This window comes from Vulpes vulpes, chromosome 16 (genome assembly GCF_048418805.1).
Source record: "Vulpes vulpes isolate BD-2025 chromosome 16, VulVul3, whole genome shotgun sequence".
Lineage (NCBI taxonomy): Eukaryota > Metazoa > Chordata > Mammalia > Carnivora > Canidae > Vulpes > Vulpes vulpes.
The window spans coordinates 41382440-41670797 of NC_132795.1; the positions used below are offsets into that span (position 1 = coordinate 41382440).

General features: G+C 42.0%; 5 protein-coding genes and 1 long non-coding RNA gene across 20 annotated transcripts; 4 read left to right on the forward strand and 2 right to left on the reverse strand.

Annotated features, from left to right (window-relative positions):
- Window positions 1-271: 271 nt before the first annotated feature.
- YEATS4 (YEATS domain containing 4) lies at window positions 272-18542 on the forward strand. Of its 3 annotated transcripts, XM_072742828.1 has the most exons (8): window positions 272-598; window positions 3616-3735; window positions 7013-7079; window positions 7211-7305; window positions 11891-11983; window positions 12074-12161; window positions 13802-13966; window positions 17887-18021. In XM_072742828.1, the coding sequence occupies exons 1-7, from the start codon at window positions 548-550 to the stop codon at window positions 13945-13947; spliced, it is 660 nt and encodes a 219-aa protein (XP_072598929.1). In that variant the 5' UTR covers window positions 272-547; the 3' UTR covers window positions 13948-13966; window positions 17887-18021. The 3 variants fall into 3 exon arrangements, with proteins under 3 accessions (XP_072598929.1, XP_025857527.1, XP_072598930.1); XM_026001742.2 differs by lacking the exon at window positions 13802-13966 and having other exon boundaries at window positions 274-598; window positions 17887-18542; XM_072742829.1 differs by lacking the exons at window positions 3616-3735; window positions 13802-13966 and having other exon boundaries at window positions 299-598; window positions 17887-18542.
- A 207-nt stretch (window positions 18543-18749) lies between these two features.
- LOC112922280 (uncharacterized) lies at window positions 18750-35597 on the forward strand. Of its 2 annotated transcripts, none has more exons than XR_011998016.1 (5): window positions 18750-18902; window positions 22597-22701; window positions 30544-30676; window positions 31894-32032; window positions 34708-35597. It is a non-coding gene; the product is annotated as an uncharacterized lncRNA (long non-coding RNA). The 2 variants fall into 2 exon arrangements; XR_003235413.2 differs by having other exon boundaries at window positions 31897-32032.
- A 44837-nt stretch (window positions 35598-80434) lies between these two features.
- On the forward strand, window positions 80435-192780 carry FRS2 (fibroblast growth factor receptor substrate 2). 11 transcript variants are annotated; one of them, XM_072742347.1, is made up of 10 exons: window positions 80435-80643; window positions 131162-131257; window positions 132116-132212; window positions 168851-168951; window positions 176399-176493; window positions 182097-182188; window positions 183433-183619; window positions 184508-184666; window positions 185055-185218; window positions 187015-192780. In XM_072742347.1, exons 6-10 carry the CDS (start codon window positions 182123-182125, stop codon window positions 187963-187965), a joined length of 1527 nt encoding a protein of 508 aa, XP_072598448.1. In that variant the 5' UTR covers window positions 80435-80643; window positions 131162-131257; window positions 132116-132212; window positions 168851-168951; window positions 176399-176493; window positions 182097-182122; the 3' UTR covers window positions 187966-192780. The 11 variants fall into 11 exon arrangements, with proteins under 11 accessions (XP_072598448.1, XP_072598447.1, XP_072598454.1 ...); XM_072742353.1 differs by lacking the exon at window positions 168851-168951 and adding an exon at window positions 141900-141942 and having other exon boundaries at window positions 80494-80643; window positions 132170-132212; XM_072742352.1 differs by having other exon boundaries at window positions 80494-80643; window positions 132170-132212.
- Window positions 192781-196859: 4079 nt separating this feature from the next.
- Window positions 196860-214721, forward strand: CCT2 (chaperonin containing TCP1 subunit 2). The gene is made up of 16 exons (XM_026001735.2): window positions 196860-197018; window positions 197970-198044; window positions 198166-198231; window positions 199234-199345; window positions 199855-199931; window positions 200047-200159; window positions 200957-201159; window positions 202750-202850; window positions 203044-203171; window positions 205215-205318; window positions 208251-208370; window positions 208762-208890; window positions 209087-209190; window positions 209466-209565; window positions 210729-210870; window positions 214437-214721. The coding sequence occupies exons 1-16, from the start codon at window positions 197016-197018 to the stop codon at window positions 214465-214467; spliced, it is 1608 nt and encodes a 535-aa protein (XP_025857520.1). The 5' UTR covers window positions 196860-197015; the 3' UTR covers window positions 214468-214721.
- Window positions 214722-219293: 4572 nt separating this feature from the next.
- On the reverse strand, window positions 219294-222077 carry LRRC10 (leucine rich repeat containing 10). The gene has a single exon (XM_072742176.1). It carries the CDS (start codon window positions 221929-221931, stop codon window positions 221092-221094), a length of 840 nt encoding a protein of 279 aa, XP_072598277.1. The 5' UTR covers window positions 221932-222077; the 3' UTR covers window positions 219294-221091.
- Window positions 222078-236486: 14409 nt separating this feature from the next.
- BEST3 (bestrophin 3) lies at window positions 236487-273316 on the reverse strand. Of its 2 annotated transcripts, XM_072743118.1 has the most exons (10): window positions 273189-273316; window positions 271472-271641; window positions 268253-268347; window positions 267545-267778; window positions 255534-255688; window positions 254195-254272; window positions 253950-254102; window positions 250431-250511; window positions 248769-248920; window positions 236487-237527 (listed from the first exon to the last, which is right to left on the reverse strand). In XM_072743118.1, the coding sequence occupies exons 2-10, from the start codon at window positions 271621-271623 to the stop codon at window positions 236615-236617; spliced, it is 2013 nt and encodes a 670-aa protein (XP_072599219.1). In that variant the 5' UTR covers window positions 271624-271641; window positions 273189-273316; the 3' UTR covers window positions 236487-236614. The 2 variants fall into 2 exon arrangements, with proteins under 2 accessions (XP_072599219.1, XP_025857460.1); XM_026001675.2 differs by lacking the exons at window positions 236487-237527; window positions 248769-248920; window positions 250431-250511; ... (4 more) ...; window positions 271472-271641; window positions 273189-273316 and adding an exon at window positions 260543-260598 and having other exon boundaries at window positions 267545-267790.
- Between the last annotated feature and the right edge of the window lie 15042 nt (window positions 273317-288358).

A 288358-nucleotide genomic window follows, 5' to 3' on the forward strand; every position in this document is an offset into this window, starting at 1 on the left:
CTGGCTGAAAACGACGAAAAGCTGCAGGCGGGCCAGCGGGGTGGGCGAACTTGACCTCGGAATCGACCACCGACGAGCTCCGAAAGCCAACCTCTGGGTGGCTCTGTAGGCCCCGGGCCTGGGGGCGCGTCAGGACCACCGCCACGCCCCCTCCCGCCTCCAGCCACGCCCCACCCCGGCCACGCCCCGCCGGCTGGGCCACGGTCTGCGCCTGCGCACTCGCGCCGCCAGCTCCCTGCGCCTGCGCACTCGCTCCGCCTGCGCTCCTGCTTCCGTGGGGCTCTCAGCGCGCGGAGCTCCACGCGCTTCCGGGACGCCGCCTCCCGCCGCCCGCCGCCCGCTTCCCGCCTCCCGCCTCCCGCCTCCCGCCGCCCGCCGCCCGCCTCCCGCCAGGACTTGGCCGCTCGTCGGCGCCGCGCCCTCGCTCCGCCAGGAACCAGCCGCCTGGGCCCCGCGCGGGAGGAGCGTGGCCTCTGACGGGAGCGGCGACCCCGCCGGCCCCGGTCTGTTTCCCTGGCGGCGGCGGCGGCTTCTTCCGTAGGACAATATGTTCAAGAGAATGGCCGAATTTGGGCCTGACTCCGGCGGGAGAGTGAAGGTCAGTGCCCGGCTCGCGCCGCCGTCCGCGTGGCTCTCGGGGCGGGGGTCCCGGTCGCGCCTCCTCGGCCGGGGCGTGAGCTGCGGCCCCCGGGCGGAGCGCGAGGCAGCGGCTGCGCGGGGGGGATGGGCAGTCAGTGGGGTTTGGGTTACGTTTCGGCTACGACTTGACCGGCTCTGCGCTCGCCTCGTCCCGCGGATGGCGTGACGGGGGGCGTGGACGTTGCTGATCCCGGCCCCGCGGCGGCCTCGCCAGGTGACCCCGTGCGTGTGCAGGTGGGGCCTGAAGGGCGGGCGGGGGGCGGGGAGCGGGGTCAGAACCCCGGCCCCGCGGCCCTGCGGCCCCACGGCCCCACGGCCGCCGCCGCCCTAGCATCAAGGCTCGGAGACGACGGTCACTACGGTTCCTTTTCTTTCGCAAGTTGGTCCACACGGACACATTAACTCTCCCACTTTCTTTAAGATTTTGTTTATTTATGCATGACAGAGAGGGAGAGGCCGAGACACGGAGGGAGAAGCAGGCTCCGTGCGGGGAGCCCGACGTGGGACTCGATCCCAGGACCCCGGGTCACGACCTGGGCCGAAGGCGGCGCCAAACCGCTGAGCCCCCCGGGCTGCCCACCCTCCCGCTTTCCTACATTGCCTGGCATGTTGTCTTTTTTTTTTTTTTTAAAGACTTTTTTTTTTAAATTATTTATTTATTCATGAGAGACACACACAGAGAGGGGAGCGGGACAGAGACACTGGCAGAGGGAGAAGCAGGCTCCATGCAGGGAGTCCACGCGGGACTCGATCTCGGGACTCCAGGATCGAGAAGGAAGGCGCTAAACCGCTGAGCCCTCCAGGGATCCCCTGGCACGCTGGCTTTTAAGGCAAGACTGACTATCTGGTTCATGATGGAACAGCTGTGTTTACAATCCTTCTCTGATTTTCGACTTACTGCAGAAAAGGAAATTTCTCTTTAAAATGAAGGGAGGGGAATCCCCTGGTGGCTCAGCAGTTTAGCACCAAACCGCCTGCAGCCCAGGGCATGATCCTAGAGACCTGGGATCGAGTCCCACATCCGATGTAGGGCTCCCTGCATGGAGCCTTCTTCTCCCTCTGCCCGTGTCTCTGCCTCTCTCTATGTCTATCAGAATGAATGAATGAATCAATCAATCAATCGGGAAAAAAAAAAAAAAAGAAGAAGGGAGGGGGAATCCCCTGGTGGCTCAGCGGTTTAGCAGCCCGGAGTGTGATCCTGGATACCCGGGATGAGTCCCACGTCGGGCTCCCTGCCTGGAGCCTGCTTCTTCCTCTGCCTCTCTCTCTCTGTTCTCTCATGAATAAATAAAATCTTAAAAAAAAAAAAAAAAGAAGGGAGCCCCGTTTGCACCAACCTCTGTACTCTCAGCTGTATACAACTGTATCATGCATGGTGCTTTAATATCACCTGCAAAGTAGGAATTGTTGGAAAACTTAAGAAACTACCAACATTTAACATTTAGTACCAGGAACTTTGTAAGTATATCTTTTGTCCAAGCTTTGGGCAAGTCTTTGGATGAATAGGAAAGTGCTATTGAAAGCTTTTAAAAAAGTTAGCTTTGGAGAACTTAGAACTTTCTTTACTTGGGCCAGCCCCCGGGGGCTCAGCAGTTTAGTGCCACCTGCAGCCCAGGGCATGATCCTGGAGACCCAGGATCCAGTCCCATGTCATTGGGCTCTCTGTATGGAGCCTGCTTCTCTGTCTGCCTGTCTCTGTCTCTCTCTCTCATAAATAAATAAAATATTTTTTAAAAAAAACAACAAACTTTCTCTACTTGTAATCCTGTAAGGTTCAAAAAGTTAAGTCCAAAGTGATTTGAGAAAATTAGGCTTGGATTCCTCACGTTTCCACAAAAGAGTGCATGTCATGTAAAGCTTTAAAATTAAGGATTTACTAATTGTTCTTGATGATTGTTTTGTAGGCATCTTTTTCCAATTTCAACAAATTTCCTTTGCTGGGATTTGGCTGTTCAATTTAGAGAAATTTCCTTCAGCTAGAAAGTCTATTGACAGATGAACCCCTTTGCATCACTGAGGAAATCTGCAAGTTTTAGCAATACAGTAACAGCTGCAGCATCTGTAATCTGCGCCCCACGCCAGTGCTTCTTGTGCTCATTTTATTCAGGCGTTGAACCTGATGCCCCACCTGTCGCAGGCGTCAGAGTACATTTACTGAGATTATTTAAATTCTCATACAAACTGCTTGCCTTCTTCTGGACTATCTTGAGGCTAATAGAGATTGGATTTTTAATTAACCAGCTTTTCCATTTGTTCACTGCTTTTCCTCGCTTCTTATTAACTGTTGACTGCATTGGCACAGCTCTTTTCACATGTGGTCTATCTTGCTCTTTGACTTTCAGATACATTCTTACTGTTGAACATAGTTTCATGTGCAACAATTCAACCATTTCTCCTCACTTGAAACCTGTCTCTCCTTTCCATAATAATATGGCAACAGTCAATACCTCTACCCTTAACCAGATGCGATGAGAAACATGTACCTACATCTTAGAACTTAACACATATGTAATAAATAAAAAAAAATGTTTGTCCTAATTCTACCTAAAGTCCTTTCCCAGACAGCCTTTAGTATTTGTACTGTGCTTTGGAAAACACTGCCATAAGCTGGTAAATCAGGACATTGTTCCCATCAGGTGATGGCAGTCAAAATTGGCGGTCTTAATTCCGGAGGCTCACTTTAAAGTTTGTGAATAAAGAGCACTTCACCTTTCTTCAAAAAAAAAATTTTTTTTACATGATTTAAATTTACATTTTCAAAGTGGGAACATTGTAATTAATCTGGTATTTAGTTACTTGTGTTAATATTAAATGATTATTGTCTACAGTTGATTTTTTGAGAGAAATCCATGTTATAGGCAAACGCTAGGTATTTAGATTGCCTGCCATTCCTTAAAACAAGTTTTCAGAGCTCTTATTCTGTATATTTGGGTAATGATACAAAATTAATTGGTGTTGAAATTACTTTTCTTTTAGGGGGTTACTATCGTTAAGCCAATAGTTTATGGTAATGTTGCTCGATATTTTGGAAAGAAAAGAGAAGAGGATGGGCACACCCATCAGTGGACCGTGTATGTAAAACCATATAGGAATGAGGTAGGCACTTCTTTCTTCTATAACTTTTGAAACCACAGTTTGGTTTTGATTGAAGATAAATTGTAATATTTTATAGTCACTTTTAAGTTATGGTAACAAGAACCATGCTATAAGCAGAGTATATGTTCCAATCATGTATTAAGTTAGCCCAGTATTTAATCAGGTGTTTCAGGAAGAGTAGTTAACACTTTTTAGGAACAATTTTTTTTTTAAAGATTTTATTTATTTATTCATGAGACACACACACACACAGAGAGAGAGAGAGAGAGAGGGAGAGAGAGGCAGAGACACAGGCAGAGGGAGAAGCAGGCTCCATGCAGGGATCCCGATGCGGGACTCGATCCTGGGACTCCAGGATCACACCCTGGGCTGAAGGCAGGTGCTAAACCACTGAGCCACTCAGGTGTCCTGGAACAATTTGTTAATAAGACCATCAGAGGAGGTGAAAGACAAAACACTGTATAATCTGGCTGCTGGTAATTTTGTTTTGCTACTGAATCTCTAATGCCTGGAACATAGTCCATAGTAGGTATTCAGCAGATACTCATTGAATGAATATTTCTCAATATAAAACCCTTGAAAATTCACACAAAAACTTGTGTATGAATATTTGTAGCCGCGTTATTCATGATAGCCAAAAAAATGGAAACACCCCAAATATCTTTCAGCTGATGAATGGATAAATAAAATACAGCACATCCATACAATGGAATATTATTAGTAAAAGAAATAAAGTACTGATATATGCTACTACCACATAGAATAAATTTAGAAACATTATTGTAAGTGAAAGAAGCCAGACCAAAATCATATTGGATGATTCCATTTTTATAAAATGTCCAGAATAGGCAAATCCATAGACACAGAAAATAGATTAGTGGTTGCCAGTGGATGAGGCAGGGAGAGACTTAGAATTGAGTGTTGTTGGATGTGGGGTTTCTTTTTGTGTGATAAAAATATTCTAAAATTGTGGGGATGGCTGTACAATTCTGAATGTACTAAAAAACCATTGAATAGTCATTATAAATGGGGGAATTGTGTGGTATGTGAATATCTTGATAAAGGTCTTATTTAAAACAACAACCCTTCAGTGACTACCTGTTGCCCTCAGGATAAAGTTAAAACTATCATATTTTAGGGGTGCCTGTCTCAGTCAGGCAGTCAGTAGAGCTTGTGACTCTTGATCTGGGTTTGTGAGTTCAAGCCCCATGTTGGGTATAGAGATGACTTAAAAATATAATCTTTAATTAAAAGAAGATTTTAGAAAGTCTGCCGTGGTCTTTCCTAATTCTGTCTGTATTCTTATCCTTTGCTGTGTTTGCCTCATCATTTCCGTATACTCTACATTCATTCCATCAATACTAGATTACTCTCTGTTTCCCAAAGGGACACTCTTAAATATCTTTATTCATTCCTTCCTACCTACTCCATTCTTAGTGTTTCTTTAGGTCTTAGCTTAAGTGTATTTCCCTTTGAGCTACTCTCTTGATCTCCAAAGATCTAGATTAGATGCCATTCCTGCAAATTTATACATATTGCCCTCCCTACACAGGTAACATCGAAATGCTGGTTTTCTTGTCAGCTCCCTACCCTAAGGATAAAAATCTGTTATTTACCATTGTAGCATCAGGTACCCAATATTGGTAGTCACTCATATTTGTAGAAAATAATGAATGTTTTCCCAAAGAGTCTTCAAACGTGCTTATGAAAATCTGCTGCAAAACATGTTCATAATATAAAGTGATGAAAGCAAGTATCAGGATACCATCATATGACCTCAGTTTTTTAAAAATGTGGATAATAAGCACATAAAAAATGTCGTGAAAGCAAATAAAAAGATTAATGAACACTACTGTCAAGTGTGACTGATTCTGTTTTGCATGTTCTTATTTTTCTACAATGAATTTTTTTGAAAAAGCCACTTTTCCTAGGAGAATCCCTTTTGCGTGCCAGCACTAGTGAATATGCTCCTGTGCTTCAAAATAAAATTGAGGAGTTTTCTGTCTGATGGTTCTAGGTTGCTTAGTTTAGTTGACCTTAGCTTTGTATAATAGAATTTTGTTCTTTAAACTTGCTTAGTTCGGGATCCCTGGGTGGCGCAGTGGTTTGGCGCCTGCCTTTGGCCGGGGGCGCGATCCTGGAGATCCAGGATCGAATCCCACGTCGGGCTCCCGGTGCATGGAGCCTGCTGCTTCTCCCTCTGCCTATGTCTCTGCCCCCCCCCTCTCTCTCTGTGTGACTATCATAAATAAATTTTAAAAAATTAAAAAAAATAAACTTGCTTAGTTCTTAGATGTGCTTTAATTTATATGCTTATTTCTGTAAAGTATGTTGGAAATGTTTTTATAGAAAATAAAAATTAATCTTCCCATCTCTCTGCTCCTCCCCCCAATAATAAACAAACAAACAAACATAAATAAATAAATAAATAAAATCTTTGGGGCACCTCGGTAGCTTCGTTGGTTAAGCATCTGCCTTCAGCTCAGATCATGATCCCAGGGTCCTGGTGGGATCCATCAGGCTCCTTGCTTGGCAGGGAGTCTGCTTCTCCTTCTTCCTCTGCCTGCCACTCCCTCTGCTTGTTCTCTCTCTCTCTCTTTCTCCCTTTATCTCTGCCAAATAAATTTTAAAAAGAAAATCAAAATTAATTTAGAGCATTGTCTGTAGAGATATATAAAAATAGGATTTGCAAAACAAGTGAATGAGTGGGTATATTCCCAAATGAGTTCTGAAAGAATTCAACTCAGGTGTCCTTTGTTTAAAGTAAAGACCAAGGGCAGCCCTGGTGGTTTAGTGGTTTAGCGCCGCCTTTGGGCCAGGTTATGATCCTAGCGACCCGGGATCGAGTCCCACGTCAGGCTCCCTGCACAGAGCCTGCTTCTCCCTCTGCCCCGACCCCTCTCTTTCTCTCTTTCTCTCTTTCTCACTCTGTGTCTCTCATGAATGAATAAAATAAAATCTTTAAAAAAAATAAAAAATAAATACCAAATCTGGGTATAACTCATGTTTTTTAGAAAATTAGGAGTCCAGTGGGGATTAAGGAGTGCACTTGTCATAGCAAGCACTGTGTAATGTGTGGAATTGTTGAATTACTATATTGTACACCGGAAACTATGAAATGTTAACTGTACATAAAAGTTTAAATAAAAGAAAATAAAATTAGATTCCATAAAATTTGAGGGAAAGTATATTTTATAAAATTAGGTACAATACTCAGTGTATTTTACTCCTATTTTTATTGTAGATGGCAGAACTAATTAATTCCTCTGTATTGTAGGATATGTCAGCATATGTGAAGAAAATCCAATTTAAATTACATGAGAGCTATGGCAATCCTTTAAGAGGTACAGTACAGTTTTTTGATTCATAATAGAAAATTTAACAAATTTAAAAAGATGTAGAAGACTGTATCAATTATTTATAATTTGTTTTTTTTTATTTATAATTTGTTTTTTTTGTTTTTTTTTCTCTTCAGTTGTTACTAAACCTCCATATGAAATTACTGAAACAGGATGGGGTGAATTCGAAATAATCATCAAAATATTTTTCATTGATCCTAATGAAAGACCTGTGAGTAATGATAATCTTTGCATAAAATAGATTTTTATAATTGTGAAAATGTTATATACTTAATGAATAGTTTGTTATGTGTTAACATTTTTTTTTTTAAGATTTTATTGGGGGATCCCTGGGTGGCGCAGCGGTTTGGCGCCTGCCTTTGGCCCAGGGCGCGATCCTGGAGACCCGGGATCGAATCCCACGTCGGGCTCCCGGTGCATGGAGCCTGCTTCTCCCTCTGCCTGTATCTCTGCCTCTCTCTCTCTCTGTGTGTGTGACTATCATAAATAAATAAAAATTTAAAAAAAATTAAAAAAAAAAAAAGATTTTATTTATTTATTCATAGAGAGAGAGGCGGAGACACAGGGAGAGGGAGAAGCAGGCTCCATGCAGGGAGCCCGATGTGGGACTTGATCCCGGGTCCCCAGGGTCACACCCCAGGCTTCAGGCGGCGCCAAACCACCGCGCCACCAGGGCTGGCCCTGTGTTAACATTTTTATTCAGATAAACTTTATGTAAGCTTTTAGCATGATGTATGTATCTTGCCATGAGTTAAGTAAGGTTTTTCATTTTTATGGGGAGTGCCTCTTGAAACTCAGTTTTCAAGCATGGAAAGAAGGGACATAATGTGGACATTTCTCAGAAAGAAACCATGGAATCATGTGATTACTATAGCAAAAAAGCTTAAAATTCATTAATAATTATTTGGTTATCAGTAATAAGACTAATCCATTTGTTGTCTGGAATGAGAGTATCCAACTTTTTATAGTAAAAAAAAAACCCTAGCAACAGTCTTTCTGCTTTTTCAAGTTGCTATCAGTACTAGCAGCTTTACTTTCTATTTTATTCATGAATTTTTATTTATAACCACTGATTTTTTTTTCATCTTTTGATCTCTTATTAGATTATTGCTTGGTAATGTAAAAAGTCCCTTAAAACTTTCACTTTGATCCCTTAGGAGTTTTGTGAGATTGATGCTATCATCTTAGAGATGAGGATTCTAAGGTTTGGGGATCAAGTCATATGCTCAAAAACACAAACTGTGGCAGAACTAGTTTTTGAACCCAAGTTATTTGCATTCAGACCTCACATTCTTTCCATTACCCTTTCTTTTGGCTAAAACCACTCAACTTGTTCTGTTTGTAAACCCATAGGGTCACAACTCAGTTATGGCTCTCTCCTTCCACATTGTTATTGTTATTTAACTCTAGTTTCAGGTCATCACCATTAATTTTCATCTTGGTAGATTGAGTTCATTCCTTTAGCACCAAACATTTACACTTTAGTAATCAGGTTGCATTTTGAAAATTGTATGTGCTTCTAAAGGAGCTGTGACTTGGGCCTGTAGTTCAGAAAATTAGTTCTTAGTGGACTGCACCAAAGATATCGGAATTTTTTAAAAATTGAAACTATGGATCCCATCCCCTGGAGAGTCTGATTTAGTAGGTTTGGATTGGGGCCAACACCCCGGGTGATTCTGGTGCACAGTAATATTTAGGACCAATAGATAGAGGCCACACTCTTCCTACATAGGAATTCAAAGTGAGAGTCTTATTTGGTCTTGCTGTCTCCAGTAGAGAGACTATTGAGTTTTGTTAAGTGAAATATCCTATTCATATTTAGGGTAGTTCAAGTGGTAAGAAAGCTCTAGTTTATGTTAAGCTTCATTCAGTTTTTTACTGATAACTATTCATACATTTGTTTTTTTTTTCTCCTAAATAACATTTATAATCATTTAACTATTTTCCATGTAATGAGGTTTCCAGATCTCCTATCTTCCTTTTGTCCTTCTAGAATACTCTCAACAGGGCACCTGGGTGACTCAGTTAAGTATCTGCCTTCGACCCAGGTCATGATCCTCAGGGTCCTGGGAGTGAGCCCCACGTTGGGCTCCCTGCTCAGTGGGGAGCCTGCTTCTTGCTCTCCCTGTGCTGCTGCCCCTGCTTATGCTCTCTCACATTCTGTCAAATAAACAAAATCTTAAAAAAAAAAAAAAAAAAAAAAAAACTTTCAAAAGACATTATATTCTACCTGGCAAGAAATTATTAATGTCCATTATTTACCAATATACTATTCAAGGATACAGGGATGAGATACTGCTCTTGTCCTTAAAATAGTCTGTTAGGGAGAAAACACAGAAATACAGCAGATGTTGAGAGAGAAGAAAAATGCGCTACTGGGGCAGAAATTCTTTTTAACTTTGTGAGATTGCGTAGCCTTACCTGGCTGTCCTTCATCTGTCTTACCCACTACTCCCAGTTGGAAAATATACCTCTGAAAGAAGTCATTGTGTCATATAACTTCATTATGAAACCATTTTCAAAGTCCACTCTTGGAAAGAATGGTTATTGTACTTCTGCAGTAATTAATTTATTGAATACGTTTCCATACAGATCTACACAGGCCTAAATTTTATTACCCAAGAACTGGTGTCATATTCTTTTAGTATGATGATACCATTATACTTTAGTAATTGTTGGCTCTTTAAGTCATGAAGGCTTATTTAAAATATAAAAGAAAGACAAAAGTAATGTGTGATTTATTTCTGTTACCCAGCAACCTATTATATATATCAAACCATTCTAAAAGGAATGGTTATTCCTTAAAAAAAAAGAAAAGCTAAAATTGGGTTTTTATCCCTAGAAATATTTTCATGGCTAGCATAGGCATTTTCATTGCTCTGAGAATCTTCAAACACCTGTCAAAATTAGAGACATCTGTCTTTACATTTTTCATTGTCTTTATCTATATGAATGGCTTTAGGTGTCTGAATAATAAAATCAAGGAAGGACAGTTTTATCATAGTTTTAAGTTCTTAAATTGTAAAACTAAGATATGCACATGGTTTTAAAAAAGATTTTAAAAACAAAAAATAGAAGTCACCTGTGTCAATTTCTTAGGGCTGCCATAACAAAGCATCATAAGCTGAGTGGCTAAAAACAACAGGTATCTCACAGTTCTGGACACTAGAAGTCCAAAATCAAGGTATTGATCATGCTCTCTCCGGAACCTCTAGGGAAGGATCCTTTCTTGCCTCTTCTAGTTCCTGGTAGCCACAGGTGTTTCTTGGCATTGGTGGCATAACTAAAATCTTTGCCTTCATTGTCACCTGGCTCCTCTTCCTCCTTGTCTCTGTGTCTCTTATGAGGACATCCGTCATGTTGGATTAGGGCCTAACCTGAGAACTCCCATCTTAAGTTGATTACATCTGTTTCAAAAGAAGGTCACATTTACTAGTACTGAGGGTTAGGGCTTCGGCATATCTTTTAGGGGGACACAGTTCAACCCATCACATCTTTATCCCATCTCTGGCCCCTTCCGTAGGAAAACTACAGTGATTGTTTTCAGTTTCTCTAGAAGTTACTCCCATGCATCTCATATATTTAAATCTCTGTGTTCAGATTTTTCAGTTTTCAATAGTACCTGTCATCATCTCCTCATGTGATGACAGATGATCCTTTTTCTTCATTGTTCCAGGCTTTTTTCATTTCACTGGAGGAATTTCTTTAGAAAGGATGCCTGAGAAATAAACCTTCAGAGCCATTGCTACCTGAAAATATCGTTATTTTTACCTCATACTTGATTGTTTGGGTAAAAAAGTCTAAATTTCACAGGGGGATATGCTCTCTTGTCTTTGAGTGATTGGAGAAAGGAAGGTTAACAGTCCCAGCCACCGCAAAGCATTCTTGACTTCTGTACTTGGCAGCGTTGGGCTTGAAGCCTCCCTGTCTCTGCTGGCTCCAACCTCTGCTGCTGTTTTCTCCCTTAACTTTTCATGTTGTGAATTTCTCTTTATCCACCTGTGTGGTCTTACCTCCTTTTTGTCTACTTGAGAAATTTGTCAGATTATCTTTAAATATGGCGTAGGATACATGCTCCTTATAATTATTTTAGCTAACCGTTTGGAAAATTCTTTGAGGCCTCTGAATTGGTTTCTACACCTTCAACATCAACTCTACTGTTTTACTAGCCAAGTTTTATTTTGCTCAAGTAATCACGCATTGTGCTGCAAAGCTTTTCCTTTGATTTCGTGTTATACATGTTTTTATGTATTTTCAAGACCTGTTGCTTCTACCAAAGTGAATTAACATTGACTGACTTTTGTTTATTATGTTATAGACCACCAGAGAAAATATCTTGGCATCACTGAGCATTTTAGTATTGGTTATTTATTTTGAAAGTGTCAAATCTTTTCTCCCTCTGTAAATTTGTAAACTAATCTTCACAGAATAACTGTCAAAATTAATCTGATTTCACTTATGGAAGTGAAAAAATTCCCATCTTCATGATTTTCTAGCTTAGTTTCTATAGCTGTATTTCATGTTATTTTTCTACATAGTCTTTCTGTAGAGATGTTTTATAACATCCGTACCTACCCTCTTTAAAACACTCAGCTTTAGTAGATGTGGATGGATAATAATACCTAATAGAAAAACAGAAGTACAGAATTTGATTTGCCACACAGTAAGTCGTAGTTAAGATAATTCTGCATTTGACATGTTAACTAATTCTACTTTCTAATTCAGTTACAGAAATCATGATGTCTCACGGTGATGAAAACCATTGCACAGATGTGACATCTGTTTTTATTTCACAGGTAACCCTCTATCATTTATTAAAGTTGTTTCAGTCAGACACCAATGCAATGCTGGGAAAAAAGACAGTGGTTTCAGAGTTCTATGATGAAATGGTAAGAAGATTTTATAATGAGAATTTTAAAAGCATTTTAAGTTATAGAACTTTGAAGTTATTGGGCTATTTTTTCATTCTATCCTATTAGATATTTCAAGACCCAACAGCAATGATGCAACAATTGTTAACAACATCTCGCCAGCTAACATTAGGAGCCTATAAGCATGAAACAGAATGTAAGTGCCATGAATTCATAATTAATCCTAAAAAATGATGTATTCTATAATGGTGAAAAGATTATGATTAGTGACTATTATTGTTTTTCTAAGGATATATAAAAGTAAATTTTTTAAGAGTTAAAAAATATACAGTATAGTACTGTAAATGTATTTTCTCTTCCTTTAACATTTTTTTCTAGCTTACTTTATTATACAGACTAAATATATATAATATTCAAAATATGTGTTAGTTGATTCTTTGTCAGTAAGGCTTCCCGTCAACAGTAGTCTCTTAGTAGTGAAGTGTTTGGGAAGTTAAGTTATATACACAGTTTTGACTGTCACCGGGTTGGGTAAGGGAGAATGGTCAGCACCCCTAAAGTCTGTGTTGTTCAAGGGTCAACTGTAATTGTGTTCTGCAAGGTTCTTCACACAGACTTTATGACCAAAGACTAGTAAACAGAAAATGGTTGAGTGACAGGTTAAGCAAGATTAACAAAAAACTATCTTTAAATGTAATTAGGGAATAAAAGACAGTATTTCAGAGAATGTGAGAGGCTATCTTTTGCCTTTCTTTCTTTTTTTTTAAGATTTATTTATTTATTTATGATAGAGAGAGAGAGAAAGAGAGAGAGAGAGAGAATGAGGCAGAGACACAGGCAGAGGGAGAAGCAGGCTCCATGCCGGGAGCCCAACGCAGGACTCGATCCCGGGACTCTAGGATCGCGCCCTGGGCCAAAGGCAGGCGCTAAGCCGCTGAGCCACCCAGGGATCCCCTGTCTTTTACCTTTCTGAAAGTACATATACTTTGTGAATAATTTAAAACATCCTTCTTAGGGGTTTCTATAGTAATACATATTTTTTTTCTTGTCTCTCTCCTACCTCACCCTAGCATCTGGCAAAGTGCCTTTCACTCAGTATGTGTTTGTTAATTGATATGGAGAGAGAGGGAGCAAAGGAATAAAAATTTTTGCATAGTAAAACGCTCTAAACAAAGTCTAAAGGCAGACAAGCCACGAAAAAATATCGTACTCCTATCACAAATGACTAGTTTCTTTAAGGTATAAAGAGCTCCTACACATCAGTAAGAAATGCCGATAACTAAAAAGTTTCTGCACAGCAAAGGAAAGCACCACCAAAATGAAAAGGCAACATAATGGGAAAAAAACATAGTTATAGATTATATATCTGATAAGGGGTTAATATCCAAAACAAAGAACTCCACAACTCAATAGCAAAAAAGAAGCAAATAATCCAGTTTAAAAATGAGCAAGTTTAAAAATGAGATCATTTTCCAAAGAAGACCTACAGATGGCCAACAGGTACATGAAAAGGTGCTCAGTATCACTAATCTTCAGAGAAATGCAACTTAAAATTAGAATGAGATATGACCTCACACCTAGAAAATGGCTATTATCTAAGGGACAAGAAATAAGTGTTGGCAAGGATGTAGAGAAAAGGAAACCCTGATGCACTGTTGGTAGGAATATAAATTGGTGCAGCCACTATGGAAAACAGCATGGAAATTCGAAAATTTCAAAAAATTAAAAACAGAACTACCATATGATTCAGTAATGCCACTTCTGGATATTTCTCTGAAGAAAACAAATATTAATTGAAAATTGAGGTGCTAATAGAGTCCCCCATTTTAATTGCAGCATTATTTACAATAGCCCAATATGAAAACAACCTAAGTGTTATTGATGAACGAATAAAGAAAATGGGGTGTATACGCAACGGAATATTATTCAGCCGTAAAAAAGAAGGAAATCTTAACATTTGTGACAACATGGATGGACCTTGAGGGCATTATGCTAAGTGAAGTAAGTCAGAGAAAGACAAATGCCAAATGATCTTACTTCCATATGAAATATTAAAAAAAAAAAAAAAAAACCCACAGTGCCTAGGCAGCTCGGTCAGTTAAGCGCATCTGACTCTTAGTTTTTGGCTCAGGTCATGATCTCAGAGTTGAGATCAAGTACCACATTGGGCTTCACACTCAGCAGGGAGTCTGCTCCTCTCTCATCCTCTCCCCCTATTCACACAGGCATTCACACTCTTTATCTAAAAATAAATAAATCTTAAAACAAGCTCATAGAGACCAGATTGGTGATTGTCAGAGGTGAGGGTGGGAGGTTGATGAAATGGCTGAAAGGGGTCAAAAGGCACAAACTTCCAGTTATAAAATAAATAAGTCATGGGGATGTAACTAGTTAGCAATACTGTATCGCATATTGGAAAGTTGCTAAGAGATCTTAAAAGTTCTCATCACCAGAAAAAAAAATTTGTAACTGTGGTGATAGTGTTAACTAGACTTACTGTGATGATCATTTTGCAGTATATACAAATGTGGAATCATTATGTTGTACACCTGAACCTAATATGTCGGTTCTACCTCAATTTTTTAAAAAGTCAATGTGATAGAAAAAATAGCAAAGGAAAGACAGACAATCCATAAAAAGGGAGAAATGTCTCTTCTAAACATAAAAAGATTGGTCAGCCTCAGTAGTAAAAATAGAATGCAAATTACTCTGAAATACCATTTTTAACCTTTTTGGGTAACTGAGACCAAGGAGTTGATGCAGTAGGGAAACAGACATACAATGCCAGTGGGATTGTAAATTAATAGAACCTTTAAGAGTCATCTGCCATTCCTTCAAAGTTACAAATACATATATCCTTCGACCCAACAGTTGTACTTGCAGGAGTTTATCCTACTAATGTGCTGATTTTCCCGCAAGTATACTGAAATAATTTTGCACAGCACACACATATAGCATTGTTTGTAAAAGAAAAAAATGGAAATACTCAATGTACATCAAAGGGGACAGATTAATATCCATTAAGTGAGATCATCTGTAGCCATTAAAAGAATGAGACAGCTGTATGGTAGATACAGAATAGGCTTTTAGACATAAGCAAGATGCAGTGCAGTTTGTCGATAGTGTGATACCACTTGTTTTGGGGGCGAGAAGAAATCACACTTAGATGTGTGCTGGTCTGTGGACAAATTATTTCTGGAAAGATACCAAATATATCTAAAACTGATTGTCTCCAGGAAGAAACACTGGTGGGTGGGTGGGGCAGGAGTGAAAGGAGACATTTTTTTCATTATCTACACTTTTCAGTCTTTTAATTTTTGAGCCTTTAATTTCTGTTTCAAAAGCAATTTCAAAGTTAAAAGCAGTGAAAGAAATCACAAAGAAAAATAAGGATCATTTTGACAATATAAAATTGCATTATTGTATTTTAAAATGTATCGTAAAAAGAAAGTCACCAGCTGTATAAATATTGCATGTTTTTAATGTGCTAGATGCTTTACATTTATTACTTAATCCTCAGCCTCTGAGAAATACAGTTTTAACTGTACTAAATAGAAACCAGATTGAGGGAGACTTAGGAGATATCAGCGTTAGCTAATAAGGGGCCAAGGTTGTATTTGAACTAAAGTGTTTTTGATTTCAAAGGGTTTTTCTCCCCCACCAAACCATGCTGCTTCGAGTTAGTGTTCATTTTATCAAAAGTACAACCGTGGGACGCGTGGGTGGCTCTGGTTGAGCGGCTGCCTTTGGCTCAGGGTGTGGTTGGAGCCCCAGGATTGAGTCTCACATCGGACTTGATCCCTGTGAGGAGCCTGCTTCTTCCCCTGCCTGTGTGTCTGCCTCTCTCTCTGTCTTTCTTGAAAATATAAAATCTTTAAAAAAAAAAAAAAAAATACAACTGTGCTTTAATAGCAGCAGCAGTTACCTGAAACGTCCACAAGATGGAAATGCTAGACAAAAGTAGGCATTTTTCTTTGTAAAACAAAATGCTGCACTGTCCAAGTGGGGTATTTAAATAGGTGTATTCTATTTTGCAGGAATGATATTGTCTTTAGTAATTTGTTATATAACAGGCTTAGAAAGTTAAATATCATTTAGTGTTCCTCTACCATAATGGTAGTTAGGATGGCTTTTTATGTGCCTGACCGTATTCTAGATACTTTATATACATTAATTCGTTTAAAATTTTTGAATAAAGTTTTACATATGAACTTCTTACATAAAAGTTTACAGGTCTGCTTTCCTAAGATGCTAGCTGGTCATTAATACCAGTAGAATCATTCCACAAACACCAAGAAAGTAGAAAAACTAAACTAAGGGCACATTATCTCCCAGAATTTCTGCAAAACCATTAAGACTAGTTTTGGGGAAAGAAATAGGTTGCAAAATAAACTAAATGAGACAATTAAAACTAGAAGTTAGGTGCACCTTGGTGGTCATTTGGCTAAACATTTACCTTTGGCTCGGGTCATGATCCCAGGATACTGGGATTGAGCTCTGCAGGAGCCCACATCCAGCTCCCTTGCTCAGTGGGGAGTCTACTTCTCCCCCGTCACCCCCCCTCCCACACCCCCGCTCCTTGTCTTGTGCTCTTTGGCTTACTCTCTCTGGCAAATAAATAAAATCTTAAAAAAAAAAATCAGATAAAACTTCAGAGAGGTGTACTGTAGGCCTATGTTGGGAGGTTTTAAATAAAACCAGAAGTTAAAATTTTTAAAAAATATTTTTCACATAATATGAGGTGTTCATTATGGTCTCATTATAATATGCATCATTATAATGGGAAGTGGGCATAGAAATAACAACAGTGGCACAGCTAGTAAATGGTACAGCTGGAATTTTTTTTTTTTTTTAATTTTTATTTATTTATGATAGTCACACACAGAGAGAGAGAGAGAGGCAGAGACACAGGCAGAGGGAGAAGCAGGCTCCATGCACCGGGAGCCTGACGTGGGATTCGATCCCGGGTCTCCAGGATCGTGCCCTGGGCCAAAGGCAGGTGCCAAACCGCTGCGCCACCCAGGGATCCCTACAGCTGGAATTTAAACCTAGGTGGTTATTGCTAATCTTTTTCTTAAAAAGATAAGGGTTTGTTTTACTGGTGTGATTTTTTTTCTTTTTTTAACTAAGTTTTTTTTTTTTTTTTAAGATTTTTATTTATTTATGAGAGACACAGAGAGAGAGAGAGAGAGAGAGAGAGAGAGAGAGATTGGCAAACAGACACAGGAAGAGGGAGAAGCACGTTCCATGCAGCGAGCCCCATGTGGGACTCCATCCCAGGCCTCTAAGATCACACCTTGGGCCAAAGGCAGGTGCTCAACCGCTGAGCCACCCAGGGATCCTCTACCGGTGTGATTCTTTTTTTTTTTTTTAAGAGTTTTTTTGTTTGTTTGTTTTAATTCATTCATGAGAGAGACACAGAGAAAAGCAGGCTCCATTCAGGGAGCCCGATGTGGGACTCCATCCCAGGACTTCAGGATCATGCCCTGGGCTGAAGGCGGTGCTAAACCGCTGTGCCACCAGGGCTGCCCTACCAGTGTGATTCGATGTAAGTTTTACCTGTACATATATTGAAGAGCGCTATTTAGTTAGCTCTTACTGGCTGGGTGTCTCTTGGATTGTATGCCACCTTATTTCCAAATTAACATGGGTATGGGGAGAAAAACTAGGACGTTATATCTTAACATCTTAATTGGGAAAGAAAATGTGAATGGCCATAATTTCAACCTTAGTTGTAGAAAACATCTTGGATTCTCTTGTAAGAGTTTAAACTTTCTACCCACTTCCCTGTGTTTAATGTGTCTTAAGTTTACATTTCATCATGGAAACTGACCTAAGGGAATGCCATATTTATTACTCTCTGACATACTTTAGACATGTGAGAAAAATGAAATAGTTCAATAAAAATATGTTTTCCTTAGTTGCAGAACTTGAAGTGAAAACCAGAGAAAAATTAGAAGCTGCAAAGAAAAAAACAAGCTTTGAAATTGCAGAGCTTAAGGAGAGATTAAAGGCAAGTCGTGAAACTATAAATTGTTTAAAAAATGAAATCAGGAAACTTGAAGAAGATGATCAGACAAAAGAGATATAAACAGTTCTAAGAGAACTTGCTAGTAAGCTAAACTGAAAATAAGATGGACTTTAAGGGAGAAATGGACTGCAGATGCCATGGTGTTTCTTAGAGAAACCGCACATGTAGTTGTTGGCCTCAGATTTCCCAGCAAGGGGATCAAAGGATTTGTACTTTTCAAGCAATCTTTAAGGTAAAATATATGTATGTAATAAGAAAGAATGCTGTATAGGCATTTTATCAACCCATTTTAGGGTAATTCTCATGTTAAGCACAATGTAAAAAATTTTTTTGCATTGTATGTATAACTTATCCTTTTGACAGGCATCACAATTTCATATTAACGTGTAAGTTGTACAAATTTTGTATTTTCCTGGTAGAATTAGTGGGTAAATTAACATGTATATTTAATTTTTAAAGTTCTTAACCTGTCCCCATCCTACCTCTTTTGTATCTGTTGTGCCCACTGCCCAGTAAGCACTCAATAAATGTAGTTTATAGATCTTGTGTCTGCCTCTTGATGTGTTTCTTCCTCTTTAAATAAGCACCTGTAACTCTCTCATTACAATTAATGTATCTCCATTGTATGGCAAAGATCATATTCTAAGTGTTGTTCTGCCTAAGTACCGCAGTGTCATTAGTTTTCACTTAGAAAATATATAATCTTTCATACATTTTCCAAAGATACATAGGAAGCAACTATGTATCAACTTCACATATGACCCCTGATTTCTCCACTTTCTCCTCAGCCTCCTGTTCAGGTCCACGTAGTGAGCCCTGTACTTTTGGACTCATCTAATTGGAACATTTAGTAGTACTTACATCCACACGGGCTGATCTGTCTGGGAAACCTAGGAACAACAATAGGTAGGAAAGTATTTTGGAAAACATGTAACATTAATATTAGTTAATGGCAGCCATGCCTATATTTAATGTAAGAGTCTGTATTCTTTGTATATAGTATTTAAGATCTACTCTAGCACTTAAAGTTAGTTTTTATCTATCTGCCCTATAGGTTAGTTACTTTGTGTACTTTGTTGCTTTATTTTTAAGTTGGTGCTTATAGGCATTATGAGGTTGTACAAAGGTCTCCGTAGTCTTAAAATTTCTTCCAGGCACTGTGGGATTGGAAGTGGCACTTCTGGTCGTGCCAGGCATCATTCATCTTTCCCCTACCTCCTATCCAGTGCCCACAGTATAGGGTGGGGTCTGGGGATTGACCAGAAAATCTAATGAGGGAGAAGTCCCATTCTACTTGAGGGACCCTGACATGGGAGATTATCCCTTCATTATTCTAGTCCAATTAAGCACCAAGAATGTTTTGGTTCATAGAGATAGGTCTGACTTTATGCATGGAGTCCAAAATAGATCATCATGGCTTAGTCTTGCTGCTCTATCAGCTCTTATTTCTGTGTGTTGTCTTTATGCAAACTTTCTAACTCAAGACCACCCAATTTTAAAATGGACAAAGGATTAAATAGACATTTCTCCAAGGAAATACAAATAGCCACTAAGCACATGAGATGCTCAGTATCATTAGTCATTAGGAAAATGCAAATCAGAACCACAATGAGATCCCACTTTTATCCCAACCAGGCATCTATAATTATAAACAAAACAAAAAAAATTGATGAGGATATGGAGAAATTGGAACCCTCATGCACTGCTGGTGGGAGTGTAAAAAAGTGCAGCCCAGTTAGGAAAATAGGCAGTTCCTCAAAACGTTAAGTTTGGTTATGCTAATGATCCAGTAATTCTGCTAGGTGTGTACCTGAGAGAAATGAAAACACGTTCGTGTAGAAACTTGTACATGAATGTTGATGACGGAATTGTGCACAGAAGCCAAATAGGAAACAACACCCAAATACCCATCAACTGATGAATGAATACATGTGGTGTATCCACACAACGGAATATTATTCGGCCAGAAGGAAATAAATACGGATTCAGCTGCATCATGAACGAACCTTAAGAACATGCTAAGTGATAGAAGTCAGACACAAAAGCCTCGTATTGTATGATTCCATTCGTATGAAATTGCCAGAATAGGCAAATCTGTAAAAACAGAAAGTTGATTAGTTGTTGCCAGGGAATGGGGAGAAGGGGATTTCTGTTTGGGGTGATAAAATGTTCTGGAATTAGTGATGATTGCACAATCTTGTGAATATACAGAAACAGTTGTACATTTTAAAAATAGTTTAAATGAACACTATAAATTTGATCTCAAAAATGTTTAAGCCTTTAAGTGGCAAATTTTGTTGAGAATTATACAAATTTTAAAAATATTCTATAAGATCTTTTTATTTCCCCATTCTTCTACAAGTGAAAGAGAATATTTCTTTGCCAAGGATTCATTCATTGAGCTAAAGGCTAAGAACAATTAAAAGAAGCACAACTGGGAATCCCAAGGTGGCTCAGCGGTTTAGCACCTGCCTTCGGCCCAGGGTGTGATCCTAGAATCCCCGCAGGGAGCCTGCTTCTCCCTCTGCCTGTGTCTCTGCCTCTCTGTGTCTTATGAATAAATAAGTACAATCTTTTAAAAAAATAAAAAATAAAAGCACAACTGGTTAGGCAGTTCACTTTTTAAAAGAATATCAAAGCACAAGTTTCATTTTTCTAAATAGTGTGGTAGATAGTGTTGCTATCCAAATTTTATACATAGGAGAATAAGGGACTATAACTAGGTGTCAACCAAAAATGTGACTCAGGTTAGTAATAGGCTTTCTGCCTCTATAATACTTAATTTTTATGTTCAAAGCATTGGCACTTTTAGTTATTGTTCATGCCTAAATCTTAAATTTCCTTTCTTTAACCAATTGGAGTAATTGAAGACAATCAGATAGGAACATCAGATGGCAAGAATGCAAAGCATTGAGATAAAAATCTTGCTAGCTATTAGTAATATTCAAGAAAATTCTGGTGTTAAGCTCTGTTGGATGGAATATTAAAGAATCTCTTGATCTGCTTTAGAATCTGGGGAATGTGAGATGGTAGAGGGAATAGGGCATATAGATGAAACAAGATTGGCCTTATGTTGATAATTTTTTAAGTTGAGCAACAGGAATTATTCTTTCTACTTTTATATATGTTTGAGATTTCCACAATAAAAATTTTTTAACATCAGATGGAAGAAACCACTAAAATTCCACTTTTCTTCTCCCAGAAGTCCATAACTGATAAAGAGTAAGTTATTTTAATCAGAATACACTCCCAGATGACAATAGCTTCCAATTGCATAGTTTACATGTTTACTTCTGTATTTTTTATTTTAATAATTCTAACAAATTCTTCACTGTTGATTGAATATGATGAAAGTCTGGAAGGATGAAGGTGCCTCGCTGGCTCGGTCAGTTTAGTGTCTGCCTCCTGATTTTGGTTCATCTTGTGATCTCAGGGTTATGATTTCCGGGTCATGAGATTGAGCCCTATGAGGGGCTCCGCACTGAAGGTATAGCCTGCTTAAGATTCTCTCCCAAACCTTAAGAATATGCAAATTTAAATAGCAGCTATTTCTCATCCATTTAGGATAACATAAATGTTTCAGGTAAGTATTGATAAAGATACCGCTAATGATACAAAAGGATAGACCAGAAACATAGGCCATCTGGTAGATGGAGATGGGTAATACTTATTTTTCGTGTATCTGAAATTCAAATTTTACTAGATGTCCTATATTTTTACTTACTATTATCTGACAATTCTACATCTATCTCAGATAGGAAAGGTTTTCAAAAAACAAAAAAATAAGACTGCCCAGTGCTAGCAAGAGAGTGGGGAAACAGCTTACTCAGACACTGATGAGATCATGAATTGGTTCAACATTTTGCGAGGACAATTTGGCATTAACTACTAAAATACTCTGAGTCAGAAATTTTATTCCTAAAATTTACATTTGTTTAATTTTATTGAAGTAAGTGATTAGACTTTTAAGAATAAATATATTGCTTAGGAACATTTATCCAAATATGCAAGATACATACAAGGATCGTCACTGTAGCATGTTTGCAATATCAAAAAAAAATTGTAAAGAAGATAAATGGCATCAATATATGCTATAGTGATACAATGGATTCCTCTGTGGTTGTCAAAATGAATAAAGCAGATCTAGGGATGCCTGGCTGGCTCAGTCAGCATGCGACTCTTGATCTTGGGATTATGATTTTGAGCCCCATGTTGGGTTGTAGAGATTACTTAAAAATCAAATTTTAAAAATGAATAAAGCAAAAAAGAAAGCAGTTCTCTATTATCTGACATGAAAAAATACCTGGATTATATGTGTTAGGGAGATAAAAGGCAGTTTGCAAAACTTTATAATTTTATTTTTTGTAAATAATATGTTAGAGTATGGAGAGAAAAATCGCTTGGAGGAGTTTTTACCAATCGTAACAATAGGAAGAGGAATTATAGGGACTGTCGCTATCTACATTGTATATGTGTATGTTCGAATTTTTGCATTAAGAAGTATATATTTCATTTAAGTGAAAGGGAATAACAAAATAGTTTAAATGAAAAGGAAAAAACAGATGTCTTGATTAACGGAACATTGCCTCCTGTGAGCCAGATCATTAAGAAGTGTCATGTGGCAGTTCAGAGAAATGAAACATGACTTGTGAATGATTCGAGAAGCTGAAGGACCAAGACTTCAGAAACTACTGGAGAGACTCAGGTAAGATCCTTGTCCTCTGTGCATCAACTAGTGAACTGGGATAAATAACATCATGATCATGATATAAAAATAGGTGGTTAAAAGTAGGGGTTTTATCTGTCTTCTGTCCCAACCTGGACTCTCTGGTCTGACTTTTTAATTATTTGTAGTTATTCTTAATTATTTGTAGCTATTTTTAAATTACTTTGTGTAATATGCCCCGTGATATTCTTAATTCCGGGTAGCCTCTCCTCCCCACCCCAGCCTGTTTACTTTCCTACTTTTGCTGGCTACCCAGCCTGGCTTAACTGTTCTCTGTCCTCTACTAGGCTTCACTGCTCTTCAGTAATTCCTTAGTCTACCCTTAGTGAATTCATCATTGCTGTTTGAAAATTTCCAGTGAACTGAATCACTGCTCCCCTTATTCACTAAATAAGAGTCATAAAACTGGGAGTTTAGAGAACATCTAATTCAGTTCCCCCATTTGATGAGAGAATATGGTCTTGCAGAAATTAAATGACTTTCAATGTCACACAACCTGTTGGGGCCAAAGGTAGAATTTGAATTCAGCATTTTCTAACTCAGCAGTCATCGTACTAGAGCATCAGAGTACAGCTCCATCAAGGCTTAGACAAAATTGTATGAATTGGCAGTCACCTTGGAAACTAACTTTATAAGAATGAAGGAAGGATGTACTATCACTGATACTCAAAATCCCTATCATCAAAACTTTGGTTTATTCTCCTTCCAGCTAATCTGGTCAAATCATGATCTCAAAATTAATGAGAATTGTCATCCCTACTTGGTTTAATTACATGCATGAATTGAAACCACAAGTCTGTTTACTCTTATTGTGCACATCAGCAGATGACCTCAGTTCTTACATCACTGAGATCACTGATGCCATTCAAATTGACCCTGTTCATCTCCAGCCAGGCAAAGTTTTTCTTTGTTCCTACCAAATCGTGCTTTCTTTCATCGCCCTCATGTTCTTCCCATCTGTAGTTTTGATTCCAATCTATACTATCTACTATTGCAAATGTATAATTTGGGGGAAAATCATTTCACTATCCTGAGCCTCAAGTTTGTTTTAGTGAATATGAATATACTGCCCACCTCATAGAATTCTGGTTAAGAGAAAACGAAATAGCATATGTCAAGGCACTTTGAATGATAGGAATAAAGAATAATGATTCTGTCAAGCTGTTTGTAAAAATTTTCAGCAAAATACTCACAAACCGAATCCAGCAACATAAAGAAAGGATTAAGTGATCTCATGATCAAGTGGGCTTTATACCAGGAATACAAGGTTGGCTCAACATGTGAAAACCAATCTGTGTTACAGGCTGTTATAGGTTGAATGGTGTCTCCTCAAAATTCTTATGTTGAAGTCCTAACTCCCAGTACTTCAGAATATGAGTATTGGAGATAGGGCCTAAATGGGATAATTAAGTTAAAAAGAGGTCATAGGGTGGGTCTTAATTCAATATGACTGGTTCCTTATAAAAATACTGGGAAGACCATATGAAGACACAGGGAGAAGATGGCCACCTGTCTACAAGTCACAGAGAGAGGCCCCAGAAGAAACCAACCCTGCTGACACTTTGCGATCAGACTTCCAGGTTCTGGAATTGTGAGAAAGATTTCTGTTGTTCAAGTCACCCAGCCTATGGTATTTGTTATGGCAGCCCTAGCAAACTTTTAATAAATACACTATATTAAAAGGATAAAGGACAAAAGCTACATGATCAAATTTATAGATGCAGAAAAAAATTTTGACAAAATCCAACACCCTCATGATAGAAATCCTCAGCATACTAGGAATACAAGGGAACTTCCTTAACCTGATAAAGGGTACTTCTGTGAAACTCATAGTGAACATTATGCATAATGGATGCTTTTCCCCTGACATCAGGAACAAGACAGGTATGTTTGCTTTGACCACATCTATTCAACATTGTGCTGGAGATTCTCGCCAGGGCAACTAGGCAAGAAAAAAAAGGCATCCAGATCACAAAGGATGATCTAATTAAATTATATCTATTTGCAGATAATATGATCTTGTACTTAGAAAAATCCTAAGAAACCTATACATACATAAACTACTAGAGCTAATAAATGGGTCTAGCAGGGTTGCAGGATGCAGGGTCAGTATACAAAAGTCAGTTATATTTCTCCACATGAGCAATGAACTTCAGTTCATTTGAAGATAAAGTTAAGAAAACAATTTTTTTATAACAGCATCAAAAAGATAAAATACTTAGGAATATGACACCTAAAGTTCAACCAAAGAAAAATAGTTAAATTGGGCTTCATCATTAGAAACTTTTATACTTCAAAGAACATTATCAAGAAAATGAAAAGACAGTTCACAGAATGGGGGAAAATATTTGCAATTCATACATTTGCTAGTATCCAGAACATAGAAGAACACTTACAACTCAATAATAAAAAGAACCAATTAAAAATTGGGCAAAAGATTTGAATAGACATTTCTCCCAAAGAAGAATTATAAGTAGACAATAAGCACATAAAGAAATATTCAACATCATTTGTTGTTAGGGAAATGCAAATCAGAACCATCGGGAGCCACCACTTCACTGGAATGACTGGTATGAAAGAGGCAGACAATAGCAAGTGTTTACAAGGATGTGGGGAAACTCATTGCTGGTGAGAATGTAAATCAGCAAGGCTGCCACTGAAAACAGTTTGGGAGTTCCATAAAAAATTACACCTAGGGGTTGCCTGCCTAGCTCAGTTGGTGGGCCTGTAGCTTTAGATTTCAGGGTCGTGAGTTCAAGCCCCCGGGGCGGGTGTAGAGATTGCTTAAATAAATAAACTTAAAAGAAAGTTAAACATAGAGTTACTATGTGACCCATCAATTCTACTTCTAGGTATATATCTAAGAGAATTGAAAACATATGTCCAAGCAAAAACTTGTACATGAATATTTGTAGCAGCATTATTCACCGCAGCCAAAAGTAGGATCATGCCAAGTGTCCGCCAGCTATTGAATGGGTAAATCAGAGGTGGTATGTCAGCACAGTGGATTATTCGGCAATAAAAGTGAATGAAATGCTATAATATATTACAGCATGAATAGACCTCCTAGACATGCTACGCGAACGATGCTGGGGCGGCTGGGTGCTCAGTCAGTTGAGCGTCCGATTTGATTTCGACTCGGGTCATGGTCTCAGTGTTGTGGGATCAAGCCCCATGTTGAACTCTGCGCTCAGCACACACAGTCTGCTTGTCCCTCTCCCCCTGCTCCTGCTCCCTGCCCTCCCTGTCCCTCTCTCCATCTCTAAATAAGTAAACTCTTAAAAAAAAAAAATACCAGACACCAAAGGCCATACGTTGTAGCATTCCACATATATGTCAGGATAGGCAAATCCATGGAGATAGAAAGTGATAAGAGATTAGGGGTACCTGGCTGGCTCAGTAGAGCATTTGACTTCATCTTGGGGTCACGAGTCCAAGCCCCACATTTCAGCATAGAACTTTTTAAAATAATTTAAATTAAAAAAAAAAGTGATTTAGGGTTGCCAGGGATGGAGGTGGGGAGTAACTAGGTACAGAATTTCTTTCTGGGGTGATAAAAATGTCCTGGCGCTGATAACAGTAATGGTTGATGACCTGTGAATACACTAAAAAGTCACTGACTTGTACACTTCATGGTATGTGCCTTACGCTTCAATTTGAAAAAATAATTTTTTAAATGGTTAAGTGTCACCATTTACTGAACATTTTATGTCCCCAAACTCAGCTAAAGACAACCCAGTGAATATATATTATTATTCTCCCTTTAATGAGTAAGAAAACTGAAGTTCAAGGAGATGAAGAGCTTCGCCCGAGGACACATCCCAGGAAGCACTGGAGCTGAGCAGGCTCAAGTCTAAGTCCAAAGCCCCAGGGCTTAATCACCCCGGCACCAAGCCATCCTGATCCAAATCAACAGTTTTCGTCACATATCTGACAATCCCCGAATATTTATGTGTGTGTGTATAAACAACACTTCAATATCTATGCCATTCTATGTGTAGCATATAATACACATATAGCCACATAGGTAGGGGCGCCTGGCGGCTCGGTCGGGTGAGCAGCTGACTCTTGATTTCAGCTCAGATCGTGATCTCAGGGTTGTGAGGCTGAGCCCTGCCTTGGGCTCCACGCTGGGCTCCGTGCTGGGCATGGAGCCTGCTTAAGATTTTCTCCGTCCTCTCCCTTTGCCCCGCTTCACCCTCTCTAAAAAAAAAAAAAAAAAAAGATAAGGTGTATCTATGGATATATATATATATATCCCACAAATAAACAAAACCAACTCAATGGAAAAAAAAAAAAAAGATAAGGTGTATCTATGGATATATATATATATATATATATATATATATATATATATATCCCACAAATAAACAAAACCAACTCAATGGAAAAAGTGGGCAAAGAATATGACCAAGTAATTCACAGAAGAAAAAATACAGTTTTTAACAACCATTTGAGAAGATCTGGAAACTCACTAGCAATTAGGGAAATGCAAATTAATACAAGAGCATTTCTCATTCATTGTAACAACAAAATTTAAAGATTTCTAATCAGGGGATTCTGGGGTAGCTCAGCGGTTTGGCACCTGCCTTCAGCCCAGGGTGTGATCCTGGAGTCCTGGGATCGAGTCCTGCTTAAGGCTCCTTGTATGGGGCCTGCCTTCTGCCTGTGTCTCTCTGCCTCTCTCTCTCTCTCTCTGTGTGTCTCTCATGAATAAATAAATAAAATATTTTAAAAATAAGATAAAGATTTCTAATAAGCAGCGTCACAAAATGAAGGGCAATTGGTACCCCTATGCTGCTGGTGTGCATGAAGGTTAATAGCAATTTCATGTCCATCAGAATTTTATATTCATTTATTTATTTTTTTTAAAGATTTTATTAATTTATTAATGAGAGACACAGAGAGAGAGAGGGAGCCTGATGTGGGACTCGATCCCGGGTCTCCAGGATCAGCGCCTGGGCTGAAGGCAGTGCTAAACCGCTGAGCCACCCGGGCTGCCCCTATATTCATCATTTAATCAAATAATTTCACTGCTAGGCAACACTGTCATATGTACATAAGGTTGTTCACTGCTTGCTTGTAATAGTGAAAATTTGGATATAAATTACATACCTACCAATGGGGACACAATTTTCTGTGAATTCCTAAAAGTAATTAACAGGAGTTACCTTTGGAAGAAAGCGCAGAAATTGGAGCAGGTGTTGGGGAGGAGGAGTAAAGGGTTAACCAGACTTTTCCCCTAATGCATGAGAGTGTGACCCTTGGTTTCTCCGTGTGTGTCGCGGGAAAGGTGGTCCCTGATGGTCACTCCACCTGGAGACAGAACTATCAGCCCTGGTAGGAAGTCACCTCTTGGACTTGGTGAGGGCTGTGACTTGCAGAAACCCCTGGAAGCTCCCTGTGACGTTGTTGCGAGGGAGCTGGGCTCCTGCGGGGAGTGAGGCCCCTAAGCCCGCCCATCTAAGCTGCGTGCTCAGTGGCCTGCTGCAAGGCCCCCTGGGGTTCCTGGGCTGTGGCCTTCCGGGTGTCGGGTGTCGAGTGGGGTGCAGAGCAGAGTTTGTGCACCAAGCGGTCGCCGAGCCCAAGGTCTTCCCTGATGGGCACAGTCAGGAGGGCCCTATGACAGGTTGAAAATAAATGTATAAAGTCAAAAAAAATTAGCTAACACGCACTCTCCAGTTCCGCCAGTAGCTTCATGCTGCTCCGTCCTCCGGCCTGTACCCTCTGCTCCCCGCACCTGTGTCCCCGGGGAGACCTTCCTTTCCTTCAGGCCCACGCTTCCCCGCCCAGGCCAGCTCGCCTCCTCCCAGCGGCCCTAGTGTCTCGCGTCCTCTCTGCTGGTGTCTCATCCTGCTGCGAAGCCGTGACGCCCTTACCATCCTTCGGCTTTTCCTCACTCCGGGCAGAAGAGGTGTTGTCAGTCTGGTTTACCTTGGTAATTGTATGTAAAGCCTGGGGTGGTCAGCAAACAGTCACTGGCACTTCAGTGTCCGGTGTCGCTTTGCTTTCAGTACCTGCCTGACTCTGTGCTACGCCAAGGCACGATGCTGGTCGCAGATCTGGGCTCTTCCTTCGCCTTCTGCAGCCTGTCCCAGCATCGGGCACACGGTCCTGCCCGGCTGTGTCCCCGGATATCACAAGCACAAACAAGTCAGAAGTGCCAAAGGGAGTTTGGCCTAAAATGTGCAATTCCTGTGGGTCTAATTATGACCACTTTGTTCAGACTTAAGGCTTTAGGAAACTTAGGGGTGCCTGGCTGGGTTAGTGGTGGAGCACGTGACTGCCAACTTCACGGTCATGAGTTGGAGCCCTACGTGGGCTGTAGAGATTACTGCAAAAATATAAACAAACTTAAAAAAAATAAAGGAAAATAAATAAATAAATAAATAAATAAATAAATAAATAAATAAATAAGGGGCACCTGGGTGGCTCAGTCAGTTCAGCATCTGACTTGATTTCAGCTCAGGTCATGATCTCAGGATCGATTGTGGGATCGAGCCCCGTATCGGTCTCCACTCAGTGGCAGGTCTTGAGATTCTTTGCCTCTACCCACCCAGCTCATGTGGGCTCCCTCTCTCTTTCAAATAAATAAATCAACCTTTAAAAATAATAAATGAGAGGTAAAAAGACACCAGGAAATTTGACAAGTTCACAGTATGCTTTTATTGAATTTGGTGATGAGAACTAAGCTATTTTTATATCTCTAAGAGCAACCTAAAGCCCTGCGATTGCCCTGTCTCATCTTGTAGGGTAGGAGCCTGCATTTGTTTTGCAAAAGGGCCGGACAGTATTTTTGGCCTCGTGAGGCTCTACGTCCTGTCCCCGTTCCTCACTTCTGCTGCTGCAGCGTGGGAGCAGCCACGCCAACACGGATGAGCGCTGGGCCCAAATGAACATGTGTGGAATGACACGGGTTTGAACATCATGTTATTTCCACATCACAAAATATTTTCCTTTTTTTTTTTTTTTTAACCATTAAGAATGTAAAGAAACATCCTTAGGTCACAGGCCACCCCGAAAACCGGCCGAAGCCCGATGCAGCCGCAGAGCCACAGTCTGCGGGTTGTTTCCAGGAATGGCCGAGAACGGCCCACCCCAGGAGGGGGCTCTGGGACCTGCCCTGTGAATTCAGAGCCCAGACCTCAGCTCGGGCCTTTGACGTCCCCAGCGGACTAGCTGAGCCCGGTCCCCGCACCGAAGGATGAAGCACAGGGACACGGGCTCCTCCCTTCTCTTCCACCCCACGGAGGCTTGTCACCTCTGCTCCGTGAGTGACCGCCGAACCTGAAATAACGAGGGCTTCCTTTCCTCACCTCCTCGACTATTGCATTTGGTTTCTTCCTTGGCTCGGACACCCACATCATCTAACCTTGGGGTCATATCCAACTGGGCATTTTCAGGGTTTATCTTCTCTAACTGAACCGATCGCTTTCTTCTCCTTGAAACCTCTTCTCTCTTCTCTGCACTCCTCTCTCCACTGATTTTTTCTGTTTGTTTTTTCACCGGTCCTTTTGGCCAATTTCTCCTCATCTCCCTTAGCATTCCCTCTTCCCCTCTGGTTATCCTATAAATATATATATTTTTTAATTCTCCAGGGTTCTATCTTGAACCAGCATTTTTTTTTTCTTACTTACCCATGGCTCCAAAAACTGTCTATGTTAATTGTCCTAAGCCTAGATTTCCAGCCCAAATTCCCATGCTGAACTCCGGACTGCACATTCATTTACCTCCAACACAAGGTAGAGGTAAATGTTTAGACTTTCTGTGGGCATCTCAATTGAATGTCTCCAAAACCTAAGTTCTTGTCTTCTATTCCAGTCTTTCCCCATCATGAATCCCCTACCTTGGTTGATGGCATCAGTACCAACCCAGTTTGCCACGTTGTCAACACTACCCAGGACCTCCCCGGCCGAGGCTCCTCTGGTGACAACTCCAGTCTCTGTTCACAGAGGTAAATCATGTGGCACCTCCCCCTGGCCAAAGATGATTGGATTTGGGTGGATACTTAACCCAATGTGGATCAATCAGATGATGTCCTGGGATTATCCTCAGCCGTTGTGGGTGCTTGAGCTAGAGCTGGTGCGGCTGTGTGCATGGAGCATAGAAAATTGGTCTACACACAGAGATGGAAGTCGATACTCAAGGAGAGGGGAGAGTAGAAGATGTGGCCCTGGAGGAAGTCATCTGGACTCTGCCTCCCCAACCCCCAGCTGCCCGAGCCTCGCCTGCAGGGCCGCCTGTGTCCTCGAATCACCACCCTCAGACCTAAAATATCTTGCCTCTATACATTCATAATCAATTACTATATTAAATTTTTTCTCTATTGAGTTATCTAACATGAAATTTGTGTTCCTGGCTGGACCCTGACTAATGTAAATTATCTTTGCAAATGAGCATAGAAGTTGACATCATTTATTTTAAGAGCTGCTTATGTTTCACTGTACAAATTTCCACCATTTATTTCATCATTTGGCTATTGATGAAAACTTGTTTCCAAGTTCTTTGCTACTACAGTTAGTGCTGTGATGAACGTGTCCATGAACACGTTCTATGTGTTCCTATAGGACAAAGCAAAATTGCTGGAAGTAATATTGCTAGGTCCTAAAGGGGGAAGTATGGCTCTTTGTATTTTAATGATACTCCCCAAATTTCTCCCAAAAGTTTGCACCAATTTATACTATCAACCGTTGTGCGTTGGAATGCCTGTTTGCCCCCCTGGCCAACTCTTGGCTGATCTCATAGGTGAAAAGTAGTCCATTATTTCCATTGGCACTTCTTTGCGTCCTGAATGAGAATAAGTATCTTTTCATACATTTACTGGCCCTTTGTATTTCTTTTTCTGTGAACTGTCATATAACTGGTTTTATTTTTTGCTTTCCTTTCACTAAATATTGTATAACACGAACTTTATCTAGAATAATAATCAAACAACATCATCAATACAGAATGCATGTTGTTCCATTCTGACTATGCCATAATTATTCTTTTATTATTGGCTATTTAGATCGTTTCAATTTTTTTTCATAACACTTATAAATTTTTAGATAAGGAATTATCAGGACGTGTGTGCGCGCACACGCGTGTGTGTGTGTGTGTGTGTTTAAGGCTTTTGATACACATCCCCAAGTTGCCCAATGAAAAGCTCATCCTAGTTTGTGTTCCCACCAGCAGACTATGAAGGTGTCCGCGTCCCCATACGGAAGTGTTCAGCCAAGAGGTAACTTCTGGAGTTTGTATCATGAACCGTGCATGCAAGATACTCGATCCCCTGTCCTGCGGCCCGACTAGTCAGTCTCCAGAATTGCAGGTTTGAGGCTTCTCAGGTCTCCACCATGAGCAGTTTCCTTTATCCATCACCCTGGACTTGAAACTACAGACCAGGTGTTTTCAATATGTTCTCATTCGTCCCACAACTATTTACTGAGCATGTATTGTGCTGCGAGGCTTTTTCTTGTCCTGGAGGTCTCCCATCAAAAAGGGTGAGAGCCACCATTATGCATAATTAGAAATACCATGTGTTTAGAAAATGCTTGGGTTTTAGAGAAAGCCCAGTCATCGACTTGTGTGGATTTGGGCAGGATGCTTAATTTCTCTGAGCTTCAGTTTTTTCTTACATATAACTGAGATTATGAAACCAGTTTCAGAGGATTGCTTTAAAAGGTCCTGAGTCCCTGGCACATGAAGATGTTAGCATAGGAATTGAAAGTGTGGGCTCCCCTTTCACGAAGATGGCGCCGAAGGCGAAGAAGGAAGCCCTTGCCCCTCCCAAAGCCGAAGCCAAAGCAAAGGCTTTGAAAGCTAAGAAAGCGGTGCTGAAAGGCGTGCACAGTCACAAAAAAAAGAAGATCCGCACCTCACCTACATTCCGAAGACCCAAGACCCTGCGTCTCCGAAGGCAGCCCAAATATCCTCGAAAGAGCGCCCCCAGGAGAAACAAGCTTGATCACTATGCCATCATCAAGTTCCCCTTAACTACTGAGTCAGCCATGAAGAAAATAGAAGACAACAACACACTTGTGTTCATTGTGGATGTCAAGGCCAATAAGCACCAGATCAAACAGGCTGTGAAGAAGCTCTATGACATTGATGTGGCCAAGGTCAACACCTTGATCAGGCCTGATGGAGAGAAGAAAGCTTATGTTCGACTGGCTCCTGACTATGATGCTTTGGATGTTGCCAACAAAATTGGGATCATCTAAACTGAGTCCAGCCGGCTATAAATCTAAATATAAATTTTTTCACCATAAAAAAAAAAAAAAAAAAAGAAAGTGTGGGCTCTTGGGATCCCTGGGTGGCTCAGCCGTTTAGCGCTTGCCTTCGGCCCAGGGCGTGATCCTGGAGTCCCAGGATCGAGTCCCGCATCGGGCTCCCTGCATGGAGCCTGCTTCTCCCTCTGCCTGTGTCTCTGCCTCTCTGTCTCTCTGTGTCTCTCATGAATAAATAAATAAAATCTAAATAAAATAAAAATGTGGGCTCTGGAGTCGGGCTACATGGATTCAGTCGTGGCTCCATTGCTGACTGGCTTTGTGACCACAGGCAAGTTATATCACTTCTCTGTGCTTCTTTCCCCAATTTAATATGGGCATAAACATACCTCATACTGTTATCGAAAAGATCGAATGAGATGATACAGGTAAAGTACTTAGCCTAGTACCTAGGACCTAGCAAATACTCAAGTAATACAAGTTATTTTAAAACAGTTTTATTAAAAATAAATAAATAAATAAAATAAAATAAGTTTTATTGAAGTGCCCATTTACCCACAGGCATACTTCATTTTATTGTGCTTCAGTTTATTGCATTTCACAGATACTACATTCCTATAAATTGAAAGTTTAAGACGTTAGTGGAAGGAAGAAGCTGTAGATGTGGTGGAAATAGCAAGGGACTTAAGATTAGAACTGGAGCTTGGGGGCGCCTGGGTGGCTCATTGGCTGAGTGTCCATATCTTGATTTCCGCTCCCATCAGGATCTCAGGGTCATGAGATCGAGCCCAGCTCGATCTGGGCTCCATGCTCAGTAGGGAGTCTGCTTGGAATGCTCTCTCTTCCTCTCCCTCTGCCCCTCCCCCCACTCAAATAAATAAATAAATCCTTAAAAAAAAAAAAAGAAGTGGAGCCTGAAGATGGGATTGAGCTGCTGCAACCTCATGGTAAAATTGAACAAACGAAGAATCACTTTTTATGGATGAGCAAAGAAAGCAGTCTCTTGAAGGGGAATGAATCTACTCCTGGTAAAGGTGCCCTGAAGGTGGTTGAAATGACAACAAAGGATATAGATTATTAAATAAACCTGCTGATAAAGCAGAGGCAAGTTTTGAGAGGATGACTCCAATTCCAAAGAAGTTCTTTCAGCAAAATGCCGTCAAATGGCCTCACGTGCTACAGAGAAATCATTCATGGAAGGAAAAGTTGATTGACGCAGCAAACTTTGTTTTGATCTCATTTTAAGAAATTGCCACATACACCTCAACCTTCAGCAACCGCCACCCCCTTCAGTCAGCAGCCACCACCGTGGAGGCAAGACCCTGTGCAAGAAAAAAGACTGCAACTCACTAGGAGCTCAGATGATGCTTAGTATTTTTTAGCAATATTTTAAAATTAAGGGGAAAAATAAAATAAAATTAAGGTAGATACATTGATTTTCTTTAGACATAATGCTCTTGCACACTTGATAGTCTATAGTGTAAACATGACTTTTACATGCACTGGAAAACTAAAAAATTCATTTGACATGCTTTATCGCGATAGTCACTTCATTGCGGTGGTCCGGAACCAAACCCACAGTATCCCCAAGCTTTGCCTGTAGTGTTGTGGCCTGAATTGTGTCCCCTCCCAAATTCCTGTGTCACAGTTGTAGCCCCTGGTATCTCAGAATAGAACCTGCATTTAGAGATTAGATCTTTCAAGTTGTAATTAAATTAAAAAAAGGCCATTCGAGTAGACCCTAATCCACTAATGACTGTTGTTCTTAATTAACTAGAGGACGTTTGGACACACGCATGGATGGAGTGAAGATGATGTGAAGATGAAGGGAGAAGATGACCACTTAGAGCCCAAGGAGAGAGGCCGAGAGCAGATCCCTCCCTCACAGCCCTCAAAAGGGACCGACCCTGCCCACATCTTGCTCTCAGACTTCCAGGCTCCAAAACTGCGAGATGGTACATGGGTATCTTGTGTGTCGTTGCAGCTGCCCGGTCTGTGGTGTTTTGTTACAGGGCCCCTAACAAACGAAAACACGTGCAGTAAAACTCACCCATTTGCCTGTAGAGTTCAATGATTTTTAGTAAATTAACAGAGTTCTGCAATCTAATTCTAGAACATTTTCTTCGCTCCTGGAAACCTTGCTGCCATGTGCATTCACTCCCCCTTCCCACCCCAGCCCCAGAAGACCACTGATTGTCTGTCTGTCTGACTTGTCCCTTCTGGTCATATACGTCATCTCCAACAATTAGGACATCTCCCATGCCATGAGTCCACACTTCCCTTATCCAGGTTTTCTATCTGTTGAAACATCTTACATTGAGTTGGCACGAATGGCTCTATAACTTGCACACGGTAACGTTCCTGTTATAGTTCATCTGTAACGTAAGCAAGACAAAAAATATCACATGTTCTGCAGAAGAGTTGGAATGGAATTGAAGTATTCAGTCAAAATGACCATCATGATCATACATCACGAAAATAGGGCTTGTTTTTAGCAGTCGATGAGGAAAAAAAACAGACGCTGAGGGAAAAATACTCTCTTGAGGTTGGGGAGCAGAGAGAGAGCCCACGATGGGCTGCTGCCAAGACCTGGATGGACACGCTACTACGCAGAGCCACTCAGGCCCATCTGGGAGCCGAGGGGGCCATCACCCAGGCCTACACGCGCGGGGCCAGGCCTACATGTGCAGCCCGCTGCGGCCCAGACACAGGCCTTTGTGCAGCACCCCCATGCTGGAAAGATCAGCTGGGATGAAATCCATCTAGGCCATTAAGTGGAAACACATACATGGAGAAGTCTTTGCTTTTCTCACCTAGAGGAGTTGGCCCTTCTGCTCACCCTACCAACCCACAGTAACAACTGAAACTACATGGTAGGTGCACATCTGGGTGCCTATGAAACCGTTTATCCAAGACTATTTATTAAGTGCCTTCTGTGTGCCAGGTACCTTTCTAAGGGAATATGTCCATGAGCAAACAAAGGGCCCTGTGCAGGTGGCGCTGGCATTCTAGAGGACAAAGTTGGAAAATAAACACTGAACGTAGTAATAAGAAGTTAACAAAAGTGTGAAGTCGAAAGGTGTCAAGGTAAAAAGAGATTAAAGCGAGGGAAAAGGATTGGGAGCAGGAGGGGTGAGCATGGACAGGGTCGCAACTTTGTTTTTAAATTATTTTTCAAGCCCCTTGACCCATGTGTGATTGATATACAAAAAGCTGGACATATTAGATACCAACCTGATGAGTCTGGAGATGCATGTACGTCACCACTCTGTGTGCCTTAAACAGATCCATCACCTCCCAAAGTGGCCTCCTGCCCTCTTTATTAGTCTTTGCTTTTGTCATGAGATTGCAATTTTAAATAGGGTCATCTACGCAGACCTTATTGAGAAGGTGGTATTAGAGCAAGACAGAAAGGAGGGGATGGAGTTGGTTAGCAATTAGCTCTGGAAAACTCGGTGTGGGCAGCAGGAACAGCCAGGATACACTCTCCAAGCAAAAGCGATTCCTGGCATGTTCCAGGAGCACCGAGAGGCCACTGTGGCTGGAACCGAGTGATCAAGGGAGGAGCAGCCGGAGGTGAGGGACTCCAGCTTGTACAAGGACTCCAGCTGTTATTCCAGGTGAGGATGGAGGAGGAGTCAGTCCCTTTTCTCAGGGAGTGTACAACGTAGTGGGCCAGAGAAGACCTGGCCATAAATACAAGATTACATGTCACAGGTGGCATTAGCAGCGAGATATCTGAGATGGGACTCAAAGGATGTTGGGAGGACCTTCCAGACAATAGACCTGCGTCTGCAAGGGGAGAGAGCACGAGGTGTCTAAGTTGCCTGGTGCATTTCAGGTTGTCCAGGTGACATTCGGAAGGTGTCAGGAAATGATGGGAGGTCGGGTTGGAAGCCTTCAGATGGCCGAAGGTCCTAAGTTTGGGATTTTCTTCTTCCAATGATAGAGGACTACCAAAAGTCCCTGAAGCAGCGAGAATGGTGTGGGAGGGTGGACTGTCATTGTTTTGAGGCTTCAGTATGTCATTGTTTTGAGGGTTGCTGAGAAGAATGTGGACAGGAATCTTGACCAATTTTAGGTCTCATTCTTTTAGCTACTGAATGTAGCTAGTAGAAAGACATTATCAGAGCATTGGTTTAGGAGGAGGATTATGTCAAGGTGCAAACAATGAGATCTGGATGAGGGGAAGGAGGTCAGTGAGGCCAGTTGGGAGGCCAGGGGTTTTGAGGGCCTAAAGAAATGCCTTAGAGGTCAAAGAAAGGAGTAAATTGATTTGCAGCCTGGGCCACTGTGAGAACGCCATCAACAGCCGGTCATCAACCTGTTTTGGTCAGGGGGAGGAGGCCAGAGGCAACACAACGAATTGCATTTCAGATGTATTCAGCCTCAAGGTGCTGGAAGCACATCCTGGAGGGTATTTCCAGCAGATCATGGGAGATGTGTGAAAAGGACAGGAGGAAGACAGGAAGATACATTTAGAGCCAGAGAAATCTGGAAGCTCTTCACGTGAAGGGATGAGTGGCGAAAGCCACATGACTCAGTGAGTCCATGGAAGTGAGTGGGGTCTTAGATAGAAAATTCCAGGGAAAGGTCTCATTTAGGGGCAGGAGGAAAACAGCCCACAAAACCCTCCAGTATTAGGGATCTAAGAGAACAGGAAGGTAAGGGGCTAAGGGAGCCAAGCTGGGTGTGGTTTCTAGAGCGGCGATAGATGCAGAGAGTTCACTCACAAAGAGGAGGGAGGAAGCACCCGTGGACCTGATAGCTGGAAAATAATTGGCAACTCTCAAGAGGGCACCTCCAGGTGAAAGATAGGAAGAAAACCAAAAATCTAGCAGGGTATTGTAACCCAAAGTGTTTATAAGGACCAGAGAGGGAACAGAAGTAAGCAAAGAGATGCGATGACCTGGTGACCACATGTCCCACCCGAGGTAGTGGCCATGCCCAGACCATTGTTGCCGTGGGGAAAGGGTGGCCCGGGACAGCCAGCTATCTGACCTTCAGAGAGAAGACTGAAATTCTTATATTTAAGTGAAATTTTCTGATCTTAATAATATTGTGAGAGTCAAATGAAGCACGTCTGTATGGTGTACCTGGTATTTGAGTCACCAGTACTAGCGCCCTCCACGAAGTTTGATGAGAGGAGAGCAATCTTCTGAGATATAACCAGTCTGCTCGGTGTTTTTCTTTTTCTTTTTTTAAGATTTTATTTATTCATTCATGAGAGACCCAGGGAGAGAGGCAGAGACACAGGCAGAGAGAGAAGCGGGCTCCCTGCAGGGAGAGCCCGATGCGGGACTTGATCCCACAACCCTGGGATCTCGACCTGGGCCAAGGCAGATGCTCAGCCAACTGAGCCACCCAGGTGCCCTGGTCTGCTGGGTGTTTTAGAGCCTGGAGTGGTAGCAGGTATCAGAGAGCGGATGGATAATTCCGGAAGGAAAGGTCCAAGGGAGGAGGGGGAGGTCATGAGATCCATAGGAAGAAGAGATACCTTTTCCTTTCACAGATGAGGATGAAGAGGGTAAGAGAGAAGTGTTAAATACCAGGAATGAGATTTGGGGTAAATAAGGGAAGATTAAGGACTTTGAACTGAATGTCATCTGTGAACTCCAAGAGGTAGGCACTGAGATTTCCTGCTGAGAAAGAGGGAGGCAGGACAGCCACTGGGCCGTGGGAGGGTGGGAGTGTTTGCAGTCGTCCCCAGGGTTAGGGTTCAACAAGTGATAAATCAAACAAAGATGTGATTGAGGTTGATAGCATACATCTATAGGGATTTTACCTTTAATTAAATTATTTATTTATTTATTTATTTTTGGATTTTACCTTTAATCAGCACTTTTTAAGTGGCTCCTGCGTTCTGGGCAGCCAGGGACTTGTAGTCAAGTTAAGGAGCTAGATGAAGAAATAAGTAATCATCACAGACTGTAAATGTCACAGGGGGATGCAAACAGGGTGCTTTGGGGAAAAGAGAAAAATCCCAGAAGGCTTTCTGAGGAGAGAGGGTTTACGTTTATGTTTGAAAAATAAGTTGTAATAGAGAATGAACTGGTGGTTACCAGAGGGTAGGTGGGTGGGAGGCATGGGTGAAACAGGTGATGGGGACTTAGGGGAGCACTTGTTTTTTGTTCTTTAAAGATGTTATTTATTCACGAGAGAGAGGCAGAGACACAGGCAGAGGGAGAAGTAGGCTCCATGCAGGGAGCCCAACGTGGGACTCGATCCCGGGTCTCCAGGATCAGGCCCTGGGCCGAAGGCAGACACTCAAACGCTGAGCCACCCCGGCGTCCCTAAGGTGCCCTGTGCTAAGTCCTGGGTGAGGTATGGGTTGTTAGATCACTACGGCAGCACCCGGAACTGCTATAGCACTCTGTGCTAACAACACTGGAATTCAAATAAAAACTTAATGAAGAAAAAGAAATTGCAGTCGCTACGAAGGCAATGGTGAAAGTCAGAAGAGACACTACATCCAAGACATTAGAGGCAACGGCAGGCGTGGTGCAGTCTGGGATTCCAGCTAATTCCCTGCGTCTGAAACGGAGTGCCCTTGGCAGAGAGGGTGAAATGGAAGAGTTAACATGAAAAAACACGAATGCTCATGGGACTGGGACTTGCCCTACGGACAAGGAAAACCCATAGAAAGAGTTCAAGCCTGGCAGTGACCTCATCAGTTTGTTAGAAAGAACACACCGACTAGAACCAAGAGGGTGGAGGAGGAGGCCCGATTTGCTGGGCGGTTACGTACCCAGCCACAGACGACTCGTCTCCGCTGAGTGGAGTTAATGGCAACAATCTTTTTTTTTTTTTTTAAATTTTTATTTATTTATGATAGTCACAGAGAGAGAGAGAGAGAGAGAGAGAGAGAGGCAGAGAGGCAGAGACACAGGCAGAGGGAGAAGCAGGCTCCATGCACCGGGAGCCCGATGTGGGATTTGATCCCGGGTGTCCAGGATCGCGCCCTGAGCCAAAGGCAGGCGCCAAACCGCTGCGCCACCCAGGGATCCCTAATGGCAACAATCTTAATCTGTTTATCCACTGATTGATCCACGGCTGGGACGTGCGGCCCACTTCAGGATCCTGGGGTAGAAGAGGCTGCGCCCGTAGCCTCTGGGAAAGTAGGCTTTGGTCAGTCGGCAGTACCTGAGAGGAGGGCCTCCCTTGTCCCCTTTCTTCCTGTCCTTCTGAACGTCCTGGGAAGCTGCAGGAATCGTTTGGAGGTTATGAGGCAAGGAGTCTAAGGATGAAGGCAACAGGTTGAAGATGGAAGAACCCAAGGCAGACCCTGGGCTCTTGGTGTTGGAAGAGCTCGTCAAGAGGATGTGACCCCCTGCTAGCCCACGCACCAGGGCCACGCGGTCAGGGCTTCTCGCCGTCTTCCCCGTCCTTGGAGCATACCATTCCAAGGGCACGACTCGAGAAAGTAATGTGGTGTTGAGACCACCTGTGGACCATGTAGAGATGACTTACGTAAATAAATTAATTAAAAGAAAAATCAAGTCCCGGTGTCTTGGCATTATATGAAGCTATAGTTAATCATGACGCCAAGGGTCTTGTTTTCTTCATCTGTGTGCCCCTGGCACAAAGGCTGGCAAATAGAAGATGCTCAAGAAATGTGTTGGAAGCGGAACTTTGAGGTACAGGCTTTAAATACCAGTAGAGAGTCCTGGCCCTCTTTCCTATGTTTCCCCGGATTTGCCTCACTGACCTCACGCCGCTCACTGGCATGGAGCCCTGACAGTGCTTATGTCCCCGCGTGGGAGCGTCCTAGGCACGGCCTCCATCAACCCAGCAAGAGCGTCCAGCCAGCCCACCCTGACCCTGGAGCCCCGACTGCTCCCACCACCTCCAGGCGCAGGGTAACGCTGGGCCTCACGCAAGCTCTGGCTCCCCAGGGGCTGCCCAGCAGGGCCTTGGGTTACGTGGCCCAGGACTGCAAGGGGCTCCTCACCCCGTCGGGTCCACTCTGACCAAAGAAAGCCAGGAGGTGAAGAGGAGCCGGGACATTAACCCTTCTCCCTTCCTCCCTGATGGAGCACCCTGGGCGCCAGGATCGCACATGGCACAACCAGCAACTCACCACGATTCTCATGGAGCCGTAGCTAATCCCCCAATGTACCCACTTTGTAGGTCTTGTTCTTCCGTCCCTGACTCTCTGCTCACTCCTCCTGCTCCGGGATTTCATCTCCTTCTTTCTGGTTATATTAGCATATACCCTTGCCTTGACTGTTGTTTTTTAGCCTAAGACAAAGATTCTATTATTCAGTATAATTTTCATATCGCGTCTCTAAACCATACTGTGTATGTGTGAATGCCACATCGGTGGATCCTCCTGCACACCCAGGCAGCCAGGGGCGCCAAACAGCACAGGAGTCTTAAAACCCCTTTTTAAGGAAACCATTATCCATGAGAGGCATTTCTTAAAAATTAGTCTGTCCATTTTGTAGACATTCTTTTTTTTTTTTTTTTGTAGACATTCTTAAAAGGACGGGAAACAAAGCCTACAGGGCATCACATTAATGCCTGTGATAAACAAATATTTAATTGTCCTTGATTTTAAACACAGAGTTGTCAGTTTGAGCTTGATAATCACTCCTTTAAAGTGGCATTTATGTCTCAAGGCATCAAGCTTGTGTTGACAAGTTTCTTGAAAGTTGGAAGAATAATTGAAAGATAAATAATTAACTTTTGCTTAATGTTTACCTTAATGCCGTCCACTATCAACATAAACTACAGCAAGTGATCAGAGTATCTGAGCTATTTTCTTTTGACAAATGTGGAAGACTAGATTATTTTTTAATCATTATTCTGTTTATCACAGACATCTTTTTTGACACAGTTAAATGTGTTTTATACTGAATACACGGAGGAGTTATGTATAATTAATGGCAATATCCTCAGGGGAAAAATGAGGCTTCAATCTCAGTGGCAGCATAATCATCCTGAATTTATGGATGTAACTGTAGGGGTCTGGAATCATTAGCCAAAGTAAATGGAAAACATAATTTACAATAAAAGATATTAACCCTACGTAATTTTATCTGAGATAACAAAGTCTGAAAATTTTAGCATATTGCTAAGCCACCCAGAACAGAAACACAGATACAAAGGAAAAAAGAATAAACACTGGGTCAGCTCCGGGAAGAACCCAACAAAGGAATTATACATAAGTTGAAAGAGACCTATCGAGAAAAAAAAAAAAAGGAATACAATAAATCTGGCAAAGATTACATTCTTGCTAATTTGAATTTCAAATCACTCAAGCATACATTCTTTTTTTTTTCCCCCAAGCATACATTCTTAAGAATAGAAAAGCCTTCAGAACTCCCCTAGCTGAGATTGGAAAATAATAGCATTAATACTAAAATATGTACATATTAAACACACTCAACTCTCAGCCACCCGACTAATGGATGAGGACACAGAGGGCCCAAAATCAAGCAGCAAATGTTTGTCAAATGCTAACTGCGCTGACCTGTCCAGAGACGGCCACCTGCACACTCCCAGCTGCGTTCCCTGGTCAAACTGGAAATTGCCGGCCTCGACTCCCACCTGCTTTATCACTGAGCTCAGCTAATCACCGGGCCCGCTGGAGGGGAGCAGGTGAGGGCAGACAGGCAGGGCATGGCCTAAGGTGCCCCCCGAATGTTGCCACCATATCAGGACACTAAGGAAAGGCCCTCGCAATGACTTGGAAGCAATCACTGCTCTCCTTCAAAAAAGCAGTTTCCGACCCTCCATCTCCTGGCCACGATTGAATAACTGCACCTGGGATTAACCTTGAACAACTGGGAAACTGGACAACATATGGGAGACAACTGTTTTTTGGACTTTGGCCGACAGGTAGCGTGGGACTGGGACTGTGATCCCTTGAAGAGGGCCTCCCTCTAAGAGGCCATGGCTTTCTGCCTGGAGGCCTCTGCCTTGTGTGGACAAGCAAGGGGGGTCCCACGTAAAACACAATAGTCTTACTAAGTGGAGGTGACAAAGATCTGAATCCAGGAGGGCTGAAGCTGCTGGAAGTTTGCAGGCCAGAGCTGCAGAGAGAAGGACGCCACCTAGGAAAGGAGTTCCAGAAGTCCGCATGGGCTTCTTTGGAGTCCTGGCTGGGTGCAGTGAAGTTCCACGGTTTGGGTAGAGAGAGGCTGGGGAGCTGCGAACTATACAGCTCATGGGCTTGCATGGGGCCTGCTCAGGTTGTGACGGGGTGAGGTGGGAGTGGGGGTGTCCTCCTTGACCACCAGCAGTGTTCTACAGAACCCTGGAAAAGCCATGCTTCGGTAATGGTACTGAACTATTCCTGGAATATGAAGCTCACTTTATGTCCATCCTAAAAAGGCTGCAAAGCAAAGCCCCCAAAGGATCAAGAGCCCTTACTGCCCGGCATCCCAAAACATAGTTCTTAAAGGAAGACAGCAAAACCCACAGACACTCAACAATGTAAAACCCACAATGTCCCAGCATCCAAGAAAATTTTACTAACTGTGTCAGGAAGCAGGAACATGTAACCTGTAACCAGAAGAAGAATCACCCAGAGAGGACCTGGAAATGATGAAGGTGGCGAGGATGAGCAGGCGAGAGCTTGAAGCGGCTCTCCTAACCGGGCTTGGCTACTTAAATGAAAACATGAACAAAGTGAGGCGAGGAATGGCAGGTGTTTTCAGAAAGTGCAGTTTCAACAGAGGAGTGGAGAGGGGTGCCAGGGACAGGGGACGGATGGGGAGCATGACACAAACGTGTTTATTCCAGAAGGGGAGCTGCAAAGACAGAAGATGGCAGCAAGGCCTATCAAAGGTTTGGATTCTTGTCTTTCCCTGGGGAAAAGAAAAAGAGAAGCTACAAATGAAAGCTAAAGAGAATTGTCAGAAAGAAGGAATTGTGTGAGGCTAATGGTTCCAGACAGCTTTGGGGAGAAAACTTTAATCTCTAAGGAGAAGAGGAATGATTTTTCCCTGAGATAATGGAAAGAAGCTGAATATAAGATAGAGACAGAAAGTTCAAGGGAATTAAGCAAAGCCTGGGTAATTAATGGAGTTTCGGTAAAGAGGAGGCAAAGTCATTTATGAGAGGCCATGGGATTGAGGAATCCAATGAGTAAAAAAAGAAAAAGAAAAAATGAGAAGGAGGAGCTTGAATCAGAGAAAACGTAAGAAAGGAATAAAAGGACTACAAAGGGGGAGCCCCAAACAGCCCCATCTCCCCAAACGCTGTGAACTGAGTGGCCACCAGAGTTGGTAAGAAGGAAATAATAAAATGCGAAGGAGGAGGGTTTGAGTTCAAATATGTAAAAGGAAAATGATGTCCTGTTTTATTGTAGTATATCCTGACCCCAGTGAAAACTTTCTGGGAGGATAACGTTAAGGGGTCAGGATGGTGCAGACACTGCACTGGGCGAGAAGGGTGATGTGAGGTGCGAAGAAGGGTATGGGTAGGGGCGCCCGGGGGCTCAGCAGTTGAGGGTCCACCTTGGGCCCAGGGCAGGACCCCAGGGTCCCGGGATATAGTCCCGCATCAGGCTCCCGCAGGGAACCTGCTTCTCCCTCTGTCTCTCTCTCTCTCTCTGTGTGTGTGTCTCTCGTGAATAAGTAAATAAAATCTTTATTTTTTTTAAATGAGACAAGAAAAAATAAGTAAAATAAAAATGAGACAAGAGTAGAATGGCTGTAATCTTCAGGCCACGAAACGTTACCGTGGAAAGTAGGTTCGTAAACTGGGATAATAAAAGCAAACCTAAGTGACGCTGGGCAGCAAGACAAGCCCCAGAGCTGCTACGTTTCTGAGCTGCGTGTCGAGGTGGAAGCGTCAGGCTGGGAGTCAGAGGACGTGATGTTGGGTCTGGTCTCGCAGTGACCATCTTCCTGGGCTACTTACCTCCTCTCGCCGGGTCTAGTTCCACGTATGTCAAATGGGCACAAGGCCAGAGACACCTACTATGGGTGAATCTGCACAAATCAGACGAGATAATCCGCAGAAACACTGTGTTCCTTGTTCAGTGCTGTGAAACCCAAGACACGTGTAGGCCTTTTTGGGGTCACCTGCGCAGCTCACAGTGATGCATCTTTCTCTGAGGTGCCTCCCCGTCCCGCAGGTGGATTTCCTGCATCATTCCTGCATGACCCTCGACGGTTGGACCAGGATCGAGCAAGCCATGCGAGGTAGGCCAATCGGATTATCCTGGGAACTCAGAATTGGGACCAAATCTATCCAATCTGAACTGATTATTTGAACAGAAGTGTAAACGGTGGAGCAATGGGTGGGTCATCTGCTGCCTGCTGAGAGCAGGGAGATGGGAAGAAAGCCTGTCTAGAGAGAGGATGAAACTGATGGGCAGCGGGGAGCAGAGATAAGAGTGAGAGAGTGAGAGAGTGAGAGAGCGAGAGAGCGAGAGAGAGAGAGAGAGGCCTAACACTTCGGATAGCTGCACAGTTCTGGGTTCTTCTCTCCACCTGTCTGCTTCACTGGCCTGGGATTCTATATGTAAAACACTCCTGTGTCCTAGAAATAAAATCTTTTTTTTTTTTTTTTTTTTTTTTGTAAATATGGCTTGTGTGTTTTTCTGTACTTTTCAACTAAAGAATCTTAACTAAGGCAATATGGTAGGTTCAGTAGTGTCTGTCCCTCGATCCTACCCAAAATTCATGTCTACCCAGAACCTCCGAACGTGACCTTATTTGGAAATAGGATCTTTGCGTATGTAGCTAAGGTGAGGTTATCCTGGATTCCAATGGCTTTTAATCCAGTGGCTGGTGGTGTTCTTTTAAGAAATGCACAGAGAGGAGGCCCTAAGAAGACGAAGGTAGGCAGACATTGGTGCTGTGCTGACAGAGGCAAAGGGATGCTTGAAGCCACCAGAAGTTTGAAGAGCCAAGAAGTCTTCCTTAGATCCTTTAGAGGGAGCGTGGCTCTCGTGACACCTTGATCTTGGGCTTCTGGCTTCCCAAGCAGTGAGAGAATCCATTTGTGTTGTTTTAAGCCGCCTAGCTCGTGGTGCTTCATTACAGCAGCCCTAGAAAACCAACACAAGGAGCATTATAGGACAATCCACCCCAAAACTGCTGTTTTCAGGCTGTGCTGTCGTGGAAAGGGTGAGACTCTGTACCAGGGAGGGACCCTTGAAGCTCTCAAGGTCTTCTGGGCCCGCAGCCCCTTTCTGAGAAATAGGCCCTTCGTGGTTTGTTCTGCACAAAGTTGTTATATTTTTTTATCATGTGAAACCACTGCTACTCCTCCAGCCACACCTGACTGGAATCAAACTTTCCCAGGAATGAGCTAGTCAGAAGGAGGCCAAGAAGAATTTGGTGTCAAACTACCGGATAGGGCTCACTCTGCGTCAGACGGTGACAAGTCAACTCAACCAGGAAATACAAACCCTAACTAAACAAAGAGTAGGCAATATCCCAATCTATGCTGAGTCTTTGATATCTCCCCGAGCCTAGCGATACCCCTGTCTGGGAAGCTCTGTGACCAAGAAGGCTGCCACGGAGCAGAGGACACCCCGCGGTGCCCCAGGACTCCTAGCAACAAACTCCCATTATTAGCATCTGGGCGCGCATCCTGTTTCAACTTGTTCTACTCTGCTCGGGCTTCCATAATAAAATACTATAGGCTGGGTGGCTTAAACAACAAAACTTTATTTCTAACGCTTCTGGAGGCTGGGAAACCTAAGGTCAAGGTGCTGGCCAGTTCAGTTCTTGATGAGAGTTCTCTTCCTGGCTTGCAGATGGCTGCCTCTTGCTGTGTCATCAAATAGTCTCTCCTCGGTGGGTGCACAGAGGGGAGTGGGAGAGGGAGAGAGAGAGAGAGAGAGAGAGGGAGAGGGAGAGGGAGAGGGAGAGGGAGATCTGTCTCTTCCTCTTCTTATAAAGCCACCGATCCAATCAGATTAGGACCCCAACCTTACGACCTCGTTTAATCTTATTAACTCCTAAAAGCCCTATCTCCAAATATAATCACATTGGGGGTTAGCCTTCAACCCTTCTCCCTAATACCCTGTTAGGATCTTTTCAGCAAACAACTGGCTCATTCGTGATTCTCATGCAGGGGTTACACTGAAAGATAATCTCAGATGATTTCTGTTGCCTCACCAAGATACAACGTGCTTCTAATTACATAAATGAGAACACACACACATACATATATACACACATATGAGTATACATTTATAGTATATATATTCATAACGTCCCACATGCCAGATGTTGTGCTAAGTGGTGTATGTAAAATATATATATATTTCATTTCATCCTCACAACAGTCTCATGAGGCAGGTCGTGTTATTATGTTCATTTAACAGTATAGAAGATCAAGGCACAGGAAGGTTAAATAACTTGTCCAAGCTCATACAACTGGTATGTGCTAATCCTGGGACTCAACCCACACAATCTGGCCTCAGACTTCATGAATTAATAAGCCATAGTCCCAGCTATGAGAGACTGCTAGTATAGTGGCTGGAGTAAGGGAAGATTGAAATCAGAAAATTATGGGCAGCGTACTCCTTTGGGTGAATCGTCTCTCAGCCTACTAGTCCCTATGGACTTTGATGGCCGTGGGGTAACTGGCCATACCAGAGGTAAACACAACTTGCGTTGGAATAAGACGTGCATGGCTCCACGTGTTTACTTTATCTATCTCTGCACATTGGGCAAGCCATCCAGTGTATGTGGAAAGGGATGCAAGATCTTTCTCATCACATTCTGTATGTACTGAGCAAAGAGCTGGTCGCTCTCAAGTTTTGTCCCCTGGGCAGAAAAGGAAGAAGATTGTGTTCCTTCCCCTTGCTCTTACTAATCAAGTGCTCCTGTGTGCTCCAACAAGACGTTCTTCTTAGTTGGATGAATGGATGTGTAGAGAGGCAAGAGGCCAGGACTTATGGGCTCAAGAATGTGTAAGATTTATTGGAGCTGCTGGTTAGAACACTGCTGTTTTCGTGAACTGGACCAAAATGCTCTCACACCAAGCTTGCACCAATAAAATAAATAGCCTCAGGTGTCTATCGACCTAAGAGGACCTGCCTGGAGTTGATATAATTGCCAAACCACTCACTGGGAACTTGACAGATGAATCCTTTAGCTTTCAATTCACGATGAGAATCTGCACCAGAAAATAAGACTAATCCTTTTTAAGGAGAAATACAAATTCCTATTTTCTTAATCTTTCATTCATTCAACAAATGTTTATTGAATGCCTACTACGTGATAGGCACTGTTCTTGGAGATTGAAGTAGATCGAGCAAAACAAAGATTTGTGCCCTCATGAAATGGGTATTCTAATGGGGAGAGATAGATAATTAGCAATAGACATCATGAATAAGTAAGTTATATAGGGTATGCTAGGTTATCAGTGGGATGGGAAAATAATGAAGAGCAAAAATAAGAGGAATTGAAACTGTTGGGGGCTGGTTGCAATTTTAAATAGAATAGTCAGGGTAGGCCGTGTTGAGAAGGCAACACTTGAGGAAGGACTTGAAGCAGGTGAAAGGACTGGCCAAGTAGATATCTGGGGTCACAGCACACCAGACAAGGGAAACAGCAACACTGGAGTGCTTGGTATGTTTGAAGAATCTCGGGAAGACAGGGTGGCTGGAGCACTGGGGTGGGGTGGGGGTGGGGATTGTGGAAATCGGGAAAGGTAACAGGAACCTGCAGACCACTGGAGCGACCTCTACTTTTACACTGTAGGATTCCTATTCTGAATGATATGGGACCCTATTTAGAGGGTTTTGAGCAAGGAGTGAATTGTTCTTTCTTCTGTTGTAACCAGGTCTCCTTGCTGTACCGCAAGCTGGGCGTCTGAGAGCAAGAGTAGAAAGACGGAAACCAGATAGAATGCAACTTCGGTTATCAAGACAAGAGACAATGTCGGCATAAAGTAGGTCGTAATAGCAGAAGTGATGAAGAAGGAGTCAGATTTGGGGTCGCATTTGTGGGTAGAGCCAATTGGAGTTGCTACAGATTGGATATGGTGTGTAAGAAAGGAAAAAAAAAACCCATATGAGTTAGATGAGTTAGATACCTATGACCATCAAGATGGAGAAAGGCTGCAAGTTGTTGGCGGTACAGATCTGAAGGGCAGGGGGAAGAACGTCTGGGCTGGAGTTATGGATGTGGGAGTTGTTGGCCTACAGATGGGGTGCAAAGCCAAAGGCTGAATGAGATCACTAAGGAAGGGCATGTGGATAGAGAAGAGGTCCGGGCTGAGCCTCTGAGCGTGCCAAAGGAGCAAGTTGGGGGTGGGGGGGACGAGGACTCAGCACAGGAAGGGCATCAAGATAGAGTAGTCTTCCTGAGGAAGGGGAGAAGGCTGGAGCGACGTTCTTGACCAGGCAAGAAGGGGTGAGGGCTGGTATGGGGGGCGGCTGGCCCTGGCCAGGAGCTTGGGGAGCCCTTCTGTCCTGACCCCACTCTCTGGCCCACCGAAGGCCCATCTGTATCCGGCGCTGTCTTCACACAGTGCAGGTAGTTCTTGCTGATGCCCTCCCCAAAGCAGTTGCCTGTTGGCCACTTGGTGAAGGGCAGTTCCATGAGCGGTCAGTGCTCCCCGGGCGCGTCACTCAGATCTCATTGTTGAACAGGACGCATTTTCTGTCCTTCTGCTGAGATGGCCCAGGTCGGAGGAGCTAGAGTGGGAGCCCAAGGGCCCCACGGCCGAGACGGGAACGCAACCAAGGTCTCTGGGGCCTGGTGGCCGTGCTGAGATTCCACAGACCGAGCACCCTAAGAACAGAAACGTGTGGCCTCCCGTGCTGGAAGCTAGAAGAGAGAAGTCAGGATGTCGGCAGTGTGGGCTCCTCCCGAGGCCGGGAGAGAGAATCGTTCCGGCTTCTCCTCGGGCATCTGGTGACTGGTTGGTGGTCTCCGGCATTCCTCCCTCACAGATGCGTCACCTTAAGCTTTATGTCCACACGGTGTCTCCCTGTGAGCTCATCTCTCTGTGTCTAGGCTTCCCCTTTTCATAGACACCAGTCGTATTGGATTAGAGGCTCACCCTACACCTGTATGAGCTCATCTTAACAAATTGTATCTGTAAGGACCCTATTTCCAAATAAGGTCACATGCTGAGGTATTGGCAGTGAGGACTTGGCCATGCGAGTTTGGGGGGGAGGGAGGGGGACACTCAATTCTACCTATGACAGTCTTCCAACGTCACATTTAGTGCCAGCCTCAGTGGTAGAGATCAAGTGTTCGCAGATGAGGAGGGTCTGGGAACAGGGGGATCGAGGGCTTCTTCCTTGCGTGGCTCTCCGATGCCAGTCCTGTCGTTTGAGTCTGTTGTCTGTGATGCGACTCTAACGTGACTGTCTTGGCCTGTTTTAGAAAGCAGGACCTTGAAGAGTAAGAGGTAACAACTGAGAAGGTGAAGAGCGCGGGGATTTGTAGGAGTGGGTGTTCCTCTGAGGCAGTGGCCACGTGCATCGAGTACACGTTTGCCTTTTACCCAAACAACCAGAAGCACCCAGCGTCCTCGGGCATCCCTCCTGAGATTCTGATTCTGTGGGCCCCGAGCCAGGAACAGGCATTGTAGCACGCTGGAGGGTGATCCCGGTGCCCCCCACCCCGACACACCAGGGGGTCATGGTGTGACAATACTGGGGCACCAAGACCCTTAGGTTGGAGCCAGACCAGGCCTTGCCATCCAGACAGTGGGCAGCACTGGGGAATGCCTGCTCCCAGGGCTGTGAGGGCCAGAGGAGACCATCAAGGCCACCTCTTCAGGCGGCACACCTGCCCCGAGGGAGGGAAGCCAGGGCACCTGGAGGGCTATGGGCAGAGGGAGAAGCAAAAGCAGGACTTTGGTATAAGAGAATTGCAATGAATAAAATGAAGAGAGCAGAGAAATGTGAGCAGCTGCCCCTAAGCCAGGGTCTAGACCAGTCAATGTCTCCTTTCTCTTATCTTTTTAAAGATTTTTATTTATTTATTCATGAGAGACACAGAGAGAGAGAGAGAGAGAGAGAGAGAGAAGCAGAGACACAGGCAGAGGGAGCCTGACGTGGGCCTCAATCCCGGGGCTCCAGGATCAGGCCCTGGGCTGAAGGCGGCCCTAAACTGCTGGGCCACCCCAGCTGCCCAGTGTCTCCTTTCTCTTCACCAAGTCACCGAAGCTGTCACGCTTCAGAGCAGGCCACCTTCCTGCTTCTGGGGTTGCTCTGGGTTCCCCAAACAGGTACTTTGCCACGAGACCAAGGGCATGTCTGTTTTCGGTAGGTGGTTGTTGCGGTCCTCTGCTTCTCGCGGCACTGCCTTGTCCTCCGCGTCCGGACACAGAATAAGAGCCCGAGGAAAACCCCGGAGTGTGTGATTGTGCGGGGAAGCCACCGGGATCTGCAGTGAAGTAGGGTTAGACTCTGCTAAGTGCGCTTCCTGAGAACCCTGAGTAGAAAGATCCGTGTCTGCATCATTTCTTTACTCTTCTTTCACCTTCTTGACCTCACTGAGTGTTCACAAGAACCCCAGAATACATATTACCCTCACTGGACAGATATTTTAAAGATGAAAATATGGGGCACTTGGGTGGCTCTGTCGTTGAGCATCTGCCTCTGGCCCAGGCAGTGACCCCAGGGTCCCGGGATCGAGTCCAGCATCCGGTTCCCTGCATGGAGCCTGCTTCTCCCTCCACCTGTGTCTCTGCCTCTCTTTCTGGGTCTGTCATGAATAAATAAATAAAATTTTTACAAAGAATAAAGATGAAAATATGACATGCCCTTTTTCTGCTTATAATCCTAAGTGAATCCTCATTGTTCACCCATTGGCTCCAGCCTGGGGGAAGTATGTTCCAAGGAAGTAACCTAAAAAAGGGGGGGGGGGGCAATTCGTACAAGGGTGTCTGTAACAGCTTTATCCACGACATTAAAAACTGAGAACAAACCAAAACCCAGTCATGAAGGGCAAGGCTAAGCCAATCCTGTCTCCCAACCCGCTGGACCACTCTGTACCTGCTCCAGGCGCTAGGGCTGCGGCCTACCCGGCTGGAGGCACAGGTGGGGCTCAGGGTCTGTGTCTACAGGTGCCCAATGTGCAACAGGTTTAATGAACAGCATGAGGAACAGCCTGATTTCAGGTCTGTGCACACGCTCAGGGCCAAGAGCAGGCGCCAAGGGGGGGGGGGGTCATGAAAGGTGGGGCGCCCCATGTGCCTCCCAGCTGCTGCTTAGGCCTGACCCGCACAGTTCTTTTTTCTTCCTTTTGTTTTTTTGGTTTTTTTTTTAAAGATCGTATTTAATTATTCATGAGACACACAGAGAGAGAGAGAGAGAGAGAGGCAGAGACCCAGGCAGAGGGAGAAGCAGGCTCCATGCAGGGAGCCCGATGTGGGACTCGATCCCGCGACCCGGGGTCACGCCCTGAGCGAAGGCAGGTGCTCACCCGCTGAGCCCCCCAGGCGCCCCGACATACACATTATTCCGGTGGGGAAACCCATTTGTCCCCCGAGGACCGTCACAGCATTTCATCCTGAGAAGAGAAAACGAGACGCGGCGGGTAAAACCTCAAGGCCTCCCTGCGCAGGGGGCGCGCGGGGCAGGGGCGGCTCAGGGTGGGGGTCGGCGGCGCCGACTTCGGGGACCCCCCGGGCGGGCTGCGTGTGCCCCACGCACACCCGAGCACTCGGCCGAGCTCACCCCGCGTCTGGCCAGTCGTGGGGGGGGGGACGAGGAGGGGGGCGGGGGGCACAGGGCGGGGCAAGCGCGGTTCTCGTCCCGCCACCCAGGGGAGACCCGGTGACGCCGAGGCCGTGGGGGGGCAGGTCGGGGGGGGGGGGGACCCGCTCGGACTCGATGACCCCGAGGGCGGGGGGGGGGCCGGGGGGTGAGCGCTCCTGCCCCGGTGGCCGCCCCGGGCCTGGCACGTGGGCCTCGCTCAATCCCACCTTCTCCTGGCCTGACCCCGCCCTGGAAACACTCATGTGACCCTGGTTTGTGTCCGAAGATCAAGGTCATCACTTACAGGGAGGAATATGGGGGGGCGGGGGGCAATATTCCTGTTGGACAGTCCGCAAGTTCTGCTCCCGCAGGTGAGACCAAGCCCAGGTCGGAGGCCGAGCGCCGGGGCCCTGGGAGCCTCCCCACCCCCATCCGCCCAGAGCCCCCAAGGCCTTTGGGCGTGTGCCCCCGTGCGGGCCCCAGCGCACGACCCCTTTCTTACCCCCCCCCCCCCCCCCCCCCCCCCGCCCTTGCGACAAAACACGGCCTCCGGCCGGGCCACCTTTACTCTCCAGCTGTCACAGCCCCCTCGGCCCTGGTGGCTCTGGGCGCGCCTGTGTCGCCCGCTGTCCCCATCAGGCCCAGGGACTCGCTCCTCCGCGGGGCTGCTCACCGCCCAGCACCTGGCGGTGCCCCAACAGGGCCGCTGACCCAACCGGCTCTTTCTCCACCTGCTCTAACGGCCTGGCCTGCCAGGGTCAGTTTTTGTTAAATAGAGGCAGGGAGATATCCATCAATCCAGAGAGAGAGAGAGAGAGAGAATCCTATTCCAGGACTATGACCTGTCCAAACGTTATACCCCCAAAAGCCAGCCTTAGGAACACTCGGGCCTTGGTGCTCTCACCCCCACGCACCTGCTCATCTGATCCTTCCATCCTGATTCCCTAGCCTCACCCTGTGCCCCGGCTTACACCCGCCTTACTCTGCCTCCTTACTTTGCTGACCAATGTGACCCCTTCCACAAGCACATTGATTTGGATTCTCCGAACCCCCCCACCCCACCCCCCACCCCCCACCCTTTACCCACCTCAAGGCCCAGAAATGCTGAATCAGTCTGAATTCTAACATGGACCGCAAGTGACTTGTATGCATGCCAGCCCTGGAGAAGCTCTGCTGTATTTTTTATTTTTATTTTTTTAAAGATTTTATTTTTTTTATTTGTTCATGAGAGACCCACAGAGAGAGAAGCTCTGCTTTAAATCTGTACGTTCCTTGCTCTCTTGTCTCCTGTCACTCTTAAGACATCAGCATCCACCGTACTAGTTTTCTATGGTTGCATATAAAATCACCTCAATTTATCGGCTTGAAGCAATACTTAGTCTCTCACAGTTACTGGGCATCGGGAATCTGGGCAAGAATTTTTAATTTTCTTTTCTTTCTTTTAAGAGAGAGAGCTGGGTAAAGAGAGAATCTCTGAGGTGGAGGAGGAGGAGCAGAGGCAGGGGGAGAGAATCCCAAGCAAGCTTCTTGCCCGGCGCAGAGCCAGACATGGGCCTGGATCTTATGACCCTGACATCATGACCCGGGGGAGAAACCTAGAGTGGGATGCTTAACTGGCTGAGCCACCCGAGCACCCCTGGGCAAGACTCATCTGGACGCTCTGCTCAGGAACTCACACGGAGTGCAATGATGTGTCAGCTGGACTTCAGTCCTCCCAGGCTTGGCTGGGGAGGAGTCACTCCAAGCTCACTCATGTAGCCGTCGGGGGACTCATGTCTCCACAGGCCGTTGGATAGAGGCCTTCCTGAGTGCCTTGCCTGGTTGACCTCTCCACCGGGCCGCTCACAGCACGGCAGCTGGCTTCACATACAACAAACAAATGGAAAAGCAAGGAAGGGCAAGTAGGACGGAAGCCAGAGTCTTTGTGACCAAATCTCAGAAGAGATAGCCCATTATTTTTCGCCTTACATTATTTGTTAAAAGTAAGTCCGTAGGTCCAGGCTACAGTCAAAGGGAGAGAGTTAGACAAAGGCATGAGCAACAGGAGGGGGGTCTTCAGGGGCTGTCTCAGGGGCTGCCTACTACACCCACGTTCATTGTCATCTACTACCTTGGCTGACTTGTTTTCTACGCAGTTACACGTCTGGGTGGCCATACATGGAACCTCAACACCACTGGTAGTTTGAGAATCTCCAAACTTCCCAAACTTCCCCCCACTGTGCTCTCTGTCTTTTTTTTTTTTTTTTTTTTTTTATGATAGTCACAGAGAGAGAGAGAGAGAGGCAGAGACATAGGCAGAGGGAGAAGCAGGCTCCATGCACCAGGAGCCTGATGTGGGATTCGATCCCAGGTCTCCAGGATCGCGCCCTGGGCCAAAGGCAGGCGCCAAACCACTGCACCACCCAGGGATCCCTGTGCTCTCTGTCTTGACTACAACTTTTAATTCCCTCTACTTGCCCTACATCTTTACTCCTCTTACACCATCCTTGACGGCAAACATGATTTCCTATCCCTTTCCACCTTTCTCGTCCTCATGTACTAACACTCTTCCAGTCTCACTCAAAGCTCCATACGAGGTCGGCGGGGGGGGGGCTTCCAATGCAGCCAGTTATGTTTGGCCTTACTAAAAACCTAAAAGCACCCACACTCACCTATTTGACTTGTGGGATTGTCACACTTTCCCTTCTTCCACTTTAGGGCAAATCTAGGATTCTCTGCTTTTTCTTCCATTCCCAAGTTGATGAGCATGCCTGAGGGAAATCATAAAAACCACGCCAATTTGTCTCATTTATGAATGGATACTGTCTAACTTCATCTGGGTAACAACTCTCTGCAGGGCTGCATCTCTACAGAATTTACCCAGCATCACCTCCAGAACTTTCTCATTCTCCTCAAGTCCCCACACCCTCATTCACCAGCCTTGGTCTATCCTGAGCCTTCCTCCAGTGGAAGCCTATTCCCATTGGTTGTCTCCACTTTAGAATGCTCTCATCTCTTTACTCATTATTTTTTGTCCTCGTCTCAGAGGAATAGGTGCTGGTCTTCCCTTGTGGGTCTAAACTCTTCACATACCCCTACAATCCATTCTATCCCCCTTCTTGACTTCACTCCATCAGTTCTTCCCTGTCTGGATTGCCTCCTCCCCTTCAGCTTACAAACATGTCCACAGTAAAAGCGACCTTGACTCAGTTACTCCCCCAAGCTACCACTTCATCACTTTCTTTATTTCTACCTCTAATTTATTTTTAGTTTTATTATGATTTTCAAATATAAAGAAAAGTAGAGGGGTGCTCGGCTGACTCAGTCAGAAGAACATGTGACTCTTGATCTCAGGGTTGTAAGTTCAAGCCCCATGTTGGGTGTAGATATTACCTAAAAATAAAATCTTAAAAAAGAAAAAAGAAAAGTAGAGTATCATAATAGCTACCAATATACTTGCACCTTGATTGAACAATTGACCATGTCTTCATCTTTCTTTTCATGAAATATTTTAAATTAAATTATAGACTTCATGACATTTCATTCCTACATACTTTAAAATGCATCCCTTAAAAACAATATCAGGGATGCCTGGAGGCTCAGTGGTTGAGCGCCTGCCTTCAGCTCAGGGTGTGACCCCGGGGTCCTGGGATCGAGTCCTGCGTCGGGGTCCCTGCATGGAGCCTGCTTCTCCCTCTGCCTGTGTCTCTGCCTCTCTCTGTGTCTCTCATGAATAAATAAATAAAATATTTTTAAAAACCCAATATCATTATTATAATTAGCAAAACTAATAATAATGCCTTCATATTATATGACAGACCATATTCATATTTTCTCAATGTTTTCAAAAAATGTGTTTTACAGCCTTTTTTTTCAAGCCAGGATTCAAATAAAAACCACACATTTCCATCGAAAGATGAATGGATAAAGAAGATGTGGTTTATGTATACAATGGAATATTACTCAGCAATTAGAAACGACAAATACCCACCATTTGCTTCAACCTGGATGGAACTGGAGGGTATTACGCTGAGTGAAGTAAGTCAATCGGAGAAGGACAAACAGTGTATGTTCTCATTCATTTGGGGAATATAAATAATAGTGAAAGGGAATATAAAGGAAGGGAAAAGAAATGTTGGGAAATATCAGGAAGGGAGACAGAACATAAAGACTCCTAACTCGGGGAAACGAACTAGGGGTGGTGGAAGGGGAGGAGGGCGGGTGTTGGAGGGAAATGGGTGACGGGCACTGAGGTGGACACTTGACGAGATGAGCACTGGGTGTTTTTCTGTATGTTGGTAAATTGAACACCAATAAAAATTAATTCAAAAAAAACAAACCACACATTTCTCAGGTTGTTGTATGGCTTAATTATCTTTTGATTTCAGTAGTACTCCCCACCCTCTTTTTTATGCCATTGAATTGTTGGGTTGGGCCCCTTGTCCCTAGCTTTGTCCCACCTTCTGGATTTGTCTGTTTCCTTTTTGGTGTCATTCAACATGTTCATCTACCCCTTTATTTCCTGTAAACTGGAGATGGAATATAAAGGCTGATTTCAATTTAAGTTAAACATTTTTGTCAGGAATATTCGTGGCTTATGTTATGTACTTTATATTGCGTCACATTTTAGACACATTACTTCTGACTGTCTCACTTTTAGTGATGCTAACATTTATTACTGGGTTAAGGAGGCCACAGCCAGATCTCCCCACTGTTAAATTACACTTGCAATCAGCAAATAATACATAGAGTGATATTTTAGTACCATTTTTGGCAAATCTGCCGATTGTAAACATCCTTTATTTTGTAAGAATGAGTAGTGTATCAGTCATGGTTCATTAGAGGAAACCGAAACCAATCTAGATTTTTTTTTTTCATCAGAAAGATTTAATTCAACTAATGAGCTCCCAAATTCATTGGAAGAGCTTGGAAAGGAGGCGAGGCTAGGCCTCCAGGGGCTGAAACAGAGTAAATTTAGTGCCTGTGTCCCAAGGCTCATGAAGCCACCATTGCCATGCTGCAGCTATATCTCTTGAATCTAGGACCTAGAATTTAGCAGAAAACCTCATTGTCTCCACATCCATGCTGGCCAGAAGCAATGGTCAAAGGAGCAAGAAGATGGCTTGCACCTAATTTCTACTTTCCAGGTCTAATGGAAGTGCATTTCATTTTTGGAACCTAATTCATATCCTGAAGACTAGATATAAAGGAGTCTGCTTTTTTTTTTTTTTTTAACTTTCCCACCAGCCTCTGCACACCAGTAGATATCATGGATTATCATGACACCTATCACCATAGGGCAACGGCAGGAAAGGGGGTATACCTGGGACTTCTCAGGTTCTGCGGCAGCAACGAGAATCATTCTCGGCTCCCCTCCCTGGGCATGTTGCAGAGAAGGTAAAGGCCAACAGTTACTGCTTCTCCATATGCCTTTCATCTGTGAAGATTCTGTTAATACCTCTCATCTTCTCTTGCCTCATTTTACATTCTGTTGTACTTAATGGTTGTAATTTTCAAATTCTCATTTTTATTAGAATTTTGGGAGAAAAAGAGATAGCAACCTTTTCAGATCTACTAGATGATTCTCAAACTGTTCCATAGACACGTCTGAGTGATAGTCTAGGCTGTGTCCTCATGTGGAGGATTTGTGAGATGTACCAGCCTACCAGAATGCAAGTATTAATCACTTTAATTTAATGTAAGCCCTGCCGATACCACCGTTTTTGTATTACCTCCTCATTTCTGTATACCACGTCACTCTAAACTTAATGGCGGGTAACAATGAACATCTCACAAACAACAAATATTATCTCACAGTTTCTGTGGGTCAGGAATCTGGTCTTCATGTTCTTGTTTGGCTCTAGTTCACTCATTTTCATTGCTATAAACTGCTCCATGGCTTGCGTGTACCAAATTTATGTATTTATCCTTCTATTAATGGACATTTGAGTCTCTAGTTTAGGGCCATTGTTAACAATGCTGACTTGAAAAATCTCTTACATGTCACTCATAAAAAGACTTGTTAGCACAGACTTCTTGGCTTTATATCTAGGACTGCAACTGCTGGCTAATGGGTATGTGTGTTTCCAGTATTTACTAGGTATTTTCAAATCTCTGAAGTTGTACTAGCAGGTGCGTGAGAGTTTCTGATGCTCCTCATCCTTACCAATGCTTGGTATTGTAAGGCTTATAAAATTTTTGGCAGTCTGATGGTTAGGAAAAGATATCTGACCCTGTTTAACTCACTGATCCCTTGAGGTTGGGTCACTTTTCTTATGTTTATTGATTATGTGTTTCTTCTGTGAAGTCATTGTTCATATCATTGGTCAACATTTCAGTTGGTTGTTTTTTGTGGGATTTCTTTTTTTTGAGAGAGAGAGTGTGCCCGAGAGAGAGAGAGAGAGAGAGAGAGGAAAGGAGAGGAGGGACAGAGGGAGAGGGAGAGAGAGAGAGAGAGAACTCTAAGTAGGCTCCACACCCAGCACAGAGCCCCATGCGGGGCTCAATCTCATGTCCCTAAGATCACAACCTGAGCTGAAATCCAGAGTCAGATGCCCAACTGACTGAGCCACCCAGATGCCCCTCAGTTGGTCATTTTTATATTTCCTCTGACATGTGAGAGCACTTTATACATTCTGGATATTACCCATTGTTAGTTACACTGATTCTATCAACGAATATTTATTGAGCACATCGTGCACTTAGAGGATATAGCAGTGAACAAGACAGATCCAAAAAAAAAAAAAAGACAGATCCAAAAAAACCTCATAGTTCACAAGGCACACATTGTAGTGTAGGGAGAGAAACAATAAACACAATAAAAAAGCCAAGTTTATATGTATGTTAGATTTTACATACCCTGTTATAAATGCTATAGGCAGAAATGAAGCAGGGAAGAGGGATGGGGGTTGTGGGGAAAGGCTACAGCTTAAAATAGGGTGGTCAAGGAAGGCTTCACTGAGAGACTGACATTTGAGTAAAACCTGAGGAGTGTAGGGAAAGTGGCCTCTGAGGTATTTGGTGGAAGAGCATCTTAGAGAGAAGAGCAAGTGCAAGGGCCTTGAAGTTGGAGCATCAGTGGTCTGGGCAGGGAACAGCAAGGCGGCCAGTGTGGCCAAAGGCGAATGAAGAATATGAGTCACAAGAGATGAGGTTTGAGCTGTAAGGTGGGAAAGGTGCGTGTGCAGAATGTAAAAGATGTCATAGACCATTGCAAGGACTTGACTTTTTCCTCTTAGTGAGGTGATAAGCCATTTGAGAAAAGGAAAGATTTGAGCAAAGAAGTGACACAATCTGACTGTTTATTTAAAGATTTTATTTCTTTCGAGTACTCTACACCCAATGTGGGGCTCAAACTCACAAACCCGAGGTCAAGAGTTGTACGCTCAGCCAGCCAAGTACCCCGACTGACTGTTTTTTAAAAGGCCCACTGTAGGGTGCGCCAGCAGAAGAAAAGTGAGTGGCTTTCAAAATAATCTAGGTGGGGGATCCCTGGGTGGCTCAGTGGTTTAGCGCCTGCCTTTGGCCCAGGGCGCAATCCTGGAGTCCCAGGATCGAGTCCCACATCAGGCTCCTGGCATGGAGCCTGCTTCTCCCTCTGCCTGTATCTCTGCCAATCTCTCTCTATCTATGTCTATCATAAATAAATAAATAAATCTTAAAAAAATAATCTAAGTGGAAGATCATGGTGCTTGTGCTGAGGTGATACCGAGGTGGTAAAAAGTGATGAGAAAAAAATTGAAAGATATCTTATGAGTAACTGTGACCCAGATGAGGTTGGGTAGTGTTTGTTGGGTAGTTATTGATTAATTTTTGTTTTTCTACTCTAGAAGAACTTTCTCAAGTGATGCTTAGGACCTGAGACTGTGGATGGAGAAAGGGTAACCAATCCTTTGGCGGGGATTGGTATGACGATAACAGTAAACAGACAAGAATGGTAATAGCATGGGCTAAGGTGGTACCAGTAAAGGTGGTGAGAAGTTTTCAGAATCTAAATCTATTTTAAAAGTAGAACTAATAGGATTTGTTGATAAATTGGTCATGGAATATAAGCAAAAGTGAGAAATCAGGGATGACTTTAGTTTTTTGTTTTTTTTTTAATCCTAGAAGGTTAGAGTTTTTATTAGTTAATAATGAAAACACTTGGGGATCCCTGGGTGGTGCAGCGGTTTGGCGCCTGCCTTTGGCCCAGGGCGCGATCCTGGATACCCGGGATCGAATCCCACATCGGGCTCTCGGTGTATGGAGCCTGCTTCTCCCTCTGCCTGTGTCTCTGCCTCTCTCTCTCTCTCTCTCTCTGTGTGTGACTATCATAAATAAATAAAGAAAAAATTAAAAAAAAATAATGAAAACACTTCAAGAAGTTTTGGTAGAGAAGATTAGGAGCTCACTTTTGGATTTCTTGAGTTTCAATTGCCTTATCAACATTCAAGTGGAGGTGCCCCGTTGGCAACGGGACATATGAACCACGCATTCAGGAGAATTTAAAGGGAGTTTTATTAGTCAATGTTGTTTAAGTAACAAACAACCCCCAAATCTCAGTGGATTAGAGTAACATTTATTTCTTGCTCTTGTTATATACATATGGGTGGCAGATTGATTACAGCTCCACTCTAGGCTGCGAGCCAGCTATGTCTGATTCAAGCATATTCTAATTTGAGCCCTAAGCTGAAGAAACAGCCACTATCTGGCACATGCCACACTCGTGGCAAAGGGCAGAAGCAAGAGAGGCCAAACTAAACAATGCAATCCAATTTAAAGTTCCTCTTTGTATGTGGTGTACACATGCCTACCTTCTATTCCATTCCTTGGCCAAAGAAAGTCACATAGCCCAGCCCTGCAATGAGACAAAGATGTATATTGTGCACTGAAGAGGCATTTCAAGACAAATCCAAAAGTGTGGATGTACAATCTTCATAGAAAGGAAAGAGCAAATTGTTGTAAGCCATAATTCAATCTACCACAAAGTGAGTACAGACAGTGAAGAGAAGAAATCCAAAGACTGAGATATTTCAATGTTCAGAGGTCAGGGAGATAAGGAAAAACCAACAAAGGAGCCTGAGAAGGAGCAAAGAGTAAAGTAGGGAGAAAACCAGGCTGGAAGTCAAGTAAAGAAAGGGTCTCACGAAGGAAGGAGGGATCATCTGGGGCACACATTGCTAATAGGTCAAACAAGATGAGCACTGATGTTGACCAATAAATTTAGCCACATGGAAATGTTTGGAGATCTTGACAAGAGAATTGATGACACAATTGTGTGGGGGCAAAAACTTGATGAGTGTGGATTCATGAAAGAGTGGGAGGAGAGAAGTTAGAGATAGGGTATAGCAGACTGCTCTTTCAAGGACTTCTGCTGAAAGGAGAAGGAAGGAAATGAAGGAGTAATTGGTGGGAAAAGTGAGGTCAGTGGTAATGGGTTTTTCTTAAAGATGGAATAAATAAAACCATAGTTCCATGATGATAAGAAAGCTCCAGTAGAGAGAGAAAAAGTGATAATGCCAGAGAGAAAGTAGACAAGTGCTGTACTGAGATTCCTAAATAGGCTGGAGGGGGTGAGGTCTGGTGTACAGCAGAGGACTGGTGTTCATAGAACCATAGACAGAGTCTGTTCATAGCATCAGGTGACAAGACTGAGCAAATGGACAGAAGTGCAGGTAGGTGAGTAGATGTGATGGTGGGAGCAGATGGTAATTCTCTTCTGATTGCTTCTGTTTTTCAGCTAAATAATGTACAAATCATCAGCTGAGACTGAGAATAGGGAGAAATTATCCCTATTTGAAAGACTTGAAGATTAGAAGAAAGTATGAGTAGTCTAAAAGACTGGGAGACTGCACCAGGGGAAGAATAATGATCGGTGGGTAGCATTAAGGGCCTACTTGAGGTAAGTGATAGCTGTGTGGGGTTGTTGTTTTTTTTCCTTTCCCACCCACAGTCAGCAGCAGAGGTGTGGGTGCAGAGTTAAGTGGAGAATTGGACTTATCCAGATAACAAACCGACAGAAAGTTAGATTTAACTAGAATTTATCATGTTAAAAAAAAAAGTAAGAGGGACAAGGTAGTTTGAGATGCACACAAGGGGATGTGCATAATGGTTGATCATGGAATTTGAATAGGATAATAATGGAAGTAGAACATGGCACAGGAAAGAATAAAATGGCGGAAGTTTCAATAGATTATAGGTCTTAATATATTTGAGAAATCGTTGGAGTCAGAAATAAGCTTAAGAAGTAGAAGGCCTCTGTCAGAGAGGGTGATGCTTGGTATTGACATTATGGAGGAGACGTAGTGATGGGCAATAAGAAGATCTAGAGCAGTATTGTTCAATAGAACTGCTGTGGGGTTTGGGCCTCTTCGTGTCCACCATCTAATATGGTTGCCCCTTGTGGCTACTGATCACCGAAAATGGGCCAACTAGGGAAATGAAATTTAAATTTTGTTTAAGTTGAAAATTAAAAGCAATTTGTGAAGCGAGTAGTTACCGGATTGAGCAGTGCAGTTCTGGAGTTGTGACCATGCTAGTGCATGGCTGAGCTGAAAGACAACATCCTTGGAGAAGAGGAGGCCAGACGCTCAGAGGCTAGATGGTTGAAAGGACCATATCAGGAAATGGCTATTGAAATCATCGAGAATTGTGACAAGAAGAGCGTTGGGATGACAGCGAACTGGCAGCTAAAATCTTCAAGGAAAGACAGGCGTCTCAGGCTGGGAGGATGGATGGGTGTAAGAAGGTGCAAAGTGAGGGGTACAGTCAGATACCATGTCCATCCAAACAGAGGGTTTTAGGAAGGAAGGAGGGAAGGAGAAACATATTATGAGCAATGCAGTAAAAGGACACCTACCCCTTTGTCTACATCTGGTGGTATAATTCAGGCTTTGAAAATACGTTCTTTCGTTGTAAAGAGAAGCTTTTCGATGGTCTTATCACTTATTTATGGTGTGTTTGGTTGAATAAAAGTTTTCCTTCTTAAATTTGGAGGATGTATTCACTTTTTAAAAATGTATTCACTTTTTTGATGACTCTCATTTTTAAATCTTAATTAAGAAATCCTCCCCTACCCCAAGGTCATAAATATATTCTCTTAAATTTTCTTTTAAAAGTGTTATAGGCTTGCTTTTCACATTTAAGTTTTTAATTCCTGTTAAGCTTATTTTTATCTATGATATGAGAGAGAAAACTAATTTTTCCACGTAATCTATTTTCTGAAGTAACTCAATGAAGCTCACTCTGTCTTACAGTGTTACCACCATCATATCAATTCTGTAACAGCTTTTGAAATTGGCTCTTTATCACAGGTGATGTGTATTTTATTATAATGTGTATAGTCGTAGATTTATGCTGCTTAGCACTTTGTGTGTGTTTTAATTCTATAATTACTTGGTTATTATTTCTTCAAATATTATTTTTCCGCCATCCCTCCATTCTTCTGGAACTTATATTGAATGTAGGCTGGAGCCTCTCAATCTGTTTTTCATGTCTCCTAAATAACTGCTTTTTCTCTATCTACCTAGCTAGCCCTTTGGCTGTCTGTGCTGCATTCCAGATAAATCTCTCAGCACTATCTTCCAATTCAGTAAAGTCACTCCTCAAACATATCTAGTCTAGAGTTTATCCCATCTATTAAGGTTTTAATGGCTATAAAAGTGTGTAAATTCAAATCCTCTTAAGTTGCTCCATTTTTATATCTGGATTTTTAAAAATTTTCTATATGCTCATTTTTATAACTTGTTATTAAAATTAATAGAAGTCATTCCTCGATTTATATTTTTAAACATCCTAAACACATTTATTTAAAAATAATTGTCAGATTGTTCTATACAACTGGAGTCAATCCACATGCCTATGGTTTACTATGACTATGTGTACTTTTCCCCTTAGCATTAGTGTTATTTCATTTGTTTTAGGATTTCAATTTTCAGACTCATTCTGAGCAAGAGGTTTTCTCTTGTCTGTGGTTCGTGTATTTTTTTCCCATACTTCCTGTGCTCATTTCTCCTTACCCAGCAGTTCTGTGGCTGCTTCCACTCCAACTCTGTTCCCCCGATCCTACATCATGCCCTACAGTGCCATTTCAAGGTCCCTTTGTAGTGCCTTTGGGCTCTCTGGGATGCTGCAGCTCCAGTCATGGAGAGCAGCCCACATGGCTTGGTTCCTAACTGCTGGGTCTTTGTCCTTCTCCCTTCCCAGGTCCACAGCTCTCCATGATGCCCCAGCTGCAGGAAGAGGCTTGGCATCAGCTTTAGCTTTTTAACTCTTATCATAAGTGGGTGAACTGTAGATCTGGAAAAGATGGGGTGTATCCAAGTGTCATTCTCACCAGAAATCTGACAGTTTTATAATCTCATTATTTTAAAAAACCCAACTATGCACACATTTAATTGGCCTGGAATTTATTTTGATGTAGTTTGTTGTTTGTTTGTTTGTTTGTTTTTAAGATTTTGCTTATTTATATGGGAAAGAGAGCTAGAGCAGTGGGGAGGGGGGGAGCAGACTCCCCACTGAGCAGGGAGCCCAACACAGGACTCGATCCCAGGACACCAGTGGGATCACGGCCTCACCAACTGAGCCATGCAGGTGCCCCTATTTTGATTCAGTTTTGAAGTTGGGCTCTAACTCTTCCTCTAAATAGCTAACCATTTGTCCTCCCATCATTCAGCAAATTACTTATTGAATTGCCAGTTTCTGGCCTTGCTATTTTATTTTATTAATATATATTTTTTAAGATTTTATGTATTTATTCATGAGAGAGAGAGGCAGAGACACAGCCAGAGGGAGAAGCAGGCTCCATGCAGGGAGCCCGACGCGGGACTCGATCCCAGGTCTCCAGGATCACACCCTGGGCTGAAGGCAGCGTTAAACTGCTGAGCCACCGGGCTGCCCTGCCCTTGCTATTTTAAAAATGGTCTCCAGGTCTGTTGTATTCTTTTTTTTTTTTGTTTTTTTGTTTTGTTGTTGTTGTTTTAGTCCTCATGTTCCCACTGTTACTGTCACTGTCACCTGCCGACTGTCCCTGAGGTTACTGCCACAGGCCCCCTGCCCCTGCTGGTCTTCAGTTCCTCCTACCTGGTGTGGTCAAAGTGACCTTTGTGCGACACAGAGCTGATCCCCACGTTACTCCCTGCGTGAATCCTTCCACCGACCGCCCTACTCCCTCAAGATGCAGTGAAAACGGTTTAATGAAGCTTTTGCCCTTATAACACCTTCCTTCTGCAGCTTCATCTCCTGCTGCTCATTCTGTCCACCCCCAGTCCCTCCTCCCACCCCTAAGGTAGTAGCCTCCCCAGTGCCCAAAGGTCTGCCTCACCTCCAGGCACTTGATAGTCTTTGCCTGTGCCCTGCCCTGTGGATCCCTGATGACTGACACATCTACCCAGCAGGGGTTTCTGCAATGTCACGACCTCCAGGTAAGCCTTTTGTGATTGGCCTAGAGCCCAGATTAGGGGCTTCTCCCAAAGGAAACTTTCCGTTTCAGCGCTACCCAAGCAGACTTACAATGGCTTATTTGCTTCCCTTCTAGACTGTAAGCCACTTGAAGGAATCTGGAGTTCCACTTCTGAACCACTTGCGGCCAATATGTAGTAAATGTCTACAAATTGTTCTTGAAATTGATGAAAATAGGGATCCCTGGGTGGCGCAGCGGTTTGGCGCCTGCCTTTGGCCCAGGGCGCGATCCTGGAGACCCAGGATCGAATCCCACGTCGGGCTCCCGGTGCATGGAGCCTGCTTCTCCCTCTGCCTGTGTCTCTGCCTCTCTCTCTCTCTCTGTGACTATCATAAATAAATAAAAATTAAAAAAAAAAAAAGAAATTGATGAAAATATATTGATAATATGGTTTATAACAGACCCCATGCTGAGCCATGAGGATGAAAGAGAAAACCAGAACGACAAGATCATTCCCCTCATAAGGCTCATTCTCTAGCGAGAGGGACAGGCAATAAAACAAAACAAAATAAATAAGTAAAACCATTGCAGCTTGTGTTAGGAGCAATATGAACAGTCAGCTGGATAGGGAATAATAGAGGGTCCTACTTAGACGGGATGGCCAAGAAATCTGCTTTGAGGAACTGACATTGAAGCTAAGAACCGAGGAATGAGAAGGAGCCAATCACGTGGAAAGCTGAAAGGAGAGCATGGCAAGCAGAAGGAAGGGCAAGTGCAAAGGTCCTGAAACAGATAAGAGCTTGGTGTGGTCTAGGAACTTGGGCTGTGGAGTCATAACAGATGGGATAAAGTTTATGACGTGAAGTCCGAGGCCTCGGGCAGGTAGCCAGATCATGCAAGGGTCTTTTAACCATAGCCAGGCATTTGGATTTGTTCTAATAGGCCATAAAATCATGGAAAGGTTTTAAGGGTTTTGAGGAAGAGAAAGTCATGCTTCAGTTACCTTTTAAGGGTTCACTCTGGCTATGTTGATAATGCAACGTCAGGAGGTCCCCACGGATGCAGAGGGGCTAGTTGGAAAGCCATTGCGGGGTCTAAGAGAGGGAGAAGGGTAGCCTGACCTGGCCTGGGCACAAGTAGACATGGACACAAGTGGATTGGTTCAAGGTATATTTTGGAAGTAGAACGATTTGAATCTGCTGATGGGTAGACTGCGAAGGGTAGGGAAAGGGAGGAGGCTAGGATGTCAGCCAGGCTTCCAACCTGGGTGACTGAGCAACCTAGGTTATTTGCAGAGATAGGGACAACGGGGAGGAAGGGCTTGGCCGAGAGCGCAGGGAAATGAAACACTTTTGACTATGCTGAGTTTGAAATGTCCATGAGACAACACAGCAGAGAAGTCACATTAGCAGTGAGAGTATGTTGGGCACGTTGACCATCTGGAGCTGAGGTGCGAGGTCTAATCGTGGCACGGGCCTCAGCGCTGAGGCCTTAGGGCGCGGTTGAGCTCCCCACAGACCAGTCTATGTGGAGAAGAGAAGGCTGTTTCGACTCTAGGTCAGTTACCGGGTGTCCCCTCTCCCCAGCCTCGTCATTGCACTGAGCTAGGGAGTAAATGTATGTGTGTACAAATGCACAGAAATATGTATTTGCGTACATACACTTGTGTGTACATGTATGTGTATATATGTATAAATACACCTTTACATCTTTCGTTCTTTCTTTTCTTTCTTTCTTTCCATTTATTTTTTTATTTATCTACCTATATTGAAAACGGTGAGTTCACACTGACATGTTCCATTCCAGTCCAGTATCGCAGGACTCATTCTAGCTTCCCCCACCCACATTTCTACTACTCTCCTCCCACGATGAGGAACCTGCCTGTCATTAATCTCAGTGTTCTGCTGATTTGCCTGATGTCCCCATGTGTAGCTAATCTCCTGACACCTGTAGGCGGCCATCAGGCCACAGTACCCTCTTTGAGCAGGTCCTGTCCCTCATGAGGCTCTTCTGCCCCGGAAGAAAGTTCATTTTTTAAAAAATGTAGGTTCTGCAGGTCTTATTTTTTTTTAAAGATTTTATTTATTTATTCATGATTTTATTTATTTATTCATGAGAGACACAAAGAGAGAGACAGAGACACAGGCGGAGAGAGAAGCAGGCTCCCCGTGGGTGAGCCTGATGCAGAACTCGATCCCAGGACCCCGGGATCATGACCTGAGGCAAAGGCAGATGCTCAGCCACTGAGCTACCCAGGAGACCTTCTCCATGTCTTATTATATATAGCTTTTGGTATTTTATTTGTTTTGTTGGTGTTTTGAAAAGGCATTTTTAAAGAGTGACATTTCTTTTTTTTTTTTTTAAGATTTTATTTATTTATTCATGAGAGACACACAGAGAGAGGCAGAGACACAGGTAGAGGGAGAAGCAGGCTCCATGCAGGGAGCCTGACATGGGACTCCATCCCAGGCCTCCAGGATTGCACCCTGGGCTGAAGGTGGCGCTAAACTGCTGAGCCACCAGGGCTGCCCCAAGAGTGACATTTCTAATTATTGCTTATATTTGAAAAGGCTACAATATACGAGTTTCATTTTTCATATTTGCCAGTTTGAAGTGAAAACACTGTTTTTTATTTCATTGCTTTTATTGGTTATTAGTAACACTGAACATTTTTGAAGTGTTTATTGGCCATTTCAATTTATGTTTCTGTGAATTGTATGAATCCTTTGCTTATCCTTTGGGAATTCTAGTGCCTTTTTTTTTTTGTTATATTTGTCCCAGATATTTTATTCTTTTTGATGCAGTTTCAAATGGGATTGTTTTCTTAATCTCTCTGTTACTTCATTATTAGTGTATGGAAACAACGGATTTCTGTTTATTAATTGTATAAAACTGCAACTTTACTGAATTCGTTTATTTGTTCTGATAGTTTTTTGGTGCATTCTTTTGGGTTTTCTATATGGTATCACGTCATCTGCAAATAGTGACGGTTTTTACTTCTTCCCTTCCAATTTGGAAGCCTTTTATTTCTTTTTCTTGTCTGATTGCTCTGGCTAGGACTTCCAGAACTATGTTGAATAAAAGTGGTAAGAGTGGACATCCTTGTCTTGGTCCTGATCTTAGAGGTTTTCCCCACTGAGTGTGATATTAGCTGTGGGAGTGTTTTCTTTTTTTAAAATCAGGTTTCCTGAGTTCTTTATAAATTCAGGAGAATGGTACTCCTTTACCTATCTAAGTTGTCACCATTATTTATTTTCCTCAGTTTTTTATTTGTCATTTGAATCTGTCTTGTTTTGATTTTTGACATGTGGAAATTTTTTCTTTTTCTTTTTTTTTTTTTTTTTTTGTAGTTCAATTTACTGTTCTATAGTGACTCCTCCTTGCCTTAGTTTTAAGTTTAGAAAGAGACCTCCCCTATCCAGGGATTTAATAAACATACTTTTCCCTCCTCTTTCTCTCCTTCCTCCTCCTTCTCCCTCTCCCCCTTTTCTCCTCTGTCTCTGATTTCTTTTTTTTTTAAGATTTATTTATTTATGGTAGACATAGAGAGAGAGAGAGGCAGAGACACAGGCAGAGGGAGAAGCAGGCTCCATGCCGGGAGCCCAACGTGGGACTCGATCCCCGGACTCCAGGATCACGCCCTGGGCCAAAGGCGGCACTAAACCGCTGAGCCACCCAGGGATCCCCTCTGCTTTCTTTTATGTTAGGGTTTGCCTTAAGGCCAGCTTTAAGTTAAAGGAGCCACTAAGCTAGCCCCAATCACTTTGGTCTCTTGGGGGTGGGGGGGTTGGCAGCGTCTTGTGGACCCAAGAGAAAAGTGGAATTGGGACGGATTTCTCCACAACACAACCCTCCCCTTTCCCTCCCATATAAGCAGTTCAGTGTTGAGCTCCCTAATAAGTGTGTGTATATCTGACAATTCATAAACTGCTGAAGTGAAAGGTGGCCTTTAAATATTCTGTATATAAATTTAGCCATTTATACAGAGAGAATGAAAAAAAAAATATGGCCTGATTCTGATCAGATGCTGCTTGTTTCTCCTTACACCATGGGGTTCTGTTCTATGTCATTTCCTTTGAAGTCAGTGGGAGCTCTGTGCAGGAGGGCACCGTGAACACCGGGCCCTATACATGAAGGTGAGAACTGCCATTACGATAAACTATTCGGCAGTGTGGTGGAGGGAACATTGGTTCCACACACTTGGTGGCTACCCTGCAGATCCCACTGTCTGTGAGAGCTTTGTTCAACTGGAGCAAACAAGAACTTTTTGAATTTTGACATACAAGGGCTCATTGAGCAGAGCATCCCCTGTTATGAGAGGAAGCACAGTGCTGGGCAGACATTGCAGTTTTCAGCCAGCACACTGAGGGCATTGCCCTCACATTCTCTCCATCTGTAAAGAGACTGTTTTCAGGGCCCCAAAATGGTTTTCTATAGATTGGGAAGATGGATAAATATTTTTACATGTTTGTACTCACGTATAATGAGGGGCAAACTACAGTCATATCAAAGTAGCCAGGCCTTTTCAACGTGGAAAGAAAGAGTTCCTTGCCAATTTTAGCGGAGGGGCGTGTTGCTTGCTGGAAAGCAGGGCTCACAACAGCAACAGTGAGAGAGACTTTGATGTGGAGGTGATATTGGAAATCAAGAATCCTGTGCGTTCGCTTGCTGTCTCGGGAGCATTATTTTGTTAATAATTAGCCTGCAGAAACTCTCTCTTTTCCCCCCTTTCACAGTGAGTCATGGACCATGATTCAGGAAGCCGAGGCAAATGGTAGTTTGAGGTCAGTGTTCTACAGACATCCGGATGAATAGAGGTCAGAGAACAAATTGATGGGTGACCATCAATTTTTTTTTCCAGCCACCCCATCCCCTGACTCTGAAACAGGGCTGTCCCCTCACTGATTCCTTCATCATGCCACTCGGCTCCTGTCTCCAGGCCTTGCTTGCTGTACCGTACACCTGGCTTCACAGCCCCCCACTTCCTTCCAAGGCCCCCTCCCAGAGCAAGATGCTTGCACTTTGTATTTGTCATGTGTCCTACTGGATAGCCTTGGAGTGGAGCAGGCATTTTTTATTTACAATTTCGAATTCCTTTTGGGAAAGCTTATATCCACCCCTGAATATAGACTACCCTTTCTGTCCACAGGCCATCAGGCGGTTAGCACGGAGACGGTCTGTAAATCCCTGGGACCAGATGAGATGGCCAAGGGAGGAAATAATGTGGATAGGGAGAAGAGAGTATGGAGTTCTTGGACCCTCCAAATGCAGGGGACCGGGCAGAAGAGAAAATATATCTGGGAGACCCCTCCACAGTAGTACACAGGCAGCAGCATCCTTCTTTGAAGCAATAAGTTGTACTGTGACATAATAGACTATTCCAGAGTGTGGCTATGCCTTAATTTATATAAGCTGTCCTCTACCAACGCTCCTTAACTGTTCCTCCCACTCTCAGCTTATCCTTTACTCCAATCTTCATACTGCTTAGGTGAACCTGGGATGAATTTTAGTTTTTTGTGCCCAGATAAAAATGGCAAATGGAGTAAGAAAATAATATACATTTATATGATGAAACACAGTGCAGCTGCAATTTTTAAGAAGAAAATACTTACAAAATCATGTTAAGAAAGAATAATCCCAATTTATACACAAACACGCACACATGCGCACACACACAAACATACAAACAAATATGTGGCCAGGAGAAAAAAATGCCGCATATGATCCCATCAAAAGTGTAACATATTTCTGGCAGGTTTCCAGGTGGCTTTGATTTTATTTCTTATGCTTTTCTGTGTTTTGCAAATGTCTCTCGTGAAAAAAAAAAAAAAGTTGTTGTTTTCTTTTTTTAAGTGTGCTTTAATTATGTTGCTTCATGGGAGGGAAACCAGCTTTGATTCTTTACTGCCTGAAAAGATAATGCCCACATATCTTAATTTAGTTGTCAGCACTCTTCAGACTGCAGGCCCAACCTGCTTACCCAAACTCTTTGTTCCAGTTAAAAGGATCTACTCAAGGTCTTCTGAATGTGCTCTGTGCTTTTCTACTCTTATGCCTTTTTGAAAGCTGGGATCCTTTTTATTTCTCTCTTTTCCCTGTAATTTCTACAATTCCTTGAAGACACTACTCAGGCTCCACCTCCTACTTGGTCCTAAGACCACGAATGAAGGAAGGGGTCTCCAAAGAGAAGAGGCTCGATCCCTCATTTAGCGTTTACCACCGCATGTTTTGCACGATTGTGGTTCCTCTTCTGTGCAGCTTCTCTCTCCAACTGGCATTTTGATTCTTAGAGGGCAGATGCTGTGACTAGAGTTCTTAGTATCCGCAGGCCCCCTGCCTCTTGTTCGCAGTACGTGTGTCATCGACACTTGCAGTAGTTCCGAGCAGAGGTTATCTCAAGGATATCCTAGGTCTCTATCCCTCCTTGTCTGATCTCTTTCTTTACATATGGGTTTGTATCTTCTAAGTGCATTGAGCTTATTGAAGGAGTCATGAAATTTCAGCAGTTAATTTACTGGAAGGGAAACACTCTAAATACTCATAGTTAGAAATTGCGGCTTAGGTATTCTTTCTTCCTTCACAAAAGGTCATTAATCTTCTCTTCGGGGAGTGTTCTCTTCTGACTGTCTTCTGAAGTACAAGTGTTGTTTTTACTTTTCTTCTTTCTTTACCACCACCCTCCCCAAGTCCCAGATACCGTCTCCACATGTGCTCTACCTTAGTGGGTGAAATGCTTCCTGCCTCGGTAAAATCCAGCTTCTAAATGAGTTTCTGTTGGTTTGGAGAGAACTTGAGGATTCTGTGTTTGGCACCGTTTGATTTGATTTCCTTGGCGTCTCTCCACAGTCACCATTTAGAAAGCTCCTGGTCGGCAGGATTTCTCTCCATCATACACTCCGAGGAGATTAAAAAAGGATTGTATTACCTTGGCCTGAAAATGTGATGGAAAATGAAATTTGCTTTACCAAGAAAGAAAGCTTTTGCAACTCAAATTGTTCTAATAAGGCCCTTATACGGGGATCGTTCGTGGTGGAGTAAGATGACAGATATGGGAAAAGTTCCTTCTTATTTGGGTTGCCAGTAAGTAAATAGCACAATGTTTAAAATCACTCACACAGATAAAGTAAGTCGCAAAACAATATGATTATATTTATGTGCTGTATATGTGCTGCCGAAGCGAGCACATGATTATATTTATGTGCTGTAAAGTATAGGTATTTATATCCTTTATAAAGAAAGCTGGGATTAAGATCTTAAGAAAGGTCCTAGGCACTAAAGAGCTTATGGTGCATATGAAATAATATCCCTGTTATTTACTTTAAGATTAAAGCCATGCTAAAATTAAATAAGTATAAGGAAGTCCCAACAAATTCTGATTTTTAAAAAATCTATGCATTTGTAAAAATGTCAAGTTCTTTATCAGAAAGTTTGGGAGTCCTGGTTTGTTGGTGCCTTTTAAGAGCATACTTGATCTGCCTGTTGGGTAATTCTGTTTTGTTTACATGAATGTAAATGCACAGAAAAAGGTCCGGAAAGGGGAACACCAAATCATTCACAGTGGTTCCACCTGCAGAGAGGCTGCAGAATGGGGAGCATTGTGTTTTTCCATCTTACTCTATTTTTTCCCCTCATCTTCTCTATCCAAAATGTAGTCATTGATTTCATGTACAATTATTAAAGTAAACAAACATACTGGGAAAGTAAGATGCCTCACCTTTTCTTCTTTTTTTAATGATTTTATTTTTATTTATTTGAGAGAGAGAGAGAGAGCATGAGAGGGGGGAGCAACAGAGAGAGAGGGAGAAGCAGACTCCCCGCTGATCTGGGAGCCCATTATCCCACTTATCTGGACTCTGGGATCATGATCTAAGCCAAAGGCAGACGTTTAATTGATTGAACCACCCAGGTGCCTCTCTCTCTTTCTTTTTTTTTTAATTTTTAAATTTGAGTGTAGTTGACATACAATGTTACATTAAGTCTGAGGCGTACAAAATAATGATTTGATAAGTCTATACATTAGGCTATGCTCACCACAAATGTAGCGACCATCTGTAACCATACGATGCTATTTAGTCTGACTTATCTCAGCATAATACCTTCAAGTTCCATCCATGTTGCTATAAATGACCCATTCTCATTCTTTTTTATAGCTGTGTAATATTCCACCCCATATAGGCATATATACGTACATATATATATATATATACACATATACCACATCTTCCTATCTTTATTTTGCTCTCAAATTTTAATATCAAATGCTTATGTTTGATAAATGTTCACATAATCTGGAGGGCAGCTCAGATCATCCTCCAAACTAAGTGTGTTGGTTTTTCTTTCTCATTCGACGGCATGGTTAGACAGCTACCCCGTGTCAGTCCTTTGCAGATATTGCTGTTGTCACTGGCACCCCGGCCAGTCGGTGAGCTCTCACACCCTGCCAGGCATCGGTGCACAGCTCTCCGTGTACTCACCCACCGGTGGATCTCTCCCAACGGTCCCATGAGGTGGGCGTTACTGTCGCTGTCGCTTTGCGGTGGAATGACTAGAGGCTGGAGAGATCCCACTCTCTCGTGCAAGCTGGACGGGACAGCTAGCAGGTGATGCAACCGAGACAGGCAGACTCTGGCCCACCGGCTTCACATTCTGCAAAGGGAAGAGGATGGGGGTGGTGCTCGTCTGCAGTTCAAGGTTTTTACTTCATTTCATAGGTGGCATATACACTTTTGCCTAATTGGGAGGTGAATAAGCATCTGGGTCTGGTTGATGTGTTGGTTGAAAATTACTATTATTATGAGGATGATTATTATAGTATTTAGTAATTATGCAGTGCTTTATACTTCAAAGAACAGTGCTTTATAATCATTTATTAGCTGTGTCTCACAACATCTCTATGGTACCAGATGCACTTCTTGTGCATATTTTGCAGAAAGAGAAACTGAGGCAGAGTAAGCTGGGCCACCGCTGCATAAGAAACAATGAAGGTGGAATGCAACCTCTTAATGTCTGGACATACTGAACAGCCCAACCTGGACAACAACAGCAGCTTAATTCTCAAAACCTTTTAAAGGGAGGTGTCGGCTCCAGTATTTTTTCCTCAATGTTTAATTAAAAATTAAACATAAAATATGCTAAACATTGATGGCCATTCCCTTTTAGAGCCTCCATTTTTGTACTTTTTTCTTTCATTTTTGAACTTTTAGTGCATTTCTGTCAATGTGACATTTTTGCTTGAATTCAACCTTGCTCTCTCCCATTTCTCCATGCGAGCACAATTTAACTGCAAATATTGGTTTCTGGTGTCAATATTGTATTCCTTCAAATTGCTGCCATTGTTTTTAAAAAGATACCTTTTGTTTGCTACATGCATAAGGCTGTTCATGATAACTTGCAATAAAAACAAACTGTGTAAGAATTACATGGAAATTAAAGGAAGTCTTCGATTTACACACTTTAAAATAGAAGATTATAAACATATCAACATGACTTGGGGTGGAAGCAAGAAAGAGATGAGAAGGTTCTGTGTAGGTTTATCACAGCACCTATTAAAAACCTGGAAGAGATACCATGCACTCTTCCATAAATCTGGTAATCTCAGTTGGGGGGGGGCAGTCATGGCTCTAGCACATGGGAAAGGCTCAATGAATATTAATTTAGTGGTTAAGACCATGTCTGTGGAGACAGATTGCCTGTGTTCTGATCCTGGCTCCATTATTTACTAGAACTAGCTGTGTTTGTGTCTCTCTAGCCAGGCGGGTGGCTGGTGGAAAAAAGAAATGTTCATACTCCATTAAATTAGTTATCATTCACTTTATGCAAGTACTTGCTATTATTTGTCTTTTCAACTTCCAAGGCTGTTGACAATTAACATCGGCTACCATACCTTTAAAATGTTGGTGGCAATATTTATAATTTGATGTGTCTTTGTCTAGTTTGTTTAAAAATGGTACAACATGGTATCCCACAACTGTGTACCCTGAAAAACAATTTAAAATTGCCCCCAAATACATCACAATTAATAGTTAATGAGCACATGTAAAATCTACAATCTTCTATACCTGTTCCTTCAAAACCTCCATACCATCCCACACACCAGTCAGTGGCTCCAAATTCAGTGCCCACCATGAAGATTTCACACGTGAGTGAGGCTGACTTATTGCACCACCTGAATAAGGAGCTGCGTCTGAGCTAAAGACACTGACTCCTTGTGGGATGCACATCCAGTCTGCCAGAGTGTCTAAATTTTCAAGAGACACTAGAAATTGGGATTTTTTACTTTACGTGATATTTCTCAATTAAAATAATTTTCTTAAAGATTTTATTTTTATTTGATAGAGAGCGCAGAAGCAGGGGGAGCAGCAGAGGGAGAAGGAGAAGCAGGCTCTGATGTGGGACTCAATTCCAGGATCTGGAGATCGTGACTTGAGCTGAAAGCAGATGCTTAACCGACTGAGCCACCCAGGTGCCCCTCAATTTAAAATTTTTGACTCAATTTCTTTCTTTTTAATTTTTACTTCTCAATTTATTTCTAGTACAAAGGTCCGTGGGTCAAGTAACACATTTGAGGACCATTTATCAAATATCTGCCTATTATACTAGCACATACATAAAAGTACACTGTGCTGTTATATTATATATCATACTAGCACATACCGACAGGTCCATTTGTGCTGAGGCATGAATAAAAGGTGGGGAAGGCAAAATATGACAAAGTCTTTACAAAAGTCACAAGTCTAGTGGGGAGATAGGCAACAACGTCATAGAAGAGAGTGAAAAACGCTGTAGCAGAGTGTGGAACCCAGGACTTAGCCTGAGGACTTAAGTATTTGATCGGGCCTAGTTTGAAGCAGACAAAAAACAAAGAAGTCTATTATTTGAAAGCTTGGCAAACAGTGGACACCCAAGTAGATGGCTCTTTTGTTTCACAAAACACCTTAATGGATTTTTGGGGTGGGAGCTATGCATGGACAGGGCCCAGCCTTGCACAGTTCCAGGGGGACCAGTCCTATTGTGGCTTGTGCAATTGGCACCCCCTTGAGCACCATTCAGATTGTATTCTTTATGAATGGTACCCCCTGGATTTGTGCAACCTGGTGATTCTGTCAACAAAGATGGGCCTGGAGTCTGGCCTGAGAGGAGGATTGAGAGCTAAATCCTTCTACATAATAAAGAGGAATTTAAAATCTTTGCCTAGTGGGTGGAGGCAGAAGGGTGGAGGGGTGTCTGTAGTAGGGAGAAGAAAAGGGTTTGGAGGAAAGATCTCTAGGATGGGGGGGGTGGGCAGCAATTTGGCAACAACCTAGAGCCTATGAACCTGGTAAGAGATGCCCTGTGATTTTTAAAAGAGACACATAAAATCCTCTGTCATCTTTAACTTCAGGAGACACTGACGAATGAAGTCTAACAACTTTTTCTCTGGCATCAAGTATAGGCCTTTGAACCTCTTATGTATGAATCAGCAGATAACCAGGAAAGATTCGATGCTTGGGCTCACAGAGCAACACTGGTTAAATATACGATACTGTAATAACTTGCCTTTTTACTGTTTTTCTTCAAAAAGCTCAAAGTGCTTATACTTTTATTTCCTCATTTGTTCTAACATTCCAGTGTGGGAGGGGAAGATTTATGATAACATTATTTATAGAGGGAGAAATTGAAATAGAGATTAAGTCGCTTACTCAATGTTGCATAGTTTGGGTGGTGGAGCCCACACTGGAATTTGGTTCTCCAAGCTCCTGCCACAAAGTGGAGAGAGCATGAGTTTTGGAATTAGAGAAATCTTTGTTTGAACAATCCAGATTTCTGCCCCTTAATAAGAATGTGGCCTTAAGTCAATTATTTCACCTAGGTCTCAGTTTTTCTCTTCTGTAAAATTAAGACCATAAAACCTCATACTAGTGTAGTGAAGATTAATTTAGAAAATGCATGTAAAGCCCTGCCACAGAGTAGTTCCCGAGTAAGATTAGTTCCACCCCTAACCCAGTATTATCTGGTTAGATTTCAGTACAGATTTTAAGTAATCAAAAAAGAATCCTCCATGAATACTCATTTCTTTCTCTAGCCTCATCTTCCACGGAGAGCAAAACACGAATAAAAATGCTTCAACAGGCCGCTGAATTCAATGGGAGAACTTCTGCTTCAGGAGAGTTTATTCCTGTTGGGATAATTAGAAGAAAGAGTTCCGTGGAAGACAAGATAGTAGAGTGCAGTGCTTCTAAAACTGGAGGAGGTATCAGAGTCACCTGCAAGGCCTGTTAAAACACAGATTGCTGGGCCGCACCCTAGAGTTTCTGATTCACAAGGTCTGGAGTGGGGCCTAATAATTTGCATTGGTAACAAGTTTCCAGCATGATGTTGGTGTTGCCAGGGTAGGGAGTACACCCCGGAGAAGCACTAGCATGGTGAAGTGAAATTCGGGGGGTAGGGCCCAGCCAGGGATCTGTGCTTTAACAAGACTCTGGGTAATTCTGATGCACTTACCAGTTTGAAAACCACTGGCATAGTGATGCAAAGCATCTGAGGATTCAAATCCTGACTACACCGTTTACTAGTCAGACAACTGGGTTGGTTGACAGACCTCCAGCATATGTGAGTCCTGCGGGAGCCTGACAAGGTCGGGATTCCTCTCACTATCTCTCTAAGCTTCTCAGTGGAAAGTGAAGTTAGTGAGTCCTGCCTTCACACTGTGAGGCACGAAAGTCGCTTAAATTTGGGTATTAGGGAAAAGTATTTACAAACACTTCTGCAATCACAAAAATAAAATAAACAAGGCAGTGTTGTAAATAAAGCCAAAGGCAAAGGCATTGTTTACATTTTAAATTCATAATAACGGGTTCTGAACCATTTCCATTTTCCTGCCTTTCTTAGTAGAAAATTTTAAAAAAAACTTTTCCTCCCCCACAGTTTTAAGAGATGCTTGTAAATTTGTTTTGCAGATAGTATGCATGCTAAGAGGATCCCCCACCCTCCTTCCCATATCTGGCCTCTCATACAGAATCTGCCTCAGATGTGCCTTCCGGATTTTGTGGCTGAGGAGTTTCTCTCCCCGCTTCCCTTCTTTCCTGGCTTGGCATCTGACCCTGTGGGTCCTCCTACTGTCCCAGCTCACAAGTGTCACAAGTGTCCAGGCTGGCCCCAGGACATTCTCTGGCTTACCTACCTTCATTTTTCCTATTGCAAAACCCTCTACTCTTTATTTCCTTAACCTTTTCTAGAGCCTATTGCTAACCCACAGTTTTCAAAACTGCCCCCCCCCCCAGAGTGATCCACGGGAGGAGAAATTGTTCCCACTGATGGTGACCTAGGTTGACCAGTCCTACTTGGTACAGGGTACGCTCAAGCGTTTATCATTGTCATCTTGAATTCTTACGACAATCTAGAGGTGATTACACATCTATGCATATATATGCACACCTACATGCAAATGAGGAAACCCCGGCTTCAAGAAGTCAAGCAACTTGCTCCAGGTGAAAAAGTGAAAAGTCCATAGCAGGATGCAGGCAAGAAGATTCCAGAGTCTCCCGGCTCTTGGCTTCTGTTCAAATTCCAAGTGATGCTGAAATATGGGAACATAACCTGCCCTCTGCTCTTAAGCAAAGTCTTCAAACTCTTGTTAGGAGTAGATGTAAAGGGACACCTGGGTGGCTCAGTGGTTGAGCGTCTGCCTTTGGCTCAGGGCGTGATCCTGGAGACCTGGGATCGAGTCCCACGTGGGGCTCCCTGCATGGAGCCTGCTTCTCCCTCTGCCTCTGTCTCTGCCTCTCTGTCTGTGTCTCTCATGAATAAATCAATAAAATCTTAAAAAAAAAAAAAAAGGAGATGTAAAGATTCAATACGCACAACACAAGGTAAAATCGAGAGCCACTGTTTGTGGTATTGGGTTTGGTATCTTTGATCGGAGGAGGAAGGTACAGATAATGCAAGGTCCAGATGATAACCAGCACCTCCCAGGGTTCGGGGACGATGCACCGGGTTAGGCACCTGCAGCGCGTGACACGTAGTAAGCATCCAGCAGGGAGTTAACTATCATCATTTGGAAAGGACTGGAGAGGGACACCTGGTGGCCCAGCGGTTGAGCCTCTGCCCTTGGCTCAGGGCGTGACCCCGGGGTCCCAGGTTCGAGTCCCACGTCGGGCTTCCTGCATGGAGCCTGCTTCTCCCTGGGCCTGTGTCTCTGCGTCTCTCCCTCTGCGTGTTTCTCATGAATAAATAAAATCTAAAAAAGAAAAAAAGAAAGGAAAGGAGTCTGGAGGCCGGCTGTGTAAGCGTGCACGCCCGACCCCTGCACCCAAATGCTCCCATCCTCGGCCTCGTGGCGCGTGAAAATAGGCGGTTGCAGCGGACCAAGTGCGAAGCGCAGTAAGGGACGCAGGCGCCTCCCGGGGCTTCCGAGGGGCCTCGGCGTTGGAAAGGGTTAGCGACCAGCCTGGGGGCGGGCTTAGCGCGCTCGGCCCCGCCCCCGCCCGCAGGCCCCGCCCCGCGCCGACCGCAGGCCCCGCCCCCGCCCCGCCCGGGAGGCGCTGGCAGCTCCGCGCGGGAGCAGTTCCGGTGCCAAGACTCGTCCCTCCCCCACTTCCCCGGAAGTGCTTCTCCCAGGCTCGGGCCGGAGAGAGGCCTTGCAGGCACAGCTGCCGAGCCTCGGTCGGCTCCGAGCAGGGGCTGGAGCCCGGGGTCCGCGGCCGCCCACCCGCTCCCGCCTCCTGCCAGCGCCCGGGCCGGCGGTGAGTGGCCGGGGGGGCGCCCCGGGACGGCGGCGGGGCGCGGCGGGGCTGGGCTGTCGGGCTCCGGGGAAGGGGCTCGTCGGCCGCCGGCGCCCCGGGCGAGTGCGGGGGGCGGGCGGGGCGGGGCCGGGGCGCGGGGTCCCGGGACCTGAGAGCGGGGCCGGGCCGGGCCTCGGCGCCCCGGGTCTCGGCGCCGCCTCCCGAGCGCGCTTTCCGCCGCCGGCCCCGGGCTCGGCCTCGGGCTGCAGGTCCCGACGTTGGCGCCCTCGGGGGCGGCAGCCGGGGGTCCTCCGCGGCGCTGCTCGTCCACACCCGCCGGGGGAGCGACTCGGGACGGCGCCCCGGGGGCACCGGGTGTGCGGGCCCCGCAGCGCGCCTGCCCCGCTCCCCGCTCCCCGCTCCCCGGAGAGCCTGCTCGGGCGGCCGCTGCAAGGCGTTGAGGAAGACAGCTTGCCGGAGGGAAATCAGTACTTAACTTCCCTTATTTTCTCCCAGACTTAAAAAAAAAAAAAAAAAAGAAAGAAAGAAAAAAGGAAAAAAAAGGGAAGCTGTTCTCTAATAGGCGCTCCTGGTTGTTGTGGCCACCCCGGAGTCCCAGTGGGATGACGGCTTCAGCCTGGGTTATTGCACGAATTGACGGCCGGAGGTTGGAGAATCACGGTGCCCCCTCTTCCCTGAAGTTTGTATATCTTCATATATGTCTTTTTATTTTTTTAAAAGATTTTATTTATTTATTCATGAGAGACACACACACATAGAGGCAGAGACCCAGGCAGTGGGGGCAGCAGGCTCCACGCAGGAAGCCCGACGTGGGGCTCGATTCCTGGTCCCCGGGGTCACGCCCTGGGCCGCAGGCAGGTGCTCACCCGTTGAGCCACCCGGGCTGCCCTATACCTTCGTATTTTTGGACCTGTCATTTTTCTTAACTTTCAAAGACAGTTTTTTCTTTCTTTCTTTGTTTTTTTTGTTTTTTGTTTTTCTCAGTGGCTCCTTAGAGGTTCCATTTGTGCTGCAATGCAGAGGTTGACACAGGTGGACAGAGGTGGTGTGTGTGTGTGTGTGTGTGTGTGTGTGTGTGTGTGTTAACCTGCATTTTGAGCTTTACCTCGGATAAATTGAGAATTTCCTAGAGGAGAAAACGATGCAGTAGGTAGGTAGTATTTTTTAGTGGACTTAGTTCTTAGGTACTAGACTGTGTGGGGGGGGGGGCAGGGGGGAGGTTTGTATGCAACAAGGCTTTTCTGCATTTAATAGTGATTTTTCGGTGATGATGGCAAGAGAATGCAAATGCATTCACTGAGGGTTGTGACCGGCTGCAGATGACCATTGCATTTTTTTTATTTTTATTTTTTGCAATGTAAAGTGCACACAAACCGTTTATTGTGAAGCCACTGACCCTTTTCCTGCGCTTCTCACCTTGTGCTTATATTGAGATGTATACTGTAGTTTTTTTAGGTACTTATCTCATTCTCTCTCCTCCCACTGCTGAAAGGGGAGGTAATATCCTGCATTAGGGAAAAATAGACTGAAGTGGTGAGTTCAGTGAGCTCTCTTCCTGTGCAAAAGAAAAGTTATTTCAGTGTTGTTGATTTTTCAGCAGGCAAAGGGTGGCTGGCTTTTTAGAAATTCTTGTTTCTTTTATTCCTTTATTGATTGTGGTCAAAGGGTGGTTGATTTTTAAAGTCCCTGGTGGGGGAAAAAGTTAAATTAGATTTAGACATTGTAGATTCTTAGCCATTTGCAATGCTTGATTGTTTAGAGCTTACGGTTGGAATATTGGAATTGAGAAAACCTGCAAAAGGAGTCAAGTTAGATATGATCATGGATCCATAGTGCAAGTAGGATAGTATGATAGGTGTTTTGATAGTATGATAGGTGTTTTGAAGGAGAAATATTTAAAGAATTGTAAGAGCAGAAAAAGGCAGTTGGGGAATTTCAGGTGCCCTTAGGCTCTGTAAATTTCATTAGGTTCAGGTCCATTCGATAGATGTTGAATATTTGCATTGTAAATTTTACTGTATTATTGAAGTCAATGAGTACTGAATTTTTGCTATGTTAGGCATCAAGCTCTGTTCGGCATGAATATACAGCCGTAACCATTAAAATTCATGTTTTGGCAATAATTTTCTAAGGTGTGTCAGAAATCATGAAGAGGTGAATTGTATTGCTTGGGCATATTAAAATTTTTTTTCTAATTAGAGGTGGGTGTTGTGTGTTTTATGGAAAGTACTGTTAGGCATTATAGGATACAAAGATGAAGCATTTGGTCTTTAGGAATTTGAAATCTAGAAGTCCTGAGATGTAAGATATTTACATAAAAGTATGTAAATACTGTGTGAGTGGGATGACCTAAAGTTTGGAGTTCTATGAAAGGAAAATGGGTTCATTTTTAACTGGAGTAAGCAGCTAAAAAGTAGAAAGTGGTGGAGATAAAAGAGCACTCTGAAGCTGTTGAGCACTTGGCATCACGCTTCATGCTGGTCACACTACGTACATTTTCTAAGCTTCACAACGACATAAAAGCATCTTAATAAATAATGAGGGCAATGCTCAAGTATGTTAGGTAGCTGAGCCTCAGTTTGAATCCAGGTCTGCCTGGTGCCAAAGCCTGTGCATTTCCACTCCATCATGCTACTTCTCAGTAAACTGGTAGCCTGAGTTTAACATTGCAGAGGGTGAGACTTTTCTGACACAAGAATTTAGGGGTCGGGAGTAGGTGGATGAAGACTTTTCAAATAAAGGGAGTGATGCAAGTGCAGGCATGGAGGTGGGAAAGTTCACTGTATACACAGAACAGTTAATGGACAGATTGCTTAGAATATAGGGTTCATTTTTGGAAATAAGAGTTGAGGTTTTGAAATTTTATTTTGGGGCTGGATTGAGGAATATATATATATATTTTTTAAGATTCTATTTATTTTTTTAAAAAAGATTTTATTTATTTATTCATGAGAGAGACAGAGAGAGAGAGAGAGAGAGAGGCAGAGACACAGGCAGAGGGAGAAGCAGGCTCCATGCGGGGAGCCTGATGTGGGACTCCATCCCAGGTCCCCAGGATCAGGCCTTGGGCTGAAGGCGGCGCTTAACCACTGAGCCACCGGGGCTGCCCAAGGAATATATTAAATGCTGTATTTAGGAGTTCAACATTTAGGAGGTACTGAGAAGCTACTAGGTCTCATAGTGTAGTGTGCAAAATGATTTGTTGTAGAAAGCCAGCTTTCAAGATAGTATACATACTGGGCAAGGGCAGTGGCATTGAGATGGGGTGGGTGGAGGAGGGATTGTTGGGGAAGGTTTAGAGAAACTGGAAGATGAAAATTATATTTTAAGTGTGGATGATGGTGATGGTGGTACTATTACTAGAAATATAGGCAAGGAGGTGCATAATGAGATCAGTTTTGAATACATTGAGTTTTTTTTTTTTTTTTTAATATAGTTGCAAAACCCTGGAAATGCCCAGAGGCTTTTGGAAATGTGGGTTTGTAGTTCATGAGAGAGGTCAGTGCGAGGCATGTATTAAACATGGGTGTAGAGAATAACACAAATAGATGTACTAGTTGAATCGGGGTAAGGAGATGAAAGAGCCGAGAGGGAGTTTACAAGGAAAGGGGAAAAAATGAACCTTTATTTTCGATGGCATCTGCTTAAAACAGAAGGAGAAGATAGTCTGTACTGTATTCTGCTCCCTCTCATTGCAGATTCAGATGGAGTACAAAGACTCTGATCATTGAAAATATAATGGGGAAATAAAACTTTCTTGCCATTGCTAGCAAGAATATTATGCTACGGTTTCATGGAGGATGAACTATTTCAGACTTACTTGTTCCAGGGTATTGGGCTCTAGTTACTTAAGAGCTGTTTGGTCGTTTCTTTTGAGCGTTTGTTGGCAAGTGATATGTGAGGATTTGGAAGCAGATCCCTGGTAGGTATTCTATTTATTTAAATTTATGACTTTCAATTTTGGTTTCAATAACAAAAGCCTTTGAATATTCAAATATAATTTTTGTCCCTCCTATTCCTACTGGCTGCTAATAGTGCATTTCATGGAAAACCGTAATCAGTTGCATATTTTTCTTCCAACTCTCTTTTATAAGTATTTCTGATTAACACAGATAGTTTTGTCTTTAATATTCTGATTATCCTAGAGGGCGGGAATGATAAGATACTTTCATCCGTTGTGTAATGATACATATATAAAAACTATATATTTTTATTTGGAAACTAAGTACTGTGGACTTAAGGAATTTCATGTAGTTTTCCGTTTGATATTTAAGTGTGGGGAACCTGTGTATTAATGTGTAAAAGATTTTTTAGTTTGCAGAATGAAGCTTAGAGCTGTAACTTTTTGAGGGCAAGTTTATTATTTTTAGACTGAGTTACCAGGCAAGTGTTTATTTACTTCTTGAGAGTTAATACATTCCTTTTGTTTTTGAGGAATATGTTTTTTACTATATTACAGGCACTTGGGAATGTCCTAAGAGTCCTGCGTCAGTCTCGGTGGAGGCAGGGGGTTTTGTGTGTGCTTTGTCTGGGCTGGTTGGCTTAGTTGCAGTGAGCCTGGTATTAATGAGGCAAAGGTCAGGAGTTCCATTTAGCTTCGGTCTGAGTGATGGCCAGGGAAGTACACCTCTAGCCAGCTGTCTTGGAAATTCCTCGGTTGTCATTGGTCACGAAGGTGACTGGATTAGGATGGATCTTTATACCACTGAAAGAATATTAGAGGAAACCTAGCATAATGGTTAGTAATTGTGACTCTGGAATTAGAGAGACCTGTGTCAAAATTCTTGGTCTGCAATGTTGGGAGAGTCCCTAAACCTCTCCAAGCCTCTATTTCCTCATTATTGAATAGGTTAATATTTGGTTTGGGCATGTCCTCCCGTTGTTTTCTTTTTCCAAGTGGGAGTTAGCTGCTTAGACCTGTGGTTCCCCAGTGCTGGACTATGGAGAGGTGTCAGCCCATGACAGAGTTTTCACTCTGTGAAAACTCTGTGAAAATGAGAATGGGTTAGCTTTTCATAAAGCTAAATCTATTGAATTTAAAAGATAATATTTTTTCCTAAAATTATCTTTTACCATTTTTGACGGAAGCATATTCTTTTATGAAATAATGATGGTAGCAATTGGTTGTTATTTTCTTTTTAAATGTTCTTGGCAAAATAAAAGTTGGCAACTCTGCTGGTCCCCCAGTTTTGTTTTTAAGATTACCTTTCTGTGAGATCTGAAAATCTTGACTTAAACAGAACCAGGGAATTGGGAGAGATTACTCATTCAATATATCATATATAGTCTGGTTTGGGGTACATTCTAACCTTTCTTTTGCCCTGTAGAGGCTGTATTGTGATTCTCACGACCACTGAATTTAATCTTGTCGGGTTTTACTTTAAGACTTTTAAGGAGCAGTTCAGATTATTTTCAGTTCAGACAAAGTTGCTTCAAATTATTTAAGTCTGTATTTCTCAACCAGAGTCCCAGGAGGAAACTGGTGAACTGTGGGGGCTGCCTGGGGGTGCTGCTGTAAGTCATTACTCTGTTGATTAGCCAACAAGATAAATAACTAGCCTTTGACATAGTGGAGTAGTAGAAATTGGCTTTCCTTTTCACCTCTTCTGCAGGGAAGCTAGAGCAAGAAAAGCTTTTTTTTTTTTTTTTTTTTTTTTAATTTAATATAGCAAGTAAACCTTGTACAAATATCAGTATTCAAAAATGCTTTCTAGAGAAAGAATAGTTCAGCACTTTGCATAATGGGTTATGTAAGTGGAGCCACAGAAGTCCTCCTGGGGACACAAACCAATTATTAGCATAAGCGCTATTGAAATTGCATTCAGTTGTCTAGATGAGAAGCATTTTGACTCCCCTCCGTGCACTTAGCTTTGGAGGGGTGGGTGTGGAAAATTTAAGGCGCATACCTAGCCTAAATGACTGTTAAATTAAGGCTTAACGTTTGTTTACTTTTAGTGTTTTTGGTTAGGTAATTTTCAAAATTGGGAGTGTTATAGAAATACTGAATATGTGTTAGAATGCCTAAAGCAAAATTTCAGATTAAGCTGAAATAGGTTAGGCCCTCTGTCTTTTAATTTTAAAGGAACCTGAAAGTTTGCTGCATTAGATAGTAAGGATGTTGTTGTTTTATAGTTTCGTTGTATACCATTATTTCTGGTAAATAAAAGACTCATACAGAATTCATTTATTTTAACAATGCTTACATTTTTCCTTCAAATTACTCCTATTGGCAGAAATGAATGGTATGCTCAGGAGTCTGGAGAGGTAGTCCAAAGTGTCCTGCTACAACTAGAAAATTTCACGACTCCTCTAGGGTTTTATTTTTAAAAATTCACACAAATTTCATGTTTTGCTATTTTATGTAGATGTAAACAGTATTATAAAGTACTGTCAACCAAAATTGGTGCCCTGAAGAAGGGGCAGTATGTTCATCCTATGGATTTTCATATCCCTATGACATGGCTAGTGGCACTGTGCTTAACTGTTTAATTTTGGCTCATTTAAAAAAAAAAAGCTGTGTTCTGATGGTTTTTGGTGGAACACAGGATGGTGGACAATTATTAACACTTTTACATGCGTTTAACAAACAGACTGTTTTGAATACTACCATGGAGCTGTAGTTTCTTTTTTTTTTTTTTTTTTTTAAAGATTTTATTTATTTATTCATGAGAGACACAGAGAGAGAGGCAGAGACATAGGCAGAGGGAGAAGCAGGCTCCATGCAGGAAGCCCGATGTGGGACTTGATCCTGGAATCCAGGGATCATGCCCTGAGCCAAAGGCAGATGCTCAACTGATGAGCCACCCAGGCGTCCCGGAGCTGTAGTTTCATAGAAATAAAACGACTTTAAAAAGAGATTTAATCAATTTTAAGATGTTCATTTATATTTAAGATTATTGAATTATTATATTTCTATATTGATATAAAATATATTTAAATATAAAAATACAGCAGCAGTGTCTAATTGAACTTTCTTAATTATGGAAATGTTCTGTATCTGTGCTATTCAATATAGTTGCCCTTATATGGCTACCAAGCACTTAAATAAAATGTGTCTAGTGATACAGGGGCACTAAATTTTAAATTTTATTTGATTTTAATTAATTTAAATGTGAATAGCCCCAGTTGAGGCTAGTGACTACTGTGTAAGAAGTGCTACCCTCAAGGGCTGGTAAGACATGGAGAAGGGAGGTTAGAAATCTTCATACCACTGCTCAGCTCAGTTATAGGCAAAATTAGGCCCTTGATACATATTTCTTAATGAAATAGTATTTTTACTGTTTCCATTTTTTTTAAAGAATTTGTTGATTTATTTGAGAGAGAGAGTGTGTGAGAGAGCACATCAGAGAGCGCAAGCAGGGGGAGTGACAGAGGGAGAAGCAGGTTCCCTGCTCAGCAGGTAGCCTGATGGCGCTGAGCCCACCGCCCTGGGATCATGACCTGAGCTGAAGGCAGACACTTCACTGACTGAGCCACCCAGGTGCCCCGTGTTCAATTTTTAAAAAAGATTTATTTACTTACTTGAGAGAGAGCAGAGCGAGTGTGCACGAATTGGGGGGAGGAGCAGAAGGAGAAGGAGAGAGAAACTAAGCAGACTGCACACTCTGTTGAACCCCTCTCACCACCCAGAGATCGCAGCCTGAGCCAAAACCAAGAGTCAGAGGTTTAACTGAGCACTCCACCGAGGTGCCCCCATTGTTCCGATTTTTAAGACCAAACTTTGTGAAGTGTTCTAGGTTTTTTAGAGAGTGATCACTAGTCTTGATTTTTTTTTCTTCTGCATTGATTTTTAAATTTTACTTTTATTACAAAAGTGTACAGTATCCTGAATGTACAATTTAAATAATTATAAAATGAACTACCACTAACTGGCTTGAAAAATTGAACATTTTCAGTATCTTTGAAGTCCCTTTATACTCCTTACCACTTGTGTTCTTGGACACTGGACATGCTTCCTAAGAAACCACCATCTAAATTTTGTGTTAATCATTCCCTTTTCCTTTTAATTTTCATGAATTAAAGAAAATTTCATTTCCTTCTCTCTTCCAGTTTGGAAGTTAATGTAGTTTTATGTAGTTTTCCTTTATTTTAGTTTTTCCTGACTCCCAACAAATTAGATATTATTATGTTTTAAACATTGTTGCTTTAATTTGCTTCTACATTTACAAGTGTCTTTGCGCAACATTTTCATTTGCATCTTGGACCTCTTGTTTGGGATCTAATATCATTTTTTCTCTGCCTGAAATATATCCTATACAAGTTTCTTCAGTGAGGGTCTGTTGTTGGAAAACTTTTCATCTGTTTGAAAATATTTTTATCTAAATCCCATTCCCAAGATGGGCTTTTCTGAGTATACATTCTTTGTTATTTTTTTCTTTGCTCATTGTAGATTTTATCCCATTCTCTTCTGCCTTTTATTGCTGCTGAAAAATCTGTGATCCATCTAATTGTCATTCTTTTATGATGACTATATTTAGAATATTTAGAATCTGATTTCCATACTTTGATTTTGATATGTCTAGAAATTGATTTCTTATTAATTATCATGCTTGGAATTCACTAGGCCATGGAATCTGACAGTTGGTGTCTTTTAACAGTTTTGGGGAACTTTTGGCCATTTTCTCCTCAAATTTTATCTTCCATGTATTTTATCTGGAACTTGTATTTGAGGTAGGTCTTCTTACTCTACCCACCATGCCTCTTAACCTGCCTTTCATTGTTGCCATTTCTTTATCTTTTGTGTGTTGTGTTCTGGATAGTTAGATAGATCTTTTCTTCCAGTTAGCTAATTCTTGCTTCAGCTATGTTCAACTAGGTTATTGAATTAAAAAATTTTTTTCGCTTTGTTTTAACTGTTATATTCATTTTTTAAATGATTTTATTTATTCATGAGAGACAGAGAGAGAGAGAGAGAGAGAGAGAGAGAGAGAGAGGCAGGTAGAGACACAGGCAGAGGAGAAGCAGGCTCCATGCCAGGAGCCCAATGTGGGACCCGATCCTGGGACTCCAGGATTGTGCCCTGGGCCAAAGGCAGGTGCCATACCGCTGAACCACCCAGGGATCCCTGTTACATTCATTTTTATAGTAAAATATACATAAGTAGAATTTACCGCTTGAAACTATTTTAAAGTGTTCAGTTCAGGGATGTTAAGTACATTCACTGTCACCACTGTCCATCCCCAGAACTTTTTTATCATTGCAAACTGAGATCTGTGCCCATTAAACAATAATTTCCCATTGCCCCGTGTTTCACCTAGCCCCTGGCAAGAACTATTTTGCTTTCTTTTTTAATGAATTTGACTATTCTATGTACCTCATATAAGTGGATCATATAATATTTGTCTTTCTGTGTCTGGCTAATTCCATTTGCCAGACACAGGGTTCATCCATGTTGTAGCATGATGATTGAACTTTAAAAAATTTTATTTACTGTTTTTCATTGTTAGGAGTTTTATGTAGTTCCTTTTTAAGTCTGCTTTATCCTTATTATTTTTTGGTGGTCTTAACTTTTTCTTGTCATGTTCTTAAGCTATCTTTTATTTCTTAAAAACGTATTAAATATATTTATTTTGTACTTTGTCTCTGATAATCCTAATATCTGAAGTCTTTGCAGATATGATTCTGCTGTTTGTTTTGCTATGTTAATTTTTCAGTGTTTTTTCCCTTCATTTAAAAAAATTTAAATTCAATTAATTAACATAATGTATTATTGGTTTCAGAGGTAAGGTTAGTGATTCATCAGTCTTGTGTAATACCCGGTGCACATTACATCAATGTGCTCTCCTTAATGTCCATTACCAGGTACCCCATCCCTTCACCCCCCTCCCCTCAGTTATTTTCCTGTGACTGAGTCTCTTATGGTTTGTCTCCCTCTTTGATATTGTCTTGTTTTATTTTTTCCTCTTTTCCCCTATGATCCTGTTTTGTTTCTTAAATTCTACATATGAGGGAGATCATATGGTAATTGTCTTTCTCTGATGGACTTAACTTCGTTTAGCATATCTTCTAGTTGCATCCATGTTGTTGCAAATGACAAGATTTCTTTTTTTTTTTTTTAAAGATTTTTATTTATTCATGAGAGACCGAGAGAGAGAGAGAGAGAGAGAGAGAGAGAGAGAGGCAGAGACACAGGCAGAGGGAGAAGCAGGCTCCCTGCAGGGAGCCCTATGTGGGACTTGATCTCTAGTCTCCAGGATCAGGCCCTGGGCTGAAGGCGGTGCTAAACCACTGAGCCACCTGGGCTGCCCTCTTTTTTTCTTGATGAAAAACTAAGTACAGTAATGTACCTTACATTTGTATAGGGTTTTCTAGTTTGTCAAGCATTTTTATATATTATGATTTTATTTTGTAGTTCTGCAAAGACTCAGAGACATAGCTAATAAGAAGCTAATAAGCATTGGAATTCAAACTCTGGTTTTCTTAAGGTTCTTTTTACTAGCTATATTTGCCTTTTAAGCATGGTCTGTGTCTTGTTCATTGTTACACTATCAGTATCTTGGACTTTTGAATGAATAACATAGACACATAGACGTGAGTTGCTGTCTGACAACTGTCTTATAAGGTAGTAGTTCTACTGTAATTGTGTCATTTATGTATTTTATGTTTACATATACTATACATATACTATATAAAATGTATAATTATGTATTTGTAATCACCGAGAGCTTAGGGCTTGTGTGGAGGAGTTTTTGATGCTTGCATAACCCTAGTTAAGATTTTTCAGATCAAAAATTGGATGTATTCACATATAGCAAAGACAATTTGGTTTCCTTGAGAACATTAGATGATGAAGATTTTGAGGTGGATTTTCTGATACTAGTTCAATTCTTTTTCTCATTATTACACAAGTCTTTAAGACTTAGGTGATCAGAGGAAATGATTCGAGGTTTTCCTAAGGTCATTTTTTGTATTGATAAACTGGGATGTAGTAGTGTTGGTTAATGGAATCTTTTGACCTGGTGAATTGATGGAAGCTGGGCCCTATCCAGATTCATGCCTTTTATCTCTTACCCCTAACCTTCTATCTCCCATTCTTGGTTAAAGCTAGAGGGACTTGGGTATTGAATCTTGACTAGAACATGAATTCACTCACTGAATCACTGAGTCAGTAAATAGTTCTTGGGAGCCTGGTAGGTATCAAGAACCATGCTAGGCATTGAGGTTAAAATGGAGAATTAGGATTGATGTGGTTGCCATCATGTAGCACAAACTAGAGGTCATGAACTATTATATCCTTTGTCTGTATTCGCCATTTATATATTTAAGTTGAATATATGTAAGAAAATCTTTATTATGTATTGAAACTTTTCTGGCAAGAGAGAATTCTGAGAGTTGTTGCTTAATGGAATATGTAAGTATAGGGTTTGAGATTCAGAAATACTCAGTTAAGCATATTCTGAAAATTGACTGATATTTTCATTTAAATTGAAGTCTTTTATTAAAGCCTTTTATTAAAGGCTGACCTAAATAAGTTATAGTTCAATCTAAAGACTGCTATTTGCCCCATATGTGGTTTTGTGAACAGTATGTAGTAGTGTCTTGGAAGTTCTATATTTCATGGCTCATTTTACATTGCTTTATCTCCCACGACCTCAAAAAAAAAAAAGCATAATACATATGCAAGCACATGCATTTTAAAAAAAATTTTATTTTGAGGGACAGACTCATAGGAAGTTGCAAAAATAACAAGTGTCCTATATATTCTTTGCTCAGTTTCCCCAAGTGTTATATAGTTGTCACACAAAATGAAAACCAGGAAGTTGATATTGGTATGTTACTGTTAACTAGACTACACACCATAGACAGATCTATTTTTTAAAACCTGCATTTCTCTGTGTATGTGTATAGTTCTGCATAGTTTTGTATGACTACCATAATCAAGAATCGTTGCATCACCACAGAACTCCCTAGTGTTATCTCTATATATTCACAACCCCACCCAACTAGTTTAGCCATTATGAGAATATTGTGTGAGTGAAATAATACAGAATGTAATCTTTTGAGATACATACTTTAAAAATATAATTTGTTTAAAAAATTTGTTTTAAAGATTTTATCTATTAAAAAAAAGATTTTATCTAATTTACTTGAGAGAGAGAGAGAGCAAGCACAGAGGGGACAGGAGAAGTAGACCCCCGCCAAGCAGGGAGCCTGACGCAGTGCTCCATCCCGGGCCCCTGAGATCAGACCCGAGCCTAAGGCAGACACTTAATCAACTGAGCCACCCAGGCGCTCCTAATTTGTTTTAATTCAAAAGTAAAATAAGATTTCAGTAATGTTAGACAATGGAAAAAGCATATTTTGAAGCCACCACTCTAATAGTCATCATTTTGGAGTTTTTTACAGCCTTTTTCATATGATGTTTTATATCATATTTTTAGTATATGCTCAATTGTGTTTGCTTTTCTTAAACTTAGTGTTGTATTAAATATTTTCTGTTGCCATCATACTTAATTTTCACTCTTATAAGAAATATTGCAGAAAACACCTTTGAGCATATAGATTTCTTCATACTTTTAGTTATTTCCTTAGGGCAGATTCCCAGATGTGTGATATTGAGCCAAAGGATATGAAGGTTTATTAGTCTTGAAACATTTGGTCAAATTGCTTCTCAAGAGGATAGTATTGCTCGTACTGTTTCACTGTATCCTTCTTAGATTGGGTATTAGTGTTACTTCCCGCCCCCCCCCCCCCCCCCCCCCCACGTAATAAGGTGAAAAAGGTACTTCATTGTTCTAATTTTAGAGTGCATTTCTTTATGTAACATTTTTTTTTTCCTTGAAGAGGAAAATTGATTGTAATGTCAGAATGACACGAGCTTTTAAAAATGTGATTTTTGCATTTAAGTAATTTAGAAAAGCATTTTATTATCTGTTAGTGTTCAACAGTTTTGAGCAAGAGGTTGAATCACCAGATCCTTCTCTTTACCTTAACTGTAACCTCCTTAGTTGGCAGGTTTGTTACCTGCCAAATGATTGCCAGTTTCTGCATTACTTCTCTCTGGTCTCCACCATCATCTCTTAGTTACTGTGGTCAGCCTGGATCCTGGATCTTTCCCGTCTGTTCCCTCATCAGAGAGTGGCTGCTCCCCCCATTGGTGCTGTACCAGCACATCATTAATTTTTCCCGTGTTCTTGTCAGCTTTAAGTGCAGGGTTTGTGCTGACTTTCCTGTGATGTTCTCCTTATGGTTAAGCCTAATCCTGGAGACTCTGTACAGTCTCTTGGGGCTTTCATTGCCATCACAGAGGTTATATGGCTGATAATGTATGGGGATACAAAAAAAATAACAGAATATAAGGAAATTGTATACTTTTTACTTTTCTGTATGTTTTAGAAGACAGCAGCATTATATTCTTAGAGCAGTAGACCATCAAGGTAGTAAAAAACCCTTAATGTAAAACAAATTTTTAGTTGAATGTTACTAAGTGCCAGGCACTGTGCAAGTACTTTATTTAGTCTTCACAATTTTCCCATAAATTTTTGGGGTATCTAGATATGAAGATCTTATATATGATGGGGAGTAGATAATTGAGAATCACCAAAAAATGATACATTATTTGTAGTAGTAATTTGAATATACACTACATTCCTTCACCATTTCTTTCCCTCTACAGCGTCAGTATTTTTCTTTGTGGATGGGTCCTTTGATTAGAAATCTGGATTGTGGGGACGCCTGGATGGCTCAGCGGTTTGGCGAATGCCTTCGGCCCAGGGTGTGATCCTGGGGTCCTGGGATCGAGTTCCGTGTCGGGCTCCCTTGCAAGGAGCTTGCTTCTCCCTCTGCCTGTGTCTCTGCCTCTCTCTCTCTGTCTCTCTCATGAATAAATAAATAAAATCTTAAAAAAAAAAAAAAAAAGAAATCTGGATTGTCTGGTGGTGCCAGAGTGGCATAGTTTGTTAAACGTCTGACTATTGGTTTTGGTTCAGGTCGTGATCTCGGGGTCCTGACATTGAGCCTCATGTTGTGCTTTGCGCTCCGTGTGGAGTCTGCTTGGGTTCTTCCCTTTCTCTCTCCTTCTCCCCACTCGTTCTTTTTCTCTAAAATAAATAAATCTCAAAAAAAAAAATCTGGATTGTCTTTTTAGCATAACCCATACCCCTAATCTGTTGGATATCATAACAGCATCCCTTTCCTATAGAAGGGAGAATTTTTTAAAAAATTTTTATTTATTTATGATAGTCACACAGAGAGAGAGAGAGAGAGAGAGAGAGAGAGAGAGAGAGAGAGAGAGAGGCAGGCTCCATGCGCTGGGAGCCCGACGTGGGATTCGATCCTGGGTCTCCAGGATCGCTCCCTGGGCCAAAGGCAGGCGCCAAACCGCTGCGCCACCCAGGGATCCCTAGAAGGGAGAATTTAAGACATTTTCAGTGTGTTTTAGAAAATCTTTCTACGGTTTTATGCTTTTTTCCCTTATTCTTTTAAGGCTGTTTTACATATGCCTAATTCCATAATAACTTTTTAAAGAATTAGCCTTTGAATCTTTCTGAACCTTTCAACATAATTTTCAGAGAAAACAACCCCTTTCACACTCATCATCTGTCAGAAACAGCTGGCTCTTGTTAAGCATCCAGCTCATTTGGTGAGAGCAGAAGGGTGGGGATGTATTAAGAAAGTGGTCTACTTAGAAGACTACCAGGTGCAAGCGGTCAGCCTGTGGTGGGCATCAGGGAGTGATTTATGGAGGGATTGGAGAGCTTTATTTCTGTAAGTTATGGTAAAGTAGAGGTCTATTAAAAGAGTTTCTACTGAATTATTACTCTTATTTCCATCTTTGAGATGAGAAAGCTGAGGCTTCAGAGAATTGAGTAACATTTCTGAGGTCAGGCAGGTAATAAATGATAGCGTCTGGGATTTCTATGTGGCATCTATATAGATTCAAATATTGCATGTCCTCATACCTACTGCCTTTCAGGTCATCTCATTTAGCCAGCTCAGTGAGGACTCTTGAATGAATGGTCTTCAGGCTTGGAGGTAGTGTTTTTGTTGTTCTTTCGCATCTCAGGTCCTAGGAGCATTTTGCATTTTAGTATTTCTTTTGTCCTAACTCTGTAAAAAATAAAAAAGGCGGAAGGGGGGGTGCAGTCTGGGTGGCTCAGCGGTTTAGTGCCTACTTTTGGCTCAGGGCGTGATCCTGGAGACCAGGGATCGAGTCCCACGTCGGGCTCCCTGCATGGAGCCTGCTTCTCCCTCTGCCTGTGTCTCTGCCTCTCTCTCTTTCTCTCTCTCTCATGGTTGAATAAATAAAAATCTTAAAAAAAAAAAAAAAAAAAGAAAGGAAGGAAGAGTGCATTCCCAGGTGAAAACTAGGCTTATAGTCCTTTGTTTTATTTTATGTTGGATGTGCATACGTGAGAAATATGGCTAAAATCTTGTAGTCTTGTAACTCCTGAGGAAATTGTGAAATAAAAGACTTAATGGGGGAAAATGGAGTGAAGAACTTAGACATAAACTTTGCTCTTCCTCCTATTAAATTTCCTTCATAGTTTGGGATCTGACCAGTCATCTTTATCCATGTCACTACTTGTTATTTCATGAAGCATCGATTGGGGCATTAGGATTTAAAGAAAAAGATATTTTCTTGTAATGCATAGATGTCTTTCTGTGCTCAGCCAGAACACGTAAACCTTTTCCTGATAAATGTATTGTCAATATTTAGAGTCTGGTATTTTTAGTTTGCATTTTGCTTTTCTAGAACAGTTTTTTTTTTAAACCCACCCTAAAATACTCTCATTTCCATGAATTTTCAGATGCTAGAATCCAAAAAAGTTCTGCCACAAAATAAAGTACATGTATTACATAGTAAATCATTGGGTTTTCTATTTTTATCACTACGACCAGGGCTTCTGATCACTATGAGATAATTGGTGTTACCACATTGAGTTTTAATTCCAGCCCTTAGAAAAGAAATTTGATTATTTTAGTTAGCATAGAAAGCTGTATTTCAGATAGTGTATGAGACTATTAGGCTATTTTTAAATGTTGAAAATAGCTTAAAGAACTGTTTTACTTTAGGTGGTACTTGACTCAGAATTGGAACCATTGATATGGATTTAAATATTCATTTATGTAGTTGTTAATCCCTGACTTTGATATGATTATAATCAATAGTTTGATTAGCGGCACTTTTTTGCAGCAGTACTCTTTAATTGAGTATGTCAAGCACCTCAGACACTCTAGAACCATAATGAACAGTTTAGTAATAAACATAGAATAAAAATGAAAACTGTCAGTTGATAACATTCTTGTCCTTTCTCTTTGTAAATGTCAAGATATGTAAACTCCACATAATAGTGCTGGCACATTTTACCTCCTGTTTTCTTAAGTATATCCTTATTTCATGAGTTTGTTGTTTGCGTTAGTCAGAATATTTGAATCTGGCAAAGGAATGTATGGATTCTTTGATATGCCAGCTAGCATCTTTCATTTACTAGATGTATTCTAGACCTTGTTAGACTAATTGGTTATGACAAACCTTTGTGCTATTTAGTTAGATTTTTTGTTTTGTTTTAAACAGATCATCAAGTCTGTAAATTTAGAATGGTACATAGCAGTATAGCTGTGTGCGTAGATGCAAGTCAGTGTTAACAAGAGACCCAATACAAGGATTTTTTTATTTTATAAAAAATAAATTTGATCCTCTGCCTAAATATTACCGTGTTATTTACTTTACCTCCCTTCAAGATTATTTTTTCTAGTTTTCTGGTCTTATAATTGAACGGTCAGATTGTAATAAACTTTTGACGCAGAGGAGGAAGAGGGCATCAGATTAGTATTAGCAGCTGTTGTATTATTTGTTCTTTTCATCTAGTAGCAAAACCAAAAATCCTATTAAGTAGCAATATTTAAAAATTAGCTTTAGAGTTTGAACTGTTTCTTTTAATTACCAAGGGACTATACTGTGTTCAATGTTACTTGGCATTTAAGAGAGAAAATCACTGGGTGGCTCAGCGGTTGAGCCTGTGCCTTTGGCTCAGGGCCTGATCCTGGATTCCCAGGATCGAGTCCCATGTCGAGCTCCCTGCAGGAAGCCTGCTTCTCCCTCTGCCTGTGTCTCTGCCTCTCTCTCTGTATCTCTCATGAATAAATAAATAAAATAAAATAAAAAGAGAGATAAAAAGAAAATTGTATCTTAAAAGTTTGTTATTTTGCCATTTGAAACTTATTGCCCATGACTTTGTCCTTACCCTTCCCCCTGTTTTTTTTTTTTTTTTTTAACTGCCTTTTTGGATTCAATGCTTTTGGCACTTAGATTCTTTACTGATACTTTTGGTGCATGTAGCCATTTGAGATCTAGACCCTAGGAATTCCAGCCAGATAGTTTTTTTGTTCTTTTGGTAAAGCACAGTTTCAAAGAGTGCTGACAAAATTATATGGCAACCAGTTTTATTTCTGTAATCAAGGTTGCTTTGCGTAAGATAAATTCTTCACCTATTTCTTCATCTGTTATACTTTGTTTTGACTGATGCAGAGTTGCTGAAGCTGTACATATGCTCACTAGGGAGGAAATGGGAAACCCTCTGCTCTGGTGCCTTGGTTATTGGGCAAGCTGCGTGGGCCTAGATTCTCGGTCCTAGTGGACGTTGCCTGCAGATGAGGAAGTAAAGCTACTGATGCATCAGAGGTCGGGGAGAATGGTCTAGATTCCTTAGCAAACTTTTAACTTATTTTTTTAAAAAAGATTTACTTATTTGTTTGAGAGTGAGTGCAAGCAAGCACGCGTGCGCATGAGGGTGCAGGGGAGGGGCAGAGGGGGAGGGAGAGACTCTCAGATGGACTTCGTGCTGACCTTGGAACCCGTCGTCCTTGTCACACGTCTCCATCTCAGGACTCTGCGGTCTGACCTGAGCTGAGACACAGTCAGCGGAGCCACCCAGGTGTCCTTTATTCATGTTTAACAACACGGGCAATATGAATACATGGTCCAAAATGTAAAGGTACAAAAGGATTTCTTGTGAAAAGCAAGTCTCTTACCTTTCTAATAGGTCCCCTCCTTGAGACAGTTGTTTTTGTAGCAGGTTTTCTACATTGACAACCATATCCACTATTTTTATGAGCTATGTCGTATCCACTGTATTAGATATACTATAAATTCCCTTTGGTTTATGTGAAGCTTGTTTCCTATCTTTTCTTTTATAAATAATGTGGTAGTGAGTATTGTATGTATATTTCACTCCTGTGCAAATATATTAGTACTTTAAATTTTAGCCGTGAAATTTCTTTGCCAGTACTATATATATATGTGTGTGTGTGTGTGTGTATATATATATGCATTAAATTTTTTGATATGTAGTGACAAATTGTTCTTGTATTCAACTCTAAAGTTAGAATATTAGTTTTATAAGGCAGTGTCTTGAAAAGTATGATCACCAATTTGTTGTATGTTGTTTGTAACTAGATTTATTTTCCTTATTTTTATAATAAGAGGGATGCAGATGGATTGCTTGAAGATACTGCACAAGACATTCGCTTGTTTACTTTATCCAAATGTATTGTTTTAATTACTAGTAGTCATTTTAATTTTTCTCTGTTATGTATGTAGGTAGCCTCTATCTTGTAAATGTATTGTTTAAAAAGGGTTCTGACAAGGGGCTGGCTGTAGGAAAAATGAGTTGAAAAAAAGGAATTTGGAATTAGGAGCCTATTTTTCTAGTTAGTCATATAAAAATGGTGTTTAGGTTACTAGGTCAAGCCATGAAAAAATGATGTAACCCCTTATATCACAATGCTCAAAACACCCTTTATATCACTGGTGGAAATTCATCCATCCTACTGCATCCCTACCTTAGGGAGCTGGGCTGTGATTTCTATTACCTGGGGCTGGAGAGTAGGGGGTTAGAGCGGGTGATGCCTGAGGAACTGAATGCCTGGAGAGGGCAATGAATGAGTTGGCTGTAAAAGAATGAGAAACAGCAATGGAATGAATAAAAGGTCGTTTATTTCTTCCTTTTGTTGCTACCTGGCAGTGCTGGGACAGGGTAAGGGAGGGAGCAGGGAAGTGAGACCGATAGGATTTTCTTTCCTTTACCTTCTTAGTAACTTGCCTCTTTTATTAGTCCCATTCAGGAGATCCTGATACCTGGGAGTCAGATGAGTTGAGATGAATTAAGGCTTGTTAGAGGTGATGGAGAGGGATGAAGAGTAAAAATGTCTGTAGGTGTCAGAAGGTTTATAGAGTTTGAGGATAGGGAAGTGGATAGGACGAATTTCTAGTGATAAGACCAAGACAAATGCTCATCTATAAAGCATTTATAGCTCTTTTGTTGTTGTTATTGTTAAAGCTTTTTTTTCTTTTTCTTTTCTTTTCTTTTTTTTTTTTTTTTTTTTGAGGAAAGTCGTAAGCAGTGTTGAGGGCATTTTAAGCGTTTTCAGGGAGAGGACATTGACATCTTGGCTTCTTGTGGATTTTTTTAAAGGGTACTCTAACCATTCCTCCCTGAAGAGAAGACACACAAAGGCTCTGACTTAAGAGAATGTTGTATTGTATCCCAGTTAGTTTAAAGGTATCTGAGCTGGTCTCACTTGAAGTGGTAGCAATAATTCTCTATTTGGTTCCATGGTGGAGCAAAACAGAGTTGACTATACAACCGTTGTCCTTCAGACATGTCTAAATTTCTCAGTCTATTTATGAGCATCAACAAACACTTTGTGCATACTTCTGCCATGGGTTGAATGCGTCTATTTTCCTTTAATTTAGCTTAAAACTAGTAATGGAATTCCTGAGGTTTGAGAGGAATAGTGTTGGCAAGCTTAGTTTTGAAACTAAAGGCAAATTAAGATACCAAGCAAAACAGGAGACTATTACTTTAGAAAGGGATCTTAAAACTCTGCTGACATTTGCAAACCCAGTGTCTTATATTTATATAAGCTTTAGATAGGAACTGCTATTTTTCTAAAATTGTTGGTTTAAAAATAATTGTTACATTTGTGCATTTTAAAAGTTGCTTCTAACACACTTTGGGTATGCTGGAGTTCAGCCTTTTCAGCAAAGTAGTCAGACATTTGGGCATCAGCCCTTTTGGTCTCACTCTGTCTCAGACCATTTAAGATAATTAAGATGGATTGTGGATGTTAGGAATTTGATAAGCTTCCATTAAAATCTAATGTGGTTTTAAAAATTGCTTAAAGTGGCCTTTGAATATGTTAAAATATGCTACCATCATATGAATTATGAAATTTAGCTGAGTATTGCTAAAATGACAAATGATAGCACTTGTCATTTTGATGTTTGTTCTTTATGTACTGTTTCATTGCCTTTGGAAGATATTAGCTACAGGTACTCTGAAGGATTATACTAATTAAAGCTGGGCCTTTCCCTGATTAAATCTATTTAATTCTAACTTTTGTGTGCATGCCATTAGTATTCATTTGTGGCTCAGTATTTATGCAAATTTTGCCTATCAATCCCTGAGCTTTTTTTGAGTGCTTATCCTGTGTTAAATCTATCTCTGTATTTTGTTTTGTTAGGCATCTCATACTATTTTTAAATTTCTCCAGTACAAGAATTATGTTTTTGTATATTCTTTGGCCGTTCCCACAATGCAATGCAATGAATGCCTTCTTGTGGGGTAGACACTTAGAACTTAGTTGCCTGCTTGGCCACTTAATAGATACTTACCCAAAGCTTACTTTGTTCTAGAGGCTGAGGATACAAAGGTAAGGACTCTGCCTTCAAGTTGCTTAGACTTTGATAGGAGATTCAAAAAATAATTATAGTACCTTGCATTCATATTTTGAAATTATATTTGAGAGGGCCACAGCTCTACCTCTGATACAAGTTTTTCTACTCTTTCTAAAGAATAGAAGCTAACATTTTTAGGTGTCTGAAGGGCTCTGTGTCAGTTTATCGCCCTAAATCCTTTGGCACAAGCATGATACCCATTTTAAACATGAGGAAACTGTCTTATAGAAGTTGTATAATTTGCTGAAGGTCACTTAGCTAGTAAGTTGTAGAGTTGGGATTCTAACAGCATTCTTTCATTTTTAGCAGAATTTCTTTCTTTCCTCTTTTTTTCCCCTTTTTTATACCAGGATTTCTTAACTCTAGCACTGTTGACATTTAGGGTAGTGGTTCTTTGTTGTGAAGGATTGTCTTGTGCATTGAGGGATGTTTAGCAGCCTGGGCCAGTACTAGGGTAAAGCGAGGAGGCACCTAACGCAGAAAATTTAAGGATTCATTCAATCTCAGGATTTTCAAAATGCTTACCTGCATTTAACTCTCACTTCTGAGAAAGTTCTCCCACACCTGCCTGTGGCTTCTAGTTTTTGATTCAGTATTCTCTGGTAATGATACTAGAACTAAGGCCCCTAGGCATTAAGATGTTCCTTGGGAGCCGAAGAACAGTAGGAGAGGAGCTTTTTGCATCCTTGCTTCCCACCCAGAACACATACTTTTGGGCAAAAGTGACTATTAAGAAATGGCATTAAAAAAGCACTAAGGAAAAAAAAAAAAAGCACTAAGGGGATCCCTGGCTGGCGCAGCGGTTTGGTGCCTGCCTTTGGCCGAGGGCGCGGTCCTGGAGACCCGGGATCGAGTCCCACGTCGGGCTCCCGGTGCATGGAGCCTGCTTTTCCCTCTGCCTGTGTCTCTGCCTCTCTCTCTCTCTCTCTCTCTCTCTCTCTCTGACTATCATAAATAAATAAAAAATTAAAAAAACCACTAAGTATATACCTTCTAAATATTACAGAGTTTAGAACTTTGAGGTGATATGCTGTAAAACAAAGATACCAGTTGCTTCAAATTAATGAAGACCTACCTAGAGCAAAAACTAAACATTGTATATATTCAGCTTAATTTACTTTGTGCTTTGTGGTCTAGCACTTTCCTGCTAGTGTTGATTTTATACCATTAGAAATTCCATTAATTATTTTCTCATATCTCTGCTAAAATATATTTTTGTTGTATGGATACCTTTTGATTAACTGGACTGTAGTTTGCATGGTAAACTCAATCTAGGTTGTTGGTGTAGTTCTCTAGAATGGAATCTTTCAAAAATTGAGTATATATTAAAGACCTGAATTTTAGGAATATTGAGAAATAGCACCCACAAAATTATTAATAGCATCAGATTTGGAGTCTCTAATAGTTTTAACTTATATTTAACTTTCTGATAAAGCATTCATATTTGACTTGTAATAGTACTGTTTTTCTCTTTTATGTTGGTAGAGTTGGGGCTAGTTTATAGTAGTTCCTGAAAAGCTAGGGGAGTAGAAATTCTTATTATTATAGACAATAGAGAGCCACTATTAAAGGCTGTTAAATAGAAGAGTGATTTAGTAAAGGTAACTTTTAAGGAATATTATTCTCACAACTATATATAATATATTGGGCAGCAACCTTCACAAAGGTCAGTTTAGAGGCTGGCAAGAGGACATATTGAGAGTCTGAACTAGGATGCTTGAATAGGAATGGAGAAATGAAGCTCGATGGGAATATTTTGTAGAATATTTAAAATCAAGAAGATTATAAAAATACAGTAAATGTATAAAATGCAGAAAAATGTGAAGAAGATGGTACCTATTTTTATTTCTATTATTTAGAAATAGAACCACTTTAAATATTCTCAGGCATTCCTTTTTAGTTCTGTTTCTTCTTATGTCCTCCTGCATGCCCCTCACCCCAATTTTTGGAGAAAGAGTCCACAAGGTCAGATTCTCTTCTCATAGATTATGAAGTTTTTAAAGAAAATGGCTTTCTAAGATGACATAATTTTATTCATATAAATATGAATGGGCAAAGGAGCCCAATAGGTGTTAGAATGAATGAATTCATAACTGCTGGAATTCAGTGAATAGACAAAGAGAATGCCTAGATTTTGAGATCGTGTGAATAGAGGTAAAGGGGAATTTGGTTAGCTTTTGATGGTGAAGTTGGAAGTGGTGTTGGTAGTGATAGAGTGATCCAGAAGAGAATGGGTTTTATTTGCAGATATTGAATCAATGTGCTGGCATATCTTAAACTGAAATCTGGAGCTTAGTTGAATGTTTGAGGTGATCGCAGTGACAAAATGTGGAGAAAGAACTGAGTTTAGAAAATAGCCACAGTTCTGGTCAGAACAGTGTTTCTGATGTCCGTTTTTTGAGGAGCACTCCAAAATGCAATTATTTCCTTACTGTTGTTCTTTAAGTGACTCTTTTACTTAAATTTATTTTAAAGGGAAACATTATATCGGTACTAAAAATGGCAAACAAAACAAAAAACAAAAAAAATAAATAAAAATGGCAAACGAATGTAGCTTGCTTTAAACAGTTGGCAGTGGAAAAATGAGAGTGATGACACCAAAGATAATGGTATTAAATTTTAGCTAGGTACCATTGGGTGTTAAATCCTCTGAGTTTAACTCAAAAAAACAAATGAAAAAAATAAAACAGTAAGATTTTGTAATTAAAGGCCTGAGGGCTTGCTTGACAAGCTAATAACTTTCCCATGAAATTATTCATTGTTATGTGTATGCCACCTACCGTAGTGTATATCTCATGCTTTCAGAAACACTGAGCTGTGGTAGAGAAAGTGGAATCTGTCTGCTGTGGAAACAGAGCAGCTAGTGGTCAGACAGATGAGAACCAGGAAAGAGCAATGATGTCCTGGAAGTCTTAGGGAGTTTCAGAAAGGTATATGTGATGCTGTTGAAACATCAAGGAAAGGTTTTTGGTAACTTGTTCATCAAGATGTGGTGTTGTCTATTTAATGCACCCCAAGAAGTTTCTGCGTTCTGGTGATTCTGATATATTTGGATTCAGCCAATTCCCATTGACAGATATGTAGAGATTAATAAAATATTTTCTTGTTGTGTTAGCAAGTTTTATCTGGGGTATATATAAATAGTGAACAAAAATGTAGAGAAGGAACAAGACAGTCATGAGGGAAATACATCCATGGCTTTCAAATAAGTAACTGTTAGAATGTAATTTTGGTCATGTTGTTATGCTTATGACAGGGATTTTAGCAGGACTAGGTACTTCAATAGTAATGATTCAGTAAATGGAATTTGTAGATCCAGGAATAAACATGAATTAGGCTGCCATATATATAGATGAATACATAACACACATACCTGTGCACACACTTGTGCATGCACACGATTATGGTTTCCCTAAACAAGCATTCCCCTCTCCTCTTTTTGGATCCCATTTTGAGGAAATTTGATTGTGTATCTTCATAGGGATAGGGAATAATTTTGAGGAATAGTTATTATTACCATTTTTTAAGATTTTATTTATTTATTTGGTGGGGGAAGAGAGTGCGAATGTACAAGCAGGGGAAGTAGAAGAGGGAGAAACAGGCTCCCTGGTGACCCTGAGCAGAGAACCTGACCCAGGACTCTATCCTAGGACCCTGGGATCATAACCTGAGCCAAAGGCAGATGCTTAACCAACTGAGCCACCCAGGTGCCCCAGGAGTAGTTATTATGTAGAGGTTTTATCTCTGAGTCATACTCCAAGGTATGAACCAACACTGGTCCCAGATGTGAAGTTCTTTTACTTTTGGTGGTTTGGTGAAATTAGTATCTTAACAGTTTACTTTGATTTGTGTTGTCCTGAAAATGAAAATTTGTCCTTGAACTCTGAATAAATTTTGGAAATTTTTTTGAATTTATAGTGCTAAAATCATTCTGTGGCTTATCCATAATGATGCTTTGTTGTTTTCTGCATTATAACATTTATTTTAAAGAATATCTAAGTAGAATAGGTGCTTTCCACACTTTATTTCAAACTGAATTTAGGTGGTCCTGATTTAAGATTACCTTTTTAAATTTAAGAAAGACTTATTTAGGAATTTAAGAAAATTCATTAAATTGATACATATGGTGAGCCTTAGTCCCTCACCCCCTTTTTAAAGAATGAGATGAAATATAGACAAAATACATAGTGGTAGTTGCCAGACCCCCCAAGCCCTATAACATACCTGAAGTGTAGCTTTGCCTCACCTAACCACCATTTATAACAGTGGTTCTGTTGATGACTCTTAAGCAACCAAGCAAGAAGTCATTTTTTTTTTTTTAAGAAGTCATTTTTTTGGAATGTACTTTGTTTGAGTTGGGAAGTGCTATAGAAGTAATTGATTCTGGCAGAAACATATGTTAAAGGAGAATTGGGTATCTCTTTTGCCATTATCTGCTCTGGAAAGTGCCCGAGTCTGAAGTCTGTATCTAGTGGAAGTATGATTACTAAGATACTTCTTTTGTGTTGTAGTAGAGCCTTTAAACTTAGTTTAAACTTATTTTGAGCAACATTCGATTTGTTACAACAACAAAGAAGCCAGATGGAAATGTGATCCACTGTGTAGAAATACGCTCTACTGCTCATCTGGAGATTTTTCTGGTTCTGAGTTTCTTCAAGCATGTTAGGATTCTTCAGCTGGCTCTGCACAGTGTGAGGTGGTTGTGTGGAAAGAGGCAAGGGCTTGAACTGGCCCCAGTCAACTGAAAGTAAATTCCTCAGTAATATTATGTTGAGATTTCATTATCATATTGTTTACTAAAATGGCATTCTATTATATTGATATATTTACCAGGCTACAAACATTCTTTAATGGATTGCATCAGTTTAGGCATCTGTAAAAGCGTATGTGAAACAATTATGTATGGAGAAACACATATCTGTTTTGTATTAAAGGGAAATTATTTATTAAGATGGACTTTGCTGGGTGCAGCATGTCCAGTTGATAATGTAATTATTTCAGTTTCTTAGAATAAAAAACCTCATAAAGAACACAGCGCATTGTGAATTTTATTGTGGACAACCCATTCAGGATACACTTATTGCTTGCCTATGTGCTAGGCATTTTTTAAGGTGCTGGGTATGCACCAGAGAATAAGAGATATATCCCTGTTCTGATGGGGCTTTTATGCTAGTGAATGAAACATTCAGCAAACAAATGAATATATGTGATCTGGTAATATGATAAATATGAAGGAAGTGAAAGCAGGGCAGTTTCCAGTTGCCAAGTGTGTTCCTCATTATGATTAGCCTTCTTTAGTTTTCAGGCAAATTGATGTTCTGTGTCAGACCTCCCTGTTGTGGTGGTGCTGTTGGTAAAAGGAAACCTGCCGCGTACTACACCCATGCCCTCCAAGGAGTCCCTGTATTCAGTTTCTGTTGCTGTGTAACAAATTGCTGCAAACTCATTTATTGGCTCTCAGGTCATGTATGTCAGAAGTCTGGGTGCAGTGTGGCTGGATTGTCTGTTCAGGGTATCAGGGTATCACAAAGCCAAAATCAAGTTGTCCTATGGGCTGGGTTCTTATGTAGAAGATCTTCCAAAGCTCATTTGCAAAGCTCAAGTTGTTGGCAGGACTCGTTTCTTTGCAGTTGTGGGACTGAGATCCCATCTGCTTGCTGGTTGTTAAGTAGGAGCCACGCTTAGCTCATACAGTTTGCCATAGGGCTCTTTCCATCTTCAAAGCCAGCTACGGAGGATATCCCTCCTGGCTAGTCTGTCTTGCCCTCCGATCTCCCAGGCTTCTCTTGTCTTATTTCTAGACCTAGACTTAAAAGGGTTTATGTGGTTAGCTCCAGCCCACCTGGATGATCACTTACTTAAAGTCAGCTTTTTAAGGGAGTGAGCTTAACTGTTTCATAGAAATGAGATCGCCAAGGGCTTTTTTGTACCCCCAAAATGAAAAATGGTATTAGTTAAATGTTTTTACAAATTTTTAAAGATTTTAATTAATTTTAGGGAGAGAGAGAATGTGAGTGGAGGGCAGGGGGATCAGCACAGAGGGAGTGGGAGAGAATCTCAAGCAGACTCTGTGGAGCTCAGTGCAGGGCTTGATTTCATGACCCTGAGATCCTGAGCTGAAATCAAAAGTCAGACACTTAACCAGCTGAGCCACGAGGCACCCCTTTACAGGTTTTTAAAAAAGAGCTTTTAAAGGAATTTGAAGCATAGATCTGGGAGACTGAAATGAGACTTTATTTGGAAGACTGCAGTGAGAATATATTTAGGAAGACTAATGAAACAAAGTATAATTTACAGAGGAAAAGAACTTGTCTACTATATTAGCAATTGCATCCCATTTCAAAAAAATTTTTTGGGTAGAAAAATACCTATAATGTAATAATGTCTTTTCTGTTTAATACATATTAATAAAACTTTAAAAACACACACATAACTTTTCCTTCACCATCAGAGTAGAGTCATAGAGTCTGACATGAGTAAATGAACAACCAGTTCCAATTCCACGCTTCCTAAGTTGGTCACAATTGTGCATCTGGTTGTAGAAATCTTCTAATTCTTAACATGTTTCCACTTTCCATTCCTAAGAAGTACTGCATGTCATATGGTACCTGATATTACCAATGAGAAAATGGAAGCAAAGGAAGTGTCAACCTTCCTTTGCAGTAAATGGTTTCTGGCTTTTGTGTTGGGAGTATATTTCTGTGGGAACATTCCTCTGCTTTCAGTGGTGGGAAAGTAGGATTCACTGTGTAGCTAACCTTGGAAAACTAATTCCATGAAATGAAGGATACATATAATATAAATTAATCTGTTTAACAGGGTTTAATAATTGCTAAGATTGTATTCTCATAATAGGGAAAAATTCACATCTATTGAATCAATGAACAGTATGTCCCATAAGTTTTAATTTATATTTTAAAATACACAGGTGGTCTTAGTTACATATAAACAAGAATACCACTTAAAAGACTTGTAGTGGAGCATAAAAGTCTTATTAGACATGGAGCAGTGTTCCTGCTAGTAACTCGACGTTTTGAGGACAGATAGCATCCCATTTCCAATTTGAGATTGGGTACAAAAATATCCTTGGGCTGAGAATAGGCATAGTAAATTGTACCAACAAAAACCTTTTGTATATTTGTAGTGGAGGGAAAGTCTTCATTGCGTATGCATGGAAAAATGTGATATATGCTCTTTATGCTTTAGATGGGACCTCATATTTTCTTTTCTTTTTAAAAGATTTTATTTATTTATTTATATGAGAGAGAGAGAGCACAAGTAGGGGGAGTGGCAGAGGGAAGGGGAGAAGCAGGCTCCTCGCTGAGCAGGGAGCCCAATGCAGGGCTTGATCCCAGGATCCTGACCTAAGCCCAAGGCAGGTGCTTAACAGACTGAGCCACAAAGGCGCCCCAAGGGACCTCATATTTTCTAATGATTAGAAATTAATGTACCATTAATTTTCTTTTTTTTTTTTAAGATTTTTTTTTTTTTTAATTTTTATTTATTTATGATAGTCACACAGAGAGAGAGAGAGAGGCAGAGACACAGGCAGAGGGAGAAGCAGGCTCCATGCACCGGGAGCCCGATGTGGGATTCGATCCCGGGTCTCCAGGATCGCGCCCTGGGCCAAAGACAGGCACCAAACCGCTGCGCCACCCAGGGATCCCCTACCATTAATTTTCAAAGCAAATTTCAAAAAATGTTTCTGTATATGAATTCCTTGTTTGTTTGCTTTTCTGTTATTTTCATCTTTGGTTAATTAGAACCTCTTCCCCTTCTGTTTAATTTTTCTCTTCTCATCATACATTCTTCAATTAATGCTTTTGTACTACTTTAACCTAAAATTTTCTCCCGTGTTCAGTGAAGTTGTCTTCAGATGTCTTTTATTTTCACCCTAACACTGTTTGAGTTGGCTTTTAAGACATGCTTATTTTGCATAAATTTCTCCTCATGGAGAAGAGTCACATCTAGCATTAACACTTCTGGGAATTGTTTCAAAATTTAGTTTATTGTCTTAATGTTAATAAGACTTGCAGAAGTCTGGTTTTTGGTCCTATATTCCAAAGAATATATTTGATTTTGTTGTTTTAATTGGGTTGTATAACATTTGGTTTGCTCTTAGATCCTTCATAAAATTAAAATGAACTTTTAGTTCTCTTTCTAGTTTATCCAGTATTTTAGAATGGTACTACAAATATAATTATGCTAATAAATTTGGGAAGTGCACATATGTATTCTTTCTGGGAAATTATTTTAATAAGAGAGTACTATTAATAACAAACATATTTAATAAATGCTAATATTATACATTATTAAATATATTTAATAATGTTAATACTATACTCAGCTATTAGCTAAAACTTTGTGGTGGCAGCAATTAAAAATTTTATTTTTACAATTAAAAATGTAATTTTTAATAAGATATGGAAGTTTATATAAAGTTTTTTATACTTACAGTGAAATATAACTAAGGTAAAATGGTGTCTAACTGTGTCCATTATGGACTATTTTGTTGGTCAGATATTAAACTAGTCTAATACATGATCATTGAAACAGACTAATAATTTGATACATAATAGTCTATGTTCTATGTATGTGCATGTGCATGGCACAAGAACTGATATATTTTCAAAAAATTAAAAATAATAAATTCCTGAGAGACTTATATATAGTAATTTAGTGATTGTTACTATTCATTATTGAGTTTGCAAATATGATTGGTAAAACACTGATCTCAGTTTCTGCTTTGTTCTTGACACCCACTACAGTTATTTCCTTATTGATAGAATACAGATAATAAAATGTTAGATTTTCTTTAAAGATTTATTTATTTATTTGAGAGACCCAGCACCAGCACAAAGTGTGAGCGAGGGGAGTAAGAGGGACAAGCAGACTCCCAGCTCAGGGCAGAGCCCGATGTGCAGAGGGTGGGGTAGCGCCCAGGGAGAGAAAGTCTTAAGAGGACTCTTCCTTGAGCACAGAGCCTCCAATCTCACGACCCTGATATTACAACTGAAGCCCAAACCCAGATGCTTAACCGACTGCACCACCTAGATGCCTCAGTAATGTTAAAGGTTAACCTAAGACAGATGTTACTTAGGAAGATGAGTACTAAAAATCACACAATATATACAGAGTAAGTAGAAATAATCCACCACTACATGACTGCTTAGTGGAGCAAGTAAGAACATAGATTTTAATTTGAATTTGAATCCTGGCTCTACCACTTAGCTGAGTGACTTGGGTAAGTGATTTAATATAGGATCTTCGTGCTTCAGTGTCTCCATCTGTAAGGTGGGGATATCATACCTATGTCATAAGGTTATTAGGAAGACAAATTGTAAAGTGCTCAGAGTAGTTAGTGATACAAATAATAAACACTATATAAATGTTGGTTAAATAAGTAAGATTTTAAGTTATAGTTTATGGGACAATTCATCTGTCATTTACCAGAAATCTAGGATCCTCCAGTCTCTTCATATTGCAGCTTCAGATGTTTGCCAGTTCCTAAGACTTATTGCTACCACCATCAATTCTGCTTCTCTATTTCTGTATTTCTATTTCTTTTACTTCTGCTGCGCTTCTCTTTGTCTCCTTTTTTCTGCTGCTGTATCGTCATCGTTGTCATCGTAGTCGTCATCGTCATCATCATCATCATCTCTGCTAAGTTAGGGTAGTTTCCAGAGGTGCCATTGGAGGCAACATGGCAAGTTGAAATGCTAGAAGGAGGTCACTCAACTAAGAAGTAGTAAAGTGGCAGATCTGGGCTTAAGACTTTGGTCCCCCACTGCAGGTCCCTTGCCGTTTGTACTGTGCCATCACTGCTCTTAGAGTGCTGAAGGCTGTCCTTAGTGGTTTTGTGGCTCTAGTCACGACTTCTTTTCCCTGCTTCTCCTGGGCGCACGTGAACACACATGAAAATATTAGAAGAAAACTTAATCACACCCTTCGTATACGAAGTAAATGGGATCACTTACTTCAGTGCTGGCTTTCTGTGGAAGCAGGAAGGAGCACCTGGCTATCGCTCGGGGCGTTGCAGGAGGGAATGGAATGGGGAAGCATGAGGATCTTTTGCTTCTGCCTATGAGGAAACAGAAGGAAGGGAGAGGATGTAAGGGTCTATGACTCCTACCTGCTGGATCAATGAGTGTTTTTCAGTTTGTGATGACTATTTTTTTAAGATTTTATTTATTTATTTGTTTATTTGTTTATTTATTTGAGAGAGAGCGAGAGTGAGAGCGCACACCAGCACAAGCAAGGGGAGGAGCAGGGGGGAAGAAGAGGGACAAGCAGACTCCCAGCTCAGTTTGGAGCCCTAAGTGAGGCTTGATCTCACAACCCTGAGATCATGACCTGAGTCCAAACCAAGAGTCCGGATGATCAACTGAGCCACCCAGGCGCCCCTGTGATGAATATTAATCTAGTTTGGAATACACTAGTAAGAATGGATACTATTCATAGATTTGGAAAAGCTGATAAGATCTTCTTAACTTAGAGAAGGAAAAAATTTAGGTGTAAAAGTAATATTATAATTTCTGAGCAAGTTTATAAGTTTGTGACTAACCATATGGCATTAAAACTTGTAAAAAAAAAAAAACTTGTGCACTTTCGTGAATGTGATTATTTTACAGTGTTTCATTTAGGTATATTAAGCATTTTTCTTTTTCTTTTTTTAAAGTTTATTTATTTTTTTTAGTAATCGCTATACCCACTGTGGGGCTGGAACTCATGACCCCAAGATCAAAAGTTGCATGCTCTATGACTGAGCCAACCAGGTGCCCCTTCTTTGATTTTTATTTTATTTTATTTATTTTTTAAAACAGTTTTTTGTTTAAAGATTTTATTTATTCATGAGAGAGACAGAGAGAGAGAGGCAGAGACACAGGCGGAGGAGAAGCAGGCTCCATGCAGGGAGCCCCATGTGGGACTCAATCCAGGACTCCAGGATCATGCCCTGAGCCAAAGGCAGACGCCCAACCACTGAGCTACCCAGGGATCCCCCTTCTTTGATTTTTAATCCCTACTTATATTGCTGTCAGCTTACAACCAAAATAATTTAGATTAAAACATCGAAAAAAATCTGTATATGAATTCTTGAAACCATGACTTTAGCTCTGAAATTTGCTGCCTGAGCATCATCCTCCCTTTCTCTGACCATTAGAATGGCCTGTTGTCTAGAGGACACACTGGAATGATAGTAGCATATCTTAGTTCATTGGAAAGACCATGGTTCTGGTCATAAAAGTTTCATGGTCTTAAGTGAGATCTGTTTGACTAGTGCATATTACATCAGATTTACTAAAAAATGGGTGTTGTTTCTTTTTTTACAGTGGCTATAGCATTCTAATGCTTTTGATTGTTATAGGAGATTGAGGTTGATAATGAAGTCAATCCAGTACTTAACATGTAAAGTTGTATGCAGTATAATGGATATATTTTATGCCTGGGAATCAGGAAATCTCATCTGTCCTTATATAGTTTTGTGCCCAAACAAAGGTCTCTTTATGGAAATGTGATTATAACACTCTTATTTTTCCTCAAATAATGGAATAAGGCTAATCAAAATAATGTGAACATTTACTGATACACAAGATATGTGGTTGTTGGTTAAGTTTATTTTTTCTCTGTGGCTAATTTTCCTTCTGTTTATTACTTCATTTATTTTCTTTTTCTAGGTCAGATTACTTTTTAGAAATTTTGCAAACATTTGCCTTCAGTATGTCATTATGAAAAAATTTTAGTATACAGCAAAATCTAGATAGGCATTGATCTTTTCAAGTTTCTTCAAATACTTTTCTACTTGGGACCCAAGTAGAAATGCCTCTTTCCTTTTTCAAGGCAACTATTTTAATCTTCTCTAAATTTATAATTATCATTTATATTTTATAGTTTATTTTTTAAAAAGATTTTTATTTATTCATTAAAGACACAGAAAGAGGCAGAGACACAGGCAGAGGGAGAAGCAGGCTCCCTGCAGGGAGCCCGATGTGAGACTCAATCCCTGGTCCCCAGGATCACGCCCTGAGCTGACGGCAGATGCTCAACTGCTGAGCCACCCAGGTGGCCCTATATTTCATGGTTTATTTATTTCATAGTTTAAAACTCAGTAGTTTCACTCTTTTATATCGTTCATGAACTGTTTGCATATGGTAGTCTTGGCCAGCCCCACCACACACTTCAGACCTCTTCTGTATTGCTAAATTTCAAACTCCTTGAGTGCAGGAGTCTTGTCTCATATACATTTCTCCCTTTCGTGTTTCCTAACATGTGGGCACTCATTGATAAATAATTAGGTTTTCTTTGGTTGCTGTATCTCTGACTCTGTTTCTTTTTTCATTTTACGGGTTTTTAATGTAAATAATATAACCTGCAATAGCCCTCCTTCATCTGTGGGGGACACGTTCAAGGATGCTTGGTACCACAGATAGTACCAAACCCTATTCACTGTTTTTTCCTATACATACAAACCTATGAAAAAGTTTAATTCATAACATAAACACAGTAAGAGGGTAACAACAATAACAAGTAGAACTACATCAGTATAGTGTAATAAAAGTTATGTGAATGTGGTTTCTCTCAAAATATCATACCTATTCTATACTCACCCTTCTTGTGATGATGTAAGATGATAAAACGACTACCTGGTGAGATGAAGTAAAGTGAGTGACATAGGCATTGTGATGTAGCATTAGGCTAACTCGACCCTCTGACACTGTCAGAAGGTGGATCATTGTGTCTGGACTGCCATTGGCTGTGGGTAATTGAAACCATGGAAAAGGGGACTGGGATTACTGTATATGATTTTAAGGCTCTTACGCCTTTGTAGTAGTGGTTTATATTTGTAAATTTGTTATGTGGTCACTACATGACATTGAGCAATTATATGTTTTAAATCAGCATAGTCCATTAGTACTACTGGAAAGGGACACCAAGTCTCAGTTTTTTATATGAAAAGAGCATTAATTTAAAAGATTAATAGATTCTGATGTAGTTGCTCATGGTTTTTATCTTGTGCTTTGCAGCGTTTTCTTTTTCTGGAATGAGGTTCTTGGTTTTGACTGTGTAGAAGAAATATGTTAATTAGATTATATTTAGTTGGTGAGTTTGTACCCACAAGAATGTGACTTTTAAAAAGTTGCAAGTTGCTACAGTTCTTGCAGATAAGATTGTTTCCTGTTTTCTTTTGCATATTTAGTACTTTGTATATTTTTCCATGAGGTAGCCTTTCAGTTTGTTTGTATTGTTTGACATTCAGACTTAAATATAAATTAAACACTACCATCACTGGTGCTTACAAATACTAGCCATTGAAAATGTCAAAATTTGGATTTGACCCAAGAGTTACAAATAATACAAGCTTTTGTATAAATATATCCAAATATATATTCTTAGGGGGAAAGGAATAAATAAAACACTGTGTTTATGGAGTAGTTTTAAACAGTTAGGCTTTAGAATTGCTACATACCCAAAGTATTTCTCCAGTGAATTACATACTGTATCAGTTCACGAATTGTGTTATAAGGAAGGTATTTAATACCTAACTGGACCTCACTACTACGGAAAATTCAGTAGAATTAACAGAAATCAAAATAATAGTTTGAAGAAATGATGTTTACTCAATTGAGACCATTTTAGATCTTTTTAAGAGGACAAAACCTAAAAAAAAAAAAGGACAAAACCTGTTTTACCTTTTTAAAGTTTTACTTAAAAATTAAAGTGATATTTGTATACATGTAGTTTTAAAAGTCGAGTAATATTTCAAAGCTTATAAAAATAGCAGTTGCCTCTCTCTTTTTACCTCTCATTCCCAATCTTTAGAGGCAGTTAGTTTCAGTTGTTTTAGCTATTCGTTTTGATACTTGCCTTTATTTTTCTAAGTCACTTCTGTTTTGTGTTGGCTTTTCATTTTAGACAGTAGTTCATTTTAGTAGTAGTTCATTTTGACTTCCTTCTAAGAAAAATGAGGATTAGTCATCGTAATTAAATCTACTGCCTGCAAACATTTACATAAACTTCCTTTTCTGTCATAATTCCTTTTATAGGATATCGGATATTTTGGGTAAATTCTTTATTTAGTATTTAAATTTATATGACTGTGAATATTTTTCACAGCTGAGTCAGAAATTCACTAGGATTGCATTTCTTTTATTGTCCAATTTATTGTTTTCTCAAATAGTTATCCTGAGTTTGAACTTTTATGTACGTTGTGCCTATTATTAATCCATTTGCAATTATCTGACACGTCTGAGATGCTTTCAATATGGTTGGATACATCAGGCAATCTCTCAGTTCCATTTTCTTCTTGGAGACTACCCTTGATATCCTATATAGAGTGCAAATTTTCACATAATTCTTCCTGTTTTTCAGTAAGGAATTTTGTTTTCAGTCGTGGCTTGTGTTCTGAGATCAGGGTCTCCGCTGCATTTTCTCCAAAGATGCATCTCTAAACTTTCTTTCATCAGGGATGAGGAGAAGATTGGTTTTGGGGAGGAGGCCACTTAAGTGAAGTTTCAGTATATCATCTCATTTCTAGCCCTGTGCTGCATTTTTGTTCTCATCAAGCTTCCAATATCTGAATTTCTCCAGCATGGATCCATTTACTTCTCTTTTTTATTGTGATAATATGATAAAATATACTTAACATAAAATTTTCCATTTTAACCATTTTCAGTTCAGTGGTGTTAAGTACATTCACATCGCTGTTTAACAATCACCACTGTCCGTCAATCCTCAGAACTTTTGCATCGGCTCAGACTGAAACTGTACCTACCAAACTCTGACTCTGTGTCTTTTTCCACCACAGCCCCTAGAACCATTCTACTTTCTATCAGCTTCTCCATGGCTTCTTCTTGGGTCTAGGTTTCAGTTTTCTTGGTCTTGTTAATTTAGTTACCACTTTTCTCCCTTTCTAGCTTCTAGAACATTATTAACTTCTCTCATTTGCTGTTGTATCTTTCCTCATTCTCTTTATTCTTATGGGTTTTATGCTTGTAAAAATTCTGACCTTTAAAGTGAGGATTCAGGAAGGCGTCAAGGTCACTCTTGTTTAACTGAAAGTCTGCTCATCCCCTTACATTCCTTATTATCATGTTTAAAATTCAGTTGTTTTCTTTTTTGTTTTTTGTTTTTGTTGTTGTTTTCTTTTAAAAGACCAACATAGGGCTTAAACTCATGACTCTGAGATCAAGATCTGAGCTGAGATCAAGAGTCAGATGTTTAACCGACTGAACTACCAGGTGCCCCAGTGTTTGTATTGTCTTTTTTTTCTTTTTTTTAATTAGGAATTTAGATGCAGGTGTGCCAGACAACTAAAGGCAGGTAACTATATTGGCTATCAAATTAGGATTTATAGATGTTCTCCTTTGTTCTCCCTGGTTCCTGTTGTGTTGACTGGTTTTGATTCTTCACACTTACTACAATTTCCTCTTCCCTCTCCCTAGCAAACCCAGGATGGTGCCACCATGCTAAGACATACTCTGTGCTGCTGCGGCAGTTTCATGACAGTGAGAACCTGGTCCTTCCTTGGGGAGTGATTTTAGGAGGTAGACTGTTACCTAGAAATTTCTGTAAAAGTCTGTTATTCAAAGTGTAGTTGAGGTATTTTCTTGTCTGTGCAGTTTCTCTGAGTGCTCTTGGCAGAATTAATTACTCCTTCTGGGCCATAACACCTGTCAATAATTTTATTTTATTCTAACTACATTAGATCTACACTAGATAACTTCATTATGTGATCTGTCTCCTTTCTTTCTTAAACCTATGGTTCCACAAGGTTTGGAGAGTGCTCCCATGTTCTAATACAGTTTGGGGTCCATAATAAGTAATAAATTATTTACTAAATGAAAAATAATCCAACTGATTGAATATTCTACTTTCTGGCAAGTATATTGTCGTCACACCTTTTATCACCAGTGTCCACTGAAAGCTATGCCAGGACCTGTTAAGTGCTTTTTGTTTATTGCTGAAGGTTAATTCTGTGTGGTGCTTAAGAGATGTGGTAAGAATGCCTGGGTTCAGATAAATAAGCAAGTTTCTTAACCTTAAACTAGCTTTAGTTTTTTTTTTTTAACCTGTAAAATAGAGATAATATCTACCAGGTAAGTTGTGAGGATTACATTAATACTTTTCTAGTGCTAGATCCATGCCTGGCACTTGTTTTATAGTGAAGCTCCTTTTCATCGTTATGGGGAAATTACCTACTATAATATCATTAGACTCTGATGATAATACATGTTGATTTTTGATAGAAAATCAAAGTAAAATGACAAATCTAGTTACTATTAAAATATTTAGTTCTTTGAACTTTGTATACAAACATGTTCTGAAATGATCTCCATGGACAATAACAGATTACGGCATTTAGATAATTAAGCTGGGAGAAATAGTGCCCTCCATGTGTTATATACCTGTTAAAATTCTGTATTCCTTAAATATAATCTAAGATCCCCAGATTCTTTTAAAAAGAAATACAATAGACAGCAGTTTCAATATTCATGTTCTTTCCTTCCTAAGGAGAGTTTTAGGCAGCTCATTGGTGACTTTGATATCTGGCATGCTTGTTGTCTTCCAATATCCCCCTTCCAAGACTGTGCCAAAGTCAAGAGCGCCTTCCTTCATTCAGTTAGTGGTTATAGAAAACTTGCTTATGCATCTACGTGTTGTGGATGCAAGTGAGAATAAGGCATAATTGTTTTTCTAAAGGAACCATCATGTCTTCGTCATTTCAGTAATATTAAAATCAGATGTTTTGGCAGAATGTACTCACACTCTTTGACCCAGAATTCCATTTACAATACTTTATAAGTGGAATAAAAATGTGCACAGAAATTTATGTACAAGATGTTCATTAAAAAATTATAAAAGCAGTAAAAAAGATATGAATTTTGGTACATCTATTATATTTTCCAGGCTTTCAATTAAAAACACGATATTACTTAAATCATTAAAATTGTATTTAAAAAAATCTGTTCTGGTCACATTATGTGGGTGGATGGGTAGAGGGTTAGGTCAGTTGTTGAATTCCATGATCCATTAAGAGGAGTAGTAAGGTGCTCAGGTCTGTGTGTGGAGCCCCAGTCCCACCACTTGCTCCACGTAAGACTCTGGCAGGTTCGTTCTTTAAAGTTCTATAAACTTCGGCGGTTTTCCCCCTATCTATTACAGCCTTCGCTGTAACGAGTCCACTTTGCTTTAGGTGTCTCTTCCCCCGTCCCCCTGCCTCCCTCCCGTCGTGGACAGCTTTTACTGCTTCTGTTACATTGACCCCCCCCCCCCCACCCCACAGGCTGGGATTTCAACACATAAACAGTTAAACACCTATAACAGCATAAGCCACGCGGTACAAGCGGGAGGGTTCTCCAGAGGCAGAAGACACCAAGAGCAATACCTCTTGTCAGCCTTCCTCTTTTGTACTTGGGACACACGCAGACGTCACGGAAACAAACAAGCCCCACCCAGTGTATCCCTTGTCAAATAACTGTGAGCAACCTTAGTTCTCGAACAATAAATTCCTTCAGTAAAAAAAAAATAATAATAATAATAGTAGTAGTTATGAAGTTTGTTGTGAGGATTAAATGAAACACTCTATGTATCCTAAAAAAACAAACAGAAACTCAGATTTTAAGGCTCTTACTGTTTTTCTTTACCTTCCTTAATGGTTTTTCTCCATGATCTTCCTCCAAATCATTCTAAGTCAGGAATGGCAATGTTTTGTTTGGTCTGACAACTTCCATTGCTTTGTAATAGCCATCTAGAGGTTTCTGAGGCCTCTGTCAAGCTCTGTAAAGCTGTCACCTGTTACCTCTGTCAGTCACTTTCAAAGGAGAGGAAGTAGCAGTACTGCATATGTGCCTTGGGTTTGCTAGCCTTGCTTTAAACCTTCTTTGTCTCTTTATACACATAGTCACTCTCTTTTCTCTTTTGGGTTTTAGGTATTTTTTGTTTTTGTATCCTATTTTGATAGGAGTTTGTTAGCTCTCATTTGCCTCCTTTTGAAAGCATTTTGATTGTTACTGTTATTGTTTGATTGCATAAATTACTCCTCATAATAGAGTAGTAATCCAGAGATAGCCTTAGGTCCCCTTTAGTCCTGTTTTTTCTAGGCCTCTTGAAATACAAATACAGCTAGCTTGTAAGGCTGACTTGAACACGCTTCATTTATTTTTTTTCAACATGTCTCATTTAAAAAAGAGTTAGGTTCTATGTGAACTTTTTCTTCTTACTCCCTAAGTAGAAAGCCCCTACTATGTTTAGCTTTAACCAAGTGCAAAGGAACTTGACTGTAAGGGATTATGGCCCTCTTTTAGGGCACGTGGATGATAGCCAGGAAAATTTTGATGTTGTTAAATGGTTTAAGTTTGAATTTATGTTGTATAGGTATAAGTCATGCAATAAATTATAACTAATAAATTATAACTTGATTAATGAAATATCCCTTAGCACATAGGCAAAAATGATTTCGTTTTATAACACATCTTGGAAGTTATATAGAAGTGAAATTATGGATACTATTAAAAGTTTTTATTTTTTAAAATTTTATTTATTTATTCATCACACACACACACACACACACACACACACACACACACACACAGAGGCAGAGGGAGAAGCAGGCTCCCTGCAGGGAGCCCGACGTGGGACTCGATCCCGGGTCTCCAGGACCATGCCCTGGGTTGAAGGCGGTGCTAAACCGCTGAGCCACCCGGGCTGCCCAGTCTTTACTTTTCTTGATGACTTTTTCTACATTGATAAGTCTAGGCTATTTATAAAGTATTATAAATCAGACTTTTATTTATATTAAAAAAGTATTAACAGTTGGATTTTGAAATCACTTGCTTTTAGTGTTTTTTCGTAATTTTTAAATCCAAGAATTAATACCATATGTTGTTCAATTAACTTTATTTTTGACTCAGTTTGAAGGACAAGCTGAAGATGTTTTAATGATATTACTCAGCTGGAAATCAGAAGACAAGTTCCCCGTTTAACGTGTATGGCCTCAGCTACATCTATCCTATAACTTTTGTCCGCTAATGCATGATTGCCTAGAAGTTGATGGCCTTTTTTCTTACCCCACAAACCTCTGTCAAAATTTAGGTTTTTTTCCACTGAATTTTTTGGATACATTAGGCATATATTAGATGTCAGTATGCATTTTTAAATGCTTATTTTTTCTAAATTTTAATAAAAGACTGTCACTTTTTTTTTTAAAGATTTATTTATTTATTTATACATGATAGAGAGAGAAAGAGAGGCAGAGACACAGGCAGAGGGAGAAGCAGGCTCCATGCAGGGATCCCGACTCGGGACTCGATCCCGAGTTTCCAGGATTGCGCCCTGGGCCAAAGGCAGGGGCTAAACTGCTGAGCCACCCAGGGATCCCCGACTATCACTTTTTTAACAAGCTATATTTGATTTTGTTTAGATTGTTCTTCTAGTCATTAAAGCCTAGTTTTAACTCTATATGGTAACTGGCTCCGAGATTGAAAACGAAGCAAAACAAAACACATTTAGTCCCCCAGTTTCACTCTCCCTACAAACCTTGTATCACATTTATATTGACAAGTAATAAAATTAACATGTTTGAGTTTTGACATTCTGAACAGTGGAAAAAGCATTATTGAACTTTAACATAGCTCTGCAGAGAAATCTGGCAGAGGAAAAGGAGTGTGTTTTATATATTGAAAAATCAGCCTGTGGCAATCAGGCACTTACTTGCTCTGCACTGTTTTAACAGAGAATTGAATAGTTTTGTTAAATACAGATATTTTACCTAGTTGTTTGTTAAAACAAAAGAAGGAATATTTAAGGCCTTTTGATGATCGGTTTTATACTTCTGACCTTAAAATGACCCCTAAAAGGAAGAGGGAGTCCCTTGGTTGTAGAACCTCCAGTCAATAGCTCCTGCCAGGAAGAAAGCTGTTGAGAATAGATACAAGGTGGTTTAGGCATTTTAGAAAAATCTCTTGTCACCTCAGTGATAGTTGCTCCTTCCTTGCATATAGGCATTTTCATGTGTCAGTGCTTATTATTGACTATATTCCTTTGAAATCAGTCTAAAATTGATTAGTTATTTCTCATCTTCTAAATTAGGAAAATCGATTATCTAAAATTTATAAAACTAAGATTTCCAGGACCTTAGAGGATAAATCAGTCAGTTGAAAGTGAACAGTACTTTTGTGTCTCTGGAGAGATTTAAAATAGTCTTTTTTTTTTTCCTTGTGGGGGTGGGACAAGTGAAGATGGATATTACCCTCACCTGATTTGTCAGTAAGAATTCTTGGTGGCCGGAAAAACCAATTCAGACACATCGCGTATTTTAAAAGGATACTGCCTGGAGCTCGGGGGCTCATCAGATCGTTGCTCCAGGGTTAGAGCACAGTGTTCAGGGCTAAGCGGTCAGAAACAATGCCCCAAATCACATTGCACAATGATTCCCAGGAGGATGCTGGTAGCTCCAGAGACAGACTGACAGACGCCACAGCCTGCCCCAGGGACACAGCCCGCTCTGGGTGACTCTAAGTGCTGCCACCTCTGCCCTGGACTTGACCCTGCTGCACTTACCCATCGTTAATGTGGGAGAGAGCAGTCGCTTTTGGTTTCTCTCTCTCGCCTGCCCACTGGTTGCCCCTGTCTGGGCTGGGCCTGTGTGTTTGGCAGAGCGGTGCCCTTCACGTACAGATGGGCCATGTGCGGAAGGCTTGAGCTTTTGAAATCATAGACTAGGGAGGGGGCTTACATTCTCACATTTAAGATGCGGAAAACTATTTGACCTTCTGAAATCATAAGTTAGGGAAGTTGCCAGACTTAAGGGGAGGTGCAAATGCTCGGCAGACCAAAAAAAAAAAAAAAGATGAACATTCACCACATCCAGAGTTTTATATGTAATGTGTTGAGCCCTCACTGTGTGACAATCACCATGCTAAAGGTGTCCTGCAAGTACTATCGCAGATCATCCTCGCAGCATCAGACATGAATAGGCCAAGAGAGATCGCACAGTTAGTTCAGAGCTGTGATTCCAAAGCCTGTGCTTATAACCTCTGTATTAAACTGACTCTAAAAAATTCCCTGCCCTCCCTCCTGATACATGTAGCTCAAAAATCTTGTAAATAAATCCGTTAGGTTGATTATTCAGTTTATTAAAATCTTATGCATGGCATATATGTACTTAGGCATTTTAAAGGAAGTTGAAAATCTGTGGCCTTAATTTTCTCTATTTTCAACTGACTGAATAATTTGATTCTTTTTCTGAATTGTAATTTCTCATTTTGTGACTTTGCCACAGGCTACAGCCTGATATAGTGCTTTCTTTCTTAATATCAGTCTTGGAAGCTGGTTACTGAGTGTAAGGGAGACAGATGGACAAGAAGGAGAGGGGACATAGGGTGACCAGGACTGAGGCCGGAAGGGAGAAACATCACACACACACACACACACACACATACACACACATACACACACATACACACACCAGGGAGACACAGACAAGTACATATGGAAGGAATGAGAGGGATGGGGATGACATGACACACATATTATCTTATAAGCAGCATTCTTTGTGTTGTTACTTGTAATGGCAGCTTGAAAAACAGTGAAACTCTCCCCTTCCTCTGCTTTAGGAAAGTCCTCAAGGCCCCCTCCCCGTTTTTAGGTTGGATTCAGTGCTTCTCTAGAGTAAACAGTAAGTTTTAAGCCTCTGTACCACTTTGCATTTTATTTTATTTTATTTTAATTTAATTTTATTTTATATTTTTTACCACTTTGCATTTTAAATTGACTTATGTGCCTCTTTTTTAAAGCCAAAAAAATATGATATCTAGGAGTAATAAACAGGAGCTGTTATTTAACTTGGGATCGATCCAGCTTGGTTTGGGGGGAAGAATCATAGAGAGAAACTCCCATAGTTACTATGATGTCAGCCAAGCTAGAGTATTTCTTCATAAACCACAGCTCTTGTTAATTATTGCTTTAGCACAAGTCTGTCTGTCCTGCAGATTTTTCTGTGCCACCAAAATAGAGCTTTATAATGTTATTTTATTCACTTGTGCCTTTGGGACTAAATGGGCAGCTATAATTTTTATGAAAGTGAGTATATCAAGTGCCCTTCTGCATACATGTTCTTGTAGGCAGTCTAAATGTGGGTTGGGTGCTAGAGAAATACATGATGTAAGGTAAATGTCCGTGAAATTAAAAGTGATTTTTGTCGTCTTTACATATTACATTTTTAATACTGAATATACTATGTTTTTTGTCCTTACCTCCATCTGATCTTTCTTAGGATATAAATTTTAATTTGTGAACTCTTACTTTCCTATGAATTTCTTGTTTTGTTCAATGCTGGCTGTATACAAAGGATTTTTGATAAATGAAATTGATGTTACTTACTCAGCCATTCTACTACTTTGAAATTTATGCCTCTTTTATTAACAGTTAATAGTGGGCCAGCAATCCTCAAGTGGGCAGTAGTCCTTTTATTAAGCTACCAGGTTGAAAATATAATGTTGGAATAGAGACGAGTTTCTTATCTTTATGGACATTAGCTAATGGTGAGTTTAATTAGTCATCCTTTAAGGAATGTCCTGCTGGGCCAGCACAGTGATCCCTCCAGCCAGACTCTCCTAAAGAGTGCAGCAAGGAGACAGGTTACTTACTGGAATCCTGTCATTCTTAAAGGACATGTAGACCATTTCTAATTTCCCTTTAACATATACATATTATACTCAGAATTCATGCATTCTTTTGAGCTCTTCAGCATGGCAGTCCGTTCTGATCATGTTATGTATGCATTAAGCTAAAATTATTAATTATTACTTATAGATTTGTTGGAATGGGTAGCTCTGGGGGAAAATACCATTTATAACATAGTTCTTTTTTGCTCAGAAGCTGTTTCCATTTCTTCACCTATAAAATATAAAATGATTTCACAGTTTTTTTTTCCCCTGCTACTCTCAAAATCTGTTCCACTATTTCTAATATGGCCCATTTATGAGACTTGTCTTTCTCACCCTTCTTCCTAGCATTTTTCTCCCTACATGCCGTTTAAATATAGAATATTAAGCAAGTTCTTCATGTATCATGAGGGAGGTACAAGTTATGGAGGGTCACTGAATTCCTTTGAATTATCTGATGGCTGTAACTAAAAGTTCTGTGGATTTTTAGGAGAAACGCTATTTAATAGCTGTGGTTCAAAGAAAACAGGTACAGCTTGTATTGAGTGCTTCAAGATACAGATTTATTGAAGGTCCTTTCATGCGGCCTGAATTCTGCTTTTTAATTCACTAGAAGCTAGTTGAAGACATTGATCTTTCTTTTGTCCCTTGCACAATACTCATCATGAGAAATTCTCTTAAAAGAGTTTAGTTTCGGAAAAATATGTCTCTAATATATTGCTGAAAAATATTTAGAACCCACCAGAACTACTAAAGAATGAAGATGGTATTTTCTTCCTAACAGATAAAGGAAGAATTTAGAAAAAAATTATAACTCTTCTTGGTTGACTTCTATTTTTGAAGTTCTGGGTTACCGCATAGAAAAGGGCTGAAGTGAGCATTCTAAAAATTGTTTCCACTTTTGAGGACATTAATAGAGTTGGGTGACAGTTCCTGGGACATATATGTAGGATGACCGCATCTTCAAGAAGAGGCTATCAAATACTGAGGTCTTTGGTATTCAAATAACTCAGCTCCCTGAAATAAATAGTATCAAAGGTAAACCTGCTTTAATCTCCATAGTGACTATTTTATTGTGTATAGTATTAAAATTTATGAAAAACAGTAAAGCCACAGACTCTGTGACATTTAGATTGGTATAAATTTCCTTGTTAAGTATCATCTTGAAGACCCAGAAGAAGAAAATTAACTCTGGAAATACTTACCTTGATATTCTACAATCAGCATGTTAAAGTGTCATATTGTTTCTTACTAAGAAATATATTTTGTATCATGGCCAGCTTGTGTGTAGCATGTTTGTATACAAAACAAAAATTGTAAAAAATAAACAGTTTTTCATACTGTATGTGTGTGTGCCAGGGGAAGGAAAGGAAGGAGAGAGAGAAAGAGACAAACATTAATTATAGGGAAGGATCGTATGTATGATAAATTTTTAAGAAACAATACTCTATGCTATACACTTCCATTTTGTTAAAAAAACAAAATAGCAAATGCTGTAGGTGATGCCCCCAACATTGACTTCAAAACCATAAGGCTATGCCTTTATCCTTATTTAGTCTTAATGGTAAGTCTGCACATAAAGTATTTTGTCATGGAGAAACAAACACTAAAATCCTAAAGTTTAAAAAACGATAGTGTTATTTATAATTGGTATTCTGGGGGGATGGAAGTGTGCCCTACCCTTTGTCATTCCTAACTATCAGTGCAATGAATTAAAATTGAGGGAGATTTTTTTTAAGCATCAATTTATGCTTATAATTCCCAGGACACAATCAAGAATTTAGAAGACCACCATATGTATTTAGGCCTTTGGAAACTTTAAATCATCAATCTGCTGAGTCTCTTCTCTGTAAAAGAATCCATTATTTAAATGGCATGATTTTTAGTCAGTGGGGATAATTTATTCCAAGGAATTTTCCCTTTCTCCAAATAACTAGGACACTTGTGAAGCAAGGCTGTCTTTCCTGGGTGATGTATCTTAATTGTAATTGTCTTCTTACTTTACAATAGGTATGTTACTTTTATTGTGTGCATCTAATAAAAATCAAGTTTACCTTTCTGAAAAAATATTTCTACTAAATATTTTCTGACTAATGGACTCATTAAAAATTAGATTCTGTTCAGTATAAAGAACTGAGTCCAGTAAGTATTATCCCATGGAATCAGGAACTAAGGTGTTTCATGTGAGAGAATTTTCTAGAAAAAGAAAATTAGGAATCGTAACTCAATTTTGTTGTAAATTTTAAGAAGTTAATAGGATACTTTAATATATGTATTTGTATACATCTGTATATCTATATCTATGTCAAGAGTGAGATAACTATTTCAGACATCCAGAAAAGTATAGAAACCATTTTGATAAACACCTGTGTACTCCGTCTATTAAATCTTAACGCTTTTTCCCTGACTTCTCAGAGTAGATGGAATAGCCATCAGTGACTTAGAAGTGATATAGGAAATCATCGTGAAAGCATACTAGTTAGCGAGCTCTGGTATGCCTAGCTTACCAGTTCCCTTAGACCTCAACACACCATATTTTTCTGATTCATCTTTTAAATGTCATAGGTTTCTTATTAATATATAACAGTGAACCTTCCCCTTTTGTCCTCTTATCTAAAGCAGCTTTGGAAGAATGGAACACATTTCTTAAATGAGCTGCCTGGACTTACATGTTACTCCTAGGGCAGATGTGTTTGTGACTGATCATTTCTTTCCAGTTTACTGCAGATTATAATAGTGAAAAGGAAGACGGATTTTGTATTGTGGAGCTGTTTCTGGTTTGGACAAGTTACTTGACCACTCTGTGTGCTTTATTAATACCTTTCCCATAGAGAAGTTCTGAGAATTAGGTGAACTAATGTAAATAAACTGGCACACAGAAGTTGCTCAAGAAGTGGGTACCTGAGTCATTCAGTCCGTTGAGCGTCCAACTCTTGATTTCAGCTCAGGTTGTGATTTCAGGGTCCATGGGATCGAGCCCAGCATGGAGCCTGCTTGTGATTCTCTCTCCCTCTCTCTCTGTCCCTGTTCCCCCCATCCCCTCACTTTGTGTGCACAGATTTTCTCTTTCTCTCTCTCAAAAAAAAGTTGCTCAAGAAAGGTTACTTTAATATCACAAGCCTTCTTTGAAGTGGTTGAGCTTGCTAAAGTCTGATTTCTAAATGAGTGGGGGGTATTTCTGCACAAAAATACTCAAGACTTGTATTACCTCCCCCAACAAAGCAGATTTTAACATTAAATTTCATCATCCAACCCTTAGTTCCCCTGCTGATTGTTTTCTTATACTGTTGGTTTATTTTTGTCCCTAAGGTCTGATAGGCACATAACAAGTGCTTTGTGAACCTTAAACTAAGTGAAAATAGATTGTTCAGATGAAAGGTATGTGGATAAGTCAGTTTTGGGGCAATTCTAGAGATCTCTTGCCAGAACTGGTATCTTTGTTTTGGTCTTCAGAGACTATTAAATGTGATCACTGAGTCATACTTGCTGTTTTCTCTGTCCCCTGGCTATCTCTCTTAAGACTCTGAAGCTTGCCAGCCACAGGATGTTTAAAAGGCAGAGTAGGCTTTAGCCCAGGGGAATTTGTTTATTTAAAGAAAAATAATTAAGTTCAAACATCCCTACCATGTCATAGCTAGTCTAGTCATGTTAGAGTTAGTGAGTTCTTTTGATTCTTTCTGGTGGTCATGGTGCCTAAAGGTAACAAATTTGAAAGCAAATTTAAACTTTTCCCGAGAATACTTGGAACTTTATAATGTAAACCCAAAGAGAAGTCCCTAAAGGAATGGGAGGAAAGGGCCATTTATTTTGCAGGTTGTTGTTTTTTAATGGGACTCATTTAATTCAAATCCTTTACCACCCCTTCCTAGAGTTATAGTACAGATGATTTAAAAACAAAACCACAACCAAAAATAAAGAAAAAAAAAAAAGAAGCACTGTGGTGGCTATATCTTTATTAATTCTTTGAAGTTGGGACCATAAGAATCTTTTAAAGAATGTTTTATAAGGGGAGACATCTGGGTGTCTCAGTGGTTGAGCATCTGCCTTTGGCTCAGTTGTGATCCTGGGGTCCTGAGTTTGAGCCCTGCATCAGGCTCCCTGAGGGAAGCCTGCTTCTCCCTCAGCCTGTGTCTCTGCCTCTCTCTCTGTCTCTCATGAATAAATAAATAAATAAAATCTTAAAAAAAAAAAAAGAATCTTTTAAAAGGGACTGTAGAGTTAGTTCTATAGATGTTTAGACACAAAGATACGGTGATTGGTGACTTACATATTTCAGATGATTATCATCTCCAAAATATTTCTTCTTACATATTCTCTGCCAGATAAGAAAATCTGAGGCAGATATTTTGGGCTTGCCAGTGGTACAAGGAATCTCATGATGAGATAACTTGTAAAAACCAAGTCCTAGAGGAAATGGAGGAGGAATAAGAGATAGCTGGTGTTCCAGGCAGAGGGAAAGACAAGTCCTGAGGCCCTGAAGTGAGAATGTGCTTGAAGTGTTTAAGGAAAGGAAAGAGGCCAGTGTGGCTGGGATGGAGTGAACAAGGGAGAGAGTGGTAGGAGATGACATTCCAGAGATGTGGGAGGGAAGTAATAGATCATGGTCCTTATGGCCTTTGTGAGGGATTTTGTCTTTGAGACTAGTGAGATGGGCTCAAGTATAGAGGCTTTGAGTGGAAGAATGGAATGATGTGACAAATTTGACTGACTTAATGAGGTGAGCAAAGGGAGAGGCTGAGAGATCAGATAGGGACCTTGCACTCAGGTGCTGTGGATGGTCGTGGTCAAAGTGTTAAAAGTGGTAACATTATGGTTGTCTTTTGAAACTGGAGCTCCTAGGATGGGCCCTGAATGGGTAGTGATGAATATTTCTGCATATAGTGTTGGATTGACCCATTTTTTAATGATATTAAGGTTAATCACTGGGTTCAAATTTTGTTTACTTGATTTATCCATTATAAAGTTTCCCATTAGTCTTTTACGTAATGGTTTTAGCAACCACTGATCATTTTTTAGATCCAGTATTTCATTAGATGTTACAAAGTGATGATTTTCTGATTTTTATCATTCCTTCTACATTTATAATTTGGAGTCCTATAAAAAAGAGTTTTCACCTACTGACTGCTTGGCTACTCAAGGGTATTTTCCATATAAGAAAGCCAGAATAAGGGATCCCTGGGTGGCTTGGTGGTTTAGTGCCTGCCTTGGGCCCATGGCGTGATCCTGGAGTCCTGGGATCAAGTCCCGTGTTGGGCTCCCTGCATGGAGCCTGCTTCTCTCTCTGTCTGTGTCTCTGCCTCTCTCTCTTTCTGTGTCTCTCATGAATAAATAAATAAAATCTTTAAAAAAAAAAGCCAGAATAAGTGCTTGATTCTTTCTCTTTATCAACTTTCAGAATAATAAGTTAGTGCTATAGCAACCACAAGGGATGGCCATGATTTTTAAAAGTATATTTAAGTTTCACTGGCGCCTGGGTGGCTCAGCCAGTTTAGTATCTGACTCTTGGTTTCATTCAGGTCTTAATCTCATGGGTCATGGGATTGAACGTTGGGCTCAACGCTCAGTGGGAGTTTGCTTGGCTATTCTTTCCCTCTGCCCCTTCCTCCACTTGCATGCTGTCTCTCTCTAATAAATAAGTCCTTTTTTTTTTTAAGATTTTATTTATTTATGAGAGACACAGAGAGAGGCAGAGACATAGGCAGAGGAGAAGCAGGCTCCCTGCAGGGATCCTGATGTGGGACTCGATCCCTGAACTGGGATCACACCCTGAGCCAAAGGCAGACGCTCAACCACTGAGCCACCTAGGCATCCCAAATAAATGAATCTTTAAGAGAAAAAAATATATTTAATGTTTGAATCAGTGGGAGTCATTACCATTTTAATGTTCAATATGTCATTTGATGTTCGTTGATCTTAAAACATGTCTCTAACATAAAAACTGCAAAACAAGGTCTGAGAATTCTAACTTCCATCCCTGTCCCTTACATTCTGTTTTCTCTTTTCTCTGTAGATAACCATTTAAAAATGCTTTCTTTTTTTTTTTAATTTTTTTTAAATGCTTTCAATTTATCCTTAATGTTGTTTTTTCTCTTATGAAAGAAAAAAACCCCAAGACTGTATTTATATTTGTAGTCTTCCCATTTTTCTTTTTTAAACAAAAGAGTAGCATCATATGGAATACTAATTCAGGTATAGCAAGGGAAATAGAGAGCTACTACTGGTCTCCTTGAACGTTGTTCTTGAGAACTGTCAACTTTTTATTCCATGTAAAAGAGTTTCTTGTGTTCCTAGCTTTCTCCACAACAAGCAGCTAAAAGAACATACATGTTAAATAAAAATAACCTACTTGCAACATTTAGCAGTATTTAGCCAGATTGCATATCTAGCAATTACCCTTTTGGGAGTTTTCCCCAAAGATTGCAACAATAAAATTTCAGTGATATATGCCTTTGTTCTGTTCCTTGAAGACTGATACCACAATTTGTCTTTAAATTATGGGCCGAGTTTACTGGGGAAAAAAACAATAATGGTGATGTAGTTGGCATTCATATCAATGGTGTATGTGTGGAAGAGATGGCATTATGAGACTTTGCCATTTTGAAATAGTACCAGGTTAAATATTTCATCAATTAAGATTATATCACTCATCAATTTATTTGTTCTTTCAATAAATATTAACTGGGTGCTTCTTGTGTGGCAGTCATTGTCTTAAGTGCTCAAAAGATACCGGTGAATAAAACCAATAAAAATCTCCTCTGGAGCTTACTTTCTCTAGGCAATGAGGGCGGGAGAAGAGACAATCAGGAATAATCAATTTATTGTTTTCAAATATGGAGTTTTGGGGCTCCTCTTCTACATCTCCCTCTTTTCTTTTTCCGGTCTGTAAAAGGCAATCTTAGGAATTGCAAGACCCTGGTGGGTGGAAGGCATTGAGGACTAAAGGATTTATAGATCTTTATACTCAGTATGTGTAACATAACTGTATTATTCTGGTCCTGTGGGATGATAGCCTATTTTCCATCTCTCTCACCTCATCCTCAGCCCTGTTAATGTTTTTTTATTAAAAGGTTACTCAGGAAATTTTTTGATAGTTCCTTTTATAGACACTAAAATTTAGAAAATTGTCCTTAAAGATTTTGTTTTTCTTACATTCTTAATGACTACATCTTTATTTCAGAAATGACCATTAAGAAGTAGATGCCCTGATGCAAAAGTGATGAAACAGTCAATTTGTCATAAAGTAAGATGCAGCTGTGGCTTTTCAACCAGATTAGTAAGTGTGGCCAAAATTTTTTTAAACTTTATACTTATTTTATCTATTTTGAAAAACGTTTAACAAAAAGTATAGTGGACATTTTCTTAAGTGTCAACTTGTATTTCTGTTTTTACTTTGGATTGTAGTACAAATTAGAGCATGTAGCTCTAGAAAATGTATGTCTGTACTGTACTTTTTAAGAACTATAAAGATAATATTATAAAATCATAACTTGAGAGGAAATATATGAAAAAGAGTCACCGTAATACCACTATCCAAATATAGCTACTTTTTAAATTTTGGGACATTTGCTTTCCTTCCCAGTCTCTGTTCTATACATTTTTTAAAAATCATTTTGATTATAGTGTTGTGAAGAATATGCTTCTTTTATATCTTTTAAAATTAAATTTGTTTCAGATGTTTCTCCCTGTGAATAGAAATGTACTCTTCAGTACAGGGTTTCTTATTGGGGTAATGAAAATGTTCTAGAATAATGTGGTGGTTGGTAATGGCTACGCAATTTTGTGAATATAGTAAAAACCACTGAATTTTACACTTTAAAAGGATGAATTTTATGACCTATGGATTATACCTAAAAACCTCCAGGATATCAAATCTTGGTAAGAGTAAAACCAAATTGAGTACTGATAGAATATGAAAATGTGCCAAGACATCATTATGTACCTAGAAGAAATGATTTGATAGCCAGTAGAATAGTGTTTTTGTAATAATAAAAATAATACATTTTATAAATACTTTAATAAAAATATTAAAATACTTTGATTATTAGAGCCATTTGACTCTTATGTTTTGATAATACCAAATGTCATGATACTATGTACTATATCAACGTTTTGTTAACTTTTTATTTTTCAGAGACTTCCTGTTTTGAAACTAATATTTCAACTTTTCTACCTGACGTTTTTTTAGGAACAGAATTGTATCTATTTTTCTCAGAAGAGAATTCCACAAGGTAAGAAATTGTTAATATAGTAATAAATCAAATGTAGTTGAATATAGGTTTAGTTGGACTTGGGTGTTTTAAATTCTTTTCCCTGTATTTATTTCATATCTTTTCTTGATTATTATAGGATTATCACAAATTTGTTAGCTCCTCCTATACTACCTCAGAATTTGCAAAGTACATTATATTTGAAGTTAAGATTAAAAGAGTGCGATAAAAGTAGTCACCTTTGGAACTCAAATACTGCTTTTCATGGCATCCTTATTCCTAGCATTATTAAGGAACTTATTCCTAGCATTCTTAGGATCAGGTTTGTCCATTTTAGGAGAACAGTTCTCTTCTTCCCTTGGGGCCCATCCAACTTTTACTTCAGTGGACATTACCTAAATGACTTGGGGCAGTAGAGGAGTCCTAGAAGTTCTATTAGGGGCTTTAAGTTAAGGGAGATGACTTACCTACGTTTCCACCTATGGAAAAGTATATAACTCCTACATATAGGTTAAAAAGTGGAATACTTTCTATTAAGTAGATAATGAAATATTTAGTAACATTTGGTATTTAAAAAATCCTAAATGATCATCTTTACAATGAATTTTAAATCATCATTGATTTAGATTGTTATACTTTTTGGACTTCTGAAAGGTGAAATGTTAAGTGGAGTAGATAGTAAAATCACCTGTTGGTGTCCTTATTACTCTACACCAGGAACTTAAAATCAATTGCTCGGTCTTAAGAGGTTACATTGTTTAAATTTTCTCAGGAACTCTTTGATATAGGTAGTAGTGATCACTGCAGTTGAGTATAATTTGCCAACTGGAAAATGTTTATAAAGTGAATTATTTAGATTAGTAACTCTCATTTCTTATCCTTTTTGTTGAGGGGAACATGTACTCTCAAACACAACATTCCCACCTAGTTTTGAAATTGCCACAGATTTATTACTCAGGTCAGTTTTATCTTGATAACTAAAAACAAAGTGTTAAAATAAGGAGACCCATTGGTTTGTGGGGGCAGGGGGTGGGGTCGAGAAAGCAATGCCTCAGTAGTTTTCACTTTCAAGTTTCTTGTGAAGCTTTTCCCCTATATTTTTCTTCTGTTGGTAGAGGGTTAAGGGAGGGAGTCCTAGAACATGTGTTGTAGCACTATCTGAAACCTCCAGGGTGCTACTCAAAGGCAATAGTACTTCAGGAGAAATCCAGATCGTTCTTTCCTAGACTATCATGCTTAAATGGAAAACAGAAATTTCAAATGATTTAATCTTAGTGAACTTGATCTTGTTACATACACCTTTGTCCCTGTTCTTTTGGCAAATGAAGTTTGAATTCTTAAACATTAATACAATATTTGATACAATGGTGATGGATCATAGTGTCTGGTACCCCTAAGGCCATCCTGTAAGTGTTCAGCAAATATTTTTATAAAAGCCCAGATATTTTCATACGTTTTTTAGAGTAGGAAATAACCAAAACAATATTATTCATATTTATATACTATCATCCTCCTATACAGTCAAAGATATTAAAAGGACAATGACAACTTTAATAAAAATTATTGTTAACTCTACTAGCAAATGATTGAAATGATAAATTTTATGTTAGATAGATACTTTACCACAATTTAAAAAATTGTTTAAATTTTTGAGCAACTCTGTTTTTATGAAGGAAGATGGCTGTGCTTGAAGTATCAGTTTTTAACCTCAAGTACAGAAATATTGAGTTAACAATATTCTTCAGTGTGTGTCATACCCATTATCATTGGTTCATTAAAGGACTGTTTTTCTGTTTTCCTTTATAACGAGTTCCCATATAAGTGACCTTTTAATATGTTTGTTATTTATCCTTTTATGTCTTATAAAAGGTTTTATTATTTCATATATTTTAGTTATATGTTAGGTCTTAGTCCAGTTCTTGTAGTCCCCTTCACCTGCCTCCCTCTTCCATAAGGAAGATTTCTAAGATCTGGCCACATTGCTGAGTGTTCCTCTAATTTGGTTTGTCCAACTGGTACATTGTATTTTCGATTATTTATTAGAATGAAACTGTTAACTGTAAAATTCCTTAAATGTATAAGGATCATTAAATAAGCATTTAAGAAAAGGCCAATTTGTGTTCATTTTCTTAATATTAGAATTGAACCTAAAGAATGGAAATAGATGCTATGGAAGATTAGAGGAAATATAAACATCTGTTTCAAAGGCTAAGAGTCTGTTAAAACAAAGGAAAGAATTGTGGGCCCTAACAAAAACATGTGTTTTTCTTCTATAAACAGTGTGTTAAATGCTCAGGTCTCAGTGTTAGCCCACAAAAGCTTAATAGTTCAAAGATACCAGTAATATTTTGGAACTTCTCTGTTACCTATTACCTATTAATCTCTACATTGTATTTTCTGTGAATTCCCATTACTGAATCTAATACAGGGTAGGAACAGGACAAATCCAAGTTTTTAAGTTTGGGATGCAGAAATACAATTTCATCCATAGTAACATTATCAGTGAAAGCAACTTTTTTTGGATCCCCTGACTAGAAAAACTATAGAGAGAGGGAACTGTAGAAGCTCCAAGTCCATGGTGATGCTATGCCTTGCAGTAATGAAGAGAAAAGAGAGTAGAATGTTCCTAGGAGAGAACAGAGTGATCCTCAACTTTAGAAGAAGGATAATGACAGCCTTGAACAGATCAGGGAAGGGCTTCCATCAGACAGAAAAAGCTAAAGGTACCTTGTGAGGAGCAGTTTGTGTGAGAGGAAGATCTTAGGGCCGCTTAGTTCTGGGGGCTAGAAGAAAATGTGTTACTGATTCAGTAATGGAATGGAAAGGGGTAAGGGAATTTGTATTTGCTAAAAGTGAAGCCAATCCTGAGGCATTTTGAAAGAAGTAATTATTTATATGTCACCACTTAAGTATTTATAAGATCTTTGGTGGGAAGACGAGCAACTCTTCAAGTTGATATTGAGTTAGTATCCCATGCATTGTTGAATACTCCCCACACTCTCTTAAAAATAACAGTTCAGAGAATTAGTATCAGGTAACATAGTCACTTTTTCTAGTTTCATTAGTTTCTGAGTATTTTATATGGCATAGTAATTTCATTATTCTCACTTTGTTATATTGAGAGATGGCATAAGTAAAACAGATACTCTCTTTTTACAAATGATGAAACTGAAGTAGAGTGAACTTTAGGTTCTTTTTACTAATCCTACTGCTACCCTATCAACTGATATCTTGCTCTATATAGTAGATTTAATTTCTGGTTTTAGCTTAAAAGAAGTGTTTCTAACCTGAAGAACCTCATACCCTAAAGCTCCTAACTCTGGGAAACGAACTAGGGGTGGTGGAAGGGGAGGTGGGCAGGGGGTGGGGGTGACTGGGTGATGGGCACGAAGGGGGCACTTGATGGGATGAGCACTGGGTGTTATTCTATATGTTGGCAAATTGAACACCAATAAAAAATAAATTTATATAAAAAAAAGAAATAGCAGCTAATGCTGGAATCTTTGATCTATAAAAAAAAAGTTTTAAAAACACACGTATACAAAAATATAACCAGTGAATAATTATTGATAGTCACTTAACCTTAAGGTTTACTAAAATAGCATTTAATAAATTTGAATTTTGTGCACTGTCATATAGAACATTATTTCAAAAATATTTCCAATTTGGGGCAACTGCGTGGCTCGGTAGGTTAAGTGCCTAACTTCAGCTCTGGTTGTGATCTCAGGATCCTGGGATTCAGCCCCATGTGAGACTTCTGCTCAGCGGGGAGTCTGCTTGTCCCACTCCTTTTGCCCCTCCCCCAACTCATGAAATAAATAAATAAATAAATAAATAAATAAATAAAATCTTTAAAAAATATTACCAATTTAGAACAAATACCATAAATTTAGATATTTTTAAGTTTAGAACATGCCTCTTAAGGATTAGGTGTCTAGTTTTGATGGATAGGAGAAATAGAATCCCCAATTTGTGGGAATGGAACGAGCAGTTTGATCTCACATATTTCAGAATATAGTAATCCTCTCCCCTCAGATCATTTGCTTGTAGTATGAAAATCAGGAAAACTATTATAAACCTGCATCTTTTCTCCAGAGTGACTTAATTTGGTTCAGGCCCAGCTTTAGTGGTGTAAATACAGATCAAGTTTGGTTTTGAATAATCCAGTTTTATCCTGGGGCGTTCTAGGTCTGGAGTGTCTTTGGATATACTAACCATTTGTTTTCAATACCTCGTTGACATTTGATCCTTTAGAAAGATTGTGAGAGATTTCACATGTAGGTGGTGGGATAAAGGAACACAGATTGACTCATAGTCTATTGAGTAGATTGGAGTTATAGGACTTTGAAGTTTAGCTATGTTTTTGTTATTCAAAAATAGGCTATGGTGTTAAAAAGACAGGTCTTCTGACTCTGATTTCTTATTGTGTATTAAGACTTCAAATGTAATTTAAGTAAATTGGAACTTTAAAAAATGTGGATAGCTTTATCTTTTTATAAAAGAATACAGTTATTTCAGATACCTTTTTGTTTCATGTTCAGTCTTCTTTAGAATTCCATATGAGCTGCCTTTTTTTTTAACCACTTGCTTTCAGATTTAAAAAAAGAAAAACAAAACCAAAAAACCAAAAACTCAGAATAGGTTGAAACTTGACACAAATTGCTGCCACAGAACAAAAGTGCTGATCAAGTTAAATCAACCCCTGTAATGTGTATTGAAAGGAAAACCTCTCCTCTCTCCCCCAGTTTGAAGAACAAGCATTTTTCCTGCCAAGAAGGGCTGACTTTAAATGGACCAGCTGTCCATATTAGGAGCATTGGGTTGCTAAGGTGACCATGGCTGTTTGGAGAAGAATGCAGCTGAGAGGGCAAGTTCTTGATGTGTGAGCTGAGGGAAGGAATGTGGTGTGATTGTGCATCATTCCTCCTAATCACATGCTCACAAAGTGCTGTGTGGGCAGCATGTAGAAACTACAAATCTGAGTGCTAGAGCTTGTGTGTGGTTAAAAATCATTCTGTTTTCATGTGAGCCAGAGGCTTACAGTTTAGGTTGAAAACATCTACCTTCTATGTATGTGTGTGTTTTGGGTGAAAAGGGGGGTGTTTTGATGGTAGATATATTGGGAATGAATTTATTTTACATAGTGGACACATACTGTATTGTAAAACAAAAATTATCTTGGGATGAATGTTCTTTCCAGCTCACCCCTTTCAGTCATATATACAGTGTTATTAGTTGCCCAAGTGAATGATGTGTTCCTTGTAATTATATCTAGGGCACGTTTAGTTTCAGATTTATTTGAAAGTCCTAAGAATATGTTATCTATTTGGTCCATTCTCCTCTTAAATTTCTTTATAGCTCTTACTCTTCCCAAGGAGATCTTACCTTAATACATTGTGTTTCTTCCCTGAAGCATCCGAAGATAGGTTGGGCATTTGCTAAAAAAATATGATTCAGGGAATGGTGGGAAGTGTCAAATTAACAAGCTCACTTACCTGAAAAACTATTTAGACTTTACCATGGACACGATTGCTAGTATTTGAAATGAGATATAGCCACATGCATTGATATAGACACCTACAGAATGAACCATGAGGTTTTTTGTTTTTTGTTTTTATCCTTGCTTACAAATGTTGGCAATAACTTGTTGATCTTAAATGAGAGCATAAATATGTATCTTTTAAGATGTGAAGTCACTGGACATTACAGCTCTTTATTACATTAGCATCATATTCTTAATCATAGTATACTTGCTTTGACACATTTGCTGTTTGATTAGTTTATAAAATATAGAGGGAAATTTAAAAATTAAAGTAATTTGATTATTGATTCAGTTGGTTATTCTCATGGTATACCTTGATAAGTTTTGATGGCATTCTCTATCAGCTGAAAGCTTTATGGTTTTGCCTCTCACATTTAATCCTGAGGTCTCCTAGTAATTGATTTTTATGAGAGGTGTGGGATAGGAATTCACTCTTCCCATATGGGTAATTGGTTATCCCAGCACTGTTTATTAAAATTGTTCTTCATTTCTTCCCTGCTTTGCAAAATTTCCTACATCATCAACTTTTCATATATAGATAGTTTTATTTCTGTACTCTTTTCTGTACCATTGGTCTTTTGTCTATCTCTGAATCATTACTGTACTATCATAGATAACTCAGATACTCAAAGTTTTGTTTCTTGTCTTGTTCAAGACCTCAAAAATATGCTTTCAAATTTTACCATTTAAAGTGATATTTGTAATTTTTTAAAAAGATGGTGTTTACCAAACTAAGGAAGTTTCTTTCTATTCTTACCTGGCTAGGACTTTTATTTATTTCTTCATTTTAAATCAATAGATGTTGAACTGTATTGAAAGGCTTTTGTTTAACTTCAGCAATGATTAAAATTTTTTCTCCTTAATTTGTTAATGTAGTCAATTACGTTGATTTTCAATATCAACTACATTGATAGTTTTAGGTTAACTAAGCATTCCTGGGATAAACCTAATTTAGTCATGTATGGATTATCTTTTTTATAAATTATTGGATCTAGTTTGCTTACACTTTATTTAGGATTCTTACAGTAGTGTTCATGAGTCAGATTGACTTTTAATTTTCCATTCTCATGTAATCCTGGTTGGATTTTTATCATATCTCTCATTTTAAATGTTAATTGTGGTAAAATATACCTATTATAAAGTTTAATAATCTTACCCATTTATAAGTGTATGATTTAGTAGTGTTAAGTATATTCACATTTGGTTGCGCAACTAATCTCCAGAACTTTTTCATCTTGCAAAACTGAAACTCTATACCCATTAAACACTCTTCATCTCTCCCTCCCCATTGCCCTGGCAACCACCATCCTACTTTCTATTTTTATGAGTTTGACTACTGTGGATACCTCATAGAAGTGAAATCATACTGTATTTATCTTTTTTGTGCCTGGCTTTTCATTTAGCATAATGTTGTAGTATGTATCAAAATTTCCTTTTTAAGGCTGAATAATATACCACTGTGTGTTATAAACATTTTGTTATCCACTCATCTGTTAGTGGACAAGTATGTTGCTTCCACCTTCTGGCTATTGTGAATAATGCTGCTATGAAAATATATGTACAGATAGCTCTTCTACACCCTTCTTTTAATTCTGTTGAATATAGACCCAGAAGTGGTATTGCTGTTAATGTGGTAATTCTATTTTTAATTTTTTGAGAATTAAAAATAGTCCTGTTTTTCATAGCAGCTACACCATTTAGGTTCCTACCAGCAGTACAGAAGAGTTCCAATTTCTCCATATACTTGCCAACCCTTTTTTTTTTTTTAAGATGTATTTATTTGAGAGAGAGAGAAAGCACACACATGTGCAGGGGAAGGGCAGGGAGGGAGGGAGAGAAACAGGCTTCCTGCTGAGAGCAGAGCCTGGTGTGGGGTTCGGGGCTCAACCTCAGGACCCGGAGATTACAACCTGAGCTGAAATCAAGAGTCAGATAGATGCTGAATCAGCTGAACCACCGAGGCACCCCTATTTTCTGTTTTTTGTTGTTGTTGTTAGCCATCCTAGTGGTTGTGAAGTAATGTCTCATTGTAGTTTTGATTTGCATTTCCTTAAAAACTAGTGATGATGAGGATCTTTTCATATGCTTGTTAGCCATTGGTGTATTTTCTCTGGAGAAATGTTTGTTCAAGTCCTTTGCCCATTGATCAGGTTACTTGTGTAGTTGTTACTGTTGCTGAGTTATATAGGAGTCCTTTATATGTTCTGGATATTGACACCCTTATCAGATATATGATTTGCAAAGATTTTCTTCTATTCCATAGGTTGCCTTTTCAGGCTATTAATTGTTTCCTGTGGTGCATGAAGTTTTTACTTTTGATGTAGTTCAGTTTAACTGTTTTTTACTTTTGTTGCCTGTGGTTTTGGTGTCATAGCCAAGAAATTATTGTTAAATTCAATGTCGTGAAGCTTGACCCCTAATTTTTTTTTAATATATATATTTTAAATTTTTATTTATTTATGATAGTCACAGAGAGAGGGGGGGGGGGGCAGAGATATAGACAGAGGGAGAAGCAGGCTCCATGCGCCGGGAGCCCGACGTGGGATTCGATTCCGGGTCTCCAGGATCGCGCCCTGGGCCAAAGGCAGGCGCCAAACCGCTGCGCCACCCAGGATTAGGATCCCTGACCCCTAATTTTTTTCTTAGAGTATTATAATTTTAGGTCTTATATTTAGGACTTTATTTTGAGTTAATTTTTGTATAAAATGTAAGGGTTAAGTTCATTCTTTTGCATGTGTATATCTAGTTTTCTCAGCACTATTTTGTTGAAACAACTGTCTTTTCCTCCATTGAATGGTATTGGCATTCCTTATCCTGGTTGGATTTTGATATGAATTAGAAAATGTTTTTCTTTTTTACTATTCTCTAGAATAATTTGTTTAATTGTAATTATTTGTAGTTCCTTCACTTTTTGGTGAAACATCTTAAATCTGTCTGGGTTTGATGATTTTTTTAGTGGAAAGATTTTAAACTGTAACTTTGATTTTTAAAAATTATTTTTCTGTTTAGAATCTCTATTTCTTATTTTTAGATGCTTAATTGATTTATTTGCCCTTTAAAAGCTGATATATAGGGACACCTGGGTAGGGTAGCTCAGGGGTTGAATGTCTGCCTTTGGCAAGTCCCACATCAGGCTCCCTGCATGGAGCCTGCTTCTCTCTCTCTGCTTGTGTCTCTGCCTCTCTTTCTCTGTGTCTCTCATGAATAAGTAAATAAAATCTTGAAAAAAATAAAAAAGAAAAACTGATATATAGTTCATATATAAAATTCACCCCTTTGAAGTATAAAATTCATTTTTTTAATATTCCCAATATTGTTTAATCTATGTAATATGTGACCTTTATTGTCTAGGATCTTTTACTTAGTGTAATATTTTCAAAGTTTATTCTAATTGTAGCTAGTATCAGTATATCTTTCCTTTTTTGGCAGAATATTATTACATTGTGTGGATAAACTACATTTTGTTTATGCATTAATCAGTTGTCACACATTTGGATTGTTTTCATTTTTTGGCTATTATGAATAATATGAATCTCTGTATACAAATTTTTGCCTATACAGATTTTTCAGTTATTTCGTTATGTATTTAGGAATAGAATTACTGGGCTCATATTGTATGCTATACTTAACCTTTATAGCATCTGCCAAACTGTTTTCCAAAGCAGTTGTGCCACTTTACAGCCCCACAAGTAGTGTATGAGGGTTCTAGTTTCTCCACATCCTTGCCAACACTTGCTATTGTCTGTCGTTTTGATTATAGTCATCCTAATGGGTGTGAAGTGGGATCTGTGGTTTTGAGGTGCATTTTCCCAATGACTAGTTTTGTTGAGTATCTTTTCATATGCTTTTTGGCCACTTGTATAACTTCTTTGGAGAAATATATATTCAGAGCTTTTGTCTATTTTAAAATTGAGTTGTCTTTTTATAGCTGTAGGAATTCTGTATATCTTTGGATATTAGACTTTTTTTTTTTAAGATTTTGTTTATTTAATCTTGAGAGACAGAGAGAGAGGCAGAGACGTCGGCAGAGGGACATGCAAGATCCCTTTCTTTCCACATCGAATTATCTAGACTCCCTTTTTGAAAATCAATTGACCATAAATGTATGGATTTATTTCTGGATTCTCAATTCTATTTCGTTTGATCTATATTTCTCTTTTGGCCAGTACCACACTTGGTGTTTTGATGCTTGATGACAGTTGCTTTATGGTAAGTTTTGAATTGGAAAGTGTGAGTTCTAAATCTTTTTGAATCATTTTTAATAGATTGTATTTGATATACAGTATTTTTGGCTTTTTTTTATTAAAAAATAACTTTTATTTGCCTCATGAATTATTTAAAAATATATTCTTAATTTCAAAATATTTAACTTTTAAATATAATTTTTATGATAGTGTTCCAAGTTGGTTTCATTATGGAACCAAGGTTAACATACTAACCTTAAGACCTAACACATGGCTAGTTTTTTTTTTTTTTTTTTTTTTTTTTTTTTATGATAGTCGCAGAGAGAGAGAGAGAGGCAGAGACACAGGCAGAGGGAGGAGCAGGCTCCATGCACCGGGAGCCGGATGTGGGATTCGATCCCGGGTCTCCAGGATCGCGCCCTGGGCCAAAGGCAGGCGCCAAACCGCTGCGCCACCCAGGGATCCCACATGGCTAGTTTTCATGAATGTTCCATATGCATTTGGAAAGAATGTTTAGTACAGTGCTACATATATGTTCATGAAATTGTTAACTGTTCTAGTCACATCTTTCATGGTTTGCCTATGTTTTGTTTGGATTTGGGTTTGGTTTTATTTTGGGACTCCCTGTCCGTTTCTCTGCTGAGAAAGGCATATTGATGCCTCTCACCTGATGGTAGGTTTAGCAGTTTCTCTACTAGATATGTTAATTTTTGTTTTATGTATTTTTGTGTCCATACTATTAAGTACTTATATTTTGAATTGTCTGTCTTAAATCAAATTTTCTGTCATTATGAAAGGCTGTATCCAAAACTTATTTGCCTTATAGTTTTTTGTGCCTGGCTATTTTCTTGGATTAATATCTGTTCTAGCTTTCTTTTGGGTAATAGTATTTTTCATCCTTTGGCTTTTCATTGGTCCTATAATTTAGTTTATCTTATAAACAGGGTATGGTAAATTTAGTTTTTGTTCTGAATGACAATATTTTTTACTGGAATTTTAAATACCGGTAGATTTAGATTTAGATTTATTTTTGCCTTGTGATCTATTTGTCCTACCTTTCCTTCCTATTCCAGTCTTTTGTTTGGAGTTATGTGTTTGAAGCCTTCATATAGGTGTGTTTTCTCATTTCAATCCCCCTAATACCTTGCACACATGCAGTCTTGTTTGTAAGTTAATACTTATTCTTTCAGTGGTTACTCTAGCTTTTTTAAGATGTCCTTTTTAAAAGGAAGAGTTTAAATCAGTATCTTTAACCTATTCCAGAATAATGTAATAAATGCCCTGATTGTCCTCCTTCCAAAAATGTATAACATCATTGTCTATTATATTAGTTTTAACATATTTATCTCTTGCATACATAAAATTTTTTTAGATAAATTATTGTTTTAGGTAGTTGATCTTTGTTTACATGTGTTTACTATTTTCTTGGTTCATTATCTGAGACCTTCCATGTGAAATAATTTTTTTCTACCTGAAGTACATCCTTTAGAAATTGTTTTAATGAAAAGCTTTTGGTGAAGTTGGTTGGGAGTGTTTTTGTTTATCTAACGATGTCTATTTTATCGGTATTCTTGAAAGATAATTTCACTGTGTATTGAATTCTGTTTTCTCATCACATTATTTTGGTGTTTTGACTGCCACTGTTGCTGTTGAGAAATAAAATTGCCCTTCCTTTGTAAGTAATCTTTTATTTGACTGTTTTTTAAAAAATTTTTCCCCTCCCTTGATGTTCCATAGTTTTATAGAATGTATTGAAGTTATTTTTTTACTTTATTATTTTATTTTAATATTTGTAATTTTACTTGGGATTCCTTGAACTTCCTGGATCTGAAAATGCCTTTGAATAATTATGTTAAATTCTTGATCTTTTTACCTTTCTGAATAATGCCTATTATTTTCCTTATTTTTTTCTTCTGTAACATTTTTCACTTCAGTGGACAGTCTTTCTTCAGATCTTAAGTACTTCTTATGTGGACTTTGGCAGAGGTCATGGGGCAGCATCTGCAGGTCTGAATTAGGGTATTTAAAATCCCATGTTTGGTCCTTCCATGCATCGTGAGACTAATTCTTGACTTTCTTGTGATGGTACAACTCACACAGTGACGTATGGTTATACATATAGTTTGGGGACTTTGGAAATGTCTTTGATGCCTCTACTTTGTTTCCGAAGATGACTTTTTTTTTTTTTAAGATTTTATTTATTCATAGAGATACACACACACACACACACAGAGAGAGAGAGAGAGAGGGAGAAAGAGAGAGAGAGAGAGAGGCAGAGATACAGGCAGAAGGAGAAGCAGGCTCCATAGGGAGCTCGATGTGGGACTCGATCCCGGATCCCTGGGATCACGCCCTGGACTGAAGGTGGCACTAAACTGCTCAGCCACCGGGGCCGCCCAAAGATGAACTTCTTAATGACGTCCTTTGCATACATTGGGTGCAGTTAAGTGCAGCAAATAGGCTGTATAGGGCTGCAGCCTTTTTTTGACATAATCATTGTACCTCCTTTTCATGGTCATCTTGGAAACATGGGCTCTATAACTCTGATGACTTATGTTAGGCCTTCTTAATCTATTTACCATGTTTCTCACCCCTTTTTATCTTTTTCCTTCTTTACAAATTCATTTAAGAGTGGGCTTTTGGTCATAAATTCTTACAAGAGATTTTTTTTTTCTACCTTCTACCAGCACCAAGCTCAAGCAGGCAAGTTTGCTTGTTCTCACCTTCTGCTAAGTAGGTTTTCTGTTCATTCAGCTCTACTTTGCAGGTGTAGCCTTTTGGATTTTTAGCTACATGCAAAGTTCTTTTATTACATTTCCCATACTAGGGAGTCTCAGGGTATACAGCCTATCTCCAGTACTGTAGTTTTCAAAGTAGCGTTATGAGGTAACCTGAAAGTCAAGAGCTACCTTCCATAGCTTTTCTGTACATTTGTGCCAAATTAGGAAATTTAAAAATATTAAAGAAATATTTATACAGCATTCTAGATTTAGGCAATAAATCCAGTCTGGGCATCTAACCTATTATGTTGCCAGAAATGGAAATCCTTGATGCATTTCAAATAAATACACATTTTAGGTAAGGTTTATGTAAGAAATAGGGCATAGAATTCCCACCAGCAGGCTTCCATTAAAAAAAGTTCTTAATTCTAAGTTTGGATAATTCATTCCTTTTTTAATGTTTAAGCTAAAATAAAATGTTTAAAGTACACACACACACACACACACACACACAGACACACACAATTTTATGATTTAATCACTTAGGTCTGTTTTAAAATTGGACAAGCTAAAAAAAAAAAAATAAATAAAATTGGACAAGCTGAGTTTTATTGAACTTACTTAATTAAGATCTGTGGCAGTGGAAACAGTACTGCTTCCTTTGGGTAGAGGGCCCTTATGTGAGTAGCAATAAGATAGGGAAAAAGATGGTTATACCGGTATTCTGAGTAATAGTCAAAGAATAGTTATAGCATACACCACCCCTTTAGGGCAGATGATTAATAGTAAGTCAGGGGCAACATTATAGGCCACCTTTGTCTTACAAACTGATTGTTATGAGAGGTTTGCTACACTGTTGAACCCGTTGTGTAGGGGCATGGTAAGCATGACCGCATTTAATATGAAACATAAAAACTTGATTAGGATTTTGACTCTAATTTTTTTCTTTTGGAAAAAGTGATATTGGTAGCACCTCATTCCTGCAGAGGCTTCCTCATTCTGGGAGTACTGCAGCTTCATTTTTCCTTGAGGCCAGGAAGCTTGTCCTTTTAGGTTACTTGGATCTCCTAAAACAGCCTTAAAGCTTTGCTTTTCTGTTGAGAGAAACCTCTGAAAAGATTTATCTTCTCTGAATTTATTAATATTAATGCAGTTTTTTCTTCTTTTGTTTATTAACATGGACAATTATTTTGGTTTTTCTAATATTAAACCTACCTTGGACGTTGTTTGCTAGTATTTAAGAATTTTGCACTAATATTTATGAACGACAGCCTGTAATTTTCTTTTGTTGTGCTGCGCTTGATATAAAGGTTATTACAAGTCTCAAAATGAGTCAGGGAGAGTATCTTTATTTTCAGGAATATGTTGTGTAAAATTCTTTTTTTCTTTTTTTAAATTTTATTTATTTATTCACGAGAGACACACAGAGAAGGCAGAGACATAGGCAGAAACAGAATCCCCGTAGGGTGCCCAATGCAGGACTTGATCCCAGGATCCTGGGATCACGACCTGAGTCAAAGGCAAACACTCAACCACTGAGCCACCCAGGTGCTCACAAAATTATTTCTTAATTGCATGTTTGAGAGAATCTGTGAAGCTATCTAGGCCTAGAATTTCCTTATGAGTGGATTTTATAATTCTTGATTGAATATTTTAAGATTTTAAGACTATTCATATTTTTGTTTCCTCTTGAATTAAACAAGTTAATTTTTTCTAGGAATTTGTTTCATCTAAAATCTCTAATTTTTTGGTATGATACTGTTTGTAATATGATCTTATCATTGGAATATCTAATTTTGAGCAGTTTTCAAACTGTTCTGTAGAACTACACAGGTCCCTGAGATCAAGATGATCTGGGAGGTCAAAACTATTTTCACAATACAGATTTTTTTTTTCTTTTCCACTATGTTGACATTTGCAGTGATGCTGTAAAAGCAATGGTGAATAAAACTGCTAATACCTTAACACAAATTAAGGCAGTGGCACCAAACTGATGTATTACATTTTTCATTGCCATACATTCATAGAGTTGTTTTTTTTTTTTTTTTTAATCTAGTTTTATTTAAGAATGTACTTGATGTGGGATGCTTGGGCGGCTCAGTCGGTTAACTGTCTACCTTCTGCTCAGGTGAGGATCACAGGGTCTAGGATCAAGCCCTGCATTGGGCTCCCGGTTGGGTGAGGAATCTGCCTTTCCCTCTCCCTCTCCCTCTGTCCCTTCCCCCTTCTTGTGTGCGCTCTTTCTCTGTCGAATAAATAAATAAAATCTTAAAAAAAAGAATGTCCTTGATGAAGCAATAAAAGTACTAATTTCATTAGATCTTGACTCTGAGTACTTGCCCTGTATACTGAAGCATGACAAATCATCCTCAGAAAAGTACTTGCTCAGCTGAGATATGAGCTGGACTAGCTGATTTTATCTGTACCCATTCCTTTTTTTTTTTCCTTGAAAAAACAGGAGAGGCAAACTTCCATTATTTGAACTTATGTATTTGACATTCATTTTTCTCAAAAAGGAACCAAGTGAACCCAACACTTCAAGAAAAACATCTGTATTTGTACCCAGTCATTAAAAATAAATAAATAAAACTTTCCAGTAAAATTTAGAATTTTGGAAAACTTGTACCTAATACCGTGAGCTTGACAGCTTCTCAGATACTTAAAGGCTTTTCTTGTGAGGTGTGTAATGATATTAAAGAATGTGATTTTCTTTTTCTTCATCTTGTATTCTGAACTCTGTCAATTTGGAACACTTGCATGATTCAATATTTTCCAGATGACCAACATGTAATGATACTACTTGCATTCAGAATGCAAGATAAACCAATGGAGTTTAATGTAATAGAACATGAAAAGTTCTTTGATAGGGTTTTAGAATCCACAGTGTATCTAGCCTCCAGGAAACTGCCATTTGTTGAGTTCAGGTGTGGTATCAGGAATATCAACAGTTATTTGAAATAATTATTAAAATATTCTCTTTCCCAACTATATATCTGTGTGAGGCTAGATTTTCTTTGTATACTTACATACTTTAACCAAAACAACAAATTGCAGAATCAGTCTTAAAAATCCAGTTGTCTTAAAGATCATAGGGGAAGAGAGGAAAAAATAAACCAAGATGAAATCAGAGAGGGAGACAAACCATAAGAGACTTTTAATCATAGAAAACAAACTGAGGGTTGCTGGAGGGGGGTGGGGGGAACTGAGTGATGGACATCAAGGGGGGCATGTGATATAATGAGCACTGGGTATTATATAAGACTGATGAATCACTTAGCTCTACCTCTGAAACCAGTAATACGTTATATTTTAATTAATTGAATTTAAAAAAAGAATCTAGTCTTCTATAAAGTCAGATATTACAGATATTTGCAAAAATATAATGTTTATCTTATCAAGTTTTTTGGAAAATAAATTTTTAAACAGGTTTTTTCATATAGGTATTATTTATAGTAACACATAATGGGCTTATCCTTTTAAATAAATTAATAAATGTTTTAAACATTTCTCACATTTAACTTATAATTTGAGAAATATCAATAGATAATAACCCAGTTAAAATTATTCAAAAAATTTCTCAGGGTTCCTGGCTGGCTCAGTCCGTTAAGAGTCTGCCTTCAGCTCAGGTCATGATCTAAGGGTCCTGGGATCAAGCACCGCATTGGGCTCCCTGCTCAGGGAGGAGCCTGCTTCTCCTTCTCCCTCTGCCCCTCCCCCTGTTTGTGCTCTCTCTCTCTCAAATAAATAAAATCTTTAAAAACTTATAAAAATATGTAAGTAAATTTTTTTAAAGTGTAAAGGGGTCCCTGACACCAAAAAGTTGCTAAACTGCTTGCTGACCTACAGAAGTCATGATGACATTTCATATTTATTTCTGACATACATCTGTCCCCCTTTCCTTTTAAAAAAAAGTGGGGGGACATGTCCTGGTTTTTATTTTTTTAAAAATTTTAAATATTTTTAAAAATTCAGTCTCCTTTATGGTTTCCAGCTTACTTTCAAAACAAATCTATAAAATGATGATAAATACATTAATAATTGCATTAACTAATTTTAACACTCCATAGGCCTAGTACAGTCCATGCATGACTGTATTTCTATATCTTATTCTACAAATTACCCCAAAATAACATAAAATCAGTTAAAAATAGGCCCTCCTGGAAGCAGTGACATCCCAGTAGCAAGAACACACCTGGTTCTCAGATTTTGGTTTCTAATACAATTATCTAGTAGAAGAAACCAGGGCTCCTTGGAAAATGGCTGATTCAAGGACTGAGGCAAGAAATATGGGAGATCGGCCTAGAGCATCTTAAAGTGCCAAAAAGTGCTTTTAAACAAACTGAAAATGATGAGACTATGTCAAAGGGACATAGGAGGCAACTGAAAGAACTCCCAGTGGTCAAAGGTGGAATAATGTAAGCAAGAAAATAAGTGTAAAAGTAGTATTGAATTCTAATGCAGAGTATATACCCATGGCTCCGTGTGGTATAAATACATTGTTGAATAAATAAATGGTGAAGAGACAAATCTCCTGTGCAAAAGAACTCCAAATAATTTATGTTGGTACTCCATCTTCAACCCCACTCTTTGAGCATGGTCTCTGCATAATGACTTCCTTTTAAAGAGTCCACTAATGAAAGGAGATTGGGAAGAGTAATTTTACAGTGGAGAAATCTGATAAAAACTACCTAAGCCAGGTCAATAGTGATAAGTCATATGGATAGTTCCAAAGATATGCTGTAATGAAAATGGCACTTTATCCCTGTGGTCTTCCTCCCTAAAACCCATGACCCCAGTCTGATTATGAGAAAATCACCAGAGAAATTGCAGTAGAAGGACATTCTACAAAATACTTGACCAGTATTCCCCCAGACTGTCAGGGTTTTAAAAAAAGAAGGAAAATCTGAAACACTGTAGCCAAAAGGAGCCTAAGGGGCTATAACTAAATGTAATATGGTATCCTGAATAGGATTCTGTAACAAAACATATTGTGTGAAAACTTTGAAAAAAGTATAGATTTGATTTGATTTTTTTTAAAAGATTTTATTTATTCATGAGATAGAGGGAGAGAACAGGCAGAGACACGGGCATAAGGAGAAGCAGGCTCCATGCAGGGAGCCCAATGTGGGATTCGATCCTGGGACTCCAGGATTATGCCCTGGGCCGAAGGCAGGCGCTAAACCACTGAGCCCCCCAGGGATCCCTGATTTGATTTTTTAAAAGTTTTTATTCATTCATTCATGAGAGAGACAGAGAGAGAGTCAAAGACCTATGGAAAGGGAAAAGCAGGCTCCCTGCAAGGGAGATTCCAGGAGATTCGATTCCAGGACCCCAGGATCAGGACCTGAGCCAATGGCAGACACTCAACCACCGAGCTACCCACGTGCCCCAAAAGTATGGATTTTAGTTAATAATTATATATCTGTATTAGTTTATTAATGTGCCATACTAATGTAAGATGTTATTAAAATGTAACACCAGCTGTGGAGTCAGTATATGGGAATTCTGTACTATTATCAGTTTTTCTCTAAATCTGAAACTGTTTTTAAAAGTAAAGTCTATTTAAAAAACAAAACACTGAGTCCCTGAAGTATGTTTTTAAACCCAGAAATCACATACTTAGCAACTTTTACCAGATATTTGCTCATATTCCACTCTTAAATACATTTACTCCTGGACCAACCTAAGTTTTTAAAAATCTAGTAAAAGAGCAATTTGCTTGAGGGTGTTGCATAATGGATTCTTATAAACAGGCCCAACATTTATTATTTTGTATTTAATGCCAACTTTTGGCCTACTCACAAATGGTAAAAAGTTGTATTTATTGATCTTAAATCCTTTTCAGGATCATTTTGAATTTTTTATCTTTAAATCAAATTTTTTATTTAAAATATTGACCATTTCGGGACACCTGGGTGGCTCAGCGGTTGAGTGGCTGCCTTCGCCTCGGGACATGATCCCAGTGGAGTTCTAGGATCCAGTCCCGTGTTGGGGTCCTGTATGGAGCCTGCTTCTCCTCCCTCTGCCTGTGTCTGCCTCTCTGTGTGTCTCATGAATAAATAAATAAAATCTTTTTTAAAAAAAACATTGACCATTTCTTAGAATGTATAATTTGTTACTTGAAAATCCTTTCTTATTTTTTGATATAATCTTACCACATTTTTTTGGTAAAGATGTATTCATTTGAGAGGGAGAAAGTATGTCCACAGGCATGCACGAGCTGGGAGGTGGCACAGAAGAGAAGGGAGAGGGAGAGAATCTCAAGCAGACTCCCTGCTGAATGTGGACCCCTCTGCAGGGCTTGATCTTACGACTCTGAGATCATGACTTGAGCTGAAATCAAGAGTTAGGTCACCCAACCAACTGAGCTGCCAAGGGATCTCAGTCTTACCACATTCTTAATTTTTTTGAGTATAGCTAACACACAATGTTACCTTAGTTTAATCTTAACACATTTTTAATAATTTAAAGAAAGGTATTGGTTTCAAACAGTGAGTAACTGATTTCTCTATTTTTCAGAATAAATTTGCCTTGGGGGGGATCCCTGGGTGGCTCAGCGGTTTAGCGCCTGCCAGGCTCAGGGCATGATCCTGGAGTCCCGGGATCGGTCCCGCATCGGGCTCCTTGCAGGGACCCTGCCTCTCTCTCTCTCTCTCTCCGTGTGTGTGTGTCTCTCATGAATAAATAAATAAAATCTTAAAAAAAAAAAATTTGCCTTGGGTACTTGAATGGTGATTTGGTTATCTTTTTATTACTAAAGCTAGTGTCATTGGGACTGTATATCGGGAAAACAGCATTTATTGCCTCTAACCCACCTATTTTATTGTTGAGGGGAGAAGGTGGGAAGCATATACTGGATATTTTCCCCTACTAACAGACGACAAAAAAAAAAAAAGTAAAAACTAACAGACATACTTAGTTTTGACAAAATAAACATTAATTTGTAGCATTTTAATTAAAAACTGAAAATGTGCATGCTAACAAATCCAATCTTATTAAACAGTTGCAACTCTGTGATGAAGACAAACAAAGGCTTATTTTATTAACTTTACTTTTGGTTTATTTGTAGATGGAATGGAAAAAAAAAAGATGATCTCTTTTGTCCTTTGAATTTTTATTAAAGAATTTATTTATTTGAGAGAGAGAGACAGAGCACAAAGAGGAGGAGAGGCAGAGGGAGAACCAGACTCCCTGTTGAGCTGGGAGCCTGATGTAGGGCTTGATTCTGGGACCTGGAGATCACAACCTGAGCCGAAGGCAGATGCTCAGCTATCTGAGCCACCCAGGTGCCCAGATTTTTTTGAGTCAACTAGTGTAAAGAAAGAAAATATTTGAAGAAGCTAACTAATATTAATAGCTAAATCATTCCAGTGGCCTGTGGTATTCCAAACTCATGCTTTCCATTTGCATAATCATACTCCTCTTTTTTTTTTTTTTTAAGATTTTATTTATTTATTCATGAGGGACACAGAGATAGAGAAGAGAGGCAGAGACACAGGCAGAGGGAGAAGCAGGCTCTATGCAGGGAGCCTGATGTGGGACTCGATCCCTGGTCTCCAGGATCACGCCCTGGGCTGAAGAGCGGCGCTAAACCGCTGAGCCACCGGGGCTGCCCCATACTCCTCTTTTAGCAGAAATATCTTCCAAATAATAAGACCAAAAACCCCCCCCAAAATTAGACCAAAGATACTGGTATAGAATGGTGTATAGCAGGTAATTCAGGTGTTATTCAAAGAAAATACCAATTTAATATTAGGCATCTTTTAAAGTTAAAAATTACAAGAGCTTAGGGAAAGGTTTAGAATAAGAAATCTAATATAAATAGAAGTTTCAATCCAAGAAATCTGTTCATCTTCACCTAGGCCTATGCCAAGACTGTAGAACTTCAAGGAATGACATAGCTTGGTAGAAATAATACAGCTTGGCAACTGAGTGGCCCAGTTAGACTCTTGAGGTATCACATCTGGTATAATTACAATCCAAATGACAGTCTTTGAATCTATGTATTATGAAAAGGAGGACATCTGGTGCCAGTTAAGTCTTGTAAGTATACTTGCTCACTTAGAAGCCATGTGATAACATGGCTTCTAAGATAAATTTTGTGACACCATATGCTAAATTTTAAAGCATTTTTCATGAAATAACTCAGTGTTCAGACCAATCTAAGTAATAAATTTTGACCTCCATTTAAAAAGATAATCTTAATAAATAACTATTAAGTAACATGTTAATTAGTAAAAAGGTAGGATTATTTGGTTGTAGTTTTATTTGATATGTTTTTATGTTGAAGCAATTCAGGGGGGATCCCTGGGTGGCTCAGCGGTTTGGTGCCTGCCTTTGGCCCAGGGCGCGATCCTGGTGTCCCGGGATCCAGTCCCGCATCGGGATTCCCTAAATAGAGCCTGTTTCTCCCACTGCCTGTGTCTCTGCCCGCCACCCTCCCCCCCCCCCCCCCATAAATAAATAAATCTTAAAAAAAAAGAAATTCAGGGGCTAAGTATGTTGTAATTTTGAAACATTATCTAGTACTTATTCATTCATTCAACTGAAACTTACTGAGCACTTAGTATAGACAGTGGGGCTATAGCAGTGAAGAAAACAAACAAACAAAAAAAAAAACAAAAAAAAGTCTTTGCCCTCTATGGAGTTTACATTTTGTGATGTCTATGGAGGAGAGAAACAGGGAATCCAAAAATAAGTCAATATGTTACCATGCTAGTTGGTAATAAGTCATTTGAGAGTAATATAGCAGTATAAGAAGAGAAAGGGGAAAAGAGGGCCATTGTGGGGTAGAGGTTTACCTGTTTTATAAAAGGTGCTCAGGAAAGTGCCCAATAGTAAGTGAGGAAGCAAGAGTATCTGGAGAAGAATGTTTCCGATTGGACAAAGGTTGCAAATGCCCTGAAGTAGGAGCATGCTTAGTGTCTTCAGAAACAGCCAGGAGGCCAGTGTGGCTGGAACACAGGTACCTGAGATCAGATGAGCTGGAAGGGCAGGAAACAGTATTAAAATATTTAGGATCTTGTAGTCCAGGCCATTAGAAAGTCTCTAATTTTATGCTTTCAGGGAGAATAGAAGGAGACATGCAAGATTTTGTCTGGAAAAGTTGTGGACAGCTTTGAAATGGGCAAAAAATGATAAGCAGGTTTTTATCTTGCTCATCCATTGGATTTACTGCCGTCTCATTTTCTTTGAGTTACTTTGGAATTCTATAATTTGTAGAAAACTGTTAAAAAATGTGCACAAATCTTAGTCATAGGAATGCAAATTAATTGTGACCAGTAGAATACAATTTATTATTGCCCTGTGAATATACCCATTTTACATCTATTTGTAAATTCACACCAGAATTCCCTATTATTTGAGGGTGTGTGGTTCTTAGAATTTTTCTTTGAATCTGTTGTAACATTTTAATGACTCCCTTATTAGTTAATGACTTAAATAATATCTTGGACATATGTTTATTTTACGTTGTGTGTGGGTCATGATTTTTTTTTATCATTAAAAAAAATCAGTAACACTTTTTGATAGAAGTAATCTGGTTGCTCCGTTCAGAGAAGACTGGAGCAGGGCAAGAGCAGAGGCAGAGATTAATGAGAAGCCTATTGCAAAAATTCAGACAAATGATGGTAACTTGAACCAGAGAATTAGTGGTAGGAATGCTAAGCAGTGGTTGAAATTGGTATGTATTTTTTAAAAGATTTTATTTATTTAGTCATGAGAGACAGAGAGAGAGAGAGATTGAGAGAGAGAGACAGAGACACAGGCAGAGGGAGAAGCAGGCTCCATGCAGGGAGCCCGACGTGGGACTTGATCCTGGCTCCCCAGGATCAGGCCCTGGGCCAAAGGCGGCACTAAACCGCCGAGCCACCTGGGCTGCCCAAAATTGGTATGTATTTTGAAGGTAGATCTATCTGAAAGGATGAATAGATGGAGGTATATTTTGAAGAGAGATCTGAAAAGATTGATAGATTGCATAGTGAGAGAGCGAGGTGTCAAGGATGACTATAAGATTTGGAGGTACTAATCATAATAAAATTTAGCAAAGTTAAAGAGATCTTTTTCCTAAAAATTAGTAAAAAAAAATCATTTTCCCTTTTAATTATTTTTAGGTTGGTAGTTTTTGTTTTTTATTCTTAGGAATTTAGTTGGTTTGAGTAAGAAATGTAAAAGCTCGTTACCATGGCTCTTTTCTCATAAGGTATTTTCTCCAGTGGTTAGAGTGCAACATATAATTACTATATTGAAAATATAGTAGCAACTTGTATCAGTCAAGGTTCTGGCAAGAAATAGGACTAGGACAAGTGTAATAGAAAAGAAGTCAGTGAAGGGATTATTTGCAAAGTGTAGGCAGGTTAAAGAAAACCAGCAAGTAACGATGACCAGGTTAGCTAGCGATAGCAAGAAGCGTTACCGCTTCTGGATCTGAACGGGACAGTGGAGGGAATGATTGATTACTTGAAGCAACAAAGGCCATACTTACGGGAGAAGATTGCCTGATAGGAGCCGTCAGAAAAGCTTTAGTAGGGACTGGAGCCACAGCCAGCCTGGTCTCTTGGCATTCCATGCAGCTCAGGCTTCTAGCGAACAGAGCAGAGTGGCTCTGGAGGGTCAAATGGAAAATAGCCAAAATTGCAAATAACTTTTAAACTCTACCATAAAAATAATGAAACAAATTGATGTGCTTGAGCTTTAAAAAGAAGAATTACTTTTTTAGTAGTAGTCATAAAAACTCAGTTGAGTAGGTTTTAATGACATTAAACTAAACAAGATTATTACAGCTAAAAATCAAACATAAAATTTGGTTAAGACTTAAAAGTTTTTTTTTTTTTTGAAGATTTTGTTTTTTAAAATAATCTACACTCAGCATGGGGCTTGAACTACAACCTCAAGATCAAGAATCACATGTTCCATCTACTGAGTCAGTCAAGAGCACCTGAAAAGCTTTTTTTTTAATTGATGTAAAATTGCTATATATTAGTTTCAGGTATCCAACATAATTTAATATTTGTATATACCACAAAGTTATCACCATAATGAGTCTAGTTTCCATCTGTTATGTGTTATTGTGGTGTATCATTTTGATTGATTTGCAGATTGATCCTGATGCATGATCCATTTACTGTATTGTTGAATTCGGTTTGCTAGTATTTTGTGGAGGATTTTTGCTTCTGTGTTCATTACAGATCTTGGCCTGTAACTTCCTTTTTTTTTTATTTTTTTATTTTTTATTTTTATTTTTTGTAACTTCCTTTTTGTGTGGTGTCTTCAGTTTTAGTACGTCATAATGTTGGCCTTGTAAATGAGATTGGAAGCATTCCCTCCTCTTCAGCTTTGTGGAGAGAATACGTTATTAAACGTAAAATGATACATTATTAAGTATTCTTTGAATGCTTGGTAAAATTTACCACTGAAGTCTGGTTCTGTACTTTTGTTTGTTGTTTCTATTAATGATTCAGTCTTCTTACTAGTAATAATTGGTCTATTCAGATTTTATTTCTTTTTGATTTAGTCTTGGAAGTGTGTTTCTAAATTATCCATTTCTTCTTTGTCCAATTTGTTGGATTATAATTGTTCATAGTAGTCTCTTATGATCTTTTGTATTTCTGTGGTATCAGTTGTAACTTCTCTTTTATTTCTGATTCTTTTTTTTTTTTTTAAGAGAGTATTTATTTTTTATTTATTTATTTATGATAGTCACGCAGAGAGAGAGAGAGAGAGAGGCAGAGACATAGGCAGAGGGAGAAGCAGGCTCCATGCCCCGGGAGCCCGATGTGGGATTCGATCCCGGGTCACCAGGATCGCGCCCTGGGCCAAAGGCAGGCGCCAAACCGCTGTGCCACCCAGGGATCCCCTTATTTCTGATTCTTATTTGAGCCTTTTTCTTGGCAAGTCTAGGTTAAATTTTGTTTATATTTCCAAAGAACTAGCTCTTAGTTTCATTGATCTTTTGTTTGTTTGTTTGTTTGTTTGTTTTAGTCTCTCATTTATTTGCACTCTGATCGTTATTATTTCCTTCCTTCTACTAATTTTGAGCTTTGTTCTTTTTTTTTTTTTTTTCCTAGTCCCTTTAAGTATAAAATTAGATTGATCTTTCTCCTCTTTCTTGAGGTAGGCCTGTGTCATTATGAACTTTCCTACTAGAACTGCTTTTGCTACATCCCATAGATTTTTGGATGGTTGAATTTCCATTTTCATTTGTCTCAAGGTATTTTTCTTTAATTGTCTTTTTAATATCTTCATTGGCCCTTGGTTCAACAACATGTTTAATTGTCACACATTTGCAATTTTTCTAGTTTTCTTCTTAACTAATTTCTAGTTTCATACCATTGTGGTTGAAAAAGATGCTTTTTATTTCAGTCCTCTTAAGTTTTTAAAAAGATTTTATTTATTTATTTGAAAGAGAGGGAGTGCACACAAGAGGGGGGTGAGCAAAGGGAGAAGCAGACTCCCCACTGAGCATGGGGCCCGAGGTGGGCCTTGACTCCAGGACCCCGAGATCATGACCTGAGTGAAGGCAGACACTTAAATGACTGAGCCACCCAGGTACTCCTCAGCACCTCAGTCTTCTTAAATTTGTTAAGATTTGTTTGGTGGCCCAAGATATGATTTATCCTGGAGAATGTTCCCTGTGTACTTGAGAAGAAGCTATATTCTGCTGCTTTTGATTAGATTGTTCTGTATGTATCTATTAAGTCCATCTAGTCTAATGTGTCATTTAAATAAGTATTTCCTTTATTTTCTGTCTAGATTATCTATCCACTGATATAAAATTCTCTGCTATTACTGTATTGCTATCAATTTTTGTCTTTAGGTAATATTTTCTCTATATATTTAGGTGCTCCTATGGTAATGAATAAATATTTACATGTCTTATATTCTCAAATTGATCTCTTTATTATTATGTAATATCATTGTCTTTTATTACACTTTTTGTCTGATAGGAGTATGGCTATACCAGCCTTCTTTCTATTTCTATGTACATGGAATGTCTTTTTTCCATCCCTTCACTGTCAGTCTCTGTATGCCTTTAGATCTGAAGTGAGTCTCTTGTAGGCAACATATAGATGAGTCCTTAAAAAAAAAAATCTATCAGTCATTCTTTGTCTGATGATTGGAGAATTTAGTTTACTTACATTTAAAGTAATTATTGGTAGATATGTCTTTATTGCCATTTTATTCATTGTTTCCTGGCTGTTTTTGTAGTTCTTCTTTCTTCTTCTCTTATTCTCTCTTCCCTTGTGTTTTGATGCCTTTCTTTAGTGTTGTGCTTAGGGGTTTTTTTCATTATCTTTTGTGGCTCTGTTATAGTTTTTTGCTTTGTGGTTACCATGTGGTTCATATAGAACAGCCTGTATATTTAACAGCCTATTTTAAGCTGACGGCAAGCTTAAATTTAAATGCATTCTAAGAGCTCTAGACTTTTGCTTCTCCCTTCCCACATTTTATGTTTTTGATGTCATATTTTACATCTTTTTATTTGGTGTATTCCTTAACAAATTATCATAGTTGTAATTAATTTCTACTTTTGTCTTCTTCATTCTAGCTTACAAGTAGTTATATTTTCACCTTTACCAGTGACATTTTTACTTTGTGTTTTCTTATTAGTTGCTCTTTTCGTACTCTTTTCCCGGCTTTAACTTTTGACATTTTAATTATAATCTGTCTTGGTCTGGACCCTTTGGGTTCATCTTAGTTGGAACTCTCTGTGCCTTCTACACCTGGATGTCTGTTTCCTTATCCAAGCTAGGGAAACTTTCAGCCATTATTTCTTCAAATAAGTTTTCTGCCCCTTTCTCTTTCTCTCTTCTCCTTTTGGAACCTTTGTAATACAAATGTTGGTTTGCTTGATTTTTTTCTTATCAGTCCCGTAAGCTGTCCTCACTTTGAATTGATTGATTGGTTGATTGATTGATTGTTGCTCTGTTTGGGTTTGTTCCGCTGCTCTGTTTGGGTTTGTTCCGCTGCTCTGTCTTCCAGGTTGCTGATCCTTTCTTCTGCTTCATCTAGTCTGCTGTTGAACCCTTCCAGTGTGTATTACATTTCATTATATTCTTCAGCTTGGTGACTTCTGTCTGGTACTTTCTTGTATTTTCCATCTCTTTGGTAAAGTTTTCACTGGTTCATCCATTCTTTTGATTGGTGAGCTTCTTTATGACCATTACTTTGATGTCTTTATTAGGTAAATTATCTTATCTCTGTTTTATTAAGGTCTTTCCTGGGGTTTTTATCTTGTTCTTTCATTTGGAACATATTCCTCTGTTTCCTCATTTTGCATATCTTTCTGCATGTTTCTATGTAGTAGATAAATCACCTATCTCTCTCAGTCTTGAAGGAATGGCCTTGTATAGATGATGAACTTATTGTTCAACCGTGCTCTAGCTCTTGGTTGTTTCTGAAACTTTTGTGATTTTCTGAGTAGTCTGATTTACTCTCGATAGGTCCTAGTTGATGAAGATGTGCCAAGACCTGCCAGTGTTCCAGAGGGAGTGATCTCAGTCAGTACCTGGTTTCAGGCCCATTGGAAGCCAGATTCTCAGGCTTTTGAAGTATGAGAATATATATAGTCTTGAGGGATTTGTAGTCATAAACCCTGCTGACTTCCAGACTAGCAGATCTGGAGGTGTCCCATGGGCCACACTTGCAAAAATCAGGGCTTCAGAGGAGTCTGAAAGCTCATTTCTAGGAATTACCAGCAATGCGTGGTACAACCCACGGAGGGTACACAGATGGTTTCTCCCTGCTTATGTTCCCTGAAAGCACCTCTGTAACCCCTGTGGCAAACCTGAATCCTGTCCCTCCTGGTACTGAGGTTATGTTTCTGTTTGCTGTCTGTGCAGTGCCTTGGGTGCAGCAACCTGCCTAGAACTGTCTTTCTGATTTTTATAGTCCTGTGGAGTCCCTTTGGCTCCCAGGGCCAGGTGATCAAGGGACATCCCCTGTGTGGACTGTGCTTACCCATGGGCTTTAGTGAGACTGCTAGAGAGTGCCAAGGGCAGAACAAGCCTATAGTTGTAGCAAGGCAAGAAGCTTTGGGGGTGGGGCATGCCCATGGCTTTGGCAGGCCTGTGTCTGCATGTGCCTGCCTGCAATGGTAACGTAGAGGGAGAATGTGCCACAAGAATGGCATTTGCTGGGATCTCTCTCCACAGAGAAACTCCCAACTGGTCCTTGCTTCTCTAGCAGATACTTTAAGATTAGTGAATAAATCTCCTCCACATACAATCCAGTTACCTCTCAAACTGCTGCATTTGTACTGGATTTAGGGATAAGTGGTAAGACAAGGGATAAGATCCCCACAGCTCCCCAGGTTCCCTAGACATAAACCCTATTGGTTTCCAGAGCCAGATATTTGTGGGGACTTGTCTCTCTGGTGAAGGCCCCAAGATTAGAGTGCCTGAAGTTGGGCACAGACTTTTCACTCCGTGGGGAGAGGCTCCAAACTATGAGATTGCTCCTTATTGTGGGTGGTTGTGGTGGGGGTTGAGAAGGTATGTGGCCACTGTATGTGGCCCTTTTATCCCTTTTGGAGGGAGTTGAGAAGGTAAGGGCCACTGTATGTGGTTCTTTTATCCCTTTTGGAGGGAGCTGTTCCAGATAGCTAGTTTTTAGTTTTTTAGTGGGAATTTTTTCATATATAGCTGTAGATTTGGTATGTCCATGGGAGGAAGTAAGTTCAGGGTCTTCCTATGCATTCTCTTGGACCACTTCCTAGAAATTTTTAAATCATATTTAATGTTTTCCTTTGGGGTGCCTGGGTGGCAGGTGGTTAAGCATCTGCTTTAGCTCAGGTCATGATCCTGAGGTCCTGGGATCAAGCCCCACATAGAGCCCCATGTCAGGCTCCTGGCTCAGCAGGGAGCCTACTTCTCCCTTTCCCTCTGCCCCTTCCCCTACTTGTGCTCTCACTCTCTCTCAAATAAATTAAAATCTTAAAAGAAAAATATTTTACTTTAGACTCACAAGGTTAAAAACACATTTTATTGGGGGCATGTGGGTAGCTCAGTTGGTTAAGCTTCTGACTCTTGATTTTGGTTCAAGTCATGATTTCAGGGTGGTGAGATTGAGCCCCACATCAGGCTCCACATTCAGCAGGGAGTCTGCTTGAGATTCTCTCTCTCCCTCTCCCTCTATCCCTCCCCTCTGCTCATGTGTGTGTGTGCTCTCTCTCTCTCTAAAATAAATCCATCTTTATAAAAAAGGCCTTTATTTTTTATGTGTTTTACTTAGAATTAATTGAATATGATTTTTAAAAATTCAAAGAACCATTATATTTCTTTTTTTTTTTAATTTTTTTATTTATTTATGATAGTCACAGAGAGAGAGAGAGAGGCAGAGACACAGGCGGAGGGAGAAGCAGGCTCCATGCACCGGGAGCCTGATGTGGGATTCGATCCCGGGTCTCCAGGATCGCGCCCTGGGCCAAAGGCAGGCGCCAAACCGCTGCGCCACCCAGGGATCCCGATATATTTCTAAATATTTAAGAGCTTTTTTTGTTGTATCTTTCCCTTTGTCCTTTTAATGCAAGCGTTTAAGATTTAGTTTAGTCCTAGAAAATTACTTCAACTGAAAAAAGGTAGGGGCATCTAGGTGGTTTAATCGGTTAAACCTCTGCCTTCAGCTCAGGTGATGATCCCAGGGTGCTTGGATTGAGTCCCGCAGGGGATTCCCTGCTCAGCGGGGAGTCTCCTTCTCCCTTTCCTTTTGTTCCTCCTCCCCTGTTCGTTTGCTCTAAATAAATACATAAATGAATACATAAATAAAAAATATATTTTTAAAGATTTTATTTATTTCTTCATGAGAGACACACAGACATACGTGAGAGAGAGAGGCAGAGACACAGGCAGAGGGAGAAGCAGGCTCCATGCAGGGAGCCCGACGTGGGACTCGATCCCAGGTCCCCAGGATCACGCCCTGGACTGAAGGTGGCACTAAACCGCTGAGTCACTGGGGCTGCCTCATAAATAAAATCTTAAAAAAGGTCAAAGTCATCTCATCAACTTCAGACTAGTAGTGGAACATTGTTAGTGACTGGGAACTCGGTTCTTTTTAGAAGATGAAGTCTGTTTTATTCTCACAGACTTCTGGGGTTTGGTCCAGTTTCTGTTTTCAGGAGCAAGGAGCAAGTTAATTCTATTATTCCATGAAGCAGAAAGAAATTTGATGACAGCTGACTCTTTTTGCTCTGCTTTTCCTTACTGCTAAATAACTCTTTTCTTCAAACTAACTTTCCCTGGTTTCTGCAGTCTTACCAATTAGACACTGTTTCTTATCCCATCTCACCTTGAATCATTCTGTTCCCTAGGCTTTTGTGATGGCACAGTCTTGAAGATTTTCTTTTGGGTTCTTGGACGGTGCCTGTCCAGTCTCTTTTGTGGACTTCCCCTTCCTCTGAAGTTCTCTTAAATACTGGTATTTGAGTTTCTGTAGGTCTTCTCATTGGGCACTCTCATCTTGTCTCATACCTTGCATCCATAAGTTGATGACCTAGATTTATATCTCCAACTCAGATCTTTTTCCCACCTCCGTACCTGTATTTCTGTTTGCCTATTGCCTATTCCCAGATGGATATCTCAAAGGCATCACAATGCATTCAAAACTGGGCTTACCTGCTTCTCTAAGCCTTGTGTCCTTTCTGTGTTGCCCAACCCAGCTCAGTAAATGTACATTCCTTGAGTCTTGCTTTCTTTCCAGTTTAATCAGTCATCAAGTATTATTAATGCTAACTTTTATGTTTTGCTCTAATCCATCTTCCTCCATTTTCATTGTTTACTACCCTAATTCAGACCCACCCCACAATTTTTATGACTGCAACAGCCTCCAAACCTGTAATAACTATAAGAAGTTGTTGTTGGTGGTGTTTTTAAACTTACCTATGAGGAAACATAGATTCAGAGAGGTTAAATATGAATTCAGATTTCTGTTGCCCTAAAACCCCATGATATTTTCATTCTGTCATGCTGCCTACTGGCATTATCAGAGATTGATACTGCCTTCTGCTGGAGGTGTTTAGAATGCTAAAAACAAGACCTTTCATTTTAGATTCTGATATGGCATACTAAAATATATTAAGACAGAAGAGCTGTTGTAGGCCATTTATCAACTATTTGAGAATTAAAATCTTGCCTTAGCTGCATTATGCCTTACATATCGCAGGATTCATAGTTTCAGAGATTTCACATTTGTAATTTGCATGTAGAAAATATTTAAGACTTTGACAAGAATGTTACACATACCTAATTAAATGAGACTAATATTCTTTGTAGCTAACTGTTGAATTAAGTTCACAGATTTCTTTTTGAAAAAGTAAAGTAGATAGCTTTTCAGCCAGTACTGGTGGAAAAAATATTGTGAAAGTGAGACAGGGTAAAACATCTTAGAAATTCTCACTGTTTTCTATAGACATTTGTTTTCTCCACATTTGCCTTTAAAAAAAGAAATATTCTCACCATTGCTTTAAAATTATATTTTATCTAAGTTGTGCTAAAAGGGAATATCCCCAGTCATTGTAGCTGTACTTTTGAAGATAGTTCTTCAGAATTACCTTGACCTTGGATGATTGATATCCTGAGGTTAAGATCAAGGTAAAACTAAAGGAAAACAAACTATAAAACAGTACATACTGTTTTTGTTAAAAGTGGTAGACAGGGAAAGTATTCTAAATTTGGCTTTTAGTAAAACTTCAATTAATTTTTTCACTTCATTTCTCCACTTGAAGAATGAAGAAAATAGTTCCCAGCAGTCTACACTGAAAGATTTCTCTAGACAAATATTTATCAAGACTCAAAAGAACACTGGGTTTTGTACTCTCTGAAATCCTGTCACTTGATGGTAACTATCTTCTAGCATCTGAGAAGGAGCAGAGAAAAAAAAATTTTTTTTTTAAAGATTTTATTTATTTATTCATGAGAGACACACACAGAAAGAGAGAGGCAGAGACACAGGCAGAGGAAGAAGCAGGCTCCATGCAGGGAGCTCGACGCGGGACTCAATCCCGGGACTCCAGGATCATGCCCTGGACCGAAGGGAGGCACTAAACCGCTGAGCCACCCAGGGATCCCCGAAAACAAATTTTCTTAACATAATTCCCTTCATATTATTTGTAATGAGTTGATAGTTTTCATTGACTGTATAATATACTTCATTGATTCTAAGAGACTTTTTCCAATTTTATTTATAGAAATTTAGGTGTACTTACAATCATTGTGTAAGTACAATCATGTCTTAGTTCAACTGGCAACTTCTTTTCTTACTGGTGTATAAATTATTAGCCTTAAAATCAGTTGTGTCTTAGCTTTGATGAAAAACAATGTGTATCTCCATTGGTATTCAAAGTAATAACAACAGCAGTCATACATTGTTATTGTGGCCTCAATACCTGAGGATCACTTTTGGTCACCTTTATTTTCTTAAATGTAACTATGACTAGAAAGTAAGCACATAAGCCTTTTGATGCTTAAAATTGCTGTAATGAAGCTCATGAAGTAAATATCACATATTTTAACATAAAATATTACATTGTCTGAGTACAGGGCTGTATTTTGCACCTATTCTTAATAGGTTTAGTTGTCTCATTATAGAGTTCACAAGAATTCAAGAGTAAAAAAGAATGCACATATATGTTTAAATGACAGTTCTAGGACCTGCTGTACTATCAACTGAGAATAAGGGTGACCATAAAAAAATAATTTAAAAACTTTAAAAAAAATGACACAAAACCCAGAACTGGCCATATAGTGCTATTTCAGTAGGGACAGACAGCCTGATACAAATAAATCACCCTGATTACAGCTTGGAAGAAATTCTGTCAAAATGTGGTCTCTCTGATTCCACTGGCACTTCCTCTAAGGGACAAAATGTATTTTATTTTTTCATTTTTGAGTGAGAAACATTTGTTATTGATTAATTTCCCCCTCTTATTGCTTATTAGAGTTTTAGAACATATTTTGCCCTGAAAATATCTGAATAATAACTTTTGTGATACCTTTCAGATATTCTGAAATAAGGTTTCAGATATTTCAGATATCTGAATAGAGACCCCGTGTTCTCTAGATCCTGATCATCCTGGAGTGACATTTTTAGGCCTTAGGGCTAAGAATTGAGCACAGGTTGTAAGAAGGTGCTAGAGAAGGAAAAAGAGGAGAAATACCTAAAGAGCATAATAACATGGTACTAAAAATGTTCCAAAAGCTTTCAGTGGGCAGTTGTGCACCAGATGTCCAACTGCATTTCTATTATTTTTTTAAAGAATTTATTTATTTAATCTCTGTTCCACCAACTGAGCTAATCAGGCACACCCAACTGCATTATCTTTGTAATAAACCCAAGCTATGTATCTCCACAAAGTCTTAGTATTACAGGAGCCTTTCAGGACATTGCCCTAAGACATGAATTCTGAGCATAACTTTGCTGGCTGTGAGCACCTTTAGTCTCAAAGTGGATGTTAAGTTCTGTGTATTGGCAGGTTTCCAGCATTTACTAATTAGGTTATGCCTACTTAAATACTCCTGGCAATTTCCCTTGGCCACTGCATTCTTCACACTCTGCCCTAACCTGTTTTGTATGCAGTCTGCCTTTGGGCTCTGCTCAGACATTTATAGCTTTTCTTTCAAAAGAAGTTTTTAATAAAGTATTGATTTGTATATTCTTTAGCTAATAATTTATTGTTGATTATAAAAGCAGTTTATACTGTAGAAAATATAAAGAGAAAAATTTGCTCTTCATCCTGCCAGTGGTGAACCAATGTTAATATTTTAGTGTGTTTTAGTCTAGTCTCTTTTTCTGGGTATATGTATTGTGTGTAGGGGTGGGAAAGAGAAAAATAAGTGTGAATGTTATTTTTAAAAATGAGAAGCCTCTTATATTTGCTACTGGGCACAGAGAGTAATTTTTAATGTAAGCTTTTTGTTTTCAGAACAATTTTAGAGTCATAGAAAAGTTGGAACGATAGTACAGAAATTTTCCTGTGCCCTTTACCTGGCCTTCCCTAATGCGAATCTTATGTAACTATGGTACATATTTCCAAACTAAGAAATTAACACTGGCATAATACTATGGACTACAGATTTTATTTGGATTACCCTAGTTTATCCACTGATGTCCCTTTTCTGTTCCAGAATCCAATCCAGGATACCATATTGCATTTTATAAGAATAGTTTTCTTCTTTGTTTCTGCTTAACTTTATACCACAAACATTTTTTTTTTGTCATTAAGTGTTCGTTAACAGTGCTTATTAATGGCCCCATAAAAGTTCATCAAATGGATAGATGTACTCTGATGTAAATATTTCTGGTTACCTTTGTGTGTTGGGTGGCATTTGTGAGGTTGAGGAGTGTTAAGAAACACACATATCAACCATTTTTATTAGTGGTGTCCTTCAATCAGGTAATTTTAATGCTAGGTTATAACAGTAATTTTTTAATGCATTGCTTCAAAAGTAGAAAATAATCATGTTTATTTTCCTTTGAGAATATGTTTAAGAGCATTTGAGATTGAGTTAAATGCTGAAACTGATGAGCTATTCATGAAGCAATTTGTTTTGAGGGTTATTTAGAGTTGCTTGGCATTTGCCTAACCTTACTTTAGGCAGATTGTGTGTACATTTTATATACGTGTGCCAATATTTAGCCTTTTGAATATGAATCTAGTACTAGCATGATACCCACCTGTGTTTGGTAATACAGATTTATGATATATTCTACTTGTATACTTAAATATTCAGTTTTGAAAATTACCACTTTATTTCCTTCTCTGATATCCTTCATTAATGTTTATTTAGTTCTAGGATAAGTATATAATAGAAAAAGCAAAGATACCTATAGAGATTTTTTTTTTTTAAGATTTTATTTATTCATGAGAGACACAGAGAGAGAGAGGCAGAGACACAGGCAGAGAGAGAAGCAGGTTCCATGCAGGGAGCCCAACGTGGGACTCTATCCTGGGTCCCCAGGATCAGGCCCTGGGCTGAAGGTGTCGCTAAACCGCTGAGCCACCCGGGCTGCCCCTATAGAGATTTTCTTGCATGTCTTGTATTATTTTTGTGGATATTTACAGCTTGATTGATACTGAATGTGTTTCATATTTAACATGAAGTTTGAAGTTAGAGTGGCTTGTGTTTACTGTTTTGTTGTTTTACAGAATTAAGCCAGATGCTTATTAAGAACTATTTGGTGTACCTACTAAGTAAAATATAAATTCATACTTAGGTTTTACTGCTGTTGCTCAGTTTGATAAAACCTCATAGGTTAAATATTTATTATGTTAGAGTTCAGTCTGGGCTAGTGGACTATTGTCTATTAGGAAACTTATAAACTAGAGGTTTATTATGAGGATTAAGCAATCATTTGTTAATTTGACACAGTTGTAGGAGTTAACATATAGAAATGCCTGAGCTGAAGAATATGAACATGGAATTCTAATATGCAGTTAATACAGAAAATTGAATGCACCATCTCCATAAGATTAAATATATTTATTTCAATTTTCAGAGTTAATGATAAATGTTTTCTGGAGAATGCCTGTACTTTCTTACTGCTATCTTACATGTCTTCTTTCTGTGGTGCAGGCTATGGGTTTTTAGTGGAGTGAGTTACGTGATCTGTCACATAGAATGTTCATCACTTTGATGTTGCTGGAGGGCAGTATTTGATTTCCTTGTACATATTTTTATATCACAACATAAAGTACTGAACTAAGAGTTTCTTTGAGAGTTCCCAAGGTTGATGATATTTTTTTCCTATGATTGAAGGTGCTGGGATTGTTGCCCATTGGGGCTAATTACATTATTGAGTTAGCTAAGGCAGAGTGACTCATCTGCTGGGTTTGCACATCTGTAGTTGTCTTTTTATTTCTTAGGTCAGAGATATGGACACTCAGACTTAATTGTATAAATTTCATCACCAGTGTTTCTAGGTACAAATATACTTCAAGGTTATAGATGACTCCAGGATTGAATTATGACCAGTATAATTAAGGTAGAGTGGTGTTTTATATCATCTTCTATTTTAATTTCTCTTGTTTTATTTTTAGCAAGGCATTTCAGTACCATTTTCTGAGTATTTGCTAAGTGCACACATATAATTGTTGATAGGTAGATAAATGGTAAAGATATAACTATATAGATTATTTCATTTCCTTCTTAAAGCCAAAATGTATGATTGAAAGGAATTTCTTCAAATTCAATGTGAAATATGAGGTTAAAGTGGATAACTTTTTTTTAGGTCTGGAAGGAGTAGCTGAGATTTAGATCAGCATCTGTTAGTGACACTCATTGCAGGCAGGTCCAAATGCTGTTGGGAGAATGCTTATGTTTATAGATAGGTGCTGTGACTGATAGGTTAGGCTTTGGGAATCATAGACTGTAAAATACCATTAATTGTATTCTTAGGAATTAAAAGTTCTCCTTGTATGGATCCTAGATTCTTTTCCTCTATAGGACAGTATTGTGGTAAGACATTAGTGGCATCTTTAAGATTATAGGGGAGAATGGGAATTGTGGAAGTGCAAACTGGCCCTTCATGAAATGGCATGAGCCTGTCTTCCTACCTATCTCTTAATATTTTCCCATGCATACCCTGCATTCCAGCTGTAAGGAATTACTTGCTGTGTCTGGAGCAGGCCGTGTCCTTTTATGCTTCTGTGCTTTTGCATGTACTCTTCTTGATCTGGGTTGCCTTTGCCCTCGCAAACTCCCCTCAGTCTTTTAGGACTTGACTTAGAGGTTACCTTTCTCAGGAGGCTTCCTGTCATTTGTCTTTCCTTCTGCTGTGAAATAGATGTTCTGATTACACTGGCCTTTGGGCTTGTAACCCAACCATGTTTTCATTTTCTTGTCTGCCTCTCTCACTAAACAGTAAATTCCTTGATATCAGGGAATATGTGTGTTTCTTATTTCTAGCATTTAACTCAGTGCCTGGCAAAGAGAGTTGGTGCTCAGAAAATGCTTGTTGAATACTTCAGTGTGAAGATGGAGAAGTGAATGAACTCAATTTTTTATTCTTTTATTCTCTCAATATTGGTAACTTTACAAATCATTGTTATGTACTAAGTAATTTTTGCTGGCTTAAGTAAAACAGCTATATCTGAAATAAGGAAATGTTACTTTGCTAATATTTTAGATTTATCCACAGGAAAATGAATTGATAACAGTTTAAATATACATAAGTATGTGCTTAATTTTTCTTGATCATGCTGGTTTTACTTATCTCTTACAGAGAAAACAGAAATGAGAGGAATCTGGTTTAAATTGCAGTACCAGGAATTTAGATTAGACATAAAGAGTTTCCAGAAAATAAAGTACCAGATATTGAAGTGTGTAAGTAATGTAATTGATTTTTTGAAGAGTTTAAAAAGGAGGGTGGTGGTTAGATGGTTATGAATTGCAAAGTGACTCACCAACATAGTCCCTAGTAAAAGAAGAAACCTTAAGGAAGAAACATCTACTTAGAAATATGCAGATACTACCATATTCATGGATAGATGCTTAAAAGATAGTTGGGTACTTTTTTGGTTTTGTGTGTTTGTGTTTGGTTCTGATTTTCAGCTAACACGGAAACAATGTTGCAGGTTACTCTACACAGAAAAAGGCTCTGGTTTTGGTGACTAGCAGACTATACAGATAAATCTCTTCCCTTAGCTTGTTTTTTGTTTGTTTCTTAATTCTTCCTCAGGATAGGGCAGCCCGGGTGGCTCAGCGGAAACCCATGTGGGGTTTCCTCCCACAGGCCTTCAGCCCAGGGTGTGATCCTAGAAACTGGGGATCAAGTCCCATGTCGGGCTCCCTGCATGGAGCCTGCTTCTTCCTCTGCCTGTGTCTCTGCCTCTCTCTGTGTGCGTCTCTAATAAATAAATAAAATCTTTAAAAAAAAAATTCTTCCTTAGGATAATATACATAATACAAAATCCTTAGCAATGCTAAGAATAAGCAGAAAACGAACACATACCAATAGCCAGTCAAGACCGTTGACCTAAAAGAACAAGGTTTTTAAATGTCATTCTCCTGATTGTTTTAATGTGATTGATTGTGGCAGTGAGCTGGGCCCCAAATTTAGAGTTACATTGCTGTGCTTCTAACTATAGAGATTCTGTCCTGACTACATTTGAACAGAACTACTGTAGTAGGAGCCAAGTTCACCCTCAGTGCTAGTGAACTGAAAGAGCAAATATACCTTCCTAAGCACCAAATTTATAATCACACTCATGAATAGAGTTCAGTGTTCTCCTTGCTTGTCATTCTGCAAGAATCATATTGGAATAATTTAAGACAGCTTTACTAAATTTATTAATGTAACTCTTGTTATGAGGATAGTGCTTAAGTTTTAGGCTTCTGTGCTTATAGTGCAAAAGGCTCCTTTGTAATACAAGAGACAGGATTTTACCTGTAGCAGTGATATAGTAATTCCTTGTCTTTTTAAATGCTATATATTTTTCTAAATGTTTTGATAACTAGAATTTATTTGGTTTTTACCATAACTCTGTGAACTCTAGGTATCCTAATCTTGTAAATGAGGGCATTTAGGCACAGAAAGGTTGACTGACCGCCATCTAAAACATTGTTTTAAGATAAATTATTGTTACTATTTCAGTGGCTAACATTTACTAATTGCTTACTATTTACAAGGCACTGTTTTAAGCTTTTTATATATATTAATTAATAAGAGCTTGGGCTTTGGAGTCAGATTTGGATTTAATTCAGCTCTTCCTCTGATCAGCTCTTGACCTTGGGAAAGTAACCTAATTTCTTCAAGCCTTGGTTTCCTCATTTGGAACACAGAAATGATGATAGTACCTACCACATAGGGTGGTTTTACAGATTGACATAATCCAACTGAATCTATGTCTAGTGTACAGTGAAGGCTTTAAAATCAGCTTGCTATTGAAAAATAAGATGTTAATAGATAATATTTAGTATAATTTTTAGCTTCTTGATAATTTTCCTGGTAAATCATTGTATTCTTCTTGATTATGGAGTCGTGGTTGATCTGATATAGGATGCCTATTTTACAAAGTAAGATCCATGTTACAACAAAATTATAACTCCATACAATGTCTATAACTACCTCTTTCCTCTCATTACCTCCAAATCAGCCTTCTGCTAGTGGGGAGAAACCAAAGACAGTTAAGAAGTCATGGATAGTCTCTAACGCATTCATGTTTCAGAGTCAAATGCAGGACACCAATGGTCCACTGGATTATGTTCATTCTAGGAGTGCTGTGATATATCAGGTATTTGGAATTCAGAATGAGTTTTTGTATAGAAAGCATCCTTTTGAGTGAGGCGCATAAAGTCTTTCAATCTCTGATACAACTGACATGCTGAATATGTGCATTGAAAAACAGTAGAAGCTAGAAGAAACTTCACAGTACTTTGGCAGTGCTGATAATCAAGAAATTAAAATGATAAAACTGAATATATATTGATACTCAAAAAGTATAGGGGAATAGGAAGCATCAGTAATCCATCTCCCCACCTAGGCAACAACTGCCTGGGCAGAATCTTGCATGACTGTTTGGTACTCTAGACTCATTGAAGACTTGCATCTACCAGAAGGCCTGGACACAAATTGTGATTAATTTCAATCAATCTCAGCTCTTGGCACAGCTACCCATCTTTTCCTCCCAGCCCTGTGCAGCTTACACACAGCTAGCCTTAGAGAGCCAAGATAGGCAAAAAAGATCATCTTTCCGAATGTCAGGGGTTTGTGCTTGGGTCACTGATTGCTACTTCTGATCACAGAGGTGCACACAAGAAGTGGTAGCCACCCATTGTTGTACCTTCCCCCACTGTTGCATATCCCTTCTCTCCATCTAAAGTGACTTCTAGGACATCTAAAGGGCTAGCACCTTCTTCTGCCCCATTCATTTTTCTCTTTTTCCCCTTTTGGGAAACAGACATTAAGGACTACAACATTCAAAAACAACTGCATATACAGGGAAAATTCAGAGGTGACCACATATCCCCAGGAAAAGGCCTAGGGAAGATCTGAAAAGACAAGACCTTATGTTTGTTTACATATCAGACTGACTGTTAACACAGAGACAGCCTACAACAATTAAAAAAAAAAATTAAAATAGTGACAAAAAACAGCAAAGGGAAGAAGGAGAAGGAGAGAATCTGATTGCGAGATTTATCGTATTCTTAGATTAAAATGTCCATTTATAACAAAAAAAATCATAAAACAGACAAATAAGAAAGTATGGTCCATTAAAATAAACAGAAATTGCCCCTCAGAAAATCCTGATGATGACATATTACAGAAAGATGAGAACAGTGGTCTTAAAGATGCTCAGAGAACTAAAGGAAAACATGGAAAACAATAAAGAGAAATCAAATAGAAATTCTGGAGCTGAAAAGTACAATAACTAAAATGAAAACTTCAGTAGATTCAAAGATAGATGTGAGTAGGCACAACAAAAAGTCAGCAAACATGAAGACAGGACAATGGAAATTACCAAGTTTGAGGAATAGAAAGAAAACAGACTGAAGAAAAATGAACAGTCTGAGAGACCTGGGGGACACAGTGAAGTGGAACAACATACATACTATGGGAGTGCTAGGAGGAGAAGTGAGAAAGGAGCAGAGAGTTTTTGAAGAAATATCCCAATTTCCCAAATTTGATGAAAGACGCAAATATAAACATCCAAGGAGCTCTTTGCACTCTAAATAAGATGAACTCTGTCTTTAGTTTAGGTCATGGTCCCAGGGGTCTGGGATCGAGCCCTGCTCAGTGGGAAGACTGTTTCTCCCTCTCCCTCTACCACACTGCCTGCTTGTTCTCTCTTTCTCTCTCTAATAAATAAATGAAACCTTAAAAAAAAAAGCTACAGACCAATATTCCTTATTTTTTTTGTAAGATTTTATTTTTAAGTAATCTCTCCACCCACATGGGGCTCAAACTTAACAGCCGAGATCGAGCCACATGCTCCACTGACTGAGCCAGCCAGATGTTCCCTAATATCTCTTATGAGTTTTGATGCAAACATCCTCAGTAAAATACCAGCAAAGCAAATCCAGCCACATATTAAAAAGATTATATACCATGACAAAGCGGGATTTATTTTTGGAATGCAAGGGTGGTACAACATAGAAAAGTCAAGCAATGTAATACACCACATTCATGAAATGAAGGAAAAACTCCACATGATCTCAGTTGATGCAGAAAAGGCATTTGACAAAATTCAATATTTTTTTGTCATAGGAACGTTAAAAAGACACGAGGAATAGAAGGAAACTGTCTCAACATAATAAAAGCCATCTATGAAAAATCCACAGTGATCACACTCAGTAGTGAAAGACTGAAAGCTTTTCCTCTAGGATCGGAAAAAGGCAAGGATGCTGCTTTCATTACTTTTACTCAACATAGTACTGGAAGTTCTAGCCAGAGCAGCTAGGCAAGAAAGAGAAATAAAAGGCATCCACACTGTAAAGGAAGAAGTAAAATTATCTGTTTGCAGGTGATATGATCTTATATGTACTGAAAGATTCTACAAAAAAAATTTTTTAAACTAGTAAACGAATTCATCAAAGTAGTAGTTTACAAAGTCAGTATGCAAAAATTAGTTACACTTCTCTACACTAACAATGAATAACTGAAAGCAGATTACAAAAAACTGTTCCATTTACAGTAGCATCACAAAGAATAAAATACTTTGTAGGACTTAAGTTAACCACGGGGTGAATGACTTGTACAATAAAATCTGCAAAACGTTGCTGAAAGAAATTAAAGAAGACATAACTAAATGCACGCCATGTTCATGGATTAGATGTAATATTGTTAAAATGTTGGTGCTATTCAAAGAGCTCTGCAGATTCAATGCAACCCCTATCAAAATCCCAATGATGTTTTTTTCAAAAATAGAAAAACCTATCCTAAAATTTATGTAGACTCTCAAGAGAACCCCTAAAAGCCAAAACATTTTTTTTTCCAAAACAAAAAAAGAATAGCAAAACTAGATGACTCACCCTTCCAGATTTCAAAATTTACTACAAAGCCACAGTAATCAAAACAGTATGGTACTGGCATAAAGACAGGCTACAGGCCAGTGGAATAGAAGAATAGAGAATCCAGAAACAAACCCTCACATATGTGGTCAACTAAATTTTGACACAAGTGCCAATTCCATTCAATGGTGAAAGGGCAATTTTTGTAACAAATGGTGCTGGGGAAACTGGATATCCATATGTGAAAGAATGAACTTGGACCCTCTCCTAACACATAAAAATTAACTCAAAATGGATCAAAGACCTAAATATAACATGTAAAACAATATAGTTCCTACAAGAAAACATTAAACAGAAGCTTCACAACTTTGGATTTGGCAGTGCTTTCCTGGGTATGACACCAGAAGCCTAGGCAACAAATAAAAAATAGACAAATTGGACTTTACAAAAAATAAAAATTTCTGTACATTAAAAAACACTATTCAACAGACTGAAAATAGCAGCCCACAGATTGGGAGAAAATATTTGCGAACCATACATTTGATAAGGGATAATATCCAGAATATATAGAGAACTTCTCAAAGTCCAAAACAAAAGAATATCCCAACTCAAAAATGGGCCAAGGACTTGAATAGACATTTCTCAAAGGAGATATATGAATGATTAATAGGCACATGAAAAGATGCTCAAGATCATTAATTATTAGGGAAATGCAAATCAAAGCTACATTAAGATACCACCTCACACCCATTATGATGGCGAATACCAACAAACAAAAACAGAAAGCATGTTGGTGAGAATGTGGAAAAATTGAATTCTTGTGCACTGCTCATGGGAATATAAATGATGCAGCTGCTGTGTAAAACAGTATGGCAGTTCCTCAAAAAAAAATTGAATTAACCATGTGTTCAGCAATATCATTTCTGGATCTATATTCAAGAGAATTGAAAGCAGGATCTCAAAGAGATATTTGTATATTCATGTTCACAGCTGCATCATTACAGTAGCCAAAAGATGGATAAATGTCCATCAGTAGATGAATGGATAAGCAAAATTTGGTGTGTGTGTGTGTGTATGTGCATATACACACACATACATAAATGGAAAACTGTTCAACCTTTAAGAGGAAATTTTGATACCTGTTACAACATGGATGAGCTTTTAAAGACATTATGCCTAGTGAAATAAGGCAGGCACAAAAAGGTAAATACTGTATAATCCCATTTATATGAGTGAGGTACCTAGAATAGTCAAACTCATAAAAACAGAAAGTAGAATGGTGGTTGCCAGGATTAGCTGGGAGGGGAAATGAGGCGGCTAATGGGTACAGAGTTTCAATTTTGTAAAATTAAGTTCTGGATGGTGATTGCACAACAGTATTTGAATATATTTAACACAGCTGAACTGTGTGCTTAAAAATAGGTAGGATGGTAAATTTTATGTCTTTTACTTAAAGAAAATTAGGAAAAGAGAAAAAGTCTAAAGATGGGACAATAAAAAGTTTTCTGAGATTTTGTTGATTGCTTTTTAATATTTTCAAGAGCTGTGTAGGTTGGTACACTGATTCTTTAATGTTTCATTTCAAAACTTAGGACTTCTCCTTGTTTTAGGGTTATGGAAGGATCACTCTCACGTCTTTTAATAATATTTACTATGACTATTCCAGGATGGGAGTTGTGAGATGCTTATAAATGGAGTGAATAAAAAGAAGAGAGATTTTCCTGAGTTAACTGACTAGCTAACATCTCTCAGAAGAGAGAGATGAATAAACAATACGTATTCATTGAAGAGAAACAATTTTATGTTGGAATCAGCTAGATTATTTTATGAGCCAAAGACAAAGCATAATATATATTAAGCTTCTGGAGGAAGGAAAAGTGTGCTAAGGCAGAGGCACTGGGTTGCTGCTCACTCTAGAATGGGGTGTAGCAGTAGCTTTTGAGGGGTGCAAGGGACCACCTGGCCAGACTGCTTATTTAGTATTGGTTTGAAGTCCAGAATTGAAAATTTTGTTTGCCTGTGGGTTCATGATTTGGAAATGTTCGTTTTGGATATCAGTCGTTTGTTAACTCTAGTTAATGCATAGATTAAAACGGGACTATTTGCAAACCGCAACACCTGATACAGTGCAGTTACTCAGTAAATGTTAGTGCCCGTCTTTGACTTTGACTTTTTCTGTGTTGTGAAAAGGGAATAGATTGGCCAGAAATTCTCCAAAAGTATATGGAAACCTCTTGAAACCCTAGATTATAATTTATTGGTATAAGGTATATCATTATCCTGTGTCAGTATGGCATGCTCGTTTATATCAACTGTTTCCTGATGCCTGACTCCTGATTTGGTTCTGGAGGGGTCTTGTAGATTAGCAGGGGACCACAGGTGGACTTCTAGAGAGTCTGTTCTTGGGAGGAGCAATGGTGAGGTTTAAGAAAAGTGACTGGAGGTGGAGAATTAGCCTGCTGCTGGGTGAGATTAGAACTGGAAAGGAACTCCGGAGGTGGTTTAGTCTGACGTTACATTTTCTGGCTGAGGAGATAGAGAAGTGATTTGTCCCATGTGGTAGCTCTAGTGGAGAAGCCAGAGTCAACGGCTTCTGAACGTTCTGATATCCAAGAATCATAGACTATAGCATTTTTACCTGTGAATGATAACCTTTACATGCCATATTCATCTTAAAATAAATCTTATATATTAATCAAGTTTTCTTATATTTTTGAGTTTATTGAAATAGATTAACTGAACTAACAGTGCTACCAAAATTCTCATAAGGAAAATCCTTGTTTTAAGAGAAATAAGAAATTCTTGTCTTTTTTGTTTCTAGGTTAAGTCAGCAAACAAAGAAAACATGGTATTTTGAAGTATGATTAAACTCCTGATGCTGCAGAAGAGGCTAAGAATATTAATGGCCAGATCTAGGTAAGTTGAGGTTTACACTTTAGGGGAAAAATAAAGAAAAAAATTTTAAGTTCACAAATTATATTCTTTTAAACAAGAGATTTTTAGTTAGGTTTTCTTGAATGCAGTCATGTTGCCTCCTGACTTGCTGTCACCCTCAAAGAATAAGGACACATGGCTTTAATTAAACTAAGGCAGTGTTTACGAATTTAAAAATATTCAGCCAACTTGCTGCGGTATTACTCTTCCCAAACAGCAGCTCCCTTCTGTTCTCACATGTACCCTCGGTTACTTCCCTATGTCACTTTCTGAGGGAGCATGGTGATGTTTCTGCTGAGTTACGGATTTGGTTGGTAAGATGGTGAAGGCCTATGGTTTCTCAAGTGTTTACAGTATTAGTGCACGTTATTAGGTCTTACACAACTCAGAGGTGGTCTTCAAATACTAATCTGGTGGTCATAGCTGCAGAATATTTAGTATCTTGCCTTTCCCCTTGCCTAGGAGTTTGTGGTTCAGGAGGAGGATTCAGTGATGTGGATGAGACCACATTAAAAAGTCTCCTTCTGGGGATCCCAGGAAGGCTCAGCAGTTTAGCGCCTGCCTTTGGTCCAGGGCATGATCCCGGAGTTCCGGGATCGAGTTCCACATAGGACTCCCTGCATGGATCCTGCTTCTCCCTCTGCCTGTGTCTCTGCCTCTCTCTCTCTCTCTCTCTCTGTCTCATGAATAAATAAATAAAATCTTAAAAAAAAAAAAAAGTCTCCTTCTGGGCTGGAAGATTGACCACAGCTTCCCATTGTTCCAGCTGTTTCAGTCTCTCGTTCCTACTAAACCGATTCTTCAACCTTACAGAGGCCTCCTGTTCCTTTTTGCCTCATTTCCCCACCATTTCATCAGGCCTCTCCTCTTTATTTCTGTCCTGACCAGACCTGATGATCCATCCCTTCAAACCCCCATATTGCCAATGTCCTTTAATTACTTTGTCCCCTTATCCTCTGACCCTGGGTCACTTGAACGATCTACCCTCTGAACTGCTGAGTGCTGCTGCAAAAACAGCATCATCTTCCTCTCTAGCCTCTGCTGAGCTCTCAGGGCCGCCTCCTTAATCAGCCTGCTACCTTTCTTGGGAAGACCCTCAGGGAATAATCCTACCATTTCTACAAGTTCTCATTCTGCAAACTTGCCTTCTATTTCACAGAGGAAATTTAGGATGACAGATGTTACCTGCTTTAGCTTCTCTACTATGCTCCACCCATCTTTATTTTCTTCTATCTCTTGTCAGAGGACAGGGCATTCCTACTTCTGGGGGCAAACTTCTCATTCTGAGCCCTGCAATTCCTCTTCTCCAGTCTCTCCTTCTGTCTTAATCCATCATGTAGCACATTTTTTTCCTTTTGTTTTTTCTTAAAAATTTTAACCTTTCTTGACCTACTGATCACAAACCTACACAAATCTATGTCATCTAAAAACAAATAACTTTTTGAAACCATGTCTGTCTATACCATAGTACTCTGTCCTTTCCCTTCTGAACCTGTTCTTGAAAGAGCAGTTTCCATTCTCTGGGGGCCTACTTCCTTATCTTCTGTTTGTTCACTTGAGTTTGGTTTCGGCCTCCAACAGCCTGCTTCCACCATGAATGGCACCCTCCTTCTTGACACTTTCTTTTTTCAGTTGGTACGATTTTGGTTATTTTTTTCCTCCTCCACGTCTTCCCTATACTCCAGTACTTCACATTTCCTGAATTGGAATTGAAACTCCCCAGAATTTCAACTGTAGACCCTGCTTTGTGCTGTCCTTGGGCAGTGTTTTCTGTTTTATGGCTCAAATACCATGTGTATATCAATATTTTTCCTCCTTCCTCAAATCCATGCTCTTGTATTTTACTCTCTTTGCATATCTCCATTTGGTTGTTCTCTAGAATCTCAACTTACCAAGTCTAAAACTGAATTAGCCACCATCACTTACTCTTGAAGACTGCCATGGTGTTTTCTGTCCCAGGCAGTGGAACCGGCACCCTTCATCTGCCACACTGGAAATTGCCCCTTCCTTCCTGTCTGCCTAGCCAACTACTCCATGCTGCTGACTCGTCTCCCTGAATGTCTTAAAAATTCATCTTTTTTGACTTTATTCCTACTATTGCCATTCTGGTTTTAGGTCTGTAGCATATTTCATTTTTCCATCTTCTCAAACTGGTTTTTCTTCTCTGCACTGAACTGCCACTGAAATTTATTCTGCGGGGGAAGTATTTAAAATGAAGTCCCGAGCACCTCACTTTTCTGCTTCAAATTCTTCCCTGGCTTTCCATCATGTGTAAGATAAAATTTATTCTCCTTTAGTATGGCAAACAAGGCTTTGGGGTCACATATTAGGCTTTTCACTAATTGCTGTTGCCCTGAATTGAAACATTCAGTGCAGACAGCTTTCAAGTAGGTGCACCGCTATCCATATATCCCTGACAACACAGGAGGTGCTGTCCTAACAGGTAGCCCGTGAAGGTGGCAAGTAGAAGAATGATTTTCTAGGGGTGCCCGGCCCGCTCAGTTGGTGGAGTGTGTGGCTCTTGATCTCGGAGTTGTGAGTTCAAGCCCCATGTTGGGTATAGAGATTACTTAAAAAAATCTTTAAAACAAAACAGAAAAAGAAGACTGATTCTTTACTCCTTTTGAGAAATAGTTTAAGAACAGTCCTTTGAGGCACCACCTTTTGAGGCAGAAGCTATACTTAGCTCTTTATGTTCAGGAGCAAGTCAATGGTGAAGATGGATGTGTAATTTCAAGAAGACTTTGTTTCTGTCATTTGTCCCTCTACTTAAAAAAAATGTTTTGAATATTCTTTTGCCTCTTTCTCATCCCATATTTTATTAAGTATTTTCAGACATTCCTTGTTTTCTTGCACTTTGCTTTATTGTGCTTTGCAAATACTGTGATTTTTACAAATTGAAAGTTTGTGGCAACTGTGCTTTGAGCGAGTCTGTCAACACCGTTTCTCCAACAGCATTTACTCACTTTGTGTCTCTGTGTCACATTTTGGTAATTCTCACAATATTTTAAACTTTTTCACTATTCTTTTTTTTTTTTTTTTTTTTTTATGATAGTCACAGAGAGAGAGAGAGAGAGAGAGAGAGGCAGAGACACAGGCAGAGGGAGAAGCAGGCTCCATGCACCGGAAGCCCGATGTGGGATTCGATCCCGGATCTCCAGGATTGTGCCCTGGGCCAAAGGCAGGCGCCAAACCGCTGCGCCACCCAGGGATCCCAACTTTTTCATTACTATTTTGTTAAGATGATCTGGGATCAGTGATAATGACTTACTGAGAGCTTAGATGATGGTTAGCATTTTTAGCAATAAAGTATTTTTTAATTGAGGTACATACATTGTTTTGTTAGACACATTGTTGTTGCTTAGACTTGGTAAGCATCACTTTTATATGCACTGGGAAACCAAAAAATTGATCTGACTCACTTTATTGCAACACTTGCTTTTTTGCAGTGGTCTGGAAGCAAACCTGCAATATCTCCAATGTATTAATTTTTTTAAATACAACATTTATGGGCCATGGGGTATGTCAGGTGGTATGCTTTGTGCCCTAGGAAATTGAGAAGGTTCCTATCTTCAGGGAAATCACAGTGAAGTGAATGTCGAGACAAATACGTATTACAATAGGATATGTATTGCCATGGTAGAGTCATGTCATCTGACTGTGAAGACACTGGATGCCATCTAGCTTCCAAGTTAGTTGGGGTGCCAGATGGCTACCTCATTGTTCAGGTCCCTTTACGTGGTTTGGCCCCAGCTGGTGTCACAGCCTACCCTGTACTCCAGTCATATCGGACACCCCACTTCCTTCTGAATGCAGTGCTACCTTTCCTGATGTTTCCTGACCTTTGTTTTCTTTGTACTCTTATCTGTCTCAAGTATCTACTTCTATTTTTTGCCCAGTGCACTGTTTCTTTTCACCTTTTTGAATATCAGCTCCAGCAAAGCTTCCTGCCCTGCTAACCCGGAAAGTTATGTGCTCCCTTTTCTGTGCCCACAGAACTCTTCTCATATTTTCATATAAGGTTTAATCGTAATACGTTATTTGTGTACATCTCTGTCTCTCCTTTTAGATTCCTGACTCTTCAGAGGTACCTACTGTGACTCAGTCATCTTTATGCCATGTTATTTAACTGGCACATTACCCAGAGTGAACTAGCAATACGAATCTTAATTAACTTTACTATTTTATTTATCACTTCTTTTGATTTGTGCACTAGTATACTTTTTCATCTGCTTAATACTTAGACCTGCCAGCATTCTTTCCCTTTGCTTAGTACAGTTCAGTTCATTCAGCTCCCAAGAGACGTAGAGCACCTACTGTGTGGAAGGTAATATGTTAGGCCTGGGGAATGCAGAGCTGAATGAGGTCTGTCCCTGCTTGAGAAGGAGCTTACAGTGGAGGGAGAATGATAGTTGAATAAACAGATGATCTATCACAGTTTCAACTGAGTAAACAATGTGAAGAATGCTGTGGTACTGGGAAGCCCAGGGTGCCTTGTGGGATACATAAGAAGTGTAACTCTCCCAGTTGCTTGGAATCAGAGAGGTTTCCCTGAAGGATCTGTACCCTTGGATCTTGAGGGGCAAAGAGCAGCATGGGACAGTGTGGGAGGACAAGCTGCTCTGGGGGAACCGTCCAGTGTTTTGGTAGGGCCTGAAGCAGAGTCAGAGAATTCAGACTAGATCTACAGCCTGGTTCGAGATTGTGAAGAATCTCACACCATGCTGACAAGCTTCGAATTTTTTCCTGAAGGTAGCAAAGAACCACTGAAGAGTTTTAGGCAAGTTTTATCAGATTTATGGTTTTTAATATTTAGTAGCTTTTTGCCCCTCCTTCCCTTCCCCTTTTCCAAATACTGTCACGTTCATTCTGATTCTTTCCCTTTTTGGTAAGTGATGTTTTGAATTTTTCCTTTGTTTGTTCATGTGGAGTTTTCCTGAATACTTACTGTCACCTATGACCTATTTCTAAACTTGTGTGGGAACGAGGGATTAGACAGGCACGCTCTGTCCATTTTGCCAGTATTCTCTACATTAAGTTACTCCTTGATTGTTGGGTTGTTTTTTTCTCCTAATGAACTATTCCAAATTTGTTTTTGTGTCTTATTTTGCCTGATGAGGTACATAAAGGATACACTACAGGGAGTAATAAGAATCAAAATGCCTTCCGGCCTTGAAGTCCAGCATCCCTTTGGAACTGCATTAAGAGAGGGAGATGAAATTTCTGATAAACCATTAAGGATTAATTCTATGAATGACTTTATTTAAATAGTGCTACATACCAGATGAGACCTTAGTTGGTTTGGTTCTTTTAAAAGATAACCTAAAAATAGGCAGACCTTTGCAAATTAAACTGAAAATTTGAAATTTCTGTGACGTTGACCTCACAAAATTATTTTCCTTGTCACTGAGCAAAATTTACCAGCTGAATGTGTGAAATCTAGCTCAGTCCTGTACCTTCTTGGGCCTAATTTTCCTCATGAAAATAATGCAGGACTTGTGTTAGGTGATTTCTAAAGTCTTTTTCTGTTTTATGGTTTTTGTATCCTACATTTAATAATTTTTTCCAAATTATCTTTCATGTAGCGCTCACATGGTCTTCTGAAGAAGCCATGGGTAGCTGTTGTAGCTGTCCAGATAAAGACACTGTCCCAGATAACCATCGGAACAAGTTTAAGGTTAGTAAAACTGGTTGAGTTTATATCTCTCACTGCCTAGTTGGATGTTCTTTTTCTTCACATGATATATCATACTTCCTCACTTTTATCTCTAGACGCTTCTATTTCTCTTTGTGTCCACTCTGCCTTTTCTTGTTTTAACAAATGTTGACAATATGTTCCTGCTTACGTAATGGAATCCTCTTTTGCTCTCCCTTTGGTCCTCTATATCCAATTAGCCATATAGTTCTAGTATTTTTTTTTTAATGCTATTCTATAGGTGCCTCTTCAATCTGGTCACCACCTCCCAGTCATTGCTTCATACCTGGATAATTTCTTAGCTGAACTGTACCTTGAGTCAGTCACCTTTGTGATCCATCCTGCAGTTGACATCGTATTAATCTTACTCTTTCATCATTCTAAAACTTCCGGTGTTCTGTTGCCTAGAGCACAGATGCTCCGTTTCTTACCTATCCACAGCCATTTAGTGTCTCTCATAGTCTGACCTCAGATTATTATAAATCATAGCCTCTGGGTCACACAGATCTAGGTGTAAGTCGACAGCCTGTTGCTTTGTATGCTTTGTAGCTTTGTGACCTTGGGCAGGTTGTGTTGTCACTATGTGTTTGTTCCAGTTTTGTGCACTACAGTGGTTACCTGTGGTTTAGGATTGTTACAAGGATTAAATGGGAAAAATATGTGGAAAGCCCTCTGCCAGTCCCAGTTCTAAGTGTTACCTAATACTCATAGTCTCTGGCCATTTGCAGAAACTCAGTAGTACGAGGCCTCCCCTTCTGTGAACTCTGTGCCAGTCTTGTCTTGGTCTCTGAAACATACCTTCTTCATCGTTGCTGCAGCACTGCATCTCCAGATAGGCCCTATAACCCCTGACCCCACCAGTTCTCTCCGGGGGCTCAGCCACAGTCTCTCCTCTTCTCATGTGCAGGCTTCTCCAGCCACCCTACCTGCATCTTGCAGCCTCTATTGCACCCATTCGTCAATTGCTCACATATAGCTTCGTGTTGTTGACTTCATATTTGTATATCTTACATCCTCACTGGGAGTGTGAGCTTCTTGTGGACAGAACCAGGTATCACACTGCTGCATAGTCCAAGCCTTACACACACCTTGGTTGATGAAAGAACTAACAAAGGAGCGAATAACTGAACCAAATCAGCAACAGTGCATGTTACTAATTGGTGAATTATGTGTATGTTTGTCAAGTGGGAACATTAGGTAAGCTCTAATTAAATGTTCTTTTTTAGGTCATTAATGTGGATGATGATGGGAATGAGTTAGGTTCTGGCATAATGGAACTTACAGACACAGAACTGATTTTATACACTCGCAAACGTGACTCGGTAAAATGGCACTACCTCTGCCTGCGACGCTATGGCTATGATTCAAATCTCTTTTCTTTTGAAAGTGGCCGGAGATGTCAAACTGGACAAGGTAGGTAGAGCGAGCCTTTAATTTTTTTTTTCTTCAAACAGCACATTTGAAAACTGATCTTTCAGTTTTTTCACAGACCTTTAAATTAATACTTTGCTTTTCTCCTGATAGAAAAAAGAATCCCCAAATTAGTAGATCATTAAGAAAGAGATATGTATACTGTATATTCATTTACCAGGCATTTATCAAGTACATTTTCTATGCCTAGAATTTTGACTCCTTGTATTAACTTTAAGCTTTTCAGTATATGATTAGCTCCAGTACATTGGGTATGTATCTGTATTGTTATAACTTTTTGGGGAAAGAACCTAACCTTTGGACTCTTTATTGTTAAAGCTTTTTGTATCTTTATTGTTACAATTTTTGGGGGAAAACACTTAACCTTTGGACTCAAACAGAACTTGATTTGGCTTTTTGCTACCTACTGCTTGAAAGGCGGGGGCAAGTTACATGCTCTCTGTAGAACATCAGGTATCTTCTCTATCAGAGAGGAATGCTAATCCCTACTTTACGGAACTGTTGTAATAATTAAAAAAGGTAAGGATTGTAAACCATGGAGCAGGGGACTGTCAAATGGTAAAGGATCACCTTGCTAATGGTGATTTGGGCTCCCCCTGCTGTTGAACAGCAGACCAAAGTAAGTGTTGAGATCTCATTTTCGTCTGCCTTGTTTTGGGCCATCTTTCTTTAGACGTATGAAAATTATTCCGTGAATTTCCTTTTGGGTTTATGTTTTGAAACCGAGAATACCAATAATTTATCAGACATTTATAAAAGGCCTTCCTGTCAGTGCATAAAATGCTTTACGGTTTTGTTCTTTGACAGGTATCTCTTGTAGCTTTTTTAAAACTGTAGCTACCAGTTACCCCTTCTCTTTTATATTTGCAGGAATCTTTGCCTTTAAGTGTGCCCGTGCAGAAGAATTATTTAACATGTTGCAAGAGATTATGCAAAATAATAGTATAAATGTGGTGGAAGAGCCAGTTGTAGAAAGGAATAATCATCAGACAGAATTGGAAGTCCCCAGAACACCTCGAACACCTACAAGTAAGTGCCAGTTTTCCCTCTTGTATTTTGAATAATAGACATTTAAAAACTATGAATTATGGATATTTAATCTGTAACATTTTAGAAATCACCATTGGCTAACATAAATGTAATGGTTGTTTTTTTTAAAAAAAAAAAACTGTGAGAGCTATAATTATAAGCACTTTTAATATTTTAAGTAGGAAAACGTTACAAGTTCCCTATTAGCTAAAGGGTGAATGGAAAGTTGGAGTGGAAGGGGAGTGTCGTTTGTGCTCTGGTTTCTCTTGTCTTACCAGAAGCACTTTGCTTACTCCTCTCAGTGCAGATTCCATTCTCTTTCATTTTTATCTCTCTGTCTTGTCCCCATATTTTACTTTTCTTCTTTAACCAATAAACCATAACTCAGCTCCAGGGTTTGCTGCTCAGAATTTACCTAATGGATATCCCCGATATCCCTCATTTGGAGATGCTTCATCCCATCCCTCAAGCAGACATCCTTCTGTGGGAAGTGCACGCCTGCCTTCAGTAGGTGAAGAATCTACACATCCTTTGCTTGTAGCGGAGGAGCAAGTAAGCATATACGACTGTCTAATGGGATAATGGATTGTGTGGAGTTAAAGCGTTACTGTGCTGATACATGAAAATTGTAGTCTGTCTGAATTTTAACTTTCATTATTTGTTTATGACTTATAGTGAAGAATCAGAGGAAACAGCATATATTTTCTAACATATGCAAAATAGGTGTAGCATCACAATAGTCTGGGCTCACAGGAAAGGGTTGTCTATAAATAAATACAGATATAACTAAATAGTTCCTGTTATGGGACGCCTGGGTGGCTCAGTGGTTTGGCGCCTGCCTTCGGTCCAGGGTGTGATCCTGGAGTCCTGGGATCCAGTCCCATATCGGGCTCCCTGCAGGGCGCCTGCTTCTCCCTCTGCCTGTGTCTCTGCCCCTCTCTCTCTCTGTGTCTCTCGTGAATAGATAAATAAATAAATCTTTAAAAAAAAATAGTTCCTGTTATAATAATCTCCAATGGATTTGGAAGTTATACTGCTTTTTATATTAGTGGATTACTAGCAGGAAGGTAGATTTTTGTTGTCAGTGTTTTTATGAAGCTATTTGATGATTCTGACTTGTATTTTTCATTGGTGGAATGAAGTTATTGGCTGAACATTGTCTATATATTAGTTATTCTTTTGTAAACCAAAGGTCACATATCATGAAGTTTTTTACTATTTTAATCTGTTTCTTTGTGTTCTTTACATGATAAATGAATTTTTATGTTAGTTACTATAATTACACCTCCCTCAGATTTTGCATTTTATTTTTTAATTTTTTCAAATTTTATGTATAGTCTTCTAAATTTTTTTTAAGTTTTTTTTTTAAATTTAAATTTAAATTTTTTTTATTTTAGAGAAAGAGAATGGCAGGGGGCAGTGTGAAGGGAGGAGAGAATCCCAAGCAGATTCCCTCCCCTCCTCCCCCATGAATGCAGAGCCTGATGTGGTGCTCAATCCCACGACCACAAGATCATGACCTTAGCCAAAAATCAAGAGTTGATGCTTAACCGACTGAGCCACCAAGGGGCCCCTAATCTTCCAAACATTTTTATGTTGTTTTTCCCCCAAAATACCATTGACCCTTTCTAAACAGTGATGATTTCTGAGTAGGTGGTATTTATTTTTATATCAATGCATTTTATAGAACTTTTATTAAATCTAGTAGGGTTTAATCTTTTTATTTGATCACATTATCTGCAAATCATGATAAATTTGTCTCCTTTTTATTTTTTTATTTTTTATTTATTTTTTATTTATGATAGTCACACACACAGAGAGAGAGAGAGAGAGAGAGAGAGAGGCAGAGACATAGGCAGAGGGAGAAGCAGGCTCCATGCACCAGGAGCCTGATGTGGGATTCGATCCCGGGTCTCCAGGATTGCGCCCTGGGCCAAAGGCAGGCGCCAGACCGCTGCGCCACCCAGGGATCCCAATTTGTCTCCTTTTTAAAATACTCTTACTATTCCTTATTTCTGAATCATGTTTTAATGCATTGATGAAAATTTCCAAAACAACATGAAAATGCTAATCTCCATTCATTCCTGATTTTTTTTTAACAGAGTGCTTTTCGTGTATCAAATACAATGTCATGTGTTATATTAGAGTAGTTATTCTTTTATCAAGTGAAGATCTTTCTACATTCTTCCCCTCTCCCCACCTTTTCCTTAGTGAAAACTGGGTACACAAGCCTCGAAGGGAGAGTATAGTGAGAGAGAAAGTTAATCGATTAAGTTAACTGATATGATCAGCCTTTTTTGGTTTTTGTTTTAGGCAAGTTATTGATTCACTTTCCTGTTTTGTTTTAGGTACATACCTATGTCAACACTACAGGAGTGCAAGAAGAGCGGAAAAACCGCACAAGTGTGCATGTCCCATTGGAGGCGAGGATTTCTAATGCTGAAAGCAACACACCAAAAGAAGAACCAAGTAGTATTGAGGACAGGGACCCTCAGATTCTTCTTGAACCCGAAGGAGTCAAATTTGTCTTAGGACCAACCCCTGTTCAAAAGCAGTTGATGGAAAAAGAGAAACTGGAGCAACTTGGAAGAGACCAAGTCAGTGGAAGCGGTGCCAATAGCACAGAATGGGACACTGGATATGACAGTGATGAGCGAAGAGATGCACCCTCTGTTAACAAACTGGTGTATGAAAATATAAATGGGTTATCTATCCCTAGTGCCTCAGGGGTCAGGAGAGGTCGTCTGACATCCAGCAGTACCTCAGATACCCAGAATATCAACAACTCAGCTCAGAGAAGAACTGCATTATTAAACTATGAAAATTTACCATCTTTGCCTCCTGTCTGGGAAGCCCGCAAGCTTAGTAGGGATGAAGATGACAATTTAGGACCAAAGACCCCATCTCTAAATGGCTACCATAATAATCTAGATCCAATGCATAACTATGTAAATACAGAGAATGTAACAGTGCCGGCAAGTGCTCACAAAATAGAATATTCGAGGCGTCGGGACTGTACACCGACAGTCTTTAACTTTGATATCAGACGCCCAAGTTTAGAACACAGGCAGCTCAATTACATACAGGTTGACTTGGAAGGTGGCAGTGACTCTGACAACCCTCAGACTCCAAAAACGCCTACCACTCCCCTTCCACAGACCCCTACCAGGCGCACAGAGCTGTACGCTGTGATAGACATCGAGAGAACTGCTGCTATGTCAAATCTGCAGAAAGCACTGCCACGAGACGACGGTACGTCTAGGAAGACCAGACATAATAGTACTGACCTGCCCATGTGAGCCCGGAAAGCGGTACATTGTTTGCACCTTTGTGAAGTTTCAAAAAATGAAGATGCAAGTGCTTCATTTTCATTTCTAAACACTAACTCCTTTTATAGACTGATAAGATTTTTTTTCTGACTATTTCATGTGCTTCTTTAACTAAAGGGAATTAACATTAGAGCAGGTACTCATTAAAGAACACTAATTTCAGTACATACTACTCATTACTGTACAGCAGCATTCCCATTTTCACAGTGCCTATTTAAAATGAGAGTTGAAGTGAGTGACATGCTGGTTGATTGTTATCAATATTCTGGACTTACGCATATCATTCATGTCTAAGTCGTGGTTGGCGTTTAAAACATTTTATAAAGCCTCTTGATCATGTGCATTGCTAACAGATAACTCTAGGCTTTGAAAGTAATATTTGTAGACTCACTATTCATGGTATATGGCCTCCAGCATGTAACATGAGGAATCCTTTATTTCATTAATTGTAGGCTTTTTGCCTTGAGCCAAAACATATGTAAAGGAAATAGAAGTACCACACCTCCTTATATACCAGTCAGTTCCTTTGCCTTCTACGTTACTAGAAAGAGTCCTGTGCCCATGAATAGGGTTTGTTCTCGGTGTGTCGAAAGGCAGGAAGGAGTCAAAATTTTCTCTTTACTCATCTCATGATGTCATTTGAAGGGCAGGCCCACATAATATCTTAATCAGAATTACACTAGACTCCAGAATCAGTCTCAGGTCACTTTACCCAAAAACATTTGGAAATCTGAACCAGGATCTCTTGAAAGTTGCTCTCCCATAGATTATGAAGAATAACATTGTTTCCTGGAGGCATCTGGGCCATTAGATTGCCATTTACCTTCAGTTTTTTCCTTTGGTGTTTGGGATGTCTTATTCTGTTGCTTACTGTCTTTTTCAATTTAAAATGTTTGAGTTTGTATATAGTTTTGAAATTGGACTACATGTTCGTTGTTGTTTAGTTTGCATTTCTGTCGAATTGTGGTTTTGAAGGTTCGTTTGGAACTTACTGTTATTCTGTAACAGGGTTGCCCTTGTCCAGTATTTATTTATATGCTGTTTACTTTTCAAGTTGATAAAAACATTCGCGCAATTTGAAATTTCACTCGTGTCCATAGGTGATCTCTTTAACAGTTGAGGGAAAAAAAAAAAAAAAGAAGAAGCTACTTTTCACATGCAAAGTTCCCTAAAGGTGTACTGTGTTTTCTCTGTGGGCACTCTCCCCAGCACTTTAGCAGCGATTCCCTCATCACACGGCTGCAGTTGTTCTTTGCCCGCAGTGGTGTTCCGCCCCCCTGCTGTCCTTTCACTCATAGATGGATCTTTGGTTATCCCTTGATTTCAGTAGAATGTTAGGATTGTGGCCAGCATAGCAGGTACAGTGGAAGTCTTACAGCAATGAGATTGTGTTATAATTTAGGATTTAAAATGAATTGAAGTTTATATAAACCGAAGAGAGTCCGTATGTCGTAACTCTCGGAAAGTCAAGAATGTTCCAGTTTCTCAAAACACTAGGGAAGACAAGAGACGGCAGAGCGGAATGGTTAGGTTACTGTTTTCTCTAAATGTTGAGGAAGTTTGAGATCATGATTTGGATCTATCGTCCAGATGTAACTAAGGTCTCAGTCATAGAGCACCCAACCTGACCAGTGAATAACCTGATTAATTATAGGACAGTGAGTGGATTAGCAGAAGAGAGTGGGACCATTATAAAGAAAATAAATTATTAAAGCTTGTCGTTATTATTTTCAGTGCCATTGGTTTATGTGCATAGCAGAATTTTCTTTCTTTCTTCTTCTTTTTTATTTTTCTGTGAACCTGGTGCTTACTAAAGTGTTCACTGTGCTCTAAGGAGAGAACATTGGTATTGGTGTGCAGTTTCCATTTTTAACGTATTGTTCCATTTATGCTTTCCTCTGAGTAGATTGCTAATCGTGCCAAATTTATGTGATGGTTTTTGTAACGTGGAATAAGAATTATAATGGAACCAGTACATGTGGTTTTCTCCAAAACAAGCAGTCAAGACAGGACCTCCAGATGAAAGGGCTGACCTACTGATTCATTTTGGAGGTCGGATACTTTATTTTCTTTCTTTTCCTCACCATTTTCATTTTCCTCCGGATTCTAATTAGTTCTTATATATTTTAGGTAGCTCCAATATAATCATTGCAGTTTATGCTTTAAATACTGTGTGCTTTAAAAATGAAAATGGGACCAATTTGTCTGCTAAGAATTTGATTTTAGGTACTATGAGTATTAGGAAGATGTATACAACTGGTGTTTATTTCTAGATGTCTCTGGAAATCACCTGTGTTCCTATTTAATAAAAAGTAATGTAGAACACTACTTGTCCTTTGCAGTAGTCTAGTCACGGGCATTAAGCTCTGTCCTGGAAGAATGTACCTGTTACGAGGTGCATCGTAGAATGAGATATTTTATTGGGTATAATTGTGGCCATATGTTTCAGATTTTTCTGAGACAGACCTAATTTTAGATATTTTGTTCTGTTGATGGACCATGTGACCCCACTTTCTGGTTTTGGAAATATAATCATTGTCCATATGCTTTCCCCCCAATAGAGTCCTCTTTTATCCATACAGGTGATAACAGTCCTTTTTATCCCACATCAGAGGTTGGAAACTGATATGGGTATTACCTGTGTTTTTTCTTCATGTATTTTGTTTCCCAGTTTCATCTTCCTTTAAAAAATGAAAATATGGTGCCTTCCCTCCCTCCAGGAAGATTGGCAAATAGTTCCTTTTATTTACTGCTGCTGTGGAGTGATGAGATATGCACTTTACTCTTGAAGACTCAGCAAAAAGCTTTTCACTTCCCAGTATATCCAGAATAGATCACATTTGGGACTTATGAAAATTTGCCAAGCAATCTTTGTTTTTATAGATATTAATGTTGACCCCACAGTTCAATGTTATAAGTCAAGCTAGTGTTTGTTTATCCCTCCCCCCTCAGAAAAAATCTGTGGCACAACATATAAAAATGTACCTCAATAATGTTCTATTAAAAATGGGACAGGGGCCTTATGTTTTCATAATTTCCCAATAATGTGCCACCATATTTTGCCTCAAGGTAAAGGTTTTAACAAGCTAAAAAGTACTTCCCACCTCCCCCTGTGCTGTTCCTAACCCATAATGCCCAAGTGTTTTGTGCAATGTGTAGTGTGTGTGTGTGTAAATATATATATGTGTATAAGTGTATATGCATATATATATATATCTCCTTGAAATAGACATACCATCAGAGACAACATTCAGAAGTAACTGATGTATTGACATCTTATTCATATTTCTGATATGTGAGGTATATGGTACTAATTACCTTTCCCTTTTGTTTGCCAAATTTGAATAAAGGCATTGGTACGAAATTAATAGAATGTATAGAAAATGTTTTTGGCTTGAAAAACTAACATATTTTATGACATACCACGATATACTCTGCCCATACCAGCACCCTATCTATCCTGTTCTTTACATCCCTATTCCCCATTCCTACTTCCTCATTTTTTGGGGGTATAACACAATTCTTTTGTAGCATCAATACAACTGCAATTCTATGACAATTGGACAATAATAGCATGGAAACGGACTGGTATTAATAGTACAGTAGTCACCGGTGTGCCACATTTGCATTAGTAAATGCAAAATATACATTTTATAAAGGAAAAATTTTGTGTTATGTTTTTATTTTCATTACATTGTATAATATTGTAAGATTATTGTATGTCCTAATTTGCATTATAAATGTTTTTTTCCTACAGTAAAGGCATAAATATAGCAACTTTGTATAAAGGTAGCTTATTAGATTTTTAATTTTTTCTTTTATAAAAAATTGTCTAACAGTGGGACTACCATTGCCAAATTGTATATGAAATAGGAATTTTATCCCCTATGGTTAATTTCTTTTATAAACATTCCATATTTCTCTAATAAAAGACATAAGTGATACTGTACTATGCATAAATTGTATATTAATGCTGTTTCATATCAGCATTTTAAATTTTGGTTTGCATTTTTAATACTGGCAAAATTTACCACTGTTGATTAAAACCTTGTTGTATATGTAACAACATCTTTTGCCCTCTATCCCTTCCTACCCTTTGTTCTCTGTTTCTCCCTATCAGTGCCAACTTCATACATTTTGTAGCATGGCAATAAAATATAACTTTTACACTGAGGCCAAGTGTGGCTTTTTGGAGGACGTGGAGCTGGGAGGATTGCCCTCTAGTCATTCTTTGCATATGACTTTTTGCCATATAAACCGTATCTCCAGGCATGAGAAGTTTTCTCATATATGATGTAAACATGCTTTTAAGGACAAGTGTGAATGTGCTTTTAAGCTTAATTTTTGTCATAACAAATAAGAACTAATTTTTTATCTTTGGAAAAGTCAGAGTTCTTGAAGTACAATCAAACCTTTATTAACTGGAGTACTTAAAGAATAAGCTAATAATTGAATTTAGTTCAACAAGGGCTAAGCAACACATTTTTAAAATCCTTATTTATTGTAGAGTATTAGTATACTGTCCTAAAGATTATATGTAAAATATGGTTTAATCTTAGATGATTTAGGATCTTGCAATGCCTTACTGTTGTCATTCTGGCATAAATTTTCATAATGAGGTACTCAAGTTGATACTGGAAGCTGAGCTGACTATACACTGACCTTAAGCATTCATGAAAAACTGCTTTGTTGAATAAAATCTGATCAGAATCTTATGGTTACTTTCCCCTTATTGCCGAAAGTAGATTGCAATAAAACCCCAATAAAAGTTTGGTTGGATACCTATTTAAAGTTTTCCTGTATTTCTATGTCATACATTTCTTAAGACTTTACGGTAAGAGGTTTTGTTTCTTAGTCCCATACCAGTGCCTCCATTTTCAAGTGATCATATGGTGGGCTAAGGATCATGTGTCATCAAAGTGAAAGGAAACTATAAGTAGTTGACAGACTCTTCGCGCTTCATCTATGCAGTCATCCTAGCAGTTCTCAGCTTTGGGACTCCAGACCTGTTTTTAAATCACAGTGTGACAGTACAAAGCCTATTTAGTAGATACAGCTCAAGATGGAGATCACTTAGACAACGAAGGGGTAGACAAATCCACCTGTACCTGGCTGCTTTACTATATACTAGACAACCATGGACCCATAAATCGGTGAAGATGTGGCAGGGACATCACCTTGGGAAATTTGAGCATTTGGTTTCAGAAAGTAAAAACTTCTTTGGATTATTTCTGTGTTTTTCTTTTGGTTCCTTTGAAGACAGCTCTTCACATTTTTTTCTTATTTAACGAATGAGCACCAACGAGGCTCTCTGCTCCTAATAAAGATGGCAATCCTTGTGCTCAAAAGGATTGGTAGTTTAGCTCTTCTAATGGGGGCAGTGCCCTTCTTCCCTGCCCCTCCCTCCAAAGAACTAAGCCCTGAGACAAACTGTATGTAATAAATTCTTCTGATACCTCTAGAATGGTACTAGCTATATACTGTAGGAGAATTGAAAAAATTGTTACTCCAATTCGTAATAACATAATAATATAAAGGCACACAAAAAGGAAGGGCGTCAAACTCAGTCTAAGTAAGATTTTCGAGAAAAGCCTAGAGGAGGTAATCCCTAAGGTGTTTCATGAGAGTCTTCATAGATTTAGAGGACGTTCAGAGGAAAGGTTGTCTTAGGGAGAAGGAGTAAAGTTCAAGGCACAGTTGTAAATAACTATACATAGACCATGATTGTCCAGTGGTGGCAAGGGGTTCCATATGACTGGAGCAGAGACTGCAAAGGCAAGGTAGGGGACAGAAAAGGGGGAAGAGGGTACCTGGGTGGCTTGGTGATTGAGTGTCTGCCTTCAGCTCAGGGCATGATCCGGGGTCCTGGGCTCGAGTCCTGCCTCAGGTTCCCCGCAGGGAGCCTGCTTCTCCCTCTGCCTCTGTCTCTGCCTCTCTCTGTGTCTCTCATGAATAAATAAATAAAATATTTTAAATAAAAGGAGGAAGAAATGAGGGTACATATGTGTAGAACACTGAAGAATTTTTGTTTTCTCTGAGAATTCGGAGGATTTTAAACAATGGAGAAACAATAGATTGCTCTGACATCAACATGAGGAACACTGGAGCATGTGATGTTTTAATGAAGCAGGGAGACCGATTCAGGCTCTTACAAAAATGGAAGCAAACTGGATAAATGCCTCTTCAAAGGCATTGTTGAGAGAGTATTTAGGTTAGTTATCCAGTGCAACAAACCACCCTAAAACAGAGTGGCTTGAAGCAACAAATTGTTATTTCTCCCATTGCTATGGATCAGGGTGGGCAGACCTATGGAACACATCCAAAGTTAGAAAACTAGTCAACTAGAAGAGCTGAAATCCAAACCCATGCAGCCTGGATCCAGAAGCTGAGCGTTTAACCCCTGGGGTACAAGGGTTTCCTACCCTTGTAGGAGGTAGGAAAGGAGGAAGAGTCAAAAACACATGCAAAGAGGAAAGGACAAATTGCTGAGAGTCCCCAGATAGGTGGTCCCCTCCTGGTTGTCCCTGGCTTAGCTCCACAGGTGGCAAGGCCTGCCTCTCAGTCCCCCATCCAAAGGCCCCTGACAATCCCCCCCCCCCCCCACCCACCCAACTTCTCTAAAGCCCAGAAGGGAGGGGGCATTGATTGCTGTCTCCATCACCCAGTCTCAGGCCAAAGGAAGTCTCAGGCCTGCCAGAGGACCTAATAATGTTCAGGTAAGTGATTTGGCTCACCATAAAAACAGACCCTTTGGGGCGGCCCAGGTGGCTCAGTGGTTTAGCGCCACCTTCAGTACAGGGCCTGATCCTGGAGGCCCGGGATGGAGTCCCATGTCAGACTCCCTGCATGGAGCCTGCTTCTCCCTCTGCCTGTGTCTCTGCCTCCCCCTCCCTCTCTCCCTTTATTTTATTAAATAAATAAAATTAAAAAAAAAAAGACCTTTTTAATATTGTGCAGGCCTCTCAGCTTCTCATTGAGATTCTTCTCATCCCAGACTTGGGATCTGCCCATTCAAGTGCATTTCCTGCAAGAAGAGCACGTTTTTTAAAAAAAACTGTTGGTAGAAGTAAAATAATTTATGTCCAATCTGAAGACCCCTTTTCATGGTGGACCTTGAGAATAATGTAAAGCATGGTCAGCAAATTTTTCCTGTAAAGGATCAGATAATAACTATTTTAGGCTTTTGGGCTAAACAGTGTGTCACAGCCACTCTGCCACTGTATAATTCTGGGTCACACTGCACAGCATAAAAATAAATGGGTATGGGCGGCTGGCTGGCTCAGTTGCAAAAGCATGTGACTACTGATGTCAGGGTCATGAGTTCTAGCCCCACACTGGGTGCAAGATTACTAAAAAAACAACAACAAAAAGGTAAAAACCCCAAAACTTTAAAAATATGTATATTAAACAAAATGGGTATGCTTATGTTCCAACCAAGCTTTATGGACACCACAATACAAATTTCATATGATATCAGCATGCCACGAAATAGTCTTCTTTCCTCCATCATTTAAAAATGAAAAAACCCATTCTTAACTCTCCAGCTGTAAAAAATCAGGTGGCAGGTCGGATTTGGTTTCCTCCCCAGAGCCCGTCAATCCCAGACGTAAACTATTCTTAAAGTTTATCTCCAGAGTTAAAAACAATTGAAAATGGGAAACACCCACCAGTGTTAGCAACCGCAGGTAAGTCCAAGCACTTGCTAAGTGATCCATTCATAAGTTGGTAAAAGACAACTAACAGATTTTTTTAAAGCACAAACATTTTACTGCAACCATCCTGGCCGGCTAACTTCAAATAGAAAATTTTGTCTTTTATTTTTATTTATTTTTTTGAAAATTTTGGTTTTTATTTTTATTTTTTGAAAGTTTTGTTTTTAATAATAAAACTGAAATATATGGGATCGACCTTAGTCTGTACCAACACATCATGTAAGAGTTTATTAGTCGTCTCTAGTAGTGGAGGGGAGAAAAGGAGCAAAATGTAAGCCCTGAAAATGAGCAAGCCGGGCACAGATCTCCACCAGCCTTCACAAGACTGTGTCCTAAACAATGTCCCATTAAAAACCGCTTTTTAAAATGCAATAAAAGGAGCGTAAGTTCAGAAACCATAAGCAAGTGAGAAAATGTTGGGAAGAAAAATTTTTTCTTTTGGAAGACTTCCGGCTTCATTTTATACTACTTTGGCATGGACTGTATTTATTTTCAAAATGGCTTTGTTTTTGTTTTTCTTGGCAAGTTTTATTGTGAGTTTTCTAATTATGAAGCAAAATCTCTTTTCTCCAATATGCTTTATGTGATAGTATTTAAAATTGATGTGAGTTATTATGTCAAAAACTGATCTATTAAAGAAGTAATTGGCCTTTCTGAGCTGATTTTTCCATCTTTTGTAATTATCTTTATTAAAAAATTGTACTTGGAAAAAAAAGGAGTATAAGTCTTCCTCGTCACTCAATAAATAACAATTAAAATTAAAACAGCAATAAAAATATTCAGTAATATAAGGTAACCCCCCCCAAAAAAATAAAACACCTGTCAAACTGCACAGCTTGCACAAGCTGAATGTGGTTGCTTCTGGGGAATTATTTTTTCGTTGTTAGTCTCTAACGCTCGAAAAGCTGTGCATCTGTGATATTTTTAAGGCGAATTTTTAAAGATGAAATTGGGGGGAGGGGCGGAAAGCTCCGTTGCTGTGGCAACGTGAGGCTCGGCGTCCCCTTTGTTTGCCGACGGCTCCACCCCTGACGTCGGCCCCGCCCCTAGTGGGCGGTGCCGCAGGGGGCGGAGCGTGAGCCGAAGCCCCGCCCCCTCCCGGTGTGACGTGCTACGTTTCCGACGCGGTCCTCCTCTCCCGACGGCTCCCCCGCCCTGGCCCAGAGGGCGGCGCCAGGCGGCAGCGGCGCGCGCCGGCCGGGCCCCGCCCCCTGCGGTTGAGCGTGTGCCGTCATTTCCGGCTTCTCTTCCCTCCGGTCCCAGGCGTGAGCCTTGAGGGGCGAGCGCGTGTGCCGAAGCCGCGGAACCATGGTGAGTCTGGCCCCGCGGCCCTGCCCAAGCCCCGCCGCCCCTCGCGTCCGTTCTCCCGTCGCCGCAGGCTCCTCGTGTCCGTCCCGCGAGGCCGCCCGCCGCGCATGGCGCGGGCCGCCGGCCGAGCCCTCCGTCGCTCCCGGCGCGGGGGGGGGGGGGCGGTGCGGGCCTCGGTGCCGCGTCTCGGGCGGGCTCGGCCGCTCCCAGGTTCCAACGCCCCGGGCTCAGCCCGCGCGGAGAAGCTTCTAGTGCCCGGGGCGGGCTGGCGCGGCAGGCCCCGCCCTCCGGGGCGGGGCGTGGAACCGCGGGCGCAGATGGAGGCCCCTGCCTACCTCGGCCTCAAAGCCACCTTAATCCATTTTTTTTTTTAAAGATTTATTTATTTATTCATGATACACACAGAGAGGGGCGGAGAAGCAGGCTCCACGCAGGAGCCTGACCTGGGCCTCGATCCCGTGACCCCGGGGTCACGCCCTGGGCCCAAGGCAGGCGCCAAACCGCTGAGCCACCCAGGGATCCCCAAGCCTTTTTTTTAAAAAAAAGATTTTATTTATTGATTAAAGCAGAGACACAGGCGGACGGAGAAGCAGGCTCCACGCGGAGAGCCCGACGCGGGACTCGACCCCAGGGTCACGGCCCGGGCCGCAGGTGGTGCTAGGGCTGCCCGGTGTTCAGCCTGCACAGCCCTCCTCCGCGCTGTGATGTTTACCCGGAGAGGGAGCGCCCGCAGATTCCCTCGTTCACACAGCTTTGCAGCCCCGCGTCCCCGCTTCCGCAGACCTCCGCCCCTGGGTGATGCACAACATCATTTGCTGGGAGAAGTGCCGTGAACTGACCTCCTCTTAAATGCCTACACGTATTTCTAGCAGGAATGCATCACTGTATATACACGTTAAATATTGGTATTCAAGCTGATTGTTGATTTTTTTTTTTCTTCTTCTTTCCTTTCAGGCGTCGCTTTCCCTCGCACCTGTGAACATCTTCAAGGCTGGAGCTGATGAAGAGAGAGCGGAGACGGCTCGGCTGGTAAGCCGCCTTCTCTCATTCTCTAAAAGCCTTGCTGTTGCACTTTAGGAATTTTCAGACTGTAAGATTGATTTTTACTTTTAATTTCTCTCTTTTTTTTCTTTTTTTTAAATTACTCCAGTCATCTTTTATTGGTGCCATTGCTATTGGAGACTTGGTGAAGAGCACCCTAGGACCTAAGGGCATGGTAAGGACAACAAGGAATCCTTATGGTTCAATGCTGCTTGAGACGCGTTGTTGGAAATCTAGTTAAGAACTCCCTCTCTGGGGATTTTTTTTTTTTTTTTTTAGGATTTTATTTATTCATTAGAGAGGCAGAGACACAGGCAGAGGGAGAAGCAGGCTCCATGCAGGGAGCCTCATGTGGGACTTGATCCCAGGACTTCAGGATCATGCCTTGAGCTAAAGGCAGATGCTTAGCCTCTGAGCTACCCAGGCATCCCTCTGGGGATGCTTTTTAAACTTCAAAATTAACTTTTATATATGTTAAGACATGGATAGGTTCTCTTTCCTAAAAATTAGAACAGTACTGATACAACTAAAGCCCCTTAGACCACCATCTTCAGTCCCTTCTCCAGTGACAACCATTCTTCTATCTGGATGTAAATATTCCCAATAGATTTAGGTACCTATTATGTGTTTTGTTACATGTATTCTTTAAAGATACTACTTTGTGTACTTTTTCTGTAGGTTTTTTAAAAAAATATTTTATTTATTCATGAGAGAGAGAGAGAGAGGCAGAGACACAGGCAGAGGGAGAAGCAGCCCCCACGCAGGGAGCCCAACGTGGGACTCAATCCCAGGTCTCCAGGATCAGGTTCTAGGCTGAAGGTGGCGCTCAGCTGCTGAGCTACCGGGGCTGCCCCTTTTCTGTAGGTTTTAAGAAAATCCTTTTTAGTATAGATAATCTGTATTTTCTATTTATTAAACCACATTGAGGGACACTTTGTTTTCATTGTTTTTGCTATTGTGGTGCTGAAACAACCTGGTTAATGTCTCCTTGTTTGAGTGTTTTTGGGGACAAACACCAGGGTTTGCTTACAGAGTGTATGCACTGGAAAAATTTGGATTTTTGCCAAATTGCCATCCAGAGTATTTACACGTTAGCAGAATATGAGAGTACTGATTGACTCGTACATTCTTCCAGATGTGTTTGTATCTTAACTTGAATCAAATCTGTTCCTTTTAGGATAAAATTCTGCTAAGCAGTGGACGAGATGCTTCCCTTATGGTAACTAATGATGGTGCAACTATTCTAAAAAACATCGGTGTGGACAATCCAGCAGCTAAAGTTTTAGTTGGTAAGTCTGAAAGTGATAAAGTTTTTTTACCATTTTTAAAACACATTTTTTTAAATTTATTTTTTAAAAGATTTTATTTATTTACTCATGAGAGACAGGGAGAGAGGCAGAGGGAGAAGCAGGCTCCATGCACGGAGCCGGATATGGGACTCGATCCCAGGACCCCAGGATCACGCCCTGAGCCGAAGGCAGGTGCTAAACCTCTGAGCCACCTGGGCACCCCTGAAATGATTTTTAACTAGGCTTTATTGACTACTTTCAGTTAATTGATGTCCAATTTTTAATTACTACCATTCGTAAACTAAAATCTTCTGAAGTGCCATGCAATTAATAATAAAACATTTCTAGGCTGAGAATCTCTAAAGGGTTTGTCCAGTGAGGAAACCTAGATAAGTGAGATTGAGGTTAGTAGTCAATATGTTTGGAGAATTAGGTAAGCTATGGAGAAGTAATTCAGAATGCATTTATATCAAATATAAATGAGTTACGAACTAGTTTCTTACTTTTAGATATGTCAAGGGTTCAAGATGATGAAGTTGGTGATGGTACTACCTCTGTTACTGTGCTAGCAGCAGAATTACTAAGGGTAAGGGTATCTGAGCAACTTTAACCTCATTTTACTGTTTTTTGCTCTTGTATCAGAAGTAGTTGAGTTCTTTCTGTGTGTTTTCTATTGAATGTTTTCCACTGTTTATTAATAGGAAGCAGAAACTTTGATTGCAAAAAAGATTCACCCACAGACCATCATTGCGGGTTGGAGAGAAGCCACAAAGGCAGCAAGACAGGCTCTGTTGAATTCTGCAGTTGATCATGGGTCAGTATACCAAAATAATACTGTTTTAAATTTTTGACATTTTTTTCAAAATGATGCTTGATGCAGGAAGTTTGGAGAATAGTGAAGAGCATACAGAAACATGACCCTGTTGTCTCATCCTGTCCCAATAACAAAACATCCCCACATTACACTCCAGAATGTAAATTCACAAAAAACAAAACAGAGTCATTGTGTAGAGGGTTTTTTAGCTTCTAACTTAATTGAATAATAAGCATATTTCTGAATGTTAATATTTTCTTCAATATTTTAACAGGTAAACATTTGATTATAGTGTAATTTATCTATCTAGAGTTGGAGATCTGTATTTTGATAAATTTAAGATTTACGATAACAGTTGTGACAAACCTCTTAACCAGAAAAATGTTTCAGGAAGTGTAATTGTTGGGTCCAAATGTATATGTGTATTTTAAGACATTTTTATTTACAAATAATTCTCTAGAAAACCTTTATTTTTCACTCTCGATAATCTGTATAGCATCTGTATAGCAATACTCATTTATCCATGTTCTTGAAGCATTTGGTATTATTTTGTCTGCTTGTGTTTCTATTTTGGTGTGCTGCCAGATTGGTGGGGAAGGTGTAGTATCCTTTAATTGTGCGTTTCTTGATTGCTGGTGAACTTTAATTCTTTGCCAAAGCTTAGAGCCCTGACTGAGGTGAAATTATCTTTTGACAAGTATTTGGATGAATTTTGAAAAGAAAAATAGGACTGATATCTTTGGAGAAGCATTTTTAAAACAGGCATGAGTCTTTTTTCTTTTTTTTTTTTCTTTTAGTTCTGACGAAGTTAAGTTCCGTCAAGATTTAATGAACATTGCGGGAACAACATTGTCCTCAAAACTTCTTACTCATCACAAAGACCACTTTACTCAGTTAGCCGTAGAAGCTGTTCTCAGACTGAAAGGCTCTGGTAATCTGGAGGCAATTCATGTCATCAAGAAGCTAGGAGGAAGTCTGGCAGATTCCTATTTAGATGAAGGTATGTGTGTGTTGAATATGGGAAAACAGGCTTTCGTCAGGTGTTGAAGGATAAATAGTGAATCTTTTTAGCTCGTTCGGACTAGTGACACTTTACAAAGCCAGAAAAGTCTTGAAGGGTACAAATCATATTGCAACCGTTTTTGTCTTTTTAATCCACTTCTCATACTTAACTGTGTGCTTCATTTCACACCATGCCAGCATTTCTTTGATAATCCAAAGGTTTCACTTTATACCTTGAAGTTCTTGCAGTCTCTAGTAAAGAAATTACAGTTTTAATAAAAGCTATCCTGAAATGGCACTTTTTCCAGGAAGTTTGTGTAAGTCGTATCATTTAGCTGGTAGGTATTGAAGTTTTAGTTCTTGGTTTTCTTAAAAAGTAATAAATGTTTTAGAAACTACAGTTTCCTTAGTAATAACATATTTTGTTCTTAGAGTATGAATTTTTCAAAATTCCTTTAAATTCAGTTAGCTAATGTAGTACACCATTAGTTTCATTTGCAGTGTTCAATAATTTATCAGTTGCATATGACATGTAGCGCCTATCGTATCACGTGCCTTGCTCAATGCCCATCACCCAGCTACCCCATCCCCCTACCCCGAAACATCTTTATATTGTATATAATTTACCAAATGTGTAAGCATTCTCTTCTATAGAGGAGAAACAGCTTTACCAGTGATTTGTCTCCAAATCTTACTGTATGTTATTTGTCTCTATTTCAAGGGAGTAACAATTCTGAAAATACTCTTGTTGAATTTATATGCAAGGGCTGTGTAGCATTTTTAATAGGGGCTAAGGGTGAGGAAAGGTAATGAAAACAGGATAGTACCATTTTTGAGTGTTCTGTACAAGTATTCTAATACAAATTTTGCTTAAAATGTCGTTTATTCCTCATGGTATCGATTCCAGTGATTGAGAATTAGGTTCATCTGAATAGAGCAGAAAACTCAAGATGGTAATGGCTTAAAAAGGTGAAAGTTATGTGTGCATCTAAAGGAAGCCTGGAAAGAGAATTCCAAATCACAGGCCCATAGACTGGAAACTAGAATCTTTGCCAGTGGTGATAACTCTTGTTTTACACATGAATAGCTAAGGTTAATTTGTCCAAGGTTGCACACATAGAGCCTGTAAGCAGCATGGACATGATTGGGGCTAGGTTTGTCTGACTCCATTGTACATGCATTTTTTTCTTTTCTTTTTTTAAATTTTATCACCAGCCTCAGTTCTTTAAAAAGTTTAGTAATCTCTAGCAATACCTTGTTTTCCTGAATCTTCACCATTTTTCTTTTGGGTTGGTTTTAAGCTAATGAAAGTGGACTTAGTAGCTTTATATTACAATCCACAACTGCATATTTTGTTACATGTGAAACAAGTTTCAAAATACTATGTTTATTCTTAATATTTGTGCTGTGCCCTTAAGATTTCTACCTGCTAAATTGATTTTTATGATCACTTGCTTTAGTGAAAAGCTTTATAGGTTCTAGGAGTTTGGGAATTGGGCTTAAATGTGTTCTTTGAAAGAGTAATTTAATAAAGCAGACATAAAGATTTATCAACATATTTTTGAAGTATTACAACACTCTATTGTAGGCTTTCTGTTGGATAAAAAAATTGGAGTAAATCAACCAAAACGAATTGAAAATGCTAAAATTCTCATTGCAAATACTGGTATGGATACAGACAAAATAAAGGTACGTTCACTATGTTTCTTGGAATTCTAATTATTAGCTGCTTTATAAACTCAGGCTCAAAATGAGTTGGCTAAAAATACCTAGACATATATGAATGTATTCAAATATGTCGTTTTAGTGTATTTACATAAAAATGTTTTTGCTGTGGGACTCTTAAAAGTAAAGAAAGTGATCCTGCTTTTCTTTGTCTTAGATATTTGGTTCCAGAGTAAGAGTTGATTCTACAGCAAAGGTTGCTGAAATAGAACATGCCGAAAAGGAAAAAATGAAGGAGAAAGTTGAACGTATTCTTAAGCATGGGATAAATTGCTTTATTAACAGGTCTGTATGCGCTTTTGCTAACAATATTTGTAATAATCTAATAAATGGTTTTTGTCTACACAGACTTAAGGAAATACTTCATATTGAATTAGTGACATGTTATTAGGAACTGGTGTTTTTTTTTCAGATAGAATTTTATAATGGCATTTGCGTCACAATGATGGTACTGTTTTATGTTAATATACTTAATAAGGTTTGTTACATTAATAAGTTTTCTGCTCTGGCAGTTATATTTTAGTCTTGGGCTATAGTATACATATAGTAGTAAATTTTTTTTTTTTGAAACTTTTTTTTTTTCCCAAAGATTTTATTTACTTATTAGAGACAGAGGCAGAGACACAGGCAGAGAGGGAGAAGCAGGTTCCACGCAGGGAGCCCAATGTGAGACTCGCTCCCTGGACCCAGGGATCATGACCTGAGCCAACCAGACGTCCCTGGTGAAGAGATTGAATTCCATATTAAGTGGTGGGAGTTTGAAGTAGCCAAAAACCAATAGCAAAGGAATAAAACAAGAATGAAGAGATGAAAAGTAATAGTTTTAGGTCTTTTTTTTTTTTTGTATGAAAGTATGTGTAAACTGTGAATTTTTAATTGTTAGTATCTAAAGTGTCTGTAGATTTTTGTTTTTCCTCAGAGGCAATAGAAAAGTTTTTTCAGTAAAACTAGAAAAGACTATAAAAAGTCCTGACTCTTTAAAAAAAAAAAAAAAAAAGTCATGACTCTATCCACTCCAGTGGTCTGAGGCAGCATAACACGGAATCCGTGTCCAGGAGGTAGGCACTCACTCACAGCTTTCTTCCATGCCTCTCTGGCCAGCTTCCTTCCATCTTTGAGTCCTTGATATTACGGGACCACATACCCAGGATCCAACGGTAGTGAGTGCCACCTCGCGGTAGGGTCTAGAGTGGGCAGTAGAGGAGTCCGGTACTCACCATGTCGCCCTTTTGCTCCAGAAGCCCAGGCTGGAGTTTGGGTAGAAAGACTTCTAATTGCTTCCAGGTTCAGGCGGCCTGAACCCACTGCTTTGAACTATTTGCTCATTCCTACCTCAGGGTCTCTGTCTAATTTTCTCTACTTAAATCCTTTGGATTGTTTTAAATGGTGAAAAGACCAAGAGGAACAGCATGTTCCTAGCAATAAAATGGCAGTGGTAACTTTGGCAGTTAATATTTGATGGAAAATCAAATATTTGCAGGGAGGGGCAAAGAGAATCCTAAGCAGGCTGCATGCCCAGTGTGGAGCCTGATGTGGGGCTCTATCCCACGGCCATGAAATCAGGACCTGAGCTGAAATCAAGAGTTGGGGGCTTAACTGAGCCAACCAGAGGAGACCCTTACACTGATTATTTGTTTAAAAATTTTTTTTAAGTTCTAAACTTCTAAATGTGTCCTTTTTACTCCTATTATAAAAATAACATGCTCATTTTGGGAGATAAAAAAGTATAAAAAAGGAACAATCTGAGGTCTAACCTTCCTGAAATTTTTATTAAGCCGACTTGTGTGTGTATGTGTGGTTTCTAATTCCAGTTTTTCACTTAGTTGTGAACATAGGACTTTATAACTTGCCTTTTTTTTTTTTTTTTTTGACTTAAACAGTATAAATTTTTACTTAAAATATCAAGCTTTCATCATTGGTAAATTGTGATTTGCACAAACACATTCCTGATAGACATTGAGTCATTGGTAGGTTTTGCTGTTGATTGTAAAAATTTGTATACATCCCTTCATTAAAGATTTTTAACATCTAAATTCATTTTCTTGCTGTAGAGCCTCCGAAGTGGAATTAAAGCATGTGAGCATTGATAGGTTTTTGATGGATTTCTGTTACATTGCTTTTCAGGATTATGGTCCGGTTTATCCTGTCAATAGCAATATAAAAAAACTATCTGTTTGCAGTGCTATTGTAGTTAAGTTATATAATTTATGAATTACTGCATAGGGAAGATAGGGGATTTCTAATTTGTATTTCCTTATTGGTAAGGAAAAAATGGTTCCGTGTTTTTTAGCCTTGTGAAGTAACAATTTTGAACATTTTTATTTATAGGCAGTTAATTTACAATTACCCTGAACAGCTCTTTGGTGCTGCTGGTGTTATGGCTATCGAACATGCAGATTTTGCAGGTGTGGAACGCCTAGCTCTTGTTACAGGTAGGAGAAAAAAGACATTAATTTCGAACATTAATCACTCTTGGATTTATTGAATGTTAATATATGTAATTTACACTGTTCAGAGTACAAAGACATACTATTTAAGGAACTTGAGAATATCTTCATTATTCTCAGAAACAGTTTTTGACATCCTTAGATAACCAAATTATCTGCCATGTTTGCTATAGCTATAGGTACCTTTTTGTTGCATTGTTTTAAAGATAATAGGTCTTTTCTCACAAATGCACAGACCAGTGTTCTACCCCTAGTCTAAAACTAAACCTTAAAAACTAAGTTTTATCTAGTTTATTCTTTGTTTATTTCCAGTGCTAAGTCTCAAATGCTTTGTGCCCTTTGCAGTAGTAAGTTATAATAGTAACGTTTACTGAACACTTGACTGTGTCAGAGAGTGTGGGTCCAGTGCTTAAACATTATTTCTGTTAACTTTTTTAAATTTGTGGAAGTAATGTTGAACTACGTGTGAAACAATCCAGCAGTGGATAATGAAAAGTTAGTATAGTGTGATACACTCTAATAGAGGTATGAGTTTGAAAATCCCAGTTGTGTAGAATAGAAATTTGTTTAAAAGTAAGATAATGTCTGACATCAAAATGACAATGAGCAACTTGTTAACTTTTTATTGTAGTAATAGTTTTTTAAATAACCACTAAGTAGCCCTTGAAAGACTACGTTTTGCAGCCTTTATTTTCTAATTTTCAAGGCTTTGAAAATGAATGAGTGGGTTGGAAAGTTGGTTTGGGATTCTGCAATGAGAATTAAGAAGAGGGTTTTGAGATATAAAATCAGTTTTCGAGTGCCATGAGTATTAGAAGTATGCTAATTATTATTAAGGGTAGAATTGGTTTCATCTCAGAGTAACTTATTAATCCACTCTTAATATTTTGAGAAGTGTGGTCTTCTGACCTAAAAAGAGATGTTTTTCCTTTAATTACTTTGAAGAGAGGTTACTTTAATTAAAGTTCTTTAAGAGCCATTACGGGGGGGGGGGGGGGGGGGGGGGGGGGATCCTGGGTGGCTCAGTGGTTTAGCGCCGCCTTCAGTCCAGGGCGTGATCCTGGAGAACTGGGATTGAGTCCCACATTTCTCACTATGCCTGTGTCTCTGCCTCTCTCTTTCTCTGTAACTCTCATGAATAAATAAAATCTAAAACAAAACAAAAAATTAATGTACTTCGAGTTTTTTTTTTTTTTTTTAAGATTTTATTTTTATTTATTTATTCATGATTGAGAGAAGCAGGCTCCCTGCAGGGGAGGGGGCCCAATGTGGGACTCGATCCCGGAAATCCAGGACCATGACCTGAGCTGAGGGCAGACACTCAACCACTGAGCCACCCAGGCATCCCCATATCTCTCTTCTCCCGTACAGAATTATCTCTAAGAGCCATTACATATCTATCACTTGCTTAAGGTGATAAAATTTACGGGGTAATTTCTCCTTTAAGGCAAAAAATTAAAAGATACGACGTAAATAAACGTTAATGATAGCAAATTCATGGGATAAGTTTGATATCGACTTGATACATTGCCACATACACTCAGAAGAAAATTCACTGCACGAAGCACAACCAAATGCAACGTTAACCCTGTGGTTCCTCCCATTCTTAACTTGTGTGTTGTCAAGATGTGTGAAGTTGGCTCTCGTAATGTCTAGAAATATTTTCTCAGATGTGGCTAAGTGAAAATTCTCATCAACCAAATTAGTCTCATTTTGGGGGTGTGGTGTCCCAAATATCTTGCGTCTCACATCTAGAACACATAGCAGGCTCAGGTGTAGACCAGTCAAGCTTCAGCTGTACAGATGAGTATAAATCAGCTGAGTTGGAAAGATCTGAGTCCTTTTAATAAATTTTCTGTAAATTAGATGTCAAGTATCAGTAATTTAGACTTAACAGTAAGGAGTATGAAAAGGGTTGGTTGTTGATGATAGAGGGAATCTGCTTTATTAAAAGAGTAATAAACTTAGAGAAAAATATTTTAAGATGGAAACAACTTTTGCAGTTAAAACCAGAAAAGGAAATGGCTGAACCTTTCAGTTTACACCATGGAAGATGGAAGGAAAATAGGAATAGAAATAAGACGCAGTAAAATATATTTAGTTTTTGTTTTGAAAGATTTTATTTATTTGAGAGAGAGTACATGGGAGAGGAGCTGCTGAGGGAGAGGGACAAGCAGACTCCACACTTGAGTGTGAGTGCGAGCCTGACACACCACTCTATCTCATGACCCTGAGATCATAACCTGAGCCAAAAGCAAGAGTTGGAGGCTTAACCGACTGAGCCACACAGGCGCCCCAAGATACATTTACTTTTTTGACACCTCATGAGGTTTGCTCTGGGAAATTCTTAATATAGGTCTCCCCTTTTTCTAAGTCTTACAGGGGCTTTCTGAGATTTCACTTGACGATTAGCAGGTTTCTGATACTCTAAGCAGTTTCTAATGTCTACATCTGTTGACGTAATGAACTAGTCGAATACTTTCTATTTTGGGAAATTGGATCATAAGGGTACTGGTTGTCTAGACCAGATTCAACAGAGAATCTGAATTTAAATTCAGGCTTAACAGTAAATGTTAAAATCCCAGTTTAACTTTATGGAAATAGAGTATGCACAGGTAAGTCTGAAAACAGGGTACTTGGATTTGAATCCCAGCTTCACCGTATTTTTGTTTGAGCTATGTAGCCTTGAATGAGAAGCTAAGTATCTCTTTGCCTCAATTTTATTATTTCGTATCGGGTAATAACATCTCTCATGAGAGTTTTTGTATAAAGATTAGTCAATTTATGTGAAGTGCTTAAAAGAGTGCTTGGTATATAGTAAGCAGTCAACTTAAATGTGTTCATTAGTTCTTGTTAGAAAACAACTTTTAAACATGTGCGTTTAATTCATTTAATTAACATATGTTCATGTTCATAGGTGGTGAAATTGCCTCTACCTTTGACCACCCAGAACTAGTGAAGCTTGGAAGTTGCAAGCTTATTGAGGAAGTCATGATTGGAGAAGATAAACTTATCCACTTTTCTGGGGTAGCCCTTGGTAAGTGATTATGTAGTTCCTGATTTAGGTTCCTAAATCTTTGATAGGCTCAATTGAATTTAAAAGAAATAGTTACTATGTTTAGTAGAATGTGATGTGTCTTAATTCTTGAGAAGCATAGGATGCATGTTAATTTCAGTCTCTTGAGGTCAGATTCATGTTAACCTTGCCTTTGTGAACAGTGTATATTCAACGTGATTGTTTTCTAGATAATTTAGAATTACTGTGAACATGGATTATTAGCAAAAAAGAATGTATAACAGCAGAGGACATGTTCATTTTTAAATCAAGTAGTAATCATAACCAGTATCTGCATAAATAGAAGACAAACTCTTACTGTTATGTAACTAAGTATTCACGGTGACCTAAGAATATTATTTTTTAACTTCAGGTGAAGCTTGTACCATTGTTCTGCGTGGTGCCACTCAACAGATTTTAGATGAAGCAGAAAGATCTTTGCATGATGCTCTTTGTGTTCTTGCCCAAACTGTGAAGGATTCTAGAACAGTGTATGGAGGAGGTAAGTGTTTTAAAAGTATTAAACCATGTTTTATAAAGACAGTGAATGTTTTGGCTATAATGATATGATATATATATATATAGTGCATTTATACTTAATTTTAAAATATTTTACACGTTTGAAGGAAAATCAGTAATTGAGTTTGTTGGAGATAACTAAACATCATATTTTACTGGAATTTCATTTTAATCTGAAGGCTGTTCTGAGATGCTGATGGCTCATGCTGTGACACAGCTTGCCAGTAGAACACCAGGCAAAGAAGCTGTTGCTATGGAGTCTTATGCTAAAGCACTGAGAATGGTAAGTCGATAAAGAGATCTGAATTTATAAATTTTGTGAGTGTTGATGGTTTTTTAAATGAATACATTTTTATGTCTTGGACACATTTGTGTTTTTGGCTTTAAGAAAAAACTGGTTCACACTGCTTGATTCTGTAGTTTATCTTTATGATGAGTAGTAATTACAAAGGGAACAATTTTACGTTGCGTATAAATGTATGATTTTTAAAAGTCCTAGGTGGAAGTAAATGAACTCTTAGAGTATAATGGTTACCGTTTGTCTTTTTCACTTTATAGCTGCCAACTATCATAGCTGATAACGCAGGCTACGACAGTGCAGACCTGGTGGCCCAGCTGCGAGCTGCCCACAGTGAAGGCAACACAACTGCTGGCCTGGGTAAGAAGTCGGTTAGAACCCTGTAATAAGTAAGGGTAATAACTCTTTACCAATTTTTTTTTTTTTTTTAAGATGAATTCTGGTAACCATAGAGAAGATTCCTGTGGTGCTTGCCTCTGTAACCATTACATATCTTAGGAGAATGTTTAACTTTCTATTTTCAGCACTCTCAGAAGTGTTCTTCATAAGGGATTATAGAGTTAGTTAGAAGACTTGTAATTAGTTTACTATGTGGTGGCTAGGATTTAAATACATAAATAGTACTAATATCCTGAAATAAATGTAAACTTTGTTAAGTTTTTTAGAGTATAATCAACATTAAATCCTAATCTCACTGGGAAACTTATTAAGAGATGAGACATTCTTGAGTGCAGATCTTTTTTTTTTTTTTTTTTCAGATCTTTGATACATAGATAAAAGTGGCCAAAGAGGTAGATTTAATAATTCAAATAGAAAAGTTTCCCAGTCAACTGTCCAAGACATAGGAGCAGTCATAGAGGATAGATAATTCTGCACCGGAGAAGAGAGAGCTAATAAATAATATCTGTCAAAAAGTCAAGTATTGCATTCTCCGAAAAGGAAAAGTAGATGGCTTTTGAATTCTCTTCCAGTTCTTAAGAATCCGTGGTAATTAGTGATGAGCGCATTTTTTGCAGTAATTTTATATATACGCGTGTACATGTATACACACATACACGCATGTATATAGATAAAAACAGGGGACAGCTGGGTGGCTCGGGGGTTGGGCACCTGCCTTCTGCCCAGGGCGTGATACTGGATTCCCGGGATTGAGTCCCGCATCAGGCTCCCTGCATAGGGCCTGCTTTCTCTGCTTATGTCTCTGCCTCTCTCCCTCTTTGTCTCTCATGAATAAATAAATAAAAATTAAAAAAAATAAAACAGGTGATTGGGTTTTCTGTGTAAAATTTCCATTACCTGACCTAGTTGTCTTCCATTAATACAGATGATCCAATAATTGACATTTTCATTTTCTAAAAGGCTTGAGTTAGGTTGATGAAATTTCTCTAACAAATTGAGTAGTGTGGTCTTGTAATCTCATTTTTCATAACAAGATTAATTTTATTTGTTGTATATCATTAGGGATATTTTGGTTAAATTTAGTTAAAATTGTAGTTGTTCAGTAAATTACTTTCTCTCTTCAGATATGAAGGAAGGTACCATCGGAGATATGGCAGTACTGGGTATAACAGAAAGTTTCCAAGTGAAGCGACAAGTTCTTTTGAGTGCAGCTGAAGCAGCAGAGGTGATTCTGCGTGTGGACAACATTATCAAAGCAGCACCAAGGTATTGTAGCATTTTAATGAACAGTTTTTAGGAAGCAACAAATAGATGATTGTATTTGGTAATTGTAGTTGATAGAAAAAGGCATTTCTGCGTAGCTAGCATGTTATGCATGTTATTTAAAATACGTAGTCACAACTCTTAGATTTAAGGCAGAAAAGCTTAGGAGGAGAGAGCTATGGGTGATATAGAGGAGCTCACAGGATTGAAAGGTCACATCAAGAGCCAGGCTTGAAAAGGTCAAAACCAGATTGGGAGTGAAGGGCTGTAGTAGTAAGAACAAATGTCTTTTTACCAGGCTGAGTCTGTAGGCTCCATGCTGGGAGCCGGATGCGGGACTTGATCCCGGGACTCCAGGATCACGCCTTGGGCCAAAGGCAGGCGCTAAACCGCTGAGCCACCCAGGATCCCCGCAGTTAATAATTTTAATTATTCTTACTAGTAGTTATTAAAAATGTTAATTTTGCCTGTTCAGTGGCCGTGGTTCAGGGATATGGGTGGGGAGGACGGTGGCTTGTACCAGTAGATACAGGTAAGGTTGGTGAGAAGAGTTGGTAAAAGATTTTGAAGTAGAGCCAGCGAAGTTTGATTATGGTTTGGATATAAGGTGTGAGAGAAAGGGAATGAAGGCTCATCCAAGGTTTTTCTTGGAGAAGTGAGAATTTCTCTTTATCTCAGATGCAGAAGACTTTGGGAAGGAGGGTGGGGGTGTCAGACTTGGACATTTGAGCTTTCCATTGTGAAAGCAGTTGGGTAGTTGAGTCTGTAGTTTAGGAGAGAAGTTTGAGGTGTGATTGCTAAGTTTAGGAGTTGTCAGCCTACATGTGGCATTCAAAGCCGTGAGACTGATTGTGTCCCCAAGGGAGGGAATGTAGCTAAAGGAAGAAAGCGGTTTTAAGCACTGAACACTTGAGAGCTCCAGTAGTAAGTTTAGGAAGATTCAGAGCAACTGGCAGAGGACACTAAAAAGGAACTTAAAAGTATGGATAAAGGATAATTATTAAAACTGGTTAATGGATACATGGGGATTCTTTATACAATCTCTATGTTTGAAATTTTCCATAATACAGAATTTGAAAGGTTGGGGGTGTGGGTGCCATTGAGGTAGGAGGAAGACCAGGAAATGTGTGTCTCAAAAGCCAAATGAAAAAGTGTTTAGGGGTGGGGAGTGATCACCACGGTGATAAGAATAAGTAAGATAAAGCCTGAAAATTGACCTTAAAGATTGATTTAGCAAAAAGAGGCCGTTGGTATTTTTACCAAGCAGTTTTGTGGAGTGGAGGGGACAAGTCTAAATTAGGTTCAACAGAGGCCAGGGGAAGAATTGGAGGAAATGTATGTATAAACTGCTTTCTTGGGGAGTCTCTTATGAATGGGAGCTAGAAGATATGGGTCTCTACAGTGAGCATTCAGTGCTGTCGGTGGGAGTGATCTCTGGGGGTGATGGATGCAGGAGGCGGGAGCAGCCCGCTGAGTGGCTGTGAGGAGGAATGGAAGAACAAGAGGAGGGCTTGGTTTTAGATGGGAGCACGGAGAGTTCGTTTCTGGAACAGGAGAGTAGGAGGAGCACTATGAGATTGCACCTTAAATGGACTCTGTCACAAGGATTCTCTGTGGGGAACCCGGTAACGCCCACTTCAGTGGCTTTCTTCCTGTGAATGGCAGCTGTTCTGTTAATATTAGAAGAAGGAAAGAGGAGAAAATAGCGATTTAGACATGGAGAGAAAAGGGGAAATGGTATTTAAATCTACTGTGGTATAGTGGAAGGAAAACTGGGCTGAAAAATCTGAAGATTCTCTGGTCCTGGTACTGTGATAGGGTAGGGTAATGAGTGCTCGTGTTTTGGAATGGAACATTGGTGAGGGAAGGAGAAGTTGAGAGTTTTCTTGGAATTATGCCAGCAAGTTGGTTAAGTATGGTTGTTTCCTCTTGTTTGTTTGGGGTTTTTTTTAAGATTTTAAAATATTTATTCATGAGAGACAACAGGCAGAGGGAGAAACAGGCTCCTTGTGGGGAACCTGATAGCAGTCTCGATCCCAGGACCCTGGGATCACAACCGGAGCCAAAGGCAGATGCTCAACTGCTAAGCCACCCAGGTGCCCCGTATCCTGTCTTTAAGCAAAATGATAGCAAAAGGAAACTGGTCTATCAGGTTTTCTGGGTTGGCAGCAAGGTCTGCCACCCACTCATCATTGCAGTGACTTGGTACCCTCAGCCACATTTGAAGTACACACGATAATACCTCGTTTGAGCTGATGTCACTGTATGTATGTATTTATTTATATTTTGTTTATTTATTCATGAGAGACAGAGACACAGGCAGAGGGAGAAGCAGGCTCCTTGGGTGGAGCCTGATGCAGGACTCGATCCCGGGACTCTAGGATCACGCACTGGGCAGAAGGCAGGCGCTAAACCGCTGAGCCACCCAGGCATCCCAGCTGTCACTGTTTTAGTGGTTTAAGTCTTTATTAAATTTGGTAGATGCTGTCAGTAATTTGCAGTAAAGAAACATTGAGTAATTGTGTTTAACTCCACCTTCTCAAATATACTGGACTCTGGGGACTCTTCATATTTTACCTCCAGGGGACTCGTTTTCCCGGAGTTGACCTGTGACAGCTGCTGGAGAACTTTTTCTGTTACCGATGTTTTTCAGCGTCCTGTAGTCATCCCATAAAACTTCCAGGGTTAAAGATCTTTTAAGGTTTTTAAAATGTTTATTCATGAGAGACACAAAGAGAGGGGCAGAGGAAGAAGCAGGCTCCCTGCAAGGAACCCGATGCGAAACTCGATCCCAGACCCTGGGATCACGCCCTGAGCTGCAGGCAGACAGACGCTCAACCACTGAGCCACTCGGGTGTCCTGAAGATCTTTTTCTATATGGTCCCAGTATGCTGCTCTTTGGATCTGTTTGTATGCTTTTTCTGCTTCTCTAAAATGATTGTTGTACTTGCCTCTAGAAGCAGTGCTTACATAGGCACTAAGTAAAAAAATTCTCTAGTACACCTGCCATGCCTCCTTCTTGAGAGATTCATTATTTTCTCACCAGAGAATAAAAGTTTAAAATCTAAGATGTATGTGAAAGGCATTGTCGATATACTTGAGTGAGTTGTCTGACCCTTTTCTAGCTTATTTGCTGGCATTTGTTTTCATTCGTTTAGGATAGTGATCCAGAGATGTTCATCTAGATGCCCAAAGCCTTGTCATTTTACAACTTCTGGTTAAGAGTAAACTGTCTTTGTCTTTGATTTAGTAAAATGACTAACACATTAATTGAAAACATGAATTAGCCTTTTTTGGGAAGAACGTGTATTTGTTAAATATGTTTAGAGAAGTTGAGAATTGTTAAATATCTATAGGTCTTCACATTCCACAGATTTTGTAATGGCTTCTTACTAATAGAGTAATAATTGAGGGATGTTAGTTACGAGGTAGAAACATCCTTGTTATAGGGTTTTAATGGTTTCAGGATTCCAGATGGGTTTGTATTTAATGTAAACCTTTGGTTACAATCCTGCTTTTCAGTTTTACCATTGCGTTTTTCTTAAGTGTCTGTTTTGTAATACTTGCAGGAAACGTGTCCCTGATCACCACCCCTGTTAAACATTCCCATGTGCTGTTGAGCTCTGGACCAGTTAGTTCATAGCAAAGTTGTGTTTGAAAGACTTCGCCCTCTCAAAGAAGACTGTGGAATCGAAGTTTATCTGTGGCTCTTATATCCTTAAGTTTGGACGTATAACTGACCTTCTATTTTAACATGGGTCTAATTTATTTGCTGTTTCATTTTCCATAAGATTCAGATGATTTAAAAGTTTGTTTCTCATACTGTGCATCAAAATAAAAATTTGAACAATTAATTGTTCTTATCTTAGTGGTTTGTATCATTTGGTTTTTTTTGGGGGGGGGTTGTATCATTTCTAATTATTTAATGGGAACAAAGGATTATACTCTATGGAGTTGTTTGGTTTAACTAATGATTGACCTTTATATGTTTTTGAAATAACGATCTTGTCCAGTCCAAGTTAGATGTGATAAATACAGGTTACTCTCTTGGTTTGTAATTGTATATAACCTTTGTTAGTGTTTAATTTTGTTTAGTAAAAGTATCTTAAAGTTTTAGTTCTCCATTTTGGGTAGTCTAAATACTGTTCTCTTACATAGAAGAAAATAATTATGGATTCTGTTCAAGTTTGAAGGGGTCCTGTTTTAATTTTTTTTTTTTAATTTTTATTTATTAATGATAGTCTCACAGAGAGAGAGGCAGAGACATAGGCAGAGGGAGAAGCAGGCTCCATGTACCGGAGCCCGACATGGGATTCGATCCTGGGTCTCCAGGATCACACCCTGGGCCAAAGGCAGGTGCCAAACTGCTACGCCACCCAGGGATCCCAGGGGTCCTGTTTTAAAAGTCGTTTGTTACAAGCTGCTTCTCAAGCATCTTTGATGCTTTAAAAAGGCAATATTCTCTTAAAGAAAATGGATGTGGTTAGATTTAAGCATTGTTGATTGTTGTGTTAGGGTTTATTGTTTTTGGCAAATGGATTCGAGAGTGATAAAGATAGGCATGTAAAGTTAATGGCTTAAAGGTGAATTTAGATTCGGAGATTATTCATCAGTGTATAGGAGAATGCCCAAGAAACGAGAGAAAGCCCAGTAATAGGTTGGTTGAGGTTTTATAAGGTACCTCTGCTACCTTAATGGGGAGACATTTTATTCCCATAGAGCAAAAAGGGTTTCTAAGAAACATGGATAAAACGACCTGTTTGGTTGTGTTTGTTTTTCTAAGGTAGGCGCCACATGGGGCTTGAAGCCGCATGCTCTACCAGCCGAGTCAGCCAGGCACCCCTATCCTGTTTTGTTTTTGTCTGAAAAGTTTGTCTCAACATTGTAATATAACTTTGGTAGAAGCTGTTAAAACTGGGGAAACTTGGTTTTCTTTGCGATACTAGTATATGTCCTCCAACATTCACATAAAGGAGAAACTTCCTGAGATGATCAAAAAGAATTGCACTGAATTTTTGTAAAGTACTTTATCACATCACAACATCCGTTTTCATCCCCACACCTGAGATGGAACAGGTGAACTTGTCATGACCAAGAAAACTTATAAGGGTTTCAGTAGAAGTGGGTTTGAACATCTGTCCTGAGTACTAAATAGCTGGAGTAAGATCTTACTTACAAGGAGTAAGATCTTACTTACAGGGATGCTTGAGCATGTTCTCTCCAGTGATCTTAAGTAAGCGTTCATCTAAAAAGAAGTAGAGACATGGCATCTTCATTGTCACATCCAAGATACTCCCTTCTTTGAATTCATATCCTTTGAAGCCCTTATTACGCTGTTGCCGTAAACCTAGACTATCTCAAGTTCACAAATTTTTAATGTCCAAATGTAAATACCAAGCTAGGCCTCATTCCTATAACAGTTTTAGAATAGAGTTCCTTATAACTCAGAAATCGTAGGTACGGAAGCAGCGAGTTTTTCACAAAACTTTTGTGCCATGGAATTAGAGGTTTAGAATGTGTGTTAACAGTAGCTACATGAGGGATCCCTGGGTGGCGCAGCGGTTTGGCGCCTGCCTTTGGCCCAGGGCGCGATCCTGGAGACCCGGAATCGAATCCCACATCAGGCTCCCGGTGCATGGAGCCTGCTTCTCCCTCTGCCTGTGTCTCTGCCTCTCTCTCTCTCTCTCTCTCTCTCTCTCTCTCTGTGACTATCATAAATAAATAAAAATTAAAAAAAAATTAAAAAAAAAAAAACAGTAGCTACATGAAAGATTGTGTGCTTAGGATCTTTATTCTAGGTGGCCTTCAGTTTTTCTTTGAAGGAAAATCTGTATCCTGTTTCTTCTCCTTTTCCTGTCCTCAAGCCAGGATCCATTCTTTGGCTGCTCGGAGGCCATCGGCCCATTTTTCTCGCGGACTACCTCTCAGCTGCCTGTGGTGGAACTGCAGGGGCAGTGGCAGGATCTGGGGTAGGGAATTGGTATCCCTCCTTCCTGCTTGTGTTGTCTCTGGAAACGGCTGCACCCCTGTGAGACCTGTCACTAGACTTTGACAGTCCCTTTTTTCATGCCTTTTAGCTCTTATTAGATTAGGGTGACATTTCTGTTCCCTGTTTCTCTAACCTCATGGTGATGACTGCTGCTATCTGGTTGTCTGGGTACTATCTTGATTCCCTACCCCCACCTCCCCAGTCTTATCTAGTAATAGGTCCTCTGTTAAGGTCTCTCCTTATGAACTGTGGGATGAATGCATTTTCCTGCCAGGACCTTGACTGATAAAAGTCAACAGAATACTCTTGTGCAGAGTCCTTTTCTAAAGTCTGCCTTGTTTTGTACCTACTCCAGTGTATTAGAACATCAACAGAAATGTAAAGAGGACTTTTTTTTTTTTGACTTTTTAAAATCAGAATTACTATGGAACATTTCATATTGTGAAAATGAACAAGAACAAACAAGTTCGGGTTTTTCTTTCTTTCCTTTTCTTTCTCAGTAGGCTCATTGCCTGGCGTGGAGCCCAGTACTCAACCCTGAGATCATGAGTCAGATGCTTAACCAACTGAGCCACCCAGGCGCCCATCAGATGTATTATTTATTTGGGGGGGGGGGGGCAGATTTATTTTTAAATTGAGCAGCACCTAACACCTCTTTCAAAGGGGTATTAAAACGATTATATGAATTGATTTACACAAGACCTGAAGGCAGTACCTGACCAATAGTGGTGTTCATAAGTGTCAGTCTGTCCCCTAACCCTGTGGGCTCAGTGCATGATCACATCTCCAAAAATCCGATAACCTGGTAGTATTGTAGTAGACAACTGATGATCCAAAGGTAAATTTCTGCTTCCTGTTCTCTTCTCCAGAAGTAGTCCAGAAAGGAAGAAAAGCCTGTAAACTTAATTTTTTCAATAGCATTAATACCCTTTCTATGGTGGTGAGATTACAAGGTATATATATATATACAGTGACAAAGGGGTAGAAAGTCCTGTCTAGCAGACACACAGCCATGTCTTTAGTCCTGTGACTCTTGCCTCTCATGGTACAGGGGTTGACTGTCAAGGAACAGTCTCACATTTTCAAGTACTTTGGTGATTTTGCAGATTCTAAAGTAATATAGGAAAAGGGCAAAGTATTTTCATTTAGAAATTAAAAAATAAATCCTTGGTAATCATGTTGGTATGTTTTCCCTAAGGATAAGCCAGAAACATTTCTCACTGCATTGTTGTTCTAGTTCTTCAAGACCATAGATGCTGAAAATTTTACCAAGACAGAAAAGGCCTTTTTGTCCCATTGTCCTCATATTTTTGCCTTCAGGCAAGGAGTTCTGCTTGTGAATAGAAGTACTGTGCTGCGTGGTACAATACTTAGTAAAGGAACATGTTACATAAATATTAGCTGTCACTTGCCAGGCACTGTTCTTTGCAAATTTTGCACAGTAATTTGGTTAATCCTTACAGTGCCCTTGGAGGTGGAAATTTACCATTTTACTGAGGAATAACAAGGAAACTGAGGTGCAGAGATGATAAATGACCAGTTAATGGCAAAGCTGGGATTTGAACTCCCATAGTTAGGAAGGCTCAGCCATCCTACTACACTGCTTCTAAGTTACTGTATAGTTGATAACGTGCTTTTAGCTAAAATTTGTAGTTGACTTTTAGGGCATAAGCCCACTTTTTTTTTTTTTTTTCAGATTTATTTATTTTAGATAGGGGCAGAGGGAGAAAGAATCTTTAAGCAGAGCCTTGCTGAGCGCAGAGCCCTGGCATGAGGCTCCATCTCAACCCATGAGATCATGACCTGAGCTGAAACCAAGAGCTGGATGCTCAACTGATTGAGCCACCCAGGCGCCACCCCCGCTATTTTAAATGTGAAATTGCAAACTGTTAGTGATGTTCCTTTTTTTTTTTTTTTTTTTAAGTAGGCTCCAATGCAAAGCTTGAACTCACTACCCTGAGATCAAGACCTACGCTGAGATTAAGAGTAGGACTTAACCAATTGAGCCACCCAGGCACCCCCACGATGTTGCATTTTGGGACAAAAGAAAACTTGGTTCATTTCCATAAAATCCATGTTACAGATTTTAGTGCCTGGGTGGCTCAGTGAGATGGGTGTCCAACTGTTGGTTTCCACTAAATTTGTGATCTCAGGATTGTGTTGGGCTCCACACTCATCAGGGAATCTGCTTAGGATTCTCTTTTCTGCCCCTCCCGCCTCATGCGTGTGTATGCGAATGCTCTCTTTCAAATCTTAAAAAATTGGAAAGAGATTTTTCTCTGCTGCATCACATTTTGGGTTTCAGTGCTTCATTTCCCCCATTTTTAACTTTCTGTCAATTTCAGGAAAACGGGGTTTTTCAAATGTTAATATGCTTTACATGGTTACTTAATAAAACATTGAAATCCTATAGTGAAAATATTTTTGGATAGCAGAGTCAGTGGTGAACACTTTATTGTTTGAGAAATGTTTGTTCCATATTATTTTAGAAAATCCCTTGACTATGTGCCAAATGTTTATAATTTGACATTTGATTCAGACCACTTAGCTTAGTTGGCTTCACTCTGTTTCATGGCTGTAGCTTATCGGTGTGTGGGAAAAGGTGGACCCGTTATTAATCTTGGGAGGAGGAAGACAGGGTCAAAAAAAGTCCGATCCATCTATAAAGCTGAGTGTAGATACAGCTCAGAAGGCAGTTCTGTTGGCATAAGGTTCCTAGCATCAACCGAGTGCAGTTTCTTTCCAGGCTTGCGAAAAGAACCTATAAATCCTGGCTGCCTAATGGGAATCTGGAGTCATTACTAAAGGAGTTAACTATTTGACAGCCTATTACATCCATGATTAAAGGGATCTGTTGGCAGTCTAATCGCTGGGTTGCAGATACTCCACAGACTGGGAGGTAGCAGTAGAGATTCTGATAAGGAACTGTTCTTCCTCTGGTTTAGCAAGAAGTATTTATAGTAGGAAAGCATACAAAAATAGTCTGCTTACAGTATCATTTTAGAACCAAACTTTGCTGGATTAAGATGCTTTTATGGCAAAAGTAACTAAAAGCTACGCACACACACAAAATAAATAAAAGCTACACACACATTGTTTTAGTTATGGTGACATGTTTTGTGTCCCTGGCGGAAAGGTCCAAGATCATAAAGGACTGTATTACTAAATCACCCGCCGACAGCAGTATCTTGAAGGTTGATATATTTGTGGAAAGAGGAAAAGGTCGTTAATTTACACATTTAAAAACATGGCCAAAATATCTAAGCTCTACACTGACCATCAAAAGACCCAATCTACGAAAATCAAACCAAATCACAACAAAGGTTGGGAGGCTTGAGGCTGGAGGCAGAAGCGCCCTGTGTACACCACAACCCGCAACTCCGATTTCCAGACACTCGTTTCAAGTAGACCTTTTTCACCTACTACCTTTATCCTAATACGGTTCTGGAAGTGTGGTTTCCCTACACGAAGGGATTCAGCTCAGCTCGGCTTCGTTAACGTGAAGCAGGGGCCTCTGCTCTATGGAGGCAGGCAGGTCACAGCAGGTTTGATCATAGCGGGACCATGCTGCCACTGAGGCCTTCTGCTTTCTGCAGGCCACCTGGCATTGTAGGAACAGTAAGCAGTGGAGGGCAGACCTCGGGTCAGGCCCTGGAGGGAGAGCAAGCTAAATCCGCACGCGCCGCTGGCAAGTGGCAAGTGGCAGCCCGACCACCAGGAGGCCTTTTCATCAGGGTCTTCTCCACGGTCACTGAACGGCCGGGGAGAAGCTCCGTCAGCCTGACTGTACAGGCGTCCTTCGTACGTGGCCTGAATTGGTAATACTTTCAGATCACATTTGGCCATTCATAGAAACCCAGTATAACCCGCAGAGGGGCTGGAGCCGGGCCACCAGAACTCCAGTGAATCTCTAATAAATACCTTCTTTGAGGAGTTCATGAGCTTCGTGACCTGCCGCTTCTGGACAGCGGAGGACAAGACGTCCCAGGCCTTCTTGCTCTTCAGTGTCCCATGATACCTGTTTGGCCAGGCCGACTTTCTTGTAGAGAAGTTCTGCTCCCCATAGCACACAGCTGTTGCTCACAAACGTCCACTCCTTGGTGCAGTTGAGGCCTTTCCTCCGTCCCCGCTGTCAGAGTCCCCCCGCGGCCCAGAGCAAGCCCCTGCGCCCCACATGGAGAACTCGGGAAGGTGCCTGGACCTCCGTCCTTGGCCTTGACCCACACGGAAGCCTGTCAGGAGCTGGGAGGAAGCAGCAGAGACGGCAGGACAGGTGCCTCTCCCTCCTGGCTGTCCTCCTGGGTCAAGGCATAGCGTCTGGCCTTCCTGGGGTCGGGCTCCGGCGTCTCCTCGGCCCACCTCCCCACGCGGCGTACACCTTTGGCCACCCTGGGCGCGTTCCTGCAAGGGTTGTGGTCGTAGATGACCAGCTTCAAGCCGGACAGGTGGGCTAGGCTGGGGAAGTGACGGATGCTGTTCCTGTCCACGTCGATGACCTCCAGGAAGGGCATGTGCAGCAGCACGGCAGGGAAGTCGGTGAGCAGGTTGCCGGAGAGCCAGATGGTCCGCAGCTCCCGCAGGCGCTGCAGCCGGCCCGGCAGGCCGCGCAGGCCGTTGGAGCCGGCGTGCAGGGTCCTGAGGACCGCCAGCTCGCACACCACGTCGGGCAGCCGGCCCAGGCAGTTGGCCTCGATCCACAGGGTGCGGAGGCTCTGCAGCCGGCTCAGCTCGGCGGGCAGGCCGCAGAGCTTGTTGTTGCCCAGGTAGAGGATGCAGAGCTGCTGCAGCGTACACACTGCTTGCGGCAGAGCCTTGAAGTCATTGAAATCCAGGGCCAGGATCTGCAGGTTCTGCAGCTGCGCCAGCTCAGGGGGCAGGCTGCTGAGGCGGTTGTCGCTCAGGTAGAGCTTGGCCAGCTCCCGGAAGGAGCACACGTGCGCCGGGAGACGGCGGAGCTGCCGGCCGCTCAGGTCCACCGTCCTGTCGGGCGGCATGTCCCGCGGGTCTCTGGCCCCGGAGCCCCGGCAGCAGTCGGCGGGGACGCAGGCCGCCAGGGCCCTGAGGGCGTCGCCCATGGCCGCCCGCGCTGAGGCCCACCCTCCTCTCCCGTTATAACCGGGCGGCTCCCGTCAGCACCGCGGGGTGCTCGTGACAGCCGCCTGAGTGCTGGGTGACAGGCGCGACACGCGGGCCGGGCCGCCCAGGCCAGCCTCACGTACTCGCTCTCAGGGACCTGAGCCCCAGCCGCCTTTATCTACATTTTTTTTTTTTTGGACTGTTCCTTTCAAGCTGAAAATAGCACCACTCTTTTTTTCCAACGATAAACCATTTGGCCGATACGTGAAGGTGTGACGGAGGAAAGCGGCCTGTTCCCCAGGGCTGAGTACTGTGCCCACGCTCACGCGTATCCCCCAGCCTTTGTGCCCCCAAGTCACCAGTTTATCTTAAAAAATTCGTTTACCCCGCTGGGGAGTCTAACCTTTATAACGTATGGATGTATTTTTGTGTGTTTGCAGGTATCTACGCAATTATGTTAACCACCCGTGTTCCGTTATGCGGAGGCACCGTAAGTGTAAACAGCCTCCGCTGGGGCCCTGGGAGCCTGCAGCTCTGCTCGTACAGGCGGAGCGAGCACCCCGCCACCGCGGGCCTGAGCACGCGCGGGCCCTCACGCGTGTCTCGGGGTCACGGACACGCATCTTTCAGGGGCTTTCCCTTGATAGCGCCCTTCCTCCCCCGTGGATCTGAAGCAGTGCACGTGCTCAGCCAGGGAATAGTTTTCCACAGTTTCACAGTTTGCCTTTTGACAAAGGACAAGGAGAAAAGCAGGAGAGAGGAGAGGGACGCCAGGCTCCTGAAGGATGTATTTCTACGGTGCGTCTGCGCGGAGACTGGGGTAGTGGCCAACCGAAGGTTTGTGCTCTTCTTCCACAGTGTCGAGCTGTAGGGAGCAGCTGTAGGAAATGTCCGGCCCCGACATTTCCTGGTGCCAGCCTCGGGCACAAGGGTCCTTGCCAGCGGGATGTGGGCACAAGTGACACGCGTCTCCTCTAGGCCTGGCTCATGTAGAACCAAGCTCGCCTTCCTCCACTCCCACCCCGTCTGCCTGCCGGATGGCAACACCACAGGGTGACCTTAGAAGCCCCCGTGTGGAAGTCACACGTTGAAGCCGGCAGGGCCTCGGTCACCCCGGACCCCGAATAGGCGCCAGGATTGGAACACGTCCCCTGTTATCACCAACTGGATTTAGATAGATGAGAAATAAACCTCACTCCGGTTAAGGCACCCAGCTCTGAGAGCGTCTGTATCTGTCGCAGTATCTTAATATGAATAAATAGAGCAGTTGTTGAAAATAAGTAGGTAAATCTACACCGACCGATATGCAAAGATATTCAGGGTAAATGAATGAAATCGGGGGGCGGGGAGGCACGAGTCCATCTGTGAAAGAAATAGGTACAGATCCCTGTATATATGCGTAAAAGCTCTCAGAGACATAACTCTGGGGAGTCTTTGCCCGAAGGTTTGGGGGAGATAGGAATCCTGACCTTTCCGTCCTTCTGCAGGTGCCCTCTTGGACTGTTTGAATGGCTTTTTTCTAAGTTATGTTTATTTTTTTAAAGATTTTTAAATATTTATCCATGAGAGACACAGGCAGAGGAAAAGCAGGTGCCACTCAGGGAGCCCGACGTGGGACTGGATCCTGGGTCTCCAGGATCACGCCCTGGGCTGAAGGAGGTGCTAAGCCACTGAGCCACCCAGGCTGCCCTAAATTACATTGATTTTATTTATTTATTTTTATTTATTTATTTATTTATTTATTTATTTATTTATTTATTTATTTATTTATTTATATTACATTGATTTTAAACCTGTTTTAAAACAGTCCATCAGCCTGCCTGTCATTCGGCTGGTTGGGGGTTGCTGGGGGAGCCTGGGCCATGGTCGCCTCCTGCAGGGCCTCTACTGCTCAGGTGCTCGTGGGAGACTGAGCGGAGCCCAGAAGGGCACCCGGGCACCCCGATGAGTGGCCGCTGTGCCGGGCTGCCCGCGAGGCAGGTGGTGCAGGCCCGCTGCCCGGCTTCCCTCCCGGTCCCCGCCACCGGCGGGACGTCCTTGGGCTTCCTGCGCTTCGGAGGTCAAAGGCTGTTCTCTCGGGCCTCCTTGCCTTGTGGATTCGGCCTCTAGTAACCAGCGCCCCGGGGCCTGGGCTTTGCCTCTGTATTCACCCGGGGCCCCGGTGACCACAGCTGGTCCTCAGGCAGCTGCCTGGTTGTGCCTGGAAAGACCGAGAACTCTGACCGCTGCCGGTTAGTGTTTGTAACTGATTTGCTAGGTGCTAAGCACTGCGCCAGGTGCTCTGCGTGTACCGGCTCTTCTCAGAACACCTGCCATGTAAATCTCTTTTTTCTAGCATGTACTTACTTAGAGTGTGTGCGAGCAGGGGACATGGAGCCCGTCGGGGCTCGATCCACGACCCTGAGATCGTGACCTGAGCCAAGATCAGGAGCCGCAGGCCCATTGAGCCACCTCGGCGCCCCTCAGATGGGTTTCCTCCCCAGGTCCCAGGTGAGAACCCCGAGGCTCCAGGACGTGCCGAGCACCCACCACGCTGTAGGCGGGGGCAGCCTGAGGCTAACAGGACACACAGGTGACCTCGTGGAGCACACGATGCCACAGGGCAGCGGCGGCTGCCAGGGACCTCGAGGGCCTAGGGCTGGGCGCAGGTGCGGGCGGCAGGGACCTGGGGGCTCCGTGCCATGTCTAGGCCCACGTGACCCCCCAATTCACTGGGAAGACCACGTGGTCTCTAGCCGCAAACGTCCGTGACTCTAACAGGCATCACGGGACCCCTGTGACCTCCATGAGCCCCCGCCCAGGTTCGGGGCTCAGTCGGGCTAAGGACTAAAATTGGGGAGACAGCTGTGAAAAGCCACAGAGAGTGACCGCCGGGGGTGGGGACACAGCCTGTCCCCGCCGGCTGCTGGTTCCAGGGGCACCCCTGCCCACCCCTCGGGGCCCGGGGGTGGGAGCTGGGGGCCTCGGCAGCCCACACCCACCGCCTCCTCACTGCTCCCACCGCTCTGGACCGCTGCACCCTCGTCGTGCCTGCTACCTGGGTTCCCTTGCGGTTCCCCCCATCACCTGTGGCCGTGCAGCCCCACCTCGTGCCCTCCACCCCCTGCCCACCCTGTGCCCTCTACCTCCCACCATGCCCTCCACTCCCCCTGCCCTCCACCGCCCCCCCCCCGTGCCCTCCAGCCCCCACCCTGCCCTCCACCGGCCCCTGTGCCCTGGGCTAGTACCTGCTTAAGAGTCTCTCTCCCCCTCCCCCTGCACACACGTGTGCTCTCCTCTCAATCAATCAGTTCAATAAATAAATACATAAGATCTTTAAATAATACAGTCTGTAGGTCTTGGAGCAAGTGCAAGGCCAGGCCAGGAACAGAGGCCTCTCCTTCCTGCTCCACCGCAGCACCACGACGTCGAGGTCTTGTCATGCATGTATCACCTGGTGTTGCGGTCACTGTTCCAGGAAACTGAGTCTCTCCTACCCTTTTCACTAAGTCCTACAAAGAGCTAAGTCTCGGGGTCTTTGTACTGGAATCTCTCCCCTCAGCCCTGAAATGTTCCCTGGAAGCAAAGTGTGTGTGTGTGTGTGTGTGTGTGTGTGTACATGTATATGCATGTGCTCATCTGTGTGTGTACATGCATATTCGTGTGTGTGGTGTTTATGTGTAGTGTATGCACGTGTGTGTACACAATATGGGTATTTGCATGTATGTGTGTGCTCTGTGCGTGTGTGTGCATATCTGCATACATGCATATATCTGCGTGCGTGCATGTGTACCTGTGTCTGTGTGGTGTGCATATCTGCATCTTTGTGTGTGCGACATGCATGTGTGTGCTGTGTGTGCATATCTGCATGTGTACGTGCGTGGTGTGCATGTGTGTGTACATGTGTGCACGTGTACCTGTGTGTGGTGTGCATGGGTGTGCTGTGTGTGCATATATGCATCTGTGCATGTGTATGTGTGCACATCTGCATGTGTGCATGTGTACCTGTGTGTGCTGTGTGGTGTGTGTGCACATCTGCATGTGAGTATGTGTACGTGTGTGGCGTGCGTGTGTGTGTGGCGGGCATGTGTGTGCGGTGTTCGTGCGCCTGTCTCCACCGCAGAGCCACCTGGGCGCCCTGAGGTTACCGCTGCTCTGTGGGAGTGCCAGGGCGCAGGGCGCTGCGTCCTCTGGGGGGAGCCTGCCCCTCCCCTGCCCGGGGCCGCCCCTCTGCGCTTCCCCCAGCCCGCCCAGACCTCCGGTCTCCCGCCGCCAGCGCTCGGCCTTGCCTTGCGGGCCTTCGGGGCTCGGGGGAGGGGGGGGGGGGGGTCGGACCCTCCGCTAACTTGGCCCCGGGGTGAGACCCGGAAGCCGTGGGGGGCTCGGGGCTGACGCGGGCCCGCGACGCCGGGGACCAGTTGGGCTGCTGGGCTCTCTCGGCCACTGGAGCCGAGACGCGGGAGGGGGGAGACGGGGGCGGGAGGGCGCACGTCGGGCCCGAGGGCGCGGGAGAGTCGAGGCGCAAACGACCTTCCCGTCGGGGCTGGATCGCGCGGCGCGGAGTCGGGCCGGGAAGGACTTCGCCTCCCGCCTCCGTCCAGCTCCGCTCTGGGTAACCAGCGCCCCCGCCACCCCGCGCACCCGCTACCCCGCGCCCCCTCCACCCAGCGCGCACCCGCTACCCCGCGCCCCCTCCACCCAGCGCACCCTCCACCCTGCGCCCCTCTCCATCCAGCGCACCCCGCTACCCCGCGCCCCCCCACCCAGCGCACCCTCCACCCTGCGCCCCTCTCCATCCAGCGCACCCCGCTACCCCGCGCCCCCCACCCAGCGCGCACCCCTCCACCCAGCGCACCCCTCCACCCAGCGCACCCTCCGCCCCTCTCCATCCAGCGCACCCCGCTACCCCGCGCCCCCCCACCCAGCGCACCCTCCACCCTGCGCCCCTCTCCATCCAGCGCACCCCGCTACCCCGCGCCCCCCACCCAGCGCGCACCCCTCCACCCAGCGCACCCCTCCACCCAGCGCACCCTCCGCCCCTCTCCATCCAGCGCACCACGCTACCCCGCGCCCCCCCACCCAGCGCGCACCCCTCCACCCAGCGCACCCCCCCACCCAGCGCACCCTCCACCCTGCGCCCCTCTCCATCCAGCGCACCCCGCTACCCCGCGCCCCCCCACCCAGCGCGCACCCCTCCACCCAGCGCACCCCCCCACCCAGCGCACCCTCCGCCCCTCTCCATCCAGCGCACCACGCTACCCCGCGCCCCCCCACCCAGCGCGCACCCCTCCACCCAGCGCACCCCCCCACCCAGCGCACCCTCCACCCTGCGCCCCTCTCCATCCAGCGCACCCCGCTACCCCGCGCCCCCCCACCCAGCGCGCACCCCTCCACCCAGCGCACCCCTCCACCCAGCGCACCCTCCACCCAGCGCACCCTCCACCCTGCGCCCCTCTCCATCCAGCGCACCCCGCTACCCCGCGCCCCCCCACCCAGCGCGCACCCCTCCACCCCGCGCCCCCTCCACCCAGCGCACCCTCCACCCTGCGCCCCTCTCCATCCAGCGCACCCCGCTACCCCGCGCCCCCCCACCCAGCGCACCCTCCACCCTGCGCCCCTCTCCATCCAGCGCACCCCGCTACCCCGCGCCCCCCCACCCAGCGCACCCTCTACCCTGCGCCCCTCTCCATCCAGCGCACCCCGCTACCCCGCGCCCCCCCACCCAGCGCACCCTCCACCCTGCGCCCCTCTCCATCCAGCGCACCCCGCTACCCCGCGCCCCCCACCCAGCGCGCACCCCTCCACCCAGCGCACCCCTCCACCCAGCGCACCCTCCGCCCCTCTCCATCCAGCGCACCACGCTACCCCGCGCCCCCCCACCCAGCGCGCACCCCTCCACCCAGCGCACCCCCCCACCCAGCGCACCCTCCACCCTGCGCCCCTCTCCATCCAGCGCACCCCGCTACCCCGCGCCCCCCCACCCAGCGCGCACCCCTCCACCCAGCGCACCCCTCCACCCAGCGCACCCTCCACCCAGCGCACCCTCCACCCTGCGCCCCTCTCCATCCAGCGCACCCCGCTACCCCGCGCCCCCCCACCCAGCGCGCCCCCCTCCACCCCGCGCCCCCTCCACCCAGCGCACCCTCCACCCTGCGCCCCTCTCCATCCAGCGCACCCCGCTACCCCGCGCCCCCCCACCCAGCGCGCACCCCTCCACCCAGCGCACCCGCGCCGCCGCCCATTGGGGCGAGGACGTTACAGGCGACAGGTGGAGCTGACCCGGCGGAGTCGCCCGACCCGTGAGCCGAGCACGCGGTGCAGGTGACCCGACGCCGCCAAGCTACCCCCTTGCGACGTGGCCCCGTGGAGTCACCGGGTCAGGGGGGCTGGGGACCACCGTCAGGTTCAGCGGAGGGCGCCCCTGTGAGCGCTACTCGCATCCACGCTCTGTCCCCCGGGGGCTCGGCGGGTCTCGGGGTGCGCGGGGGTGGGGGGGAAGGCTGCGCCCCGGCTCCCCGCGGGGTCCGCTCCCACGCGCCCGCAGCCCGGGACACACTGACAGGGAGACTTCAGGCTGGGGGCCCTGGCTCGTTGGGCAGCCCGTCCTGTCCCCACGGTGGCTCCTGCCACCCCGTCGGGCCCTTCTGCCTGTGCCCCCTGAGGCGCAGCCCACGAGGGGGGCCCTGGACGGCCCGCAGGGGGGGCAGCGGGGCACGGTGGGGGCAGCAGGTGTTTGCAGGGGTCGGGCCGGTGGCCTTGGCTGTCCTTGGTCCAGGCCCAGGCTGCAGCGGACGGACGGGGGGACCCCCTCCCTCGGGCTTGCCCCACGGGGTCTAGCCTGGGGCTTCAGGGTGTCTGCCGGGCGCCAGCAAGAGGGGGCCACCAGGGGGTCACGGCCAGGACGCCCTGACAACGCATGGACGCCGGGGCAGCTGCACCCCACGAGGCTTACCCACTCTGCGGCCCCCCTGGCCTCGGGAGGGGGGCCCCAGACTCACCTTCCTGGGGCCTCAAAGGGGGGTAAATCAGTTGGTACCTGCTGCTTGGGCCTGTTTGTTGTTAAAGTGTTAACAGGGGGCAGCCCTTGGGCATCTGGGCATGACCCGGGCTCCCCGCAGGCACCTGCTCCTCCCTCCGCCCGCGTCTCTCTCTCTGGGTCTCTCACGAATAAATACACAAAATCTTTAAACAATAAATAACTGAAAGGGAAACATATTGCTGGATCCGTAGGTAAAGAACCACCGCCTGGAGTCCGAGGGTCCCCCCCAACGCACCAGCTTCTCCGGTCTGCTCCCGAGACCCCGTTGGGTCCCCACAGTCCAGGAGCTGGGAGGGGGGCACGCCTGGTGCAGCGGGGGGCTCCCAACACCCTGTTTCAGCTCCCCGCAGCCATCCTACTTCTTCAGCCTGATTCTTTGGGAACCCGAGCCCCCCTCCCCCCACCCCCCTGCGCTCCAGGGAAGCGGTGCGGGGAAGAGGCCCAGAGGGGAGGTGCAGGTGTTGGGGTGGGAGGGTGGAAGTGGGGGGCATGGGGTGGGGGTGGGGGGATGGGTCTGTGCCTCCCACCCAAGGCCCAGCGGTCGCCAGCCACCTGCTGCGGGGACAGCTGCCCCAGGTGTTCTAGAAGCCCGCGTGGGCTGTCTCGGGGCACCGGGCTCCCCTGCCCCCTAGAACAAGGGCCGCTGCTTGCGGAGCTCGGTCCCCACTCAGGTGGATGTGCACTGTCCTCTCCTGACAAGCCTGTGGGGCCTGAACCATCACCCGATTCTGGGCGGGAGCGGGACAGTTCCCAGTTCTCGGTCACTGAGCTGGGGGCAGGCCTGGGTCACTGCCTGGGGCCCCCCAGAGGGTCCCCGCTAACCTCTGCCGGCGTGAGGTGGCTGTGAGTCCCCAGGGCTCACCCCCACTGCCACGCTGAGGGCCGTGCCCTTGGCTGCACCGCCCGAGGCCCGCGCTGAGGTCCCACTGCCACCCTGGGTCCCCGGGGCGGGGTGGGGGGGGGGGAGGTGGACACGGGCGGCCGAGGGCTGCAGGGCCTGGGGCGAAGAGCCTGGGCCCATAGATCCTGGGTGTCCAAGTAACGGCCTGTGCTGTGCCGAGGGAATGGGAAGTGTCACCTTAGAATGGAAAATCCTTAAAAAAATTTTTTTTTAATTTACTTATTTATGAGACCCAGAGAGAGAGGCAGAGACTCAGGCAGAGGGAGAAGCAGGCCCCACACAGGGAGCCCCATGCGGGACTTGATCCCAGGACCCCGGGGTCACGCCCTGGGCTGAAGGCAGGCTCTCAACCTCTGAGCCCCCCAGACGTCCCTAAGAACAGAAAATTCCCGAAGAGAAAAACCTTTGAGCATATCCTTCAGTGAAAAATTTATGCTATGCCTAGACTTCACTTAGGAAAAAGACATGGCAAGGAGACAAAAAAAAAAAGGATGGAAAGGAAGCGTGTTAAGATGCGAACAGTAGTTTTCACAGGGGCGATTTGTTTTTCTTTCCAATTTCTCCAAAATAATGTGTTTACTTTTACAATGAAAACCACACGTGTTTAAATTCTCCATCCCCCGTGGGGTGGCTTATGTCTCTCTTGAGGCCCTGGAAGGGGACCACCTGGAGCAGGCCGGCCTCCTCCTCCTCCTCCTCAGAGAAAATCATGTCGCTGACCTCACCGACTTCCTCATTTATTAAAAGGGGAAAACAGTAGCACAGGGGCCGTGGTAGGAGTGAGCACCAAGTGGGGTGACCTGGGCAAGTGTGGCTCGTGGTGCATGTGCAGGGCAGGGGTAGGCCTGTGACCATGAGTTGGCTCCTGCTGTTTATTCCTTACCCAACCCCCCGCACCCCTGTGCAGCTTCAGCACCCAGAGCAGGAGCTGACGTTGCGCCCTGCACTCCGGTGCTTGCACAGGTGAGGCCACGGCCCCTCCGGCCCCCCATGGGCTGCCCACGGCTGCGACGCTTTAGGAAAGCCACTGGCCCCTGCCCCCGGGTGACTATACGACACCCCGGGCAGCCACCGGCCGGGGCCCTGGGGGCGGGGACGGTGAAGCGGGGGGCACTGGACGGCGGCAGCAGCGGAGGTCAGGTGGCGGCCTGGGGTCCGCGGACCCAAGCCAGGGACTCAGGCCTCTGGGACCTCGCCGGCGGGGTGGCGCTCCTGCCCTGGCGCTTGCCCTGCCGGTGCTTCCGGTCCCCCATCCCCCCTGCTGGGCTGGCAGGGGAGCCGCTGGGGTTCAGCTCCAGGGAGGGAGTGGGCGGGGTGGTAATTGCCACTGAGGGTGTGGGACGGAGGGACGCGTTGGGCACTTTCTCAGGACCCTTCGGGAAGCCCCGCCAGGTGCTGCACATCCGTGGAAGGCCCTCGAGGCCCTCGAGGGTCACCCTGTGTGCAGGGGCCACATGGTTGGGGAAGTGCAGCGTTGTCCACGGGGGCGAGGGGGGCTCAGGGGCGGTGCCCAGTTCTCCGGGGCTGACCTACCGGTGGCCCCTTTCCGTGGGCAGGTGCTGATGGCCCGGGGCCCAAGTGCCCACGGGTTTGGGGCACTGGGTGCACCTGCTCTCCGGCCCCGAGTCCTCTCGTCTCTCCTCACTAGTCTCCCTGACGCTGCTCTCACTTGAAGCTGCTGGCCAAGGTCAGGGTCCCGAGGTCAGGGTCCCGAGGTCAGAGTCCTGACTGGGTGCTTGGGGCTGCTCGGTGGTCGGGAGATCCATGGGGCGCCCGGTAGGATGGCTAGCAACGCCCCGACTCCACTCACCACATGCCAGTGTGACCATCCAGACACCCCCAGACATGGCCTGGCATCTCCTGGGTGCAGCGTCGCCTCCAGCTGAGGACCAGTCGCCTGGACGGAGAAGCTGAGGGGACACACTAGCATTTCTGTACAGAATCTATTTTTCTTTCCTTTTTAAAAAAAGATTTTATTTATTTATTCATGAGAGACCCAGAGAGAGAGGCAGAGACCCACGCAGAGGGAGAAGCAGGCTCCGTGCAGGGAGCCCCATATGGGATTTGATCCCGGGACCCGGGGGTCACGACCTAAGCCAAAGGCAGGTGCTCAACCGCTGAGCCTCCCAGGCATCCCTGTTCAGAATCTGTTTCAGCAATGTTCTTACCTGTTCCAGGATACAAGGTGCAGCATCCCCTTTGCTGACTCTGTTAGGTGAACATTTAAAACTAGAGGCTCAATAAATAAATAAAGTAATTAATTAAAAATAAAAATAAAACTAGAGGCTCTGAGAAGGTGGTTCCAGGCCACCATCTGGCCAAACCTACCCGTGGCAAAGAGGCTGGGGCCTATTTCCTGAATTAATTCAGAAACAAAACAACAGGACACAAAGCTAGAGCCCTCGGCCCGGGTTAACTGAGTAATTAGGGCCAACGTGGTTGTCGTGCCTCTACTTTCCTGGGAAGTTGCTTCCGTCTTTCATTGGCCTTTGCTGAGACCTGCTGGGCAGAGGTGTGAAGGGGGGTTGGAAACAGGTGGTGTTTGCTGGGGTCACCTGTCTCGAGCTGTGCCAGGCGGCTGGGACCCTTCTCCTGGGTTTTGTATGACTCGCATTGAGAGGACAAGCCTGGCATCCTCGAAATGCTTCTTTTGACTCAGTGGCCATTTCGGTGGGAACGACTGTCCTAAATGTTAGGGCTCACAGAGCTAAGGAAAGGAGAACGTGTTTGAAGGGACTGAGGCTCTCCATGAGATAGCGGCGTGAGATGACGTGAGGGAAAGCCTTGCTTGTCGCTGTTAACCCCGGCACTTCAGAAACTGTTGTGGGTCATGCACGTGATGAGTTGAGGGAAGGGCGCGTGGAATCAGATCCGAATCTGACTCTTGGGAGGGTTTTTTTTTTTTTTTTTAAGATTTCATTTATTTATCCATGAGAGACACACAGAGGGAGGCAGAGACACAGGCAGAGGGAGAAGCAGGTTCCATGCAGAGAGCCCGATGCGGGACTTGATTCCAGGACCCCGGGGTCATGCCCTGGGCCGAAGGCAGGGGCTCAACCGCTGAGCCCCCCAGCTCCCCCTAGTTAGGAGCTTTTACGGTTGTGGTGCTTATTCCAAAATTACCTGGTAGAGGAGCAGGTGTGGGGAGAGTAGGCGCCCTAAGGTCCTCTAACTTCAACCCAGGGGTGCTAAATCCTCTAGGATTACAGTGGGAAGGACAGGGGCAGTTAATTGTTTGCAAGTTCCCCACTGTGATTGCGGGGATGGGTGCGTCTACTGGGCCGGGGAGGCACTGTCACTGTGGGGGTGAGGCCCGGGCTTTGTAGGGTGAAGGAAAGATAGAAAATGCCTGAGACAGGAAGATGGGAGAGACCCAGGGAAGCGTATGAAAGGAAAAAAAAATAGGGACGCCTGGGGGGGGCTCAGTGATTGAACATCTGCCTTTGGCTCAGGTCTTGATCCCCGGAGTTCTCGGATCGAGTCCCGCATCACGCTCACCGCAAGGAGCCCGCTTCTCCCTCTCCCTCTCTCTGTGTCTCTCATGAATAAATAAAATCTTGAAAAGCAAAGAGGAGAAATACACTTCTCTAAGAGTTCCTTCTAGTGAGAAGCTGAGGGGTTTATTTAGGATTTAGTTGGTATGTAAAACTGCAACCACCTCCCCAGCAGTAACGACTTTTACTTCTCTTTGTTCCCGAGGTTCTAAGACTGTACAGATCCCACAATTTCTCCCTTGCCAGCACGCGGACGTTCCAGGGTCCTGGGTCCCCAGGCCCCGCCTGCCCCCTCCGCTGCTCACAGGGGCCCAGGTGCAGGAAGGGCCCGCTCCCCAGGGGAGGCGGAGTCAGAGGACGAGCCTCCGGGGTGCTCGGTGCGGCTGCCCGAGCTCAGGGCTCGGGGCTCGGGGCTCGGGGGTACCTGGAGGCAAGAAGAGGAGAACGCGGCTGGAGGGGGAGACGCTGAAAGACAGGATGTGGGAGTCTTTAAATACCAGGTAAATTTTACATTTCTCCATTTAAAATATGTTTCCGGGGCAGCCCGGTGGCTCAGCGGTTTAGCTTGGTCTTCAGCCCAGGGTGTGACCCCCGAGTCTGGGGATCGAGTCCCATTCGGGCTCCCTGCATGGAGCCTGCTTCTCCCTCTGTCTGGGTCTCTGCCTCTCTCTCTCTCTGTGTCTTTTATGAATAAGTAAATAAAATCTTTAATAGAATAAAAAAAATGTGCTTTCAGTGGCGGTGGGCCCCGAAGTACAGGGACAGTGGGAGGGCAGAGAGCAGCCTTCTTCGGTGTGGTGTGTGAGAGGGCTGGTCACCCCCAAATCCTTGGATGACGGAGCCGTTCACGGGCCCTCCGCTTGGCTGAGCTGCGAGCGGGCATCAGGCACAGCCAGCTCCAGGGGCAGGAGAGGGCAGCCGGGGCCTGGGCCTCATGGCCCTCCCGGGCCAGGGGCTGGGGGCGGGGGTGGCATCTAAGGTGCAGCTGGGGCTGCCGTGGGGTGGACCCGGCGGCCAGCTGATCATTCATGCGGGGGCTGGAAGTTTCTGGCGTGGGCAGTGGCTCGCTCGCATTTATGGCTGATCCCAACCACGTGGGGCCGAGAGAGTCACTGTTCAGTGTCTGGTGCAAGGAGGGAATGGGAGGCCCCTCAGAGTCTGATGAAACATTGAGGCAACTAAGTAATTCTCTGGACAAAGGAATTACGAACAAAAATTGATTATATTTTGAAAGCAGCTGCGTAGAAACGTATTTGAATTTGAGCGACAGGTAAAGCCAGAGAGAGGAGACTAGAGGGGCTTGAGTGGAGACAGCCAAGTACAGGAGCCTCCGGGCCGGGGGGGGGGGGGGGTGCCGGGCGGGGGGGGGGGGGGGCTGACTCAGCTGTGCGGCATCAGGGAGCGACCACACAGTCTCTACCTAATGCTTTGGGAGCTTCGGTCCCTCCCCAGGTGCTGCCACTCTGGACCCTACAGACAACCATCCGCGTGCAGTATTTCTTCCAGTATTTCCCAGCTACCGTCCCTGTCCTGGCTGCCGCGTAGCGTGCGTGGCCCAGCTGGGCGCCGTGTCTTGTAAAGATGTGCTGATTGTGGCCCTGCGTGTTGGGAGAGGTGGGGGACGAGGAAGAGGGACGGGTCCTGCTGACTTCTCTACTGTCAGGGGAACGAAGGGGACCGCGTGGGCCTCCCGGGTATACTCAGGGCCCTGCCCTGGGCTCTGTGCTGAGTGCAAGGTCGGCCTGAGAGTCTCTCCCCCTCCCTCTGCCCCTCGCTCCTCTCTCATAAATGAATGAATAAATAAAATCCTTTTTTTTTTTTCTTTTTTCTTAAGACCAGCAGGGAGGACTCAGGGCCTGCCAAGGCTGGAGACGCTCAGGCCTGGCTTCCTTGGGGCGTCCTCCAGTTTGTGGGCACACGGCTGCAGGGTCGGGGCCTTCCCTGTGGCACAACTCGGGGAGGGAGGGAGGGCCCGGGGTAAGAAGGTGGTTCTCGAGGCGGGTGGACCCAGCTCTGGACCCGAGCTCCACCACCTTCTGGCTGTGTGACTGTAAGTCACAGCACCTCACTTTTCCAAAGGCCCTATTTTCCTCATCTTGAAAGTGGCGAGAACAGTGCCCTGGCCCATGGGGTCCTGGGGGGATGAGTGAGCTTCTCCGTGAACCGCACACGTGCCTGCTTGGGCCCATGAGCACTCGATAAACGGTAGCGATTGGAGTCACTTTATTTAAGTCCCGCGTGGTGATGATAGAGGTGGCAAGAGCCGCCCTCCTGGGACATGGCCTCTGTGCACAAAGTCGGGGCCCTGACCCACCACTGCCCCAACAGCTCCTTGGAGGGAGCTGGTCCCTGTCCTGTCCCTGTCATGCAGTCCCGGACCCCCTTCACCTCCCAGCTCCAATGTCTGACCCCACACCAACAACCTGGCAGCCGCGGTAACCGGTCCTTGTTGTGACACGACTGGGATTTCTGCTCAGGAGTCCGAGTGAAACACACTCTGGCCTTGTTATTCTTTGGTTCCCTGGCATTCGGTTAGGCAGGTTCCTTGTCCTCTTGGCTTCTGATGTCTCCAGGGTTCGAGACCAGGGGGTGGATGGAGAAAGGATGGCGATGTCTGCATCAGCCCCCCCAGACCCCTTCCCGCGGGAGGCCTGGGGGTGTCAGGCTGGACCTGCAGACACCCGCGATTGCCCCGTGGGAGTTTGTAAACTGTGGCGGGAAGTAAGCAGCGGGGAACACGAGTACCACCTGGCAGGTGGAGTCGAAGCGGGAGACCAGGGGGTGAATGGATAGAAAAAAACAGAGAAAAAGAAACTGAAGGGAGACGACAGTTGTGACGCTGATGAAGCTTAAGAATCAGGAAGTGGTGATAGTTCTAAAAGGTGCTATTGGTTAGAAAGCCTCAAAGAGTGGCTGTTAGGAAGGGGCAACGCGTCTCCCTCTCTATGACTGAGGAGCGGGAGGAAAGAGAAAAAGTGGGGAGGAGAGCGTCCTCTGTCTCCCTCTAGGCCAAACTGGGGGGCCGGGCTGTGGTCTACATGGCCCCTTCCAAATCTACAGCTGTCTGAGCTGCAAGTCATGTGGACACTATTGGGACTCCTTGGTTGAGCCATGCCTCCGGGGGGAGGGTCGCCTGGCAAGGCGCCACGTGCACGTGTTTGGGGTTCCCGGTTCTAGCAGCCCATCCCATGGGTCAGCTCTGTAACGCACTGACCGGTCCCCACGTGTATGTCCTGGAACTGAGGCTGAACTCCGGGGAAGGCGAGAGCCTAGGGCTGGAACCGGGTTCTGGGCCTTTCCGGGAGCCCCTCGGGTGATGCCCCCCCAGCTTGCTCGTTGTCAAAGTCGATGATGTCCGTTTCCTTGGCGTCCAGGCTTTCGATGAAGTGGGGCACGTCGGGGGAGGCGCGGGAGCCACCCGTGGCCTTGACTCCGCGGGTCTCCGATGACGCCTCGGTGGCAAGTGAGAGGACAGGCTCGGAGCTGGGGGGCTTGCGGCTGTGGCCCGCGGGGGCGGCCTGGCTGGACACGGGGAGGCTCCACCGTTTGGGGAACCTGTCATTGCTCGGGTCTTTGCCAGAGGCAGACGTGAGGATGCTCCTTTGGTCTCTGGCTGGAGTCGCTGGGGGCCCCGGGTCCCCAGGAGGGGGGGTCCCTGTCCCTGTGGGGAACGGATCCCATGCCCCGGGCGCCTGCTGCCGGCCAGTCCTGCTCGGCTCGACCCCCATAAAGTCCGCGCTCTGGAGGGAGGCCGTGGAGCCCAGTGCCTCGGGCCCCGTGACCAGCACCTCGGGGAGCTGCGGCATCTTGCTGGGGGACACCCGCACGCTGGCCTGCGGGCTCAGGCTCTGCGGGGTGCTGGCTTCCCTGATGGTGGACAGCTCCCCCAGGCTGCAGTGCAGCAGGGCGCCCCCTGGGGAGCAGGGCTGCCGGGCGCCCGTGGCGCGGCGCGGGCCCGTTGGGGGCACCTCCAGCAGGTCCCCGGCCGGGCTGGCGTCGCCGCTGGACGGCAAGAACATGGAGCTGTCGCTGGCCTGCCGGCCGTAGCTCCTCCTCCTGGGACCGGCCGGGTGCTCGTGGGCGCTCAGGAACCTCTTGACCCTCCTGATCACCGAGCGGCGCTGGCCGTGCTTCTCGAAGCTCCAGAGCCACTCGTCGCCGGGGAGCTCGGTCGCTGACAGCCTGAAACACAGACACGGTGCAGCCCCGGCGGTTCCGGAGGCTCGCGTCACAGGGCCAGGAGGGAGGGGATCGAGGGTCCCAGCCCCTGGGGCCCAGGCCCTTTCATAAACTCTTAACGATTATTGGGGACCCCGAAGAGGTTTCTTTCTGTGGGTTACACCTATTGCTATTTACTGTATTAGAAATAGTGCAGGGATGTTCAACGACAACCACGGCCCACACATGCAGGATGTGCACGCACATAGCCCGTGGGTTAAGTGATGACCTCTCACGTGGCACGTGACAGGCCCACTGCATACTCGGGAAAGAATGAGGGTGAAAAAGGTAAAAATCCTTTTAGTGTTGTTACAAAGATAGCTTTGATCTGGAGGACTTCGGTCTGGGCGGGGAGGTGGGGGCGGGGGGGGGTCGTCTTGGTTTTCAGGGATTTCCAGCGGGTCCCGGACCGCACTTTGACAATCACCCATCTAGAGATGCGGACATTAAGACAAAAGAAAAGAAAAGAAAACAAAAAGAAAGAAAACAAAAGGCACGATGTGTGTTCCTTCTCCCTCATGACCGATGACCAGGAACTCAGGCCGTGAACTGAGGGTCCGTAAAACCCCCCCAGAGCAACGGATCGAAGCTGAATTCAAGGTCATTCGAAGCTGAATTCAAGGTCGTGCAAAAAGCAGCTGCCATTCACTTAAGTTTACTTAAGTGCCTCCCACGCATCACCTCCCTGAATTATCACATTCATCTGGTGACCAGGTACTATTAGGATTTTCACTTTACAGATGAAGAAACTGAGGCCCAGGGAGATTCCTGAAGGCCGCAGTGTAGCCCGTGGGGCCAGAACTCAGAAATCTGACTCCAAAGCCTTTGTTCTTTTGATTATTATTATTATTATTGTTTTTTTAAAGCCTTTGCTCTTAATGCCTTTTATACGAAGTCTGCTACCTGGTGTCAGGCGCCAGGTAGAGATTCCTGAGTAGGACAGTCCCTGCCGCTCCCCTGGGGCTAAGGAAGGAGAAGGGTGAACCCTGTGGACAATCCTCTCCATGGAGGCGGGCCTGTGGCCTCCAGCGTGGCCGGCTCCCCCTGCTGAAGCATGCTGGCTTTGGTAATGTTGACCTGTCAACATCTGAGGCGACGACAACCCACCTTGCCCTTTGGACTCTTCTCCTGCAAGGCGGAGATAAATAAAACGGGTGGCGGTGTCGGTGGCAGGTGGCAGCGGGACAGCAGGGAGGCCTGCAGGCCGCGCAGGTGCCTGCTAGCTCTGGGCCGTTAGGGTCCTACTGAGGTTAGAGAGGAGCCACTTCCTTAAACTGCAAGTGCTCCCGGGGCTCTGGGAGCCAAGGTCACCTGTCCACCGTTGGGGAGGACACCCGTGGGGATGACACACTTGTAGGCCACCGCCGCCAGAGGGGAAGAGGCCGGAACAGAGGGTGCTGGGGTACCCCGAAGGTGCAGAGTGAGTGGCCACGGGAGGGTGGCGGCTTGAGGTGGCCAACGGGCCTCCGACCCCAACCTGGGGCTGCTAAGCTGAAGCCCCGGCAGGGCCCTCGGCTGTCCCCCGCACCCATGACCCCCCCACCAGCTGTGACTGTTATACTCTGGCTTGGGCAGCGCAGGCCCCAACCTCAGCACCACCCCCTCCGGACCCCAGGGACTTCGTGGGTCCTGCCTCCAGACACCGGGGCAGCCGCAAGCTCCTCGTTCACGGCCGTCGCCCCGCTCCACCGCCCTGGGAATCGGGGTGCACCAGGCAAGCTCACTGTCTAGGGCGAGCCTCTGGCCTGCATTTGCTGCGATCTTGACTTTTTCTTTGGGATTTGTCTTCCTTGACTCCTTCTAAACCACACACCCGTGTTAAGAGTGATACAATCCTCCAGGAAACGTGTTTGTACTATCCTTTGTGGCCCTTTGGGCAGCCCTAAGGGTTGGTAAACCCCAAGGACAAAATGCTCTCCCTGTGCATTGATGTGATGGATGCGTAGACCCGATGGGGGTGAGAGGGTTCAGTCCCTGTGCCACAGAGGAGAGAAAACCAGCCCCGTTGCAGAGAGCAAGCTGAAAAAAGGGCAAGGCTCTGGCTGATTGATTAGTGATCAATAAGCTTCTGGCTTATTGATTCCCCACTGGACACATGAGGCAGGGCTGCCAATGAGAGCCCACCGCACCTTCCTGCCTCGTGAGCCTGTGCTGCGGACGTGGAGATTTACCCACTTACCCAGCTAAATCCATTGAGCACCTGCTGCGAATAAATTCGCTGCCTCAGCTCTGCATAGCACAGTGTAAAAGGAGGGAGAAGGCATGTCCCTGAGCAGCTACATTTGGGGCAAAGTAAGTCTTTGGGGCAGCTATGGACTATCTTTGTGAGTGGAGGGCAGAACTAGACTCGTGCTATTTGGTAGTGTGCAAGGTGGGCAAGCCACAGGTCGGGCAACTTTGAGGACCCCTGTCATCCCTGGGAAGGCTTTGGGGTTAGGATCACGGCGTGGGAACTTCCCATGCCTGTTGGTGAGAAAGACCCATGAGCAGGTCCTTGGGGGAATGCTTGGCGGCCTCGCTCTGGGGGCCCGAGGTAGGGAAGGAAGCCCTCCCTTCGCCTGTTGGTGCCATCAAAGAGCAGTAGCGAGGAACCTGGCGACCTTTCATCCAAATATTTCCAAGAGGGGACGTCCGTTCCCCGTATAGGATCCCCAGCTCCTCTCTCCCATAGTCAGGCTTCCCGACGCGACAGCGGAAACCGTGGTCTAAGAACAAAATGGTTTGAAGCTGAGAGTACACGGAAGCCAGCACTGGTGGCCAAGTCCTCCATCCTCCTGGACGTCAAGCCTTGGGACGATGAGACAGACATGGCCCAGCTGGAGGCCTGCGTGTGCTCCACCCAGTTAGACGGGCTGGCCTGGGGGGCTCCACGCTGGTGGCGGTGGGCTATGGCATCCGCAAGCTGCAGATCCAGTGTGTGGTGGGCGACGACAAGGTGGGGACAGACCTGCTGGAGGAGGAGGAGATCACCAGGATTGAGGAGCACGTGCAGAGTGTGGACATGGCTGCTTTCAACGAGATCTGAGCCCCAGCCCTGGCCCTGGGTGTGTGAGGCTCTGTAGCCAGTAAAGACAGATTTCAAAAAAAAAAAAAAAAAAAAAAAAAAAAAATCAGAGATTCTTCAGGTCCCAGTGGGGAGGCTTGGATGTACCTTTTAGGTCCTTTTAGACCTTCGTCTCCTCCTCATCTGGTTTTTCCAAGTGTATAGGGTCAGGACAGTCCTGAGGCCCCAATACAGCATGGCTTAGAAGGTCTCGAAACACTCACAGCAGAAACATTATACATTGAGGGTAATTGCACTTGGTATATTGCTGCATGTTAGAGAAGGTCGGATGAGGGCTTAGGTTCCGGGACTCGTTGGGCAGGTAATCAGAGCCCCGAGGACGCTTGTGGAAAGGGCCATGGAGACATTAGTGTCCAGAAGATGGAATTTGAGAATTGCCTCTGTGGTGAGGAGCATGATTTATTTTGGGAGCTTCGCAGAACCAGGATTCCTGCTGCCTGGGCTGCCGCGGACCAGCCGGGTGGCCTGCGGGGACCCCCTTACCCTCCCTGTGACTCGAGAAGCTATGGCCACGGTGCTCCCTGCACCAGCCCCGCAGGTTCACGAGGAGACCCAGGGCGGACGAGCTTCGAAGGGTGCGCGGCACGGAAAGGACTGTGCACGACTGGCAGGTTCCCGGAGGGGACCTCCGAGGCACTGCGGCCTTGTCACACCTGCTGGAGGGAAAGAGAGTGTCTGCCCGAAGGTCACTCCCTTTTTTCCTCCAAGAGAGGAGACCCTAGAGGGGAGGATGCAGCAGTCATTTCACGGGTAGCCGGGGGCTCAGAGTCCTTGGACAGGAAGCAGGAGGCCGGGAGACACTGGGTCCTCCTGGAGAAGGAGGTGGGACCCCCCGGGGGGTTCCCCTGCCCTTGCAGACGTTGCCAAATCCTGCAGCAGCCCTGAGTGCACAACTGTAAAGCATCCATATGGAAGCCACGAGGGGAAGGGGGCTGGTCCCAAAGGGGTGGAGGTGGTGGTGGTGGGGGACACAAAGAAGAGGTTCTGGGAAGCCCGGCAGGCCGCTGGGTGCAGGCTGAGCCTGGGGGGGGGGTGCCTGTGCTTCTCCTGCAGGTCACCCCGCAGCTGCCAGCATGGGATGTGCTCTTGCCTCAATTTCAGCTGTTGAAAAGACCAACAACTCACATTTTCAAAATACCCATGGAGCACCCGGGACAGGGTCAGTCCCACCGGGTCCCCTGCCAGGGACAGACCTCTGGGGCCACCAGCGGCCGTGGTTCTATTAAGGACTCGAGAAAAACGCTCGGGCTGCTTGTCCCCTCCTGCTGCCGTAGGAGAGGCAGGGGACGGGGCTGCTGGAGGCGACAGCGACCCTCGGAAGCCTTGGGCCGAATGACTCAGAAAGACCAAAGCAGCCCTGAGGACTCAGGACGCTTGACGCAGGTTTTGTCCAACAAGTGTGTGTTTGCTTTAACAAACCTCGCGTGCGCGGTCGTGTAAATACGTGCTTCAGAAGACGGAAGGATGAGCGTGGAGGATGCTTGCCTTTCTGTCTTGAGGTCGCTTGTGTGTTTTCTTACCCCCCAGGTTTACTGACCTCTGAGGGACATAGAACATTTGGAAGCTCAACGGGCTCAGGCTGAAGACCTGATGCACCTGCGCGTCGCACAGCCTTAGCCAACGTCCTCACCTCGCACAGTCGTCGTTTTTGTGGCTGTGGCTGCATCACGTTTAAAGTGGTCATTTGACAACTTGAATTCAACGGATTTTGGGTCATGTCAACAGGATGTCAATGAGGAATTTGGGGACTTGATGTCTGCTATGGTGAGTTCCACTTCTCACGGCAGATTTGTTGTCTCCAAACGGCTCAGAGCCTGGCAGCTGCCTTGGTGGGAGCTGATGATGATTCGCCAGAAAAGTCTATCAGAGCCAGAGCAGCACGCGGGGAGGGGTGCGTATTCGTGGCAATGCAAAATGCCCTCTCCCGACCCATGAGAGGCCAGGCCTGGCATTAATGACCTTCTGTGCCACAGAACCTTGTCAAAGCGGGAGCCCAGGACTTATGGGAAAGGCCAGTCCCACACTGAGCTGGGAGGTGCGGGGCCACGCGGGGAAGGAAATCGGGTGGACGGAGGTTGTGTCCACCCAGCGCTGCTCCCAACTCCCTTGCTGGGGGCGCAGTTTCCAGAGGTGGAGCGTCGTGGGAGACCTGCGGAGCCCGGGGAGGTGACACTCAGCTGGCCACGCTCTCCTGCTTCTCTGCCGGCTCGGCGCAAGGCTTGCCCACGCCACAATAGGTTGTGGTCCAAAGCAGGGTTTCAAAAAATAGAAAACAACAACAGAAACCAAAGTGGGGTTTCACTTGGTGAGAAGTCCCCACGTTTTCCTACTGCTGTATTCTATGAGTTTTGCTAGAAAAGGAAAATTAAGTCCTCTACCCCTCTCACGTCTTTAAGAAGGTGGAAACTGAGTGCCAGTGGTGAACCTATGCCGACACGTCAAATAATCCTCAGGAAGGTTCTAAAATTACCGACGTGATGCACCTTCCTCTCCTTGGGAGACTCCATCTCTCCTTCCTTTCTGGTGCATTAAGTGAAAATCAATGTTCCCAGAACACATTTTCGTTGAAGTTAGTGATTCAGAAATTGAGATATTTTTGGTCGTATACAACCAAGCATGCAATAGTGACTGTGTATTTTTTAGTAAAGCTAAAATATTTGAATATAGTCAGCTAAGAAAGGATTACGGACTAAAACATCCACCTAGAAGTGTATTTAACCACAATTTAATAAAGTTTTAGCTTCTTAAATGTATATTTTGGTATATTCAGACCTGTATCACTAAGAATACTTTTTTTTTTCACTAAGAATACTCTGTGCTGGATAATCCTAGTGCTTCGCACACTCGGACATACGTACACTTGCAAAAAAGTAATTGTGTTATCTCTACACATTCTTAGAACCTTGGGAATAAAGACAGAGAAGTAAAAGTCATTACTTCTGGGGAGATGGTTGCAGTTTTACATACCAACTAAATCCTAAATAAACCCCTCAGCTCCTCACGAGAAGGAACTCTTAGAGAAGTTTGTGTATTTCTCCTCTTTTCTTTCCATGATTTTATTTATTTATCCATGAGGGACACACAGAGAGAGGCAGAGACACAGGCAGAGGGAGAAGCAGGCTCCCTGCAGGGAGCCCCATGTAGGACTCGATCCCGGGACCCCGGGGTCACACCCTGAGCCAAAGGCAGATGTTCAACTGCTGAGCCCCCTGGCGTCCCTATTTCTCCTCGCTTCTAAGTGCATCCTGAGCTGACTTCATAGACCCACGACCTAAGGTCACTGTGAACGTGAGGCAGTGGTGACCTGTCTGAATCCTGGCAGAAAGCCCACGGCAGCAGCATTCTTCATGGGCGCTGCAGCCAGTCCCTCAGGGCTCACAGGCTGAGCGCAAGCACAGGTCCATGCTACACAGTCAAATGATCCATTTCATAAGCAGCTCCAGCCTCTCTCCTCCAGGATTTGGGATCCTCCAGCTGTTATGGATAGGTATCGCATTAGGGTTTTCCCAATGCCTTTAAGGGATTATTGCTTCTTTACTCGTGGTGGTTTTGAGTTTCAAGACAGGATTAAAGGGAGTTATGAGACATCAGGTCTTTAATTTCCATGGGTTCCATTCTGCAGGGACTTATAAATTTGTGCTAATGGATAATTCCAAGTATTCAAAAAAGAATTAGGATTTTGGAGTGACTCATGGTGGTATAATGTGAAAAGCATCGTTCCTCCCGCTAGTGGCAGGCTAGGCCTGGATCTTATTTTTCGTAGGTTGTAAAAGGAAATTTATTTTCAGCAACGCTGGCTTGAGTGTAAGCATTCTAGGTTTGTTCTGGTAAAGCTCGGTTTATTGGGCATAAGTGTTTAGTAGTGCCCAGGGAAGACCCATTTGCATTTCAGGGCTTGGGCGTGTTTTCCTTATATGTATCTCGTAGACAATTCTTCCTACGGTCGTTTGAGGGTGTTCTCTTCAATTTGATTAATGGTGTCTCCATGGACAAGATAATGACAAGATGCCTAAATTAAGACAGCAGATCACCGCAATGTATCCTTTAAATATCTTATAATTTTATATGTCAACTCTACTTCAATAATGCTGAAATTAAAAAAAAAAAAACCTGGTACTCCAAATACACTATCATTTCTTGCTGTTTTGGCTCATATTGGCTTGGAATTTACCCTCTGCTGAATCCCCTTATTCCTCTCTGTGTGCTAGCTCCTAATTTATTCTTAAAGATGCACATTAGACTTCTCAGCTCCTAGGCTGGTTGAAGTGTGTCCCTTCATTGTGTTCCCATAAGACCGAGTATTTCTCTATTGCTTAGTTTACCACACCGGATCATAACATTTCTCTTCATTATGTCTGTGAGCTTATGAGGTATCTGGTTTTGATTTTGGTTTTTCATCTCTACGTAGCATTTGGCATAGAACCCACCATATACCAGGCCCCGAAAGCATATTTTGCCTGAATAAATGGATGAGTTCATTCCCTATGTCAAGATACAATGAAAATCATGATATTGGAAATTTGTACTTGAGATTAAAAAAAATGGGGAAAAGTTTACTTTATTTCGCTAGTGCACAGTTGGTAAATGTGTAGAAAATAGAGCAATATTTTCAACATGTTCTTGAATACAGAGAAGGGAGGAATTGTCTCTAAGGAATTTCCTTTTTTATGTGGAAATGAGCAGTGTGCTGAATGTGAAGAAAACTAGGAGGCAGAGTGATTTCTCAGGTTGCCCCTGGATAGTACTTTTGCTCAGTTATTGAAGGGCATCGCCTTGATTTTTAGAATTTCTGGGTCATGGGAGTTGTGATCATAAGCTTGAAACACTGATCTGAAAAGATAAGGGAAATTTGATTTTGAATTATATATGCTGGGAACATACATCCTAAATAGAGTAAGAAAATAAAAGACTCATCCAGGAAATGATTTTATGTGCACTTCGAGCAGCCAACACTTGTCTGAAATGTTTGCAGCCATACCATTTTGACACCTGGTCTTTATTCACATGCAAAGAGCTCATTGGCTCAGTCATCATCAATAAGATCACCTGTGCTACAATAATCCTTACTTTTCCCTTTCCCTTTCCCTGAGCCTCAGTCAGTTGGCTCTTTGATATTGACCCTGTATTCGGCGAGTGAATAATACAGTGCCTGGGGAATTATCTTTTGTGATTTTAGAGGACATCTACTGCTTTGTCAGCCTAGCGAACCCATTCGTCCTTTCCTGGTAATAGCACTCTCATTTTCCTAAGACATCATCTACTCCATATGGTTGGTTGGGGCTGACTACACCATTGGTCCAAAGATGGACACGTGAACCAGCCTCGGCTCATCAAAACATCATGTCTCCCTGTTGATAGTGATTGGTTCAAGAATGGGTATGTTAGCCAAGTCTAGCCAATTAATTCATTAGTTTAAAGAGTTGGAAAAGAGATATACTCTTTCCATAGGATTTGCTGAGAAGATAGGCTGTAGGCCTAAAGCTTCTGGCTGCCATCTTGCCATCTCGCCATCTTGCCATTGGGAGGGAAGAGCCTGCCTGAAGACTGAGCCAGTGGAGAGAAAAGCCGAACAGAGACACAGGGCAATAGTGAGTCCCTGGCGACATTCTTTGAGCCTCTGGATCCAGCCAGACCCAAAGCGAGGCTAGTCTCCAGATGTGGCCCAAGAAAACCCTTTTTGCTTATGTTAGCTGGAGTTGGTTTTCATCACGGGCAACCAGAAACAACTTGTCTACTAGCACAGTCCTGGAAAGAATCGACAGTGATGGATCAAAGAGGGCATTTCTGTGAATTCTCCAAAAGCCTGTGTCCTTAGAGCGACTCTTCCTGGGTTGTGAGGCTCCCCTTGAATGGTCCTCACTCATACAGGAAATCAAGATCAAGTGAGCTTTTGCCCAATTGTTTTTCTGATCAGCTGGTTTAGAGGAGTCCAGTTAATGCCGCCCCGATGGACGCTGGCCTTTGCCTGTACCTGTTCCCATCGTGCCAGCAAATGGGCGGTCTTAATTCGAAGAATTCTGACACTTTGCTGCATTCTTAAAGATCCTATCTCCTAATTTTCTCTCCCGCATTTTATTTTGTGTCCTGGAGTTCCCAGAACTAGCTTAATACAAAAAATAACTTAGACTTGTTTCATCTTTCTACGCCTTACTCTGACATCCATAAGAGATTTACACAAGCCAACAATGGCAATGCTCCATGGTTCCACCTGGAGTGTTTTTATGTTTACAATCTCTAATCTTCTCGATACTTATCTTGGGGTAGCTCTTTTCTTTGAGGTCTTGTGAATTCCTAATCTGAGTTTCTATATTTAGAAATAGGAGAAATACAGATTTTAATACTTCCTAAAGAACCTGGACACACAAGACTGTAAAATTATAACGATTGGGATGAATGTGCAGATCAAGATAAAAATCTTGAGACCAGAAAAAAAAAAAACATTTTAACCGTTCTGCAAAAACAATTAAATGGACAATAGAAATGAAACCCACAGGCTCTTACGGCCTAAATAGCGTCATCACAACGATTTCCCAGTCACTACCCAATGTGCTGGTTTCTTTTCTCTTACAAATTAGGTCTTAAAATAATTTGTATTAATCAGTGATGGGAATGGAGTGATCCAAAAAGAAACTCACAGAAGAACATCTGTTAATTTTCAAAATCGAGAAAGTCTTCAAAATCCCTGACAGTGCCCCTGCGGGATGTATTACAAAATGCTGAGAAGTGCAAACGACAGTGAATTGCTATTGATGGAGACTGAGCAACCAACCGGGGAAGGGATGAGCACCCCGGGCTGGAGGAAGTGCTGGACCGCAGTCTAGGCTTAGCAGGTCCTCTCAAGCAGGCAAGCCTGGCAGGGGGTGTGGGGTGTGGGAAGAGGTGGGGGGGAGGGGGGAGGTGGGGGGGGGAGGGGGGGTTGGGGGGGTAGGGGGGTGGGGAGTGCGACCCCCTCCAGGGTGTGCTTTGAGGGCAACACTGCAAATCTCTCAGCTCCTAAATCCTCTCATCATTTGGCACAACACCTGAAATTCTACTTGTCACGTTTCCCTTTGGATCTCGAAAGGCTTTCAGCCTCAGAGGCCTCTTTGGAGGAGAAGTGCCACAAACCATTGTGAGTTAGGATTAAGAGACATTCAGCCAAGGGTAAAGCCTTGTAGGAGCAGCATTGATGCTCCATGTCCTGATGGTGGGGAGAGAGGAGGGTTGACTGCTGGGGGGGACAGGAAAGGATCCCAGGTGGCACTACAGGAGGGAACCCATCTCATGAATCTGCCAAGAGCTGGCCTCAAAGACTAGCAAACATAGTTTTGCCAAAAGTCATAAGGAAAATCCTGCAAAAGTGTTTTGTGCTTTTTCTACAATTTTTAGAGGGGTTTCTTCTGATTTTTCTAAATTTGTCCACAGTCGTCTCTTTAAGTTACTTGGAAACTGTGACATCTGCCTTCAGCAAACATACTTAAACTTCCCCCACATTCACACATTTCTCCAAAATCAAATACATTATCAGATTTAATAAAATTATTCCAGAACTGTGCATGATTTCCTTCAGGCCGCAGCCCATTTATTTAAAGCTAAGTACACAGGGACAGATTGTTATGGTAAAACTGTAGAACAGAGACTGACTTGTCTACCAAACATAGTTGAATTAAATCTTAGAGAAAACTTTTGATAAAACTTATCTCATTCCTTAAGATTTGCTTGCCTCCATGCGGTCTAACCCAGTGCCTGCACGTGCTATACGCTCAATAAATACTTGTTAAAAATATACTTAGTTTTGATAGTCATGATTAAATGACTCTATAATCGAATAGCTAAACTACTTTTCAAATTGGAAGGAAAAAAGGGGATACTTTCATAATGATTAGGAAAGTTTTCCGTGGCATAAAAACAAAGTGCAAAGTATCCCCAAATACACACACACACACAAGCACACATGCCACATTTAAACCAGAAACTATAGTCTTTTCACTCTCAAACTTGGGCATGTTAATTATATCTGAACATTTGAAAAGGCTAGCCTTCTAAGATATTAATCATTGAGAGTTATCGTGAAAGTAAACTCAAGATTGGGGCATAAAAAGATCAGAACAGAGTCCTACTTATTTTCCAAACATTGATGATTTTTTTAAAAATGCACTTACCCCATTTCGACTGTTGACCCCAGGAATGAGGGTATGCAGTAGTCAGCAGCTGCCAGGGTATAAGGCGGTCGAGCAGCAGAATCATCCCAGTAAATGTCCTTCTTCATCTTGGGTAAGCTCATGTGCATTTCATCCACAGCCAAAAGAGAGACCTAAAATCATCATTTTACTGTTAGACGAATTTGGATATGAATTGTATAAAGAAAGAGGGGCCCCTTGGGCAGGGGGTGGATGGGATTTGCAGTAGGATAGAACAGTCTGCAAGAGTAAAAATACAAATGTCTATTGTTCATATTTGCTCTAACCAGGGCTGCCACGGAGAGTTGTACATGTTGTGTACTGCACGAGAGCGCTTGGCAATGGAGGTGACAGCACTTGGCTATAAAACTGCCCAGACTTGGTTTAGCAACCACTGGCCCAGAGTGGACCTGGCTACATTTTGCCTAGAGGCAGGAGTGACACCTTCTACTTCCTTCCTCAAAGTCCCCGTGTTGTCTAATGTCTGTCCCGACTGCAACCTGATCGTCCCAGATCTTACAGGAGTCAGGGATTCTCAATATCACATTCTGTTGATTCCATAAACACACTTGATATCATTTCTTACGTGCCCTGACTTTTTGTTTGTTTGGGGGGAAGCACATCGGCAAGTCTCTGCTTCTCGGGCTGTAGAGTGGTCTCCCTTCTTGACCTTGACATGCTGATGGGTGAATAAATGATTAATCTTCTGCAAATCCAATTTTTACAAAGAGCGAGTGGCCTAGCCATTATGCTCCCTCCCTGGTAGACTGAGTGTGATCGTTGGGGGAGGTTTGGGGCCACGGCCTCGGGAGCTGTGTGTTGAGACCCTCTGGACTGAGTGTGTGGCCAAACCCGGTATAAACTGGCGATCCTGGCAGCGGGCATGGAGATCCTGGCGGGCGGCTGCCCAAGAAAGGCCTGGAAGTTCCCTTGCCTACCTGACCTGCCACCCACCAGTCTGGGTGGCCTGTCCCTGAGTTCCTTCTCTGCCGGCTCTCCATGTATGGGGCCAGTTTGTGAACCAACTGGTGAAACGTGTGAGACCGGTTAGGAGCTGGGTAAAACATGAAATTCTTTCCCAGCCTGTGGGGGAAGAGAATGGTCTCAGGAGAGAGTCCTGCCTGAAAGGAAAATTCTCTCATGCTGGTTCCTCATGGAAAACCTCTCTGGGGCAATGCTTTGGGGTCAGGGTCCTGGGGTCTGTTCAGTTCAGCGCAGGGAGATGTGAGATAGGGGCCTGTGTGGCCCATGCTCCCGGTGGCCCGCAGGCCCCTGCAGGACAGGCAACTGGGGACGCTGGCCAGATCACGCCTGGCTGCCCTCCACGCCCCTGCTAGCCTCCCATGGGCGGCCACAGAGAACAGATGACAGACTGAGTGCGAATATCGCCCTGCAGTAAGATGGAAGAGGCTGTATCAAGCTAATAAAGAAACAAAGAATACGGGCTTGAAATTATCTTTAAAAGGGGCTACATTTCCCTGCAACTGAGACTCAGGACCTGGGAGGTTCCAGAAGGACGTGAGACAACACGGTGCAAAGCCAAGCCTCTTCCGTTTGCAGCTAAAGCTCTCAGGTGCGTTTGCAACACAAGCGGTTCATTATTAAATTATTAATGCTTGTACAGGAGAGAGAAGCTGCTCTAACCTGCAGGTTTCTGTCAATGCACCAGTTGGTTTCAAAATCATCATCGTCTTCTCCAAAAGGGTTGATGAGCTGCTCGGCCACCTGTAGTCGAGGACAGAGAATGAGTCGGTCGTGATGCTCATGAAGACTGAGTGTGGGCCGGAGGGGGCGAAGGTGGTGCCCTTTGCCACGTTCATAATGTGAGCCCAGAGGGGAGTGGGTTACCCCACGGACACGGATGCTTATCCGCAGGCGAGGCCCTAGGCTCAGTCTCCAGTGAGGCACCTGCCGGGGCCTGCTCTCCCTTAGGTCTGGCATACAGACCCCCTCCAGGGGAAGCCCTGTGCCGTTAGAGCCCAGCGAGTGACATTCAGGTTCAAATCGAACCGGTGCGGGCTAAGGGGCATGACAAGGTGCAAGGTGCTGGGCATGTCCAGGCTCCGGGCCTGAGATCTTCGGGAAACTACAAGCACCCAGGGGACGAGCCGAAATGCAACCACGGGGAATGTACAACAGCGAAGAAAGAGTTAAAGCGCGATTAAAAAAAATAATACAAGGCTTTTCCACAATTCCTGGACGTAACCACGAAATGCAGGAGTCGGAGAGCTAGAGAGTCACAAAGCTGGAGTTTGCCTCACTTTGTTCTACGCTAAAGGGTTTGCTATTGTCTGGTGAGTCAGTTTTCCCACTGGGAAAAGCTTAGGTAGCTTCTTTTTTTTTTTTTTAATTTAATTTAATTAATTTATTATTTTTTTAAGGTAGCTTCTTAGCGCATTTTTTCCACATATTTTCTAATAGTTGATCAACAGGACACAAGCTTACCACGTTCTGGAATTGGGTAGCCTTGTTGAGAGATTTATATGCCAAATAGGACTCCCCTGTTCTCCTTTTGAAATAATCCCTTTGAGGGGTGCCTGGGCTCAGTTGGTTGAGCATTGACTCTTGGTTTCGGCTCAGGTCATGATCTCGTGGTCATGAGATCGGGCCCCACATGGGGCTCTGCGCTCAGCACAGAGTCTGCTTGGGATTCTCTCTCTCCCTCGAAGTCCTTCTGTCCCTCCCCACTGCTCACGGTCTCCCTCCCTCCCTCTCTCTCTCTCTCTCTCTCTCTCTCAAATAAATAAATCTTTTAAAAAGTAAATAATCCCTTTGATTTTAATTATTTTGTGTGTGTGAGAGAGAGAGAGAGAGAAAGAGAGCAAGATTTTACATTGGGTCTAGATGGGAAAAACAAGTGTACAAAATAAGGACGCCATTGATTGCTTGAGTTTCTATATTCTCAGGCTTTGTGGTAGAAAGTCTACATATTTAATTTTTAGGATTTAAGTCTAACCACTAACCACTTAGAGCAGTTGCTCTCAACCTTGGATGAAGACCCAAATCACCTGGGGAGCTTTAAAAGCGTGCGGTCCCTCCCTCAGAGATTCTGATTTACTGGGTGAAGCTCCAGGAGGCTTGAGTGCGAGGCTGGAGTTGAGGAGCACCCCCGTGGAGAGGTGCATCTCCCTTAGTCTAAGGGACAAACCTGGGCAGACCCTGAGTCCCGGGCAAGGCAGCCTCACAGCTTGTCCACATCCAAGCCCTTCACTGTAACGTCCAGGGCCTAGCCACCCTTTCTTGCCTGGGGTTTTTCCTTAAATGGGCCACTGGATAGGCCCTAAAAATATTTTTGTGATATCCAGGATTTCACTTTGATGGGGTCAGTCCTGCATATAGGATTAGAGTCTATACTTACCTCCCCAAGTGATACATTTCTGGATGGACTCTCTGAAAAAATATCCTTCACTTTCTTGGACGCTCTCATTTCCAGCAAATAACTAATATACTGTTTATAATATTAAGATGGTTCTTTTACACTTTGAAAAAAAATTTGTAAATATTAGAATGGGCAAGATAGAATAGTTGCTTGGAAAGTGAGAGATAATCCGCCGGGTGGGAAAATACTCTCCTTTTAGGGTCGTCTATCTCTTAAAGGAGCTAAGATTGTATTTTCATATTTTGCCTTTCAAAATATTTTATAAAGAAAAATAATGTTAATATTTTAGAGCTCAACTCAGGGGACAAGACCATGAATGACCAGAAATATTGAGCATTTGGCCAGCGTGGTGATTTTCTGTTTATAAGGCTAGAGTCTAGTTTTTTTCCTCTAATGGGAGATGAGAGCTATTAGTCTCTCTTGCTATTTCTCTGTCTTAAGTGGGTAAAAATAATCGAGAATCACCGTCATCGGCTGCCAATGTCTTTGCCATTTATAAAGGACGTCCCTTAAAAGCTTCTTGAAAGGCCAACATGTTTACTTTTCTTGGTTAAGAGTCAAACCGATGAAAGTCAAGACAATGTTGGGGAGAATTTTGCCACAGCCTGGAAGGCCGCCCCAGAGCACAGCCCCATGTGGCTGGCTGGAAGGTCAAACGTTTGAAAATTGGATTTTTTTCAAGTCATCCTCAAACTGTCATTAGATTTTGATTACCTTCATGGAGCCCTTGTCTTGGCGTGTGTGCACTTCTCTTTAGGAAGTTCACAGAAGCGATGGAGGACTCAGGTTTTGGGGCACCCAGGGGGGCACCTGGAGATGCTGGGGACCTGTCCTTCTTGTGCTCTGACCTGTTTTTCATTTCCCGGCAAACCAAATGTCGTCAGAAATCCTGGTGTTTCTGGTTTTGATTCTGATGAATCATCTTCGGAGTCTCAGTTCTGGTTTTGAAAGTGGGTTGCATTTAATGTGACACAGCTGGTGGGATTTCAGAGACTCGTAGCTAACCTCAGAGTTAAGCAGAACCAAGATAATAATATAATACGGGGCGCCTGGGGCAGGGGGCTCAGTCGGGTGAACGGCGGCCTCAGGCTCAGGTCAGGATCCCAGGGTCCCAGGATCGAGCCCCATGTCGGGCTCCCTGCTCAACGGGACGTCTGCCTCGGCTGCCCCCAGCCCCCCAGCTTGTGATCTCTGTCTCTCTCTCCCTGTCTCTCTCTCAAATAAATAAATAAAATCTTGAAAAAACAATAATATAATACTAATGCTTAAGTCTAATATACAAGGCTTATTTTTTTTTTTAAGATTTTATTTATTTGAGAGACAGAGCAGGGACCTGATGCAGGGCTCGATCCCAGGACCCCGGGATCATGACCTGAGCCGAAGGCGGCTGCTTCACCGACTGAGCCTCCTCAGGCGCCCCCCAACGCATCTTAGTCTCTCCCTTTTACTCTGCCTCGTTGCCTATTGTGGCATAAAATATCAAGGCAGTTACAGTTATTACTTTAATTACATTATTTTAATCCTCACGCAAGCACACAAGGACTTAAAACATCAGTGGCCATAAAAGTGTGTTCTTGCAATCTCTTGGCTTCATGCTGTAACACGGCGCTCACCACGGCTCTTGAATCCCTAGTTTAACAGTAATGACCTCCCTGGGCGCTTAACTGTTACCTCTACCTGTGACCAGCTCATGCAGAGTGACTCGGCCAAGGCCCGTCGCCGAGTGTAGAGCCTGATGGAGGTTGCGGACCGGGCCTCGGGCACCAAGACCATGGCCTACCTACCTTGAGCCATCCTGCGTAGAAGAAGAACTGTAGGAGGGTGAAGATTGGAATGTAAAGATCCAAGTCGTGCCCCGCGTAGCCTTTGGTGGGATCCAGAAACTGGCGTCCGATCAAGCAGGCGAAGAAGAACGTGTAGACGGCCAGCGTGACAACCTGCAGTGGAGACAAGCCCGAGTGAGGGCCTGGCCCCCCAGGCACCCGGGTGCACAGGTAGCAAGGAGAACCGCGTGCAAGGTGTGTGATACCTGGGTGTAAACCAGTGGAATCCCGACCCAGTCGTAGCCAAATAAAAGGCTGCACCAAGAGCGGTATTTGTTCATCTCCTATGCCAGAAACAGATAAAACACGGTTTACTAAAATGATGGGGGTGCCAATGAATTCTTCCTGGGGTTTGTCACCGTGTCTTCTATGAATTTGTCTGTGGAGAGGCAGAGACAGACTCTGGAAGGCTGGTAGTCGGTTCTGAAGGCGAGTCCAGGGGCAAAATTCGGAAAATGACAATCAGCATCTTCAGCAACGCAAAAAAGGTTGACGACGGTTGGACATTTTTTAAAATATTAAAGTAAATCTGGACTTTATGGAACTATCCCCTACTCTGCTAAAGCCACAATTTCCAACGTGTATACTGGCCCCAGGTTGTGATGGGAAGGCTCGGGTTAATAGGTTAAATAAGTCATTTCTACCCATTTTGGTACATTTTTGTGGAGAGCCCACTTTTGTTTGTTTCTCTACTTATTTGGAAAACACGCTTGCTATAGATTTTAGAAAAAAAAGTTTTACATCCTGCACCCACCCCCCAAAATGAGGACTTACTGTTATTCTTGAGACAACCCTTATATTGATAGGAAATTTCTCTGTTGGGAGCAGAAAGGACTCGAACCCATTGATTCTTCCTTCATCGCGCCTAAGTTACTACGCAAGACTGGGCAAGAGAGTTCACGCTAGATCGGGCGTTGTTTTTCTGTGATTCGCTCCCTTGGCCTAGTTCAGGCAGGAGGTTGTCACGTATCAAACGTTTGAAAATTGGATTTTTTCAAGTCCTCCTCGATGCCTTGAAAGATACGACATATCTTTCCGGCTCTTCCATAAATGTGTTTCTCAGATGAACTCAGGGGTTATTTCGTTTAATGAAACCATAATCTTGTTTCCTGGCGTACCTGACAAGTTGGCTTTACCTCAGGAAATTCCAGATGGGGAGAGCTGACCGGGCGGGTTTATCTTTACTCCAGATTTTATTCCAGGACCTGAGAGCCAGGGATGGTGACTAGGCCGTGTGGGCACCAGATCGTTCTGAACTCCTGATTAGCTCCTGCTAATCAGTGAAGGGACACTTTCCTACAGAGCCTCGTACGAGGCTGATTCCGTTTGGCCAGAGGTCCTACGCAACCACTACCGGTCCACCTGACTTCAAACCTGTGCATCATCCCTGTTCCGCACGTTGAGGGTTCTGATACTAGCCCCGTCTTCCCGGTTCCTTTGGAACCAGAAATGGACGAAGCAGACTTGTCCTGTCTGACCTGTGATGTCCAGACCCCTGTCGGTGTCTGACTGGCATCTTATACTGATGTCTTGCGACATACTCACAGTCATCAACGATTGCAGATCAACGCTGTCTCTGATTCTACCCTCCTTCCGGGCTTTAGCTGCAAGATTTCCAAACCAGATGAATGGGACCCAATATTTCAGGTGAGGAGATTTGAGATGGTCAAATAATTTTCTTTCATCAGCTGTCATAAACCCTTGAGCACAAAATAAGAGTAGCGCAATTATGCAGAATGAGTTTAGCACTGATGCCATGCGTATTTTCGGGGTTGCTACATGAGCATACAGTGGGGGTCAATTAAAAATAGATAAAATGAAGGTTGTTGCCCTCAAGTAGCTTATACTTGTTTTTTTAATAATAAATTTATTTTTTATTAAGTAGCTTATACTTGTATTAGAGATAAGGAACGTGTGTGGGGGTGCACATGCAAGTTAGGTAACAGTAATACATAAGGCAAGGCCTGTTGGCAATCCCTCATAGGATGGCCAGGAGGAAGTAAGCTGACATTAAATGGGGACTAGAACATCTGGGGAGGGACACCCAGGGGCCCCAGTGGGTGGGCATCCGCCTTTGGCTCAGATCACGATCCTGGGGTCCCGGGATCGAGTCCCGCATCGTGCTCCCTGCATGGAGCCTGCTTCTCCCTCTGCCTGTGTCTCTGCCTCTCTCTCTCTGGGTCTCTCATGAATAAATAAATAAATAATCTTAAAAAAAAAAAAACATCTGGGGAAGGTTTCCTTTTTAGGTTCGGGTTGATTCATCTAAAATTGAGAGAAAGAATACTTAGAAATATTAGGATTCAAAGAATAAAAGGTGTCACCTTTGCATTTAGTGCAAACTCTAATAAGTTTGCACTAAATGCAAAGCACTGAGTGTAGCGCGGAAAGCACGGATCACGTACTTCTCCCAACCCTCACTCCCTTCTGGGTCCTGGCTCGGCGGGTCCCGTGGAGCCTCCCGTATGCTCTCTCCTCCTTCCCTGGGGGTTTCTCCCTTTCAAAGCTCCGCCAACAGGGCCCCTGTCACCTGACATCATAGCGATGTCCTACATAAAGTTTTCTCCTGCCAAGAGCATCTGGAAGGGCGAAGCGCATGCAAAGTGCACAGTGCCCGCAGCAAGTCATGGCAGGATGAAGCGTTACAATCCTTGTGTGTGTGTGTGTGTGGGGGGTGCATATGACCTGGCTTGTCTGAGCCTGGGGTGACCGGTCGTGGGTGTCCCAGGTGGGAAAGAGAGATGATGACCTCTGCCTCCCCGAGATGCCATGGACCAGGCCCAGTGGGGACCCTCACTCAGCACAGACTCAGCCCTCGGTGGGCCCCCCGCTACCACGTTAACTGCTCACCCCACCTCCCAAGCTGCACGCCACGGCAGAGAAGAGATGGGAACCGGGGGGGCAGGAGAAAGAGAGCAGCAGGTTCATTTAATTGACATTTACTGAGCATCTACTATGTGCCAAGGCTTGTTCACACAAATACGTACTTTTAGAAAATTAAGTTTTTTGGGGGGGAAGGGGCAGAGGGACAGAGAGAGGGTCTCAAGCAGACTCCCCAGGTGGGGTCCCCCTACCCTGAGGTCACGACCTGAGCCAAGATCAGGGGCTGATACTTAACCCATTGAGCCCCTCAGGAGCCCCTCGAGTATGTACTTTAAACCTTTGCGGTTTACACTGGACTATTTTTATTTATTTATTTAAGATTTTTAAAATTTATTCGTGAGAGACATGCAGAGAGAGAGAGAAGCAGGCTCCATGCAGGAAGCCCGACGCGGGACTTGATCCCAGGTCTCCAAGATCACGCCCCAGGCTGAAGGTGGCACCAAACCGCTGAGCCACCCGGGCTGCCCCTATTTTATTTTTTTTAAAGTTTGATTGAATCATTCAAATGGTATAGAAATCCAAAAGAATATTAATAAGAAAAGTCAGTCTCATTTTCCCAGCCACACGTTTTCCTCCCTGAAGGAATCACTGAGACCAGTTTCCTGCGTATCTTTCAGGGGAAACATCACACAGGCTTAAGTTTTAGGAGCACAAGTGACTTTATACCACATATGGATCTGACATTGTTCCTATTTTCTGGTTGTATCTTGGAGACCCTTTTTTGTTAATACACACAGAGCAGCACCATTGTTCCCAATGCCTGCCTCTTAGTTAATCATATACAATTTTTTATGTACATAGTCCTCTTTTGAATAGACATTTGTTTTTAATTTTTTTGCTGTTAAAAATAACGATGCCATGATGACCCTTGTACCTATTCCCTTGACCATTTCGGTGGACTTTGCAATATTAATTATGATTTAATACCTGTAATTTAATACATGTTTTCTGAACTAAAGCTTTTTTTTTTTTCTAAAACTGAGGTTAGACGTTAATTTTGAATTAACTTTTGAGTATTGGGAATTTGATTATTATGATGTTCTAACACATTCATTTTTATTTGGTTTTTTTAAAGATTTTGTTGGTTTGAGAGAGACAGAGATTGTGAGAGAAAGAGAGAGAGAGAGAGAGAGAGAGAGAGAGAGCACCAGAAGAGGGAAGGGGGAGGGTCAGAGGTGGAGAAACAGACTCCCCGCTGAGTGGGGAGCTGGGCTGGGGGCTGGATCCTGCGACCCTGGGATCACGGCCTGAGCCAAAGGCAAACGCTTAACTGACTGAGCCACCCAGGGGCCCCAATTCTAACACATTCCGATGAAAATCAACTTGTGACCCGATGTCACACAGTTTATATCCTTAACTACCTGCCATCAGTTTCCGGATCTAATTAATCTGCTTTAAGTATCCCCCCTTCTCGCCACGTAGACTGAGCTTAATTTCACAGGCGCTACCATAACGGAAACGGAGTTACAGGAGGAGTGAGACGAGCTCATTTTGAGAGTCACCGATTCATGGAGCTTTGGGGATCCTAGATCTAGGCCAGTGTTTTTGAGAACAAGGTCCCCCGTACGGGTCCCTGAGTCTCGGGTGACCCCCATGACACGGAGAGAGGGCTAGGCGCCACCCTCACCTATGAACCAGACCCAGTGGGGCTGGGGTTCTCAGCGAAGGCCTGCACCTCAGCGTCTCCTGTGGGTGCTTTTCGAAAATACCTTGGCCTCCTCCCCAGAGATTCTGACTCAGTGGGTCTGGAGTGAGTCCGGGGGTCAGCAGTCGTTGGACTCGTCCTGAGTGATCCAGTGGAGTTGGGCCAGGCAGTGACACGTGTGCCACGCTCTGTGGGCAATTCGGACACACGGCAAGGTTTGAGAATCACTGCCCGCCCCAGGAAGGCTCTCTTTATTCAGTATGTGAAGCAGAGTATCAACTACAAAACCACTATTTACCGTTTTAGATAATGCTCAGGTTATTTATATTAGCCTCGAAGGGTCCTGCGCACGGCCGGGGAGTTGGGCTTCTCTGGTTGGCAAGAACAACAACGAACCCCGATCCTCTCTTCTCGTTTCTCAGTGCATCTCAAAGTGGTTGCATGATCCAGATTATCTGCTTTATTTCTTTTTCTCTCTTTCTTTTTCAAGACTTACAGAGCACGATGAGGCCTCTTACAAGAAGTTAACAGACCTGACCTGGGACACCTGGGTGGCTCGGTGGTTAAGCACCTGCCTTTGGCTCAGGGCGTGATCCTGGAGTCCCGGGATTGAGTCCCACATCAGGCTCCCTGCGTGGAGCCTGCTTCTCCCTCTGCCTGTGTCTCTGCCTCTCTCTGTGTCTCTCATGAATAAATAAATAAGATTTAAAAAATTAAAAAAAAAACACCCTCTCATTAAAAAAAAAAAAAAAAAGACATGACCTGTCTTGGTTCTGTACTTAAAGATTCATGGCAGTGGTTCAACCTTTACCTGGAGGCCTATTTTCAGACATTTCATATCAATTGGCTGGCGGTTATATTTTTGGGATTTATACCGCAGTTTCCAAAAATTACCCCATTTCTATACTGGCTGCAGTCTCTGTCCTCTAACCAAAGAATAACTTTACCTCTGGTTATTTTTTATTCAGGAGGAGGGATCATATTGTGCTGGCAAGCTCTTTCTTGGCTTCTTAGTAGAACGCAAATATGCAGACTGAGGGGTTACCCAGGGTGTGCACTAAAGCCAGGGTCAGCGCTTTCCCAGGTAGCACACCCACCACTTGGAAGGGGCCGTGTGGAGCAAGGAAAGCTGATGATTTTTAGCCTGGAGGTGTGAGTACTTTGCTAGGCTCTGCGAAGGACGCGTGACAAACCAGACTTTGATGTGTCCTCCAAGAGTGCACGGGCATGGTGATTTTTGCTGTGACCCCCCACCCCAATGTGTGTGGGGGGGGTCACACACATTATCTGAACTAACCCTGTCTTTGGAGATCAAGTCATTGGTCAACTACAAGGAAACCTATAGATGCTTGGTTAAATCAGTTGCCATGGAACGCCGTGCTTGTTTGTTATGGAATGGAATGGAATGGAAATGGAAAGGAAATGGAAATGGAAATGGAATGCTCTCCTTATCAGTACTTGAGGCCACTGTAACCAGAGGGATGATCTTCAGAACAGGGTCATTATCCTCATCTCTAGGACTAGGTGAGCCCCCGGCACGGATTCGCCACAGTTTGGTGGCACCGTCAGGTGGCAGGTCCTCACACAACCCTGGGACCTTGACACGACGGCCTTGAAGCCATGCTCCCTTGGGCCCTACCCACACCCCAGACCTTGCTATTTGAGCCTGCTGTTACATCTGCCCAGAGCTTCTCTTGCTCTCCGAGTTTGGCCCCGCTCAGCAATTTACATCCTGCTTATCCCAAGAAACCCCCTTAATATTTCAAATCAGAGTAAAACACGCACACGCACGCGCGCACACACACACACACACACACACACGTTTTTACTTGTGACTTGCACTGTGATTGGTTGGAGCAGGTCCTGCTGCGTTAAGGCAAAATGTTATTGCCCTCAAGCCAAAGGCATAATGAAGTGCACTGATAAACAATATTTCAGTCTTTATAGATTTTGTCTGCTGCACAGGTGGGTCTCTTTTGCCTCCATGGAAGCTGAGTGTGCAAATGAGACTCTATCGGCCGAGGAACTAAAAGCTCTGTATCTCAGAACTTGCAGGCAGAATGGGTTTATTGCCAGTTCTTTCTGAAAGAGAAAGTTGTGCGTTCAGCATCTGAGCCCTTCTCTGAGATGTGACTTTTCCAGGAAGAGTGCAATGCTCTTGGCTCATTTCCATCTCTGTCCTGTACTTTCTTTTTTTTTTTCTGTCCTGTACTTTCAAAATGAATGGAATGAAGCCACCAGATTCAAGTACTGCTCCCCTTTGAACTCAGCGGTAGAGGCTTAGAAATCCTTGTCCCCAGGAAAAATCAAAAGGAGGTACGAGAGATTGAGGGAGAGAGAGGAATCACATTATGGAAGCACCGCGCAGAGCAGTATGTCAAGCTTTTTTTTTTTTTTTTTTTAACCATGAACCACAATAAGATACACGTGGTTCCCAGAACAATTATTGGTTCTCCCACCTGGTGCTCTCTCTGATATTTTCTGATCGGTTCTGTTCTAGTCTATGCTGGTTGCAAGCCATTAATATGACTTAAGAACCCACTAATGAGGTACAATCCACAGTCTGAAAAGCTCGAAATAGGATATGGCTGAGCAAAATCAGTTTCTGGGATAGCCATGCTGAGCAGAGGCGGAGAGCCTCCTCCAGTTCCCCGAGACAGGTACGACACCTCAACTGTGCCATAGCCCTGGCCCCTGCCTTCTACATGTGACACAGGAAGCACCCCCCAACCCCTGCTCTTAACCCCCACCTGGCCCCAGAGTTTCATTTGCCCCGAGATGAGGTTGGAGGAGTTAATAGATGGGTCTGGTCCAGTGGTTCCTAGACTCTGCTGTCCATCAGAGTGGTCGGGGGAGCTTTTAAAACTCCTGGTGCCCAGGTTGTGTCCAACCCCTGTGGATTCCCAGTGCCTGGGGTGGGAGCCGGACATCAGTAGTTCTCAAAGATCCCCAGTGATTTCAACTTGCAACAAAATTTAGGAACATCTGCCCCAGTGCACAGAACTGCACAGCGAGCTGGCCATTTTAGCCTTCTGGGCCTGGGCCGGCACCCTGTAGCGCTTCCCGGGGCTTGTTTAAAATGAGGAATCTTAGGTTCTAAGCCCCAGATAGTCCGATTCCACCATCGCCCAGGAACGTGCAGTTGGAATTCAAAGTACCCTTGGCTCGTGGATGTAGTCTGTGCTACTTTGAGAAACGTTGAGAGGATGCCTTGATTTACCTTTTGGAACTGCATGGAAATTTCAAACCCTGACCAGCTGAGACCACCCCACCCCACACCCCCTCGGCATTAACGCAAGCAGGTCTGGTTCGGCCGAGCACATTCTCTCCTGTGTACAGGTGTGCGCGGGCGAGTCAGGTGTCACACCCAGGACGACATTCCACTTGCTCTGGGCACACGATGGGAGGCTAGGGGGGGAGCTGACTCTGCCTTATAAGAGCTTGGCCAACGGGGAACCCTGGCACAGCCGTGAACACTACTGTGCCCTCGTCACCTCCGTCATGCAGAGTGGCTGCAGCCTTTGCAGAGCCCGAGAGGACCGTGCCTCCAAGACCTCGAGCCACAGAGCACAGGCCAGGAGGCCTTCCTGGGCCACATCCACGGGAGGCTACTTAGTGAAAGGGGATCGCGGGTTACAGGACCTCAGGAGGTGGCAGGGCCTACAGCCCGGGCATCACCTAAAGGGAGAGCTTGGGTCCCAACGGCCACTTGACCACTGTTTTAACGTCAGTTAACCCTAAGCGTTGCTAAAAATCCCAATGGGATCTCTTCAGACTCTCTCATTATAGAAGAAGCTCAAGGAACTTCATGATCAGATTCCAGGGCTATAAGAAAACTGAATACTGCTCTTTCTTCAAATTGTGCTGTTCTCTCTCTCTCTCTTTTTGAGTAGGCTCCACTCTGGAGTCCAACGTGGGGCTTGAACTCACGACCCTGACATCAAGACCTAAGCTGAGATCAAGAGTCAGACATTTAACTGACTGAACCACTCAGGTGCCCCAAATTTTACTGTTTCCTAATCACTCTCATGGGCTACCAGGCACAGAAGGAAATGCTTTTAGGGGGTCCCTGGGTGGCTCAGTGGTTGAGTGTCTGCCTTCGGCCCAGGGCATGGTCCTGGGGTCCTGGGATTGAGTCCTACGTCGGGCTCCCTGCATGGAGCCTGCTTCTCCCTCTGCCTGTGTCTCTGCCTCTCTCTCTCTCTCTCTCTCGAATAAATAAATAAATAAAATATTAAACAAAAAAAGGAAGGAAATGATTTTAGAGAAAGAGAAATGTGATGTAAGGATACAAAGTTCAGCTGTAAATATATTTGTGCCTGACTCCGAAAATGATTCATGTGAGAAAAGATTTGTAGCATTTTTTACTGACTCATAAAATCCCCATCCATTAGGGGACCCTATGTACTTAGGGACCCCATCCATTCCTGCTGATAGCTGTGCTCCTGGGCTCCGCATGGTGCCTGGCATGTGAGCCCCCCTCACAGATCTTTGTTGAATAAGCACACGCGTGACACACTTAGCGACAGCTTTAGTAATGTTTCTTTGAAAGGAATGTAGATAATGTCCCATTACTGATTTTGTGCTTCTCGTGAGTAACTTTGAAGAGAAATCCTTTTTTTTCCCCTGATCACTGTGAAACACCTGATAAAATGTTTTGATTCAGTCTCACTCTGTAAAGCAAACACCCAATTATGGCCATGGCTTGAATTGGTGAAGGTCCGGAATTGTGCACCCAGCTGGATTTAGGACGAGGGACACGGCCCAGGGCCTGCGGTTGGAATGCCTGGAATTTCCCAGGGCAGCTTTGTAGCCAGTAGGCGAAGTGTTAGAGACGCTTCTGCTACAGCTCCTCTGGCGAATAACTGATAAGAGACCAGTTTAGGGAATTTTCAGCACACTAGGCCGCGTTTTGCACCGGATCGTTATTTCTATTTTCATTTGAGCAGAAACAAAACCATTTAATCTCTAATTTGAGAAATTTAGCCTGTAACATCAAAGCATATATACTACCCTGAGAGCATGCATTTGGTCCCTTGAATGATCCAGACGACTGTAACTCATCTGTCCGACTTAGAAGCAAGGCAAGTTCAAGGACCAGCAGGGGAGTGACCCAGCCATCTGGTTCCCACCAGGGGACTGCCAGCCCTGTCAGAAGGAGCTGCTGTTCCTCGCTCTGTCTGCCCTCCCTCAGCGCCCCCAGACTGTCCTGAACCTTTGGGGCACAGACCCTTCCCAAGCGAGGCCTACAGGGGACAGGGACATTCTCATTGCCTTAAAGGCCACGGTTTCTCAATGTGGTCCAGGGACCCCCTGCCTCAAGGTGTCCACCCGGGATCTACTGAGTCACAATCCCTGACCTCTTGCGATCTGCATCCTTACTTAGCAGTATCGATTTTCCACACTAGCTACCGTGCCTTGGGGTTTGAGAAGCCGTCCTTTTGCTTTTTTTTTTTCTTAATTTTTTATTTATGCATGAGAGAGAGAGAGAGGCAGAGACACAGGCAGAGGGAGAAGCAGGCTCCATGCAGGGAGCCCGACACGGGACTCGATCCCGGGTCTCCAAGTTTAGGCCCTGGACTGAAGGCAGGTGCTACACCCCTGAGCCACCCGAGCTGCCCTTGAAGCCGTCCTTTCTCCGAAGGGCGATTGCATGTCGGAGAGTCACCTGACCCGGGGTAGGTCCTCGGGTCCCCAGCAGGACCCGGCCCACGCTCTCCTCCCTGCCGCAGAGCAGGAGCCTGGAGCAGGTGCCTAGGTGTCAGCGGGCCTCGATCCATCCCCACTGTAAGGGCACGGCCCCAGGTGGGGACGGGGGCCTGGGGATGGATGGCCCGGGAGCAGTGGGGGACCCAGTCCTGGGTGCACGGGAGCACCCAGGCCTGGGGTCCGCGGCCGCTCTGCTGTCCTCCCACTTCTCGCAGGGCCCAAACCTTGCCGTCTACACCCCTTCCTGTTGCTCCTTGCCTACTACTACTGACTTTCCCGGTGGGCGCCAAAGCCTTTACCCCTGGGGTGACGGAAAGGGTTTGATCAAGCTCCGCAGGGGAGCCTGGCGCCCTCCACCTTCAGGGCGTAAACCCAGGCACAGGAGCGGGTTGAAAGGCAGAAGGCCCAGGCCTTACAGCCAATGGTCTGGTCCAGCAGGTGTGAGCCAGGGCCCGGGAAGACGCATTTTAAATAAACAACTTGGGGCACCCAGGTGGTTCAGCCGTTGGGCATCTGTCTTGGGCTCAGGTTGTGACCCCGGGGTCCTGGGATCGAGTCCCACATCAGGCTCCCCGCAGGAAACCTGCTTCTCCCTCTGCCTGGGTCTCCGCCGTCTCTCTCTGTGTCTCTCATGAATAAAATTTTAAAATCTTAGGAAAAAAAAAAAAAGCAACTCAAGCTTTTCAAGATGTAAGGGGCCTGGGGTCTGCAGAAACCTTGAGACGCACTGGTTTAAATGCCCAAGGAGTGAACATTTCCAGATTCACTTGCAACGGTCGGGGATGGTGGTGGTGGGGAGAGCAGTAGTCCAATATTCCAAGTGCCTTGGAAAGGGGCTCAGGGTAAACACAAGTAGAAAACAGACATTTGCACAAGTTTGACAAGGATAAGCCTCGGTATTATGAAAAGTATGCCTCAAGGAAATGACATCCCACCGGCCCCGCAGAACTGAGGACAGCTTAGCCCTCTTGGAACTCCGCTCTGAGCAGAGCCCCGAGGCCTCTGCACCCTCCCCACCCTCTCCATCCTCCCCATCCTCCCCATCCCCATCCTCTCCACCCTCCCCATCCTCTCCACCCTCCCATCCTCTCCACCCTCCCATCCTCTCCATCCTCCCCATCCTCTGCATCCTCCGCATCCCCACCTTCCTGGCTTCCTCCCTCTGCGCTTTGAGTGTGAAGGTGATGCTGGAAGGGCAGTTGGGCCTGGCAGCCTGATTCCCGTCGGCATGCCCTCTCCTCTCCCCAGGGATGCGTCAGCACTAGAGAAACACCACCTTTATTCACCCAAATTAACTTGCACTCTCACTCATCAATTTGGAGCAGGTCAAACCCTTCCTGCTGGTTTTTAGGACTTCCTTCGGAGGTGGAAATTTTTACTGCACTTGAAAGTTCAGGACATTAGAAAATTCAGTTATCAAGTGGCATTTCCAACCAGGTCATTCGGAAGTAGTATTCAGCTTTTAAATTTGGAAGTGGCAGGATGATTTTTTTTTTAAGTCTCTACTGGTTTTGCATCATAATAAACCTGTGTGTTTGCCGGGCTATTTGTACCCTTCATCTGAATCCTTGGCCTACTCCTCGGACCATGCTGGCTTCTCACATCTTCTTCTGTACCCCAACACCATCTTCTACTCTCCTCCTTCCTTACTTCCACCCTGACTTTCACAACTTCCTGGTCACAGCAGATCAAGAAGACCTGGGATGTCACATCAAAGGAGCCTTCTAAAGTGACCAAAAAGTGACATCATGCCCATGTGCTGCATGATTTCATTATTACCCGCAAGATTTCATTACTGCCGTGTGCCAAGTACTGCTCTGAACGCTATGCAGGTGTTAATTTATTTAGTCCTCCCTACAAGCCTGTGAGGTGTAGGAGTGTATTATATTTTATTACCGTATTATAAATTATTACCAGTTCATTTTATGGATGAGGAAACTGAAGCATGGAGAGGGTAACCAATTCACATAGGTCATGTGGATTATAAGTGGTGGAGGAAGGATCTGAACTCCTACTCTGCTCTTAGTCACTACCTACATCGTTTACGTAAGAAGGCAAAACCAGATCAAGCCAAAGCCAAGCCAAAACTTCCAAAAGAGGCCCCCTGATACTAATCTTTAAAACAAAATCTGTTTTCAAGGACATATGGGAAAAGGAGACTGTACTCAATGCAAAAGCAGATTTTATATTGCCTGTCTGCTCACGAACACATCCAGCAAACTCTCAGATCTACTAACAACAACCCAGCACAACAACCAGTTTTTATTCAGTGCCTTCCAACGATGATCTCATTTAATTCTTACCCCATTGAAGGCTGGTTTAACAGCTTCTATCCTAAATGTTAACACACCAGAGAGAGCCACCCTTCCAACATGATATATTCTCAGCATACTGTGTCCAGCAGTCCAGGCAAAACAATTGCATCTATTTTTTTTAAGATTTTCCTTTTTTAAGTCATCTCCATACCCAACCTGGGGCTTGAACTCACAACCCGGTGATCAGGAGTTGCATCCTCTACAGGCTGCACCAGCCAGGTGCCCCCAACTCCATCTACTTTGAGGAGTAACAGAAGCAAAAGATCTACACTGCCTAGATGAAAACCCACATTGCTGGTTCCTTCTAGAATCCGCTTATGTTTTGGGAAAAGTGTTGACTTAGGAGTTCCAAACCTGAGTTATAATTCTGGCTCTTCCATTAATTAGCTGTTGATCCAGGGCAGGTCTCAACCTCTCTGAATCTATTTCCCACCTTTCTCATGGGTTGTTTTCTTTTTTCTTTTTTTTTGAGGTCCAAATATAATATTTATGAAAATGGATAAACTATACAGTGCTAGAAAAGGTTGGATAGTATTAAAGATGGTTCTAATAAATATGCTAATTATTATTACAGTATATTTACCTAAAGTGACTCTCCACCACTTAATTTGAAATTGACTGCTTACCACTTCCCCTCCTTCCTCCCCACCCCCCAGGTAAACTTCTCAAGAGCAGTAACTACGTGTTATTCATTTTTGCCTCTTAAGACTGTTTCTGGGGCCCCTGGGTGGCTCAGGGCGTGACCCCGGGGTCCTGGGATCGAGTCCCACATCAGGCTCCCCACAGGGAGCCTGCTTCTCCCTCTGCCTGTGTCTCTGCCTCTCTTTCTATGTCTCTCATAAATGAATAAATAAAATCTTTTTTAAAAAAGATTGTTTTTGGCACATAGTAGGTAATCAATAAACGTTTTTTGAATGAATAAATAAAGGACAATTTCAGAGGAATTTTGAAGGTTCCCATGTAGGTTGAGAGGAGTCTATGGAGGGAAAAGCCATTCACAATACCTGCTTCAACCACATGGTCCATGGTGGGGAACCTTTTGTACACAGCGGTGCTCACAGAGCGGAAGATGAGCAGAGACGTGAGGTTGACGTAGCGCATCAGGGTCCTTCTGAGCAGACGCCCATGCTCGTCCCTCCCATGAACACTGCTGGAGATGAGAAACATCAGCCTGTCGGGCCAGGGCAGATTCACAAACTGGTTCCACCACCGGTTCACTACCAGAGTCACATAAAACCCTGTAAAATAACACAAAGCTGTAAAGCAATTTCTTACAGCAGTTGTTGTTGACACTGATGCTTTTAGCAGAATTTCAGCCTTTTTTTAGGGACTGGGGTGTAAAAATATGTTGTTATCCGTATCTTATGATTTTTGCCCTCCAAATAAATAAATAAATAAATAAGGATTTTGTGCCTGGCAATGCCATAGCACCCAGTAAGTGGGTGTTAGGGGTCAAATAGTGACAGCAGAAATGGACAGTTAGTGAAGAGAAAGCTTGATTGTCCAATAGCAAATTATTACCTCAAACTGGTTTGGTGTTAATTTAGCGAAAGCAGCCCTGAAGGCAAGCCTTGTGGATGATTCTGGTTCTATTGCAAGCAGTGGCTTTTCAGGCATGCCTCTCAGCTTGGAAACACTCCCATGCAGAGTCATCGGTGTCATCCTAATGGAGACAACTGTGTGGCTGCATTCTGCGTGTGACCTATACTTACCAAGCACAAAGGTTACTGGAATTTGTTCAGCATATCTGTCACAGTAAATTGATAATTTTTCAAAGTAACGTTTTTGGGCTCCTGTAAGTAACAATCTGGAGCAAAAATAAAATGCACAGCCCTTTATGATATTATACTTCTGCACCTGCTTTGCAAGTGATATTCAGTGCAAACAATTAAGCACAAATAATTGTAAATTTTTTTTAAGGAGCAATAATGTATATTTCTACCTAAGCTGATGTATCTCAAAAGCTTTTTAATTGCTGAATGTTTCAAGTACCAATGTTTTTAGGACATGAATGTTATTGGCCATTAGACAGTGGGGTTTATTAACTTTTATTCTTAAATACTTAATATTTTAAACTTTTATATGATGAATGCATTGGATTTAGAGCAAAATACCTCATTAAAGAGTCCAACTTTCCAGTATTCATCAGGTAGGTTTAAAAAAAAAGTGTCTTAAGTGAATTACAGTTATTAAGTTAATTACTAAATAATAACCCCAAATTTGGCATTTTGATCTTGCTTTCCCCTGAATTAGCATATTCTTGATTATATGTGTTATACTTCAAGGGATGGTTATAACTATTTTAAAGCCTACCATTGCTTAAAATATAAAATAATAGATGTAACAACTAGAGGTAAGCATTTTTATTGCTATATTTGGTGGGTTTGTATTTGTATAATATAAATATAAACATTTATATTACAGATCTGACCAAAACCCATTGTCTGGCATTGTTAGACATAAATTCATTTAATGAAACTATTATCAATATTGATGTTACAGGGAGAGGATTCGGAGTCAGAAGAAATATCTCAAGGCAGGTTAATGGTAATGGTCAAGATCTAGAGAGAGGAGCAACACAGATGAGTTTGCATTAAAGAAAGAGAACAGCTGTTCCAGGGGAGGAAGAAATCCCTTGGAAATCTGTTATAACCTGTCAAAGGCCTGAGTCAGTAAAACTTTGGTAAAGGGAGCGGAGGGATAAGGGGTAACAGGGCACCGCCAGTCAGGTTGCAGATGAAGAGCTGGTGCTGACAAAGACTTTGGGGTGCAGGGTGGGCTTGCGGTTCCTGCCTCAGCTTTGGAGGAGGCGTCAGGAATTCTGAAGTCAGGAGCTGGTTGCACAGGCCTTGCAAGGTCAGGCCAATGACAAGTCACAGCCAGAGCAGTTTTGGATACTCAACTAGAAATGGTCAAAGAGGATTTAAATGTGGAAAGCACAGACCATAAGGTCAGACAAAGCCAGATCTGGATCCCAGATCTTCCACTTAACAGATGTGGACTTGGGACGTACGTTTAAATATCTCTGAGCCTCAGTTTTCTCTTTTGTAAATGGGGCTAATAATACCTATGTGTTATGAATGTTACAAGGATTATAGAATTTATTATATATAAAACCACTTCACATGTGGCATCACAATTAATCGATAATAAAGTTGTTGCCATTATTAATGATCGGCCAAAGGAAAAAATACTGAGCTAATAGTTACATAGAAAGTTTACAAGCTTAGAAAGTACTAGAATGATGATTTTTTCAAACTCAACTGAAAATAAAAAGAGATATAATCAAAGTAATGAAATCTGGCTTGGTCTTAGGATTTTTGCTAAGTATAATTATTTGCTTATAAGAGAATTTTAAAAGTTAGGATCATTGGTACACATGAGAATGACACTATGTCCATATTTTTCTACAGCTATATTTGGCTTTCTTGAGACATTCAGCCTATAGTTCTTGGTATACCTTCAACCAGGATTAAGTATCTATTTTAACAAGATTTTTATAGTTGGACTTTAAAAAAAATGAAGAATGACTTGCACAACCGATCATTGTTACAAATGTAAGCACTCTTCAGTCTTTAGAAAAAATATATGCGCACAATTTTGTGGGGTATAAATAAGATAGTGGAGCAAAAGTTGAGGCCCCACGAGCATTTCTGGCTACGGTGCAGCTGCTCTAAGTGCTATTCTATCCTAAGCAGCGGTAGCAGCAATAAACTCACATTAGTAAAAATAAACTAATGAGACAATTATTCTGAAACGTCACGTGTCTTCTGCCATTTCATATTCTGAAGGATTAAGTGGCACAGAAATAAATTGTCAAAATGATATTGCATTTACAAGACACATCTGAAAAATTACTAGGGGTTCGTAAATAAAACTTTCCCTTTACAGATATTTTGATATGCAGCAAAATAGCTGTTCCTATTCTACTTTTGATAATTATCAGCTGGCCAGATTACTACCCTCTTCCTCAGAAGGAGTCCTGGTGCTGCAAAGAAGAAGGTAGGTAAGAGCAATGAGAACACAAATTTGTTCATCTGTATGCAGGAAAGAACAAACTGAAGTTCATAGAAAAGGTGGAAATACAGCCTCAAAAACCTTTAGCTTTTTAAAGTTTTAACTTCCCCCAAAGTAGAAATATATGCAATCAGTTTTAATAAAAAAAAAAAAAAACTCATAAAGCTGCTCTTTTGTACTATGTATCAAATTTTATTAAGACTATAATTTTAGGCATGAAAGTATTTCTTGAACATGATTTTGTTCAAATTTTCTGTTAATCTGACAGGCATAGTTTGTGATGTTATAACGAATAAACATCTTGTGAATATAACATGCCCCGAACTCAGAAGATATAAACAAAATAAATTAGGTTTCAGGCCTTTATTCAGTTGAGGTTTTGGCAAGATTGGCAGGCGCCATCCAGGATAAGATCTTGTCATTTCAGGCAAAAGGAAGGAAAATTGCCTGATATACATCGTTCAGGAGCATGTGAATTATGCAGGTAGTTGCTATAAGCTGTCAAATTGCACATTGAAGTGATCAGTGACATAGCTGGGAGAGGCACGGATGGAAGGTTATTTGTCTGTGGCCTTTGTAATTCAAAATCATCCCTGAGCGAGGATTTAAGTATCAATCTTCCTTTTTACGCCTCTAGCAAAGTTCTGGCAGCGTGACCAAGCCTCATCGTGGTCCATTAACGTGGGGCTAGAATGAGAGCCACCGGGATATGATAGTCAGAGTCCACTTCACATCCCAAGCACGGCTAGGTGTGGATTAGAATACCTTGTCCTGGGTTGAAGGTAAGAGAGGATCATGCAAAGGAGGAGGTTACATAATGCAAAAGTGAGCAGCAACCAAAGACTTGGATTTTTGAGACTGTATTCTTACATGATATTTGATGGCCAGATAAGGAGACATGCAAAGGAAGGTACCTGTACACCAAACTTATGGCCGTGTAAAAAACAGCAAAGACAATAAATTCCCTGTACAGTAGTTTGTAGATGCTCCCTCTCCACTTGAGGAGTAACCTATGAAATCCAAAAAAAGTCGCATTTGCTACTTTACTGGAGTACGTGACAGTCATCTTGGGGAGCTTTTTTTTCTAGAAGAGCAAGAAGACAAAACACAAGTAAAAAGCAATGTGTAAGACTGAGCGTAAGTCTATGTGTCAAAGAAACCCAAGCCACTAACCAGTTAGCCACCTCCTCATTCTGCCTTTCTCTGTTTAAGCAATTTAGGATTTGAAGATAAGCACCATCTCCACGCGAAATCTTTTAGTAGAAAAGAGGAGGAAAGTAGCCTCTGGGAAGAGTGATATTAGAACTTGCCTTAATGTCTACATATTATTTTCAGGTTTTGTAGTCATCACTCCGTAACATTTGAATGGATAAGTATGATACAGGAACTGTATGTGTGGCATCACCTGTCATGTATTTTCTTAACGCGTGGGAAGATTGAGGGTATCGATATGCTTTATTAGTGGACATTTTCCAAACACTAACCAAACGTAACTGCTTGGGTCTTTATTTGCTCAAGTATGTAAAGAAGTATTTGTTTCACCCTTAAATTTCCTCAGGGGGGACTTAATGGCTCTCTTCTTAGAAATCAGGAGATATTGTTGGAAAGAATCAAGCCTCTTGTGGGAATTTAATTCCTGGGTCCCCTGGCGGCTTTAGTTGGATGTAGGTATCTCTGTGGTGGAGCTTCACCTGCCCGGTTAGCACTTTGTACACTTTTTGAAAAGTAGGGCCACAGTGGTGCACTTGCCCCCTGAACAGTCGTGTACAAAATACTTAGGGGAGGGGAGGTTCACTTTCTGTTTGGAGCTGACCAAAATGTGGCCATTATTTAGGGCTCTTTCTACTTGGGTCTGGTCCCTAGATGTGAGTCGGATGAGAACTGGACCCCAATGCCTCGCTCCAGGGAGTTCCCTGCAATTCCATTGCTTTTCAACAAGACAGCAAACATTCAGGTTCTGAGATGGCCCTGAACTAACCTTCGCTTGAAAGTCCTGCACCGCTGCTCTCTAACGTGGAGCATAGACAGACAATGAAAGTTCTTTGCAATCTTTTTTGTTTCCAAAGGATCTATAAGGAGTCTTACCGAGCTGCTTAGATGGAAATTATGGAGGTTTTCAGTGGAATTGGGCTAGACAGAGGAACCAGATCCTCTAGCATGTTTCTTACATGGAGTAGCCTGCCACGCACATTTTATCTAAACAAGAAAATTTCCTGTCTTTATTCAGAGGTGGGAAAACAATCCAATTCTAATTCGCCTAGTTTCCCTAGAGAAATAAGACGCTGGCACCATATACTCACAAACTTAAGACTTCAACGTCACGGATTTTAGTAAAGAAGCCGGGGCCTGTTGGCATGAGTAAGTGGCATTACGAGAGAACGGGAAACCAGTTTCATTTTTCCATCTTTACCTTGTCTGTCTGTCTAATGTGAGTGCAGCCAGATTTGGGGAAGAGGGACATTAGAAATGAAGCCCACTTCATAACTTGCTCTCCTGGGCAGCACCGTTTTAGGTAACAGTCCTCAACTCTCTGCAACGGGTCGCCCCGCTATTCAGCCTGAAGAAAAGTTAAGGTCACATAGAGCAGAGGTCAGAGTGAGAATGCATAGGGTACACTCCTTGTGCACTAACCTATTTCTTGGGTTGGGAGGCTCCGGCAGGAAAGAAAATCTTCACATTTCAGGCTCCCCCTGAAGAGGTGCCTTCAGCTCGGGGTTGCGCTCGGCTTCACGCTTGGCTCACGCACGGTCAGATTTGCTTTCCTTCCCTGGCCACCGAGAAGGCCCAGAGCGTGACAAGCACAGGAGTTCAACGTCTTTCCGCTTGTGAAGGCCTGTTTATGCCAATTTGCCCACTGATGACAGTTATAGCTGGGAACAAACAGAAGCAACAGCTGCTGATGTAGCTTTTCTCTACTCTATAATTATAACTCCACCTGCCGCCCCAAGTACCCCTTTGAATGAGAAGTCGGAGGTGACGTGAAGGAGGTTGGGCCCTTGAAGTCTGTTATTTTCATTTTGATTTGACCCTGGGATCCAGGGACAAGGATCCATTTTTCCCCCAAAGTGTTCCTTCTGAAGAGGCTTCACTGGCCAAAAAGGGGCATCAGGACAGTCTGTGTGTGCTCACGATGAAGAGTGAGTTGTTGTGAGGCCATAAACTGGGGTAGGGGAGAATATAAACGAGATTGTCACTCGTTTGAAAGGGAATTGAGAATGTGACCAGCATGCTGTGTGTGTGTGCGTGTGCGTGCGTGCGTGCGTGTGCATATTTTAGAAGAGCATAGAAAATAATTATGTGTGATGGCTTAGCCAGTGGAAAATAACACACGGATTCATCACACATTTGTTATCCTTCCATGGTGAGCTCAGAAATTTTTTTAATAATTCAAAACGACTTCCATAGTTTCTGTCTTCAAAGAGAGAGTTCATTGGCATTCGTTAAGTAATGAAGTAAATCACTTCAGGGCCAATTTAGGGCCTTTGCAACCCTCTCAAGTAGTGTGTGCACCAAGCATTGCAACTGCAGCTTACCTGAAATGACTACAAAAAACATATTTTTGTGAGAAAAGAATTAAATGCTTATTCTAAAATTGAGAAATATACATTCAAAAGGGTTTTGTTGTTGTTGTTGCTGTTTTTTACAGAATTTTAGGTTTTCTATGCATTTGCCTGGTTTCTTTATCAAACTGTAAGTACCCCAAAGCAAAGACAGAGGGTGGGTGTCTGATTTCGTGACCCCATTCCTGTTCATAGTTCCAGAATGAAGCCCTGTGTATAATGGATATTCAATATGCATCTGTTGCTTGGTTATCATCTTACCTGTCACTGTGATGCTTCCCTCAGTACATTTGGGGAGAATTTGTGAAAATTTTAAAAGCACATATATAATGCTGCCCCTTTTACATTTGGTTGCCATGACGAGTGGTTGGAGAGACCCGATGTTGCATTTATAAGGGTTTGCAAGACTGACCAATGTTATAGAGTTTGAGCGAATCTAAGTTCAAGTGCTTGTGAGACAGAGACATGGGAGGTGTTTTGGAAAATTTTGTGTCTCCTACTGGACGCGTGGAGGCCTGATTCCCAGCAGCATGACTGTGTGGCCAGCTCGGTGGGGCCCTGTTGGCTGGTCTCACTTTTAAGCACACTTGATGATGTTCATGTTTCCCATCAGGCTGTTTTGAGGAATGACTAATTCATGGTCGAGATCGCATTCTAAATGCAAGTTAGTCACTAATGATTGGACTCAATGAAAAAACTCTCCTTATTGAGCTCTGAGTGTGGTGCTATTTTTAATATGTCCCAAAGATGCCTTTAAGAAATCAACTCATTAGAAGGGACAAGTCACTGTAGCTTATTTCAAAACATCCAACAAATACCAAATTGTGCAGTTAACTGTTCACATGACTTTTTGAAAAAAGCTTTAAAGTTTCTTGTTTACAATGGATATTTTTCCAGATTCTGAAAGTAACATATGTTTATTAAAAGAACAAAGAAGAAAAAGCAAAACAGCATATGAAGAACAGAGTCCTACTGTATCATGCCACCCTAGAGGAATGATAATCATTTGGCATAAAGTTCATCTTTCTAGACTTTTGTAGAAAATATTTTAATTCCTATAATTAATAGCAAACAATATGACAGACATCTCTCTCTGTGTGTATATATATATGAACAAGCTATATATATATATATATATATATATGTACACACACCAGACATATTTTCTTTTTTTTTTTCAAGATTTTATTTATTTATGAGAGACACACAGGAAGAGGCAGAGACACAGGCAGAGGGAGAAGCAGGCTCCTTGCAGTGAGTATGGTGCAGGACTCGATCCCAGAACCCCGGGGATCAAGACCTGAGCCGAAGGCAGATGCTCAACCACTGAGACACCCCAGGTGCCTCCAGACATATTTTCTTTTCGCAGCAAACATCAGGTTATGTGATCCTGACCACTCTGACTTCCAATGACCCTGATAAACACACTTGTCTTTGACTCCAGTAAAGATCCAGTGATGGGAAAATTCATCGAAAAGAACAACTGGTCATTTCAAAGTGATAAGAATACGAATATTTATCCATAGGTATCAGGATAAATCACCCGTTGTTCCTCAAGAGCAAACAAGAACAAATTGAGGTAGCCACCGCCCCTTCCTCGAGAAGAACCAGCTATTTAAAAAGTCCCACATTCATTTTATTTATTTTATTTTTTTATTTTCTAAAGATTTTATTTATTTATTCATAGAGACACCCAGAGAGAGAGGCAGAGACACAGGCAGAGGGAGAAGCAGGCACCATGCAGAGCCTGACATGGGACTCCACCCAGGGTCTCCAGGATCACACCCTGGGTTGCAGGCGGTGCTAAACCGCTGAGCCACCAGGGCTGCCCCCACATTCATTTTAAACTCTTCTACTTATTTCATTGATAGGAGAAATCTTTGCCAAATTTCTTTTGAGTGCTTGTTTGAACATGGTCATGCGCACGCGCAACTTCGCATTCAAATATTCAAACACCAGAAGTTGTGTTTTGGAGAATTGGATTCTGACTCTAAGACTTTTGGACGTTATTTTTAAATTTATTCTTGATTTTTTTAAAAGCCTTTATTCACTTGAGAGAGAGAGCAGAGGGGAGGGGTAGAGGGAGAGGGAGAGGGAGAGGCAAGCTCCCAGCTGAGCAGGGAGCCCAACCTCAGGCTCTGATCCTGGGACCCTGGAATCATGACCCAAGCCGAAGGCAGACACTTAACCAACTAGGCCACCCAGATGCCCCACTTTTAGACATTCTTAAATGAGGAAGAAGAGATCAGTAACGTTTTTGAACAGGAAAGGGGCTTGAAAAAACCCTGTGTTGCAGAAAGGTGAGTCTGTGAGCGGAGTGCAAGGGATTTGAGCAGACAAGGACTGTAGGAGGGGAACCAGGCTGGAGTTCTTAGGGCTGTTCTGGTATGAACTGGGGTGGTGGGGGAGTGCAATGCAGAGGAAGGATGGTGAGAGAAAGCCCAGAGGAAAACTGCCACCTGGAGGGAGAAAAGGGAGCAGAGGCCGTGGGGAGCTTGGGGAGCGCAAGGAGGAGGGTAGAGAAGTCTGATAGGACGCAGGCTTCGGCCTTTGGGCCCATTTGCTTATGAAGAACTACAGAATAGGATTTCAAATTTGTTCAAGTGACACGGTTCTCTGTAGGGCACCAAGTAACTCTGATATCTGATCTTGCAAATAAGAACAGTTTATCAGGAAAAAAAAAATGGGTGCAAAGTAAAACCACAAGTAGGAGCCCATGTGCCCATAAAAGGTCAAGTTGTTGAATTATGTATGATAAGCTAATCCTCAGTTTTTCTGTTAATAAGTCTGTTACTGATGTTTCCCACACGTACTCATTTTGCTCTGTGCTGGATCTCTCTCAAAAGACAGTACTCAGTGCCAGAGCCCAAGAAAAATTCATAGAGTGAACTTTCAATTGAGAACATTCATTGATGCATTTTTTTTCCCCACAGCAGAGTACCTTGGTTCAGTTGGTCTGAGAACCACGCACAGTGCTATTTTTTTCCCAACAGATAATCTTTCATGGGCTCAGAGGGACTGTAAACTTCTTGAGAACTGCTTTACTCTTTCTTGTTTCTCTTCCCCTATTTACTGGTTGCCATGAAGCGTGCAACTGCAGCCTAGCAAGCAGCTGATTGGGACAAGGCACGTGTCAGTCCAGATGTATGGAGGTTTCGATACACGTAATTGGCCATAGGACTCTGCTAAACATCAAACCAAATTCGGGTTAATTAATTAGTTTCTTTTTGACTTCAGGGGAGAAATAGAGAACTGCCAGGATTAGAAAGACTATTGGATTTTATTACAGACGAAGCTCTAAGCTCCTAAGAGACTGGATATTTGAGGAGTCATCATTACTTTCTTTACACTGAGCAATTGCCAACTCAGCAAAACAGAAATGCTTTAGTTCAGATTCTGAAGGTTATCTTTTTCTAATGGAAGGTGCAGCAACTTTGTTCTATTTTAGGGATGGAAGCTTAGAGTCTAGAGAATTATTACAATGGTGTTTAAAGTGTATCCTGTGCTTTCTAATCAATGGTATTGCTTAAATGGGTGGTACCACTTAGCTCAGGTACATTCTCGAGCGCTAAAGAAAAAAAAACCCCACAACACAGAACATTAAGAAACAGTTTAGTTTTATACGAAAAAGCGTACAAAGCCAAGTATATTGTATATTCCAAATAGCTGAGAAATTCTGTTGCTTCACCACCATAATGGTAGAAGATTGGTCATCTGGAAATTGTAGAAATTACGTGGGCAAAGGGAAGATATAGGTAAAGAGAAAAATCCTATGCATAACTATCTGGACACCTCTGACTGACACCTTTTTTCTAACGTAAAATGCAGGTGGAAATGAACAGATGTCGGTTCTGTTTATCTCCTATAGTGGGTTGCTGTTTAATGGCTGGGGAGGGTATTGGGTTTGGAGTAAAAGAATGAAGGAGAAACTTCGGTTTGTGCTCCATATGATTTTTTATTTTTAAAATATCCATATTTTCCTATTTAATCATATGTAATACAAAATTTTATTTGATGTCACTTCCAAATCTATTCCTCCAACTCTGATTTTTTGCCCAGCTCCAGAATATTCTTAATGTTCTCATCAATATCTCAAATCCAGTACGCCCCAAACTGGACTCCCGATCTTTTTCCTAAAAAATGCTCCACCTGCAACCTCTCATCTCAGTGGATGAAAATTCCTTCCTTCCAACAGGTGAAAACCTTGGCGTCACTCCTAGCTCCTCTCTTTCTTTCATACCACAGTCCAGTCTTCCACAAACCCTTCACTGTCCAAAAATCCGCAGAATCTGTCACCTTACTCTCTTCTCACATCCCTGTTTCTTTCCCTCTCGCCTTCCCAGAGCCACCACGGTGGCTCTCCCAGGTTATTCCAGTAGCTTCCTGGCAGGCCTCCCTGCATTCCACTTGTTCCCTTCAGTCTTCTGACGAAAAGGCAGAGTGCTCACACTGAAAGGTAAGTCAGGTGAGTGGTGTCACTCCTGCCCAGAGCCCTTCTATGGCTCCCTGTTAAAAGCCCAAGTCCCTAAATAGTCTGCAAGGTTCATGACTTGGCCTACTTCCTCTTTGGTCTCATTTCCTATTACTTTCCTCTATCCTATGGGTTACACTCATCTCCCTTACTTTCTAGAACATATCTGGCATAGTCCAATCTCAAAGCCCCAGGAATGGCTCATCTTTGTGCCTGGAATGTGCTTCCCACAGGTATTTGAGGGGCTGTCTCCCTCACTTTTTCAAACCTTTGCTCAAATATTTTCTTAGTGATCGGATAATCTTACTTAAAATTGCATAATGACCCAGCACACCTCTCTCCCCATTGCACTCCTGACCCCCTTTATCCTTTTGCTTTTTACCCACACCGTTTATCTCCTTTAAATATACCGTCTAATTCACACATTTATTATGTTTATCATCTACTGACTCCTGCTCAATTGGAAATTTCATGAGGGCAGGGAGCTGTTTCATTCATTGATGAGAACAAAGTGCGTCCAGTGCCTCGTTCAATAAATATGTATTGAATGAATAAGTCAAAGAAGAGACTAGAGAGGGTTCCACTGTTTCTCATGTGAATTTCATGAGAACAGATCCCATTATTTTGTTACTTGCTTTATCTCTAATGCCCCAAAAAGTGTCTGGCATATAATAGGTGCCCAATAAAGATTTGTGAAATGAATAAGGGAACATATATTTTTATTCAGATGTTTAGCCCATCTTTTCTTTTTTTCTTTTTTTTTTTTTAGCCCATCTTTTCATATAAATGCTTTTTATAAAATGAAAATGAAAAGTCTCAGTATTTTCCTCACAGCAGACTTACAGCACTCCAGAAAGCTAAAAGACTGATATCATTTAGGGGCCTCTGAGTACTGACTTTGCATTCTCTCCGTACTGTGGAATGCTACACCTGCCTTGTGTGGTCACCTCTCTTTTGAATTTCCGTATCCTTAGATAACTCAGAAATTTAGAGAGTAGGGGTGTGAATGGCCTTTTCCAGACATCTATCTGTAACTGTGCGTCTTACATTTTCTTTTTCTTTTTCTTTCTTTCTTTCTTTCTTTCTTTCTTTCTTTCTTTCTTTCTTTTTTTCTGACCTCAGGGAGAGTCAGATGAGGATACCACTGTACATTAAGTAGCAATAAGGAAAGAGGCAGAAATAAATTGATCCCTTCTACTTCCTATTGACTACTCCAGAGCCTCATTTTGTTCCAGGCATGGGACTGAGCACTCACTTTGCTGGTGGCAAATGCATTGTACACCCATTAAAATAACAGGATAATGAAAGGATGAATACAGTGAATGTTCTTTGATGATGGTCTAGGTGGTGGTGATATCATTCTTGTGGTGCATAAGGTGTCTTGAGGTTCTTGACCCTGAATGCCTTTCTGGGATGGGCATATGATTCTTGGTGAAGATTAAATTACCCAAGTCCTTTAGTGAAATTTTAATAACTAAATCCCAATAGCAGAGTAATCGTATATGAGGGGTATAGACATTCCATTAAAAGGTATTTCATAGCCCATTCTGATATGTTTCAATATCTCTGTGACATAAAAATGGAGGTAAATTGAGAATTAAGTTTGCTTCACTCCTTACCACCCTCTACCTACACTGATAGTTTGATGATGACTCATATTCACTCTTATCTGTTTTTCATATAGACTCATGATTAGACTAAATGAAAAGCACAGAAATGAGTTGCATAAAAGCAAACTCACAGAACTCAGCTCATAGACCTCATGGCATCCTATAAAAACATAAATATTACCTTTAGGAAAGTGAGGTCTGTTTGTGTGTGGACAAGGCTACTTTTCCTCTAGCATAGCATTATCTTGTTATAAGAAGACCAAAGAAAAAGTTAAGTAGTAGAGAGTTTTTTTCTCTTATGGTACAACTAGGGGGTTGCTTCTCTCTCTTTTGCTCCCCTTCTGCAAACCTGTCTTTAAAACATTTAATTTTGCTGTATTTATCATTAGACTATTTAAGAGAACTGGAATTGTTCTTTGCTAACTTCATTAATACCTAACAAAATTACATACTACTGACTCAGCAATGCCATTACCAAGAATCAACCCTGAAGTGTGCCTCCAATAATGCAAAAATGTATATGTACCAAGAAATCAACTGCAGCATTGTTTGCAGCTGCAAAATGTTGGAAAGAACCTAAATACCCACATGTAGGCAAGTGGTTGAATAAACTGTGGTAATCCACAAAATGGAGTACTACACAGATGCAAAAGGGAATTGAATGATCTTTACAAATTGATATACAGTGACTTCCAGGGTGTATCGGGTGAAAAAAAAAAAACAAAAAACAAAATGCAAAAGAGTACCTGTAGCAAATAAGCATGTGGAAAGATATTCAACACCAGTAGTCATTAGGAAAATTCACATCAAAACCACAGTAAGATATACTCCACGCCCACTAGGAGGGCTATAATTAAAAGGCAAACATGGAAAATAGCATGTGTAGGCAAGGATGTGAAGAAATTGGGACCTTTGTACGTTGCTGGTAGGAATGTAATATGGTTCAGCTGCTATGGAAAATGGTTTGGTGGGTTTTCCCAGAGTTAACCATGAAATTAGTCTATGACCCAGCAATTCTATTCCTAGGTTTTTATCCCCAAATATTGAAAATAAATATTCAAACAAATATTTGTACATGAAAGTTCATGGCAGCACTATTCACAATAGCCAAAAGATGGAAATAGCCCAACTGTTCACCAACTGATGGACAGATAAACAAAATGTAGTAAGCACATATAGTGCAATATCGTTTAATAACAAAAAGAAATGAAGTATTGATATGTGCTACAATGTGGATGAACCACAGAAACGTTTTGCTAAGTCAAAGAAGCCAGTTACAAAGGTCACCCATATTGTATAGTTCCATTTATATTAAATATCCAGACCAGGTAAGTCCATGGAGACAGAAAATAAATAAGTCATTAGCAGGAGCTATGGGGAAAGAGAATGGCGACTAACTTCTTAATGGTTATAGGGATTCCTTTTGGGGCAAAATATTGTGGCACTAAGCAGGGGTGGTGGTTGTATGCCATGTGGATGTCCTAAACACCAGCGAAGTGTACACTTTAAAATGGACAATTTTATAATACGTAAATTGTACCTCAATAATAAAAGAAAGAATTCCTACAGTGTGCCTCCTTTCATGAAAGAAAAAAGAGGAGATAAAATGTGCATGTATCTGTTCATTTGTGCAAAAAATATAAAAGGATTGAATCTAATGAAATTAGTTACTCCAGATTGGGTGGGACTGGGGTGGAAAGAATGAGGAAGTAGGAAAGTGTAACATAGTTGGGAGAATGACATTTACCCAATACTCTGTTTTGTAGTTTGGGAGGGCTCTGACTCTTAGAACCATAGTACTGTTTCACATATTCCCAAAATAAAGAATTAAAATCAACTATAGGGATGCCTGGGTGGCTCAGCGGTTGAGCATCTGCCTTTGGCTCAGGGCATGATCCTGGTCCCAGGATCGAGTCCCACGTCAGGCTCTCTGCATGGAGCCTGCTTCTCCCTCTGCCTGTGTCTCTGCCTCTCTCTGTCTCTCTTTCTCTGTGTCTCTCATGAATAAATAAATAAAATCTTTTAATAAAATAAAATCAACTACGATGTGGGGGGACCCCAATTTGGAATACAAAGAGTAACAAACGGATGTAAGTGTGTTACTGATGAATGTCATGACCATACTAAAGAAGTTGGGAAAGAACCAACTAACTCTGGAAAATAGTATTTAGACTGTATAATGTAAGATTAAAGACAGAACTACTACAGAGCAAATATTATACTCTAGTTAGTAAATTTTTATCCTCAGGGGTATGGGTTAGCAATTCTGAAACTACTTTATCTGTATACTAGGATTGAACAAATGAGTAATGAGCTTCTTTGAGAAATGATTGATTCCAGGGAAGATAGAAGATGAGTCTGGAATATTTTATGGTGCCAGAAAGTACGGAAGTACTAAGAAATGATGGCATGTTTAAAAATGATACAGGAACCAACTTGAAGGAGCTTCTAATGAAAGCTGGGACAAGTTGAGCTAAAAAATAAATGATGATAGTACTGGATTATAACCCAGAAAGTAAAATAAATATCCCTGAGTCCATATGAATACAAATAAATAATTGAATAAATAAATAAATGGAGAGAAGGGACAGCTCTTCTTTAATAAATATAGAAGGAAGGATAGGAATAGAAAATCACCAAAAGGCAAAGACGAGAATAGTTAATGAACACTCAAAGTAGTGAAGGAAAGAATGTTGAATATTGGATATTTGCATAGTCTCAAAGTATTTCCTCACAAGATAGTTTTATTTACAAAAGGATAAGTAGTCACTTTATAGAGATGAAGCCTGGCCAATACTGTATAACGGAACAATCAAAATCAACTTGGCCATTAATAAGTCATTGACATCGGAGCCATTAAATGAGGCACTGAGAAAGCCACACCCTCACTCCCATGCACTCTCGCCTCAAATGCATAACTTCAATTTAATAATGAGAAAACATCAGACCAGCATAAATTGAAAGATATTCTGCAAAATAATTGGCCAGTACTCTTTGAGAGTGTCCAGGTCATGAGATGCAAAGAAAGACTGAGAAATTGTCACAGACTGGAGGAGGAGACTAAGGAAACAACTGGATCTTGGCCCAGAAAAAGGATATGAGTGGGACAACTGGTCAAATTTGGGTAAGGTCTGCAGACTAGTTAGTAGTATTGCATCAATGCTAATTTCCTGGTTTTGACCATTGTGCTGTGGTTAGGTAAGATGTTAACGTTAGGGGAAGCCTGGTGAACTTGGTACTACTGGTGCAACTTGTCTCTAAGTCTAAAATTTTTCAAAATAATAAGTTAAAAAAGAAGTCCTCATTTAAAACTTGTTTATTTTGCTTGCTTTCACATTTAGCTGAACCAAGACTTTGAAAAGATGGGTAGAGTGACATCATTACTTTCCCTTCCAAAAAAGAAATTAAGGGATTAAGGAAGGACACTGGGATTATTAAATTAAGTTGCCTCTGGTCCCTCTCCCTTCCTAGAGAAAAGATTTAATTGAAGTAGGAAAATGGCAGGATGCGGGTGAGGGGATCCAGTGGGATGGAATGATCTGGGAACATGTTACTGTCCCTCTGTCGGAATGAGAGAGGGGAGGGAGAAGTCAGTGGAACCCAGAGAGGGTAGCTGAATGAAAAGGACAAAGAATAGGATTTGTGATAGGAATAGGAATAGGATTTGCTCCCACCTGCCTTCGGAGGTGGGAGCAGGACACGACCAGCTGACAGTAACCAAGCAGGGGAGCCAGGTGAATAAAATGCCCCCGTCTTATTTCTCTTTTGTCTCCCAAGCTCCTGCCAGGGCCTCTGACTGGCTGTCCCCAACCAGAAGCTAGAGGTCATTTTCAACTATCCACCTCTAGGGACTCAGAGCAGCGTACAGAAGTCTGGAAGCGGATCTGGAGGAAAAAAGGAAGGGTATCAAGTATCGAGATCAGCTAGTCTTTCCCTCTCATTTTACAGATGAGCAAAAGAAGCCTCAGAGGGGGAAAATTGTATTCCATGTCATAATAAAAGGCAGTGTGGTAGGACTGAAAGCCCACTGGTCTGCAAGTTGAAGCATTGAGGTTCAGTCTTGGTTTGGCCACTACACTGGGGCTTCAGCTTCCATGTCTGTGAATGAATGAGGTAGACTAAAGCAATGGTTTTCAAACTGGGGTACATATACCCTTGGTATATACCTGAGGGTTTTGGAGGTAAAAGGGCATGACTAGTTTTAAATGAATCACTTTTTAGACCCACAATTTCCTTATGTGTGTGTGTGTGCGTGTTCTCGTCTAAAATTAACATGTACTTTCCTTTTCATGATTGTTCTACTTGAGAAAAGAAGAACATTCCCCTCGGCCATCTCAAACATTACTATAATGCATTATTGCAAGATGTGAAATTTGGGGACATTTTGAAAATGCATAGTTTTTGAGGCACTACCTGCAACAACAAACCAGAGAGCTTTCATGAAGAAATACTGAAAGGAGCAGCAGTTACTTAGGGCAAATGTGTGGTTCATACTTAGTCCTTCTGGGAAGGGTTTGAATCTTACAAATAAACACTTCACATGTCAAACCTAAAGTTGAAAGCAGGTCTTTGTCCATTTAGGAGGATAAACAAACAAACAAAAAAACCCAGAGTCTTAACTATAGAGAACACACTGGTGGTTACCAGAAGGGGGTGGGGGGATGGGTGCATTAGGTGATGGAGATTACGAGTCCACCCACCTTGATGAGCACCGAGTAATGTATATAGTTGAAACGCTATAGTGTATGCCTAAAACCAATACAGCACTGTATGTTAATGACGGAGGCATTAGTTTTTTTAAAGAAAAAAATCAGATTGTGTCAAATATACCTTAGTAAAGCTGTTAAGAACATTTAAAAAAAAAAAAAAAAGAAGATTCTAATCTGATTCTGATTCAGATGATGAGCAACTTGAACTCTTCCAGGAACCAGTCATGCCACATACCAGGCTGACTGGCACAACCACAAGTGATAATACGCAATTATTATTTCTTCCTCTTACACACATGGTTTTATTTATTGTACGGAGCTCTTGCATCCTCACAGAAAAAACAGTTCATGGTGAGCTAGATGAAGCCAGCAGTTTCCAAGACCAGTTGTCATTTCCTTTGAACATTCTTAAACTCAATCTAGGAATTGCCATGCTGGGCTGGCCTCATGATTTATCTTACTCTGTTATCTATTTGAAGGGCAACAGTGATCTCTTTGATGCCAACTTTAAGGCGAAGAATTTTCAAGTTTACAGTAGTTGTCAATTATAATTCCGCCTTCCTTACACTTCCCTAAACATCCCTTCCAATTTCTGAAAATAGTATTACTGCTTTGTTAAAATGACAACATGCTCACAGTAAAAATGCAAACAAATCAGGAGAGTAAAAAGAAAGGACAAAAATACCCCAGATTCCATCAATCAATAATAACTGTTAACATTTGGTGGCTGTCTTTCCAGACACATTCCATGCCTAGATACACATGCACATTATTTTCCACAAATGAGACCATATTATACCTGCTGCGTGGTAATCTGCTCTTCCGCTGAACAACATGCTGTGATATGTATGCTGCACATCACGTATGTTTTACGTCTGTGTTCAGCGCTCCCTTACTGAAGTCCACTTAGATTGTTTGCGATTTTTCATTTTTAAAAAATGCTATGATAAACATCCTTGTGCATATTTCTTTTCATGTTTCTGCAAGCGTCTCTGCATTAATGGATTGTATTATTTTTTAGATTGTAGACACCGTGGAGACCCTAATGAGAGCTATGGACCACCTCCCTTGCAAAGTACACGTATTCACATACCTCATTTTGACTTGGACTTTTTGGTATGGTTCTTTTTTGTGTGCTTCCTAGATACACCCCTTGAAGCTCGTCCTTGCTAAGGATGCTTGCTAAAGATCTATGGCCCCCAAATTAAGAATACCCATTTTAATTCCAAGATATGAATTTTAATAGCCTTTACATTTATTTCTATTAATTTATGGCACTTGTGGTGCAAAGCACTCATATCTCTGTCTCTTTTAATTGGGTACACCCTCCAGTCTGTGTCTAACTCTGCAGGTTTGGTGACACAGTAAATAAGCAGATTACATTAATTTCCATTGATTGCCATAGGGGCCAATGTGATTTTAAATGCAAAACAATGCATTCCATGTTACTTTATAGGCTTTAAGGAAATTTCATGAACAAAAAATTTCAGGGGTTAAAAAAATGTATCTGAATATTTGGTTCCTTCATTCAACAAATATAGATATTGAGCGATGTGCCTGTCTTGGTTCTGGGAGCCAGGGATAGAAAAGAAGAGTAAGGTTCCATCCCTTCCTTCAGGGGATTCACCGTCTAGAAGGAGAGTCGGACATATGAACACATCACTGTCAGGTGGAGAGAGATTACAGTCGGCTCTAACAGGGCAGCGTGAACATAGAGGTGGGAAATATGGGGACCTTCAGGGGGCCTGTGTGGCCAAAGAACGGTGGCCAGGATGACAGAGCCATCCCCTCTGAGGTGTATTAGCAAGTCTGCTCTCTTCACGTGGCCCATTCTCCAGCTCCATGTCTCCGAATGTTCTTCCCTTTTCTCTCCCCATTGTTCACTTCCCAGGGAGACTCAATACTGACTTGAAATTCATCCGTAGAGATGGATGGCTAGAGTGAACCTAGGAAGCCAAATGGCTCACGAAGCCACTTAGGGAACAACCCATGACGCAGGTAGGTTGTTTGAGGATAACATTCACTTCTGCAGATTTGCAAGTATAGACGTCCTAGCTGTTATGTCGGTCCAGTAGACGAACAGCAGGAGAAACCACAGGTCAGGTTTGCATATGAGTAAACTCAAGTGGATACGCAGTTGCTGGCTGTCCCGTGGAGTGTGTGAATCTTGCAAACACACAGCAAAAGGCTGAAGATCTTGCTTATTTATTTATTCATTTATCTAGCCATACTTTTCATCTCTCGGCTTGGACTTAATAGTTTCAGTGCCCTTAGAAAGAAGCCACTTTGTCTCCACCACAGCCCAAGAGTCTCTTCAGTAGCTTGACTTCCTTTTGCAATAGGGTGATTCTCACCCGTCTGGTGTGGCTTCCACACCATTTCGGTCCTCGTCTCTATCGTTGACTCTGTTTTTTTCTGGTGCCTGTGTCTTTCCTCTTTCCTCACTGACCGTCATCTCTTTCTCTAGGCTTCTCGCATTTGGATTGCCACTTATTGGCAATACATTTTATTTCTAGGTCTTCAACCCATCTTCCACTCCCCTCCCTTACCTGCCCTCTTGAGTTAGGCTGGAGTTGCCCAGCACATGGCAAAAGGACATCCTCCAGCAGGGGTTACCTTTATATTTGAAAGAGGAGGAAGGAAAGGAGTGCAACCATTTCCCCCAGTGCCGTATTTCCTAAGGACAGCACTTAAAGTATTTAAATATATTTTCATTACGTTGGCTTCCCCTAGGATGTTGATGTATGGTTGTTTTCAGGACAAAGACAGATTAAACGAAAAGTTTGAGTGTGTGTGCACATTTCATTCAAAGTGAAAGTATATGTTGATGCACAGAATATGTTTTTAATACATTTATTATTTACAGATATGAGTCACAGGCGTCTGAAACCAAGCCTATTCAAGCCTACTGAGGATAGGGATAAGTGGCATTTAAACAGGACAAAAGAGGATGACTGCTAGATCATCCAGCATCCCTGTCACTGCTCCAGGCCAGTGACTTCTAAGAAAACATTTACAAATCTCTATAATATTTCCTGCACTCTCAATGGTTTTCTTTGCCTGGGTTTTTTCTTTTCTTTTCTTTTCTTTTCTTTTCTTTTCTTTTCTTTTCTTTTCTTTTCTTTTCTTTTTTTCTTTCTTTTTCTCTTTCTTTCTTTCTTTCTTTCTATCTTCTTTCTTTCTTTCTTTTTTTTCTTTGCACAATGGTGACCAAAAAAAAACTTTGTTAGTATCTAACGTTACTTGGTTTTGTTTTTTATGTAAAATGCAACTTTTTTCCCTTAACATTTTATACTGCCCTGACGTGAACATATACAGTGTTTTTCAAATCTGGTTTACACTGATAGCCAGGGATCCTTTTTGAGGTTTGAATGGGATTTCTGTTATACTTTAATAACTGGTAGAGTTTTTCTGTTTCCTCATCAGTAAATGGGAGATCACAATAGGATAG

Bases quoted from the DNA above. Each gene is read 5' to 3' on its own strand.
- YEATS4 (XM_026001742.2), top strand. From the start codon at position 548: ATGTTCAAGAGAATGGCCGAATTTGGGCCTGACTCCGGCGGGAGAGTG. The intron at 7,306-11,890 runs GTGAGTAATGAT...TTTATTTCACAG, and splicing joins TTGATCCTAATGAAAGACCT to GTAACCCTCTATCATTTATT. The intron at 12,162-17,886 runs GTAAGTGCCATG...TGTTTTCCTTAG, and splicing joins CTATAAGCATGAAACAGAAT to TTGCAGAACTTGAAGTGAAA.
- FRS2 (XM_072742347.1), top strand. From the start codon at position 182,123: ATGGGTAGCTGTTGTAGCTGTCCAGATAAAGACACTGTCCCAGATAAC. The intron at 182,189-183,432 runs GTTAGTAAAACT...GTTCTTTTTTAG, and splicing joins ACCATCGGAACAAGTTTAAG to GTCATTAATGTGGATGATGA. The intron at 185,219-187,014 runs GTAAGCATATAC...GTTTTGTTTTAG, and splicing joins TGCTTGTAGCGGAGGAGCAA to GTACATACCTATGTCAACAC.
- CCT2 (XM_026001735.2), top strand. The intron at 198,232-199,233 runs GTAAGGACAACA...TGTTCCTTTTAG, and splicing joins CCCTAGGACCTAAGGGCATG to GATAAAATTCTGCTAAGCAG. The intron at 201,160-202,749 runs GTATGTGTGTGT...ACTCTATTGTAG, and splicing joins AGATTCCTATTTAGATGAAG to GCTTTCTGTTGGATAAAAAA.
- LRRC10 (XM_072742176.1), bottom strand. From the start codon at position 221,931: ATGGGCGACGCCCTCAGGGCCCTGGCGGCCTGCGTCCCCGCCGACTGC.
- BEST3 (XM_072743118.1), bottom strand. From the start codon at position 271,623: ATGACTGTCACGTACTCCAGTAAAGTAGCAAATGCGACTTTTTTTGGA. The intron at 268,348-271,471 runs GTACCTTCCTTT...TTTTTGCTCCAG, and splicing joins GCCATAAGTTTGGTGTACAG to ATTGTTACTTACAGGAGCCC. The intron at 237,528-248,768 runs GTAAGTGCATTT...TCTGTGTTTCAG, and splicing joins GGGTCAACAGTCGAAATGGG to GCTGTCAGCGACCGAGCTCC.